Below are 269,303 nucleotides of genomic sequence, written 5' to 3'. Positions count from 1 at the left end.
GAGTATTGGATAATATAAGAGAGAAAAGAAATACAAGAAAAAGTTGTACTGCTTCCTGTTCTAGTTTCTATACCTCAAGGAAAGAACTCAATAGAGAAGAAGGAAGTCTACAGAAGGAGAACTAAATTAAGTCCTGTGTACAAATATTATTGAGCTCACACAATGTTCGAGCCCCTGGTCTAGGGATGCAGAAATGATTAAGATGTGGTCCTCAACTTCACAGCCTAAAGGGAGAGGCAGATACAGAGAAATAGCTGTGATAATGCAGCGCAGCAAGTTCAGGACAGACATGCACACAGGACACCAGGAGATCACAAAGGAGACAGCAGGACCTACCAAGGTTGAGCTGAGAGCAAAACAGAGAGCAACACAGGGGCTTGGGTGGTGGTGCTGTTATGTGTGTTTGGGATTGAGAGGGACCAGTTTGAAAGGAAAGACAGTGGAAGGGAGAGATGGGGAGCTAAGAGAAAATAATCTCGCTGAAAGGGGGGAGTTAAAGGATGATGAATAGGGATTGGCCTTAGATAAACAGGAAGAGAGATCCACATCCTCTGAAAGTAGAGAGAAGGAAATGAGGGCAGTTACGGGTATCAATAGGTTTTAGGTAAAGTTCAAAAGGATAAGGGAGATTATTCCTGGCATACTCAATTTGCTGAAATCGAGGTTTTTCTAACCTTTGGGTGTGTTGAGAATATGATGAACACTCTGGATGTTTCACCTCTTAAAAATGCACACTACACAGATTCTTACATATAATTTCAGTTTCCCAACCTTTGAATCCCAACCATGGACTCTGGATAGAAAACCTGCATTCTACCCAGAAGAGACAGGTCATTTGCTGAGAGGAAGGGGTCAGGGGCTGGCAGGTTTGGAATAAGCCCTGAGGGCAAAGGATATGGTCCTACACAGAGACCAGTGAAAGATGAGTCATGGCGTTGATCCATGTTGGGATGTTAAGAGAAGTGGAATCCCGGGTGGGAACGCAAGCGATTAACACACATTCCAGACTGAGTGGGGAGGAAGAGAGGCCACGAGGAGACTGACAATCTGGGAGGGGGGCTCTGTGAGCTGGAAGGGAAGATGCCTCACATCATACAAAAAACTTGCTGGGGAAATTCCCAGCACGCACTCCCCTGCCGGAGGTGGGCACGCGACCAGCGCTTTGGAGCTGCCGTAAATTGCCCTGTTTTCCCCTCACGGCCCATTTGTGCCTCCTCTGCACACCTGCACCACCTGCTTCTCCCTCCACATACAAACTTGCTCAAGTCTCTCCCCTACTTAAAAACAATACAGCAACAATGAACCTTCCTTCAAGGACAGGGTCACCCAGAACAGTCCCTGTGTGTGATACGCCCACAAATTTTTGTTGAATACGTGGGTGCATGAAAGAAGCTCAAAGCAATAATTAGAGTCCACTACCTTTTCCTCCCACTTCATTCTCATCTTTCTCTCCCCTGTTTTCTTCTCTCATTCCCCTCCTCTCTGGGCAGCACCCCGGCTCCATTCCTCTGTCCCTCTCCATTTTTACTCCTTCTTCCCAGCCTCTGTCCCAGAACTGCCACTGGCCGCCAGGGGTGCCTCAGGACTGGAGGCTGCTTGGCCCATCTTGGGGAGGTTTAGCCAACAGAGGGCAAAAAGGATGGTAAAGAAGAGGCCGCCTAAACCAGCCCAGGCTTGGGGAGGAGCCCCCAGGCCCAGGACTTCCGAATGGTCAGAAGAGGTCTTTCTCCCACTGCGTAATGGATTCGCTTTGGGTTTCTTGGGAGGAGGGGAAGATGTAGAAACAGGGCAGTTACCTCTTCAGGAAGAATATAAATGGTCCAAGTTGTATAGTATCTGTCAGTATTTTTTTTTTCTGGAAAATTCAAACACACCAAGAGAAAAACTTATTTAAATAAAATACTTTGAAAATGAAAAAAGGAAAAAAAAAGGACAAGGTCGCAAATGGGATTAAAGCTCACATGTCATAGAAAGTTTTGAAAGAGACACAAATATAAAGAAGGCATTCCAAATCAGCTGGATGAGGGACTTCCCTGGCCGTCCAGTGGTTAAGACTCCACACTCCCAATGCAGGGGACCCCGGGGTTCGATCCCTGGTCAGGGGACTAGAGCCCGCATGCCGCAACTAAGAGTCTGCAGTGAAAGATCCTGCACGTGGCAACAAAGATCCCACGTGCCTCAACTAAGACCCGGCGCAGCTAAATAAATAAAAAAAATATTTTTAAAATATTTTAAAATAATTTGAGATTTTTAAAAAAATCTCAAATCAGCTGTGGCAGGGGGTGGCATAGATTACTCAATAAATGATGTTGAGACTCTTGCGTAGACACGTGGGGGAAAAGATAAGTTGGATCTCTCACGCTGTAGGTCAAAACGAATTCCAGAAATATTAAATATGTATATGTAAAAAATGAAACCGTAAAAATACTGGAAGGAAATGCAAGAGAATTTATTTTAATAATCTCAGAATGGGCAAGGACTGCTTAAGGATAACATAACATCCAGAAGCCCTAAAATAAAACACTGATAAATTGGACTATATTAAAGAAAAATTCTGCATAGAAAACACAGTCAAAAGACAAATGAATATTTGCAACTCACATCACAGACAAAAGCCTGATTTCCTTAGCATTTGAATATCTGATAAAAGTCAATAAGAAAAATTCGAACAAGAAAAAAAATCAGCAAGCCTGTTGGGCAAAGGATATGAACTCATGAGTCACAGAAACAAAACAGTTCTTAAATATATGAAAAGAAACTCAACCTTACTCATAAAAACGAAATGCAAATTAAAGCTACAATGAGAAATCACTTTTCAACTAATAGATTAGCAGAAGTCAAAAAATATTAAAACACCCTGTGTTGGCCAAGCTGGTGGGAAATTCATTCTCTCATACATTGTTGGGAGGAATGGAATTTGATGTGGCCTCTTTGGCAATTTGTTGATATTCATAAAAATTACATACAACAGAACCTTAATTCCACTGCTAGGAATTTATTCTACAAATATACTCACATAAGCGTAGAATGACATGTCATATTTAATTGAGCATTCTTTGTAATAGCAAAAAATTAATGCTCATCAATAGGGGACTGGTTATAAATAAATTGTTGCCTTTGTTCTATGAAACATAACACTGCTGTTTAAAACAATCAGTGGGGGGCTTCCCTGGTGGCGCAGTGGTTTAGAATCCACCTGCTAACGCAGGAGACACAGGTTCGAGCCCTGGTCCAGGAAGATCCCACATGCCACGGAGCAACTAAGCCCGTGCACCACAACTACTGAGCCTGCGCTCTAGAGCCCGCGAGCCACAACTACTGAAGCCCACGTGCCACAACTACCGAAGCCCACGCACCTAGAGCCCATGCTCCACAACAAGAGAAGCCACCGCAATGAGAAGCCCATGCACCACAGTGAAGAGTAGCCCCCGCTCACCCCAACTACAGAAAGCCCGCGCGCAGCAACGAAGACCCAACGGAGCCAAAAATAAGTAAATAAATAAAATAAACAAATTAAAAAATAATAATAATAACATGGCACTGGGAATTCCCTGGCGGTCCAGTGGTTAGGACTTGGTGCTTTCACTGCAGTGGCCTGGGTTCAATCCCTGGTCAGGGTACTAAGATCACACGAGCTGCACAGCGGGGCCAAAAAACAAACAAACAAACAAACATGGCAGTTCCTTCAATAAACATGGCAAGGGGGGCAGTCAATCCCATGTGTCCACTACAGGCCTTCATAAGTGTCTTTCTGTCTACTCACCCTTTGGATACAAATGTTCTTCAAAATATTCTGCTCTTTTCACCTATGACTTTGCTTTTCCTTGGGATACCCAGGACCCTTAAATCTAATCTCTAGGCAGATTGCTTTCTTTAACCCCAAATCCCCTGCTTGCCACCCATCTCCACTTGGAAGTTCCACAGGTACTTCAAACCCCTGACCAACATAGAATTCATTATCTGCTTTAAATCGGAATACGCTTCTGTAAAAGAACACACAAGAAACCAGTAGGTGTAGCTGCCATGTTCCAACCTCTCCTCCTAGATAGACTGTCATGTCTTTCTGTGAATGGGCACCACCATCAATGAAGTCACTCAAGCCAGAGCCCAGGTGTCATTCTTGACCTTGGTTATGAATATCATGCCGTGAAAATGACTTTTGTAACATACAAACTTGATTATATCACTGCCCTACTTAAATCTTTCAATGACTCCATAGCCTTCAGATTAAGGTTCCATCTCTTCTAATGGGCTCACAAAGCCCTCGGTGCTAGGGGGAGGGCGAGCGGTGTCTGTGCCTTCCCCCTCACCTGTATTTGTACCACTCTGCGTGCACGCGCGCACGCACACACACACACACAGCACCCTCTGCCCAGTGAACAGCCTGGACCTCCCAGGAGGTGCCTGTCACCTCTGCTCCAGGTGCCCCATAACTGTCAGCTGATGATGCTGTGTTGCAGTTTGTCTGATATTGACAGCGTCTCAGGTTTAGGTTTTTTTCAACAGCACTAAGTCTTTGTAGTTGCTTCTGACTGCAGAGCTGCTTTGAAGGTAGCAAGCCTATGAACCCAGATAGAGACAGCTGTTACTACATTTTATACTCTATTTTGATAACAGAAACCCCTATTTGATGAAATATTGTCATTTTTTTTTAATCTTGCAACCTTGAGGGACAGGATCCTTGAACATCCAGCTTAAAAATGTCTTCTATCTCGATAGCTTACACAGCTTCCCCAGCCAGTGGGTCCCTCCTTCTGTCATTCTCCCATAGCTCTTTGTACTGTTAGGAGCTGTTCACTTATTTTGTCCCCTCCCTATACCCCGATAGATGGTGAATTCTGTGAAAAAAAGAGCCTGTATTTCTTATTAATATCACTTCCAGGGCCTAGCTGAAATATAATAGATACACAGTAAAGTCTGTGGGAGAGAGAGGTTTGGGTGGAAGGATGGATGGATGGATGGATGGATGGATGGATGGATACATTAGTACACGGAGAAAAACTATTTTTGCTTCCTAAATACCAGCAGTAAAAACTTCAGGTTTTTCCAGAGTGAAGCAGAGCTGGAAGTGTTCGAGGTACCACCAGGAGGCACCAGAATTCCACATGGGTTCCCTCTGCCAAGAAAAGGCAGGTCCAAGTGTCTTGACCTGAGCTGATGCCTTGGGACAGATGCCTGGCTGAGCCCGAATGGGCCAAGAGGGATGATTTGAAATGGGGACTGAGGGGGAAATTAATGCAAGGCGATTACGGCGCAGCTATGGCAAAGAGGAATGATCACTTTAAAGGGACTCTAACGCAGAAGGACCCCCTCCACCTTTGGAAACATCCCACCGCCCTGGGAAGCCATGTCATGTTGTTGCCTCTCCCATTCTCCTCCTCCACTAATTAAGCAAAATACTCAGGCTCATAATACAACGATTTCATTCTACGGCCACGATACTTCCCCACTGAATCCTCTCTTCCTCATTCAATGAGAATGAGGAAAACAGAACTGTCACAAATATTATTACCATTTCCCCTTTTTCTTCCCAAGAGGTCACTGAAACTTTCATCCCAGACCTTGGAACCCTGGATTTCTGTGTAGGCTGGCAAAGAGAAGAAAAAATCCTTTTAAATCTCAAATATATGTCTCTAACTCCTGTGAGGGACTGGGAAATGTAACCATGGAAACCAGAGCATGCCTGTAACCATGGAGACCCATTTAAACCAGCTGGGCCATTAGCGTCTAGAAGCTGGTAAGGCTTTGGCTGTTAGGAGGACAGTTAATATGGTTGAATGATTTCAGTTTAGGTGAGTGTTTTACAGACAATTAAGTAATTTCTGGATACTGCCAATACTGTAAAATGTTAGAGAGAAAGCCTTTTGATAGGACTTCCTCTGTTAGACTAATTTCTAAAGCATCTCCCAAATCTTTCTCCCTCACCCTCCAGAGCCATCACTTTATCAGCAAACACACGTTAATCACCTTGGTGTGCCGGGCACTCTGCTGGATCCCACCATATATGTATTCCAGATAATATACATTCTCTGTCCCATCAGCTTTAATGTTGAGGCAAGTCCTTGAATAAAGGATGTACTTATTAAAAGGCTTCTTGGGACTTCCCTGGCGGTCCAGTGGTTAGAACTCTGCGCTTCCACTGCAGGGGGCCTGGGTTCAATCCCTGGTTGGGGACTAAGATCCCGCATGCCGTGCGGTGTGGCCAAAAAAGAAAAAAAAAAAAAGCCTTCTTTACCAGAACCCATCGGAATTTGGCTTTGTATTGCCAGTAAGTGAGATGTGAACTAGCCTATTTTCATTTTGAAGGAAACTGTCACTAGCCAATGTCTTAGCAGTGCTTCACAAAGTTCATAAGCATTCTGTTTACCCGTTTCTTTTGTTCTTTCCCTGTGTGTGTTACAACTCCATTATCGCCCCTGCAACCACAGCTTCAAAGGCCTGATGACAGTTTGGTTTGTGAGCTGCTCTGTGGCATGTTTTGTACACCAGGGTGTTAAAAGGCAGAGCACTGGAGTCAGATCCCTTGTGTCTGCCACTCACCAGTGTGTGACCCTAGGCAAGTGACTGGACCTTTCTAAACCTAAAGTTTCCCCATGTAGAAAACGGAAGTAAGACCCATGTCTCATGATTATAGGTTATTCAGTAATAAGTTTGCACACCTCTGAAGATTTACACTGTTAGCAAGTTTTATCTTCTGGTCTTATCTGTATCCCCCAGCATCACTCAACACTCCTTCATGTTCTTAGTCCCTTCTCCTATTTTACTCAACAGCTGGTCCAAATCTTTACAACCTCCAGCTTGCACCCAAAACCCTCTGGCTCCGCAGATAATGATGGTGCAGAAGATGATAACAATAAGTGTTATACGGTGCTGATTATATGCCCAGACTGTTCTAAGCCCTTCACATATTTTAACCCATTTAATTCTTACAACGATCCATTGAGGATTATTATCATCTCCATTGTACAGATGAGGAAACTGAGGCACATGGTGTTTGGGTAAATTTCTCAAGGTCATAAGCTAGTGAATGGCAGGAAGAGAATGTGAACCCCAGCGGTGCCCCCGGCGTCTGCACCACTATGGGATGGTCACCCTCCCTCCAATGATGGTGTTTCCTAGCTCACTGAGTGTAGAGTCCACGGGCACAGGCTCCCTCAAACATCTCTTGGTCAACCCCTACTCTCGCCACTACTAGCAGACATGTTCATCAGCACCTGTCCCCACGCCCTTCCTCGACGTTTCAGAGGAAAGGATCAGCCTTCCTCCAATCCCGCAGTCCCTTCAAATCCCTCGATGCCTTGATTATCCCCTTCCTTCCTGATCCTCAGTCCATCTCTCATTTGGCACTTTCCTCTCAACACGTAAGTAGGTCCAGTCTGTTCTCATTAAAAAGATTTTCTTCAACTCTCTCTGCTCATCATCTTCTCTTTCCTTTTCACAACCCAACTCCTAGAAAAAGCTTTCTACCTTTGTCTTTAGGCTTCCTGACTCCCACTCCACTGCTCTTCCAGTGGCCCCCCAAAGTTGCTAAAATACGTGACTTTTTTTAAGGTCCTGCTCCTCTCTGCAGCATTTAACTTTATCCATCACTTTTTCCCCCTTAAAACTTTCACCTGGCCATGACCTTCTGTTCTTCCTCCGTCTCTTTTGCTGGCTCCTCCCACGCTGCCTATTCTTATGTCTGTGTGTCCCTGGAGATTCTTAACCTGCATCACCTCTCCCTGGGGACTGTCAGTGTCGAGTCTGTGTCTTTATTTATTTATTTTTTTAATATTTATTTATTTTGGCTGCGCCAAGTCTTAGTTTCGGCACACGGGATCCTCGCCGCAGCATGCGGGTTTCTTAGCTGCGGCACACAGAATTCTTAGTTGTGGCACGTGGATTTCTTAGTTGCAGCATGCAAACTCTTGGTTGAGGCATGCATGCGGGATCTAGTTCCCCGGCCAGGGATCGAACCCGGGCCCCTTGCATTGGGAGCGCCGAGTCTTACCCACTGGACCACCAGGGAAGTCCCGAGTCTGTATCTCTAGCCAGAACTTTCTTCTGAGCTTCAGAGCAGTAGATAAAAATGCCATTAACCATCTTGACTGGAGGATCGTGGACTCCTCATCCTCAACTCATTACCACCATCCACCCAGGACACCTAGTCACCAAACCAGAAGTCATCCTCCAGTCCTTCTCTCTCCCCCACGTCACCAGGACCTCTTACATGTACATCTTAAAATATCTCTTCTTTCTGTTCTTCATCCATCCCCTCCACCAGGCTCTCACCCCTTCTCTCTCAAAATATTTAGATCACCTCCTCACTAGTCTCCCTCTACCTTAAGCCTCAACCTCTGTCAACAATAATGATACCAGCAAGCTGTCTCTAATATGCATATCAGTCCAGTCCTCAAAATTCACTAATGCTAGCATAATGAAAACCAGTGCCTTTGCATAACAAGAAAGGCCCTTCATGACCTGACTCCTGCCTTTCTCTCCAGCCTCATCACTTGCGTCTCTGCCTCCGTAACCACTGCCTCTCTCGTGCTACGGCTGCAAAACAGGATTGGACATAATGACCACCAGCATTTCACTCACGCTTCCTCACTTGGCACATTCCATCCCTTCTTTCTGGAACTGCATCCCCAGTTTGTCCATCAGGCAAACCCCTCATCCATATTCTCTACCCGCTCTGTGCCACCACCCATCCCCTCCCCATCCTCTCACTGGCCTGGCTTCCCTTGTGCTTTCCACACACTCCCATCCGACAGTTTATCTTATTGTACTGTATTTATTTGACTGGTCTATGTCCTTTTCTAGACTTACTAGTTCCTTAAAGGCAAGTACTATTTTTTTTTTGTCCTGGTATTTTTGTCCCTCCAGTGTCCAGCAAGATGTCTTCAAAATAGCCGACATTTACTAAATATTAGAAATTAATATTGTTATCAAGAGGATGGCAGAGAAATTCCCTTGGCAGCTAACACTTCTCATCATGATCATAATCATCAGCACACACTGAATGCTGTTGATAGGAATATTACTCAGCCATAAAGAGGAACAAAATCATGCCATTTGCAGAGATGTGGATGGACCTAGAGACTGTCATACAGAGTGAAGAAAGTCAGAAAGAGAAAAGCAAATATCGTATAATATCACTTATATGTGGAATCTGGAAAAATGATACAGATGAACTTATCTGCAAGCAGAAATAGAGACACAGACGTAGAGAACAAATGTATGGATACCAAGTGGGGAAAAAGGGGGTGGGATGAATTGGGAGAATGGGATTGACATATATACACTACTATGTATAAAATAGATAACTAATGAGAACCTACTGCATACTCTTCTCAGTGCTCTGCGGTGACCTAAATGGGAAGGAAATCCAAAAAAGAGGGGATATATGTATACGTATAGCTGATTCACTTTGCTGTACAGCAGAAACTAACATAACATTGTAAAGCAACTATACTCCAATAAAAATTAATTTTTAAAAAATGCTGTTGATAACTGAACAAAGAGCGTTGACCATGAAATAGTGTAGAGCCAGAGGGATGTATTAGTATAGATACCCACATGGATGACATAAAATCATTGGCATACAGACATCATAAATTCACGTACCAGGTAAGGGCTTACACCAGATGACTTCTAAGGTCTCTTCAAACTCTGACATTCTGTGAATGCAGGTATCAAACCAAGACATCCAATCTATCAGCCACCATAGAGTGCCATTATGTGCAAACTATTTCCCTAAATGCTATAATGAATGGAATGGAATCTCACCAGCACTTAAATCAAAGATAAATACAATTAAAGGCCATTTAGATGTGAGATTGGAAGAGTTAAATAGGGAGAGACAAAGGAAAGCACTCATTCAATTTGTTCAGCTAACATTAGGGACAGGCTCCATGTCTGTTACTGAACCAAATTCGGGTCCACTCACCGGACACAAAGCAAAGCCAATCTACTGACACTGGCTTGTGGTGAAGGAAAGTATAGCGTTTATTGCAAGGCCAAGCAAGAAAAATGGGCAACTCATGCTTGAAAGACCCGAACTCCCCAATGGCTTTCAGGGAAGGGTTTTTAAAGGCAAGATGAGGGAGAGGGGGACTTCCCTGGTGGTGCAGTGGTTAAGAATCCACCTGCCAATGCAGGGGACACAGTTCGATCCCTGGTCCGGGGAGATCCCACATGCCACGGAGCAACTAAGCCCATGCTCCTCGAGCCCGTGCTCTGCAACAAGAGAAGCCACTGCAATGAGAAGCCCACGCACAGCAATGAAGACCCAAGGCAGGGAAAAAAAAAAAAAAGATAATTAAAATAAATTTTAAAAAGATGAGAGAGAGGGTTGCAGGGTACATGATCAGCTCATGGGCATGCTTCTGACTGGTTGGTGGTAAGGTGACATGGTGGTGTTTCGGGGGTTAACATCATCAACCTTCTGATTCCAGCTGGTCTGGGGTCTGCTTGCTTGTGGTCAGCAGGCAGTTAACTTCTTCCACCTGGTGCGGGTTTTAATACCTGCAAAACAACTCAAGAGTATGGCTCAGGATATTATCTATATCCCTTGAGGAGGAATTAAAGGTCCTTGACTTTGTTTTATGGCTAAACTATTATTATTTTGTCTTGCTAGACTGTTTTCCTTTGTTTCTTCATTTTCTTCTCTGATTAAATTTGCTCTTTGGAACTCGGGGAAGGCCTAGAGAGCTAAAGCTTTTCTACAAACAAAGAGATGGGGGACATGGAGGGAATCTGTTCCCAGGAAAGCCCCACAGTGCCCTGCTCAGTTTCATGTCAGAAGCTGGGGTATAAAAAAGAAAACCATGTGTTCTGTCGTCAGCGTGCTCATGGCCCAGCAAGGCAGACAGACACATGACCGTCAAATACAAAAGGCAGGGGGAAGCTGCTGTGATTGATTCTGCCTGGAGAGGGAACGCAGAAGGGAGCACAGGTCTCAATACATTTCCCAGTCGTGGCATTTGGTCTGGCTTTTGAGAGGCAAATGTGGTTTCTCAAGTGGAGAAGGGAGAGTTCCACACCGAGAGGACTGAATGAACAGAAACCCACAGGGTTCGAAGCTGAGGCACCTTGGAAACCATTGATTTTTCTCCAGGACACATAGAGCAACAGCCGAGCTGCTTGCTCAGGACTCCATAGGGACTTCCAGAGCCCGAGTGATGATGCATGGGTGGTTCTGGGGGGAGTGATGGGCAGTGCTATGTGGCTGAAGCACAAGATGTTAGTTGGGAGGTGGGGAAATAGAGCAGGGTCACCAAAAGTTAACTGTTTGATCTACCACTGATCTAGCCTACCTTCTCTGCCTTATCCACACCTTTGCCAGGTACAGAAGTAACTCTATATCTAATACAGTAATTTGACAATCCGCGTAGGTAACCTGTGGTTCTCAGATAGCTCACCTAGCCCTCTGCTTCTCTTCCTGAAGGAGTATTGAGTTCCATGGTTTTTACAACCTTATCATGGCCGGAAAGAGCTGGGGATTTCAAGAACCTGGGAAGGCATCTCTTTTCCCTGGGGTGCTACCTGCCATGCTGGTATCTGAGACTGAAAATCCATGGCAACTCTGGTCTAACTCAGCTGGACCCAGCCCAGCAGCGTTCCCTGAACTCTGAGCCCTCACTGGGCCCCCGTTGCTCTGAGGTCTGTCTGTGACTCGCCATCAACCCAGGCTTGGGTGTTCTTCCCTGCACAGATCTTAGCTGCAGAACTACCGCTCCTCCACCAATCAAGCTTCTCAGCCTCACTCGGATTTTATCCGTGCTGTACTGGACTTGAGGGAGGCCTTGGACAGCTTAACCTCGGCGACTCCGTCTGCCTCAACAAGATGAAATGGTTGCACCCACGAGCAATTCAAAATATTTAAGAGCCCTTGAAGAGATACCTGCACTGTCATGTTCATACACAATAGCCAAGAGGTGGAAGCAACCCAAGTGTCCAATGATGGGTGAATGAAGGAAGAAAATGTGATCTATACATACAATGGAATACTATTCAGCCTTCAAAGGAGGGAAATCCTGTCACATGCTAACAACGTGGATGAACCTTAAGGAGATTATGCTGAGTGAAATAAGCCAGACACAAAAGGACAAATACTGTACGAATCCACTTATATGAGGGACCTAGAGGAGTCGAATTCATAGAAACAGAAAGGGGCTTGAGGGAGGGAGGGAAAGGGAAGTTTTGTCTAATGGGGAGAGAGTTTCAGATTTCCAAGACTAATAAGTTCTAGAGATCTGCTTTACAACAGTGTGAATATACTGAATACTACTAAACTCAACTTAATAATGGTTAAGATGGCAAATTTTTTTTTTAGGCCACACTGTACGGCGTGCAGGATATTAGTTCCCCGACCAGGGATCAAACCCATGCCCCCTGCCTTGGGAGCACGGAGTCTTAACCACTGGACCACCAGGGAAGTCCCAAGAAGGTAAATTGTATGTCATGTGTTTTTTAACCACAATTTTAGAAAACGAAAAATAAAAAGAAAATATTTAAAAGCCCAGCGAGGACAAACACTGTGCAGCCCGAATGGACACTGGTCCTTACGATCCCTATCAGGCAGTCAGAACTGGCTGCAAACTCCCAGCACGGCTCCATGGGTGAAGACCGGCACAGGAGTGTCCTCTAAGGCCTCTGCCCTCCCCAACTGATCTATATTCCATCTCCTCACCAGGCACAGTTCTGCCAACTCTGTTCTCCTCTCGCTCCTCTTATTCTTCTCTCCACAATTTCTCAAGCCTGAGGAGGCTTATATTTCATACTTCAAATACTATGCATGCACAGTTTTCACATGCAAGGAACAGAACTGACTCTGACATAGTTAAGGAGCAAAGGAACTCATCAGAAGGACATTGGTAACTTGCAGGGTCCCAGGAAGTACCAAAACTAGGCACCGAGGCTCTGCAGCCCGGAATGATGCTCAGGATAAGGCCTTAGAGACACTGCTGTTGCTATGGACACTGGACCCCACAGCTTACTCCACTGAACACTGGACACTGGATGCTGCCAGGGTCACTGTCATCACCCACCACTGTAACTGACTCTGCACTGCACCTGCTTCTTCCAAATACCAGCTTTCGAATCAAAGTTGGGGTAGGTGTATCTGCCTGGCAAGTGGTGCCCTCATGTAGATTTAAGGAAGGCTGGGAAAGCAAGTATCTGATACTTTCTGATTCTACACTGAGTACAGGCTCTGCTCAAATAGAGAAAAGGGCTTCAAAGTTTGGCTGGTCAGTATGATTAGCATGCCCTAGACTTCCCTCACATCTTATTTTCCTATTACTGTATAAGTAGTACTTGCCTTGCTGTCCTAGATCTTAGGGGTACGATTGTCAAGTTTAATAAACAAAAATACAAGATGCCCAGTTAAATTTGAATTTCACATTAACAGTGAATAATTTTTTTGGTATAAGTATGTCCCATACAATATTTGGAACAGACTTATACTAAAAAAAGTATTCCTTGTTTATCTGAAATTCAAATTTAATGGGGCATCCTGTATTTTATCTGGTGATCCTCCCTAGGGATATCTTTTTTATATTTCACTATACTTTCCTACACTATACCAGGGCCTGCTTCCTGGGTTTGCTAAGCATGCTAATGTACAAAATCCATATTCAAGACAATAGCTTAGGGACTTCCCTGATGGCACAGTGGAAAAGAATCCGCCTGCCAATGCAGGGCACACGGGTTTGATCCCCAGTCCGGGAAGATCCCACATGCCTCGGAGCAACTAAGCCCATGTGCCACAACTACTGAACCTGTGCTCTAGAGCCCGTGAGCCACAACTACCGACGCCCGCAAGCCTAGAGCCCGTGCTCCGCAACAAGAGAAGCCACCGCAATGAGAAGCCCGCGCACCGCAACAAAGAGTAGCCCCCGCTCGCCGCAACTAGAGAAAGCCCGCGTGCAGCGACAAAGACCCAACACAGCCAAAAATAAATAAAAATTAAATCTTTAAAAAAAAAAGACAGTAGCTTAGCTGCCAAATCCTGGTTTTGAATTCCAAAAATTGGAAACTACCCTGTCTTTCTCTCAGCTTTCCTCCCATAAAAGATTTTCATCTCCTCCAAATCAGATACATACCTTTACTAAGGTGAAGGTTATGTCCTTGGGAAAGCAAAGGAGAGAAGCACATTAAAACTCAAAAGCAAAAACAAAAACGATTACCCAGTTGCAATAAGGAAAAGTGGAGTAAACAGTGCAGAAAGATTTCATGAATTTTTTATACTGGGCTCTCTCAAATTCTAGGACCTCAAGTTTACTATGACTCACACTTAACAAGGCTTTAATAGGAGGTGAAATTATAAAGTAAATGAAACCAATTTTCCTGTGCAGCATATGGAAATGAGTCTCTGTGAGTCAGCGATTATTGTTGCTCTCACCTCCCACATGGCAAGGTGGATTCATTACCCAAATGCCAATTTGTTCCTTTCATGCAAAAAGGCAAATGATTTTCAAAACACTGAATTTCAATATATTATAGACAAAAATTCTAGGACCACATCCTAATGTTACTTAAAATCATAAATATCACAAACCAGGTGCACAACTTTGTCAAATTCTTCTAAGAAACATACTCAAACATTTCACTCGTTTACCCAGGTCTTATATGAGGAATAGTTAGACCTTCCCAAACCAGTGTCAGCTTTCTCTGGGCTGCCAGACGAACCGCAGTGGGATATTTCCAAGCCACAGAAAATAAATGGTTTCTTTTAGACCATTAGGCATGCACGTTAGAATATATTTCACTAACCAGCCTCAGATCCTTGGGAAGAGAACGAATTTATGTATTTGCTTCAATTACACCTTTTTTCAATTTTCAAATATGCCTTGTGCCTGTTCTTCGTACATGCTGTTCTCTCCTCCTGGAACCCTCTTCCTTGCTCCATCTAATCAAGTCCTGTAGATCTCTGCTGAAACAAGTCAATTCCCTGACTCCCCAGACTACAACAGGGCTTCCTTTTTATGCTTTCAGAGTTCACCCTACCATTCCTTCATAGGTTTTATTTATTTATTTATTAGTATAGGTGCTGCCAAAGCGAGCACACTTGGTAGGATTTATAAATCTATAGCTGTGTGGTTTTTGGCTTAATGTCTGTCTCCCTGTATGCTTTAGCAATGGAAGTTTTAACTGCGTGCATGCCAGCCAGAGACCACATTTCCCAGCCTCCCTTGCAGGTAGATATGATCATATGACTAGAGTCTGGCCAATGGGTTGTGTTCAGCTTCTGAGTGTAGCCCTTAGAAGGAATGGAGCACACCCTCCCCATTCCTTTTCTTCCCGCTAGCAGCCTGGAAGGCAAATACAATGATGAATGGTCTTTACTGATGCAGGGATGAAGGGATGGAAGAACAGCAGGATGAAAGTGGTGAGCATCGCCAAAACCACCAGATCAGCCCTCAACTAATGATCAGGATTATTACATGAGAAACACTTAAACTATTTTCTTGTTTAAGCCACTGTATTGTGTCTCTTATTAAAGCAGCCTATAGCCAGCAAATGCAGATTTGAACCCAAGGCTGCTTGACCCCAAAGAAAGCTTTTGGGGGTTGCAAGCCCCCAAAACCACCACATGATGTTTTTCCACACCATCTACCTCTTCTCTGTATATACTTTACATCATATATCACAGATCATATAGTAGAACACTTTGATGAAGGTGGTTCTCACGCCCTGGATCTACATTAGATCTCAGAGTGAATAAAAGATGGTACCCTCCAGGATTTTTTTCCATACTTCTTCCTTCTCACTCCATTTTCATATTTTACCTGTGGGAGCTTCTTGTAAGGTCCTGAGGACCACCTTAATGTCTATTATTATAAATAAGTAATTTGGCTCCCACATGCCAGGAAGCAGTCCCTTCCCCCATCACAGCCAGGCGAGAGGCAAGCCAGCCATTATCAAGAATCTTAATCTCTCTTAGAGGTCAATATTGCTTAAGGCTGTCACTCCCTCTGCTAGTAACATGAATATTTCAGAGATGATGGAATCAAAGCTAAAAAGCAGCCCTTGACCTAAGGAAAGACCTGCATAATTTTTTAACTTAGTTCTTTCCATATCACGTATAATTTTACATAAATATGTATCATGTGCTATTATTATTTTGGTACAGTACTTTTTCTTTTTTCTTTTCTACTTGGTTTCCTCCTTCCTTTCCTCTGTTTCTTCCTCCCCTCCAACACCAGCCATTCCCACACTAACAAACATACAAACCAGGTCAGCAACCAAGTATGCATTCTCCCACATTTGTCTCCATGCTCACAGAAGCATATACAGAGATTTGGAGGGTTTTTGTCATGGGCAGTGGGGAGGGGGGGCTTTACAAAAGTGAGATCATATTATACACACTTTTCTGCATCTTTCTCTTCTCATTCAACAATAATCTCATAAAAATCTCTCTAAGTCAATTGGTTTAGATTTAATTCAGTCTTTCTAATGGCTGAATAATAATTCATGGTGTTGGTGTGCCATAAATTATTCAGCCCTGGGCTTTGTTTCCTGCTTTTTGTCACCACAAATAATGCTACAATAGCTATCCACGTACATGTGTTTTTATGGTGGTTTTATCTCTGTAGGATAGATTCCCAGGCATGGGCTTGCTGGGTCAAAAGGCATATGAATTTTTAATTTTAATAAATATTATCTTCAGTGGCAATTGATAGCTTCCTTACAGCCAGCACCTCGCAGCTTGTGAGGTCTTAGTTCCCTGAGCAGGGATCGAACCTGGGCCCTTGGCAGTGAGAGTGCGGAGTCCTAACCACTAGACCGCCAGGGAATTCCCAGAGCCAACCTTTTTTTCCCTTTGCTCCCTATAACTCTCCTCTTTCCCCACCTTCTGCTACATCCTTTCTCTCTTTCATTTTCTATAATTAAAAGGCTGACATGTTCATTTTAGGTCTAATCTTATAGGCTAAAGTGTCATTTGTTTGTGCTAATCTGTGAAAATACAATGAATATTATAAAATTGAGAAAAAAAATCATTGTCGTTTTAAAAGCCTCTCTCAGGAAGAAGCCCTCTTCTACAGGGAACCAAGTGATTAATAATGTGACCAGAGATATGTAACACAATACCTATTTTCCCTCTTTCTGTATTTAATCAAGATACGTGTTCACAAACATCCAGGCACTATGGTATGGCAACTGAATATTAGCAGTAGCAAATTTTGTGACCCCCTGCCAATGTTTTGTAGGTCGGTCACTATATGGAGTACTGCTTTCCTGAGGCATAATCTGCCCCCACGTCCTGCTCCCAGGACCATGTATTCACTTGACAAATATTTACAGAGTTACTCCGATCTGCTAAGCACTGTACTAGATGGTGAACACATAGCACTGAATAAGATGGACAAGATCCCACTCTAGCTCCAGGGAAAGATGTTAAACAACTAATTACCCATGTGTTTGGATAATTTTTTATTGTGATTAATATACATGTAACATGAAACTTGTTTAAGCCACTATACTGTGTCTCTTAGTAAAGCAGCCTGTGTCCAGGAGTGCAGAGTTAACCGTTTCTAAGTATACAGTTCAGTGGCATTAAGTACATCCACATTGTTGTGTAACCATCAACAACATCCATTTCCATAACTCTTTTACCTTGCAGAACTGAAAATCTATACCCATTAAACAGCTCCCCACTCCCTTCTCCCCCAGCCCCTGGCAACCACCATTCTGTTTTCTGTTTCTATGAATTTGACTACACTTAATGTAAGTGAAATCACACAGTATGTCTTTTTATGACTGGCTTATTTCACTGATCATAATGTCCTCAGGGTTCATCCATGTTGTAGCATGTGATAGAATTTCCTTCCCTTTTTTTTTTTTTTAAAGCATCTTTATTTATCATTATACATTGAGATCCAGAGTCAAGTAACTATTCAGGTTTTTTTTTAACGGTTGCTCCACGTGGCATGCGGGATCTTAGTTCCCCGACCAGGGATAGAAACCCACGCCCCCTGCAGTGGAAGCACAGAGTCTCAGCCACTGAACTGCCAGGGAAGTCCCAGCATTTCCTTCCCTTTGAAGGCCAAACAAGATCTTATTGTATGTGTAGATACTTTGTTTGTTTATTCACCAGTGGACCCTTGGGTTGCTTCCACCTTTTGGATAGTATTTTTAAACTTTTTTCCCTTTATTTTATTTTTTATTTTTTTAAAGGGATTTAAGCTCCCACACTAGACTTACAGAGCAGGTAAAGACTGGCAAATTATATCTCCCACACAACTTTCACTACACATTCCCAGAGAGTAAACATATGTTTGAACTACTATTTTTAAAATATTAATGTTTTCTCTCTCTAGTGATTTCCTTGCCTCTCCTTGCTTTCTCCCTTTGAAATAGTGAGGTTGTGTGCATTGCCCCAGAGGAGGTGTGGCAGGGCACAGAGCTTTCCAAGGATCTCTCTGACTGCTGTTGTTCAACAGCCGAGGTGCCTAAGGAAATAGAACCAGACAGGACTCTGGGAATCTTAGCAGACAGCTTCAGGGACAGATGACACTAAAGACAGAATGATCACCCTCAACACTTCTTTTCCTCCCCTTCCTCTCTCCAACTATAGAACTTTAGTCCTTCAGAACTAGAGAAACTTTGGGGACCCCCAAGTTGACTGAAACTATATTTCTACCACCGTGGTTGAATGGTATCTTGAAGTATAAATTAAGTTATATTTCTTGCTCACCTGAGCTGTGGACTATCTCTATGCCTATACATAATGAATGATTTGTTACAATGGTATCACATGCTGTGAAAGAAGGACTGGGTTCTTTGAGAGCCTATGACAGGGATGAGGGGAAGGGGATGGCTGGAGATCAAGTTAGATTTCCTTGCAGTTTAGCTGAGAGCTCAAGGATGAATAGGAAGCCCTTAAAGAGGATGTGAAAAAATAAAAAATAAATTTAAAAAAATAAAAAGGGGGCTTCCCTGGTGGCGCAGTGGTTGAGGGTCTGCCTGCCAATGCAGGGGACACGTGTTCGAGCCCTGGTCTGGGAAGATCCCACATGCCGCGGAGCAACTAGGCCCGTGAGCCACACTTACTGAGCCTGCGCGTCTGGAGCCTGTGCTCCGCAACAAGTGAGGCCGCGATAATGACAAGCCCGCGCACCGCGATGAAGAGTGGCCCACAGTTGCCGCAACTAGAGAAAGCCCTCGCACAGAAACGAAGACCCAACACAGCCATAAATAAATAAATAAATAATATAATATAATATAATATAATATAATATAATAAAATAAAAATAAAAAGGATGTGGGCCAAGCACTTCTTATCTCCAATGCCGCTAGACCGCATATTCCCATGTCCTCTGCCTGGAAGAAAAAAAAAAAATCCCCACCATTGCTTTGTTACCAGGAAAATTTGTCCAGCACATCCCCTTGCAATAGCCCTAGTTTCCCAATTTTTATTAGTATTGTTGAGATGCCCAAAGCTCCTTGTGGATGTTATCATTTTCTAGGAACTTTAATTTGAGAATTCTCTAGATGTTTCAAGATGCCATCTTGGTCTTTGCAGCATATCTGTTAAACATCTGAGCATTCTTTATACAACACAGACATACCAGCTGACATATTTTTTCCCTTGTGGCATTCATATTCAATCTTCACACTCTATCCTTTATCATGCAAAGCAATCATGTTGAAAAGCAAATAAAGAAAATATATTTTTCCCACGTCATTAATTACTCCATATTTAAGCAGACACAAACACTTTTCCTCTTTGGCTTTGGAACAGCTACTATGGCTGCCAGCTGGGACTCCCGGGGGCTTTAAGAGCCTTAATCACTAGAATAAGCTTTGTTCTTTTTAAGGAAAATAAGACTAAATTAAAGGCACACTCAGACATTTTCCTCCTGGTTAGAATAGGCACAAAATTTGGTGATTAATTTCTCATATACACACCAGTGATTTTTTTTCAGTTACTATAATTTTAATAAATTTTATTGAAATACAAGCAAATGATAATTTAACTGTTTAGCCTAAATCTGTTTTCTGAGCTTCAAACTCATTTCCAGTTACCTACGACATCTCCCCTTAACTATCTCATGAGCATGTGAAGGGAAAAATTTTCTAGACTCACATTGCTTCTGATGCCAAATGTGTTAGTTCTTTTCCCCACACCAAACAATTTTCCACTTCTCTGTGGACGCCAACTAGGTGTCCTACAACTCACTTCAGTTCTGACACTCTACCTGGAGTTAGCGTCAGATGCCACAAGTTAAGGGTTCGGTCCCACAAGGGCCCTCACTTCACACACCAATCACAAGTCCCAGGTCGCCACCTGTTCTTCTGACCAACCAGCTAGAAGTTAGGGTTCTCAGGACCCCCTTCTGTGGTGCATAACTTGGTAGAATGGCTCACAGAACTCAGGGAAACATTTTACTTTCTATTACTGGTTTTTTATAAAGGATACAACTGAGGAAGAACCAAGTGGAAGAGATGCATAAGGCAAGATAAGGGGGGAGGGGTGCATGTGTGCCCTCTCTGGGTGTGCCACCCTCCCAGTGAAACTGTTACCAGAGGGGGACCCCTTCCAGGGCCCAAGAGTGGGCTCTTGTCTAACACTAGGAAATAAATTGTCCAAGGAGACACACATACTGACAAAGCAAAAGACTTTACTGGGAAGGGGAGCCTGGGCAGAGAGCAGCAGGGTAAGGGAACCCAGGAGAACTGCTCTGCCACATGGCTCGCAGCCTCAGGTTTCATGGTAATGGGGTTGGCTTTCTGGGTCATCTCTGGCCAGTCATCTTGCTTGTTGCCCGTATGTGGTCTGACTTGGGTCCTTCCTGGTGGTGCGTGCATCTCTCAGCCAAGATGAAGTCCTGTGTGTGGGTTTCTGGGAGGTTAGCAGGACGTATTATGGGCTGGCATCCCCTCCCTCCTTTTGGCCCCTCCCGAATTCTCCTTCCTGTTGTGAGACAACTCATGCAAGCAGTTATAGCATGCCTGGCCAAGGCAGGCGGGTTTTTTGGGGGGGTTTTTTTGAATATTTGAATTTTATTTTTATTATTTTTTTTTTTTTAAATTTTATTTATTTATTTATTTTTGGCTGTGTTGGGTCTTCGTTTCTGTGCGAGGGCTTTTTTCTCTAGTTGCAGCAAGCGGGGGCCACTCTTCATCGCGGTGCGCGGGCCTCTCACTATCGTGGCCTCTCTTGTTGCGGAGCACAAGCTCCAGATGCGCAGGCTCAGTAGTTGTGGCTCACGGGCCCAGTTGCTCCGCGGCATGTGGGATCTTCCCAGACCAGGGCTCAAACCCGTGTCCCCTGCATTGGCAGGCAGATTCTCAACCACTGCGCCACCAGGGAAGCCCTGAATTTTATTTTATTTATTTTTTTATACAGCAGGCTCTTATTAGTTATCTACTTTATACACATCAGTGTATACATGTCAATCCCAATCTCCCAATTCATCCCACCACCACCAACCCCGCCACTTTCCCCCGTTGGTGTCCATACGTTTGTTCTCTACATCTGTGTCTCTGTTTCAAGGCAGGTGGTTTCTGTCAATGGTTCCTTAACAGAACCACACCTCAGATGGGACCCGAACCCAGTCGCACCTCAGATGGGATGCAAACCCACAACTTCCAGCTGAAACCGCACAACTCCTCTCAGGACTTAATGAAGCTCAGGTTCTTTATATCTCAGTGCAGAAAGAATTCAATGAGAGACAAAGCGATAGGTAAGAAGTGGATTTATTTAGAGAGATACACATCCTATAAGCAGAATGTGGTCCATATCAGAAAGTGAGAGCAGCCCTGGGAGATAGATGCACACTCCACAGACAGAGTGTGGGCCATCTCCGAAGGCAAAAGAGGCCCCGGAGTGCGTGGGTGGTTAGTTTTTACAGGCTGGGTAATTTCACAGGCTAAGGAGTGGGAGGATTATTCTACTAAAATATTTTGGGGAAGGGGCGGGGCTACCCCAGAATTGGGCCGTCGCCCACTTTATGGCCTTTTACGGTTGCCCTCGGAACTGTCATGGCACCTGTGAGTGTGTTATTCAGCAGATGCTAATGTGTTATAATGAGCGTATCATGAGGCTCAAGGTCTACTGGAAGTCCAATCTTCCTCCATCTTGGGCCTAGTTGGTTCTAACCAGTTTATGTTGTATCCTCAACAGCTCTGTCATTCTTTTAATGGTTGTGCCCTGCCCCCTTCCCTCCTGTCTCACCGGCACCTCCTTGTATTCACCAACTCAGAAGCTCTCTAAACCCTGTTGTTTAGGGTTTTTATTAAGGCTTCATTACATAGGCATGATTGATTAATTAATTGGCCATTGGTGATTAAGTCAATCTCCAGTCCCACACCCCTCCCCAGAGGCAGGGTGGGGAGCTGAAAGTTCCTACACCCTGGTCACAAGGTTAGTTCTTCTGACAACCACTCCCATCCTCCAAGAGTCACTGCATAAACGCAGGTGTGGCTGAAGGACTTATTGTGAATAACAAGGAAGTTACAAGGATTTTAGAAGTTCTGTGCCAGGAGCCAGGAGCTAAGACCAAGTGTATGTTTCGTATTATGTCACAGCATCTCAAGATAATCATGTCCAAACCTGAAACCTTGATCTTTTTCCGCAAATTAATATTGTTGATATCCCCCATGTGCCGTTTCCAGATTCTGGAAGGCATTTACCCACACCATCTTCCCTTCCTGCCCAGAATGCTTCTCCCCACTCCATACCTGATTGGCTTCTACCCATCTTTCAGACTTCAGCTTAAACATCACTTTGTCAAAAAAGATCTTCCCTGACGCTCTCTCAGTCTAAATGCTATTCTCTCAAGTTTCCTTCACTTCTTCATCGCACTTATTGCAGTTTTAAATAATGTGTTTGATGATTATTTGGTAGTGTCTGGCTCCCCTGCTGGTGTGTTAAGTGTGAAGAAACAGGAGACCCAACTCTTCCTGTGAGCCCCCAGCAGAGTGCCTGCTGCCCAGTGCTCAGTGTTTTGGGATGAATGAGTGAATTGTCTACATCTGCAAGCTCCACAGAAATTGCTGTCATGGATGATGATATATTTTTCCCGACTGAAGGGTTCTGCAGTCAAGTAAGTCTGATGAATAACGGAGTTAGACAAAGTTAAACAGGTTTCTGTACTGCAGGATTTCTCAGAGCCTATAATTTGTCCAGGAGCACTGTGAATACAGTACAGGAGAGGGGAAATGAACTGTAGAACCGTTACATCACAGAGCGCCTTTCGAGACAAACATTCTATAGCTCTTCGGGAAAATTCTAGCAAACAGTAATTATTTAGCATTTAACTTAATAAATACTCCTTTTAGAAATATATCTGTATATAAAATATCTCCATTCTGTGGTCACTAAGTCTTCTGTAGGCATTATTTCATTTACTTTTTTTTCTTTTTTGAGACTTTATTGTTTTGGAACAGTTTTAGGTTTACAACAAAATTGAGAGGAAGATACAGAGATTTCCCATATACCCTGCACATGCATACCCTCCCCATTATCAACATCACTCACCAGAATAGTGTATTTTTTAACCAAAGATGAACCTACATTGACACATCATGATCACCCAAAGTCCTTAGCTAACCTTATTGTTCACTCTTGGTGTTGTACATTTTATGGGCTTGGATAAATGTATAATGACATGTATGCATTTAAGGTTCCTCCATTTCTTTGCATGACTTGTTAGCTCATTTCTTTTTAGTGCTAAATAATATTCCATTGTCTGGAAGTACTATAGTTTATTTACCCATTTACCTATTAAAGGACATGTTGATTGTTTCCAAGTTTTGGCAATTATGAATAAAGCTTCTATAAATATCCATGTGCAGGTTTTTGTCTGGACATAAGTTTTCAACTCCTTTGGGTAGATACCAAGGAATGCAATTGCCAGATCATATGGTAAAAGTATGTTTAGTTTTGTAAGAAACCGTCAAGCTACTCCCAAAGTGGCTGTACCATTTTACATTCCCTCCAGCAATGAATGAGAGTTCCTGTTGCTCCACCTCCTCACCAGCATTTGGTGTTGTCACTCTTCCAGACTTTGGCCATTCAAGTAGGTGTTTATATTTCATTTACTTTTCAGAACATTCCTTGATAGTATGTAATTTATGGAACATCAAACAGCTTATAAGAGATGGAGTCAGGATTTAAATCTGATCACGTAGACTGCAAAGCCTAAGCTCTTAACTATGCAACAACACAGACTCTCAAACTATCCTCCGGAATCTTCCACGTTATCTGCACACATAGTCTCCTGACATGGAGACGGTTACAGCTTCACATATAATACAGCAGCATGTCTTGCACAAAAGCTTTCTTGTATTATTATTATCCTCTTTTTTGTGCATGTAGTAGTTTTCTATTTCTGTGTAACAAATCGCCACACATTTAGCAGCTTAAAACAACCCTCATTTATGAGCTCACCGTTCTACAGATTAAAACTCTGGACAGGCTTGATTGGATTCTCTGCTCAGGGTCTTATATGATGTATATCAAGGTGCTGGCCCACCTGTGTTCCTTTCTAGAGGCAAAAAAAAAATTCACTTCCAACCTCATTCAGGTTCTTGGCCAAATTTAGTTCTTTGTGGTTGTAGGACTGAGGTCCCTCTTTCCCCTCTGGCTGTCAGCCAGGGGTTGCTCCCATCTCCTAGAGGCCGCCCACATTCCTTGCTACATGGTCCCTTCCATCTTCAATGAAGAACCTTCTTCACGCTGAATTCCTCTCACACCTTAAGTCTCTGACTTCCCTGTCTCTGACCTCTAGACACTGACTTGAAGCAATCATGTAATGAGGTCAGGCCCATCTGGATAAAATCTCCCTATTTTAAAGTCAACTGATTTGGAATGTTAATTACATCATCAAAATCTCTTCACAGCAGTACCTAGATTATTGTTCAATTTACTAGACGGGAGAAGGTGTTTGCACACCAGGGACTGGTATCTTGGAGACTGTCTTAGATTTATGCCTACCACAATGCATGCATGCTTTCTTCACTGGATTGTAAGCCATCCAAAAGCAGGGACCATATTTTATTCTCATTGTGTCTTTAATGTCAGTACTTAGCATAGAGAAGGTACTCACTTGACACTTCTTTTTTTTTTTTTTTTAAAGATGGACTCCAGTGGACATCATTAGCTTTTTTTTTTTTTAAAGAAATTCACGTTCTTTTATTTATTTATTTATTTATTTATTTATTTATGACTGTGTTGAGTCCCCGTTTCTGCGCGAGGGCTTTCCCTAGCTGCGGCAAGTGGGGACCACTCTTCATCGCGGTGTGCGGGCCTCCCACCATCGTGGCCTCTCTTGTTGCGGAGCACAGGCTCCAGACGCGCAGGCTCAGTAATTGTGGCTCACGGGCCCAGTTGCTCCGCGGCATGTGGGATCCTCCCAGACCAGGGCTCGAACCCGTGTCCCCTGCACCGGCAGGCAGACTCTCAACCACTGCGCCACCAGGGAAGCCCCTTGACACTTCTTAATGCTTAGTTATGACCATCCTGTCACCATCATGCACAGGATCCTCCTTGTAAATTTTTTGTCCTTAAGTTTTCATTAATTTATTTTGCTATAAGTGATGCTTTTCAAAATAATGACTAGAAAAGTTAAGTTATAAGATCCAAATTCAACTCTTCTCAGTAATTACTCAGAACTTTGATGTCAATACTATAGAAAATGGGGAGGAGAGTTTCAAAACTCAATGACTCTTTCAGAGCAGAGCTGTGGACCAAGATCTAGAAAATTCAGTAATTTCTTCCCTTGGATATTTTAGAGTAAAAATGTCAGAGAAGGGGTGTGCTAGTAACCTTGCATGCTTACATTACAAATTTCCGTGAATATGTGCAAATTAGAAAGAAGAGTGCATTATGTAGTTCCATAATAACTTTCTGTCCACAAAACCTGGTGTCTACAACTGAATGCTATGACATGCAAATTGATAGATGCTGCTCTTAGGACTCTGTGGCTACAGATAACAAGAACCAATTCAAGCTGACCTAAGCAAAAAGATGGAACTTCAGAAGGTGGCAAACTCGCAAAGGCTGCTAGCTCCCTCTCCCAGTCCAGCCCTGCCCTGATAAACTGGATTACAATAATGATGGAACAATTCTGTAAATTTATTAAAATTAAAAGAGCTTGGGGACTTCCCTGGTGGCTCAGTGGTTAAGATCCTCCTGCCAGCACAGGGGACGTGGGTTCGATCCCCAGTCCGGGAAGATCCCACATGCTGCGGAGCAGCTAAGCCCGTGCGCCACAGCTACTGAAGCCCGCGCACCTAGAGCCCATGCTCTGCAACAAGAGAAGCCACCACAATCTCGCTGCAACTAGAGAAAGCCCGCACACAGCAACGAAGACCCAACGCAGCCAATAAATAAGTAAATTTTAAAATAAATAAATAAATAAATAAAAATTTTTTAAAAGAGCTTAACATTGTAATAGGAGGAGACAGATAATAAATAAGTAAAATATATAGAATTTTGATGCTAATAAATGCTATAGAGAAAAAGTGTATGGACCTAGAGACCTACAAAGACAGTTGAGAGCTCTTCTCATCTCCCTCTTCAGGAGAGAGAAAAAGTGCTTGTGATCTGGTGCTGGAGGACACTCAGAAAGAAGGAGGGATCTTCTCTTTCTTCTGATGATTGCAATCTAGAACTAAAGCCAGGTGATCCCCAGCGTGTTGGAGAAGGAAGCAGGGTTGGCTGGAGACCAACCAGAGGAAAGCGAGAATGTGGTATCATACATGTCTTATGTGGGGGAAAGACAGATTTTTTGTGTGCAAGAAAGTGCTAGGGAAAAGTAAATATAATTAAAGGTCTCAATTCAGTTTACCCAGTAGAAGTCTGGAAAGGAGAGATGAATCCAGAAAATTAAAGTGTAGAAAATATAAGATAAAATGTCAAAAAAAAAAAGCCAGAAATAAATGAAAACGTTGAACTCACCATTTAGAAGGTAGAGTCTTAAAAAAATTAATAAGATCTAGTAACATTTTACCCACACGAAGAGACACACTTAAAAAGGATCTAGACAGGTAAAACATAAAGAGATGGGAAAAGATTAAGGTATGGGAACTAAAAGATAACCAAGATACCAATTTTAATATTAGAAAAAATAGGATTCAAAGTTTAAATGTCATAGACAATAAAGGGAATGTCACATATTGAAAAAAAGGAACAATAGATCATAGATCAACAATAACTCCAAAATATATAAAGCGTCAATGGACAGAATCGCAGAGAGAAACAAATATATCAACAAGTATTTTGGAGATTTTAAACACAACACCTCCAGAAACTGACAGAGCATATGGTGGGGGGCGGGGACGGGGTAAGATTATCTGAAAAACTTATTTAACAATTATTTATTGAGTGCCTGTTATGTGCCAAGTGCTTTAGATACTAGAGCTGTAGCAGTGAGCAAAACAGTCAAAACCCTATCTTCCAAATTTATAAAGACAGAAGGAGATCAGTGGTTGTCTGGGACTGGGATGGAGGGGAAATTAACTGTAAAGGGGCACAAGGAAACTTTCTGGGGTGAAGAAAATGTTCTAGATATGATGATGATTGATCCATAAATTTACCAAATTAAAAGAACTCACATTTTAAAAAAATTTTTATTGAAATATAGTTGATTTACAATGTTGTGTTAGTCTCAGGTGTACAGTAAAGTGATTCTGTTATACACACACACACATATATATACACGTATGTATTCTTTTTTTTAGATTCTTTTCCATTATAGGTTATTACAAGATATTGAATATAGTTCTCTGTGCTATACAGTAGGTCCTTGTTGTTTATCTATTTTATATATAGTAGTGTGTATGTTTCAATCCCAAACTCCTAATTTATCCCTCTCCCCTTTTCCTTTTGGTAACCATAAGTTTGTTTTCTGTGTCTGTGAGTCTATTTCTGTTTTGTAAATAAGTTCATTTGTATCATATTTTTAGGTTCCACATGTAAGCGATATCATATATCTGTCTTTCTCTGACTTACTTCACTTAGTTTGATAATCTCTAGGTCCATCCATGTTGCTGCAAATGGCATTAAAAAGAACTCACATTTTAATGTGGGGAAATAGATGATAAGTAATAAAGAAGGAAAATATATGCTATGTTTGATGGTAATAAGTGCTGCAGAGAAAAATAAAGCAGGGAAGGGGAACGGAGAGGGAGGAAGAATTGCAAGTTTGTATAGAGTGGGCAAGGAAGACCGCTGAGAAGGTGACATTTAAATGACAATTGGAAGGAGGGGAGAGAGCTTTGTGGAGCTCTCGGGGCTGATGTTCTAAGCAGAAAAATAAGAAAACAGACAATCAAAAACCAAAATACTAAAAACACATGAGCTTAAGAAGTCAGAAAATAAGCAACAGGTCACACCCAAAGAAACCAGAAGAAAGAAATCAATAAAAATAAAAGCAGAGCACATCAGCTTTTAGAAAACTAAAAGCTGGTTTTTTTTTAAACTGATCAGGAAAACAGTAGACAAGAAGCAACTAAATCACAAAATAGAAAAGTAACTGCAAACACAGCAGTTTAAAGTAATAATAAAATGAGTAACTATTTGACAACCTAGATAAAAGAGATTCATTCTGAAAACAACCAAAAATGTCAAAATTGATACAAGAGGGAAAAGAAATTTGAAGAGACTGGTAATAGTTAAAGAAATTGACATTGTTATCAAGGACATCCCCAATCTTACCCTCAACAAAGAAGCCCACTCTAAATGTTTTTTTTTGTTTTTTTTTTATTTTTATTTTTGGCTGTGTTGGGTCTTCGTTTCTGTGCAAGGGCTTTCTCTAGTTGTGGCAAGCGAGGGACACTCTTCATCGCGGTGCGTGGGCCTCTCACTATCGCGGCCTCTCTTGTTGCGGAGCACAGGCTCCAGATGCGCAGGCTCAGTAGTTGTGGCTCACAGGCCTAGTTGCTCCACGGCATGTGGGATCTTCCCAGACCAGGGCTCGAACCCGTGTCCCCTGCATTAGCAGGCAGACTCCCAACCACTGCGCCACCAGGGAAGCCCTAAATGGTTTTACTGTTGAGTTTTGATGATTTTCAAGGAACAGAAAATAACCATTTATACAAATCATCCCAGAAAATAGAAAAAGAGGGATAACCTCTTTTCTTGAGGCTGGTATAACTCTGATTTCAAACCCAGGCAGTATCGGGACAAGAAAAGGAAATCTGGGCCCTTTGTACTTCTGAGCATGGATGTAAAAATCTAAATAAAATATTAACCATCTAAATCCAGCAGTATATTACAAATAAGATACATCATGATCAAGCAGTGTTTTTCCTAGGAATGCAAGAGTGGGCAACATTAAACCTCTACTAGTGGGTGACTGCCTGGTGTATGATAAATGCTCAGTAAATATTATTGGTCATTTATTGATTAGTAATGGTGGTGGGAGCACAAGCTAGTACAATGCTTTAGAAAACAATTTGACATTATCTTGTAATGTTAAACATATGTAACTTCCAACTCAGCAATTCCACTCCTAGAAATATACCCTAAAGATTCTTAATTATGTGCACTTGTAGACATATGCAACAATATTGTTAGCAGCTTTCTTTGAAATAGCAAAAAAAGAAATTTTAAATTTCTTTTTAAAAGGAAGCAGCCTAGTTCCCTGGTGGTCTGGTGGTTAGGATTTGGTGCTTTCACTGTTGTGGCCCAGGTTCAATCCCTGGTCGGGAGACCTGAGATCCTGCAAGTCACATGTCACAGCCAAAATTTTAAAAAATAAAGACAAAAATAAAAAGGAGGCAACCTAAATGTCCATCCATTGGAAAATGGATAAACAACTTGTGTTATAGTCACAATGGATTGCTATTAAGTGGTGGGATTGAGGTAAGAAAATGGAGGTTGAAGATGAAAGAGGAAAAGGAGGAGGGATTTGCACCATTAAATGAGCCTAGTGTGCTGTAATCTGCAACTGAGTAAGACAGAAATGAAAAGGCAAGGATTTGTTGTAAAGATACTCTGTTACTTCCTGGTCCATGAGCACAGGAATGTGGCTGGGCTGGGCTTCAGAAAGCTACTGAAATTAAGGTCTGCAAAGCTTCTAGGTCCCTTTCTCCATCTCCCATCTCTGCTTCTCCATATGGATTTGTTACACTCCTCTCTCCAAGGACTTATTTCCTCTGCATCCTCTGCAGGTTCACAGTGAAGGTGGCTGCTTCATGGCTGTTGAATTTGTAAGTTGCAGCTCCAGCCACCTAATGTGTATGACCTAATTCTTCCTGGATCCCAATTAAAAATTTCCAGAGAAGAGATTCCTTTACAGGGTCAAGTGCTAGCTCTAAAACCTGTGGATCCTATGATACAAATACAGCTGCCAGAGCAGAGACCAGTGGATCGGGATGGCAGTTCCCCAAAGCAGGGGATCCTTGTGAGCTGAACGGTACTTGCAAATGACCAATGTCAGAATCAAACTGACGGGAAGGGGAAGCTGGGACGAAGTGAGAGAGTAGCATTGACATATATACACTACCAAATGTAAAATAGATAGCTAGTAGGAAGCAGCCGCATAGCACAGGGAGATCAGCTCGGTGCTTTGTGACCACCTAGAGGGGTGGGATAGGGAGGGTGGGAGCTCAAGAGGGAGGGGATATGGGGATATATGTATACGTATAGCTGATTCACTTTGTTATACAGCAGAAACTAACACAGCATTGTAAAGCAATTATACTCCAATAAAGATGTTAAAAAAAAAAAAAAAGAATCAAACTGACATTCATGTACAGGTCAAAGGACAAGGAGCTTGACTCTGATGCCCAAAATCTGGGTTTGCAAGCACAGTCATTTTGCCTACACCCTCAACCAATTCATCATTTGAAGTGATCCAGAGACATCTTCCAGATAGATGTCTGGAAGGGCAGTTTCTACCATTGTCTAACATTGTCAGAAAGAAGGAGGCATTAAATGGGCATCCCAAGGGAGGAGTGGCAGGGCCCCTGATGTGGCCTCTGCACTGCTTCTGTATTGGGGTCCCAAATGGGGAGGAAGGAAGGCAGAGTACTTGGAGTCAGATTGTAAAATATTTTGTGTGCCTGGCATTTGAATTTAATTTTGACAGTGGAGGGAGCCCCTGAAGGTTCTAGAGCACAGGGGTGTTGCGTGTGTCCTTTACAGTTAAGGAAAATAAGTTCAGAGGACTTAGCATAGTCCCCAAAGTTAAACGATGAAAAACAATCATGGTTCCTGATGGAAATTATTTCTTGAATTTATTCTGATTTTCACTTAATTTATATTTATTGGCAAATATCTCTCAGATATATCAGAGAAGTTGTTAAGCAGTCGTTGCCCTGGACGGTGAATACACAGAATCCTCCTCTTCACCACCTGCAGAACAGAAGGCAAGACACTACACCTTCACCTGCTGCGCGGTTGGAGGACCTTATAAATAGAGTCTGTGGAGAAGGCTCATTGCACTGTGCCTCCAGGAAAAGCCAGCACATTGCAAATTCAGGGCGGTCCGTTTGCAGACAAAGAGTAGGAGATGCTCTGAAAGTCAGTGATGTGAACGAGCCATACTTTAAGCAGGGCGCTCTAAACGTGCTGCCCTTCTTCTATCCGAATACCAGTATGTCACCCCACTTATAAGGTAACCTGCCCTTCTGTGCAGCTTATCTTTCCACACTAATTAATTAACATCTGGTTCAATAAGGTTTCACAGCCCATTGACTTTTTTTTTACTGAAGTATAGTTGATTTACAATGTTGTGTTAGTTTCAGGTGTACAGCAAAGTGATTCAGTCTTACATAGATATAAATATACAGATTCTTTTCCAGATTCTTTTCCATTATAGTTTATTATAAGATATTGAATAGAGTTCCCCATGCTATACAGTATGACCTTACTGCTTATCTATTTTATATATAGTAGTATGTTTCTGTTAATCTCAAACTCCTAATTTATCCTCCCCTTCCCCTTTTGGTAACCATAAGTTTGTTTTCTATGCCTGTGAGTCTGTTTCTATTTTGTAAATAAGTTCATTTGTATCATTTTTTAAGATTCCACATATACGTGGTGTCATACGATATTTTTCTTTGGCCTACTTCACTTGTATGATCATCTCTAGGTCCATCCATGTTGCTGCAAATGGCATTATTTCATTCTTTTTTATGGCTGAGTGATAGTCCCTTGTATATATGTAACACATCTTCTTTATCCATTTATCTGTTGATGGGCACTTGGTTTGCTTCCATGTCTTGGCTATTGTAAACAATGCTGCTATGAACATTGGGGTGCATGTATCTTTTTGAATTAGTGTTTTCATCTTTTCCATATACATGCCCAGGAGTGGGATTGCTGGGTCATATGGTAACTCTACTTTTAGTTTAGTTTTTTTTTTTTAAGATTATTTATTTATTTATTTATTTATTTTTGGCTGTGTTGGGTCTTCGTTTCGTGCGAGGGCTTTCTCTAGTTGCGGCAAGCGGGGGCCACTCTTCATCGCAGTGCGCGGGCCTCTCTCTGTCGCGGCCTCTCTTGTTGCGGAGCACAGGCTCCAGACGCTCAGGCTCAGTAGTTGTGGCTCACGGGCTTAATTGCTCCGTAGCATGTGGGATCTTCCCAGACCAGGGCTCGAACCCGTGTCCCCTGCATTGGCAGGCAGATTCTCAACCACTGCGCCACCAGGGAAGCCCCCTTTGACTTCTGACAAGCTAATCATGCTCCCATAGTGATAACTCTCCTTATGTCTACATGAACTCATAGTCCATTTCTATTTCCACTAATCCCACAATTCTTGTGCAGACAGTTGCCAGAGCAGAACTTGATTTAACTGTGTGGTTCTAAGTAGCTGCTGCCTAGTCGTGGTTCACCAAAGGGCCAATAAGCAGAGCAAAATGAACACACTGATGGTCCGTGGGAGAATCAGGCAGTTACCCTCCCTTAATGCACAGCTTTGCCACTTCCACACGTGAAGGCAGGAAAGCATCTCTCCCTTCTTCTTTCCATCAGCATTTCCTCCTGTCACAGGCAGGAGGGCAGTTTGTGTGAGGAAAGTCAAGAAACACAGATATATTTTTAAATAGAAATAATAACAGCTTCAATTCCTTCCTCGCCGAGTTATTATGAAGATCCAATGAGAAGCAGTTGAAATTCCTTTGTAAGCTGTAAAGGGCAAACTTGCTCTGTGCCTAAAACCCCCCGACGTCTCCCCCAGGTCCTTGGAATGAAGTCCAGAGTCTGTGCACGGCTCACCTCTGCAGAGGTCTCCTGTCTCTCAGCCGCCTCCACCTCTAGGTACCCCACGACCTTTGCTCAGGCCAGTCCCTGTCTGTACCCTTCCTTCCCTGCTCCTCCCTTTCACCCTCATCTGAGTGGGGGATCCTCATCAATGCTTCCTTAGCGACTCGTGCTTTCCCCAGGGCAGCGTCTCTCAGTAGCATCACTGACATTTGGGGCTGGATAGTTTTTAGTGAGGAAGGCTGTCCTGTGCATTGTAGGATGTTTAGCAGCATCGATGACCTCTATCAACTAGATGCCGGTAGCACAACCATCCCCACCCCCGTTCGGACAACCAAAAATGTCTCCAGACACTACCAAATGTCTGCTGGGGAGCAAAATTGCACCCACTGAAAACCCCCGCTCTAAGGTACTGCTTATATTGGGGCCAATTATACCCCAGGTACTTTCAGACGCTAAGGAAAAAAAGAAGAAGAAAAAGATTCCGTTATTTGCTAATAGTGGTCTGATCTTGCCTTCAAGCCGCCATCACACTAATGAGAGAAAACACTTCAGCTTGCTAGTTAAAGGTACCCTGTTCTCTTCTGGTTGAAAACCATCTCTTTCTTGTGTGAAATGTGGAAAGTTCTTCTCTGAAATTTGATTTCATGTTTACTCATGAATAGCAGCTGCTCACAAAAGTTGTTCACTTTTGAATAAATTATAAGTTTGCCTCTGAGCACATAAACATCCTAAAGGTTTATTGTATCTTGTGTCTCAAGAGAAGCAAGTGGGACTGACTGAGCTGACTGTTGATCAGGTCGCAGACCTGAGAGGAGGGAACAGGCCCTATTTCTGGCCATCCCTCTGCCTAGATCTATTTCCAGCTCACCACCTAAGCAGGGGCGTGATGGATTCAGCACTTAGGTAAGGGCACTTAATAATGTCCCAGTATTTACCCAGAAAAGAGAGGAACAATACCCCTTACTCTGAAATCTCCCCAGAACTTTTCCAGTTATTTAAAACCTCTCCCCTCCCCCAACTTTGGGGAGGACGAAGGAGAGGGGGGACCAGCCCACGTGGTTGCCCCCCCTGCCTTCTTTCTCCTCCACCTCACCTCTCAGAACCCAACGGGATTTGTTTTTCCTTCCCTGCCTGCCCAGCAGGGATTTCCCCCACGTCATATTCCCTTCCTTTCCAAATTCCCTGTTCCGCTTCCCTGCGGGCATAATGGCAGAGGGGCTGTAGTGAAAGAATCACTACAGGGGCAATAGGAGGAGTTACTTGAAAAGTACCTCCCTTTCCTCACACATCAGCCAATGGTCATCTCTTTCCTTGTTGTGTCCCTTGCAGGGCAGGGTTGTGTTTGCCTTGGGGACCATTGTATCCCCAGCACTTAGCATGATGCTGTGTAACAAATGACCTGGGATGGAGCACCCTAAAATAACACATATTTATTAGATCACAGTTTCTGTATCTTGGGAGACCTGATGTGGCGTAGCTGGGTCCTCTGCTCCGGGTTTCGCAAAGCTGCGATCAGGTGTCAGTGCCATGAGATGGAGTCTCACCTGAGGCTCCAGGTGCTCTTCCAGCCTTACCTGCATTGCTGGCAAAACTCTCCTTGCAGTTATAGAACTCATGATGGCTGCTTCAAGGCCAGCAGGAGAACCTTACACTTTCAAGAGTTTCATCTGATTCAGATCCACCCAGGTAATTTCCCGTTTGATTAACTCAAAATCAACTGATGGGCAAAATCCCTTAACCTTCGCCATAAGTACACAACCTCATCACAGGAGTGACACACGTCATATCCACAGATCCTGCCCACCTTCAAAAGGAGGGATTATACAAGGCCATTGGGTGGTCATCTTAGAATATTGTGTACCACACCCCCCCAAAATATGTGCCTTTGATTGTGCACCAGATATTCTATACCTTTTCTGTGTCTGGCCCACATTGGCTTCTTTTTCTTCCCTGCCTCTTAATTTCTCTTCATCTATTTATGATCTTTTATAAGCAATACACTTTTCATCTGCCTTTGTGTTGATAGACCCATTTTTATCACATGGAAACTCCGTATTACATATTAAAGTCCCTCCTTTGTAGTATAACATGCATAATACATAAGCAATCATCCCACCACAATTTCACAGCACGCCAGGCATAAATCCAACGCAGAAGATGTTTGTTTGTATATTTTCATAATTCACTTTAGGCTTTAATTACAAGGAGGCAATAAAAGAAAGATATGAGGACATTGATCTTGTGGCTGGCATCTTTGTCATTCGCTTCGTGTTGACAATTCCCAGTGAAATTCAAGCATCTCTCCACTTCAGCTGCTGTTCTCCAGTCTGCTGAGAGCGTTCAAAACAAGTTACCTGCAGCCTTATGAATATCCAGCTCATTCTGCCCTACTTACTTCTCCTGAGACACAAAACAAAACAAACCTTTAGGGTATTTATGTGCTCAGAGACAGACTTCTAATTTACTCAAAAGTGAACCTCTTTTGAGAGCAGCTGCTATTCATGAGTAAACATGAAATCAAATTTCAGAGAGGAACCCTTTACATTTCACCCAGTTAAGCCTTTTAATTGTGACTTTCTTAAAGCCAGACAAAATGGTAAAGGGACCTCCCGAATGTAGCTAGATTGTCCAAAGGAAGATTTTACTGAGGCGATATGAACATTTGGAACCACAAAGCCTGTTTGCCTCACCCCCTAAACCTGCTCCCTATAACCATTCCATCCTATTGATTTTCCTTCCACCATCCAACTTGATTCATTGAAATGGAAAGAGGGAACAGCATGTACAAAACATGGAGGCATGGAAAGACCTTTCATTGGTGGAAATAAAAGCAATTAATCACACCTTGAGGTCAGGGGAAATAGTGGGTGTTAGGACTTGAAAGATAGCCAGGTCATGATCATTCAGGACCTTTTGTTAAGGAGTGTGTGTTCCTCCCAGAGATGCTCTGAATGGAGTGCCCTCTGATGGTTGAATGGTGCCCCACCCCCAAAAGACCTGTCTACATCCTAACCCCTGGAATATGTGAATGTTACCTTATTTGCTGATGTAATTGATTTAAGTATCTTGAGATGAGGTCATGCTGGGTCATCCAAGTGGGCCCTAAATTCAATGACAAGTGTGCTTAAAAGGGACAGAAGAGAAGGCCAGCGTGAAGATGGAGGCAGAGACTGGTGTAATGTGACCCCAAGCCAAGGAAGCCAGTAACCACCAGAAGGTGGAAGAGGCAAGGAAGGGAGTCTCCCCCAGAACCTCCGGGGAAGTGTTCAACCTGCCAACGTCTTGATTTCGGTCATCTGGCCTCCAGAATTGTGGCAGAATACATTTCTGTGACTGCAGCCCTAGGGATCAGATTCACCCTTCCACAGCCCGGTCTTCATGGAGATCTGCTGTCCATCTTTCAAACTCAGCTCAGGTGCTGTGCTCTCTGGAAAGACTCCCCTGACCAGCCCAGGTAGAGGCAGGCCCTCCCTGCTCTCAGGGGACCCCTGCTTCCCCAGTGGCTCTCACATTTCCCAGGTTGTTTCTCCCATTGCTCCTTGTTGCATTTTCTGGTGATGCCCAGCTGTCCCTGACCATCTTTTCCGCACAGGTGCACAGTACCTAAACCCTGCTGGGACCATCTACAAGGATTCCCAGACCCCTTTCCAGAGGTGTGACTAAAACCTTGGGACTCAGCCTTACATTTAAGTGATCCCCTGCCCCTTCACTTGCTCACATGGGTTTTGAAGGGAGGGCAAAGCAGATTTAGATGTGTTCCCTAGAACAGTACCAAGAGCAAGCCTGCAGATATGCTTTCTTATCCATCGGTGGCAACCTTTCCTCACCTTCTTCCACTCTTGCCATCAGAAATTGGCTCTCCTGGCTTCTCTTCGCTGTGTTGAAACAACTCATGAAAGCTGTGCAGCTGCCTTCCTGGGACAAAGGCCAGAACTCATCAACTCACAAAATCTCTAATAAGAGGTTAAATACATATCCTGAGGCACGACTAACACAAAAAAGAAAGGAATTTATGAACTCTAGGAAATGGTACGTTCACTTGCAAAATCCTTTCTACTTACCCTGCGTCTGGGGTTTACTTCCCCGTCCTTCCCCTGCGCAGGCTTTCTTGTCACTGGCTTCGGGGGCCTTCCTCTCAGAATCCCCATCCCACCTGCCACCTTCAAATTCTCCCCTCTGGAACACAGAAGGTTGCGTTGTGGCTCAGGGCTTACTCTGAAAGGCAAGCTCAGCAAAGGCAGAAGCCCATCCTCCGGAGGGAGTTTCTCACCTGAACATCCCGGGGGGAGAACTATCCCTCGCCCCATGCAGCGCACCGTGCATCTCATCCCAGCACACACAGTGCTTTCCTTGATAGGTCAAGTGAAAGAAATTCTGTCCATCTTCTGAAACACATATAACTTTTATAATCAGAAAAAACTTTACGCAAAAATTAGATAACATGTGTGCAACTGTAGTGTATATCATACCCAGGCTGAAATAATTGCAAAGGCGTGCCCTGACTATTGATAGAATTATGGTATCAGGAAATCTTTTAGGAAGTTTGCCAGGATCTATCAGTGGTTGAATATGCTTCCTCTTACATCTGGAAATCCTCCCCCCTGAGGCTCTATGCCATAGAAAAATCTCTCAGAAGGGTATCTAGATATACATTCATGGTGCTGGTGTAATAGCAAATACCAGAGAGAGATTGTTTATGGCTAAATAAGAAAATAGTTAAATAAATAGCAGTACATTCACACAAGAATGCCCAGGATGTATATATTCTGACCTGAAAGGATGTTTATGGTACATTGATAAATGTTTATTCTTCACCTGTGTCAGGATTGTGAATTCACTCACACAGCACTCAGGTGTATGAATAGAATGTTAGGCCATCGTATCCCATAACAAATCTGATCTTATGAACTCACATCATTTGGGGAAGCAAGGGTAAAAATTTATTCCAGCACCACAATCTTAATCCAGTCCCATGATCTCAATAACCACTTGAGTTACCTTCTCTCTGCTTGGATAACTTAGGCAAATGCTCTGGTCTAGTTCTGTCCAAGAGGAGGTCTGGCTCTGTGGGGAAGAGTATGGTTTGAGGGAACTCCTGGCACTGGGGGAAAAGGGGCCTGGCCTCCTGCTCACTCTCATAGGGTCTCACAGAGTGTCTGCTGAGTGTGGTTTGTCTAGTCCTAATCCCTGGATCCTTTGCTGGCATCAAACTCTCCCCTTCCCTCCAACCTGTACCCCAACTGCTGCCAGAGTCATCTTTTTGAGAATGCAAATCTCATCAGGTCACTCCTTTGTATAGCAAACCTTAAGACCTCCTCATTGTCCTTAGGAGAAAGACATGAGCCTGAAGCCCATCTGGGAGCCCTTGCATGTGTCACGCCTTACTTTCCCCCCTGCCTCACACTGTACAAGCCAACCCCCCACCCCTGGCCCTTCTTTCAGTTCCTTGAACACAGAAGCCTTTTGTACCTGCCGTCCTCCTGTATCCCCTTCCCCTTGTTAATTCCTATTCTTCCTCCAGATCCTTTCCTCAACTTCACTTTCTTTGATCTCCTTCATGTCCACAGTATACCTCTCTTCAAAGCACAGTTGTAACTATTTATGACACGTATCACAGTTGTAACTTTATTTTTATTTGTGACACGAACGGTGCCTGAACCATATCAGATGCTGGATAAATATTAATTTCTCCTTCTTCTTCCTGATTTATAATTTAGGCCCATATACCAGGTTGATGCTCCCCAAGAGAATGCTTGTTATCCTGCCAGCTATTTCCCACTGGAGATTAATAAGTTGAAATTTGAGTTTATAAAACAGTTGGCGAATTTTGGTTATAATGAGTCAGATCTCCAAAGCCCAGCAGCATATGACACCTCAAGGCTGTTTTAGTTTTCTGGGGCCATTGTAGCAAATGACAACAAACTTGGATGACTTAGAGCAACAGAAATTTATTCTCTCACAGTTCTGGGAGACCAGAAGTCCAAAATCAAGGTGTCCCCAGGGCATGCTTTTTCTGTAGGCTCTAAGGGAGGATCCTTCCTTGCTGCTTCCTAACTTCTGGGAGATCTGCCAGCCGTCCTTGGTACTCCTTGGCTTGAAGACACATCACAACAATCTCTGCCTCCATCATCACATGGCTTTTGCTCAGTGTGTCTGCGTCCAAATTTCCTCTTCCTATAAGGATATCAGTCATTGGATTAGGGCCCACCGTAATCCAGAAATACCTCACTTTAATTTGATTAATTACGTCTGCAAAGACCTTACTTCCAAATAAGGTCACCTTCTGAGGTTCTGGGTGAATATAAATTTGGGGGGACACTATTCAACCTAGTACAAAGGTCCATAAGTCATCATTAATTATGTCTCATTTTTCGACTTTTTAACATGCTTACAACCAAAGGCGTAGTAAACAAACGATTCCTTTCTCTAGGTAATAAAGTCATAGAATAAATCTCAAAGCAAACTGAAGTCTCCTTTAAAAGTAATAGCCATAGCATTTGCTGACATGAAAGAATGTTTGTGAAACATTGTTCAGTGTTTGTTCTCCTGTGTCATAGCTGTCAGTTCACTCCCACTATACCAGGTCCATAAATATAATGTTGCTCCACTGTGTTCCATTAACTTATCTGGTCTCACCTACTGCCACTATGATATGAAAAAGAAAACGTTGAAAGAAAAAAATTGAAAAATAAGTCAGAAGAAAAAACATCTTCAGACTGCAGACTTTTCTTCCTTTGTGTGAGTTGAGTATTCATTATCTAATTCCTTGTGGCTTGGGTTTTCCCCTTGTCTGCTTTAGATGTAATTTCTTATAGCAAGTATATTTGTATTTAATACTTTATGTTTGATCAATGATTAGTTGTTGTTGTTTTTTCACAGAACCTGGGACTAGGTACTCTCTTATTTGCTTTGCAAAAGAGAAAATCAAAGCATAGAGAGGTGATCTACCTGAACAGCCAGGTCCTGAGTCACCTGTCCTGGTCCACAGCGGTGAGGACTCTCACTGCTGCCGTAGGAATGACCTCTGATCCCTTGGAACTTCAGCCAAATATTTCTTCTTGACAGACGCCCAAGGTCAACATTAAAGGTTAGTGCTTTCTTACCATACTGTTTCTTACCATTCAACCTTATGGACTCTTCAGGATGAAAAGAGAGTTAGAGGACATAGCAACCCGTTACAAATGTCTGATTCTGGACTGAATCTTGGTATGGACAAATGAACTCTAAAGGGCATTTCTGGAACAATTATGGGAAACTGAATGTGGACTGGGTGTTAGATAATATTAAGGAACTATTATTACTTTTAAGATGCTGATGTTATTTCAGCCACATAGGAAAGTAGGAAATGTTCTTAAACTTTTAGCAATGCATACTCAAATAAAGCAATTATTTTTAAGCAACATTTTGAACTAAAAAGTTCGAAGAATCGAATTGTTAACAACAGTTATTTATGGTGAAGGGGTTGGAAAAGAGGCAATTTTTATTTCTAGTTGAAAGACTTCTCTGAATTCTTTGCAATATACATGTAATATATATATTTAAAACTATTCCATCAAGAAACACACAGATAGGGCTTCCCTGGTGGCGCAGTGGTTGAGAATCTGCCTGCTAATGCAAGGGACACGGGTTCGAGCCCTGGTCTGGGAAGATCCCACATGCCGCGGAGCAACTAGGCCCGTGAGCCACAGCTACTGAGCCTGCGCGTCTGGAGCCTGTGCTCCGCAACAAGAGAGGCCGTGACAGTGAGAGGCCCGCACACCGCGATGAAGAGTGGCCCCCGCTTGCCGCAACTAGAGAAAGCCCTCGCACAGAAACGAAGACCCAACACAGCCATAAGTAAATAAACAAACAAATAAATAAATAAATAAACCCAAAGTTAAAAAAAAAAAAGAAACACACAGATAAATCCAAAATTGAGAGACATTTTAAAAATAACTGGCTTGTATACTTCAAAAATATTAAGGATAAGACAAAACCTGAAAAACTGTTCCAGTTAAGGGAGACTAAATTGGCTTTGAGAACTAAATGCAATTTGTGAGTCTGAATTGCATCTTGGACCAGAAAAAAAGATATTATTTTTATTTTTTCTATAAATAACATTATTGGAACAGTAGGCAAAGCATAAAGTCTGTAGATTAGAGGATAGAATGTTATCAGTGTTAAGTTACAGATTTTGATTATTGTACTGTAGTTATGTAAGTGAATGTCCTTGTTCTTAGAAAATATATACTGAGGGTTATCATGTCTGAAACTTACTCTTAAATGGTTCAGGAGAAAAAAATACTGTGTGTGTGTTTGTGCATGTGTGTGTGTTTGTGTGTGTATGGAGAGAAAAAGAGAAGATAAAGCAAATATGGTAAAATGTTAACAAGTGGGGAATCTGAAAAGTAAACAAGAGTTCTTTGTACAATTCTTGCAACTTTCCAAAATTAAAAGTTCCCGTAGTATCCCTTCTTTACCTTCAGAAGAGATTGGAAAAGTTGCTTCCTCATCTGCTAAGAGAAATAAATAACAGTACTTATCTCTTGATCATGTGATGATTAAATTAGATAATGTAGGTAAAGGGCTTACCATATCACAAGACAAAAAGTGAACTATCAACTTCCAAAAGAGTTGAGAACAGAATCCTCTCTGGCTAGTTTAAGTACAGCCAGATTTATTGAGGGGGATAAAGAACTCACAGAACTGTTGACAAAACCAAACAAAAATTTTAAAAACTCAAAAACCTAGACTCACAAACCAAAACCATACTCACCGAAGAACTGCCAAGCCTGCCAAGATGGCTGCTGCCCCTGCCATTACTAGGAAGCTGTCCACTCGGGAAGCCACAAGCACAGCTGTTGTCTGACTGTGCAACATCTGTCATCACCCAAAACAGCCAAGAGATGATTCAGAGCCTGGTTCTCTCTCCATAGTCTTCATTCCAAGTCAACATTTCCTTTGTGCATCCAATCCGGGAAGCCTGAAATATACCTGGAGCCTAGCTGGCAAAGGATTCTGGGAATGTAGTCTTTCGTGTCTCGGGTGATATGGTGCAGACGGCCAGGCCAACAGGTGGTTGGAATGGGTGTGGAGAGTCAGTATCTGCAACAGTCCACAACTGTAGCTACTCAACCTCTGAACTTTCTCATATTTAAATTTCTGAACAACAGACTATCTGCTTAACCTAAGTCTCTCCCCTTCTCCCTAAGATGGGAAGCCAAAGCCACATGAGTCCCTGCATCTATTTTTTCTTTCTTTGAATTTTTGAATTTAATTTTATTTATTTTTTGTACAGCAGGTTCTTATTAGTTATCCATTTTATACACATCAGTGTATACATGCCAGTCCCAATCTCCCAATTCATCACACCACCATCCCCACACCCCCGCTGCTTTCCCCCCTTGGTGTCCATACGTTTGTTCTCTACATCTGTGTCTCTATTTCTACCCTTCAAACCAGTTCATCTGTACCATTTTTCTAGGTTCCACATATATGTGTTAATATACGATATTTGTTTTTCTCTTTCTGATTTTTTCATCATTAGTGTATAGGAATGCAAGAGATTTCTGTGCATTAATTTTGTATCCTGCAACTTTACCAAATTCATTGATTAGCTCTAGTAGTTTTCTGGTGGCATCTTTAGGATTTTCTATGTATAGTATCATGTCATCTGCAAACAGCGACAGCTTTACTTCTTCTTTTCCAATTTGTATTCCTTTTATTTATTTTTCTTCTCTGATTGCCGTCGCTAAAACTTCCAAAACTATGTTGAATAACAGTGGTGAGAGTGGACATCCTTGTCTTGTTCCTGATCTTAGAGGAAATGTTTTCAGTTTTTCACCACTGAAAATGATGTTTGCTGTGGGTTTGTCATATATGGCCTTTATTATGTTGAGGTAGGTTCCCTCTATTCCCCCACTTTCTGGAGAGTTTTTATCAGAAATTGGTGTTGAATTTTGTCAAAAGCTTTTTCTGCATCTATTGAGATGATCATATGGTTTTTATCCTTCAGTCTGTTAATATGTTGTATCACATTGATTGATTTGCGTACATTGAAGAATCCTTGTATCCCTGGGATAAATTGCACTTGATCATGGTGTATGATCCTTTTGATGTGTTGTTGGATTCTGTTTGCTAGTATTTTGTTGAGGATTTTTGCATCTATATTCATCAGTGATATTGGTCTGTAATTTTCTTTTTTTGTAGTATCTTTGTCTGGTTTTGGTATCAGGGTGATGGTGGCCTCGTAGAATGAGTTTGGGAGTGTTCCTTCCTCTGCAATTTTCTGGAAGAGTTTGAGAAGAATGGGTGTTAGCTCTTCTCTAAATGTTTGATAGAATTCACCTGTGAAGCCACATGGTTCTGGACTTTTGTTTGTTGGAAGATTTTTTTTTTTTTTTTTTTTTTTTGGCTGAGTTGGGTCTTTGTTGCTGGGTGCGGGCTTTCTCTAGTTGCAGCGAGCAAGGGCTACTCTTCGTTGTGGTGCGCGAGCTTCTCACTGCGGTGGCTTCTCTTGTTGCAGAGCTCAGGCGCTAGGTGCAGGGGCTTCTGTGGTTGTGGCACGCGGGCTCACTAGTTGTGGCTTGCGGACTCTAGAGTGCCGGCTCAGTAGTTGTGGCTCACAGGCTTAGTTGCTCCACAGCATGTGGGATCTTCCCCGACCAGGGCTCAAACCCGTGTCCCCTGCATTGGCAGGTGGATTCTTAACCACTGTGCCACCAAGGAAGCCCTATTGGAAGATTTTTAATCACAGTTTCAATATCATTACTTGTGATTGGTCTGTTCATATTTTCTATTTCTTCCTGGTTCAGTCTTGGAAGGTTATACCTTTCTAAGAATTTGTCCATTTCTTCTAGGTTGTCCATGTTATTGGCATAGAGTTGCTTGTAGTAGTCTCTTAGGATGCTTTGTATTTCTGTAGTGTCCGTTGTAACTTCTTTTTCATTACTAATTTTATTGATTTGAGTCCTCTCCCTCTTTTTCTTGATGAGTCTGGCTAAAGGTTTGTCAATTTTGTTTATCTTCTCAGAGAACCAGCTTTTAGTTTTATTGATCTTTGCTATTGTTTTCTTTGTTTCTATTTCATTTATTTCTGCTCTGATCTGTATGATTTCTTTCCTTCTACTAACTTTGGGTTTTGTTTGTTCTTCTTTCTCTAGTTCCTTTAGGTGTAAGGTTAGATTGTTTATTTGAGATTTTTCTTGTTTTGAGGTAGGCTTGTATTGCTATAAACTTCCCTCTTAGAACTGCTTTTGCTGCATCCCATAGGTTTTGGATCGTCATGTGTTCGTTGTCATTTGTATCTAGGTATTTTTTGATTTCCTCTTTGATTTCTTCAGTGATCTCTTGGTTATTTAGTAATGTATTGTTTAGCCTCCATGTGTTTCTGTTTTTTACATTTTTTTCCCTGTAACTGATTTCTAATCTCATAGTGTTGTGGTCAGAAAAGATGCTTGATATGATTCCAATTTTCTTAAATTTACCGGGCTTGATTTGTGACTCAATATGTGATCTATCCTGGAGAATGTTCCATGTACACTTGAGAAGAAAGTGTAATCTGCTGTTTTTGGATGGCATGTCCTATAAATATCAATTAAATCTATCTGGTCTATTGTGTCATTTAAAACTTGTGTTTCCTTATTAGTTTTCTCTCTGGATGATCTGTCCATTGGTGTAAGTGAGGTGTTAAAGTCCCCCACTATTATTGTGTTACTGTTGATTTCCTCTTTTATAGCTGTTAGCAGTTGCCTTATGTATTGAGGTGCTCCTGTGTTGGGTGCATATATATTTATAATTGTTATATCTTCTTCTTGGATTGATCCCTGGATCATTATGTAGTGTCCTTCCTTGTCTCTTGTAACATTTTTTATTTTAAAGTCTATTTTATCTGATATGAATATTGCTACTCCAGCTTTCTTTTGATTTCCATTGGCATGGAATATCTTTTTCCATCCCCTCACTTTCATTCTGTATGTGTCCCTAGGTCTAAAGTGGGTCTCTTGTAGACAACATATATATGGGTCTTGTTTATGTATCCATTCAGCAAGCCTGTGTCTTTTGGTTGGAGCATTTAATCCATTCACGTTTAAGGTAATTATCGATATGTATGTTCCTATGACCATTTTGTTAATTGTTATGGGTTTGTTTTTGTAGGTCCTTTTCTTCTCTTGTGTTTCCCACTTAGAGAAGTTCCTTTAGCATTTGTTGTAGAGCTGGTTTGGTGGTGCTGAATTCTCTTAGCTTTTGCTTGTCTGTAAAGTTTTTTGATTTCTCCATCTAATCTGAATGAGATCCTTGCCGGGTAGAGTAATCTTGGTTTAGGTTCTTCCCTTTCATCACTTTAAATATGTCATGCCACTCCCTTCTGGCTTGTAGAGTTTCTGCTGAGAAATCAGCTGTTAACCTTATGGGAGTTCCCTGGTATGTTATTTGTCGTTTTTCCCTTGCTGCTTTCAATAATTTTTGTTTGTCTTTAATTTTTGTCAATTTGATTACTATGTGTCTCGGTGTGTTTCTCCTTGGGTTTATCCTGCCTGGGACTCTCTGTGCTTCCCGGGCTTGGGTGGCTATTTCCTTTCCCATGTTAGGGAAGTTTTTGACTGTAATCGCTTCAAATATTTTCTCAGGTACTTTCTCTCTCTCTTCTCCTTCTGGGACCCCTATAATGTGAATGTTGTTGCATTTAATGTTGTCCCAGATGTCTCTTGGGCTGTCTTCATTTCTTTTCATTCTTTTTTCTTTATTCTGTTCCACGGCAGTGAATTCCACCATTCTGTCTTCCAGGTCACTTATCTGTTCTTCTGACTCAGTTATTCTGCTATTGATTCCTTCTAGTGTAGTTTTCATTTCAGTTATTGTATTGTTCATCTATGTTTTTTTGTTCTTTATTTCTTCTAGGTCTTTGTTAAACATTTCTTGCATCTCCTCGATCTTTGCCTCCATTCTTTTTCCGAGGTCCTGGATCATCTTCACTATCATTATTCTGAATTCTTTTTCTGGAAGGTTGCCTATCTCCACTTCATTTAGTTGATTTTCTGGGGTTTTTTCCTGTTCCTTCATCTGGTACAAAGTCCTCTGCCTTTTCATTTTGTCTATCTTTCTGTGAATGTGGTTTTCCTTCCACAGGCTGCAGAATTGTAGTTCTTCTTGCTTCTGCTGTCTGCCCTCTCCCTACATCTATTTCTAAGAGAATTTTATTCTTCTAGATTAATCACATTCTGTCTTAATATCCTGTAATCTGTGGACTAAATTAAAATTTAAGTAGAACCAAAACACATATAAAATAATAAGGAAAATTTGTTAGGGGAGAAGAAGTGGGGCAGGGCAGGGGAGGAAAAACCATGTTAATACATATAAAAATAAATACCTAACAGATAGAGTTAACAGATACACAAATTGGATAAATGCTTAGTGGCCAAATTTTAAAACAAATACTTTGACAAAGGTCAGACCAAAGCTAAATATTACCATCATAGGACTTATGGGATTTAACAATAAATCTCAAATATTATCAAAATGTTTAAATTAGTATTATAAATATTAGAGGCCTACTTAAAAGTTTTTAAAAATTTTTATTGGAGTATAGTTGCTTTACAATAATGTGTTAGTTTCTACTGTACAGCAAAGTGAATCAGCTATATGTATACATATATCCCTTCTTTTTTGGATTTCCTTCCCATTTAGGTCACCACAGAGCATTGAATAGAGTTCCCTATGCTATACAGTAGGTTTTCATTAGTTATCTATTTTATACATAGTATCAATAGTGTATATATATCAATCCCAATCTCCCAATTCATCCAACCCCTCCGCCAAAGTTTTTATAGTGCAGAACAACATTCTCAGCCACTGGCTTACTCTTGTGCTCACCATATTGCACATTAGGAATACTAAATCATCACTTGCTTTCAACTGAAATTGGAAGAGTAGCAAGACTTTTGTTTCTAGCTCTGCCAACAGTCTTTGGCTGATGGGAATGGTCCCACTGAAGTATAAAGCTTTCCTTCTTCTCTAATCATAATTGACTAAAGTAAAGACTCATTTTCAACTCCTGGCCTTGAAGATTGGTAAATCATGACAGTGCACTTTCTCTGAAGCACCTCACACACTGAAGCCCTGTGCACTGCTCGGAAGTGCTTTCTGCATATTCTCAGAGATAGACGTAAGATTGGAGTAGTGATTTGTGCTCTTCCATTTCTAGCATTTTAGCATGATTTTCAGCTTCAGACAATCACTTAAGAAAATTCTGTCCTCAAACCTTGAAAGTAGAAATTTTTCAGGGAACAATATGATTCATTTGACTAGAGAGAAGAAAACATGTTTTGGAGACTTCAGTGTTCTCCACCCACTTCCTTCTCTTCTTCATACCTTTTCTATTCTTCATCACGCCTGGATCACAAATGATTGTCATGATCCACATGATTTTGGAGGGTTTTTTTGCCTGTGAAATGTTGAGGTGGCAGAGTTGATATTCTAGTTTAAAATTAAAATTCAGCATCACAAAATATGAAGAAATCTCTAATAGGACTTAAAAACAAACAAACAAACAACAAAAATCCTAAGGCCTAAACTTAATTAATATTGGCTTGGCCAAAAAGTTCGTTCGGGTTTTCCAGTAAGCTCTTACCCAAAAACCCGAACGACCTTTTTGGCCAACCCAATACAAAAAAATTACTGTGTTACCGGCCAGAACCAGAACCGAATTCAGGTTTGGCTGCTTGCCACTCAGAAGGCCAATACTTGAGAGACAAGTGTTGGTTAAAAAGGAAAAGTTGTTTTATTCAGGAAGATGACGAACTAGTGTTCCCAAAACCATCCCCTTTGTTAAGAGGACAAAGGTTTTAAATGGGAGTTTCAGTGGTGTACAGGCAGGGGGGCTACCTGTAGAACAGCACAGTTAGCTCTGGTAATCATCTCAAAACTAGTTGTGTGGTGGTCTGGTTAGTGTCATGTTGATGGCTTTATGCACAATTAATCTTCTACTCCAAGGTCAGTTTGCTCCCATTTCCTTGAAGCCAGCTCCTGGAATTGTGCAAGCCACAGATTCAGTGCTGCTCAAGATGGAACAGCTTATGTCATGGCTCCAGTCTGGTCGTCATACAGTTAGCTTTTTCCCTCTGGTGGCAATTTTAGTATCTGCAAGGCAACTCAGGGATGTGCACCAGACACTGTTATCTATGTCCTTTAGGGAGGAACTAAAGATTCTGTGACAGCTACATGGCTGATCTGTTGTGTACATTGTTACCAGTTCTCCTGGCCCAACTGCTATCTTTTGTTACTGTATGTTCACATTCTTCCAGTCCTTAACTCTTGAGCTAGCCTTTTGTGACTCATGGGAGGCCTGGGAGACTAAAGCTTTTCTACAAACAAGAGGCAGGCAGAGGATATGGCAGTGGAGGGGGGTGGGGGCAGGTCTGTCTGGGGAACTCTCCATAGGGTCCTGCTCCGTTACAATATAAATTCTTGGGGACGTCCCTGGTGGTCCAGTGGCTAAGACTCTGTGCTTCCAATGCGGGGGGCCCGGATTCAATCCCTGGTCAGGGAACTAGGTCCCATATGCTGCAACTAAGAGTTCACATGCCACAACTAAAAGATCCCGCATGCTGCAACTAAGACCCAGCGCAGCCAAATAAATAAATAAATAAACAAATAAATATTAAAAAAATATTCTTAAAGGAAACACATTTGCCTACTATTATGCTTCAGCCCATTGTAGAAGAGGAACATAAGAAAAAGGGAGTAAAGAACAGCCAGAAGACAGAAGACAATGAGGCAGACACAGGAGTGGTAGCTGGTCAAACATCCATCCCTGGGGAACTAGATTTGGGGAAGCACGAGGTGCTGACCTTGCACTTGAGAGTAAGTGCATACTTAAATTTTGAGCCCTGAGTACCTTGTTTACCTGACCCTAGATTGGTACTTCTGAGTTTCCTTTAGTATGCATGCAGCAAGGATGCAAGTTGTGAGACAGTGGTCTTCTATGGGTCTTGTTGCAGTGGGACAAGATGACCCCACAGCAGAGGCTGCAGATGTATTACTGGAAAAGGAAGTGGAGTAAAGGACAGAGATTCAGGGAATAGGAAGGGCGATTGAGACAATGTTCCCAAGAGCTTTTTTTTTTTTTTTTTGGATTCTTCTCTCTAGCAGCCCTCCATCCTCCTGCCCCAATATGGACTAGTCTCCCAAGCCAGATGTAGAGATGTCATTGTGTCTTTCAACACTTTCTCTCCTGTGCAGGGTCCCCTCTTACTGGTGTATTACTAGACAATTTTGGAGACTATCCTCCGCTAGCTTCCTGAAAAAAGGTGCATGGGAGTTTACTTTTTGAAACTTTACATGGCTGAAACATTTTTTATTTCATCATCAAATCCCATTGATAATTTGGCTGGGAATAGAACTATGCATTGAAAATTATGTTCTTACAGAATGTTGAAGGTAACACTCCATTATCTTCTGTTTCCAATACGGTTTGAGAAACCAGAGAACATGTTTATTTCTTATGTTTTACTGTGTCCTGTTCCCCACCTCTTGCCCTGTCCCCAAATCTCTTAGAATTTTTTATTTTTAGGAATTTACTCTTGCTATGTAACTTTCTATATTTATTTTGCTGGGTAATCTGAGAGTATTAATGAAAATACTTAAAGTTTTCTCTTAAATTCCTTTTTAAAAAAAATTATTTGTTTAGGTCTCTGCCTTTCATGTTGAAGATCTTAGTAAAATACTTAGTGATCCCAAGCTGCGCATTCATGATAAAAAGTGAGGCACTAAATATCTGATTGGCTTTCTCTGTTTCTGGCCACAGTGGAATAACAATGACCAGATTTATTTCTTCTACTTGAAACAAAACAAAACAAAAAACAGAAAGATGTATAAAACAATGGTTTTCAGACAGTCAGCATTAGGCCGCATGGGACAATGATTTCTGAGAACAGGAAAAATACATAACATAAGCCCTACAAATGTCCCAGCTTACTGGGTTTAGTAAGATTGCAGAATATAAGTTCAATACCAAAAAAACGAATTGTATTTGTACATACTAGCTTACACAGAAGTTGAAATTTTAAAACAATACTATTTATGGTCATGTCACAAATGTGAAATACTTAGGAATAAATTTGTCAATGGATGTGCAAGACCTGTATATTGAAAACTCAAAACACTGGTGAGAGAAATTAAAGACATAAATAAATGGAGAAATATACTATGTTTGCTGATCAGAAGACTCAATGTTATCAAGAAGGCAATTCCTTTCAAATTGATCTGTAGAGTCAGTGAAATCTCAATCAAAATCCCAGCAGGTATTTTTGCAGAAATTGGCAAGCTGTTTCTAATGTTCAGATGGAAATGCAAAGAGACTAGGATAGCCAAAGCAATTCTGTAAAAGAACAAAGTTGGAGGACTCACAGTACCTGATCTCAAGCCTTATAATAAACTACGGTTATCAAGACAGTGAGCTATTAAAGTAAAGCTAAACATATAGGTCAATGGAACAGAATAGGGATATGGTCATATATGACATATACAGTCAATTGATTTTTGACAAAGGTATCAAGGCAATTCAATGAGGAATAGATAATCTCAGTTAATTATCCTGGGACAACTGGATTGTCATATGCCAAAAAAAAAAAAAGAACTTTTACCCTTACCCTTACCTAATACCATAAATAAAAATTGACTAAAAATTGACCATATACCTAATGTAGGGTTAAAACTATAAAGTTTCTAAAAGAAAACATAAGAGAAACTCTTAGTAGCCTTGCATAGGCAAAGATTTCTTAAGAGACAAAAAGTATGAATTCTAAGAGAAAAATTTGTTAAACTGGACTTCATCTAAATTAATGACTTTTGCTCTTTAAAAGACACTGTCAAGAAAATGAAAAAGCAAGCTATAGAGTGAAATATTCACAAAACACATATCTGACAAAGGATTTGTATCTAGAATATACCAAGAACTCTCAAAACTCAATAACACAAGACAAACGACCCAATTAAAAAATGGGCAAAATATTTGAACAGACACTTAACAAAAGAAGATATGCGGATGGCGAATAAGTACATGAAAAGATGCTCAGCACTATTAGTCATTAGGAAAATGCAAATTAAAACCACAATGAAATACCATTACATACCCACTAGAATGGCTTAAAGTAAAAGACTGTCATACCGAATGTTGCAAGGATGCAGATCAACTGGAATTCTCAAACAATGTTGGAAGGAATATAAAATAAAACAATCACTTTGAAAAACAGTTTAACAATTTCTTAAAAAGTTAAGCATACACCTATGTTCTGGCCCAGCTATTCCAATCCTGATATTTACCCAAAGAAATGAATGCATATGTTCACCCAAAGACTTGTACATGAATGTTCATAGCACTTTATTTCTAATATTCCAAATGTCCGTCAATCAGTGAATGGCTAAACAAATTGTGGTATATCCATATAACAGAACACTACTCAGCTATATAACAGTGAATTATTAATATATGCAACAATATGGCCGAATCTCAAAATTATTATGGTGGATAAAAGAGGTGAAACAAAAAACGTACATACTGTGTGATCCCACATATATAAAATTCTAGAAAGTACAAATTATTCTGTAGAACCGAAAGGCTAATTTTGCCTGGGCACTGGGGGGAAGTGGTGGGTCAGGGAGGACCAGATCACAAAGGAACAAGAGGAAACATTTTAGAATGATCGAAATGTTTATTATCTTGATTTTACAAGTGTAGACATAGGAAAAAATCAAATTGTACATATGAATATATGCAGTGTATTGTATGTTAATATACCTCAATAAAACTTGGGAGGGAACTCCCTGGCGGTCCAGTGGTTAGGACTCTGTGCTTTCACTGCTGAGGGCCCCAGTTCAATCCCTGGTGGGGGAACTAAGATCCCAAAAACTGCGCAGCGCGGCCAAAAAATAAATAAATAAAATAAAAATTGGGAAAAAAACGTTGATTGGCTTCTTTGTGTGTGCAGATTGATTCAAAAGCTCACTGTGTTGAACTGTCTCTAGGGTTTTCTCTGCTAGAGAGGAATACTCACTGTTACTTGTACTCAGTCTAATCCCAAATTTATTAATATTTCAGTAATTAATGTTCCTTTAAGTATGCACAAACTACTTACACAACTAATAAAGTCATAATTTTGCAAATGAGTTTTCTCCAAGCATTCAAACATCAATTGCAAATTTAGTCAGTTAAATTCTTTGCAAGTCTAATGCCTTAGATTCCTTTAAATGCAGTAATTACTTTAAAGGCAAGGAAAATATTTATATAATAGTTCAATGATTACAAAAGTGATTGGAATACTGATAATAAACATGATGAAAGAGTAAGTACTCTTTGTTTCAGGGCCCAGCAGTAAGGGATTGGAGAAACACGAAACAGTCGCCAACACTCAATGCACGAATTACTCTGTTTATTGGACACAGCACCCAACACAGGTTAGTCAAAGTAGGGAAAAGGGTGTATGAACCACTCCAGGGAGAAGCACGGGGAGGAGGCATCTCAGCATGTGCAGTGGTCTGGCAACGGGTTTCCCGACAAGCATGAATGGGAAGTCACCTTCTGCTCCAGCAAGACCTCAGGCAGTGTCCGTCTGGAACACCTCTCAGCAGCACGGAGTCGGGTCCTCCAGCGAAGGGGCTTCAAGTCACTAAGTCTAGTGGGCTCTTCTTAAGGAGTAACAGTTACCTTTAGGGAAGAGATCTTGACACTATCAGTTGCTCCTTGTGTTCCACTAATGGACATTGCCCATCAAACTTCTTATCAAAAGTAATACTCTTTATTTTATTTTATTTTATTTATTTATGTTTGGCTGCTTTGGGTCTTTGTTGCTGTGTGCGGGCGTTCTCTAGTTGCGGCGAGCGGGGGCTACTCTTCTTTGAGGTGAGCGGGCTTCTCATTGTGGTGGCTTCTCTTGTTGCGGAGCACGGGCTCTAGGTGCACAGGTTTCAGTAATACTTTTTTTTTTTTTTTTTTGCCATGCCACACAGCTTGTGGAATTTTAGTTCCCAACCAGGGATTTAACCTGGGCCTCGGCAGTGAGAGCACAGAGTCCTAACCAGTGGACCACCAAGGAATTCCCTCAAAAGTAATAATTTTGTTTATCACTCTAAGACACTCGAACTCTTCCAGCAGATGTTTCAAAATCACTAATATGGAAGTTCACATTGGCCACCGTGATTCCATTTTGAACTACTTAACATGGCTTAACACAACTTAAATGCTATACATTTCACACAAGACAAGTAGGAATCATAACACAAAAGAAATCACATCACAAGTACTAAAACTATGGATTTAAATTTATTTTTTCATTATATTGGTGTTTATCCTTCCCATACCTTTGGCCTATTTCTTATTTCTATTTCTTCCCAGGGGCACAGTTTTAATTAAACCCAGAGAAGCCATGTTTATTCTCAGACAGGCCAAGCTGGTGGATTCAGGTGGACCATTGACGTTTCAGGACAGGAAACAAGTTGCCTGGGAGGCTCTCCCAGGATGATTCGCCCTCAGTCCATCACCCAGTCTGCTAGTTCCCTTATAGGCCATTACATCAGGAAAATTTACAATGATCCATCCTGACCAAACAGAAGGAGTCTGATTTCTTCAACCCTAGTTGTGTTTTTTTGGAAGTACTTGTCCTGAACATCTCCAGAACACAGACTAAATAGCACATTTCACGACTCCGTGTTTCGAAACATGGCCTGATACGGTTTGCTTAACTTAAGCTTTTGGTCAAGCTGTTTCACCAAAACTCATAGAAGCAGAAAGTAGAATGGTCGCTGCCTGGCACTGTGGGGAAAGAGAAACAGGGAGTTGTTGTTTAATGGATGGCAAGTTTCAGTCATGCGTGGTGAAAAAGTTCTAGAGATCTGTAGTGCAACAATGTGCATAGAGTTAATAATACGGAACTGTACTCTTACAATTTTGCTGAGAGGGTAGATTTAAAAATTTGTTAGAGGAACTTCCCTGGCAGTCCAGTGGTTAGGACTCTGGGCTTCCACTGCAGGGGGCCCGGGTTCAATCCCTGGTTGGGGAACTAAGATTCCACATCCCACATGCCACGCGGTGTGGCTAAAAAAAATTTTTAATTAAAAAAAAATTTGTTAGAGAGCATGTGTTTTTCACCACAATTTTTTTTTTCCTTGTTGGCTATTTATTTTAAATATAGCGGTGTGTACATGTCGATCCCAAACTCCCTAACTATCCCTTCCCCCAACCCTTCCCCTCGGTAACCACAAGTTAGTTCTCTAAGTCTGAGTCTGTTTCTGTTTTGTAAATAAGTTCATTTGTATCATTTTTTTTTTTTTAGATTCTGCATATAAGCGATATCATATGATATTTCTCTTTCTCTGGCTGACTTATTTCACTCAGTGTGACAATCTCCAGGTCCATCCACGTTGCTTTTCACCGCAATTTAAAAACAAAACAAAACAAAACTTTTCTCTTACATTAACACTAAGACAAAAATGACAGTGACAAGAAGTATCAGAAGGTCTGTTCTCTGAGGATTTTCCCTTTTTGCAGAAAGGGAACCTTTGGACTCCCTGCCCGGAGGCTACACAGATGCTGGCATCCCAGGAGCAAGGCAACCTCCTTGGAGTTTCGCCGTTCCACATGCAAACTTGCCCTGAATCCCCTTCTTTCCGTCTGGATCTTCACTCTTGCCTTCTGCTAAGCCTAGTGTCCTCTGATCCAGAGCCTCTCTTCCTTCAGTTGCTTTAGGGAATAGGTCCTGTCTCCATAAGGGAGAGAGGGGGCAAGGTTGTGTGCTGGCAGGATGGGTGTAGGAGACAATCCACAGAGGTGTCCACCTGGATTAGCAACAGGTTTTCAACACATTTCAAGGATTTCAGCTTGCTCATTGTTCCTTCCACAGGACCTGATGCCTTTTAGGCAAATCACTCACCTTTCGTGGGTATATATGGCCAAGCCTATCAGATACCTACTTGATATCTAGTTCCTCCTTGTTCTCTGCTAACGGGATATCAGTTAGCTTTAAGACAACCAGGTGCGCAGCCTCAGGCAAGGTACTTACTTTCCCAGCCTCCCGTGTAGCCACAGAGACCAAATATAACCACTTTTGTTGTAGGCAGCAGTCTGCTGGAGAGACTTTTAAAAATGTTTGTTTTCCCAATAGAAAGGGATGGATGTGACTGTCATGAGGCTTCTCCTTTACCCATTCTTTCTTTGATGCAGACATGATACCTGGAGCTGCAGGGATCAACTTGTGACCATGAGGCAAGCAAAAGTCAACTAGCTAAGGACTGCTGAGCAGAAAGATAGAACCCGGCATAGGTGAATAGCTGAACTAATGCTGGAAACCACTTTCCTCTGGACCTCTTCTGATATGAGAAAAGTAAACCCTGGATATTGAAGCCTCTGCTTGTTACATATTCCATTACATGCAGCTGAACACATCCCTAACTGACATCTCTTTCCCCAGGCACTTAGATGGTACCTTTCTCCATGCTGCTGTCAGTCTTCATTCTTCCATCTATTTTCTAGCTTCCCAAATGGGGCTTAACTCTTTCCTCATTTGCTGTTATTCTGTTCTTAAAAAATATATTTAAAGGTAACATCCTTTTAGTGGGAATTTGAGGGAAGACAAAATAGGAAATAAATCTGTAGTTAACACTTCCAGTGTTTGACTGGAAGTCCCTCTACCACCTCCCTGCTCCTAGTCTTCCCCACTTGGTCCACATTCTAGTTTGAGAAATCTTTCTAAATTGCAAGTTTTACCATGGTGTTCATCTGCTTAAATCCATTTGTTTTTGTTACATAAGAGTAACAATGAGTTGCCCCAAGACTTGATAGTAAGAGTTAAACTCCACGCGGGATGGATCTGATTAGTTATTTTTTCCAAGATCCTAATATATTGCCCTGAGAGGAAGAATGAGCCCATATCCCACCGTTCCCACCTGGGGAAAATCACAGGCTACCATTGCTAATTGGCGCGTGTTGTATCCCTGGATGCAGTACAAATGAAAAGGTAATTGAGACCCGCTATTTAAAAAGATTTTGTGCAAAAGAGGTGAGGAGTGGAGCCCAATGGAGATGAATAAATGAAATGTGAAGTCAGTAATGAGCTTGTTATTACTGCCTGACATAAAGTAGCTGGACAGAATGGGGTTTCTTGTTAGGGAGGAGAGAGAGATAATAACAGTGATTGCGTGTCCACTGTGATGTGTACCCACAGACGGCCTTCAGCTAATCAGCCCCTTCAGGGGTTACCTGAACTGTGTAGACAGAGGTCAAGCCCCTTCCTGGGGCAGCCCACACCCAGTAACTGATTGACAGAGGGCGTCTGAGTCAGCTCAGGCTGCTGTAACAAATGCCGTAGACGGGGTCGCTGAAACAACACACGTTTATTTTCTTGCTGTTCTGGAAGCTGGAAGTCCAAGGTCAGGGTGCCAGCACGGTCAGGTTCTTGGTGAGAGCTCTCTTCCTGACTTGCAGATGGCCACCTTCTCACTGTGTTCTCACACGGTGGGGAGAGAAAGAGCTCTGGGACACACTAGTCCCATCACAGGGTGCCACCCTCATAACCACATCTCAATTTAATAACCTTCCCAATGCCTCACCTCCAAATACCATCACTTGGGGGTTAGGGCTTTGACGATGAATTTGGGAAGGACGCAAACATTCAGTTCATAACAGAGGGGAAAGAAAACCTGGCCATATTAGCCCTATTTGGGACAATCCTGAAGGGTCATTCTAGCTTCAGAGCTAATCTGGATTTGTGCAAAATTTACTGTCCCCAGGAATAGTAATTTACACATGCTTTGCAATTTGCAAGTAGCTTTCGACCTCATGTTCTCAGTACCTTCTTTAATCCCCATGAACAACATTGTGAGGGATCACTATTTTTCTGCCTTAAAGGATAAGGGAACTGAAGGTCAGAGAGGGTACTTGCCCAGGACCTTATGGCTTGTTAAAAATAAGGTTGGAACTGACCTTTAAGGAGGGTGAGTAGAACTGAAAAAAAAAAACCAAAACAAACAAAAAACAAACCAGGCCTGTTCTATAGGCTCGGTTGGAGAATTTGGTACCCACAGCCAGACCACTCATGCTTCTATTTTCTATAGCAAGGCTGCACTGTCATTTCTGAGAGTGTTCTCATTTAGATGCCAACATGTTCACAAGTTATACTCCAAGGCCAGAGGCACTCAAAACATCAAAGAGACCAGCAGAATTTTAAAATGTTGGCTGCTTAATGAGTTTTCAGGTTTTCTCTCCCGGAAAGTAACAGGCGAAGCTGCTGTAATTCTTTCCAAGCAATATGGCACCTAGGACACAGAGATGCCAATAGTCTCCTTAGCAACCACCCAAAATTGAGTTGCTAGAAGATGAAATCCTGATCTCTATTCGTGCAACAGATCACGTGGGGTCAGGCACTGTTTATCTCTCTAGCAGAAACCACAAGTCACTGGGATTTTAACTACATCCTTCAGATCAGTAAGAAAAGAAGTAAACAGGAGAAATGAGGGCAGTTACTAACAAGCATGCAGTGAACATAAAACATTCAGCTAGCTCCTTTGAAGCGTACTTTTGTAAAGTGTGCTTCAGAAGCCATTGCTTACACACACACACACACACACACACACACACACACACAGTCTTTAGGGCTTCAAACACTGCCTTCTCTTCATTATAATTCTAAACCCACAAACCAAGCTCATTTGTGAATGCTTGGTTTGGGAGGATTTTTCAGTTACATAGTCGTTTGACCATTATATGTTTGCCTCATCCAGCATTGCTTTTAACAGTCTTGCTTCCCCAGAGACCTTAATATTGAGCAATCCTGGAGTCAAACTGAAACCAAAGGGTATAAATCAATGTTATCCCTTTTCATTAAAATAGCCTTGCTGTGGTAACAGGCGGTGACTGGTCATGTAACCAACTGCTGAGTCCTTGACAGATGGGGGTCTAAATTATATTTTCTGTTGTCTGTCAGAACTCTGCTTCAGTTATTTATTTAACAAATATTTATTGATATGTTCTTGATATTAATATATGTCAGGTGCTCATTAAAATTTTAAAGGACTGTTAAACAGTGGTATAATTATTATGACAAAAATTTCCCCCAACAAATAATCTGAACCATGTTGTTTAAGCACATTTGTATAGATTTACAGGACCAAAGATGTTACAGCCAAATAGCACAAGATATGCATAAAAAGCGGAAAACACTTTGCAAGGGTTAAAAAAGAAGTGATCTTATAAAATCGACAAAGTATTTTGTGTTAAAAATCAATTTTTTCCTTCAGCCTTTAAAAAGAGTTGCCTTGTAAATCTGACCTCTGAGGGAAAAGAAATGACATTTTAAAATAATAGCTTTAGCTTTTTCTTCACGACTGCTAAATGAAGGAGTTAGACCAAAGGCAGGCAGCCTGGGGCACCTGGGACCAGTGAATAGGAATGGAGGTTAGTTCTGATGTACTGTACTTCTTTTTCATCTTTCTTTTTCTTTTTTCTGTCCTTTTATTCTCCTCCCTGTTTTCTTTTTTTACTGCCTAAAGGCCTATTCATGAAATTTAAAAGATAAAAAATGTTTCTAGACCTGTGGCTAGTGGCAAATAGTAAGTCTTGGCTTTGTTGTTATAGGTGAAACTCTGCCATTCCTCTGCCATTTTTTCTAGCACCATGGCTTGTCATTGGAGATGTAACTTTGCAAGACACAACAGTGGATGCCTGACATGCTGTCAGAATCTCACTGTTTCCAAAATACTGTGAACTTTCCCAGCGATTTGTGGAGCAATTTTGAAATTCGAGTCAGAGAACCTTGGAATGCTTAAAGAGACAATTTGTAGCAAGCTGTCAGCGGCAGCAGTTGGTGTTTTAATGTATATACGCATACATCTACTCCAGTTTTAGGGTAGAGTTATAATCTTGAAGGAATTTCCACACACACCCCACCCCGCTTTCTCTGGCACCTGTTTTTCTATTCAGAGTTTCATGGTACTGTCATCATGTGATGGTAGGAGAAAAGCTAGAGAAAAATAATTCTACCTGTCAAAGAATTGGATTTTAAAAATGTAAAGCTTTAGAGCTGGAAGAGAACTGAAAGTTTCTGACTTGCCTTGTTCACTGCTCTATCCCCAGTGCAATGAATATTTATTGAATAATGAGTATATGAATCAACCACCCCCATCCCACCTCCATTCTCAGTTTCAAGTGCATATGAATCACCTGGGGATGTTTAAAATGCAGATTCTGATTCAGTAGGTCTAGGATAGGACTTTAAATTCTGCATTTCTCACAAAGCTCTGAAGTGATATGATATTGTTAGTCTGGGGACCACACTTTGAATAATGAGGCTCTAAACCATAAATTTTAAACTTCCCATTAGTATTTTCATCTTAAAACATACACAGCTGAATTTTCCTATGGTAGTGGCTATTTTGTTTTATTCATTAGAGTAGAGATTTTTAAATTGGATTGTGTTATAAATGTTGCGTTTACAAATGAGCACTTGGGGACCGTATGCATACTAAATAAACTGACTCATCTAGTTGCTGAGAGAAAGAGAGAGAGGAACAGGTGGAAAGCTAGCCTTGTTATCCTAGCCATGGAAATCATATAATTTCACTTTCATAGCATTCTTTTTGTTTGAAGTGAGTCACTGTATCAAGGGGTAGGGGTCCTAGGCTTCACATTTTGAAGAAAGGAGTATCAAAGAATTGGGATATATTTTATTTTATTTTTCAATTTTAATATTATTTTATTGAAATTTAGTTGATTTACAATGTTGTGTTAATTTCTGCTTTACAGCAAAGTGATTCAGTTATACATATATATATACATTCTTTTTAAAATATTCTTTTCCATTATGGTTTGTCATAGGATGTTGAATGTAGTTCTCTGTGCTCTACAGTAGGACCTTGTTTTTTTTACCTATTCCCTGTATAAAAGCTGACATCTGCCAACCCCAAACTCCCACTCCATCCCTCCCGCAACCCCCACCCCCTCGGCAACCACCAGCCTGTTCTCTATGTCCATGATTCTGTTTCTGTTTCATAGATAGGTTCATTTGTGCCATATTTTTTTTAATTTAATTTAATTAATTTTTTTATTGTAGTATAGTTGATTTACAGTGCTCTGCCAATCTGCTATACAGCAAAGTGACTCAGTTATACACATACAGACATTCTTTTTTTACTATTCTTTTCCATTATGGTTTATCACAGGACATTGAATATAGTTCCCTGTGCTGTACAGTAGGACCTTATTGTTTATCCATCCTGTATATAATAGTTTACATCTGCTAGTTTACGTCTGCACTCCTAGTCCTTCCCTTCCCCACCTTCTCCCCCTTGGCAACCACAAGTCTGTTCTCTATGTCTGTGAGTCTGTTTCTGTTTTGTAGATAGGTTCGTTTGTGCTATATTTTAGATTCCACATATAAGTGATATCATATGGTATTTGGCTTCCTGACTTACTTCACTTAGTATGATAATCTCTAGTTGCATTCACATTGCTGCAAATGGCATTATTTCATTCTTTTTTATGGCTGAGTAGTATTCCATTGTATATATGTACCACATCTTCTTTATCCATTCATCTATCAATGGACATTTAGGTTGTTTCCATGTTTTGGCTATTGTGAATAGTGCTGCTATGAACACTGGGGTGCATGTATCTTTTTGAATTATAGTTTTGTCTGGGTACATGCCCAGGAGTGGGATTGCTGGATCATGTGGTAATTCTATTTTTACTTTTCTGAGGAACCTCCATACTATTTTCCACAGTGGCTGCACCAACTTACGTTCCCACAAACAGTGTGGGAGGGTTCCCCTTTCTCCACACCCTCTCCAGCATTTGTTATTTGTAGACTTTTTAATTATGGCCATTCTGACTGGTGTGAGGTGGTACCTCATTGTAGTTTTGATTTGCATTTCTCTAATAATTAGCGATGTTGAGCATCTTTTCATGTGCCTATTGGCCATCTGTATTTCTTCTTCAGAGAAATGTCTATTTAGGCCTTCTGCCCATTTTTCGATTGGGTTGTTTGTTTTTTTGTTGTTGAGTTGTATGAGCTGTTTTTATATTTTGGAAATTAAGCCCTTGTCGGTCGCATCGTTTGCAAATATTTTCTCCCATTCTGTAGGTTTTTTCATTTTGTTTATGGTTTCCTTTGCTGTGCAAAAGCTTGTAAGTTTGATTAGGTTGGGATATATTTTAAAACCACTCCAGAGTCATAGCCAATGGCAGCAACAGGAGTTGCCCAGGAAGATAGGCAGTAACTCACGTCCAATAGTAGCTTGCTCTGGCATTCTCTCAATAGAAGTATTATAGTTTTCCTTTTTCTTGGCTGGTGGAATTTAAATAGTACATAGAAAGTTCATCTAAATTCAAATAGTAACATAGCAGGTGCAACATACTTGCTCTAGTCTGCCTAGTCACACAAGAGGATATTGGTTAAATCTGTCTGGATATGGAGAGGAATTTTTATCCCGACATTTGTCTCTCTACCACCTGCCAACCCCACCACTACAACCAATACGGAAAATCAGGACTGTTAAGTTCACTTTGTAAATCATCAGTGACCCAAGAAAAGACAGACAGATGGGGGCGGGGGGTGGGAGAGAGAGAGAGAGAGATGTTTTAGTCATTGAGGGAAGAGATTCTTGGAAAGAATTCTCATACAATAAATGAATAATCTGAGTCTAAAGATTCACAGTAATTATTTTATTTAGAAGATGATAGAAGAGAAAAAAATCCATTGAAAACAAATCTGCATTAGAGCTAAATAAAAAATGCTCAATTATAGCTCTTGTAAGACTAATGGTCAATTCTTCATCTGGGTTCTTAGTGAGTATTGGATTCCTGATTTACAAAGAGCCTGTTTGACCCCAGGGAAAGCAATTAACATCCTTTTCACAAGAAAGCATTCATGGCTCAAGGTCTCTGCAAGCTGGAAGGAATTGCAAAAGAATCAACATAACAAAATCAGTTTTAATGTGTGATTTACATAATGCTCTTTGGATTCAGGAAATAGGCAAATTCTGATTATCTTATTAATGAGGAGTACATAGGAACAAAAGGATATAAAATAATAAGTAATTGCTAAGGGCGTTCTCTCCTGCTAGAGTTGAATCTGAGCCTTGAAGCCAGAAAAATAAAATAGCAGTGGAGCAGAGATATCACTAACTACTGACTCCTCTCAGGAGTCATTCCATCTTCATCAGTTCTGTCCTCCCAGAGGACAGTAAACAAATAGCTTGTTTACTGGTCCTGAGGCATTGCAGAGATGTGTCCACATGGGGCAGCTACTTACAGAGCAGACTTGTGTGTGACCCAGCCTAGTTTATCCCCATGCAGAGCCGAACTTTTGTGCAAATTGAATGGAGTTACTCTGCACTTGATTCTCTTAGTTTAGCAAAGACAGTGCTTTTCTTTCTGGATGCTTGAGAGGCAAATGCTGTAGAAATCTATTATGTGTAGAAACAAAAACAATTAGGCAATCAACCAGGAGCAAATTTGGGAGCTCCAATTTTAATAGGCCATGGAAGCTCTTCTTGGTGGGTGATCAAAGGATGTTGCAGGAAAATAAAACAGAAAAATCTGTGGCTTTGGGGTTGAAGGATAAAGAGGACGCAAGACTGGGCATCAGAGTACTACAGGTGGATTGAGAGCCGAACTCCCTGGAGTACTCCTCCAGCCTAAAAGTGTCTCTGTTAATGTAGGTAAAAATGTTTAATGTAGTACCTAAGAGATAGTCCATCCAAATAAACCCATACACAGTAACCTTGAGTCATTGTGTCAGTGAATCCACATGGGGAGCCTAAGCCAATGGTGGGTGGGTCAGTGGTTAATGTGCCTCAACCCCTCAGCCCTGGTCCCCACTGGCTCCTCAGGGGCAGCCTCTGTCCCAGGACAGCAGTGACTCAGCCCAGCACCTGCAATATAACAGTTTCGCAATCCCTAATGAATTATTGGGTCTAAGCAATACTCATCGATGGTTGCCAACATCGCAAGAAGAAAGAAAGCTAGATGTGATCTCTCTCTGGCTGGAAATGCACAAGAGCACACAGGAAGGAAATCATCTTCACCTCCACCAAAATCAAGCCCGAGTCTGATCATGCCTCAAGATCTAACTAGCAGTTTGTAGGAAATAAAAGGGAAGGAGAAACATCATAAATGATACCCTCAGATGCAATGAGTAAAATACAGAATGTAGAAAAGTGTATAGTTAAAGAACTATATCTAAGAAACTAATCTAGTTTCTTTAACAACGAGGCTGCGACAGAGAGAGAATGAGAACTAAGAAACATTTCAACCAATCACAACATATGGCCCTTATTTGCATCCCAATTCAGACTACAATTTTTTTTTTAATTTTAGGTGTTTTTTAAAATTGTGGTACAATATACAGAACATTTACCATCTTATCCATTCAGTGGCATTAAGTTCATTCACATTTTTGTGCAACCATCACCCTCATCCAGCTCCAAAATTCTCGCATCTTGCAAGACTGAAACTCTGTACTCATTAAACTACAACTCCCATTCCCCCCTCCTCCTAGCCCCTGACAACCTCTATTCTACCTTTTTTTCTACCATGTTTTTATGAGTTTGACTACTCTAGGTACTTTTTGTCCGTGGAATCACACATACTTATCTTTCTGTGACTGGCTTATTTCACTTAGAATAATGTCATCGAGGTTCATCCATGTTGCAGCATGTGACAGAATTTCATTCCTTTTTTAATGCTGAATAATACCCCATTGTATGTATAGACCACATTTTGTTTGTCCATTCATCCGTTCTTGGACACTTGAGTTGCTTCCACCTCTTGGCTCTTGTGAATAATGCTGCCATGAAAAAAAAATATTTTGAAGCTCTGGCCAAAGTGATGTATAATTCTTTTCCCCTTTTCCTTTTCCTGCTGGTTGGAAGATGCAGACTTTGTGGTCCATCATGCAGAGGAGGACAACACCCCAGAGATGACGAAATAATAAGATGGAAGAACCCTAGGTCCCCAACAACTACATGGAGCAGAGCCATCATCAACTCAGTTGTTACATGAGAGAGAAGTAAAAAATGCATTGACAAAGCTATTGCAAGAGCTCTACTTATAGAAAGGAGCCTTAAACTGAACTTTCGACTCTACCCATTGATGGGTAGGCACATCCTTGCTTTAGCTAATATTTTCACCTCACCCTGCATGTGAAAACTATTCCTGTCCCTGATGTTTGTGTATTTGGGTGGGAAGTCAGATCCATCAATAAGGAAGGGCCTCGCTTTTGCTCTTAGCAGGAATATGGACATAATTCCTCATTGATATTCAGCACACATGGCCTCCCTGGCTTTGAAATATGAACACTAGTGAGGATCCATCTGTTTAATATGATATTTTAGGACTTACTGTTATTTGTGATTTTTATCTGGGCACTTTGATCAAGGGTTTCAGTGCTGTTTCCTAACTATAATTTTATTTAATATATAAAGTATGATATAAATGTTTTGGTAAATCATATATGAAAACAAATTGGATTTCATTACAGCAATGACAAATTAAATTTTCTCATGCTTTATTTAACACTTTATTCCCAGAGTAATCCCTAATGGGCAATTAAACTGACTTACTGAGACTGAGGGCTTCTAGCAGGCCACAGTAACCGTATGTTACATCAGACATAAGACACTTAACAAAAGCAATTCAACTGAATTGTGTTATCCATCAGGGAAAATACATGCAGAGTCTTGTCTCATCTCCCGGAAGGAGCAAAGCTATGTGTGTTTATGTGTGTGTGTTTTGTTCTGTTTTCTTGTACTGAGTTATCACTTGGTAAATGGTCCTATTTTTTTTTCATTGAAGTATAGTTGATTTACAAAATTTCATTAGTTTCAGATGTATAATGCAGTGATTCAATATTTTTATAGATTATACCCCAGTTAAAGTTATTACAAAATAATGTCTATATTTCCCTGTACTATACAATATATCCTTGTTGTTTATTTTATACATAATAGTTTGTATCTCTTAATTCCCTTCCCCATCTCCTCCCTCCCCCCTCCCCACCAGTAACCACTAGTTTGTTCTCTATATCTGTGAGTCTTTTTCTGTTTTGTTATATTCATTTGTTTGTTTTAATTTTTAGATTCCACTTGTAAGTGATAACATACAGTATTTGTCTTTCTCTGTCTGAATTATTTCAGTACACATAATACCTTCTAGATCTAGAACATTGTTGCAAATGGTGGAACTTCATTCTTTTATATGGCTGAGTAGTATTCCATTTTATATATATATATATATATATATATATATATATATATATATATATATATATATATATATACACATATATATCTCATCTTTACCCATTCATCTGTTGATGGACCCTTAGGTTTCTTGCATATCTTGGCTACTGTAAATAATGCTGCTATGAACATTGGGGCGCATGTATCTTTTTGAATTAGTATTTTTGTTTTCTTCAAATATATACCCAAGAGGGGAATTGCTGGATCATATATGGTAATTCTATTTTTAGTTTAGTTTTTTTTTTTTAAGATTTATTTATTATTTTTTTATTTATTTGGCTGCATGCGGTCTTAGTTGTGGCACGTGGGATCTTCGTCGAGGCATGCAGTCTTCTCTCTAGTTGTGGCGTGCGGGTTTTCTCTCTCTAGTTGTGGCGCACAGGCTCCAGAGTGCGTGGGCTGTGTAGCTCTCTGGTTGAGGCATGCGAGCTCAGTAGTTGTGGCACATGGGCTTAGTTGCCCCATGGCATGTGGGATCTTAGTTCCCCGACCAGGGATTGAACCCGCATCCCCTGCATTGTAAGGCAGATTCTTTACCACTGAACCACCAGGGAAGTCCCTATTTTTAGTTTTTTGTTTTTTTTTTTTTTTTTTTTTTATTTAGTATTTTTATTTTTGGCTGCGTTGGGTCTTTGTTGCTGGGTCTTTGCTGCTGCGCGTGGGCTTTCTCTTGTTGCGGCGAGCGGGGGCCACTCTTCGTTGTGGTGCGCGGGCTTTTCATGGTGGTGGCCTCTCTTGTTGCAGAGCACGGGCTCTAGGCACCCGGGCTTCAGTAGTTGTGGCTCGCAGGCTCAGTAGTTGTGGCTCACGGGCTCTAGAGCACAGGCTCAGTAGCTGTGGCTCACGGGCTTAGTTGCTCCGTGGCATGTGGGATCTTCCCGGACCAGGGCTCGAACCCGTGTCCCCTGCATTGGCAGGCGGATTCTCAACCACTGCGCCACCAGGGAAGCCCTAGTTTTTTTTTTAATTTTTAAAAATATTTAATTAATTTATTTATTTGGCTGCGCCAGGTCTTAGTTGCGGCACACAGGATCTTTGCTGTGGCACATGGATCTCTTAGTTGCGGCATGCAGACTCCTAGTTGCGGCATGCATGTGGGATCCAGTTCCCCAACCAGGGGTCGAACCCAGCCCCCTGCATTGGGAATGCGGAGTCCCAGCCACTGGACCACAGGGAAGTCCCTATTTTTAGTTTTTTGAAGAACCTCCGTTCTGTTTTCTATAGTGGCTGCCCCAATTTACATTCCCACCAACAGCGTATAGTCCCTTTCCTCCATATCCTTGCTAACGTTTTTTATTTGTAGACTTTCTGATGATGGCCATTCTGACAGGTGTGAAGTGATATCTCATTGTGGTTTTGATTTGCATTTCTCTGATGATTAGTGATGTTGAGCATCTTTTCATGTGCCCATTTTCCATCTGTATGTTTTCTTTTTTTTTTTTTTTTTAAAGATTTTTTTGATGTGGACCATTTTTAAAGCCTTTATTGAATTCGTTACAATATTGCTTCTGTTTTATGTTTTGGATTTTTGGCCGTGAGGCATGTGGGATGCTAGCTCCCTGACCAGGAATCAAACCCACACCCCCTGCATTGTAAGGTGAAGTTTTAACCACTGGACCACAGGGAAGTCCCTGTATGTCTTCTTTGGAAAAATATCTATTCAGGTCTTCTGCCCATTAAATGGTCCTATTTTGCTACACAGCAAGGAATCACAAAGCCTTGTCAATTCGACCTCCTAAATCTATCTATATGTTTCCAGTTCATCTACTTCTCTATATCTCCACTGCCACTTTCCTAATGCAAACCACTGCTCCTTCCAACGTGGATTAGTGCAGTAATGTCTGAACCAGTCTCTTGGTTTCCATTCTGGCCCCTTCCTATCCACTTTGTTTTTCCACAGTAGCTAAAGAGATCTTTTTTAAAATGTAAATCTGATTATTTTATACTCAGGCTTAAAACTCTTCTTCAGGGAATGCTCTGGCAGTCCAGTGGTTAGGACTCCACACTTTCACTACTGAGGGCCTGGGCTTGATCTCTGGTCAGGGAACTAAGATACCACAAGCTGTGCAGCGCGGCCAAAAAAAAAACAACCTCTTCTTCAAGTTTATATTTGATCTGAACAAGGCCTGCAAGGCCTTGCATGGGCTGACCTCCCATTCCCTCTCCAACTGGTGGCACTGTCACTGCTTCCTCACTCACTCACTGTGCCCTGCCTGCTGGCATCCCCCCGCTCCACAGACACCAGCACATAGGTCCCTTTGGGGTTAGCAGATGCTACTCGGTTTTTCTTTTAAATAGGGGTATAGTTGTTTTATAATGTTGTGTTAGTTTCTGCTCTACAGCAAAGTGGAGTTCCCTGTGCTCTACAGCAGGTTCTCATGCTACTCCCTTTTCTCCAGAACACTAAGGATTAAATAAATTATACTGAACACCAAGATAATAAAACCAAAAACTCATCACTTCCCAATTATTTTACTGTATTTTACGATTGTCTATGCGCTCTATTTACATCTAATGTAGCCATAGGGTGAAAATACTATACCATGCCATGCTAATATGCCTCTCATCCAACTTCACACTGCAAATCAGGCAAACAGGGACTTCCCTGGAGGTCCAGTGGTTAGGACTCTGCAGTTCTACTGCAGGGGGCCCAGGTTCGATCCCTGGTCGGGGAACTAAGCCGCGAGGTGTGGCCCAAAAAAAAAAATTTTTTTTTAATAAATAAATAAATAAACTGAATCCTCAAAAAAAAAAATCAGGCAAACATTACAAACCAGGGCTTTTTCTGGGGGTTAGAAAAAGCCAGTTGTTAAACATTTACCAGCACACCACTGCCTATAATAAATCTTTTGTGCTTCCTTTCAATTATTTGACCCAATATAATTAATGCAGTTACCACATAGTTTTCACATTGTAGTGTTAAGTCTTTTTGATTTATTTTCACATTTAATCATGTCAGAACTCTACAAGGTAGGTATAATAATCCCATTTTATAAGCTAGGAATTAGGTGCCGAGATGATGAAATAATTAAGGGAGTAGGCAGCGGTGCTATAACTTGAAGCCATGACTCCACATCTCATGCTCAACAATGTGCTCGTGCTAACGACATGGAAACTATTGCAGGGAGTATTTCTTTTTGTTTGTGGATGACTGGGGAAGCAAGGACTCTGCCAGGGAAGGCAGGTATTCTGTGTAAGAGAGAACTGAGATGACAAAGGGAGAGGCAGGGAGAATTTACAGATGGGATCATATAGCCCTGGTGTGATATCGAAGCAAAATTATCGACCTATACCATCACTAGTGTAGGGGAAATCTAATTAATGACCACATTGCCACATTCATTTGTAATTTTTGAATGAAAATCTTCATGTTAATAACCAATACAGAGTTAGTCTGGCTTATTGAGAAGGATTTTGCAAAAGTTACAAATTCCAGTTATAAGATAAATAAACACTAGGGATATAATGTACAACATGATAAATACAATTAACACAGCTGTATGTTATATATGAACATTGTCAAGAGGGTAAATCCTGAGTTCTCATCACAAGGAAAAATATTTTCCTCTGTTTCTTTGATTTTGTTATGTATATGAGAAAGTGGATGTTCACTAAACTTATTGTGATAATCATTTCAGGTTGTAAGTCAAATCACTGATGTATACCTTAAACTTATACAGTACTGTATGTCAATCATATCTCAATAAAATTGGAAGAAAAAAAATTTTTTAAAAAGAAGAATTTTGTGATGGTGTTTTTCTGCCTATATGAATGCTGCTGAAGGTAATACTTCCTCTTGCTAGAATGTTTCTGAGTAAGTATGAACAAAGAGAATCTCTGGCCTAGAGGGACACTGGGCCCCTATGGGAGGGCCAAGGACAAAATCTGAGAGTGGACTCAGCTACTGTTAATATCATTCTAACTCCCTCAACTCACTTGTAACATCTCTAATGACTGCTCCTTATCCTCTAATGGCTACATGATAGAACTGTGGTGTTCTAAATTTACAAAACATGTCGTGGTCTTGAAAATTTTTCAGCCATTAGTGAGTTCTTGAGCCTTCCCTCTTTGGCTTGCATTTGTGCCTTAAAAGATTTAATAAGAACTTGACGGGGGTGGTCAAGGGCGCGCAGAGGCCCGGGCGCGGGCCGCCGGAACATGCTGAGTGGAGCGTGCGGCCAGCTCGTCTCAGCGCTGCGGGGGACACACGCAGAGCCGTCCGCGGGCGCCCAGAGTTGTCTGCACGCGTCGGTGTCGCGGCCGTCCACAGACAAGAGCGAGAGGACGAGGAAACCGCCCCGCGCCTTCGACCCAGCGCTGCTGCAGTTCCTGGTGTGCCCGCTCTCCAAGAAGCCGCTCAGATATGAAGCATCGACCAGTGAATTGATTAACGAAGAGTTAGGAATAGCCTGTCCAATTATTGATAGGATTCCTAACATGATACCACAGGCAGCTAGGATGACACATCAAAATAAGACGCAAGAAGAAATGAAGCAGCATTAGGTCACACTTCAAAACAACAACACAACTAAATTTTCTAAATACCATCCACCTTTTAAAAAGCCAGAGTGGGGACTTCCCTGGTGGCGCAGTGGTTGAGAATCCGCCTAACAATGCAGGGGATAGGGGTTCGATCCCTGGTCCAGGATGATTCTACATGCCGCGGAGCAACTAAGCCCGTACGCCACAACTACTGAGCTTGTGCTCTAGAGCCCGCGAGCCACAACTACTGAGCCCGTGAGCCACAACTACTGAGCCCGCGAGCCACAACTACTGAAGCCAGCATGCCTAGGGCCCGTGCTCTGCAACAAGAGAAGCCACCGCAATGAGAAGCCCGTGCTCGCCACAACTAGAGAAAGACTGCATGCGGCAACAAAATAAATAAAATAAATAAATCTATTAAAAAAAAAGTCAGAGTGGTGTGTAAAAAGTGGAGGAAAAGAATGTTTCTGTCTCTTCCTACATTGACTGTCCTTATTCTTGGTCTCTTTAGCAGGACTGTTATACTCGGCCTCTGTGGTGTGCTTTTACAGTCTGCTCTTGTTGATTACCATACCCGTTTATGTGTTCTTCCACCTTTGGACTTGGATGGGTATTAAACTCTTCAGGCATAATTAATACAACCAGAGCCAAGATGGTATATCCTCAGGATATGCTTGAGTGTCTGTCTCTGAAAGCTCAACTACCTGGAAATACTGGAAACCCACTTAATTTGCAAGAAAGATGCTTTGCCTAGCTTCTGTCAGAGGTTTAGGACTATGGGAGGCTTAAGCTGCGGAGGCTTCTTTATTGTACTTTGGTTCTGCCCTTGTTTTTTGAAGGTTCTCATTTATACCTGGGGTATCAGAAAAATTTCAACAAAGTGTCTTGTTGGAAATTAATATCCCCAGCCATCATCTGATGACTTTATTTCTTATCCCATTCATAATTAAAAGTTACTAGTTTGAAATTTTATATGTTTATTTTACATTCAAAGTCTTTGGTAAAGTCACATGTTAAGGATGACTGAAATAATTCCAGAGGAGCTCTGTTGAAGGAGCTGTAGAGAAATACATTTGAACTAATGTGGTATAAAGCTGTAATAAAATGGAAATTTCATGTATTTGCCAAAATTCTGAGTTTGTAAAATTACCTTCATTTCTTTGGCATCACATACTTACATTAATAATAATAAAATAAGATATTGACATTTTCCATTTAAAAAAAAAAACTTGACTAGGCAATCATCTGGGAGAGTAAAGAATTTGTGAGTTTCCTTTTTGCATGGTGACTTCTGTATCTGTCTGTGATGGTTAATTTTATGTGCCAACCTGACTGGGCCTCAGGTTGCCCAGATATTTGGTCCAACGTTATTGTGGGTGTGTCTGTGAGGGTATTTCTGGATGAATGAACCTTTGAATCAATAGAGTGAGTAAAGTAGATTGTCCTCCCCAATATGGGTGAGCTTCACCCAATCAGTTGAAAGCCGAAATAGAAAAAAAGGTTCAGTAAGGGAGAATGCACTCTCTCTGCCTGTCTTCAAGCTGGGACATTAATCATCTCCTGCCTTCAGATTTGGACTGGAACTTACACCATCATCTCTCCTGCCTCTCAGGCCTTTGAACTCAGACTAGAAGCATAACTTTGGCTCTCCTGGTCTTCAGCTTGCCAAATGCAGATCTTAGGACTTCTCAGCCTCCATAATCATGTGAGCCAATTCCTATACAGTAAATGCCTATCTATCTATCTATCATGTGTTTCTCTGGAGAACCCTGACTAATACTGATTTTGGTACTGAGAGTGATCCTAGAGGAACAGGATGTTAAGGATAGGTTTTCCTAAATTGGTTCTGGGTTTTTGGAACTGGCTGTCTAATCTAATTAGATTTAAAGATGCTAATGACTCTATTTCAAGTAGTAAAGAGAACACTAATGGTCCCTGGCATGATTGGGCAATAGAGATACCTAAAATATCTGCACTGGATATGCCTAATTGACCACAAGCAGAAATCCATAGAACCTGTGTGAGAATGGATATTAAGGGTATGTGATCATGGTGGAAAGAACATAAAGCTGGATTGGGCCAAAATTATCGATGTCTGGCATATAATAGGCCCTTAGGAGGGTGAAGGATCTAGCTGTAATATATGTTACCCTGCTGGTCTCCAAAGTAAATCTGTGAATCTGCTTCATGGAGCCCACATCCTCCTTTCCTCTCATAGCTCATAAGCATCCTCTTCAAGCTGGAAGGAAATTTGAAAAGGACAGATAGGAGAAGTCTGTTCTTTATTCAGCAATGTAGGAGGATGTGGTGCTCAATAAGTTGTTTTTTTCTTCTTCTTCTTCCTTATATAATCATTTAAAAACTTCACTTTTTCCTTTCTTCTCTAGGCATTTCTTCTTCTTTAGCTATGTGTTCTCCCCCAATCCCTGTAAACACACACACACACACACACACACACACACATTTTTAGGCTTCCCATAAGCCACAGATCAAGGCCAAGGTTCTAATCCTTTAAAGTTCATTACTAGGGTCATTCAGGCTACATTAAGTCTCTTCTCTTATGGTTTCATATTTTAATTTATTCCTTCTATTTGATCAAGCTGAAAGCAGGTCTCTTTATCCACTTGTCCTTGATATCTTTTAAGGCCATTTCCCAAGCTGTAACACAAGAATGCAATCTTCCTTTTTAACACATGCCTGGTCTCCTATTTTTCCTGTTAGTTTTCCCAGCTGATCTCAGAGACCCGACAGCTTTTCCTAGCCCTATGCTGCACAGACATGGAATTTCTTCAATTATGTGTATGGTTCTGATGCAGGATTCAATACATTACTTGCCATTCTTACAATATCTTACTGTCTGTTTCTCTTCCAGCCAATGTTCATTCAGCCAAAGCCTATTGAAATCTGACAGGGTGTCAAGCATTGTGCCAGAGGCTGTGAATAAAAAATGAATAAAACACTATTTCTGCCTAGGAGGAGCTCATAGTCTAGAAAGCAAAGGCAGCATGTAAACATGTATATTATAGTGCATCGTGCTAAGTATCGCACACTGTGATGTGAAGAAAAATTAAACTTCCTCTGGGGGAGTTGATAAAAGATCTCATAGGAAGTGACATTTCCATTAGTCTTGACACCTAAGTAGGAGTCTGCCAATCAGAAGACAGAGGTGAGAATGAGGGTAAGGGAAGAATTGGGCATCTGAGTAAAGGGAATCCAGTGTGCAGAGGCTCTGAAATAATTGGGGAACATCCTGCTGTATTCAGGGAGGTCTGATGGGTTAGATGTGGTTGGATGTGTGGTGCATTGAGTGGCAGGGATCAAACTGAGAGGGCCTGTGTGGAGAGGATTGAATTTTATTCTAGAGGCAAGAAGAGAGAGAGGAAATTCTATAAGCAGGGAAGTTTAACAATCAGATTTGTCTGTTACATGTCTATTGTCACTGACCTAATTACAGGGCTCCAGGATTTGGAGTCTAAAAGTGGTGTACCCTACTTGTTTAATTGCAGGTGCTCAGGGTGGCCTTTCAATTGAGACCACTTGTGCTAATTCACTTTATTACTCCTACCCTGTCCTCCAAACGCTCTCTCTCTCCTTGGCCAGGGTTGGACAGATACTGACAGCCTTTGTCTCTTTGAACCCCATTTTTCTGTTTTGACACCTTCTTTCTTCAGTTACGCTGACCTAGTTTTTGAAAGTATTGCTGACGTTTTGGCCCATGCCACCCTATGCTCTAATCACTCGGGCACAGCCCACGGCAGTAGCCACACCCACTCAAGAAGTTGCCCACTCAGGAAGTTTGTCCGCAGCAGCGCGCCGTACTGACGGTCGCAGCGCGCAGGCGCAGTTCCCGGCTCCCGGCGGCGTGTTCCTCTTTTCCCGGGATCCCAGCGTCCCAGCAGGTGGACCCCGACTCTTCACAGTCAGCCTCCGGCCCCGGCTTACCCTGTGCTCCGGTCCCTCGCCCCGCAGTCCCCCAGCTCCCGGGGCCGCTGCTCTGGCCCGCACGCCTCCGCCGGCGACAGACCCATGGCCGAGCGCGGGGAACTCGATCTGACAGGCGCCAAGCAGAACACCGGAGTGTGGCTGGTCAAGGTAAGGTTTGCGGGGCTTCCGCTTGCGCTCCTCCTTAAAGTAGTTTCAGTAACTTGAGACTGTCCCACCCCGTGTGCCTTTTAAAGTTCTTTACGGCCTTCTCATTAGAGCTTCAGTTATCTTGAGAGGCAGGACTCATTGTTATGCTCGTTTGCAGACGAGGAGATTAGTTGAGGGACGCCCAGTGTTTTTTCAGCCAATTAAGAGCCCGAACCTGCCTGGGATGGATCTCCTTTCCCCACGACCTGGTTTTTCTGGGGCCCTGTCTTGGTGTCCCCCAGTGTGAGCCACCGCTCACATTGCATTTTACCCCAAACTGAAGAATTTCTGCATCTTCTCTTGGTGAAGCTGATTTTAGTTATCAGTCTGTATAAGGAAGTTGAGTGTCTGCTTCCTGTTAGAATTTTCTCAGCCAGAAAGTAGAACTGGTCCCTGCGTACCCTTAAAGTGTTCTTTAGGTTGTTGGTTCTTATGAAGTTCTCAGGAGAGCTGAGAGAGCTCTGAACTCAGGGAAGGAGAGGCCGTGGACTGGAGTGTTCTTTTAGAGCATGACCTGGTCTCGTGAAACTGTCAGCAAATGTCTTTCATTTTGTTTTGTTTTGTAAAGACAGCAATCTTGATTAGCCCTTAGTGAGTACAGTATTTGTGCTTTACTTTTTCATATTGGGGAGTGTTGTCTTTTAGGAGGGTTTCATAAGACATATGTATGTTCAAAATGTGATTGTGACAGTATCCGAAACTCAAGTAAAATGTAGGGACCTTTGGTTTGTTAGATTTTTAAAAACTTATATCACATGGCTGAGTTCTCATCAGTTAAATCTGAGAGGCCCGTCCTGTCTGCCTCTCTGAAGTAGCTTTCCTTGTGCTTATTTGCTAGCAAGTCGAACCTGTATTATATTCTTCAAAGCACTTGTCAGAGTCCAAAGTGATTCTGTGTTCAGTGTTGATTACCTCCTTTTCCCCAGCACATGCACAGTCAACATTTCGCAAGACTAGGCTCCTTGCCTGTCACACCCAGAACTGTGTTTGGCACATGGTAATAGCTCAGATATGTGATGAATGAATGAATGAACTCTTATTCTTCATCGCTAGCCTTAGCCTCTGGTACTCATTTGACTTATCACGGCGATATCAGTGTGATTTAAAATGATGGAGTAGAGACTTCACTGGTGGCGCAGTGGTTAAGAATCCGTCTGCCAATGCAGGGCACAGGGGTTCGAGCCCTGGTTTGGGAAGATCCCACATGCCGCGGAGCAGCTAAGCCACCTGCGTACGCTACAACTACTGAGCCTGCGCTCTAGAGCCCGCCGAGCCACAACTGCTGAAGCCCGCGCACCTAGAGCCTGTGCTCCGCAACCAGAGAAGCCACTGGAATGAGAAGCCCGCGCACCGCAACGAAGAGTAGTCCCTGCTCGCTGCAACTAGAGAAAGCCCGTGTGCAGCAACGAAGACCCAACGCAGCCAAAAATAAATAATAAAAAATAAATAAATTTATAAAAATAAAATAAAATGATGGAGTAAATAAGCATCTGTCTCCTCCTGCATGCTAAATGGAGGGGAATCATTAGGGAGGAGAGCTCCTTTACAGACTGAAAGAGCTTGCAAAGATGGTGAAGCTTGAGACGATGTGTTTGTGCTTGGAGCACAGTAAATGCTCAAGAAATGTTGTTTGCCTTACAGAGAGATTTGGATGGGTGGACAGAGGCCACCCATAGTATCTCCGTAGTATACCATGGAGAGTGGAACTGAAATGCAAGAGTGAAAATGCACAGTAACATGCTGTATCCTGGAAATCAAAGAGGAGATTATTATGCCTAGAGTAGAGGCTTGGGACTGTATACTGATACTGTCACATTGTGAAATGGGGATGTTTTAACTTTAGTCCACAAGAAGTGAGGAAACTTTTGGAGGTTTTTGAGTAAGGCAGGGATGCAAATGATTCTTTTAGGGGAAAAAAAAAAAAAACGAGGGGAAGATAACAAAATTAGACTCAAAATTAGAAAATTATCACAGGATCATAGGCATTTGATAGTGAATTCTGAGGAGTTAGGGAAACTTTTTCAGCAAAAGTTGTCAGGGTGTGGTGACTGACTAAATGAGGATGTGAAAGAAAGCAATGAATCTAAAGTTAAGAAATTTTAGTGTTCTTTCATATATGACCATTTGAATACATTTTATCACTTTAAAAAGAACTCACCTCAGACTAATGATTTGTTCTGTTTTATAAAGGTAGTTATAATGTTTCAATTATTTATTGTTTGCTGTATCATTGTTTCCTTACATCAATTTGGCCTGCAGTATTTCTTCTTTTTCTAACCTTATGTATCAAAGAAAAATAACAGGCTTGCAAATACTACATCTTTCCAGGGTGTGAAAGGACTTTTTTTTTTTTTTTTGGCCAGTTCTTGTTCTCTGACAACCTTATCTCTTAAAGAGGATGAGAATTGCTATCAAATACTTTCTGTTCTAAAATCCATTCATGTTCCCTCTTTATTTTTCAACTTTTATTTCTGCTTTAGTAAAAGGAATGCTAGTAGGCAGTGAGGTTTGATTTGCACACCTGTCAGATAGTTTGAATTTGTTTCATTTGTGCTGGGATTAGCATCCAGTATGATTTTCATGCCCATATCCTAAGCATATTTGGATTTTTATCTCTGAATTATAGGAATAAATTATATGAGAGCTTCAAGTTGTAATGGTTAATTTCATTTTCAGCTTTCTTTGTGTGATATTAAAATATAACATGTTGTTTATAGAGTTTGTTTTCCTTCTTACCCAATTAGAATTTGTGAATAGAACTACATACGACTTTAAATCTTTTCAGTACACGTTAGTATTTCTTATAAATAACGCCTTGAGTTCTGATCTTTGAGGATCATTTGTTGTAAAATACATGAGTTTCTTCCTAGAGTATCGCAAGTTTATGGGCCATTTTGTTCATATTTTATTAATTCCATCACTAGACAGATATAGAAAAGGATAAATACAGTAAGGCCTATACATACAAGATCTCTGAGAGTTTTAAGTAGGAAAAAAGTTGTCAGGTGGGAACAGGGAGGACTTTGGGGGAGGTGACATTTCAGAAGAGCCTATGGAGTTGATTAGTTAGGAAAAACTTCCCAGCAGGGCGGGTGAGTGTGTTCAGGAAAAGGCAAATACAGTGGAAGGTTGTGTACCAGGATATCCACTACCTGTAACTGTTCTGGCCTAATGAAATGCCATTTCTGGAGTTTTGAATATCTTAAATCTACAAGAGAATGATGATCTAAATAAGTTTTGATAGATAATAGACATGATTGGATTTAACTTCACAATAGATGTCACCTGCTGAAAAACATAAACAGCCGCAGTTTTTACCTGGGCAGGGAGCTAGTCCCTTGTAGTTTGCATTGCCCTATTTCTGTTGCTCAGTCTATGCCACTGTTAGGTTGCCAGCTGGTACCAAATCAGGATCTAAAAACGATATTTAAAAAATTTTTAGCATAGTTCTTTTGTTTGGCTTCCAATATTTATTTATTTATTTAAAATGTATTTATTTATTTATTTATTTTTGGCTGCGTTGGGTCTTCGTTGCCGCACGCAGGCTTTTCTCTAGTTGCGACGAGCAGGGGCTACTCTTTGTTGCGGTGCACGGGCTTCTCATTGCGGTGGCTTCTCTTGTTGTGGAGCACGGGCTCTAGGCACACGGGCTTCAGTAGTTGTGGCACGTGGGCTCAGTAGTTGTGGCTCATGGGCTGTAGAGCACAGGCTCAGTAGTTGTGGCGCACGGGCTTTGTTGCTCCGCGGCATGTGGGATCTTCCCGGACCAGGGCTCGAACCCGTGTCCCCTGCATTGGCAGGCGGATTCTCAACCACTGCGCCACCAGGGAAGCCCGGCTTCCAATATTTAGACTTCTGGAAAAAATCATCTTATCTAGTTATGATTGGCAGGAGGGTAGGGTACCTGATGGGGAAGAGGGGGAGATAAAGCTGCCAGGGTTTTTAGGAGTGGTGGGGTTTTTGTAAGTAATGAATATCATACTGGAGCTTGAATTATAAGAAATCCTATCTTTTGAGGGAAATGGACAGGTGGAGGTATTGACAAGCGCTGCAATGGGTCCAACCAACAGCTTCCTAGCCAGCATAAAGGTGTGTTTCAAGCCCCATCAACCTTCCTCTTCTAAGCATTTTGATTGATACTTGTTGGAGGAGAGGATCAGGACAGGAGGGATGGACGCCATCCCCTGTGAATATTGGGACCTCCATTCAACAACTCAAATGCTACCAAGCTCAACTTTTATTTTTTCACAGACAGATAAACAGTTGGACATTGGCAGCCAGAGAGAAAGCTATGTACCAGGGAGAGATGAAACCGGAATGGGTGATACCCCAGAGTCTTGCAGGAGAAAAAGGAACTTATATTTATAATGTGCCAAGTGTTTTACACAGCAAACCTGTGAAGTAGGTACTAATTATATTTTTCAGATGATAAAATTGAGGTTTAGGGAGGTTAATTATCTTGCCCAGGCATGGAACAGTAATTCAAATTTAGGTCTGTTTGGCTACAAAGCTTATGCCAGAAATAGGAAATGTCTTTTTTCCCCCTTGGTTCTCTTTAATGAATCATCTCCCTGGAGACCAGAGGTGAGGTGGGGGACTTTGTTTTTATGGCCTTGGGTCTTGTCAGCTCCATATGTTGACCTTCAAGAAAACGTATGAGTAGAAGCTGCCTGTCATAGACTGGGTTCCCAGGGAAGCTGGTTCTGAGCAGGAGGTTAGCATGCAGAGGTTTGGTGTGGAGCGCTCCTGGGATCATCACCTGTGGAAGGAAAAGGCCTTATGCAGGATTGGGTACAGGGTGGTTTGCCCCAGGAACAGTGGGCGATCGTGGCTAAAGGGCCTGTCTTCCGTGGAGGCAGTTCCACAGAGAGCTAACAGCTGAGGTCTATCTGTGGTCGCTCCCAACAGCTAGGGGAATAAGGCCTTCAATCCTAAACGAGGAAAAGCGTGTCACATCAGTGTCTAATACAGTGTCCAATACTCTGGGAGAAACAGGGCTTTGGAGACTAGTAGTTGGGGAACTAGATATTTGATGACGCAAAGTTGGCAAACAAGCTTAAGGGAGTAACTACTGTATATAATCACCTTGGCACCTTGGCTTCAAAGGCACTGTTGACCTTACAATTGACCTGTAGCTTGAGTGAGCGGATTGATTCATCCAACAAGCTTTCAGTGATCACCAGTCATTGTTCTAGGCTCTGAGTATGTTAAGGTGAGCAAGAACAGACATGGCCTGGGCTCTGTAAACTAGGATCTGTAGTCTGCTGCTGGAGAGAGACATCAGTCAAGTCCTGACGAAGGCAGTTCCAAACAGATACGGGCACTGAAGCAAGGAGGACTGTTCTGTGAGTGTGAATAGCAAAGGAACTTGACCTAGTCTGGGAGGTCAAGGGAGTTTCCCTGAGGAAATAATGCTTAAGTGAGTCATTTTCTTTTTCTTTTTTTTTTTTAACATCTTTATTGGAGTATAATTGCTTTACAGTGGTCAAAGTGAGTCATTTTCTGTCACACTCCCTGGTCTTGGGAAATCTGAGAAAACATCCCTGTACCCATTATCTTGTCTCCATCTCATTTTCTTTAATGAATGTGTAGACAGTGGAAACAACACAGATATCTCACAAGTGACATGTTGACAAGAGTGTTTTGCAGAAATTTACTAAGAGTAGAATTCAGGTGTTCTCATTCAGAAAAAGGTAATTATGTGAGGAGACGATATGTTAATTAGCTTGACTAGCGTAATCATTTCACTGCATATATCAAATCATCATGTTGTACACCTTAAAAATAAAATATAATGTTTTAATTAAAAATATCAGCTGTCCAGGGGCTTCCCTGGAGGCGCAGTGGATAAGAATCTGCCTACCACTGCAGGGGACACGGGTTCCATCCCTGGTCTGGGAAGATCTCACATGCCACGGAGCAACTAAGCCCGGGCACCACAACTACTGAGCCTGTGCTCTAGAGCCCACGAGCCACAACTACTGACCATGAGCCTAGAGCAACAAGAGAAGCCACCACAAGGAGAAGCCCGCACACCGCAACAGAGAGTAGCCCCTGCTTGCCACAACTAGAGAATGCCTGTGTGCAGCAACGGAGACCCAATACAGCCAAAAAATAAATAAAATTAAATCTTAAAAAAAAAAAAAAATAACAATAAAAATATCAGCTGTCCAAAAAAAAGTATTTTGGAGCCTTGGAACCACATATACTGTTATTTTTTCCTTTTCCTCTACCTCTTTTTTCACAACTTAATGGGCTGGGACTTCTGGGAAGCCCATTTCCGTAAGCTCTTGGTGTAGAAAGTTATATATGATTGACATAGTCTCATTGTATTCTACTATTTTTCATTACAAGGGTATAGTATTTTGGCGACCTTTTGAATTAAATAAGCTGGTAGGCTTACCTGGGAACTTACTTTTTTTTTTTTTTTGGCTGCATTGCACGCAGCATGCCAGATCTTAGTTCCCTGACCAGGGACTGAAACCGTGCCCCCTGCAGTGGAAGCGCAGAGTCTTAACCACTGGACCACCGGGGAAGTTCCATGGGAACTTACAGTTTTATTATAATAATGATGACAATGCAGTATGAGTTCCAAACTTGTTTTTATCAATTAACTACTTTTTTTAAGTTGGCAATTGCTTGTATTAGATACAATTATTGTACTGGATTCGATTCTTAAATTTGTTTTAGTGTATGGTATATAGTTACTTCACTTAGAACTATTGTCTTGTTGTTTGGTGGCCTAAATTGTAGTCTCCAGCAGTTTGATCATAGAATCTTCTGACCTGGTTAATGTATTGAAGAACAGTGGTCTCATCAAGAGCTCCAGAACATTCTTTTTTTTTAATTAATTAATTAATTTATTTTTGGCTGCGTTGGATCTCCGTTGCTGCACGCAGGCTTTCTCTAGTTGTGGCAAGCGGGGGCTACTCTTCGTTGTGGTGCGCGGGCTTCTCACTGCGGTGGCTTCTTTTGTTGTGGAGCACAGGCTCTAGGCATGCGGGCTTCAGTAGTTGTGGCTCACAGGCTCTAGAGTGCAGGCTCAGTAGTTGTGGCATGTGGGCTCAGTAGTTGTGGCTCACCGGCTCTAGAGCACGGGCTCAGTAGTTGTGGCACACGGGCTTAGTTGCTCCATGGCATGTGGGATCTTCCTGGACCAGGGATTGAACCCGTGTCCCCTGCATTGGCAGGCGGATTCTTAACCACTGCGCCACCAGGGAAGCCTAAAGAGCTCCAGAACATTCTTGTCTTCCCTTTATCTTAATAGCATTTCAGGGAACCAGCAATGAGGGGACAGTGGCAGGTTGGAAAATGCTCCACTCTACTATTGGTGTTTTCCTCTCTTCCCCCTTATTTTAAGGTAGATCTCTGAAACAAGGTTTCCCTTTGAGAATGCAGTGAGATTTATTAAAATTAAATTCTGTATCCTGGATTTATCCTAATAACACCATCATTGTCATTACATTAACATTAGTAACACTTCTTCAACAATATCCAGTCATTAAAATAATAACTCTGTTCCTACTGTGTGCCAGGCTATTCTAGATGCTAGGGATGTGGCAGTAAACAAAACACACAAAATATCTACCTCGTGCAGATTGCATTCTAATGGGGAGGGAGAATGGACAATAAACAGATATGTATATAGCAGGTGATAAGTGCTCTGAAGAAAAACAAATTAGGGTAAAAGGTATAGAAGGTAGCTGGGGATGCTATTTTAATAACGTGGGGAAGGGCCTCACTGATAAGGTGGGCCTTGAGCAGAGACCTGAAGGAGGTTGTGGGGATGCCCTTCAGATATCTGGAGGAAGAGCATTCCAGACAGAAGTAACAGCGAATCAAAGGCCCTCGGATGGGACGGTGTTGGGAATGTTCACAGATGCGTGTGATTAGAGTCAAGTGAGTGAAGGCAGTAGGAGGGTCGTGGATCCGTAGACCCATGAGGCCATGGATTGCAGCAGGCTGAGTCATCTAGGACTTTAGAGGACTTTTACAGTGAGTGGCTTGGGAAGCGAGTAGCCAAAGAGAGGCAGCTTGGCGTGCTGATTGTGGAGCTAGACTGCCCGGGTTAGAATCCTGGCTTCCCACCGCTAGTAGTTGTGGGACTTTGGACAAATGATAACTTTTTTGGTGCCTTAGTTTCTTCATCTGCGAAATGCAATAATAATATAGTTGTTATGAGGATTAAGTGAAGTAAAATTTTAAAGTGCTTAGAAAAGTACCTGGCACATGGTAAGCACTATGTAGATGTCTGTTAAATAAATTGAAAGGCTTTGAGCAGAACAGCATCATCTGACTTAGGTTTTAATATGGTCACTCTGGCTGCTGTACTGAGACTAAAGTGTACACGGGCAAGAGTGGAAGCAAGGGAATCAGGAGACTATTACAAGAGATGATGGTGACTTGGATTAGGATGGTAACCCTGGAATTGGTGAGAAGGACATGGAGTCCGGATATAATTTGAAGGTGTTGCTGACAGGCTATGTCAGTTAATTGGATGTGGAATGTGAGAAAAAAGGAGCTATTCAGGGTAACTCCAGTTTCAGACTGAGTGCCTGGAAGGACGGAGTCGACTTTTACTGAGATAGGAAAATTGCAGGAGGAACAGGTTTATGAGGGAGAAATAAGAGTTCTGGTGTGGATATTTTGAGTTTGAAATGTCTAGTGAATATTCAGATGGAGAGTTTGAGTAGGCAGTTGGATATACAAGTTGGGACTTGGGGGGGGAGAGCTATAAATTTGGGAGTTGTCATTATACAGAGGGTATTTAAAGTCAAGAGATTGGATGAGATTACATAAGATTGAGTGTGGATAGAGAAGAGGAAAGGTCTGAGGACTGAAATCAGGGCCCTCTGAGGTTAAGACGTCAGGAAGATGAGAATCTAGATGTGTGGAGACCAAAAAGGAGAGTCCAGAGAAGTAGGAGGAAAATCAAGAGAGATTGGGGTGACTTGAAGCCAAGTAAAGAAAGTGTTTGAAGAAGGAGGAAACAGTAAGTTCTCAGATATTGTTGATAGGTCTGCAAGACGAGGACTAAGCATTGGCTTGGCAATATGGCGAGCTTTTGTAACCATGGGAACCAGTTTCAGCAGAGTAATAGAGGGGAAGCCTGTCTAGAGCAGAGCAAAGTGGCAGAGGAGGAACTGTAGTCAGCCAGCAGAGACGGCTCTTCAAAGAGCTTTGCTGTAGAGAGGCAGAGAGACAGGACAGAGGGTGGAAAGAATTATAGAGCCTGCCCTTACCCGGTGTGCGATCATGAGTTACTTCGCTAACCTCCCTGTGCCTCAGTTTCCTCATTTGTAAAATGGAGACAATAAAAGGATTGTGTGAGAGTTAAATGGTTAATATATTTAAAACATTTAAAAGAGTGCTTGTCACTTAATGTATTAGTTATCTATTGCTAGATAACATTATCACCACAGACTTAGTAGCTTAAAATAGTGTGCACTTATTATTTCATAGTTTCTGTGGATCAGGAGTCCTGGTGTGGCTTAGCTGGGTCCTCTGCTTCAGAGTCTCTCACAGGATGCAGTCAAGGTGTCAGCCAGGGCTGGACTCTCAACTGAAGCTGTGCCTGTGGAAAGATTGTTTCCAAGGTTCCGTGGCTGGCAGAATTCAGTTCCTCTAAGGTTGTTGGACCGAGGGCCTAAGTTCCTAGCTGACTGTTGGCTGGAGCCTGCCCTTAGTTTCCTGCCACATGGGCTTCGAAGCAAGACAGAGGTCACAATCTGATGTAACCTAATCACAGAAGTAACATCCCATCCATCACCTTTGCCATATTGTATTGACCAGAAGGAAGTCACAGGTCCTGTTCTCACCCAGGGAGAGGCAGTTACACAGGGTGCGAATATCAGGAGGTGGGGATCATTGGGGGCCATCTTAGAGTCTTCTGCCGCATTTAGTAAGCGCTCTGAGTGTTAGCTATCACCATCATCATTGTTACTCTGATGGGGGAATAATTACGTAAAGGGAGTGGAGGAAAGGGTAGAATTGAAGGAAAGATGTCCTTGATTAGACTACAGGGAAAAATTCAATGCACACCTGGAGGGATTGGCCATACATAGTTCATCTGTTAAAAGGGGAAAGCAGAGTAAAAGCCCCACCTGTGGCTAAGCGGTAGATTGATTGATTGACTGATTGATTGATTTTTTGGCCAAGCGGTATGGCATGCAGGATCTTAGTTCTCGAGGCATGCGGGGTCGAACCCGCGCCCCCTGCAGTGGAATCTCGGAGACTTAACCACTGGACTGCCAGGGAAGTCCTAAGTGGTAGATTTGGAAGTATCCTTTTGATTGTTCGTCTTTCCTCAGTGGAAGAGGAAGGAAGAAGTGTTACATATTTGAGGAGTGAAGAGAACATGTGACCTGTCTGCAGTGGCTTTCCCACTGCAGGTGAGAATTGGCCAGGGAGAGGGCGTTAAATTGCCTGGCATCTTGAAGGGCTTACTTGATGTTAGTAGCCGTGTATTTCAAGGGAGACCGTTTAGCATGATTGTTTTTCTTCAGCTGTGTGGAGGAAGAATAGCACGATCAAATAAAACAATAAATAGATAAATTAATTAATAAAATAAGTAGTAGTATAGCTTGGCTTTAATCAGCATTAGGTTCTGCCAGGCCAGTATGATGGAGGGAGTTAGGGGCAAGAGAATGGTTATAATGATGGGTTGTGAAATGTAGCTCTGTTGAAGAGGGGCGTGAGGACATAAGCAGACAGGGACAGTGTACAGATGTAGAGTCTGTGATTTGAGGGATGGAAGAATTGTTGGAGTCGAAATACTGAGGAAAGGGCCAGCAAGTTAGGAGGTGGTGGTCAGAATGGTTCCCTGAAATACAGTTTGCGGAAAGGGGTACTGTTACTGATAACGAGAAAGTCTTACAGTATCTAAATGTAGGGCTCATTTGAATCAGTAACTTGGAATATGAGGAAGAAAAGCCACCATCTTTCCCCTAAAGACTTTGTTAGGGATACAGCTTGTGATCGCTTGGTAGAGTAGGCTGCTATCTGTAGAACAAAGTTTTCTCTTTGTGTCAGAGTAATTGACAAGAAGGTTCCCTGGGGCTAAAAATCAAAGACAAGCAAGAAGCAAAGGCTCACTTGTTAGGCAGTATTTCAAGATTGAGGCCATGAGGTAATAATTTACATAGTTCAAGGATTCAGGGTTTTATTTGATGTTGTAACAGTATTTGTCCAGATCAGTTTCAGATCTTGTATTTAGTTCTGACAGGTAATGTTGACATTTGCTTCTTTGACTAGCCAGTACCCTCTTGCTCTGACACTGTAACAGCACCCTGCGTTTACAGTAAGTGCTGTAACAGCACTTACATAGTGCTCCCTCTTTTCAGTCTGTGTGATTCTAATGGTGTTGACTGTCCCTCACCAGAGGTGTCATTGACTCAGGCTGACAGTGCAAGGATCTCATCTGTGGGTTCAATAATAGGCCCAAGGAAGGACACATGACCTAGTCAGAGCCACGAGAGACAATTACAGTTTTGCTGGGGATTTGGGGAAGGAGAACTCTTGCTCTTCAGGAGCGGCTTCAGCCATCTTGCTACACAAGGGGGAAGGCTGGCAAAGAAGTGAGTCAGTGTGGTGAGAAGAGATGAGAGATGGTGAAAGAGTCCTGGTTACATCATTTGAGCCCTTAATCAAGCCACTTTAAAACTACCTCTGGAATTTTTAGTTACTTTTGCCAGTAAATCCTCTGTATGCCTAAGTGGGTTTTCTTCTCATTTGTAATCAAAGGAGACCTATTAGGTAGAAACAGTTATCAGAAGGAGTTTGCCAAATCCTCTAAGCATGCATGAATAAGTGGAGTGCAGTGTAGTTGAAACTTTAAGATGTGGAATCTTCAAAACCCCTTTTCCTTTAGGATCCTTTACATACTCTTATTTAGTTGTATAACAAAGAGAGCATCTGACCAATCTGGAGTCCTCTTGTGTCTGTTACTAGCTAACCGTGTTATTTCAACCCTCTGAGCCTCGGTTTTCTTATCTATAGAATGAGGAGAGCGGTAGCAATTTTGCAGGGTGATTGGGAGGATTAAATGGGATAGTGGGTGTAAAATGTGTAGCACTGTATCTGACACTGTTGGCTCCCTTCCCCTTCATCTTTTCTAGCATATTGTCTGACACGGTAGTTGTTCAATATATTTCAATGTAAAGAATGAACAAATACCATTAGGATCTTCTTTTATTCTTGAATTTTTACTATATCCAGAGCACTGCTACTTGTTTGACTAATGGTCAAGTGGTTCTTTTTGCAAAAGAAATTTTGCTAGATAGAATTTTTTTTTCCTTTCCAGCCTTGGAAGGTCTCTCTGACTCAGTTACACATTCATGTTCATGTTATCATTCCAGGATTACTGTGGGAAATAATAATGACACCTGACACTCACTGAGTACTTGTTTGTGTGAGGCATTATGCTTCATACTTTTTTTTTTCTTTCTTTTTTTTTTTTTTTTTAAATTTATTTTTATTTACTTATTTTTGGCTGTGTTGGGTCTTCGTTTCTGCGCGAGGGCTTTCTCTCTAGTTGCGGCGAGCGGGGGCCACTCTTCATCGCGGTGCGCGGGCCTCTCACCATCGCGGCCTCTCCCGTTGCGGAGCACAGGCTCCAGACGCGCAGGCTCAGTAATCATGGCTCACGGGCCTAGTCGCTCCGCGGCATGTGGGATCCTCCCAGACCAGGGCACGAACCCGTGTCCCCTGCATTAGCAGGCAGACTCTTATGCTTCATACTTTATATGTACATATAAAGTATGAAGCATACCTTAAAAGTATGTACTGATTCCCGAGTTCAAACTACTTGTTAGAAGAAATGAGATAAGGTCCATAGTAGGCATTCAGCATATATTCCCTTAATCTTTTTGAGAATTAAAACCCTTCTGACTACATATATCTAATTTCAGACGCAACACAGTTAAGAACATAGATGCTGGAACCACACTGCCTGGATTTGAATCCTGGCGCCTCATTTGCTAATTATATACCCTTGGCTAAACCTTATAATCCCTGGGTGCTCCAAATTCATAATCTGGAAAATGGGGATATTCCCTGGTGGTGCAGTGGTTAGGAATCCACCTGCCAATGCAGGGGACATGGGTTCGAGCCCTGGTCCGGGAAGATTCCACATGCCGTGGAGCAACTAAGCCTGTGCGCCACAACGACTGAGCCTGTGCCCTAGAGCTCACGAGCCACAACTACTGAGCCCGTGTGCCACAACTACTGAAGCCAGCATGCCTAGAGCCCATGCTCCTCAACAAGAGAAACCACCGCAATGAGAAGCCCGTGCACTGCAAAGAAGAGTAGCCCCCGCTCACCGCAACTAGAGAAAGCCCACATGCAGCAACGAAGACACAATGCAGCCAAAAATAAAATAAATAAATAAATTTTTAAAAAAAGTTCCCTGTAAAATGGGGATAATTAACAGTACCTACCTCATAGAGATGTGAGGTATAAATGTATGAAAAGTGCATATAACTGTCAGGAAAGTACTATTATATAACTGCTAGCTGTTATATTGAATAATTTCTTTTATTTCAGCAGATCCTTCATCATATTGGTCAGAGTTATAATCTTATACATAATAAAATATGACTTTTGAATCATCTTAAGCTCAGTAGTGTCTCTAAATAATATCATGTCAGAGTGTTATGCTCCTCCAGGAAGCCTCTTCTGGTAGCCTTTCTCATCTCTGAACTTTTATTGGACTTATCTGGGAACATAAGTTAGTACTTCATTATTGTTAAGTTATATGACCAGTTTTAGTTTTGTCTCATCAACTCAGCTGACTTTAAACACTTTGAGAGCTAAAATCATTTCTTACATATCTTAGTACCTCTTTAGTGCAAAACATATAATGAGAGCTTGCTGCTTAATTAGCAGTTATTACAGACAGAAAGTATATATAGAAACCGTATATCACTTTATGTTTAAAAAGGTTTGTTAGCATCTAAAACATAGTCTAATAGTGTCTTATTTTGTTTTAGGTTCCTAAATATTTGTCACAGCAATGGGCTAAAGCCCCTGGAAGAGGTGAAGTTGGGAAACTGCGGATTGCCAAGTAAGTTATTTATGAATTTTTGACATTTTACAAAACTTTTTTGAATTTTTTTTTACAAGTGCTTTTAAAGGTAATTAGAGTTCTTATTCAAACAGAGAATTTACCTGAAAAATAAGAAGTAATGAGCATGCCAAGGCTTGTCAAGAGATGATTAGGTGCCCTGTAAGGATTCGTGTGTATACATGTGTACACACACACACGCACATATTCCTGTAATGAAAGGTGTAAATATCAAGTAAAATTTATTGGTAAAGCCTATTGGCAGTGAAGTAGCAGAGTATGTAGTTCCCTCATCCATCTATCTGCTCTGCATCTTTGAGGAGGTATGCTTTTAGTTGGGAATAACTGGATGCACCAAGTTAAGGGCTTCAGGAGAAGGATTTTGCCATTGTGCCACCATACCTATTTATAGATGCTTTGGAAGAGGGTATGGAACACCTAGTAAACAATGTAAGAGTATTGTTTCCTGGTTGAGAAAATGACCTTGTTTGAAAAGGAAGCCTCCATAGCTCTGCTGGTGTCAGCCATAGGCTTAGCGTTCCCCTCTTACTGTCCATTCATTCTTAATCCAGCTCTATTCAGATTTCCATGCCCACTACTCCATTCAAATGGCTCTTGTCTACCACCAATATCCACCTCTTCATCACTGAGTTTTTGTTTCATAACAAACCACTGCAAAGTTTAGTGGCTTAGAACAAAACCATTTTATTAGCTTATAATTCTATGGGGCCGTTCTAGACAGTTCTGGTTGAGGCTGACCTGGCTGGTCTTCCTGGTTAGAATGGCCTCATTTATGTGTCTGGTGGTTGGCTTGCTGTCAGCTGGGGCAGTTGCCACGTGTTTTTCATCTCCAGCATGCTCCTTCCCATGGTGGTGAAAGAGTTCCTAGTAGCAAGAGAGAGGGAAGCCCCACTGCACAAGCGCTTTGCAAGCTTGTGCTTGCATCATGTTTGCCAAATGTAAATGTAACTTGCAGTAGACTCTACCTCTTGATGGGATTTGAGGCAAATAATTTGTAGTCCTAAATTTTTTTTTTTTTTTTTTTTTTTTTTACAATCTACCACATCCACATTCTTTTTTTCTTTTTTAAGTTTTTAAAAAAATTTATTTATTTTATTTTTGGCTGCATTGGGTCTTCGTTGCCGTGCGCGGGCTTTCTCTAGTTGCAGAGAGCGGGGGCTACTCTTCGCTGTAGTGCGCAGGCTTCTCATTGCAGTGGCTTCTCTTGTTGCGGAGCACGGGCTCTAGGCACGTGGGCTTCAGTAGTTGTGGCACGTGGGCTCAGTAGTTGTGGCACTTGGACTCTGGAGCGCAGGCTCAGTAGTTGTGGCGCACGGGCTTAGTTGCTCTGCAGCATGTGGGATCTTCCTGGACCAGGGCTCAAACCCACGTCCCCTGCATTGGCAGGCAGATTCTTAACCCCTGCGCCACCAGGGAAGCCCCTACCACATCCACATTGTTAAATCTAAGAGTCAACTAGCAGCTCTTCTCAATTGACCTTCAACAGAATTTGACATAGTTGATCACTTCTACCCTCAAACCCTTTTTTTTCACCTCACTTCTGAGACATCACTCTCTTGCTGGCTCCTTCTCATCTTCTCAATTTCTAAATGTTATTTGGACACCCTCTGGGTTTTGTTTTTTGGAGGAGCAATCCTGTGTTCTTGGATGATGTCATGTCTTTAAAGTAAGAAACTTTGATACTTTCATGGTTTATGCCCTAAATATCAATGTTTTTGTTCTTTATCTTACTTGCATTTGTTTCAGACAAATCTTCTAATTCTTCCTTTTGTTTTCACAAGATATTTATTGGAAATGGGCATGCTTTTATATCCAAAGTTCTAATGTTAGGTAGAGACAAGTAATAGCTTCTTTTCTTAAGAAACAGCTACACATTTAACTAGCAGGACTGGGCTTAAATTCAGTCCTGTGAGTGGTAAGAAAGCTCCAACAGGTTCCAGTGCCAGCTCCGTCACTTACTATCAGTGAGGCTTTGGACAGGTACTTAATCTTCTGAGTTTAGATTCGCTACCTTTCCCTAACATGAATATTGCATTCCTGAAAACCTCTGTGTAAAGAAAATACCTAGTTGAGGAATGTAAAATCTTTTGGTGTGGGGAGGAGGGAGCTGGTATGGGAAACAGAGTAAAAGGAGCCCAGCTCTAGGGAAACCTATGTAAGCCCTAAGTACTGATTTCATCCCTAAGGTAAATATTAAAGGTAGCATGCTAAATAAACAGTAATGGGTGTGCTGTGATTTTTCTTGATCACCCTTTGTTTGGAAGAAAATTTCAAGCTTGTCCTTAGTTTAAAGCAGATGTTTTACATAGTTACATCTAATATGCATAGGGAGGCCGTATCCCCAGGTCATGACCAGTTTACATGTTTTACAGTGCCGGTTTACATATTTTTCCTTTGTAATTATTAATAGTGTCCCCTCTTTCACTCTCCAGAGTGTCCTGGTTTTGGCAATAAACTGTATGTTTGCCCTTAATATTAACAGATGTGTATGTGTATTTTATATGTAAATAAAAAATCTAGCAGATTTTCTACCTAACATGAAATATAATCTTGCTGTGTAGAAGAGCTAGATGCTTTTAATGATGGGAACAGATTTTTAGTAGTTGGTATCCTAAGATTGCTATGGAAATGCTTGAAAACAGCTTGTTCTGGAGTAGGTCTACTGGCTATCTTATTTATGTTTCTAATTTACTTAGTTTTCATTCTTCTTGCTGATTACTAGATTCACTATTAAACAAGTGTAGGATGAGCGAGGAATGGCTTAGCAGTGCCTGTGACTAGGTTATCAATACTTTAATTTCAGCTGAATATGACTCATCAAGGTTTTGTGGCTGTAAACAAAAGGCTCCATTAATAGATGATCGTTGTTCAGAATGAAGTGGGATGATAACCCCACTCTTCTTCGCCAGTGAGCTTCCAGAGCAGACGTTGTGTTTAGGTTTTAGTGCTGCACCTGGAGACATGGACAAATAAGTTCATTCAGTGGAGTGAGCCTAGGACAGTGAGAAAACAAATCAATTTCCTGTGAGGAACGTTTGAAGGTACGATGACTGTTTAAGAGAAGACTTAGGGCAAACCAGTGAAACTGTCTTCAAATATTTTTAAAGACTAGAAGATGTATGATCAACTGTTGATCCTTAGAGGCAGATTAACCATTTGGTGGGTTATCTGTGTGGTTGAAAAAAATGTATATTTGGGTTAAAAATGAAAAATAGCTAAGGTTTTAAAAAGGCAGTGTGGTATACTGATAATGAGTATGGACTCAGGAGTCAGTCAGCTCTGGGCTTTATCCAGGCCTTGTCATTTACCAGCTATGTGACTTTGGGGAAGTTGCTTATTACCCTCTCTGTTTCCTCATCTGTGAAAAGGAGATGGTATTAATACCTCATAGGTTCAGTGCATGTAAAATACTCCGTAAGTGTTCACCTGCTGTCATGCCCCACATACCACAAAGTACAGGCAGTAGACCCTGCGTCATGTTTGGCACCTCCCCTCCCCGTCAGCTCTCCCAGAGTTAAGCAGCAGCACCAGCTTGCTGTGCAGTAGGCCAGAAGCTAGGAAGAAGTACGTGGTGTGGACATTGATTCCAGCAGAGACAGGCGCTGTGGAGTAAAGGAATCCAGAGAGGCAGAGGGGAGGGGGGAACACATGCCTCGGGGAATGCAGCTCTTCCCAAATTTGGTTCTTTTTATACCTGAAAAAAGGAGAGTCCAGAATAAGATGAGAGTAACAGCTTCTTTTAACAGTTGGTAACATTTGGGCCATTTTCGTCAAGCAATTCATGCCATGTCCCTAAATCACTGTACTTGGACTATTCTTATACCTTTGGACATCTGATGTGTACTGCATTTTAATTGGTTTATAGTTTTGCTTTAGTTTGTTTAATTTTAAAACCAGCCTTTCTACATTACCATCCTGCCTCAGAAAACTTCAGTTTTCAAAATGTTTGATATATGTCATATTTTACTGACAGTCATACAGTTTGTACTAATACAGCTTCTTTCAGAGACGTTTAATTTCTAGTTTTATTTCTAAACACACTTAACTTCCAAGGTCATATCGGGGCCCACTAATAATAGAAAATATGCAAATAAAAAAATCAATGAGATAATTTTTTGTTATAAAAATTGACTAAGTTTAGAACAGTGTTATACTGTTGATAGGAGTTTAAATCAGTACAAACTTTCTGAAGGGCAGTCTGGCAAAACATACATGTATATCAATGCACACATATATATACACACATATACGTATATATACGTATATAATACACACACATAGGCACAGATACACATTGCTGCTCAAAACAAAGTAGAATAATAATCCCACTGTTTCCTCTGCCGGGTAGCTCGCAGTGCAAGCATTATGTTCAGTTCTTGGTGCTGCCCTTACAGAAAGACACTGAGAGACTCAATTTATCATCATTTATTCTGATGTTCAAATTGTCCAAAGTTTAGCCAATGGAAGCTCCTTCTAGCTGGCACCCATGATCTTTGTTTTCTTTATTGTGATAAAGAATACATATAAAATTTACCGCCTTAACCATTTTTAAGTGTACAGTTCAATAGTGTGTACAGTTCAATAGTGTAAGTCCCATAGACTTCGGGCATGTCTTCATCATTCTTTGAGCACTTACTTTTCGTTAAGGAAAGATGTTTTAGACTTATCTTGTACATTTCTGTCTGAGCCCTGGAGTCGGTCATTTCTCCAAAGAGCCCTGGTTTCCTCTAGAGGAAAATGGGATTTGGAAGCTAAGCTCTGGATGCCACAGGTGCTCATGGCTGCTGCCAGATCCTCTAAGTGGGCAGAGCTAGGGTGTGTATGTGCACACACATACCTCTGGGTCTACATTTATTTTTACGTTTACATGTATTGAAAATCATGAATTTATACCAATACCCAGTTCCAGTTCAGCACTACAGGGTGTGTTCTAGTTTCCTCCCTTTTCATATTTGTACCTCTTTTCTGAAAGTGAGAAACCTGGTTCCTGTTATTCTTAATATATTCACTTATTTGTTCAGGCCTCTGTTCTTACTTGTTCAGAGTCCCCCACTTCTCCCGCATTGGTGATTGCCCTCCTCACCCTCCTTGGGCTCTAGCAACCCTTGTTAGGCTGTTGTTAACCTTTGCTGCCCTCCACAGGGATGCTCTCCTCAGCCCTTCTAGGCTTCCACCCCCTGTTCTGAGGCTGCCCTCTCCTCAAAGGCATGCCTCCTTACCCTGCTAGGGCTCCAACAGCCTGTTTCAGGCTGTCCTTCCATGTGGATGCCCTCGCCCCACTAGGCTCTGACCCATTTCTTGTTGAGCCGTTCCGTTCTGGGGTGCCCTCCTTTACCCCACTGGGCTCTGGCACCTTGCCCCGGCCTGCCCTCTCCACCCCAGGCACTTCCTTTCCACTTGGGCTGTGACTACCCTGCTCCACCCACTGCAGATGCCTACCTTGCTTGCCCTCCCCTAATGGCTTTTGAGCTGTATTGTTCAAGAAGGGGACATATGAATAGGAATTCAAAATGAAACAAAACAAAAACCACAAAAAATCCTGTGGAGCACAGGGTTATTATTATTATTATTTGGTTGGTTTTCTTTTTTTTTTTTTTTTTTCACACACACACACTGTATTTTATTTTTATAAGAGATAAATAGACTGACACCAAGCATTGTACATGGATGACCACAACAAAAGCAACAATGATTGCAATTACCAAACATGAAACACACTCATACTATGTCATAATATTGACATTCAGTCCAGTAATCCTCCACTGTAACAGCTCCTTTACTTTGCAGTGAAAATTGATTTGTATATTCTTTGCCTCTGAGTCCTTGTGGGATTTTTTTTTTTTAAATTCAGACAGAAAGTCACAAAAATTATACTCATCCTCATCAGTTCACTCAGTCCCATGTAATTCATTTTTTTTTTTTCATCTTGATATTTTGTTAGACTTTTATGAGTTCATCAGTTTTTCATTAGAGTTCTGAAAATGCTTATTCATTCAGTTCAGCAGTACAGTCAGTTACCAGAAACCTGTACTTGTCAGAGTCTTTTCCATGAATTTCTTGAAGATGAAACCCTTTTATAGGAACATATTTGCAAAATCATCAGAGTACACCCAGAACTGTCTGTAAATGACAAAAGACTTAAAAATGACCACGGTTAAAGATTTGATGAGAGTTCATAATAATGCAGTTGACAAGAAAATTAGTTATTTCTGAGATATACATTTTAAAGTAATAACTAGGATTATTACTTATAACATTATACCAGAACATATAAGATTTTTAGAAATTTCATGTAATGTCTGAAACATTTATATTAACATATTTCCATACATATTTCCATACAAATACAAATATAAGATTTTTAGAAATTTCATGTAATGTCTGAAACATTTATATTAACATATTTCCATACATATTTCCATACAAATACAAATATAAGATTTTTAGAAATTTCATGTAATGTCTGAAACATTTATATTAACATATTTCCATATAAATAACCCAATGAAAGTTTAGTATTAGTTGTTTTGTTTGTTTTTTTATACTGCAGGTTCTTATTAGGCATCAATTTTATACACATCAGTGTATACATGTCAATCCCAATCGCCCAATTCAGCACACCACCATCCCAACCTCACCGCAGTTTTCCCCCCTTGGTGTCCATATGTCCATTCTCTACATCTGTGTCTCAACTTCTGCCCTGCAAACTGGCTCATCTGTACCATTTTTCTAGGTTCCACATACATGCATTAATATACGATATTTGTTTTTCTCTTTCTGACTTACTTCACTCTGTATGACAGTCTCTAGATCCATCCACGTCTCAACAAATGACTCAATTTCGTTCCTTTTTATGGCTGAGTAATATTCCATTGTATATATGTACCACATCTTCTTTATCCATTCGTCTGTCGATGGGCATTTAGGTTGCTTCCATGACCTGGCTATTGTAAATACTGCTGCAATGAACATTCGGGTGCATGTGTCTTTTTGAATTACGGTTTTCTCTGGGTATATGCCCAGTAGTGGGATTGCTGGGTCATATGGTAATTCTATTTTTAGTTTTTAAGGAAACTCCATATTGTTCTCCATAGTGGCTGTATCAATTTACATTCCCACCAACAGTGCAAGAGGGTTCCCTTTTCTCCACACCCTCTCCAGCATTTGTTGTTTGTAGATTTTCTGATGATGCCCATTCTAACAGGAGTGAGGTGATACCTCATTGTAGTTTTGATTTGCATTTCTCTAATAATTAGTGATGTTGAGCATCTTTTCATGTGCTTCATGGCCGTCTGTATGTCTTCTTTGGAGAAATGTCTATTTAGGTCTTCTGCCCATTTTTGGATTGGGGTGTTTGTTTCTTTGATATTGAGCTGAATGAGCTGTTTATATATTTTGGAGATTAATCCTTTGTCCGTTGATTCATTTGCAAATATTTTCTCCCATTCTGAGGGTTGTCTTTTCGTCTTGTTTATGGTTTCCTTTGCTGTGCAAAAGCTTTGAAGTTTCATTAGGTCCCACTTGTTTATTTTTGTTTTTATTTCCATTACTCTAGGAGGTGGATCAAAAAAGATCTTGCTGTGATTTATGTCAAAGAGTGTTCTTCCTATGTTTTCCTCTAAGAGTTTTATAGTGTCCAGTCTTATATTTAGGTCTCTAATCCATTTTGAGTTTATTTTTGTGTATGGTGTTAGAGAGTATTCTAATTTCATTCTTTTACATGTAGCTGTCCAGTTTTCCCAGCACCACTTATTGAAGAGACTGTCTTTTCTCCATTGTATATCTTTGCCTCCTTTGTCATAGATTAGTTGACCATAGGTGCGTGGTTTAATCTCTGGGCTTTTTATCTTGTTCCATTGATCTATGTTTCTGTTTTTGTGCCAGTACCATATTGTCTTGATTACTGTAGCTTTGTAGTATAGTCTGAAGTCAGGGAGTCTGATTCCTCCAGCTCCGTTTTTTTCCCTCAAGACTGCTTTGGCTATTCGGGGTCTTTTGTGTCTCCATACAAATTTTAAGATGATTTGTTCTAGCTCCGTAAAAAATGCCATTGGTAATTTGATAGGGATTGCATTGAATCTGTAGATTGCTTTGGGTAGTATAGTCATTTTCACAATATTGATTCTTCCAATCCAAGAACATGGTATATCTCTCCATCTGTTGGTATCATCTTTAATTTCTTTCATCAGTGTCTTATAGTTTTCTGCATACAGGTCTTTTGTCTCCCTAGGTAGGTTTATTCCTAGGTATTTTATTCTTTTTGTTGCAATGGTAAATGGGAGTGTTTCCATAATTTCTCTTTCAGATTTTTCATCATTAGTGTATAGGAATGCAAGAGATTTCTGTGCATTAATTTTGTATCCTGCAACTTTACCATATTCATTAATTAGCTCTAGCAGTTTTCTGGTGGCAGTTTTAGGATTCTCTATGTATAGTATCATGTCATCCGCAAACAGTGACAGTTTTACTTCTTCTTTTCCAATTTGTATTCCTTTTATTTCTTTTTCTTCCCTGATTGCCGTGGCTAGGACTTCCAGAACTATGTTGAATAATAGTGGTGAGAGTGGACATCCTTGTCTCGTTCCTGATCTTAGAGGAAATGCTTTCAGTTTTTCACCATTGAGAATGATGTTTGCTGTGGGTTTGTCATATATGGCCTTTATTATGTTGAGGTAGGTTCCCTCTATGCCCACTTTCTGGAGAGTTTTTATCAGAAATGGGTGTTGAATTTTGTCAAAAGCTTTTTCTGCATCTATTGAGATGATCATATGGTTTTTATTCTTCAATTTGTTAATATGGTGTATCACATTGATTGATTTGCGTATATTGAAGAATCCTTGCATCCCTGGGATAAATCCCACTTGATCGTGGTGTATGATCCTTTTAATGTGTTGCTGGATTCTGTTTGCTAGTATTTTGTTGAGGATTTTTGCATCTATATTCATCAGTGATATTGGTCTGTAATTTTCTTTTTTTGTAGTGTCTTTGTCTGGTTTTGGTATCAGGGTGATGGTGGCCTCATAGAATGAGTTTGGGAGTGTTCCTTCCTCTGCAATTTTTTGGAAGAGTTTGAGAAGGATGGGTGTTAGCTCTTCTCTAAATGTTTGATAGAATTCACCTGTGAAGCCATCTGGTCCTGGACTTTTGTTTGTTGGAAGATTTTTAATCACAGTTTCAATTTCATTACTTGTGATTGGTCTGTTCATATTTTCTGTTTCTTCCTGATTCAGTCTGGGAAGGTTATACCTTTCTAAGAATTTGTCCATTTCTTCCAGGTTGTCCATTTTATTGGCATAAAGTTGCTTGTAGTAGTCTCTTAGGATGCTTTGTATTTCTGCGGTGTCTGTTGTAACTTCTCCTTTTTCATTTCTGATTTTATTGATTTGAGTCCTCTCCCTCTTTTTCTTGATGAGTCTGGCTAATGGCTTATCAATTTTGTTTATCTTCTCAAAGAACCAACTTTTAGTTTTATTGATCTTTGCTATTGTTTTCTTTGTTTCTATTTCATTTATTTCTGCTCTGATCTTTATGATTTCTTTCCTTCTGCTAACTTTGGGTTTTGTTTGTTCTTCTTTCTCTAGTTTCTTTAGGTGTAAGGTTAGATTGTTTACTTGAGATTTTTCTTGTTTCTTGAGGTAGGCTTGTATAGCTATAAACTTCCCTCTTAGAACCGCTTTTGCTGCATCCCATAGGTTTTGGGTCGTCGTGTTTTCATTGTCATTTGTCTCTAGGTATTTTTTTATTTCCTCTTTGATTTCTTCAGTGATCTCTTGGTTACTTAGTAACGTATTGTTTAGCCTCCATGTGTTTGTCCTTTTTATGTTTTTTTCCCTGTAATTCATTTCTAATCTCATAGCGTTGTGGTCAGAAAAGATGCTTGATATGATTTCAATTTTCTTAAATTTACTGAGGCTTGATTTGTGACCCAAGATGTGATCTATCCTGGAGAATGTTCCGTGCGCACTTGAGAAGAACGTGTAATCTGCTGTTTTTGGATGGAATGTCCTATATATATCAATTAAATCTATCTGGTCTATTGTGTCATTTAAAGCTTCTGTTTCCTTATTTATTTTCATTTTGGATGATCTGTCCATTGGTGTAAGTGAGGTGTTAAAGTCCCCCACTATTATTGTGTTACTGTCGATTTCCTCTTTTATAGCTGTTAGCAGTTGCCTTATGTATTGAGGTGCTCCTATGTTGGGTGCATAAATATTTATAATTGTTATATCTTCTTCTTGGATTGATCCCTGGATCATTATGTAGTGTCCTTCCTTGTCTCTTGTAACATTCTTTATTTTAAAGTCTATTTTATCTGATATGGGTATAGCTACTCCAGCTTTCTTTTGATTTCCATTTGCATGGAATATCTTTTTCCATCCCCTCACTTTCAGTCTGTATGTGTCCCTAGGTCTAAAGTGGGTCTCTTGTAAACAGCATATATATGGGTCTTGTTTTTGTATCCATTCAGCCAGTCTATGTCTTTTGGTTGGGGCATTTAATCCATTCACGTTTAAGGTAATTATCGATATGTATGTTCCTATGACCATTTTCTTAATTGTTTTGGGTTTGTTTTTGTAGGTCCTTTTCTTCTCTTGTGTTTCCCACTTAGAGAAGTTCCTTTAGCATTTGTTGTAGAGCTGGTTTGGTGGTGCTGAATTCTCTTAGCTTTTGCTTGTCTGCAAAGCTTTTGATTTCTCCATCAAATCTAAATGAGATCCTTGCCGGGTAGAGTAATCTTGGTTGTAGGTTCTTCCCTTTCATCACTTTAAGTATATCATGCCACTCCCTTCTGGCTTGCAGAGTTTCTGCTGAGAAATCAGCTGTTAACCTTATGGGAGTTCCCTTGTATGTTATTTGTCATTTTTCCCTTGCTGCTTTCAATAATTTTTCTTTGTCTTTAACTTTTGCCAGTTTGATTACTATGTGTCTCGGCGTGTTTCTCCTTGGGTTTATTCTGTATGGGACTCTCTGCGCTTCCTGGACTTGGGTGGCTATTTCCTTTCCCATGTTAGGGAAGTTTTCGACTATAATCTCTTCAAATATTTTCTCTGGTCCTTTCTCTCTCTCTTCTCCTTCTGGGACCCCTATAATGTGAATGTTGTTGCGTTTAATGTTGTCCCAGAGGTCTCTTAGGCTGTCTTCATTTCTTTTCATTCTTTTTTCTTTAGTCTGTTCCGCAGCAGTGAATTCCACCATTCTGTCTTCCAGGTCACTTATCCGTTCTTCTGCCTCAGTTATTCTGCTATTGATTCCTTCTAGTGTAGTTTTCATTTCAGTTATTGTATTGGTCATCTCTGTTTGTTTGTTCTTTAATTCTTCTAGGTCTTTGTTAATCATTTCGTGCATCTTCTCAATCTTTGCCTCCATTCTTATTCCGAGGTCCTGGATCATCTTCACTATCATTATTCTGAATTCTTTTTCTGGAAGGTTGCCTATCTCCACTTCATTTAGTTGTTTTTCTGGGGTTTTTTCTTGTTCCTTCATCTGGTACATAGCCCTCTGCCTTTTCATCTTCTCTATCTTTCTGTAACTGTGGTTTTTGGTCCACAGGCTGCAGGATTATAGTTTTTCTTGCTTCTGTTGCCTGCCCTCTGGTGGTTGAGGCTATCTAAGAGGCTTGATGGGAGGCTCTGATGGTGGGTAGAGCTGACTGTTGCTGTGGCGGTCAGAGCTCAGTAAAACCTTAATCCACTTGACTGTTGATGGGTGGGGCTGGGTTCCCTCCCTGTTGCTGTGGCGGTCAGAGCTCAGTAAAACCTTAATCCACTTGACTGTTGATGGGTGGGGCTGGGTTCCCTCCCTGTTGGTTGTTTTGCCTGAGGCAACCCAACACTGGAGCCTACCCGTGCTCTTTGGTGGGGTTAATGGCAGACTCTGGGAGGGCTCACGCCAAGGAGAACTTCCCAGAACCTCTGCTGCCAGTGTCCTTATCCCCACGGTGAAACAGAGCCACCACTCGCCTCTGCAGGGGACCCCCCAACACCAGCAGGTAGGTCTGGTTCAGTCTCCCCCAGGGTCACTGCTCCTTCCCCTGGGTCCCGATGCACACATTACTTTGTGTGTGCCCTCCAAGAGTGGGGTCTCTGTTTCCCCCAGTCCTGTCAAAGTCCTGCAATCAATTCCCACTAGGCTTCAAAGTCTGATTCTCTAGGAATTCCTCCTCCCGTAGCCGGACCCCCAGGTTGGGAAGCCTGACGTGGGGCTCAGAACCTTCACTCCAGTGGGTGGACTTCTGTGGTATAAGTGTTCGCCAGTCTTTGAGCCACCCACCCAGCAGTTATGGGATTTGATTTTACTCTGATTGCGCCCCTCCTACCGTCTCACTGTGGCTTCTCCTCTGTCCTTGGACGTGGGGTATCCTCCTTGGTGAAGTCCAGGGTCTTCCTGTCAATGATTGTCCAGCAGCCAGTTGTGATTCTGGTGCTCTCGCAAGAGGGAGTGAGAGCACGTCCTTCTACTCCGCCATCTTGGTTAATCCCCCTTGGTTGGTTTTCTTATCCTGAAGAAGCAGGTGATTTATTGGTTATCAGTGATTAGTGAAAAGTCTGGCCCCATTGGTGTCAAATCTAAGATGTATTTTAAAAGTATAAGAAAAAGGAAAGACGTTAGTTTTTTTAAAAAAGACAAGAGGAATGAGGCTGGAGTCTAAAGAAGTATCTGTGGAGTACTGAGAAACAGACTCTGAGTAACAAGAAACATTATGAGACTTTCAGTGAAAGGGTGGGCCAGGTGTTTACTTCATCCATTTCTGAAGACATTACTGTGTTTTACAATAGTGGATGCTTATAACTTTGACCACAGATCATCATGGAAAGGGTATATTTTAGTTGTAATGTAGAATGACGAAAGGTCATGTATACTTCATACATTCATACACCAAGACAAGGCAATACATAATCCTTTTAAAATAAATTTTAAGTTTTCAAGGGTTAATATTTATTCTAGAAAATTAACTCATCCAGAGTTGATCAACCTCTTATCATTCCAACTAAGATGCTATTATAATATATACAGTTGTCCCTTGAACAATAAGAGTTTGAACTGCACAGGTCCACTGATTACATGGGTTTTTTTCAGTCAGTATATGCTGCAGTACCCCACGATGTGCTGTTAGTTGAATCCATGGACGTGGAACCATGAACATAGAGGGTGTCGTCCACCCTAACCCCTGCATTGTTCAAGGGTCAACTGTCTATGAAAAGGAAGTTGACCTCCCCTCCTGTGTTCCCTAATTGCATCTGGGTGATTTCTAGTCACTGACGGGAAATGGCAGCGTGATCTTTAACCCGTCCTTTTTCCTTTGCTGCCCACTTTCAGTCATTTCCTCTTCTATCAGTTTTGCCACTCACTCCTTGCATTCTACAGCTGTCTGCTTCAGGCCTTCATTACTTTTTATATGCGTTTCTGCATTAGCCTCAGTTCAATTCAGTAAACATTACGTCAGTGCCTTCTGTGTCCTTACCTCTGCTTTGCCTACAGTGCCTCTGTCTTAGGGTAGCTAAATTAAATTCCTCTAGAAGGAAAGTTCTGGAGAGATAGGGAAGGGACTGTAGTGAATTCAGTGCCTGACTGTCTATGCACGTTGAGGGGATTGTTGTCATGCTGAATTGGGAGCACATTGTTGCCAGATCTTCCGGTCTTGTAAGAGAAGCTGGAAATTCATTATTTTTATGTGAAATCTTAATTTTTTCACCTCTGTTCTAGGTACTTCCCCAACAAAAAGAAGATTGACATTGTATTTTAATGTATGAAAGACTGGGAATTCCTACAGTAAACAAATCTCTGTAAGAATCTGGAATCCTTGGTCTGGCCTAAAAGGCTCTTTACCACTTGACTCCAGCCTCCCGTTCACTGATGCTAGAAAGAATATGCTGGATACTTTCTCATTTCTGGTGTTTAGTTGGATTCTTCTCTTAGCCTGGAATGGCCGCTTGTTGTCGATCTCATCCCCCACTCAGTTCATCTTTTCCTAGCTTTCCTATCTACATTTCCATGACAGTTTGTTGTACCTCTGTCTTGAAGTTACTGTCCTGTTTGTAGTTGTTCATGGATTGGAGCTGTCTTTTTTTCATTAGACTGGGACCTTCTTGAGGATAAAGACCTATACTCATACTATACCATGCACTTGTCACAGACAGTGAATGACTGAACCACTGAAGGAAGACAGGTTGGAACTCGGCCGGGTGTTATAGAGAAATAGTAGTTTTCTATCTGGTCTTCATATCCATTCTGTGTATATTTTCTGATGTCAGTTTCTTGGAACATGTCTTTGTACTTGGTATACTTTTGTTCAAACAATGCCTGTAGCTCTCCATTGCCTAAAGAGTGAAATCCATGCTCTGTGCTGTGATATTCAAGATCTTATATGGTCTGGCCCCATTTCTCCTTTACGGTTCATCTCCTACTATTCTTTATTTTGTACTTTCCCTCCCAGCCAAATCTGATCACATTTTCCTGGCTTTGCTTAGCAATTTACTTTTCTTTTTTTGGCCCTGTCACGCAGCATGCAGAATCTTAGTTCCCCCGACCTGGGATCAAACCTGCGCCCTCTGCAGTGGAAGTGCAGAGTCTTAACCACTCGACCGCCAGGAAAGTCCCACTTAGCTATTTACTTTTTTTTTTTTTTTATAAATTTATTTATTTATTTTTGGCTGCATTGGGTCTTTGTTGCTGGGCGTGGGCTTTCTCTAGTTGCGGTGAGCGGGGGCTACTCTTCGTTGTGATGCTTGGGCCTCTCATTGCAGTGGTTTCTCTTGTTGTGGTGCATGGGCTCCAGGCACGTGGGCTTCAGTAGTTGTGGCTCACGGGCTTAGTTGCTCCGCGGCATGTGGGATCTTCCCGGACCAGGGCTCGAACCCGTGTTCCCTGCATTGGCGGGCAGATTCTTAACCACTGCACCACCAGGGAAGTCCCAGCTATTTACTTTTGATACAATAGCTCAAAAGCTGCCTCTTGTTGAGCCAGTCTTTAACTCTTAAAATGGAAGAAATGGTGTCCTCCTGCCTAATCCTAGCACATTGTGGCTCTCTTAACTAAAATTAAAATATATCTCGCTCTATAGTTATGGATTTAGCTTTTATATCTTCTGCTGGCTGGGGATAGGGGCCTTCCACTCAGTAGTTTGCAGGTATTTAATACATGTTTTTTTTTTTTAATTAGGCTATTATTAGGGTGTACATTGATCCCATATTTGTAAAAAAAAAAAAGAAAAAGAAAAACTAAAAAACGTAATTCAAATAAATAAAAAATCGTATGGAAGGATATTTACTGTAGATAACAGTAGAAGACGTTAACAGTAGAATCTTGGCTAATTTAAAACTTTTGGCTTGTCTGTAATAAAATTATTTCTACATGGGCATATATTATTTTTATAGCAGAGAAAATTGCTTGTAATTTAAAAATAATTTTTGATCTTTAAGGTTTTGTTAGGTAAGTGAAACTTCTTCAGCTAGATAAAATAAATAATAAAATTTGTTGAAGTTCTATATATCTGGTATTAAATATGCCATTCACATGCTGCTGAATGCTAAAAATACTCAGAGGGCTACCCTGGTGGCGCAGTGGTTAAGAATCCGCCTGCGAATGCAGGGGACTCGGGTTCGAGCCCTGGTCCAGGAAGATCCCACATGCCGTGGAGCAGCTAAGCCCCTGTGCCACAACTACTGAGCCTGCGCTTTAGAGCCCACGAGCCACAACTGCTGAGCTCGTGTGCCACAACTACTGAAGCCTGCGCGCCTAGAGCTGTGCTCCGCAACAAGAGAAGCCACCACAATGAGAAGCCCGCACACTGCAACAAAGAGTAGCCCCCCCCGGCTCGCCGCAACTAGAGAAAGCCTGCGTGCAGCAACGAAGACCCAACGCAGCCAAAAATAATAAATAAATAATAAATTAAAATACTCAGAAATTAAAATAAGAATTGTAATAAGATCACTATTTGGATAAAATATTATTAGGTCAGGTTGTAATGGTGTTAAGAGACACAAACTCATAATATCTAAAATACTCATGTGGGATTAATGTGTATTTGTTTTTCCTATAGGATTACAAATAGAATAGTTTAGGAGAGCCAAGGATAAATATTAGTTAATCTCTGTAAATGTAATATTTTTATGTAAATATGAAGTAGCATTATTTCTTGTTTTTTTTTTAAAGGACATTTTTATTAATACTGACACATATTCTTTTTTTTTTTTTTTTAATAGCTACTTTACTTATTTATTTATTTATTTATTGTTGGCTGTGTTGGGTCTCTTAGTTTTCTTGTGAGGGCTTTCTCTAGTTGCGGCAAGTGGGGGCCGCTCCTCATCGCGGTGCACGGGCCTCTCACCATCGTGGCCTCTCTTGTTGCGGAGCACAGGCTCCAGACGCGCAGGCTCAGTAGCTGTGGCTCACGGGCCTAGTTGCTCCGAGGCATGTGGGATCCCCCCAGACCAGGGCTCGAACCCGTGTCCCCTGCATTAGCAGGTAGACTCCCAACCACTGTGCCACCAGGGAAGCCCAGCATTATTTCTTTTAGTTCTTAGCTTACATTTGAAAAAAATATGAAATTAAATCATTGAAATTTTTTTCTTTCCTCTCTTTCAGAAATCAAGGAAGGACCGAGGTAAGATTATTTCTATGGAAATTTTATTTAAAACATTAGATTATTTTACTGTGCATTAGTAATAGTAAAGAGAGGGTAGTGTTTACATTCTGGAAAACTCCACCTCAAACTGGTGGCTGGTGAGGAGCACATACTAGTATAAAATGCCGCTCTTGTGTGAATGAACAGGCTCCTTTTGAGTTGTTCATGCTTAGCATTTTTCTACTTGGACCTAACTATCCCCTCTCTTGGTACTATGAAAATTAGTATTGTTTCAGTAACACATTAAACATTATTTCAGTGTGGCAAATGCATTTGATTTGGATTTTTGAAGGCTTTCGATTTTGACCCATTAAGTCCAGGACATAATTTGCGGTACCTGTCGCATAGTAGAGAGATATTTAAATAATACTTCATAATCTTTCTACGTGGTTAAGAGATCAGTATTTTAAGTTTATAAATCCGTTTGATGTAAAATTTGGGGAGATATGGTAAAAATCATTTTGAAAGAACACCTACTGTGTCTTCTTATTCTAAACCTCAATATTGAGTTATCCCTATGAATATTTAGTTGTATTTGTTGAAATATTCAAAAATAAAACAGCACCGTGTACTCAGACAGTTACTGGATCTAAAAAGAAAGACATCCTCTGCTTATGGGAGTGTTTAAGCTTCCTGAGTAAATAGCTCACTTCCCCCTGCTTCAAGTACAGTCGCTTTCTTAATACTTTTAAAATGTTCAGTCATTCAGCAAATACTGTTTTCCTTCTGTGTGCCAGGCATTTTGCTAGGAGATGGATGGATGAATGGATGAATGGATGGCTAGATCTAGAAGGATGGGTGAATGGATGAATGGATGCATAGATCTGTCTGTCTATCTCTCTGTCTATCTATCTGTCAATCTATCCATCCATCCATCCACCTAATACTTATCTAATTTATTTAGCGGTATAAATATAACAAAACATGGTTTCTTCCTTGACCTCAGACACCTTAGGAAAAAAAACTTATTTCTATTTTATAAATAGAAGTTTTTCAGCCATAGGCCAGAGAAAACATTTGAAAGCTGTCTATATAATGGTAGATTAGCCCCATTATTCTGACAAATGGAGATAGATTCTCTTATTATGACTCATTATTAAAGATTTTTTGATAAAGTTTTTTAAAAATGCTTAATAAAATGACTGGAAAAGATTCACATTAAAAAACGTATTTGATTTATAGTTAGAATTTCTGTACAGATACTTTGAATACAAAAGTCTATTGTAATAAGCTCTGGTTAATGTGTCTACTAGGTGTCATTTACTTTGAATGAGGATCTTGCAAATATTCATGATATTGGCGGAAAACCAGCTTCAGTCAGTGCTCCTAGAGAACATCCATTTGTCTTGCAAAGTGTTGGAGGACAGACATTAACGGTGTTTACTGAGAGCTCATCAGGTAAGTGGGAATAGAATTATTTAAATGCAATTCCTGTACATGTTGTGTAGATTTTCTCTCTCAGCACATACTCTAAGGTCATTACCAGGACTGTTCCACCTATTGTTCTTTCTACCTCTTATTCATATCATACTACTTCTCTGCTCTAAGTACTTTCCTGTGATTGATGAAATTTTGGCTGTTACTGGAAGGGTTTAATTTCCATTTGGGGCATGAAGAAATAGAACAAAGCAGATGGAAGAGTGTGGTTCATCAAGCTGTCTTCTAGGATGTTGAGGAAACAGTATTATGAGTTTTGCCAAGATAAGGTCAGCCTTGCCTGTTTTGGTAAATTAATATTCAGTAACTATAAGTTGTATTTTAAAAAATACTGCTTAATATTAGGGAATATTAGTCAAAATAAAGGGAATATTTTGGCTCTTGTATGCTTTCTATACTTTTTAATGCATAGGGATTAATTTCTTTTAATTGGTATCAACTTCTAAGAAACTGTATAGTTTTTAATTTTGTGTGTTTGCTCTCAGATGTTTTAACAGTTCAGTAAATCAGAGCAGGTGTTTCAGTTTGTGAATTAAATATAAAGGGAACTTTTTTTGTGGCATATGTAAGAGTATATGTTTATTTTCATTGTTTCTTGGTTTTTAACCTTCACTGAATTTAGAATATTACTAGTAAAGCAGCAGGCCACCTCACTTTAACAGAACTAATTTCTCTTACCTGATTCAGAAAGTTTATTGGTTGTATAAAAGAAAAACATCCATGGTTTTGTTGTATTTTCATTAAATATTACAAAGAAAGCTGTGAGATTGAGGACACAGGGAGGGGGAAGGATAAGCTGGGACGAAGTGAGAGAGTGGCATGGACTTATATACACTACCAAATGTAAAATAGATAGCTAGTGGGAAGCAGCCGCATAGCCCAGGGAGATCAGCTCGGTGCTTTGTGACCACTTAGAGGGGTGGGATAGGGAGGGTGGGAGGGAGACGCAAGAGGGAGGAGATATGGGGATATATGTATATGTATAGCTGATTCACTTTGTTATAAAGCAGAAACTAACACACCATTGTAAAGCAATTATACTCTGATAAGATGTTAAAAAAAAAAAAGAAAGCTGTAAGAAATTATAATATGTTAAGACCATTATTGTTTAAATAGAGTATACAGTTGATCCTTGGAAAATGGGAAGGTTAAGGGCACCAACCCTCACAGGGTTGAAAATGTGCACGTAATTTACAGTGGGCTCTCTGTATCCAAGGTTCCTCCATATCTGTGGTTCTGTGTGCTCAAATTTAACAACTGTAGATTGTGTAGTACTGTAGTATTTACCACTGAGAAAAATCCACATGTAAGTAGACCTGTGCAGTTCAAACCCATGTTTGTTCAGGCGTCACCTGTACTCAGATAAATTTTTTGTGGTGTCTTGGATTGCCAATAGCTGCATAAATTGATGTCAAAAAAATTAGTCTTTTTTTTTCCCCCGGGATGTAAAATTTAAAAAATGGAAAGGTAAAAGATTTGTTTTATTACATTATTCTGTTGCCATAATAATTTGTAGTGTAGTATTATGGGAAGTAGAAAATGTTAAACGTATGCATTTTCTCCTGGAGAAGATTCAACCATTCAACAAATATTTATTGTATGCTACATTGTGCAGGGCATAGGATAGGCACATCCAAGGGATCTGAATTAGTCTTGCAACTGATGGGATTTAATAAGACCTATTGAACCTGTGAGGTTTTCTCTACTTTTGTGGTTGTCCCTGGAGTGGAAGAGGTGTTGGCACCAAGATGATAAAAAGGAAGCAGTCTGGAAAAAAGTTTGAGGTAGGGAAACTTGAACTGCCTTGGTAGAAAAAGGTACCCTATTTCAGATTTTTTACCTCTTATCAAGTTGCTAATTTTTCCAAAGCATGATTCATTGCTGGTACGTATACAGAAGACAGTGGTTTAGAAAGCTAAGGTTTGTTATCCTCAAAATTAATCTTTCGTTTTTAATCTCGTAAATCCTTTAGTTAGCATTGTGATCTTTTTGAACATTTTGTATTCACATTTCTGGTTACAGTGTACTCCAAAGTGAACATGGTATTATAAGGATTATCTTGCCAGGAATATGGAAAAAGATCAAGATTGTCATCCTTCTTCTGGAGTTTGTACAATATGTTCTTGCTTTGTAGAACTGTAATACAAGTGCAGGTCTCAGTTGCTATTAGATGGTGCACACTATAAGGGAGGTCTTTGCTGCCTAATCTCAGTCATTTCTGTTTCATGTCATTGTTCCTTAACTCTCTTTGCACCTTTTTGTGCCTTAATTTCCTTATTTATGAAATACAGATAATAGTTATTTACATTAGTGTATAAATATGAATATATTTAAAACACTTTGAATAATACTTGGTACATAGTACATGCTCTGTAACTATTAGCTGTTATTACTATTATTAATATTAGATTTTACTTTTAAACTCTCTAGGTTTCAAATATATTTTAAGGTGTGTGCATGCATTTTACCTATATCTGGGTGTATATCACTTGATAAAATTCAACCAGAAGAGATTTTTATGTTCAGTGTTTTTGATTGCCTGGAGGACCAAGAAAAAAGCTCTAGAATTGTTAACAGTTCATTTCCTTTTCTGAGCCTTGCGTCATTTGCTATTTCTACTCATTAAGGTATCAGTTCTACAACTGGGTTCCTTGGCTCTCTAGGAAGTCATAAATAGACAACAGGAGCTCTGTGACTGCTGTGACATGTTTAAAATGCTAGCTAAGTGTGTATATCTGCACGTCTTTCTGCAGGACAGGACCCTAGCTTTCACTGGGCTCTCAGAGGGATCTGGGACCCAAAAAAGCTAAAGAGCCACCACTCTAGTATTAGCTTGGTTTGTCATGAACCTGCCAAAGTGTAAGTAACTGAGTCATTTAACAGTGAGCAAGCCATTTATTTTACATTGAAATATACATGGAGGCGGACATTATCCTGAATATTTTTCCATTTTTCTCTCAAGCATAGAACTGTACCTTTTTATTAAAAAAATTGCTTTTCTGGGCTCTTTATTTCTTTTTACTAGTGCCCAGGTCTATAAAACAGAATTTTATGAGAAAAGATTAGACCTTCACTTAAGTTCAGCGTGTTGAGTTTAATTTTAATAGCTTTATTTTCTCAGTTAACATACTTTTGTTGGTTTTTGAGAGACCTCTTTTGAGCCAGTTTTTCTAATGGTTGAATTCTACATATTTGAGTGTCTTTGGCGTGATGGGGTTAGAGGGGCCTGATGGTATGTTTTACAATGCTTTCTCCTTAATTAAAACAATCTGCATTTTATGAGCATTTGATGAACATAATTCATTTGTTTCTAGTTGCGCATTCCTATCTCAGAGAATGGGTTTCATTTTTAAGGGCCATTTGGATTAGCCCTTCTTCCACCTCCAGATTTCTCCGTGAAATCCAGATAATCTATTTTCTCTATTAAATATTTCCATGGGGATCTCTATTAGTTTATCTCTCTACCCTCATCTACATGGAAAAGCCTCATGTGTTTGGCCTTTATTTTTTTTTTCCTTGGGTCTTCAGTTTAGTATTTTTATCTACTATTTTCTGGTAGCCAGATAACTTCTGTTTCTTTTGTCCTTTGTACCACTACCTTTGCTCAAACTTATGTTTTCATTTTACAATTGCCAATTCTAGACTAAAAGTTGTTCAACAGATTTTTTTTTTATTTTTATTTTTTAAACCCCACATTTGTTTATTTATTTATTTTTGGCTGTGTTGGGGTCTTCATTTCTGTGTGAGGACCTTCTCTAGATGTGGCAAGCGGGGGCCACTCTTCATCACGGTGCACGGGCCTCTCCCTATCGCGGCCTCTCTTGCTGGGGAGCACAGGCTCCAGACGCACAGGCTCAGTAGTTGTGGCTCACGGGCCTAGTTGCTCCGCGGCACATGGGATCCTCCCAGACCAGGGCTCGAACCCGTGTCCCCTGCATTGGCAGGCAGATTCTCAACCACTGCGCCACCAGGGAAGCCCCAACAGATTTTTTTTTTTTTTTTTTAAAGGAATCTTCAATGCATAGAGTGCATGTTTTTGGGTTTTTTTTTTTTATTTATTTTTTATTTATTTATGGCTGTGTTGGGTCTTCGTTTCTACGTGAGGGCTTTCTCTAGTTGTGGCAAGCGGGGGCCACTCTTCATCACGGTGCACAGGCCTCTCACTGTCGTGGCCTCTCTTGTTGCGGAGCACAGGCTCCAGACGCGCAGGCTCAGTAATTGTGGCTCATGGGCCCAGTTGCTCTGCGGCATGTGGGATCTTCCCAGACCAGGGCTCAAACCCGTGTCCCCTGCATTGGCAGGCAGATTCTCAACCATTGCGCCACCAGGGAAGCCCCAACAGATATTTTTGATGCTAGGCTCTATGCTAGAATAAGACTAGACTCCTGTCCAGTTGGGCATCTGATATGTGAAAAAATAATTGCTACAGAAAGTGCTCTGTTAGAGTTATGTACAAAAAAGAATATGTACTTTGCCTGAAGGAACTGGGAGAGGCTTCAAAAGTGGAGAAAATATTTGAGCTGGACCTCAAATATATGAATAAATGCACATCAATAGGAGGGAAGAAAGTGAAGATAAAATTTATTTCTCTCACCTTCAAGTATCCTATTCTTCACTTAGCTTTCTGCTACCTGTCATACTCTGTCATCATCTAAAATCCGTTCAATGGTCCTGGTTAGATCAAAGCAAAAAAGCTCAGTTGTGGATTTCATAGTCTAGTTTAGAGATGAAAATCTTTGTACTGGTACAGTGGCAGTGGAAAAGAGGGCTCCTGTTCTAGAGATATTAGAGGAAATTTGACAGCTTTTGGTGATGAATTGACTGGGCAGGGACTGGAAGAGTGAGAAGTCTAGGATGGTTTCCAAGCTTTTTTGACTTGAGAATCTGGTTGAATGGTGAGACCATTACTGAGTTAGAAAGTATTGGAAGAAATGGGCAGGCTTAGAGCTGATAGAGACAGGGTGACTTTTTTGCTCTTAAGTTTTCATTATCTTTTTTTTTTAAATTATTTTATTTATTTACTTTTGGCTGCGTTGGGTCTTCGTTGCTGCATGCGGGCTTTCTCTAGTTGCGGCGAGCGGGGGCTACTCTTCGTCGCGGTGCATGGTCTTCTCATTGCAGTGGCTTCTCGTTGTGGAGCACGGGCTCTAGGCGCGCGGGCTTCAGTAGTTGTGGCTTGCAGACTCAGTAGTTGTGGCACGCGGGCTCAGTAGTTGTGGCTCGCGGGCTCTATAGCACAGGCTCAGTAGTTGTGGCACACGGGCTTCGTTGCTCCGCGGCATGTGGGATCTTCCCGGACCAGGGCTCGAACCCGTGTCCCCTGCATTGGCAGGCGGATTCTTAACCACTGCGCCACCAGGGAAGCCCCAGTTTTCATTATCTTTGACCCCTTTTTAGCAGCTCGTTAATTCAAAAAATTGGTATTTGTACCTAGTTTTTGCAAGCCCTCTTTTACTTAGGCCTGCGATACTTCAGTGAGCAAAATCTCAGCTTTCATGGTGCTTACATTTTAGTAAGAGGAGACAGCAACAAATAGTAAACATAATAAGTAAATTATATTGCAGCCTAGAAGGTGGTAAGTTCTCTGGGAAAAAAGCAGGAAGTGGGATCAGGAGTACTAGGTTGAGGGTGGGGCTCGAAATTTTAAATAGTGTGGTCAGATGTGGGCTCATTGAGAAGGTGGGATTTGAACTAAATCTTGAAAGAGGCAAAGGATAACCTTGTGGAGTTAGTTATCCAGCTAGGAGTTTTCAAGGCAGAGGGAACACATTTGCCCTAAGGTGGGAGCAAGCCTGGAATGGTCTAGGAGAAGCATGGAGGTCAGTGTGGGCAGAATTGACAGGCAGGGGAAAGAGGCCATTAGGCTGGAGAGGAAGGAGGTTGGTGGTGGCAGATCATGAAGGGATTTGTGAACCATTATAAGGGTTTTGGATTTTACTGAGTGAAATGGGGAGCCACTGGGTGGTTTTGAGCAGTGTAGTGATATACTCTGACTTACATTTTGAAGGCCCTCTCTGGCCAGTTGAGAAGAGACCATGAGGACAAGGGTAGAAGCTAGAGGCTATTGCAGTAATCCGGGGAGAGATGACAGAGACTTGGACCAGCGTGGCAGCAGTGACAAAGGTCTAGTTTCTCATCTGATGTTCATCCCATCTTTAGTTGTCTTAACAGACAATCCACTTGGATGTCTTATCACCTGAAACTCAGAAGATACGAAATCAGATTGACTTCTGCATTCCTTTATTCTCTATGTATCCATATTTGTGTCAGTGATAACATCATTCTTCTGTTCTCTTGGCCATGATAGTTCTTAGCCTCCTCTAACTCTCATTCAGTCCGTTGCCCACTTGGTCATTCCTATAGTAGACATCACACATACACATTTCTCGATACCACTTAATCCAAAATCCTCTGAAAACTTCACCCGTCCTCTCTACCCTCTTCTAGTCCAATCTGCTGGAATCCCTTCTCTCTCACAATAGCTTCCTGACACTGCTGCCTCTCCTTTTCCCCTTGTTTTCCTCTGCCAGGGATTTGTTTGCCTTTTACAGTCATAACCATTCTGCCCTTATGGCTGTAGCCTTTGTTGATTCTTCCTTCATCTGGACTTGTGTGGCAGTAAGGTTTGTATTACTCATTTTGTCCCGGAATTAAACCTTATGGGCAGGGGACTGTGGCTCATGCTTATCTCCAGAGTGTCTAGTGTAGGACTGAGCACATAGCACATGGGCTTGTTAAAGCAAATATGTGTTGAAATAGTTTGTTTTCCTTTATTCTCTCCTAAGAATTACTAATACTCTAAAGGTACTCTTTAGCATGTTTTTAAGTGAGATGGCTTGTTAGTGACAAAAGGATAGATTTTCTTCCTTCAAAGTTAAGTCTTTTTCTTAGGACACTTGAGGTTCAAAATTGAATATTAAATTCCTTTGTTCCCTACTTTATTTCTTGCTCATTATATTTTTATTTTAGCACAGATGATTCTTTTACTTTCTCTTTGCTAATCAGATTAGTTCAGTGATATGTGATGTGACACTTGGTTAACCACTGGACACATTATAATAATGCTTGGTGCATTTCCCCTGTTTGTTGAGAGTCAGTTGGTTTGAATTAAGCTTTATGTGTATCTGTGTGTGCTTTATAGCTTTCAAACTACAGCTGTTTTCTTTTTTGAATTTTTTTCTTATCACTGCTTTTACATGAATTATACTGTTGCATAAATTATCACAATCTGCATATTACTAGTTGCCATTGCAGTGGGACTCTGAGATTTTTTTTTATTGAAGTATAGTTGATTTACAATGTTGCGTTAATTTCTGCTGTACAGCAAAGTGATTCAGTTATACATATATATATATACATTCCTTTCAAAATTCTTTTCCATTATGGTTTATCACAGGATATTGAATATCCCTGTGCTATACAGTAGTTTGAATATCCCTGTGCTATACTGTAGGACCTTGTTGTTTATCAATTCTATATATAATGATTTGCATCTGCTAACCCCAAACTCCCAATACGTCTTTCCCTCACCCCCTTTCCCTTTTGGTAATCATAAATTTATTTTCTATGTCTCTGAGTCTCTTTCTGTTTTGTAAATAAGTTCATTTGTATCATATTTTTAGATTCCACATATAAGTAATATCATATGATATTTGTCTTTCTCTGACCAACTTCACTTACTGTGATAATCTCTAAGTCCAGCCATGTTGCTGCAAATGGCATTATTTCATTCTTTTTTATGGTGAGTAGTATTCCATTGTATATATGTACCACGTCATCTTTATCCCTTCATCTGTTGATGGACATTTAGGTTGTCTCCATGTCTTAGCTATTGTGAATAGTGCTTTTGTGAACATAGGGGTGCATGTATCTTTGAATTATAGTTGGACTATATTCTTGATTACATTTGCTGTGACACAGAGTGCCTCATTTTATATTCTCATAACTATTTGGTTTAGAAAAGTTGAAGGAACTTTTTACTAAGGTTTATGTCTTGTCATTAAGGCAGTGATAGCTAAACAGAAATGGGTAACCTATTGAGCACTTATTTTGTTCACTGTGTTAAGCACTTTATAGGAATTATTTATTTCACACAACAAGCCTATGAGGTAGGCACTATTGTCATTTTATTGAAGAGAGAAATGGGGTTTACATAGGATATAATTTGACCAACATACAGCTTGTAGACCTGTGCCCTTAATCATCATTCTAGTGGTTTTCAGAGTGTAGGTGCAAAATCAATTTTGTGAGTAATTGGCAGCATTAAAAAAAAAGAAAGAGAGAAATGGAATGGAAAAAAATTAACTTTTTATTTTGGAACATTTCAAACATACACTGAAGTAGAATAATATAATAAACCCTGTGTACTGTCCCCACCCAGCTTTTTTAACGTGCTGTCAGTGATAAAGAACAAATTACTTTTGTAAAAAGGTATTTTGCTTTTTTCATATATATTTGCACCCCTCATTGCCATGCTGCATTTTGTCTCCTAAGCCTCTCTAAGGCCTATCACTGTGATTTTATCAAAATGATATATAGCTTCACTTACTCTAAACCTCAATTCCTTCATAAATTCCCTACTGGGTTTGCCCTGCAGAAACAAAAATAACCTGTCTGATCATTGTCTGTCTGCAGATTATCAATATGTTTTTAACCTGCCTCTTTCCAGATGTGTATTTGTGTTTATGTATTATCTAGTGCCGTGGTTTCCACCTGGGGGCTGCTTTGGCAGCATCCAGAGACGTTTTTGACTGTCACACTGGCTGCATGTTCCTGGCATCTGGTGATTGGGGATGCCACCAAACATCCTGCTGTGCACAGGGACAGCCCCTTGCAACACAGAATTACCCAGCCCAAATGTCAGTAGTGCCAAGGATAAGAAGCCCTTGTCTAGTGTAAGAGAAGCTGTTATTTTTAGTGGACAAGCTATTTGGTATAACTACGGATCAGATTAAAGTTATAAAATAAAAATGCCTTTTTTTTTTTTTTTTGACGGACCCAACAGGAGTGACCAGAACCTGTTCACCTCCCCAGTAGTTGGTTTTTGTTCTTCTCCTCCTGTTCTTCCCCTTCCCCTCCTCCTTCTGCCTTTTTTCTTCCTTTTGTTGTATCAGAAGAAATTTCTGTGCTTTTAGGAGACTGCTCTTGAGACAGCTTAACTTTTGGTTGGAGCATTTAATCCGTTTACATTTAAGGTAATTAGCGATATATATGTTCCTATTGCAATTTTCTTAATTGTTTTGGGTTTGTTTTTGTAGGTCTTTTTTCTTCCCTTACTCTTTTGTTCTCACCTCTTGTGTTTCCCACCTACAGAAGTCCCTTTAGCATTTGTTGTAAAGCTGGTTTGATGGTGCTGAATTGTCTTAGCTTTTGCTTGACTGTAAAGCTTTTGATTTCTCCGTCAAATCTGAATGAGAGGCTTGCTGGGTAGAGAATTAAAGTGATGAAAGGTTTTTCCCTTTCATCACTTTAAATATATCATGCTACTCCCTTCTGGCCTGCAGCTTAACTTTTCATTGTGGAAAAAATTTTAAGCATATACAAAAGTAGAGAAATAGTATAGTGAAACTCCATGTGCCTGTCATCCAACTTCAGAGGATCAACATTTGGTCAGTCTTGCTTCAGCTATACCCCAGCCACTGCCCTTTGTACCTCACAAGGTTATTTTATCTCACACAGCATATCATTCCATCTTTAAATTCTTAGTACATGTCTCCATAAGGATTCCTTTTTAAAAAATACATAACCACAGTACCATTATGGTACCTAAAAAAAGAACCTAAAAAAATGAACATTAATTCCAAAATATCATCATAGATGTAGTCAGTGGAAACTATTTAATGCTCAGACTCCAGTGTTTCTTGATTTTTTTTCCTCTTTACGTTCTATTTTCTGATTTATGGTTCAACTTTATCTGAAATCACAGTGGTTTGCAATTTAACAGCTTACAATGTCCACTTACGAAGGCACCACTGGAGAAAATACAATTCATCAAGTCATTTGTATTACTGTGAAGGCATGAAGCAATCTTTCTGCAGAACTGTTTCAGGAATTTGGCTGGCAAAGAAGTGACAGAATAGGAAGTCATTTTTAGAGCTGTACCAAGGCACTGATGTCAAATCTGTAACACTGTTGGAGAGGGAAATACTTAAACTGTGTTTACCGAATGTCATGGATTATTTTCAGATTGCATAAAGTTAAAGTTAACAAATAGATACATTTAGAAAGAAGAAAATCTTGTCAGCGCAATATGACTAAACTCTAAAGGCATAGAGGACTTTTAAAATAAAAGTTAACAATAAAATAGAAGCTGTGTTAGAATTTATATGATGAATGGACTAAAAAATGTTATTTAATTCAATATAGTTACTATGAGTAGGGAATGTACTAGTATATCTCAATATAAACAATAGGGACATATACAATTTGTGTACAGACCTCAATTTAGAATATCAGTTTTTTGGAAAATTCAAGAAATTGATCAAGAAGACTAGAGAAACCGATCTCATCTAAGTTGAGTTTAAGTTTAAAATAAACCTCTTGAAAGGTAGGTCAATTATATGTCTTTAATGCACAATGACTTAATAAACATTTTTAAGTTCTTAAATAAAGCCTTATTCTTACATGTTCTTACCAACTGTTAGACATAGACAGCTGTGGCCTGGCCAGAGGTGAAACACTGATGGAGAGCCAGCGTACTCTGAAAGACTGTGTTTGAAAAGAAATTCACCTGAAGTCTGTTTTTTAGTTTATTGTAAGAACCATGTGTATGTGTATCAGTCCTCAGTTTCTTGCTTATATTGTATCATTAGCTATTCCAAAAGAAGAAGGGGGAAAACTCTACAGACATACTGTTTTTACATTTTTTTCTCTTCTCTAAAAGAGCCTTTCTGGAGAATATTTTATGGTTGGAAGTTGTGGCCTTCTCTGCTCATAGAGAAAAAAAACACACCACCCAGGGTTGTTTACAGCTTTGGTTTCTTTTATATAACTATGCAGAACTTAATAACTATGAGGATTTGGCAGATTTTTTCTTTGTAACTTGTTATGTATCATAGCTAAACAATTTCTTGAGAAGAGCACCTCTACTGTTTAGCAAAGGGAAAGGTGTATTGATTTAGAGCAGTTCTCAGTCGTTTTTCTGCATCTTCTAGGTGAAGGGTGATGTTTCTTACATTCCCAAGTTAGGGACAGATTCCCCTGGTTTAGGAACTGTGACCTACATGCCCCAGATGCTATCAGTGCCCTCCCAGAGTCCCTCAGCCCTTGCCGTTTCTGTGCACACTGGCCAACTTCTAAATCCCTGTATCTATATCTCTGCCTGAGAGCTTTCTCTGTTGCCAGCTCCTCTGCTGGCCTGGAGGGCGGGTCAGAAATGTCAGGGTATTAACCCTCACTCTGGGAGCGGCCCTCAACCAATATCTGACAGGAGTTGGTGGGTAAATACCCAGCTCCCTTAACCCTCAGGTGGGGTGACCCGGGGCACGCGTCCTGCACTGTCTTGCAGAGTTCTGCAGCAGAAGAACTGCTGCAGTTGTCCACAGTGGCATGCAACTGGTACCCGTTTCCTAGACTTCAGCTCTTTATTGACTTCTTTCTTCTTCCTGTCTCTTTTCCCCAATCCTCTTCCAGTGTTTCCTGGGATCACCTTACAAATAAAACGACCTGAACTTTAAAACCTTGTCTCAGTCAGCTTCTGGAGGAAAACAAACCAAGGTAGAGATAGTAAACTATCGCTCTACCTGTATTCAGAAAGTGAAAATGATGTCTTTATAGGGATTACCTTGGCACCCTACCCCCCCTTTTTGTTGACCGTGCCATGTGGCTTGCGGGATATTAGTTCCTCGACCAGGGGTTGAACCCACGCCCTCGGCAGTGAAAGCGCAGACTCCGAACCACTGGACCGCCAGGGAATTCCCTGGCACACACCCCATTTTTAAAAACTCATGGACCAAATGTGGTATTATAATCCTTATTAAATTAATGTCATACTTCACAGCTGACTGTATGTACTTATACTAGTATTTCTGTGAGAGTTCTGATGTGTTCTTTGGTCCTCAGCCTTCTCTCTTGGAGGTTCTGTGCGTCCAAGAGATTTTAAACCCTACTGTGTTTCCTGGGGATACCACACGTAAAGCAGACTTTCATAGACCCAAATATCCTGAGACTGAGGTTCAGGAAGATTTTAAATAGGAAGTCGAAAAAAAAGAAAAAAAAAAAGAAGTCGAGATGTAATTTTAGGACACACCAGTTTTCTTCATCGCTGTGTCACCGCCTCAAATCACTGCCTGTTTCTGCTCCTGTCCCCGTCAACTGCCTGTTCCCGATCTGACTGACCACTGTCTTTTGCGCCTGCCTCTGCTCCCACCAGGATGACTGAGCACGCTGCTCTTGCCTTCACTGGGCTTTTACCACCATCTCCCCTCAGCCCCCCAGGGTAATCCTGTCTTTTTTCATCCCTGCCCTTCTCTTCATCTGGACTTCTCCAATTCCTCCATGAACTGTGGTTATGATTCCAATAAAGTTCTCTTAGAGACTGCCTCTGATCTTTTTTGGATTTCAGCATCTAGTTTTTCATTTATGCAGTTTCTCTGTATTCTCCAGCTTTTTGAAATAACTACTTCAAAACCATAGAACTTTTCCATTAGAATATAATTTACTCAGGAAGACAGTTGCAAGGGGAAAATAATACACGGTACCTCATTAGCTGAAAAAACTATCACTTGTTGGAAACAATTTCATTTCAAGACTATAAAATTCATGAAAAGTAATTCAAATAAATTAACTGCATCACTGCTTTAACTGACATTCACTTTCCACAAAAGCCTTTACTTGCTGTGAAGTCTTGTCGGAAAAAAATATTAAAAGATGTTAAGTGGGAGAAAGAAAAACTAATTGGAGCCTATGTGATAAGTTTAGCAGACTGTGTGTCTCACAAAGATAACCACAGTCTCTTCCTGTTAAAAAAAAGAAGAAAAGATAGATAGATAGATAGATAGATAGATAGATAGATAGATAGATAAAATGATGGAACCATGACTCTGGTTGGTTTCTTTTTAACATGTTAGTCCTTAAGAAGTTTAATGTTTCTGATATTGCAATATTTCTAAACAATACTGGTTGTGTCCAATAAGACTTATGCTTGAAAGATAAAAAACCATCTATATCAGGAAGGAAACAAAGTTACTCAAGATATGTAAGCGATTAGTATGGAAAATTCAGTTTTGAATCCATGAATTCAGAAAGCACAGCTACCAGTGTTTTCTATTTTGATCTGAGTGGCGGTTACATGAATGTATTCACTTTGTGAAAAGTCATCAAAGCTGGAAACTTATGATTTGTATACTTTTATTAAACATAGGTTATATTTCAGTACAAATTTTATTAACAAAGAAAGCAAAGCACAGGGAGAAAACACATTTTTCAAAAAATCCAGCAACCACATCTTTTAGTTTGTTCAGAAATTTTTAATCACAGGTATTAAATCACATTGTATTAGTTTGCTAGGGCTGTCGTAACAAAATATCACAGACTGAGTGGCTTACACAACAAGTTTATGTTCTCACAGTTCTGGAGGCTAGAAGTCCAAGATTAAGGTGCTGGCAGGTTTGATTTCTTCTGAGGCCTCTCTCCTTGGCGTGCAGGTGGCTGCCACCTTGCTGCCTCTTCACATGGTCATCCCTCTGTGAACATGCACCACTGGTGTGTCTCTTTATGACCAAAGGACACCAGTCGTGTGGCATTATGGCCCACCCTAACTGTGGAGTACAGTAACTGTAGAGTTACAGTTTACTATTTTTGTCTTGATTGGATTTCTCCAGAAGCTCACCCTGTGGGTTACGATATTATGACATTTGATCGGGAACCTGAGAATGACTCTGCAGCACAAGATTATGTCTGTCCCATAGTTTATGCATCATTGGAGAATAGTATATACTTCAACCAATGGAATCATATTGGCTGAATTTATAGAATTAGAAGGAGTGCTACTTAAATGGTATTCTTCTCACATTATTAGTGGAGAGGGAGACGCCTTATGAACCAGACCATTTCTGAATAGGAGTTGTGTGTGCACGCGTGTGTGGGGTTGTGGTGGTATTGGGATATTGGTTGGAAGAGACCTTATTTTACCAATAAAGGTATTGTAATTCTGACATTCAAGGATGGTGGCTTTGCTTCACAGTTAAAAGGAGAGTATAGGACTTTCCTGGTGGTACAGTGGTTAAGAGTCCGCCTGCCAATGCAGGGGGCACGGGTTCGAGCCCTCGTCCGGGAAGATCCCACATGCCGCAGAGCAGCTGAGCCCGTGCGCCACAACTGCTGAGCCTGCGCTCTAGAGCCCGCGAGCCATAACTACTGAGCCCGTGTGCCACAGCTACTGAAGCCCGCACGCCAAGAGCCCGTGCTCGGCAACAAGAGAAACAACCACAGTGAGAGGCCCCCACACTGCAACGAAGAGTGGCCCCTGCTCACCGCAACTAAAGAAAGCCAGCGCACAGCAACGAAGACCCAAAACAGCCAAAAATAAAAATTAATTAATTAATTAATTAAAAATAAATAAATAAAATATACAATTCGATTTTTTAAAAAAAGAGTATATTGGGAGAATAAAAAGTCATAGACTGAAGGTAGAGTTTTAGTACTAGGCCAAAGATGTTTTAGGACAAGGCATTCAAAGATACTGGTTCATTATTAGAGTAAAATAGGGACCAGCAAACTCTGGCCTGTTGAAACTATCTCCCAGCCATAATATCTTTAATTTGGAAAACATGGCTCTCATGGTCCTTTTTTTTTTTTTTTTTTTTTTTTTTTGAGTTAAATTTCAAAGGTAGAAGAGGAAGTGCTTAAAGATTATCAGGTTCAGCAAGGAACTCACGAACATAACTCACAAATTTATGTGTGTTATGGCTACTAAAATAGTGCTGGTGTAAGAAACTGAGTCCAGCCTTCAGGTGTATTTTATTTGGCTAGCTTTTTGTTCTGTTTTTAGTGAATACTGAGATTTTTAGACGGGACATTTCTTCTCCAGAGGGCCAGGATAGTAACCATTATTCCTTATTAACTACTCAGTTGTTTTACGTAACTCTTTTACCTGCCCCAATTTGAGACTGCCTAATTTTAGTCCAGTCTCTCTCTTTTTTTTTTTTAGTCTTTTTTTGAGGTAGCAAAATTGTTTTGAATGCCTTTGAGAAATTGAACTAGAGGCCAGTTTTCTTATTCTGTATCCATGTCCTTCCTGCCACTGAAAGAATAGGAAAGAAGTGAAGAGATGAGTAAAAAGCCAAGTTGTATCTCTGTGGACACAGGACAGAATGATAATGTGCTCTGTAGTTTTTGCTTTAGGAGTCCAGACAAAACTTTGAAAGAAACAGGTTTAAGTGATTTGGGGGGTCCTGCCTGACTATTCATTTTGCACCTCTGAGGCAAATTATAAACACTATAAATTTTCCTTTATATCTGAGGTTAGGGGATATTAAACTTTATTTATTTATTTAATTTATTTATTTTGGTTGCCCTGGGTCTTAGTTGCGGCATGTGAACTCTTAGTTGCGGCATGCATGTGGGATCTAGTTCCCTGACCAGGGATCGAACCCAGACCCCCTGCATTGGGAGCACGGAGTCTTAACCACTGCGCCACCAGAGAAGTCCCTAGGGGAAATTAAAAGAAAATATTCCTGGAGTGGGACTCTTAATATTCCTGAAGGTTGTCAGATCCATCTTAGGGATGGAATCGTTTAGTTTATTTGGTTAGGGAATTAAGAAATTCGACAGTAGAGACTAACAGGGTGTTTATATTTCCCAACTATAATTTAGGATGAAAAGCACTGTGATTCACTGTCTAAAAGATAAGTACAGCCTATAAAAACCCATCATTTGTACAGTGCTTTTACAAAATACTTCTGCAGTACTATCCCATGACCCTCAAGAATTCTGACAGGAAAAATAAGTAACTCAAGGTGGGTTAAGGAGATACAATTTGACCACCTACTATGAGATTGTTATACCAAAGCCCTGAGAATGAAATGTTTTGGAAAGACACACAGTTCTTGTCCTCAAAGAGTTCGCTACTGAAATGGGGGGTGGTAGGGGAGGCGGTTTACTGGGAGCAAGGGAGAAGACGCAGCAGATTATCCTGGATGAGTGAGAGAAGCTTCGCTGAGAACCTAGCTTGAGTTAAGACCTGAAGTATTAGTTGGGGTTCTACTTGAGCAAGCAAAACACGCCTGTTGCCTTCGGAAACAGCGTGTGCAGAGGTGTGAGAGCAGGATGGGTTTGGAACTTTGCGAGTGTAAAGGATGAGGCGTGGAGTGAGGAGACTTGGGACCAGATGTGCATACACATCAGAGAGTGAGTCGAGCTCTGATGATGACTGCTTTCCCCTACTTTGCTAAACGGAAATGGTAGCTCCTGGAAGTGTGTGCATCTTGGTGAAAATGCTTTGGGAGCGTTAAAGATTGGTCGCATCCTCACGGTCCAGGAGGTAGGGAGGGGCTGTGGTGCAGAGCATCTCAGACTGAGCGGTGCTACTAGAATAAAGGTTTGAAGAAAGGAGGGGAAAACAGACGTGATATTTAATGCCTGGAATTTGTCAGACATGTAATTCCAAAGGGGCTCAGTCTTTTTGGGGCTATCATTTTCTCATGAGAGACTCAGTATCATTTTGAAGTTAATTGTCATGCAGCTATAAATACTTTATATGCATTTCTATTTCATCTTCTTATTGCTCATACTGAAGAATGAGGAACGTTTTGATCATTTGGGGGTATAGTGTTTTTCAAAAGACAACTATTATCTTTCTTTAAGTGCCTCTTTCACCAATGGTGACTTTTTCAGTATTATCTCTCATTACTTTTATTCAGACAATGCACAGTACTTCTCATACTGTAGCACTTGAATATTTGTCATTCTAAAATTTAATTTGCTTTGAATACTTTTGTGAAGGATTTCACATTTTATGATCATTTGTTTCGTGCCATTACCCTTCAGTGAAAAGAATTAGCTTTGCTAGTGTTTATAATTCTGTTTAAGATCCTTTTCAGTTATGTTAATCATTAGCCCTTATTTGGAGCCAGTTTTTATTTATTTGTTTGTTTGTTTATTTATTTATTTATTTATTAAAAATTTATATATTTATTTATTTATGGCTGCTCTGGGTCTTAGCTGCGACATGCGGGGATCTTTTAGTTGTGGCATTCAGGACCTTTTTTAGTTGCGGCATGAGAACTCTTAGTTGTGGCATGTGGGATCTAGTTCCCTGACCAGGAATGGAACCCAGGACCCCTGTGTTGGGAGCATGGAGTCTTAGCCACTGGACCACCAGGGAAGTTCCTGGAGCCAGTTTTTAGTTGTCTTGGTTGATATATTGTCTAATTGACTATGCAGATCGTTAGGTGGGTATAGTGATGTTTTATAAATAGTAAGAAACACATTGAATCTGCTTTAGATCTAATCAGATGATACATATTTGATATAAGTTGGTAAGAATTTCCATTTTAAAACACTCTGCCTTATTGTGGAGGATACTATAGTGCTGTCTAAGCTGTTTAGGAAATCAGATTTATTTGAAAACCATTTGTACCATTTCTGCAGAACCATAGATATCATTGTAAAACTGATTTTATAATGTTATTTATTTATTTATTTATTGGCTGCATTGGGTCTTCGTTGCTGCGCGCGGGCTTTCTCTAGTTGAGGTGAGCGGGGGCTAGACTTCGTTGAGTTGCACGGGCTTCTCATTGCAGTGGCTTCTCTTGTTGCAGAGCATGGGCTCTAGGCACGCAGGCTTCAGTAGTCGCAATGTGTGGGCTCAGTAGTTGTGGCGCACGGGCTTAGTTGCTCTGTGGCATGTGGGATCTTCCTGGACCAGGGGGTCGAACCTGTGTCCCCTGCATTGGCAGGCGGATTCTTAACCACTCCGCCACCAGGGAAGTCCCTGTAATATTTTAAGTAATTCTTTGGAAGTTTGGTGCTTAAGGTTATACTTTTAATTTTATTTATTTATTTTTCTGAGATGATTAATGTATTATCATCATAAGAGTCTATCTCAAAACCTCCAGAGCTAACCATGGGGTAATTGGATATCTGTCAGTACCAGGTAGAGGGTGGAGCAAAAGCGAAAAATGTGCACCTTAATTGTATCCTGTATTGCTTCCTTTGATCTTCCCTTCTCTCCCAAGGTGTGTGGTCCAACTAAGTCTGCATTAAGTGACTTGGGGACTGTTTATCCAGCATTCTTACTAGTAATGGAATTGGACAGAGCTGATGTCCAAAAACAAATAGCTGGTGAAGTAAATTATGACATGTTATATTAGAATATAATATAATTATTGATTTATTTTTAGAAAAATACTTTTTAATTTTTAATGGAAAATTTCAAACATAGTAGAGAGAGTAATAAATGAGTCTCAATATGCTTATTTCTTAGCTTCAAAAATTTACAACAGCCAGTCCTGTTACATTTTTTATCTCCCTTTCCTACCTCCCTTATCCACTGCTAGATTACTTCAAAGCAAATTACAGGTTTATCACCTTTTCTGTGCATATGTTAGTTTGGTCCTTAGATCCTACTCCTTCTTTAAGGATTGCTCTTATCCCTCCTATTTAAAATAAAATAAAATAATAAATAGCTCCAAAATGAAAACTTGTCTGTTTTCTGCTTAAACATTGTATTGAATTTCTGAATTTTTCATAATTCCCTATTTCGTCTATAAGTAAACGTGATGTCATTTAGTGGTCTTGTAAATGAAAAAGTATTTGCATTAGATTGCCTTTTTAAATAGAACAGCTTTATTGATATATAATTCACTTAGTAACAATTTACCCACTTAGAATGTACAATTCAGTGCTTTTTAGTATATTTGCAGAGATGTGCACCCAACACCACAATCGAACTTAGAACATTTTTATCACTGCAAGAAGAAACCCCATACCTGTTAGCAGTCACTTGTTATTTTCACCCCAAACCCCCATCACATAGGCAACCACTAATCTACTTTCTGTCTCTATAGATGTATCTATTCTGGGTAGTTCATGTAAATGGAATCATATAATATTTGGTCTTTTGTAACTGGCATTTTTCACTTAGCATAATGCTTCAAAGGTTCATCCATGTTTTAGCATTAATCAGTACTTCATTCCTTTTTATTGCTGAATAATACTCTATTGTATGGATATTCCATATTTTACTTATCCATTCATCAATTGATGGATGTTTGGATTGTTTCCACTTCTGAGCTGTAATGAATAGTGCCGCTGTGAGCATTTGTGTACAAGTTTTTTGTGAACTTATGTTTTCATTTCTCTTGAGTATATACCTAGAAGTAAAGTGCTGGATCGTATGGTAACTTTATGTTAAACCTTTTGAAGAACTGCTTGACTGTTTTCCACAGCAACTGTACTATTTTTCATCCCACCAGCAGTATATGAACATTCTGATTTCTCCACATCCTCATCAACACTTGTTATTGTCTATCTGTTTTTTGTTTTTTGTTTTTTTTTGGCTGCACAGTGCAGCATGTGGAACTTCCCCAACCAGGGGTCAAACCGTGCCCCCTGGGGTGGAAGCACGGAGTCTTAACCACTGGACCACCAGGGAAGTCCTGTCTGTCATTTTGATTATAGTCATCTTAGTGAGTGTGAAGTGGTCTCATTGTGGGTTTGATTTGCATTTCCCTGATAGCTAATGATGTAAATATCTTTTCATGTGTATGTTGGCCATTTGTTTTTTGTTTGGGGTTTTTTTTTGTTTGTTTTCTTGGTTTTTTTTTTGGAGAAATTTCTATTCACATCCTTTGCCCATATTTAAACTTGATTGTCTCTTGTTATTAAGTTGTAAGAGCTGTATACATGTGTATTATTATCAGTTATATGATTTACAAACATTTTCTCGCATTCTGTAGGTTCTCTTTTCACTTTCTTGATGGTATTCTTTAAAGCACAAAACTTTTAATTTTGAGGAAATCCAATTTGTCTGTTTTTCCTTTTTGTTGCTTTTGTTTTTGGTGTCATATTTAAGAAGGCTTTGCCTAACTCAGGGTCATAAAGAATTACTCCTATGCTTTGTTCTAAGAGTTTTATACTCTTATCTCTTACATTTCGGTTATGGTCTGCTTTGAGTTAATTTTGTATTTGGTATGAAGTGAGAGTCCAACTTCATTTCTTGCATGTGGATCTCCAGTTGTCCAAGCACTATTTTTTGAAAAGACTATCTTTTCCCCATCGAATTGTCTTGGCACCATTGTGGAAAATCAGAAATGTTTTTACAGACTCTCAATTCTGTTGCATAGCTCTATATGTCTATCCTTATGCCAGTACCACAGTCTTGATTACTATAGTTTTGTAGTAAATTTAGAAATTGTGAAGAAACTGTGAAGTTGAGAGTTCTCCAGCTTCATTTTATTTTTCATGATTGTTTGGCTATTCTGGGTCCTTGAATTTTCCTGTGAATTTTAGGATCAGTTTCTTAATTTCTGCAAAAATACCAACTGAGATTTTGGGAGGGATTGTGTTGAATCTGTGGATCAATTTAGAGAGTATTGTCATCTTAACAATATTGTCTTACAATCCATGAACATAGATGTCTTTTCATTAATTTAGTTCTTCTTAATTTTTTAATAGTGTCTTACAATTTTAAGAGCATAAGTTTCATAATGTATTGCCTTTTAAAAACATAAGTAGGGGCTTCCCTGGTGGCGCAGTGGTTGAGAGTCTGCCTGCCAACGCAGGGGACACGGGTTCGGGCCCTGGTCTGGGAGGATCCCACATGCCGTGGAGCAACTAGACCCGTGAGCCATAATTAACTGAGCCTGCGCGTCTGGAGCCCGTGCTCTGCAGCAAGAGAGGCCATGATAGTGAGAGGCCCGCGCACCGCGATGAAGAGTGGCCCCCGCTTGCTGCAACTGGAGAGAGCCCTCACGCAGAAACGAAGACCCAACACAGCCAAAAATAAATAAATAAATAAATAAATAAATAATTTTTTTTAATTAAAAAAACATAAGTAATGACTTGTTATTTTTCTAAAAACAGATGCCTGTTATAAAAAATATTATAACAGTATAGGAACATTCAAATCACCCAGAGTTACACCATCAAGAAATAAGTATTGTAATTATCATTTGGTGAACATCATTCCAACCGTACATCATAAAGATACACAGAGACAGAAAGAAAGGTAGAGAGAAATTGTGTTTGTTCTGTTTTTGAAATTACTTTAATTAAACTTTTTTTTTTTTTTTTACATGATATTCTAAGCATGAACAGATGACTTTCTTGGTGGATATAGCTCATTACTAAGCAGGCAAGTCCCTCAACCCATGTTATAGCTACTTTATTTATTTATTTATTTACTTTTGGCTGTGTTGGGTCTTCGGTTCGTGCGAGGGCTTTCTCTAGTTGCGGCAAGCGGGGGCCACTCTTCATCGCGGTGCGGGGACCACTCTTCATCGCGGTGCGCAGGCCTTTCACTATCGCGGCCCCTTCCGCTACGGGGCACAGGCTCCAGACGCGCAGGCTCAGTAGTTGTGGTTCACGGGCCCAGCTGCTCCGTGGCATGTGGGATCTTCCCAGACCAGGGCTCGAACCCGTGTCCCCTGCATTGGCAGGCAGATTCTCAACCACTGCGCCACCAGGGAAGCCCTAATTAAACTTTTAATTTGAGATAGTTGTAGATTCACATGTTGTTGTAAAAACTAATACAGAGATCCTGTGTACTCTTTATGCAGTTTCCCCCAATGGTAATATATTGCCAAACTGTAAGTACAGTCCACTGACTTTGATATTGACATCCTTTGATCTTACTCAGATAGCTGTCCCCCGTCTTACTTGTACTTATTTGCGTGTGTCTAGTTCCATGCAGTTTTATCACATGTGTAGTTTTATGTAGCCACTGCCATAATGAATATACATAGAGTTCCATCCCCACAGAGATCCCTTGTGTTACCCTCTGTGACCATGCCACCTTCCTCCCACTCCCCAACCCCTGCTTACCCCAGCCCCGTCGTCAACCCCTGGCAACAACTGATCTGTTCCCCATTTCTATAATTTTATCGCTTAAAAAGTATCATAAATGTTATGTAAATAAACGTTATATAAATGCTCTCTTCACTTTGCATAAATTTCCTGGAAATTCATCCAAGGTTTTGCATGTCTCAATAATTTATTCCTTTCTATCACTGAATATTCCATAGTATGGATGTATCACGGTTTGTCTAGTCATTCTTTGAAGGATATCTGGGTTGTTTCCAGTCTTTTGCTATTACAAATAAAGCTGCCACGAACATTTGTGTATAGACTTTGGGGGGAACGTAAGTTTTTATTTAAGCCCGAGAAGGCATTTGCTGGGTCATATGGTAATGCATGTTAAATTCTGTGAGAAACTGCCAAACTGTTTTTCAGAGCGGCTATTTTTTAAAATAACAATATAGATAATTTTAAAAATATTTTAAAAAATTTTTAAATTTATTTTTGGCTGCGTTGGGTCTTCGTTGCTGTGCGCGGGCTTTCTCTAGTTGCAGCGAGTGGGGGCTACTCTTCGTTGTGGTGCGTGGGTTTCTCATTGTGGTGGCTTCTCTTGTTGCGGAACACGGGCTCTAGGCGCGTGGGCTTCAGTAGCTGCAGTACGCGGGCTTAGTAGTTGCGGCATACGGGCCCTAGAGCACACGGGCTTCAGTAGTTGTGGCGCGTGGCCTCAGTAGTTGTGGCACGCAGGCTTAGTTGCTCCGCGGCATGTGGGGTCTTCCTGGACCAGGGATTGAACCTGTGTCCCCTGCATTGGCAGGCGGTTTCTTAACCCCTGAGCCACCAGGGAAGTCCCAAAAAACATTTTAAAATATGAACACTAACATACAGAAAAAATGCATTAACATAAGCAGTTGAAATAGAACATGGATATCTTTCCTCTGTCATAGCTCATTCCTTCCTCCAAAGAGGTAGCCATTATCATTGACATTTATGATAATCACTTTTTTCCCATAATTTTGGCATTTAAGCCTTCATCCCTCTGCAATATATTTTATGTTGCCTGTGTTTGAATGTTAAATAGAATCACAGAGTACGCACTATTTTTTGGCATGGCTTTTTCACTGAACGTTGTTTTCTAACACTAATCCATGTTATATATAGCATCAGTTTATTCATTTTCTTTGCTGTATTCCACAGTGTGTATTTAACTCAGTTTATCCATTTTTACTGTTGCTGGATATTTGTGACTTATTAACAGTGCTGCTGTCACATGTTTATACTTGTGCCCTGGTACATGAAATTTTAAAGGTATGTTCCTAAGTGTGGACTTTGGTCACAGAGTTTATGTTCACTTCTAGCTGATAATGCCAAACTGTTTTCCAAAGAAGTTACACCAGTTTATAGTCCCATCAGCAGTGTATGTGAGTTCTTTTTGTTTCAATTCCTCTCCAATGGTATTGTCCTTTTTTTTTTTTTAATGTTAACTGGTATCGTGATGTGTAGTGACTTGTCTTTGTGGTTTGATTTGATATTTCCCTGATTTCTAATGAAGTTGAACCCCTGTCATATATTTATTGTCCATTTGGATTTCCTGTTTTGTGAAATGCTTGTTCAGATCTCTTGTCTATTTTTTATTGCATTGACTTTTTCTTTTTGAGTTGTAATTCTTTATATATTCTGGGTATAGCCCATAGTTACATGGATTACAAATGTCTTTTTTTTTGTGATTTGCCTTTTCACTCTCTTAAAGGTATCTTTTGATAAACAGAATTTATTGTCTTTAGTGCAGTCCAATTTATTAGTCTTTTCTTTTAACGGTTTGTGCTTTTTGTGACCCATTTAAGAAATCTTTCAGTTTCCAAGATCATAAAGGTATTCTCCTGTCATTTTCCAGAAGCTCTTTTGTTTCGTCTTTCACATTTAGATCTACAGTCTACCTGGAATTGTTTTTTCTGTATGGTGTGAGATAGGGGTCAAATTTTATTTTTCCTCCTTATGGATGAATATCACCATAAGATGGTTTTAAAAACCATCTTTTTCTCACTGTTATGCAGTGCCATCTTTGCCTTAAGTATCTATTGAAGCACAGGTCTGTTTTTAGACTTCCTATCTGTTCTGTTAGTCAATTCATTTATTCTTGTGCAATACCACACTTTCTTTCCTCTTCTAGCTTAATAATTCTTGATATCCAGGACAGCAAGCCCTCCCACCTTGTTCTTCTTCAGGAGTTTCTTGGTTATTCTTGGCCCCTTTCTATTTCTATATAAATTAGAATCATCTTGAAATTTTCCACAAAGCATTTGACTGGGTTTGGCTGGGGCGGGGGGTGTCTTGACTCTCTATAGCAGCTTAGGAAAATTTAACATCTTTTATTGACTCTTGCAATATATTTACATTTATGGAGTCTTCTTTAATTGTTCTCAGTAATGTTTATAGTTTTCTCTGTAGATTTCTTATATATTTTAATTATAATTCCTGTATATTTGATATTTTTGACACTGCTGTATAAAGTATCTTTAAAAAGATTATCCTCTCTTTGTTGCTGGCATATAGAAATACAGTTGAATTTTAACATTGATCTTATATCCAACAACCTTGCCAAACTGCCTTTATACATTCTACTCATTTATCTATAGACTTTTTAAAAATTTTATAACTACATAATTATAAGATCTGTGAATATAATCACAGTTTTGTATCTTTCTTTCCAAATTTTATACCTGTTATTTCTTTCTCTTGCTCTGTTTTACTAGTTGGGGAAGTGATGAGGTCACTTTCTGTTTAACATTTCATCTTTGTTTGCTGTAACTTTTAGTTAGTTTGCTGTTTTTGGTAGTTAGTCCTCATCGGATTAAGGAAATTCCCTTCTCTTCCTAGTTTGCTAAGCGTGTCAATGAATGGATGATGAATTTTATCAAATACCTTTTCTGTATCTATTGAGATGATTACAAGGTTTATCTTATTAATGTGGAAAATTATGTTGATTTTTTTAAATTGCTAATCAAACATCTATTCTTAGAATAAGCCCAGCTCAGCTTTGATTTATAACACTTTTAAATATTGCTAGATTCAGTTTGCTTATCTTTTGTTTAAGATTTTTACATTTATGTTCATGAGTAAAATTGACCCATAATTTTCCTCTCTCCTAATGTCCTTGTTAGGTTTTGGTGTGTTGAGGTTATACTGTCTTCATTAAATGAATTGGGGAGGTGACCCCCTTTTTTGATACCAAGAAGAACTTATGTGAGACTGGGTTTATTTCTAACTTAAATATTTAGCAGAATTCACTGATTAGTCTGAGTGGGCAGATTTTAAATTATAGAATGTTAGGGGACTTTTCCACATCCTGTTTACTCTCACCCTGTGGGTATAGTCTTTTGGGATTTTAATTTTTAAAGTAAGGAACTTCTGTTAGGCGTTCCACCTTGTGCGCGCTCTGGACTTTGATTTCTGTCCCCCCACACTTGCCTTGGGCATCTGTCTAAACAAAGGGTCTCGTGTTCTTCGGATTGGCCCATGACCTCAGAGAGTCTTGTTTTCCCTATCTTTGGAACTTGGTGATTACTTATTATCCTGTTGTCTTTTTAATACGTTCAAAATTTTATTCAGCTTTTACAGTTGTTTTTGGTGTGAGATTTGATCTAAATAACTTAGACCACCATTATAGGGAATAGGAAGAACGCTAGTTAATTTACTTGAATTAACAGAAGAAAGATAATAGAAAGAATTGCTGAATGTCAGATAAATGCTTCTTTTCCACAAAAAATATGAGTTCCCAAGAGCTCCTTCTAAAGTTGGGGGTTGGGGGTGTGGATGTGAGGGGAGAGAAGTTAAGGGATTGGAGTCATTACGTTGTTTTTTTTTTTTTAACTCCAGGTTTCATTTTTTGACAATCTGTTGATTCTCTGTTATGAAAAATTAGGAAATTATTTTCCTCAAAACACAATTTCTCAAGTTTCATTGGTTGTATTTTCACTTTATTAAGATTAACATTCTGGGGCTTCCCTGGTAGCGCAGTGGTTGAGAGTCTGCTTGCCAATGCAGGGGACGCGGGTTCGAGCCCTGGTCTGGGAAGATCCCACATGCCGCGGAGCAACTGGGCCCGTGAGCCACAGTTACTGAGCCTGCATGTCTGGAGCCTGTGCTCCGCAAGAACAGAGGCCGCAATAGTGAGAGGCCCACGCACCGCCGTGAAGAGTGGCCCACGCTTGCCGCAACTAGAGAAAGCCCTTGGACAGAAACGAAGACCCACCGCAGCTAAAAATAAATAAATAAATAATAAAAATAAAGGAATTCCTTTAAAAAAAAAAAAAAGATTAACATTCTGTTCTGCAGCTAATTCTCCTGTTATTTAACCTTAGTATTAATTGTATAAATAGATTTGTACTTTTCGTTTAGTCTTGTTGCAGAGCATGGGCTCTAGGTGCGCAGGCTTCAGTAGTTGTGGCTCGTGGGCTCTAGAGCACAGGCTCAGTAGTTGTGGCGCACGGGCTTAGTTGCTCCGTGGCATGTGGGATCTTCCCAGACCAGGGCTCGAACCCGTGTCCCCTGCAATGGCAGGCAGATTCTTTTTTATTATTATTTTTTTTAACTTACTTTATTTTATTTATTTTATATTTGGCTGTGTTGGGTCTTTGTTGCGGTGCACGGGCTTCTCATTGCAGTGGCTTCTCTTGTTGCGGAGCACGGGCTCTAGGCGTGTGGGCTTCAGTAGTTGTGGCACGCGGGCTCAGTAGTTGTGGCTCTCGGGCTCTAGAGTACAGGCTCAGTAGTTGTGGCGCATGGGATTAGTGGCTCCACAGCATGTGGGATCTTCCCGGACCAGGGATCAAACCTGTGTCCCCTGCATTGGCAGGCAGATTCTTAACCACTGCGCCACCAGGGAAATCCCAATTCATAGTAGTTTTAAGGAAAGTCATTGTCATTATTTCAAAACAATAAATCAGAGTCAAAAAGCTTGGCCCAGAGAGATTTGGGGAGAATCTTCGAATGAAGAGCTGTAAGACTATTTAAAATGTGTCAATTACTTACATATGTAAACATCTCTAATGTTCTTAAAAACACTTTTTTGATGAGCTAATAAGCACCTCACCTCTGAATCATATTTACGTTGTTTGATTTAAGTTGTTTGATGAACACTATTTTTCATAGATGGAGGAAAAAATCAATTTTCTACTTTTCAAAGCTAGAAGGAGAATGTAGGTTGCCAGAATGTATGTGGTAGTAATTGAGAATGGGTTCTAGAACCTGACTGCTCAATTAAAACCCTCCTCAATCTCTCATTAGGAGATCTGAAGTCTTTGACACACTTCTTTGCCAGACTTCAGTTTCTCCATTTGTAAATTAGATGTAGCAATAACAATGTTTTTAGCAGAGTGCCTGGCATGATTTAATGCTCATTTTAACCTTTTATTCATTTTTATTTTAATTTAATTTTATTACTATTATTATTATTATTATGCACATATAATATGAGCCTGTAATTGTGCAGGCCAGGATTTTGAACAGAGCTGAGCAATAAACTTAAAGGTGTAAGGGTCTTTGGCTACAAAGACAATTTTAAATAAGTGTCCGGTGTAAATATGTTTTAAAAATATGGGTCTAAGAAAATGAATTGCTTTGGCCTGTATCAGATTACAAGAAAATTTAAAAGCAGTCTGTCATTAATGTGAAGCCAAGCAGAAGATATTATTAGCAGCTTTAGTTAGGTGTGTGTTCAATCCAGAAAGATTGACCACGCACTGACATTGGTCCTGTGCTTCTCTATTTAATTTTATAAAAGACTGGTAGGAACTAGGGTAGCGGGCATCTTCCTTGAGTGTTTTAGAATAAGAACATTTCTCTGTCTGTCCTCATCTGTTTAGTTATTTAATGCACTATAAGTGACTAGAAGCTAAAAGATGCAAGGCAACATTCAGGTCTATTTAACTGTATTGGTCTTAGTTGACATCTTTCATTTATTTGTTTACTAATTTTCAAAATACTTTTTCTTTCTGATGAACTCTTTTGCGCTGTGTTCTTGTGTTTAAGTCTTCTAATGATTTATAAATAATTTGCCTCCCATGTGGCTGTGTAAAATAAGGTTTTAAGCAACAGTAACTGTATTTTATCTTTTAAAGTTGTGCAATACAAAAACAAGTAGTATGTATTTAGAAGTAAATATAAAATAAATCTGTTAATATGTGCATGAGTACGTTTTGCCTCTTACGGGATCATCAAATTTGGGTTATATAACCAGAAAAACTCACTTATCCGTGTCCTTTAGGTCACTTTTTATCTGGTTATTTAAAAAAGTATGTGAGCTTTATCATCTGTGCTCCAGTATTTTAACTTAAGTGTAAAAAAGCTAGCAGTAGCTTTTCTTGATCCTTCTGTTAACCTGTTCTTGGGGAAAATGTCTAATTATTTGAGTAGTTTACTACAAGCTTATTAATTTGGAAAATTGAAGATAATACTAGCTACTTAGGGAACAAACAGCCGCCCTGCTGGTTAAAGCCTCGGGCCCCTCTCTGTGTCTGGAGGTAGCTCCTTATGTAACTCTTCGTTCATTCATCCCTTACTGTTTCTAAAAAATTGATCATGTCTGTCTCCCAGCTTCCACAAGTTCAGTTTTTCAGACTGTTTCTCTTTCTCAGTTTTTTTACTTCATTCCCTCCCAGAAGACTCTAAAACAGAGCGTGCAAGATGCTTTTTCATCCTAAGTATTTTTTTTTTAATTATTTATTTTTATTTATTTATTTATATATGGCTGTGCTGGGTCTTCGTTTCTGTGCGAGGGCTTTCTCCAGTTGCGGCAAGTGGGGGCCACTCTTCATTGCGATGCACGGGCCTCTCACTGTCACGGCTTCTCTTGTTGCGGAGCACAGGCTCCAGATGCGCAGGCTCAGTAATTGTGGCTCACGGGCCTAGCTGCTCTGCGGCATGTGGGATCTTCCCAGACCAGGGCTCGAACCCGTGTCCCCTGCATTGGCAGGCAGATTCTCAACCACTGCGCCACCAGGGAAGCCCCCATCCTAAGTATTTTAATTGCTTGATACCGCAGGGAAACAGGAGGATTATGCTCTTCTCCATTCCACCCTCACACTCCCCCTCCACCCCCAAAGCAGGGGAAGGGGTGGGAGTATAAAAGTTGACTATATCTCAGAAATCTGTGAAGTTGTTCCTGTGCCTACCTGATATATAAACACCCTTTCTCTCCCCCTATTTGCATAAAGATATTCTACTTTTTCTTAGATGTTCCCATTAAGAATTTTTAGTTCATTTTTAGAAATCAGTTTGGTGGTTATTCCCAGGTAGCTATTCTTCTGGATTTAATCCAGTAATGAATCTGTACCTGAATGAGGAAAAATCTGCCTGGCTCACAGAGGTTTCTCTCCAGGTTATACTCATTCCCAGACCTATCAGTTACCCCTTTTCCTTTCTGTGGTTGTGGCCCCGCACTTCTCATCAATGGATTCTCTGTTCTAGTGTGGTTTTTCTGTAGCAACTCACCAGGCTGACTGGATCCCCTTTTCATTAACTTTGGCGTCTCCCAGTATTTTAAGCCAGGTTTTGGCATAGTCTACTGAGTGGAGATGCCCTCCTCCCTTCAACGTTGTCCTGCCCATTTTCAAGGCTCACGTCCTTTGCTGAGTCTCCCGCTCAGTTCCTGGTGCCTGGGTGAAAGTGGTCTTACACAGTGGTTGGAGATTGCTTGCTAGCGGTGCGCCTGAGGCAAGTTGTTTAACTCTGTGGGTCTCTTTTCTCATCTGTAAAACGGGGGCTTTAGTACCACCCACCTCCATCTAAAGTATCAATGACTTAATGCGTTTTTCTTCTTTGTACAGAAGTTCCGAGGTAAGAAGTGCAGGTCTGGTATGGCGGTTCCATGGTTATCACCAACTGTCTGCCATCATTAGTTTGTGCCTTCCGTTCTCAAGGTGATCCAGAATGACTGCTGTGGTTATAAACATCACATCTACATTCCAAGCAGCAAAATGGAGGCAGGAGGGCAAGGCTGAAAGGCTCACCCAGCTTTGTGAGAGGACCATATCCAAAAGTCACACCCTCTCAGTTTTGCTTATATTCAGTTGGTCGGAACTCGATAACTTGACCTTGCAGCCACAGAATATCAGGAAATACAGGTTTTTATCTGGGTACAGTTGCCACCTCAATGGAATTAGGGTTCAGTTACTAACAAGTAAGGGAAGAATGAGTGTTGGGGAAGTAACTAGCAATCTGTGTAGCTCTACTAGAAAGGAGATAAGGCAAATAAAGTACTAAGTACTGACTGATAAACCGTAATGCCTCAGTGAATGCCAGGCATTTTTATGACTTTTGCTAAAAGGTCAGATTACCAGCACGTCCCACTTTTTCTTATTCCTTTCCACCCATTCGTATACTTTTCAGGGTAGTGATCTTTTATAATACCATAATACAATAGCTGAAACTTACCGAAACAACCATAGATGATTTCTTTGAAGGGAAGAGCTAGGTAGGTAGTGGTTGTTCCCTTGTTGGAAAACCATTAGTCTCTGTAGAAGTTTCATCTTTTTTTGCTTCATTAGCAGTTCTTAACATTGGTGGAGTTGATATGTCTTTTTTTGCTTTGATTGGTACATATTCTTTTTTTTTTTAATAAAGAGAATTAATTCTACTTAAAAATGTCTTTATTACATCCTTTAGTTAAATGGAAAGTCTTAGGGTGATACAGAATGAAGATTGGGAATGATTTTATTTAATGCTTATTACCCTTGCTTCATTAAAACACCTCATTGTTAACTACCAAATTTTTATATCAAGCTTTGCTATTTTTCTATATATTCATCATGTAGTGAATTTTACAATACACAGATTTTTGTTCTATAATAGAGCTATAGTCGAGCCTTCTTTTCTTGCCTCTTATTAAGTACAATCCGCCTTATATCCAAATAATCTAAATTTTGATAAGATAGAAAAAAGAGGGGAGGGATATATAACTGGGAACCAAAATAACATTTTGCTAAAGCCTGCCTCCAGTTTTCAAGGTAGCTGAATATTTATATATTGAATCCCAATGTGTTATTTTCTGGCTGTGTTGTAACAAGTAAACATATATGTGTCATAAATGCCTGTGGTTGCATTGTTTTGGTTTTGTTGTTTTATAAATCAGTCACCTGTGACTTTTAGATTCTTTTGATGTTTCTCTCCAGTAATCATCAAACTTTATTAATAATTATTTCTGCACACAGCTGTATGTAGTCTTTCCTTTTTCTTTTTTTTTTTTTATTGGAGTATAATTGCTTTACGATGCTGTGTTAGTTTCTGCTGTAGAACCAAGTGAGTCAGCTGTACGTGTACATACATCCCCTGCCTCTTGCGCCTCCCTCCCACCCCACGCCCCACCGCGCCCTGCGTCTTTCCTTTTTCTTTCCATGGTGGTTTCTTTAAAAATATCTATACGTGGATAGAAAAGATATGCAAACCTCAAAGCAGTTTTCTTAGGATGTCTGCATGTATATTTAATTTTAATGTTTTTTTAAAATAAATCTAAATAAAAATTCATCAAATGGTATGGTACCTGAAGTAAATGCTAAATGTTGTAGTCCTTTGTAAAACCACATTAAGTCATAGAAGGTTATCAAACTCAAGCAACCATTGAGGTTAAAGTTAGTATCATTCAACAATTTTAAGAACCTTTAAAATTAGTTAATAAATCTCTTTTATAACGAGGCAAAATCAGTAGGGTGAAATTTTTTTTAAAAATCGGTAAATTTGCCCAATTTTACACTTTAATGATGTAGAAAAATATGTGCTAAAGATTCTAGAAGGCCATAGTCAAAATTACTTTTGAAAAGTTGGGCCTTTCTTCAAAAAGAAATTTACAAAATTAACTAGATCTTTAAAAAAAAATAACTAGTAAAACTTGCTTTGACATGTAACTGAATATTCTGGAATCCTTGGTTTGGAAAAACCTGCTGTACTGTTAGGTTAACTGTGTTATATTTTATGCTAGGGAACAGTTTTTTAAGACAGATAATAAAGAAGTATAATTGTCTAACTCTTTAGTATCCAGTTCAGTATTTTTTCTAAAATAAGTAGTAATTTAGATAAATTTAGAATTGCCATATTTTACGTACAGAATGCTTAATATTGTATAGTTTTTGCATTATTGGAAAGATTTAATTAAATGTAAGTTATTTATAATAGCTTATAAGACTTCTATCAGTGACTTTTGTTTGATAGAAACTCTTGAACTATTGTGTATCTTTGCAAAGAGAAGAAGTAGGAATACAGTCACCTCTTTATAAATTAGGCAAATTTAAAATTTCATCTTATGAATGGATAAAGAAGATATGGCACATATATACAATGGAATATTACTCAGCCATAAAAAGAAACGAAATTGAGTTATTTGTAGTGAGGTGAATGGACCTAGAGTCTGTCATACAGAGTGAAGTAAGTCAGAAAGGGAAAAACACTGTATGCTAACACATATATATGGAATCTAAGGAAAAAAAAAAGTTCATGAAGAACCTAGGGGCAAGACGGGAATAAAGATACAGACCTACTAGAGAATGGACTTGAGGTTATGGGGAGGGGGAAGGGTAAGCTGTGACAAAGTGAGAGAGTGGCATGGACATATATACACTACCAAACGTAAAATAGCTAGCTAGTGGGAAGCAGCCGCATAGCACAGGGAGATCAGCTTGGTGCTTTGTGACCACCTAGAGGGGTGGGATAGGGAGGGTGGGAGGGAGGGAGACGCAAGAGGGAAGAGATATGGGGATATATGTATATGCATAACTGATTCACTTTGTTATAAAGCAGAAACTAACACACCATTGTAAAGCAATTATACTCCAATAAAGATGTTAAAAATAAATAAATAAATAAATAAATAAATAAATAAATAAATAAATAAAATTTCATCTTAGATATTTCCCTCTGCCCAGCACATCTTCCTTTATCCCCACCCCCTTGGTGTTTATTCACAGAAGCAAATTAATTTTAATATTAGCTTAGGCAAAATATGATTAGGAAGATAAGTCTGCTACAGAAGTAGCCATTATATATTTCAAAGCTAAATACAGTGGGAGGGGGAGAGGGGAAGGGATGGGACTGGGAGTTTGGAGTTAGTAGATGCAAACTATTACATATAGAATGCATAAACAACAAGGTCCTACTGTATAGCACAGGGAACTATATTCAGTATCATGGGATAAACCATAATGGAAAAGAATATAAAAAAGAATGTATATATGTGTATAACTGAGTCACTTGGCTGTACAGCAGAAATTAACACAACATTGTAAATCAACTATACTTAAATAAAAAATATTAAAAAGCTAAATACAAATAATTTATAAGTTGCATGCTGTTTTGGATAGTCCATATTACATTTCTGCTTTATTTGAAGGATAATTATGATTCAGATACTCAGATTTTAACCTTGACTGACATCATTTCAATTTAAGGCATTTGATCATAATTTATTAGACAGGGGTATCTTTAAGAGTATGGTATCATATATTATTGCTGACTGATTTTAAATTGCTGATAAAACAGCTGCAGCGATTATTTTGATCTTGTAGATTTTGTGCATGAAGCTAGAAGATAAAAGTCCCAAGAAAAACTCATTATATGTATTTTTAAACTAATAAAGTTGAAAACTGCATTTGCCTGGAGCAATTTAATTCAAAGTAGATTCTTGTATCTTATAGTATTCATCACAGTATTAAGCACACATTTGTCAAAAGTTCTGTTCATGTCTAAGTTGAAAGCCTAATTAATGTAAATGTGCATTTTTGTGCCTGTTCTTCATGGTTATGTCATGAAGGTACCTTTACACTGGATAAGATAATAACCAGTGCTTATGGGAAGTCTGTGATGGGTGAGGCATTTTACATGTAATTTAGAATTTAAGCCTTATAAATGCTCTATCAACTAGTCATTATTATCTCCATTTTACTGTGAGGATGTTGAAGTTCAAAGAAGTTAAGAGTCTTGCTTATGGTCATGTAAGCAAATTAGTGGAAGTTAATTGAATTTGAACCCAAGTCTGACTCCAGAGCCCATGTGTGTTTCACTGTGCCATATTTTTTTCCTATGAGGAAAAATATGTCAGTTCGGTGGACTGTATAAGTCATAAAAAGTAACCCCCCTTTTCAGCAAACCTGATATGTGAAAATCTAGATTTGCCAATATACAAATTTGGGATATTCTTTATTCTTGTGAGATGATTCATCTCATGTTCTTTAAATGACACGACATGACATTTAAAATATTATTTGCTTTCCCAAAATTCAGCTGTTTTACTCAACATTTTAAGAATACCTGCATTGTGAGATTTTTATCAAGTGAGGCAAACCTGTATTTTGGTATTCTTTATTTAGCATGTTCTTCACGAATGCCTGTTTTAAGCTGTAACACCAGGTTCTAGGTGTTAGAGAGATAAGTGGCCTGCAAAAGCAGACATAGTTCCTGCTGGCTCTGGAACTGGTATAGCTGGGTTTCAAATGTTGGTTCCACCTTTACCTCTCAACAACTGTATGATCTTATTAGCAGGTTCCTTAGCCCTCTTAGGCTCTTTCTTCATCTGTGAGAAGGAAAAAATAATAGTACCTTTCTTAGGGTCATCGTGAGAATTAATTGAGATAATATATGTACATAGCATGGTACCTGGCATGTAATAAAACAATAAATGATACCTTTTTATCATCTTAAAAATAGCACTTGAAATATAAGTAATTTTCTTTAAAAAAAAATAACTGAACAAGCTTAATTGGTATCATGATCTTCAGTCTGGGATGGTAGTCATCTTTTTTCTATCATTTGAAAAGTCTCATAAGTGTTTCCCTTCATTTGTTCTGCACACTGCACACATTTTAGAAATATAGTACACCATAAGCTGTGTGTTTATTTTTAATATTTTAAGGGCAATGCCAGAATCACTGTGTGATGTAATTCCAAATACAGGCGTGTATATGTTTGGCTCATGGCAAGTACAGTAACCTATTTTTTATTACCTTTCTTCTGAAAAAGAAGATGACAAGTCACTTTGTGATTTATTCTTTGGAGCAATATTTACTTATGAGAAAAGATATGAGGAAGAAATTCTTCATTGACTACAAACAAAAATGTTATGACAGCTTCACTCTGACTTACAGTTGGCATTTTGTATGATTTCTTGAATTTTTTGAATGGAAAGTATTTCTAAGTTTTTTTTTTTTTAAATAGTGAAATTTAAAAACTAGATATTTTCTGTACACTTACAATATTTAGGCACTTGAATATGTAAATACAAGTGCAAGTAATTTTGAATTTAAAAAGGTACATTTATAAAAAGTTACACAAGAGTTATCAATCTAGCCATATTTCCTTGTAGATTCCTAAATTGTTTTAGGATATTATGATTTATCAAAAGCTTGAGGAAAAATTAAATGCATTCCAGACACGATTTTTTGAGATGTACAAAAACACGAGTGACAGATTTCTTTAAGTAATGGTTTCCATCAATAATTTTGTTATAACAGTTAAATTTTCTTTTTGTGAACTGATGCAAAAACTTCACTTATAATACTTCTAAGGAGATTTGTATTTCCTGTAAAAAGAGATGTCAGGGCTATTTTTATTATCTGTAATGAAACCCTGTTAGTGAAAAGAAAATCTTGCTTTGACATTAAATCACTACCCTTTTCTTCATTACGAAGTCTAAATGCCAAGGAAAAGTCAACTTGTAAGCTGGAGAGGTATATAAACAGTTCAATTATAGTGACTGCTAAAATAGATTTTATTATTTTTTTCTGTTTTCATAGTTCTTTTAAATCTTGATTAAGCCATTTTTAAGTACATAAGAGAATTTGATGCTTTAATAGAAACATTTTTTTCTTGTAATACAAAAAGAAGATTGCGTGGTTAATGTGGAGATTTTTGTTTTTAATGTGAATTTTTTAAAGGACTTCTTTGTACAAGAGGTTTTTAAATATTTCTTTTAGTATAGTATGTACAGCCAACATTTGAATTACCTCAGATGTTGTAATGGGAAGTCAGTTATAGTTCTGAGAATGAATATTAGCTTTGCTGAGTTTTTATGTGTAAGCAAACTTTTGGCTTATATGCTAACTTATGTAACCTCAGTCAAGATTTTCGGAAATATTTTGTTGAAGTTTATTAAAGTTAAGATTTAATTATCAGTTTTAATGGTTAAATTTTAGAGGAGCGAATTTAAGATGTAATTTGTTCTTAGAAGCCAAAGAAAATAAGTGGCATAGAAATAAATGATTTAGCTGTTCTTTGGGAGGAAAAAAATACACTCACGTTTAAAGCTACGTTTCTAGATTATTTAATTGAGATAGCCATATATAAAACTTAATTTCTAAAAATAACTAATTATTTAGTATGAAGCAAAGAAATTACCACAACTCACTGAGTCTGAGGTTTAGCATCAAAAGAGGTGCTGAAAAGAATAAAGTTCTTTCATAAGGATGTTTAGTGATGCTCATCTAATATTTTTGAGCTTGAAAAATGAATAGATAGGACGATTCTGAAAATGAACTCTTTAATTATTCTAATGCCATGTACTGTATTGAGACCAAGTTATCCATGCTGTGTTGGAGCTCAGCCTGCAAAGAAATGAATTGGCTGATTTTTGTCATTTGCAAGTCCAGCCAGGGTTACTGCAGCCTGCCAGTTGACCACATCAATGCATAATTTTGTGTGAGGTCGTCAAAAGGTACTATTTGTTTTAAAAGTGACACATTTAACTTTTTACTATAATTATTAATACAAGCAAAGAAGTTAGTAGTGCTTTCTTTTTTTTTTATTGTCATCAAGCAGTTTTCTAGGAATTTGCAGCAATATATCAATTCAGCTGTAATTCTAGTATGAAATACAGAAACTATGAACAAGCTTTTGGTGCCTACCATTAAAAATTAAATCCATAGCTTTAATTCTTACAATCTCATTTTGTTTCACCACAGCTCTGTTTTAGTAGATCTGCACATCTGTCTTGCTCTCAATGGTTAATTTTACCAGTTCAGTTTCTTTGTAGATTTTTGCCATAAGTAGAGAGGATTTAAAATCTTACAGTCCCTTAAAATATTTTATTACCATTTACTTGAAAGAACGATAGATACTGTACATGCTTGTTCATTGTGCAAATACTCAAGACATTCTGATTGAAAGACAGCTTAAGGAAAAATAAACAAATAGCAAAAGCATTCCGTCTTTATTTACAGTATGTAGAAGATCACTGTTTTCGCTTTAAGTGTACGAGTCTGATCAACAGGAACACCCTAGAGAAGGACATCTTTAGCAATAGGATTTACATACCGTTAGCTCACAGTAATTGATTAGCAGCAGGTCTCTGAGTACAGAGCTAGCTGGGCACGTTATTTGGGATGCCTTTGATGCTGTGGTTTTCCGAAGCTTGCTGGCTGCATGCTTGTTGCCTTTGTTCGTGACACAGGTAATTACTTGATAAAATGAAGTGCATCGCTGTGAACAATCGACCCTTTGGAGCAATCCAGGCTGGTCAGCAGTCTAAAACCACACTTTAAGGCCATCATTATGGCCTCGAACTTAAGAGTTTCCAAGGTGCAGACAAAGGTGTTGTCTTCCTTCAGTACAAGTCGAGTGCCATTTTCAGACTTTATGAAGTATTTAAATTGAATGATGTTTGACGATATTGAAAACTCCTCTGGAAAGCCATCCAGCCTGCTTTTGGACACCAGAACAATGCGAGATTTTATTTTTGATATGAAATCAGGAGCATTACAGAAGATTCTCAGTCCTTGTGAGCGATCATGGTTATCTGTTATTTCCAAGAAAGTAGTCTCCCTGGGTGTTAGCTGTTCTTTTTCCCACCTGGACTTCACTTCCTCCGCCAGTCCCTTGAGCTGAAAGAATTCTGCTTCTTGTGCGAGAAGTTGATTTTCTCGAAACCCTTCTGGCAGTAGAAGTTCTCCATTTCGTAGGAAGTTTAGAACATGCCTGAAGAGGAGCCCATCCCTGTCTATGAAATAATGACCATCGGCATCAAATGGGCAGAGGATTTTTCCATTTACTATACCTTCAAGGAAAGTGTCTGGGTACTTGGTCAGTGTTTGTTTCTGAGTAATGTATAAGTATCCACCAACGTTGAGGGTCATCAGGGTGGATTTGCAGTTCTTTCCCTGGTCAGCATCTTCCAGGCTGTTGTGTTTCCCTTCATACTCCTTTTCTTTTTCTCTTCTGTTTATTTTACGCTCCATTTTTGAAAATGCTATTTCAGCTTGTTCTTCTTGGCGTTGAGATTTTTTAAAAAGAAACACTACCACACAAACACGCCTTTATTCAGCCCCAGCCTGGTGATGGAATGGAAATGCTGGCAGCGTTGCCTGTGCTGTCAGCTCGGTTTTGCAGTAGGTGGCGTATCAGCTATGTATGCAGGAGCTTTCTGGAGTAAGAGGGAAAAAAGATAATTTGCATTTAACTATATCAGGGCAGGAACTCGCTGTGAAAAGGTTTTCGTGTGTATTCTTTGAAGTAATGAAAGTTACTGAATAAATTGAATTTCCTATTGGCAGTTAAGCAGTTACATATGTTTAACTCTCCAGCTAAGTGTGAATTTTTATCCACTTCTAAATGTCTTTTAAGTTATTAATCAGGCAGGCTTAATATTGAATAATAGTGTCACCTTTTGGAGAATAATGTATGTTGAATTAGTATCATTGTTTAAAGTAAATCATAAGTAGGAAACCCAAAGAGAAAGGACCTAGGTGTATAGAATTTTTTCTCCTAAAAAAAGTCACACATTTCACAAGTGGTGTAGTCATTTTAGAGACACAAGTGAGAATATTTAAACCTGTTGTTTGTGACATTGCACTTGAATTTAATTGGATTTGCATGTGATTCTGCTTTATGGATCTTTAGCAAGTGAGAAGAAATTTTCTTCATGTTCTTTAACAAAAGTCTCTGTTATTTTGGCTTTTTACCCTAAAGGTAAAAAATCAAATATACAGGTTTTACAGTAATCTTTTTTTTTTTTTTTGGGTTAAGATTTCCTATGGAAAATTCATAAGCTTGTTTCACCCTAAACGTGCTTCACTGCTGAACAAAGACTTGGACTGCTGTGGAAAATACTGTAACCGTGTGTCTGTGTGTTTGTGTGTGTGTGTGCGTGTGCATGTGCTCCCTCGAGAAGATAACAGAGAGACACATTCAAAATACCTGCTGTAAAATAGTGTCATGGGCCAAGTTAGTTGGGTTTCTTTTACTGCTGTTGGTTTTTTTTCAGTGTTCACATAGGGGGAGAGAAAAGACCAAAGCCTAGCTGCCATTTTTTTTTTTTTTTGGAGCTGGAACTGTGTGAGTGGTGTTTTTTTTTCCCCTTTCTTTTTTTTTCTCCTTCCGCTGTAACTTGCCTTCCAAAACATTTTAGGGATCTTGAGTTTTCATTTCTAGAATTTAAAGACCCAGTGGTAAGAAATGTGAGCATTGTCCCCAGTACACTATTATTTGGCTGATCTACCTGCTAAATTATTCTGAGGAACTGCATTGTCCTCAGAATTAGACTTTAGATTTTGTTAAATTGATTTATATTTTTATTACATTAAAGGTATTTGAAATTTTTTCAACTTTGTGTTGATAGAAATATTGGTGCAGATTCTTCTAAAAATGCTTGCCTTGCATTTTCTCTAAACAATGTTAGATTTTCTTCAGATATAAAAATTTTACTTTTAATTATAGTGCATTTTGAATTTAGTATTTACATATCATTGAGCTTATCAAAAGTTCATTGAAATTAAACTAGGAATCTAAGACAACATTTTTAGGGCTGAGTTTTTGCTTTGAGACCTTGAAATTGAACCAAAGATAAGATTGCATTCTCGAGAGTTTTTAGTGTTTTATGTAGAACTTTACAACTTGTTAATAGTAAGCCAACATTTCGACTAAAGCTTCCTCTCAGTACTGCATCATTTAAGAAGAGTTTACTGTTATATTCTAACAATTTCATGTGTGTTGATTTTGTGGTTTTGGAATCAGGTCTTACCTATGGCTGTGACTTTTTCTGAAATATTGAATAGATTTGGGGGGTACAACTTTAGAAGCGGAATCCTTGTGTTAGTAGTCAATGCACATGAGTAGCACCATGGAATGGCAGAACCAGCAAAGGCTTGCCAGTTTCATTTGCAGTCACACCAGAATCAATAGCACATAACTGTAGTAGAGTGGTGGAGACTGTGCTAGAATTTTCTTTGTATGTTTAAATAAAGTGATATCGTTGAATTCTACGTAAGGCTTAGTCTGCTTCCTTATGCACTGTTTGGCCTGTTTATAGATGCCTTCCTGGGGGAGCCCTGAAGCTAGTGCTGCTGGAGGCTTTGCTGCCATGGGGTGGGGAGGTGAGGCAGGACTGGAGGAAGTGGGACTACTGATCCCTTCAGCCGTCACCCCTGGGGCCACCTTACACTTGCTGACTTGCTCACTTCTGCTTTCTGCTTTCTGGTTTTTACAATGACTGGTGTGTGTCCTTTGTTTCTGCTGGCTTGCCTTGACAGACTCCGAACCACCCCATCATGCGCCTCTAACCCTTGACCGCTCTTTCTCTTTAGACTTCACTCTGATGTTCTTGGCTTCTGCAAACCTGACCTGTACGATTTGTTTGCCAGCCGTGGCCTGGCAACAATAGTGTAACAGAAGCCTTGTCTGACTGGAAGCCGCTAAGAATCCATAGGACTGACTAGAAGCTGATAAGAATCCATAGGACTTTTCTTTTATGTCCTATTGCTCCCAACTTGCGGTCTTAAGAAAGAAAAATGGTACCCAGTAGGTCCCAGCTTCTCTGCATTGCTCCATTCCATCCCCGTGAAAGCAAGATGATTGCAGTTTACAGAAATCACGGGGCTTTGTTGATCATTGCTGCTGTGGTGGTTCATATGCCCCTTAGGAGAAAGCCAGGTTATCTTCTTTTTAGTCTATTTTAAGCTTATACTTACCTGCTTTGGGGGCTGTAGGGTGGGGAGGGTCATGTCAATCAAGTCCACACATCCCTAAAACTGTAGAAGTGGTGCTTCAATAACTATTCCAAGGCAAACATCCATGGTTTATGTGACTACATTTCTCTGCCTCACTGCACATACAAACTGGAAGTAATCAGTTCAGTGGTTTCAGCAGAAGGGCTTAACCTACACATCAAAGATTAGCTCGCTTAAATCCACTTGACCACTAGACTTGAAGATTTCATCCGCTTTGCAGGCAGAAAGATTTTTTTTTTTTAAAGTGTCTGTCATAGACATCTGTAATCACACATATAAAAGAGCCCTTCAGTCAACTTTGAAGATTTATTTTCTCATATATGTATATATCTATGTCTGTTTCTTACTTTTTTCATCCAACTCTGTGTTTTGAATTGGTTCACGCTGCTGTATATACATCTGTCTCACTACTTGTGGATGGCACACGGTACTTCACACTTACGCACCCAGTAAATGTTGTTTTTGATTTCCTACTGATGGACACCCAGGCTGCCTCAATCCCTTGCTGTGATGAACAGTTTCAAGCATGTCCTCTTATGGGTGTCTTTGGAAATTTGAGGGCTTGCTGGCCATGTTCAGTTTCACTTAGAACTGCCAGATGACTCCCGAGATCAGCTCTATCAGTGCACTGTCCCACCAGCAGTGCTTGTGGTTTCCTGTTTCCCCACATTTTTTCCAACACTTGGTGTTATCTGCCTTTCTTTTTTTGTTTTGTTTTGTTTTGTTTTATTTTTTAGATTTCACATATAAGTGATATCATACAGTATTTGTCTTTTTCGGTCTGACCTATTTCACTTAGCATAATACCCTCCAAGTCCATCCATGTTGTTGCAAATGGCAAAATTTCATTCTTTTTTATGGCTGAGTAGTATTCCAGTGTGTGTGCGCGCGCATCTGCGTGTGTGTGTATCTTCTCTATCCATTCATCTGTTGCTGGACACTTAGGTTGCTTTCATATCTTGGCAATTGTAAAGAATGCTGCTATGAACATTGGGTGCCTGTATCTTTTCGAATTAGAGTTTTCTCTGAATATATACCTAGGAGTGGAATTGCTGGGTCATATGGTAGCTCTGTTTTTAGTTTTTGAGAAACCTCTATACTGTTTTCCACAGTGGCTGCGCCAATTTACATTCCCATCAACAGTGTATGAGGATTCCCTTTTCTCCACATCCTCGCCAGCATTTGTTATTTCTGTTCCTGTTGATGATAGCCAACTTTGAGGACGTAAACAGTGTCATTGTCAGGTTCTTGTTATGAGTGTATTCATTGGTTAGGCCCAATGCCTAACCAAATTTTAGCAAAACCTTTCCACTATATGGTGATGCTAATCTTCCACTGTCTGCATTAGGCAGAATTTATCCCAGGCCAATGGGAATTCCCATCTTATCTACCAACTCTTGATGGGAAACGAGGTCATTGTCATCAACATTATTGACACAGAACATGATCATAATATATGCTTGCTCCATTTATATATCAGAGATATTCTGCTGCCATGGAAGGAAGTGGAACCTTACCAAGAAGGTATCTCTCTTGGTTGGAAGATATAAGATTTGATAATTCCCCTAGACTCAACAGATCACTCCTTTCTGAAATTTCCTTGGAAATTTCCTTGGAAAATTTTTCCTTGGAAAATTTCCTTTTCAAGGAAAAGGGATGGTCTCAGAAGCTGCCTTTTTTAAAAACACTGGGCTTCTGTTTCTTCATTCTCTGCCTCTACCAAATCTTTTTGGTTATTTTCACCTGCATACATTAATGCCTGTTTTTAAAAAAAGATTATTTCCTGGACTTCCCTGGTGGCGCAGTGGTTAAGAATCCACCTGCCAATGCAGGGGACACGGGTTCGAGCCCTGGCCCGGGAAGATCCCACATGCTGCCGAGCAACTAAGCCCGTGCGCCACAACTACTGAGCCTGTGCTCTAGAGCCCGTGAGCCACAACTACTGAAGCCTGTGTGCCTAGAGCCCGTGCTCCGCAACAAGAGAAGCCACCGCAATGAGAAGCCCCGCAACAAAGAGTAGCCCCCACTCGCCGCAACTAGAGAAAGCCTGCGCACAGCAACAAAGACCCAACACAGCCAAAAATAAATAAATAAATAAACTTAAAAAAAAAAAAAAAAAAGATTATTTCCTATTACCTTAGGAAGAAAGTAAAACCAACTACAGAAAGAGCAGTAGCTGTCAATTTTCACTTAAACCTGGCACTATGTCTCTGCCCTGGTCTTTTGCAGATTTTTTAAGGCTTATTGATCTGGATCTTTCTTCTTCACTTGAATTTGATACCCATCTACTTGATTCTGCAGTGATATCTTTATCTGTTCATTTTCCAAAATCTGGCTAACCTTTGGCCATCTGACTTTCATGTCCTCTGATTCCTTTTTGCCTTGATCTTCCTATACCTTTCACAAGCTGAGTTTCTCTTTTTTAATGTGTGGCTTTCTTGTTCTTCATAGCCTCCCGTTAATAGCATTGAATGTGAGAAATATTCGCTTTGATATTCAGCTGTAATCATGTTACTTTAGCCTCTTTTTTGGTGTTAAAAAATATAAATAAATTACACAGTGTAATGTATTAACATATTTTAAGACTCAAGGATTTTTCTGTGTTAATCTAATTCTATTTGAACATCAAAACTTTAGTTTCATTTTGAAATATAACATTTTTCTGCAAAATTAGATGTTGTCTTGTCCTGGGCTTGCATCCCCGCAAGTACTACCTCACTACCTTATGGAGCTGACTGACCACAGTGTCTCACCACCTGTGCAGAGTGCTGAAGTCCTCCTAGGACACATTCAGTATAGCTTTTGGCAGGAAGGTGATGTGGATGTGTAATTCCAGTCAGATGAATAAGCTTGTAAATGTTTTGCGGTGTTGAACTGAGTCTTCACAGAAGCCCAGGAAACTTTGCTGCATCAGCAGATTTTTAAACCTCACTTGAGGAGTGTAGAAAAGATGAAAACACTTTGTATCAAAAGGAGCACAAATAAAAATGACAGACTAAATGAGAAGTTCTGACAAAACTCCATTCCACGTTTCTTTGCTTTCATTACACAGGTAATCTTGAAAACAATTTACAAATCATATTAATTCATATTTTAAATGTACTTTGGGAGATGAGTATTTCAGGGAAACCTGTATTTTATAATTCTGTAGGCAGAAGTCATTTAAGCTTTTAAAAATGAGTTTGCTTTTTTTTTTTTTTTTAAGTGCAGACTATGCATTATTATTCACTGGAAAATTTTATTGTAACTAGATGAGCAAGGCACTTCTATGAGCAATCAAATGAACACTGAAATTATATTGCGTAGAACTCATTTTTATAGTGCTATTTGGCAAAACGCAATTTTGCCTCCTCTTTCAGAAGGAGATGTTTTAAGTTAATAACCATTGTCTGCAATCTCAAAATGAGGGACATGACTTTGAAAAGTTGTAAAGTTAATATTGTTATGAAATCAGTAACCCAAAGAGTCTCTGCTGCTGATGCTGTACCCTACCAGTGTCCCTCCTGTTATCATCTTGTTTTTAGTTTCTCTTGTGTCTTCAGTGATGACATGGTGTGGAGGAGAGAGGGGGTCCTGAACAAGCAGGACAGGATATGATGGTTCATAGGAGGAAATGGAGTTTCTTACACAGAGTAGAGTGATTGCAAATCAGGGATGGAGAAGTCTATCATATTGCACACTTTTTCACATTTAACATTTCTGAAATAAGGGTATGTCTTAAAATCATTGGCTTGTAAAATTTTCATGGTAGTGTTTTGTCTTTCTTGGTGGCACATAAAATGATGTTGACTATTACAATTGATGGTATCTTAGATTTGATGAAGTATTTGAGCAGTTCTGTAAGCTGTTATCCCCATACCACCAGAAAATAAAATTAACAGAGATACAGGAAGAGGAAGAGATGTGGGGGAGAGGAGGAGAGAAATATCAGGGCAGTAGTTCTCAACCCTGGCAGCTGCATATTAGAATTATCTAGCGAGGTTGTAAAAACACCTCTTGCCCACACAGTGCAATTAAGGTAGAATCTCAGACAGTGGGCCCAGTAGTTTTCAAAAAGCTTCCCAGGTGATTCTTAGGATCAAGCAGAGTTGAAGACCTACCATATTCAGGAAATTGATGAGCTCAGGAAAGTGAACTTGTCTCAAAGGAGTTCTTAATGATGAGGGCATAATTTCTACTCTGTAGTTATGAGGATCACTTACTATTAAAGTATCTTGAAAATTGTAAAGAACTAAACTAGTATGTGGTATTACTACTATTCCTAAACATGGTGAAGAGGACAGGAGTTATTGAGGATGAAAGTAATGAAACTTGAATCATGTTCAGTTGATTTAAAAATGTGTCATAGGATTGTCTATATTAATATTGTATCCCTCAACTATATTACAGGCTTTCTAAGTGCAGGGGGTCTGTATTTTTTTTTCCTTTGTACCCCTCATCACATCTAGCACAGTGTTTGGCACTATTTAAGTGTAATGTAGCACTATAGCAAAAGTCTTTTCTCTGGGAGACTTAATCTTTCCTAGAAGGATTTGTTTTTCTATCCATTTAATCACGTTTGCTATTGTTTTTGAATTCTCTCTGATTTCAAATGCAACAGCCAAAGCTGCATCACACCCTTTGATGAAGGTCTAACTAAGACAAACTATCACAGTACTATGATTTTCCTTTTCATTTATTATTACAACACAGCATTACTTCATTTTTTTAAATAAAACTATATTTTATTTCTGGGTTTTATTCAACCTCTTTTTTTTTTTTCTTTATCCATTTGTCTATTTTTTGTTAACAACCTTATTGGAGTATAATTGCTTTACAATGGTATGCAAGTTTTGCTGTATAACAAAGTGAGTCAGCTATCCATATATCCCCATATCCCCTCCTTCTTGCATCTCCCTCCCACCCTCCCTATCCCACCCCTCTAGGTGGTCACAGAGCACCGAGCTGATCTCCCTGTGCTATGCGGCTGCTTCCCACTAGCTATGTATTTTACGTTTGGTAGTGTATTTATGTCCATGACACTCTCTCACTTCGTCCCAGCTTACCCTTCCCGCTCTCTGTGTCCTCAAGTCCATTCTCTACGTCTGCGTCTTTATTCCTGTTCTGCCCCTAGGTTAGATTCCATATATATGTGTTAGCATACAGTATTTGTTTTTCTCTTTCTGACTTCCTTCACTCTGTATGAAAGATTCTGGGTCCATCCACCTCACTACAGATAACTCAATTTCATTTCTTTTTATGGCTGAGTAATATTCCATTGTATATATGTGCCACATCTTCTTTATCCATTCATCTGTCGATGGACACGTAGGTTGCTTCCATGTCCTGGTTATTGTAAATAGTGCTGCAGTGAACACTATGGTACATGACTCTTTCTGAATTATGGTTTTCTCAGGGTATATGCCCAGTAGTGGGATTGCTGGGTTGTATGGTAGTTCTATTTTAGTTTTTTAAGGAACCTCCATACTGTTCTCCATAGTGGCTGTATCAATTTCCATTCCCACCAACAGTGCAAGAGGGTTCCCTTTACTCCACACCCTCTCCATTATTTATTTTTTGTAGATTTTTTGATGATGGGCATTCTGACTGGTGTGAGGTGATCCCTCATTGTAGTTTTGATTTGCATTTCTCTAATGATTAGTGATGTTGAGCATCCTTTCATGTGTTTGTTGGCAATCTGTATATCTTCTTTAGAGAAATGTCTATTTAGGTCTTCTGCCCATTTTTGCATTGGGTTGTTTGTTTTTTTGATACTGAGCTGCATGAGCTGCTTGTATATTTTGGAGATTAATCCTTTGCCAGTTGCTTCGTTTGCAAATATTTTCTCCCATTCTGAGGGTTGTCTTTTCGTCTTGTTTCTGGTTTCCTTTGCTGTGCAAAAGCTTTTAAGTTTCATTAGGTCCCATTTATTTATTTTTGTTTTTATTTCCATTTCTCTAGGAGGTGGGTCAAAAAGGATCTTGCTGTGATTTATGTCATGGAGTGCTCTGCCTATGTTTTCCTCTAAGAGTTTTATAGTGTCTGGCCCTTACATTTAGGTCTTTAATCCATTTTGAGTTTATTTTTGTGTAGGGTATTAAGGAGTGTTCTAATTTCATTCTTTTACATGTAGCTGTCCAGTTTTCCCAGCACCACTTATTGAAGAGGCTGTCTTCTCTCCATTCTATATTCTTGCATCCTTTATCAAAGATAAGGTGACCATAGGTGTGTGGGTTTATCTCTGGGTTTTCTGTCCTGTTCCATTGATTTATATTTCTGTTTTTTGTGCCAGTACCATACTGTCTTCATTACTGTAGCTTTGTTTCCTTCATTTCTTTTTCATTTATTTCTGATCTGATCTTTATGATTTCTTTCCTTCTGCTAACTTTCGGGGGTTTTTTGTTATTCTTTCTCTAATTGCTTTAGGTGTAAGGTTAGGTTGTTTATTTGAGATTTTTCTTGTTTCTTGAGGTAGGATTGTATTGCTATAAACTTCCCTCCTAGAACTGCTTTTGCTTTGTCCCATAGGTTTTGGGTCATCGTGTTTTCATTGTCATTTGTTTCTAGGTATCTTTTGATTTCCTCTTTTATTTCTTCAGTGATCTCTTGGTTATTTAGTAGCATATTGTTTAGCCTCCATGTGTTTGTATTTCTTTTTCCTGTAATTGATATCCAGTCTCATAGTGTTGTGGTTGGAAAAGATACTTGATACGATTTCAATTTTGTTAAATTTACCAAGGCTTGATTTGTGACCCAAGATATGATCTATCCTGGAGAATGTTCCATGAGCACTTGAGAAGAAAGTGTATTCTGTTTTTGGATGGAATGTCCTATAAATATAAATTAAGTCCATCTTGTTTAATGTGTCATTTAAAGCTTGTGTTTCCTTATTTTCATTTTGGATGATCTGTCCGTTGGTGAAAGTGGGGTGTTAAAGTCCCCTACTATGATTGTTTTACTGTCGATTTCCCCTTTTATGGCTATTGGCATTTGCCTTATGTATTGAGGTGCTCCTATGTTGGGTGCATAAATATTTACAATTGTTATATCTTCTTCTTGGATTGATCCCTTGATCATTATGTAGTGTCCTTCTTTGTCTCTTGTAATAGTCTTTATTTTAAAGTCTATTTTGTCTGATATGAGAATTGCTACTCCAGCTTTCTTTTGATTTCCATTGCATGGAATATCTTTTTCCATCCCCTCATTTTCAGTCTGTATGTGTCCCTAGATCTGAAGTTGGTCTCTTGTAGACAGCATACATATGGGTCTTGTTTTTGTATCCATTCAGCCAGTCTATGTCTTTTGGTTGGAGCATTTATTCCATTTACATTTAAGGTAATTATCAATATATATGTTCCTATTACCATTTTCTTAATTGTTTTGGGTTTGTTATTGTAGGTCTTTTCCTTCTCTTGTGTTTCCTGCCTAGAGTAGTTCTTTAGCATTTGTTGTAAAGCTGGTTTGGTGGTGCTGAATTCTCTTAGCTTTTGCTTGTCTATAAAGGTTTTAATTTCTCTGCCGAATCTGAATGAGATCCCTGCTGGCTAGAGTAATCTTGGTTGTAGGTTTTTCCCTTTCATCCCTTTAAATATGTCCTGCCACTCCCTTCTGGCTTGCAGAGTTTCTGCTGAAAGATCAGCTGTTAACCTTATGGGGATTCCTTTGTATGTTATTTGTTGCTTTTCCCTTGCTGCTTTTAATATTTTTTCTTTGTATTTAATTTTTGATAGTTTGATTAATATGTGTCTTGGTGTGTTTCTCCTTGGGTTTATCCTGTATGGGACTCTCTGTGCTTCCTGGACTTAATTGACTATTTCCTTTCCCATATTAGGGAAGTTTTCAACTATAATCTCTTCAAATATTTTCTCAGTCCCATTCTGTTTCTCTTGTTCTTCTGGGACCCCTATAATTCGAACGTTGGTGCGTTTAATGTTGTCCCAGAGGTCTCTGAGACTGTCCTCAATTCTTTTCATTCTTTTTTCTTTATTCTGCTCTGCAGTAGTTATTTCCACTGTTTTATCTTCCAGGTCACTTAACCATTCTTCTCCCTCAGGTATTCTGCTATTGATTCCTTCTAGAGAATTTTTAATTTCATTTATTGTGTTGTTCATTTCATCATTGTTTGCTTGCTCTTTCGTTCTTCTAGGTCCTTGTTAAACATTTCTTGTATTTTCTCCATTCTATTTCCAAGATTTTGGATCATCTTTACTGTCATTACTCTGAATTCTTTTTCAGGTAGACTGCCTATTTCCTCTTCATTTGTTTGATCTGGTGGGTTTTTACCTTGCTCCTTCATCTGCTTTGTATTCCTCTGTCTTCTCATTTTGCTTAACTTACTGTGTTTGAGGTCTCCTTTTCAGAGGCTGCAGGTTCATAGTTCCCATTGTTTTTGGTGTCTGCCCCCAGTGGGTAAGGTTGGTTCAGTGGGTTGTGTATGCTTCCTGGTGGAGGGGACTAGTGACTGTGTTCTGGTGGATGAGGCTGGATCTTGTCTTTCTGGTGAGCAGGTCTACGTTTGGTGGTGTGTTTTGGGGTGTCTGTGAACTTATTATGATTTTAGGCAGCCTCTCTTGCTAATGGGTGGGGTTGTGTTCCTGTCTTGCTAGTTGTTTGGCATGGGGTGTCCAGCACTGGAGCTTGCTGGTCGTTGAGTGGAGCTGGGTCTTAGCGTTGAGATGGAGATCTCTGGGAGAGCTCTCACCGACTGATACTACCAGGGAGGTCTGTGGTGGACCAGTGTCCTGAACTTGGCTCTCCCACCTCAGAGGCTCAGGCCTGACACCTGGCGGGAGCACCAAGACCCTGTCAGCCACATGGTATGTGTTAGGCGTTCCACCAGACTCTGGGAATACCAGCAGGGAACTGCTTCTGCCTTGCCGAAGACAGCTTTTTCTGAGACACAGCTACCAGCAAACCAGAGGTCCTGCAGTGGGGAGGCCGTACATCTATGGGGCCAGAGGCTGGTTCTGGGGACTCAGAGTCAGAGGACTAGAAGGGCAAGAGGAGAAAGAGGAAGAGGGAATTGGGAACTAGAAAGCTGGTGTGGAGAGGAAGAGCCAACCTCTTATTCTTGAAAGCAACTTTTAGATTAGGGATTGTGTCTGTTTATACAGCATTACAACATTATGCCCACATCTGTATTTGAGGATTTATATTGATTAATTATATATATTAAATTATATATATAATTATATATAACAAGCAAAAAGGAGACTACTGTGAAGTGTAGGAGGAATGATAACTTGTGAACTTGCCTTGTAAACGGTAAAAGATACACATGTTTGTTTTTAAAATGTCGTTCTCTAAGTTATTTCCTTGACGAAAAGTTTGTTATGGCTTCTGTAGACTCATAGAACAATCCACACTCCTTTGTACATTTAAGTCCTCCATCTTCGATTTTGTACCTTACGTAACCACTCTTCTACTCGCGGACAACCAGTCTTGTCATTCACAGGTACTCTTTGATGAGCATTACAGCATCCCTTGTATAGGAATGTATGTAAACCTTCTTTCTCCCAGTCCATAGGGGAAAAGTTGAAGACCAGTAGTAGGAGTGAGGAAGCCGAGATGTTTTCTAATCCTAAGTCTAGTCCTCAAATTATGGTTTCAGTGTTTGGTTTAAAATTGAGAATTCCCAGCTATTTAGGCACGTTTGTAATTTGAATATCATTACAAGAAAACATATTGCATAAACAGATAATTTTGGGGAATACTTCTGTGGCTGCTCATTTTGTTGCTTTTGAGGTAATTAATCAAATGCTGACTCTGTAGGTTTACTGAAATCTGAGCATGATCTTTTATTCCTAAAATTCCTGAGTATTAGATAGAGATCAGAACATCAATTGACAAATTTGAATACAGTAAGAAACACCTTCTTAATAACATAGGGATTGCAGCTTTGCCCAACTGGTTTGTTAAGATGCCAAGTAGCATGTATTAATAGGCCTTGCCCTGTGAACCACAGGCAGAAACTGCTAGGAAAAGATTTTAAATGAGAACAGTGGAGACTGGTAGGAATATTAAAAATGGTTTATCTTTTAAATGCTCTTGCTCTGTTGAAATATTATTTCTTTAGTCCTTTTCCAAATATTAGTCCTTTCTACATATTATTTCTTTAGTACTTTTCCATCACAGTTGTGATGTAAGGAAGAATCAGGAAAGTAGCTTCAGATCTCAAGGATCAGTCCAAAATCTTGGTTCTAACCTTGTCTGTGTTTTAACTTGAGTTGGAAGTGCTCTTAAAGGCCTCCACATTGAACTGGATCGAGTGGTCTTGTGGAAATGAACTCCTGTAACTTCCTGATGCCCAACATCTTCTTAACACATTACTTCTCATTACTTACATGCCAATGCTAATAGACACCCTTCCTGCTTACTTCCACTTTAACTTGTTCAAACTAGCGAGGCTCTTAACTTGTGAAACATGCCAGTCAGTTGTTTCTCTTGGGTTCCTCAACATAGAGTATGTTGGAAGGTCCAGCTTAGAACAGAAGTTTGTATATTTTCAAGTCTTGGACAGCTTCTCAACATTTTCTCATTCCAAGAAACAGTTTTTCTCTAATTTCTACTCAAAGAAAATTTAATTATGTCTAGGTCTTTTAGAAAGTATTAGGGCAAACAGAATAAATACTAATGAAATAATAAAACATCCTCAGTTGGAGGGGAAGGCCAGTTTTGTTTTGTTTATTTTAGTGAAAGAGAATTGGAGGAGATCTCAGAGATCCCAGCGACTTTATTATACATATAGATGCTGAGGCCCAGAGATGTAAAGTAACTTCTCCAAAGTAACACCACTGTTCAGAGACAGAATCAGAACTAGAACGCTTCCATTCTTGTTATAGGATGCACTTTATGTAGCTTACCCTTTAAAACTTTCTCTCAATTGTTTTCTGAAACTAGGTGGCAGGATATAGATCAATAAAATACCATCACCAAAGGTGTATGTTCATACTCATGAAGATTCTTTGGGTTACAAGTAGCAGAAACCAATAAGCAAACCAATCTAGCCCAAAAAGCTGGGGAGGTGAGAAAATTTAGAAAAAGATACTGGAATAGTTCCCAGAATCTAAACAAGAGTTGAACAAGCGGCCAAGCCTAGGGAAAGATAGGAACCAAGCCATGGCTGGGCTTTCAGTAGGATGAGCCTATGTGGCTTCTCTTCAGAATGCCGTTGTGACCATGTCCTTCCAGAGATTTCTGAGGTGGAGTGACTCTGGTATGGGTCCCTTAGTTTAAAATTCTGAGAGAGACAGACAGACAGAGAAACAGAGAAGAGACAAAAGCCATTGTTCATGCTGTTCACACCACCTTCGGTGCCCTTCTGCTTCACCTCCCACTCTAAATCCTACCCATTTTTCCAGGTCCAGCACAAACATTGCTTTCTCTATCAAAGCTCTTCTTAAAACCAGCTAGACATATTCTCTTTGTGTGTATGTGTTTTAATCCCAGTACTCCGTGTCTCTGTCAGCAGATTATAACCCTCATAAACCATGGCAAATTCTACATAGTACAGTAGAATCCCACAGCCTTTATGGAAGGACCAGTAGTCCTTCCAGTAGTTAAATTAAAAGGTAGGGAATCATAAAAATGATAATAGTATATATTCCTACTGCCTTAAACATTTTAAGACCCACAAATGTACATTTAGTCACCAGTGTACATGTAGGACAAGGCCTTTGCTTTCAGTATAGGATGCTGATTGAGCATCTGATTTCTCTTTCCTGTGAAAAGTAAACCCATAATTTAGTTTAGATTTTCAGTTTTGGTTTCTTTAAAAAGGAGCAAAAACTTAGACATTGTGAAACAATATGAATGCAGAATCCTTCTAGACTTTTATGTTTCTCTTCTAATCTCTAGTTGTCTCTCCAGTACCTAATTTGACAGATTTTTAGCAACTTATCTTTAATATCACATCTTACAAAGCATTAAACCTAGTTTTTGTAGAAACATCTCCCTCCCCCATACTCTTAATTAACGAGATTATGTAATATATAATCAAATTGCATAATTACTAACAGTAAAACTAGCATAAACAAGTTCCAGCGTAGTTTGAGCAGAAGTGTGTGGGAGTAGTAGAGATTAACCTACTACCCACTAGTGTATAGTGAGCTGTGGGCATCTGTCACCATAGTTAAGAGGGGAACTGAGAGCCTTGGTAATCTAGAAGTGGGTTAAGTGGAGGTCTATCAAAAGTGCTTCTAGTGTGTTAAAGTGGTTTATATACCTATCTCATCATCCTACTAGACCAGAAGCTCCCAAAATGTGATCTGGAAACCACTGGGTAGAGGGGTCCTGGAGACCCTTTCAAGGGACCTGTGAAATCAAAACTATTTTTATAATAATACCAAGCCTTTTTGCCTTTTTCACTCTGATTTTCGAAACATTTTTCAGTTTTAGTTGCTAGTATAATCAATATCAGTAGTAAACCCACATAAAAGGTTCTTTGGGATTCCTCACTACTTTTCAGGCATATATGCCACACGCTTGTGAATGGCTGCACTAGACTCTACTCCTTGAGGGCAGGAGCCAAGTTTCATTTATCTTTGTTATTCCTGATGTGTTTTGCATTATCTTTTACATAAAGGCACTTAGTAAATATTTGATAAATATATGAGCAATAAAAAGATTATATTTCAAGTATTTACAGTCTTTCAAACTGGACCAACTAAGTAGTTTTAAGTCAGGATTCCTATATTAATGAATATGATCTGTAATTAACAGCAGTGGTGTGCAAGTGGGTGCTTTCAAATGCCTTAAAATGCAATATTTAATAGCTTTTCCCTGAAATCTTAAGCAATGTTTTGGAGAAGAATAGAAGCATGGTTTAGTGGAAAGAATATGAAAACATGTTCCTGTGAGGCTTTAAAAAGTGTGTGACACCTTTAAATCTTGCTTAGGGGGCTGTATTATAAGTAAATTGGTTTTTAGAAAACTTATTTAGGAAGAGAGCGGGAAGGGCAAAGAGTTAACAGAGATGTGGGGTTATTTAAGAGCAGCCAATTGGTAGAAGTTTTCATTGCTGCTGATGAAGACTTTTCCTTTCATTTGAGAAGCATTTGAAAAGGCTATTTTAGATTTGAAAGGGGGATATGATGGACAGGAAATCATGGTTTGGGAAGTGAATTTTACTGCTTTATGTGAGTGACCTTGACTGAAGAAGAGTGATGAGTGGTGGCCAAGTTGAAATGGGCAGGTGCTTTGGATGCTTTTAACCCTTTCAGGTATTATGTGTGGAACGTGGACAGCAGAAACCTTTAACTAGAAATTAAACTCATCCTGTCCACCAGGAGTAGATACAGATAAATAAGAGGGGAACATTCACAGGTGGTATTGAAAGGTAGCTTTTTAGTATTCAGCATTAGTAAACACCTGGATATGTAACTAAATTATTTTCAGAGACAGTATTCCAGATCTATTTTGCTTTTTAAAAAGGATTAATTTATGTTTAAAAAGTGAACTTTTCTCATGCATTTAAGACACTATAGATTGGAATCTTTCCCAGATCTTGTTATTGTTATGGCAAGAATTTTTCTAGATACAACTGTCAGCTTCAGTGGAGCTGAATATAATATTTGTTTTTGCTTTAAGAAAATTCAAAATTTAATCTTACTAAACTCATTAATAAGAGGAAATTACTTTTAGATATTTAAACTTAAATTTAATATAAAATAATTGCGGCCTTCTTATTATTTCCTTCCTGGCATATTTTGGTGTAAGGTAGACGTGCTTTTCATCATTGCTCTTTTCAGTCATCTGTCAGCCTCTACTTGAGGTTTGTTGCATATGTTACATTGAACTATCGAGTTACTATGTGTATTAGTACTTAGGGGCTATAATAAGGAGTTCCTAGATTTTGGAGGCAAAATAGAGAAAGGTCACCATAAGAAAAATTTTCTAACATAAATCATGTGGGCATGGTTCTATCTGCATTCTATGTTTTGGTCAACTTATCTGTTCCTCCAGTGAACTGTATGCTTCTTGAAGACAGTACTGTATTTCAGTCATCTTCAATTCTGCAATGCCTAGATGGTTCCCTTCACATCGTAGGCATTTAGTTAATGTTTGTGGAATGCATGAGGTCATTTGCCCTGAAAAGATGGGTCATAAATGCATTGCTGATGAGCCAGAGGAGTTCCTGAATCTCTTCCAGAAACCTGGGTGAATTCTCCCGGAAATACGACTGAACCATAACTGTTCCTAACCATAGTCGTACATTTCCAGACTGCAGTAAAGCAGGTACCATCGTGGGTCAGTCATACATGCATTATCAAATAAGATGAGGTCTTAAAGTGACTTGGTGCCTAGTAGGCACTCAGTAGGTGCTAACTTTTGTTTTCTCTTGAATTTTGTGTCAGGGTCACCATAAGAATTCTTACTAATGGTGGGAAAAATTGCCCTTCTGTTTGGACAGATATTCATAGCAGTTAAAGCTCTAGTTTAGACACATCCATTTTAATCATTTTGCTGGAAAATAGAAGTCAGAGCAACTGGCAGGCAGAACTGGTACACAGTATAACCCAGACAAGGACCTGCCTAGTTTCATAGTATTTTCTAAGCTAGCTGTTCTAGTCACCGTGTATTCTAGAATTTTCTTTTTTGCACATGTATGTGTGTGTGCCCATGCATGCATATACATGTGTGTATGAATTTTTGATTTAGTGCTTTAGGCTAGCTGTGTTTTCAGAACTTACTTCTCTGCCAAAGATGATATAGCTGCCACACCCTTCAAATTTTTACTTGATTTTTATGCCCTTTTAAGCCACTCTCTTTAGGAAGAGCTAAGTGTATAAAAGCTGTTATTGGCAAGGGGCTGCAGCAGCCCAATAAATAAACCTGACAGGAGCCCAGTTTTTTACTAGCCAAGAATAAGGTTTTTCTCTATTCTGACCAATGATATTACTGTAAACTTAAAAATATTCCTTTTCTTTCCTTGATTTTTATTATTAACTATATTTGATTGTAATCATTGTTACCTTGGTTAGTATGTCAAAATATAGTCTTGGACATGATAAATGTTATTTCTCAATACATTTGTTAATTTTTGTCTTTCCATTCAAGATAAGCTTTCACTGGAAGGAATAGTGGTCCAAAGAGCTGAATGCCGACCTGCTGCCAGTGAAAACTACATGAGATTAAAGAGGTTGGTGTTTTTTAACTTTAAAATAATACCTGATATTTCTTTTTTTGGGATTGAAATACATATATTAGATTGTCTATAGACTGCATGAAAACTATGGTTATTGTTGAAAGTGTTTTCTTCAAAGGTTGTTTGGTTTTAAAACCAAGTAAGAACAAACTTCCAGTTATAAAATAAATGTCATGAGGATGTCATGTGCAACATGGTTACTATAGTTAATAATACTTTATTGCACATTTGAAAGTTGCTGACAGAATACATCCCGAAAGTTCTCATCCCAAGACAAAAAAAATTTTTTAACTACCTATGCTGGTGGACGTTAACTAGTCTTATTGTGGTGATCATTTCCCAATGTATACAGTTACTGAATTGTTATCTCGTACACCTGAAACTAATATAATGTTGTATGTCAGTTATACCTCAATTTTTTAAAAACTCAAGTAAGAGTTTCTTTGGCAAAAGAACTTTCAGAACCTGGGCTGTTAATTTGGGGTATATTAAGCTACTGTGTTAATATAACCTGGAATCAAATTTTTTAAATGTCTTTTTCTAGTTGTCCTTATAAATCTTGATTCTCAAAGACATGTAATAAGATCTTTGTACTATTTTATTTTCAAGGGCTATAATTTTCCCATGATGAATATGTATCTAAAATACTATACATTAAAAAGCAAGTATAGTTAGTTGCTAGAATACCATCCTTTTCTCTTAATCTACAGAGAACTTTTTAGAAACTTATTATTTTGTTAGAGATTTTGCTTCTGGGTCCCTCCTCCCCACTTTAGTATGTGGTTAACCTTTTGTAATTAATATTTAAAGATTATGATCACGAATTCTTGATACTTCAAACTTTGTGACTTTCAAAGAGTCAACAATTTTTTAAACCAGGAAGAAATGTATTTATTGTACTTGCTTTATAGTTTATATTGAATGTATTTCAACCCCATGTAGTTTAGAATTACACATTTCTTCATTTACCCAGCACTTACTATGTGAAATAGTAGTGAACAAAACAAATAAAAATCTCTACCCTCATGGAACTTACATTTTAGAAGATTGTAGCTGCTCAGAACTGGTAGTTGGGAGGACACTTTGAAGTGACAGCAGCAGCCCCTATGGATATCCAAATTGGCTGAGCTGGATCAGCTCTCAGTTTCACATTTAAAAAATTTTTCCCCTTTTCTCAATTAGATTGGAAGTCTGTCTCCTGGGAATGAAACAAAGAGACTGGCTTTGTCCAATAATTCCCCTAATTTCAATGCCTCCCCAGGACAAGTAAAAGGATGACAATCAAAATGAAAAATTTTTATAACAGTAAATAACTTTGGAACACAGGCAGATGTTTCTCTTTGTTTTTGGCCTATAAAGTTTATTATATAATACAAGTCTTTTTGAGAATTTTTCTTCAAATAACTACTGAAATTGGAAAATGCAAAATTGATTACTCAGCTGCTTGCCAAGATATTTTTCTGTGGTCTTAATTTTCTTTAAAAGTTTCTAAAAATTTCTGATGATGAGATCAGGCAAGTCACCTGCTGTGTTTATGAAGTGGCTGCTTTTTCCTTACCAAAAAAGACGTTAAAATTGTTTAGCCTTTTGGAGTATGCTAAAAGACCAGCCATTATATATTTCAGTTACTTCAGTGACTTGAGGAAACAGGGTGATTCAGGAGATGATAATTATGTGAGTTTCATAAAATAGATGCTATATGACATAAGTCTTGAAGGCTGAGATTTTTTTTGACCTAGTGGAAAAAGACATGAGTAAGAACACTTTCTACACAGAGAGACATGTAGGTACAGAGACCCGGGGAAGACATCAGGGACCTGTGTGTAGCTCTGCAAGCCTGGAACGCAGGGTTTGTCTGGGACAGAACAAGCAGAAGCTCCAGCCCTTTTTTGAACTCTGAACTTAAATATCCAAAAGCCTGGTTGGATGTCCAGTAGACATATGTCTAAAACTGAACTCCCAGTCTTGCCCCTCAAACCTGCTCCACCAGCATTCGTTCTCATCTGAGCTCATGCCAACTCTGTCCTCCCCTTTTTCTCAATCCATAAACCTTGGTTGCATTCTTGACTCCTCTCTCACACCCCACATCCAATGTGTCAGAAAAATCTTACTGAGTGTACCTTCAAAATATTATACATCTGCAGTCTGACCATTTCTCACCACCCACATGATCTGCCGTTGTTTCTCACCTGGATCACTGCGCTAGCCTCCTAGCAGAGTTCCTGCTTCCACCCTTGCCCCACTGGAGTCTACTGTCAGCACAGTAGCCTGAGCAGTTCTTTTAAAACCTGTCAAGTTGTGCCGTCCCTCTGCTCACATGTCACTTTCAATGCTTCCTGTATTACTCAGAATAAAATCGCACAAGTCCTTATAATTGTATACAGGGACCTACATGATCTCCCTACCATTCTGTTCCGCTTCTCCCCATTCGAACCTCATGCTTCCCTCCCCCTCACTCACTCTGCTCCATCCACACTGATCTCGTAACAGTCCACGAGCACAGGCACACTTCCATATGAGGGTCTTTGCACTGGATGTTCTTTCCTACCTGGAACACGCTTTCTCCAGATAGCTGCATGGCTCACCTCCTCGCCTCTTTCAAGTCTCTTCTCAAATTCTACTTTTTCAATAAGGCGTACGCTGACCACCCTGTTTCCTTCTATGCTTGTATTTTTTTCAATAGCACATATCACCTAATGTAATTTATTTACTATATTTATTACCAGCTTTGCCCTAGTGCAGTTTAAGCTCCCATAGTTTGTTTTTTGTTTTGTTTTGTGTGTGTGTGCACCTATTTTGTTCACTGATACACACACGCAAGTGTCTAGAATAGTTCATGACATGTAGCAGGTAGTCAGGAAATATTTGTGGTTTTTTGTTTGCTTTTTTTTGGTTTTGTTTTTAATTAATTAATTAATGGCTGCGTTGGGTCTTCAGTGCTGCGTGCAGGCTTTCTCTAGTTGCGGTGAGCGGGGGCTACTCATTGCAGTGGCTTCTCTTGTTGCGGAGCACAGGCTCTAGGTGTGCAGGCTTCAGTAGTTGTGACATGTGGGCTCAGTAGTTGTGGCGCACGGGCTTAGTTGCTCCGCAGCATGTGGGATCTTCCCAGACCGGGGCTCAAACCCATGTCCCCTGCATTGGCAGGCGGATTCTTAATCACTGTGCCACCAGGGAAGTCCCAGGAAATATTTGTTGAGTGAATGAATGGCAGGAGAAAAGTTGAAATGTTAGTCTCATATGCTTGTTAAATTACTTGTTAAAAGGTCTTGTATGCTGTGGTAAGAAATTTGGACTTTGTGTGCTCTTACTATTAGGGAGGCACTGAAGGATTTTAAGCTGATGGAAAGCGAAGGGATTTGTGTGTTAGAAGAGTCATTCTGGCCATAGTATAGAGATTGAAACCAGGGAGATAAATTAGAGGTTGATGTAATAGCCCAGGTACAAAATGTCAGAATGACTAAACAAGGTGGTTCTAGGCAGAAGGGAGATGAGAAACTAGGTTTTGAGGATATTCGGAGGTGGAGTTTGTGGGACTTGATAAACTCATCTCAAAGTTCCATGGTTGGGCTTCTCTGGTGGCGCAGTGGTTGAGAATCTGCCTGCCCATGCAGGGGACACGGGTTCGAGCCCTGGTCTGGGAAGATCCCACATGCCGCAGAGAAACTAGGCCCGGGAGCCACAATTACTGAGCCTGCGCGTCTGGAGCCTGTGCTCCGCAACAAGAGAGGCCGCGATAGTGAGAGGCCTGCGCACCGCGATGAAGAGTGGCCCCCGCTTGCCACAACTAGAGAAAGCCCTGGCACAGAAACGAAGACCCAACACAGCCATAAATAAATTAATTGAAAAAAAAAAAAAAGAATCTGCCTGCCAATGTAGGGCACCTGGGTTTGAGCCCTGGGCCGGGAAGATCCCACATGCTGCGGAGCAACTAGGCCCGTGTGCCACAACTACTGAGCCTGCGCTGTAGAGTCCATGAGCCACAACTACTGAAGCCTGCGTGCCACAGCTACTGAAGCCCATGTGCCTAGAGCCCGTGCTCCTCAACAAGAGAAGCCACCACAATGGGAAACACGCATGCCGCAACGAAAAGTAGCCCACACTCCTTGCAATTAGAGAAAGCCTGCGCACAGCAGCGAGGACCCAATGCAGCCATAAATAAATAGATAGAGTAATTAATTAATTAATTAAATCCTTCATAGTTGTGGGACAGGGGATTTCTCTAGGACCAGGCTGATGGTGGTGGCTCTTGTGTTGTGGCCTAGATGCACGTCCTGCTGTGAGTCTCAGACACCTCCATACCATCCTGTGCAATGCACCGACGAGGTCAGAGGGAGAAAGAAGTCCTTATAGTTTAATTTAAATCCTGGTTGACAGTTTACGTAAAAACTTAAAGAAGCAGGAAGTACTTAAACTTCAAGAAGCATACCAATGGGTAAATTATCAAAATAGGAAAGTAATCTAAGTCATAAGTTGTATCTCATGTGTTTTGTTTATCATTATTCAACATTTTCCAATGTCTGCTGTGATCACTAAGGTAAGATTCAATTTTAGAAAAATCACTAGATACTGTTCTTGCTCTAGAGAGCTTTCAGTCTTTAAACCTCAAGAAAACACACACAGAGGATTATTTAAAAATATTTATTGACAGTGTAGTGGGGGAGGAATAGAAATGTTGTGGTACTATTGATGGAAAGTGGAAAGACATATTTTCAGATGTGGGTGATATCAAAGTGGCAGTGTTTGAGAACAGAATCGACAATTCAGAATTTCAGATATCCTGTACCTAGATATTTCATACATAGGCTCAAAGTTTTTCAGGGCCTTCCTCTTCTTTTTTTTTAATTAATTTTTTTTGTTGATTTACAATGGTGTATTAGTTTCTGCTATACAGCAGAGTGAATCAGTTATACATATACATGTATCTACTCCTTTTTAGATTCTTTTCCCATATAGGTCATTATGGAGTATTGAGTAGAGTTCCCTGTGCTATATAGTAGGTCCTTATTACTATTCTATTTTATATATAGTAGTGTGTATATGTCAATCCCAGTCTCCCAATTTATCCCTCCCTTTCCTCTTCCCCTTTGGTAACTGTAAGTTTGTTTTCTACATCTGTGACTCTATTTCTGTTTTGTAAATAAGCTCATTTGTACCATTTTTTTAGATTCCACATATAAGCGATATCATATGATATTTGTCTTTCTCTGACTTACTTCCCTCAGTATGACAATCTCTGGGTCCATCCATGTCCCTGTAAATGGCATTATTTTGTTCTTTTTTATGGCTGAGTAATATTCTGTTGTATATATGTACCACATCTTCTTTATCCATTCATCCATTGATGGACATTTAGGTTGCTTCCATGTCCTGGCTATTGTAAATGGAGCTGCAATGAACATTGGCATACATGTATCTTTCCAGATTATGGCTTTCTCCCGATATATGCCCAGTAGTGGGATTGCTGGATCATATGGTAGCTCTATTTTTAGTTTTTTAAGGAACCTCCATACTGTTCTCCATAGTGGCTGTACCAGTTTACATTCCCACCAACAGTGTAGGAGGGTTCCCTTTTCTCCATACCCTCCCTAACGTTTATTGGTTGTAGAATTTTTGATGATGGCCATTCTGACCAGTGTGAGGTGATACCTCATTGTAGTTTTGATTTGCATTTCCCTAATAATTAGTGATGTTGAGCATCTTTTCATGTGCTTTTTGGTCATCTGTATGTTGCCTTTGGAGAAATGTCTATTTAGATCTTCCATCAGAGCCTTCTTCTGACTGCCTACTCTTTAATGACATTCAGGGTTTTTTTGATAATCTGGCTCGTCTCACTTCCTGGCTTCATTTTCAGCTCTTCTCCTTTACATAGATGTCCGATTGTTATATCACACTACAAGTTGTTTTCCCAGATGTACTAGGCACTTGTACATCTTATGGCTGTGTGATATGTTGCATCCTTTATCTGGAAGGCCTTAGCTACCTTCTGCCAAGGGCCTTTAAAACCAACCCAAGTGTCACTTACTCACAGAAACCTCATATCTTCCACTCCCCACTCCAGTCAGGATCTGCCTCCCCTGCCCCTTTCCTATGTTCCCACATACTGTTCTTCTTTAATGGTATATATAAATGTCTATGTTTTCTACTACTTAGGTGTACATAGTTGCATCTTCTACAAGATTATAAACTTCATAAGAGCAGGAACTGCGAGTTTTATTTTTCTTCCTTTCTTTTCCATTTTTCCTTCCTCCTTTCCTTTTTGTATCTCAGCACTTGGCATAGTACATTACAAATAATAAATATCCAGAAGTATCTGTTGGGTTGAAATTGACTGAAATAGAAATGAATGGCAAAACTAGGTACGGAAACATGGAAATCAGCAGCACTCAGCTTCTTTAATTTTTTTTTTTTTTTTACTCAGAGCTACACTTGAAACCTGGACTTGATTTTTCAGCTCATTTGCATGTGCATGTGTGTGCACATACATACACACACACATCTTGCTTTGAGAAGAAAGTGATTGTAAAACAAATACAGAAACATTTCATCAACAACGAAAAAGTGTTTCAAAGTATAAAATAAGAATTGAATAGTCTTCCATTTACAAAGGGCTAGAAGAGAAAGCCTTTGTATCAGAGATGACCTTTCTTTCCTTGACTTAGTGAGGTTTTTTCCTTAAATCAGTGAGATTTTACTGTATTATATTTTAGCAAATAGCAGCTGAACTATACTCTTAGTAATGTAAATGGGTATATACAAAGTGTATTTTATATTTATAAATAATACTCTCTAAGAACGATGTGTTGCTTTAGTGGGAATTTAATTTTAGTAGTAGATTCTTATTACAGCTCTCTGTTATTAAAATTTAGCCGATAAATTAGCCAAATGTTATGAGAATTATAACTCCCATATTAATCAAATGTAAGTAAGATTCTGTTAGTTTGTAAGAGTCTGTCATTCATTTAAATGAAGGTGGAAATTAGTATTGCAGTAAACCCAAGAAATATGTAAACCTTTGAATCAGTGAAATTTAAGCCAAGAAAGAAATGAATCCTGTGCTATAATTTTTTTTGTCCAAACCCATCACGTATATAAAATTTTATAAAAATCCATTTAGCCACACAAGAAAATCTAAAAATCAAATGGGAAAAAAAAATTTCCAATGCTTCTAGTACTTTCTCTTTATCTGACATAAATTTGGACGGATCTGAATGATATTTTATTAGGAGGAAATTTATTTTGAATTGCTAAATGTAAATATATTTTAAATAACTCATATCTGATGTATTATGTAATTAAAATTTAATTTGTATTGTTTCATTAAGTGTAACTTTATTAAGCATCTTGAGTTTTTCCTTAATAGTCAAATGATAAATTATGTAATCAACCTATTTATAATTCATATTGTACTTTTTTAAATGTAAAGGGACATAAATATAAGACAATCATCCTAACGTATTTTCGTGTAGGAAATCCTAGTAATAGGAAAATATATGGCTTTTTAACTTCTGCATGTTTTTGTCACTAAGTCATCTAAAAATACTTGTCTCAAAAGCTTTTATTTTTAGTTCTTTCAGTGTTTGTGGGTTTTCTTCAAAAACCTAATAAGAAAAGCCTTTCCATTTGGGAACAGAACATTGGCTGTAGAGGGGTGGAGAAAAGAAAAAGCAGAGTTTTCTTTTCTGTGCTAAGACACCAGACAGAGGAAGCAAGTTGTGATTCACATTCTCTCCTGGGGAGAAGTTACCTTGCTGTACCTGCCTAGATTCCTGATGCTTCATATTATGGTAAAAGATGTCTTAGAATGTCTTATTGTAAGGGAAGTGGAAAGGACCCTCTCCCTCAGTAGATCTTTACGTAATTTGTGGGTGATGTGATTCATGCCCAAAGAAGTTTCTGCAAATAAAATTTTTGCTTAATGCAATAACAGCACTGAAGCATTTTCTTTTCGCCATATATAAACTAGTTTTTGAATATATTTAGTCCTTATAATTTTTATTTTTCTTCATATATAAATTTCATAAAGAATAATTATTTTATAAATGATATTTCTTATATATTAGGATGATTATCTTATAGCCATGTCCCTTTATATTTAAAAAAGTACAAGATGAGTTGTAAATAGGGTAATTATATAATTTATCGTTTAAAACAGGATACTTTTAAGAATGAAAGTAGGCCTAACCTGAGAGCCACACTGAGACAGCAGTGTAAACTGTCCCACATAAACTGCGATGTAAGATCACCCTTATTGTGAATAGCCTGGATATATTAAAATGCTAACTTTAAAATGAGAACTTAAAGAGTCAAATAATGAAAGTTCTGGCAATTAGGAAACATATATCAGAAAATCTAGAATAGAAACTGCTATGGCTGAACATAAACTGTTGTGTGAGTCCCAGTAGCCACCCAAAGCTGGGCATATGACAGTGCTATGTTAACGTTTAAATGTATATTTGTATAACCTTAATGTAAATTTGTAGATAAAGTTTATTAAACAGCAAAATGAATAATAAACTAAACTTAGTTTTACAGAAAATCAGTTTTCTGTTAATCCTAAATAAAAGATGAGGTTATAGAAGTAACTCAGGGTTCAATAAAGATAATTTTATGACCAGGGAAATGCAGTATGGATTTTAGCTTTCTGGTGATCTTATTTGCAACAGATTTTATTGAACAGAGTTTTTGGTGAATGTTGAGGTTAATGGTTAATATACTTGTATTAATTAGATGCTTTCATTTGTAAGTATCAGAAAACCCAGTGCAAACTGGCTTAAAAATAAAAGAAATTTGTTGACTCACGTAAATTGAATCCAGTGGTATTGTGGGCTTTAGCCGTGGCTTTACCTAGGAGTTCTCAACGTCCTTAGTGTTCTAGCTGTTTTGAATTTTCCTGGGTCTGTCTTTCTCCAGCTTGCCTGTTTTCAGACTGGCTTTTCTCCTGGTAGCAAGATGGCTACTTGCAGCTCCCAGGATTATCTGCCTCATTATTTATATGGGGCCCCAGGAGTTAAGTGACCTTGTCTTCAACCAACCATTAAACAGAGCCCTTCACTTCCTTCTGTGGGCCAACATGGGTTCTGGGTTTATTTCAGAAACCAGTAAATGTGTTAATGAAGGTGGGAAGTGTGCACCAATGCTTAGGGCCCACCTGTGGAAATGTACGGGAGGGAGGGTCAGTCCCATCAAACAAAACATGTGGCTGCCACTCAGTAGGGGAGGAACAGGGTGGGTGCTAGGGAGGTAATCACAAGATCAACAGCAGAACTCTTTGTACCAGAAAAGCATCTTAGGGGTAAGACACACTCATCAGGGACATTCGCACCCTTCATTGCTTCTCTTGAGGAATGACCATCTTCTCTCTTGAAAGAGGGTCAGAACTTTTATTAGAAAGCAACTCTGTGAAGATGCCTTAATAATAGGGTGAGATGGTTAAGAGGTTGGGCTCTGGAATCTCACTGCCTGGTTTCAAAGACTGGATTCCCCATTTACTGGCTCTGTGATCTTGGGCAAAGTACATGGCCTTTCGGTGCCTTTGTTTCCTCATCTGTAAAATGTGGTAGCGGCATTTATCTCAGTGTTATGATAATGATTAAATAATACTATATAATACGTGATGTGTCTGACACAGAGTAGGTACTCAATAAATATTACCTATTATGTTTATGACAGTTGCCTGAGTAAGTACTCCTGTCCTAAAACCCTCTGGAGATATTCCCAGCCCAACCCGGTTTGTCTTAGTTCTCCTGATAAAAGAGACTTGCACACAAGGATTCTTTTTGAATTCCTGCCCTGAGGTAGATAAATTAGTTTAATCAAGTTTAAATTGGAAATAGAGCAGAAAGAGAACTAGAGCTAAGAAGAAGAATCTGAAGATTTTTTTTATAGAGTTCATGATAATAATCCTCTTTTCAAAACAAAAACCCTAAAGTAGTGGTTTAGAAGTTCCTAGATGTTATCGAGATTCAGACCCAAGGAACTGAGTTAACCCTCTCTTCACAATCTTTTCATCTACCCTGTTCTTGCCCTCAAGAACTCCTTAATGTGCCCACCATCATATATAGATCAGAAACCCATGGATTTTTAGTTTATAAATCTTCTACTGGATGTTCAGAATCTTTATGGAAATTGTAAAGGTTACTGATCCTGAAATTTTCCCAAGTTATCTTTGGAAACAGTCTTATCGTCCCCTCCTGCAGTGATACTTTAGCTGATGGCTCTCCTGAGGTACCCAAATGTGTGATATTTAAAATGTGGGGCTGTAAATCTTCTTCATCAAAGATTTTTTTAAAGGCCAGGGAACAGGAAGTCCTGAAGAGCTAACCCAAGAAGGCAGCTAACCTTCTTTGCCGTAAGTGTGCCCTTGTTCTCACATCCTTTCACCTTGAACTGCTCCTTTTTAACTGCCATTTAAAAATGAAGGATTATGTGAAAGAAGCTGGATGTCTTCATTGAAGTACAATAATTTTTAAATGCATTATAAATAGATAGCTGCAGTAAACATGCAAAAATACCAGTGGGATAAAACTACCATGAAAAGATAGTCATGGTGTTTTATCAAGAATTTTTAAAAAGACAGATCTTCATGGGGAATGCTGTTTGGTGCAGGGAAGCCTTCTATTTTTGGCTGCATTGGGTCTTTGTTGCTGTGCGTGGGCTTTCTCTAGTTAGGGCGAGCGGGGGCTACTCTTTGTTGTGGTGCACAGGCTTCTCATTGTGGTTGCTTCTCTTGTTGCGGAGCACGGGCTCTAGGCACGCGGGCTTCAGTAGTTGTGGCACGCGGGCCCAGTAGTTGTGGCTCACGGGCTCTAGAGCACAGGCTCAGTAATTGTGGCGCACGGGCTTAGTTGCTCCGTGGCATGTGGGATGTTCCCGGACCAGGGCTCGAACCCGTGTCCCCTGCATTGGCAGGCGGATTCTTAACCACTGCGCCACCAGGAAAGTCCCCAAAATGGATTTTACCCCCCCCCCACACCGTGAGGCTTGTGGGATTTCAGTTCCCTGACCAGGGATCAAACCCATGCCCTCTGCAGTGAGAGCACTGAGCCCTAACCACTGGATTGCCAGGGCATTCCTGGTGTAAGAAAGACTTCTTAGGGAGATTGACAGTAAAGATGTCCCTTTTCCCTCTGAAGAGCCATAACAGCTGTCTGCACAGCCCTTTAGCTATAGACTGCTCCTAAAGATTTACTATTCTGATGAAATAAGGATTTTCCAAATGATTATAAAAAGTTATCAGGAATATATTGATATATTAAAAAATTAAACCATTGGCATAATTAAACAACAACAAAAGGTTCTATATAATCCTTCTTTCAAGTCCTCAGATATTTTTACCTTAAGATTGCAGGAGGAGAGGGATTTTTTTCAGTATCTGGGTACTGTGGTCTCACCCTAAACATAGCTTGTCTTTGGAATTCCCCACCTCTTCTGCCCGCTGTCTTGGTGTTCCTGGGGCTTCTCACCCCTTCTTACTCTGCTGCCATTCCGGCTCAAGTGTGCACTAGAGCAAAACCAGTCATTTTCAGCCTTCCCCATGTGCTTTTATGTCCCACTGGCTGCTGTTCTCTTTCCTTGCTTTCCTGCTTTCCAGACTCCTGTTCGTCCTTTAAGATTCAGCTCAAATGTCAACCTGCACAACTATTTCTCTCCACCCAAGATAAGTACTATTCCACCAAGCTCCTGCTTATACTTTTTGTAATAAACCACTAATCACATTTTGCTTTTCATTCTACTTTTATTACTTTTGTTTATATCTCTACTAGATAGTGAGCTCCTTGAGGTCAGGGTCTATAATCTCATTCATGTTTGTTCCAACAGCTTTATGTTCAATAAATGCTAGTAGAGTAATTGACCAAAAATCAGTACTTTAAAGTTAAGAATTTACAGTGTACCTTAATTAATGAATCTCTCCAGGATTAATACTCTTTTAAAAATGCATTTAGCTGTATTTAAGATTCAAATTATAGGTCCTGAGAAACAGTATTGGCATGTGGTGGTGTTTCTACAGAGCCTCACAGCTTTGCAGGATAAAAATACCTCAGTACACAATTTCTCTTTGTTCACTCACGATTGAAAATTAACAGGGCTAAACCTTAGGCAAAACTGTCAAGTATGGAAAGTTTATCTTTATTATCCCAGCACCTCCTTTTTTCATTTCTTTTCCTCTTAGTAATGCTGTCTTTACGTATCTGTTTACTTTTTATCCTGCTCTCTAATCTTTTTTATTCTATCAATTCTGAATATATTTTAAGAGTGAATGGGCCTAAGTCAAACTGGGCATTTGATTTTAAACCTTTTCTTACTAAATGTGAAATAATAGCCATCAGGTTACCTGTTCAGGGTATTTGAGTAGGCACATTTTTTTCACGAGAAAGGAAGAAAAGTCATTGAAATTATAGCATGTATAGGTTGGCCCTAAACACAGATTAAGTATGCCTTTTCGTTTGTCAGGGGAACTTATCACCAGGATAACCATCTGTGCTTCCTGGCCCAAGTGGGTAGATCTGGCCTAGCTGCATTTGTTGGAGATCTGTTCTGAGAATTTAAAACTTGCTGCTGAATGTGACCCACAGAAGTGGCCAAATGTCCTTAGGCAGGATCATGACCACCACTAGTCTGTATGATGGCTTGTACAGATTTTTAAAGGTGATCCTTCCTCAAGTGTTTTTATTTGTATCTGTCAGAAAATCATAGTAATTTACATATTTTGTTAAATAAGACATTACTACCATCTGCCAGAAAATTGTCACAATAATTATACAAATCTTTGCTGTCTCTGATGCGAATGTGCCCCTTCATGTGGCACCATTGTACACTCTAAACAGACAAACCTGGGAAGGAGCTATACTCTCTGGTTTGCTGCAGGCCTTCGGGTCCTATTTTCTTACCAGTTGGCTTAAAATTTAAGTTGCTTGCCCGGTCCTTGCAGACACTGGATTTTCATCTCTTTGTCTGTGATTCCCTGAAACACTTGAAAACTAAGGAAAGATACCACATGTTCCTTTATTAGGGAACGAGGGTCCCATTTAGTATATTGAATCAGTAGGAATAATGATAATCAAGCCTTTAACTTATTGCTGGGAGGAACTAATTTAAACCTTGGGATGATCAGGCTTTAAATATTCTTAGTAGTTAATCAATCAAAGTACAAGAAAACCTGACTTACAAACATCCTATATACTATCTCTTTTGCTTGAGACTCTAATGCAGTTGCCATGGGATGTATTTGTAAAGAAAACTTGGATTTTTAAAAAAAAAAATCTTTCAATTTATATGTAGAGAAAGTGGAGATACTGTTTACAGATTTTAAAAGACTGCTTTGGGGAACTGATTTTAGGGGTCACACACTCTTAAATGGCTTCATATTTATATTAATTAGACGTTTATTTTAGTTACTGGTTTTTTTAGTCTTATTTCCATTTTCACAAATGAGCACACTGAGTCATAGAGAAGTTGTGATTTGCCCAAGCTCACAGTTTGTAAATGGCAAAGCTGGAATTTGAACCGAGATCTGATTGATTCCAGTGTGTTAGGTGGCAGGCTGCCTCTTCTGGCTTCTGTAGTTTCAAAACGGTGCCTGGCTTATCCATAGGAAAAGGGGAGGGAGCTTGTTCTCTTCCTCTCCTCTCTCGTACTGGATGATCATTGCCCTGATGCCCCACAACGTAAACTAATATTGTTAGTACCATGGTTCTATTTCATTATACAACAGGATAACATTTATGGATTTATATATAAACTATATAATGGCTTCGTTGTTTCAGTTTAGATTTTTTAAATCAAATTTCAGATTCTACAACTTAAAAATGAGCTTTGTTAGCATAACTTGCTTGAATTTCAAAGCTCCATATATCTGTAGAAAAGAGGTAGAGTATTAAGTGATTTTATGTCTATGAAGTTTATTATTTTACTTTTGTGAAGTTTATGTGAAATTTGTAATACTTTGAGTACTTTTGATGAACTAGTAGTTGTGCCATTTTGAAGATCTAGTTCTCTTTAATATACCCTAGTATTACAGTTGTCATATACTGTATACTGATCTGTATGTGACTTTGAAGGCCTCAGAATGTCTAAAACCCTTTTTTTGTAATGTGTTATGTATTTGAGGAAAACTGAAAATATGGAATTAACAATAATCATAATGTTCAGGCAGAAACTTTTCAAACTGAAAAATAGTAGACATGTGGGAAAAACAGGGGAGAAAGATGTGGACTTAGTAGTAAGCTTATACAAAACAAAATATGCCAGTGAATGGTATTCCCACTAAAATGCAGTTCCATGAGGGCAAGACTTCTTGTCTGCTTTATTCACTGGTATATCTCTAATGACTGGAAGGGTGCCTGGCACCTAGTAGGTGCACAGTGAATATTTGTCGAATGAAGAAAGGAAGGCATGAGACTTAGGTTTTGTCTCACAGGCTGCCTAGGGCTTTGATGACAGTGAGTCATGCCTTTTCAAGCTGTTGCATGCCAAGTTAATTTATCTACTTCTGTCACTTCCCCGTGCTTCATAGCTTCAGAGTGTCATTTATTACTCATTTGCTCAACAGACATTTATTGAGCATCTAATGTATACTAAGCAGTGTAACATAAAGCAACCAGAGCTTATTCGTTTTTGGGAATGGATCATAGATGGGTCCTAAATAATAATTTAGAGTATTATATGATTATAATTTTTTATAATCATATTTTTTTGAGAAAAAATTAGTTTATTTTCCGAAAACTGTGTTCTTTGTACGTACGATGTGACTTGTATTACAAAGCACAAATATTCCAGGAAGCACAATTTTTGTTATTAGAAAGGACTGAACCATTTGGGTCACATCACCTTTTACATGAAGAATCACGAGTATTATATTACACAGATTTCAGGATCTGCCAGGATGGATTTCCTCCTTACTGGGATGCAGAATTTCCTGTAGATCTTTGTAGCAAATTAGCTGATTACTAAGAGGTTCGTATCAGCCAGAATAGCTGGGTTATAGCCCAACATGATTAAAATCAAGGCCTTAAAGCAATTCACTTCTAATTCATGCTCTACGTCCGTCTAATGTTTGTTGGCAGTGTTTGTTTACCACAGTTATTCAGGGGCATGAAAGAGAGGTTGGCACAAGCAGTAAATATCAGGTTTCAGAGAATATTGACTTGGTTAAGCCAGAGAAGGGAGTCATAGAGTTTGACTAGATGAAGAGGGGGAGGGAGGGGTTCTGGGTGGAACAGCACAGCATAATTTGAGATAAATCAGTAGGAGTGTTTTAGGAAACATAGTAGATCAGCCTGGCAGATTAGACAGAGGGCTGATTGTAGGGAATTTCAGTGTTAGACTGAACAGGCAGGCGAGCCAGTGAATCAACTGATTGAGCATATTTCCCTCTGAGGGAGGTCCCAGGTCTCCTTCATAGCTCTGTACTTGGCACACTCTCCTCCCTTTGTTACTGTGGTCCTCTTTAGTTTTCCTCTTGCCTTAGTAGTCTTTGTAGCTCCTGCTTCTCTCTTGATCTCTTTCCCCCCTACATTATCTTGCTAAATGATCCCATCCCCTTTCACCATACACACATGGCAACTCCAGAATTTGTATCTCCAGCCCAGACCTCTCTCCTGACCTTCATACTCATACATGTACAACATTCCCCTTGATAGCACCACTTGGATATCGCACAGGCATCTTAACTTCACATGCCAGAAATTGAATTTTTGGTTTTTACCCACCCTCCCACCCCTAATGCAGTTCTTCCCCCACTCTTCACCATTTCCACTCAGTTACTCGGCTAAAAAACCTGGGAGTTATCCTTGAGTCCTCTTTTCTTGACAAGACACATGCAGTCCATTTTCAGGGTCTGTCAGCTGTACCAACACTACACACCCTGAGCTACTGGGTATCACCCCTGCTGCTACACTGTTCTAAGCTGCCTTCTTCAGCTATATTTAGGACTGACTACCTAATTTGCAGGGCCTGTTTCAAAATGGAAATATAGAGCCCCTTGTTCATAAATTATTAAGAATTTCAAAATGGTGACAGCATTGCATTAAATCAAGTACAAGGCCCTTCTAAGTGCAGGCACAGTGTGACTGCACGGGGCACTTGCTAGTAAAGCTGGCCTTCCCTCTGCTATAGCAGACGCCTCCTAACTAGTGGCTCCCTGCTTCCCCCTATAGACCATTCTTCACATAGCAGTCAGAGTCATCAGAGTAGATCAGATCATACCATTTGCCTGCTTAGAATATACAGGAATCCTCCATGCTCTGGCCTTCCAGACTGTATGTGATGTGATCCTGAAGCTTCTTCAACCTCTTCTTCTACCACACTCCTCTCTCATTCCCTAGGCAGCAGCCAAAATGGCCACTTTTTTGTCCCTCGGAACAAGAACAGTCCCATTTGAGGGCTCTTTCAGCCTAAGCATAAGTCTTTCACCAGATCTTAAAGGGTCAGCCTCCTTTCCATCATGCAGTTCTCAGGTCATATGTTACCTCCTGAGATAGGCCTTTCCTGACCACTCCTATGAAATAGTATAGCCTCCTCCCTGATACTTGCTACACCATTACCCAGTTTTATTGTATTCTTAGCACTTACTACTGTGTGGCAATCTTTATTAATTATTAGTTATGACTTAATGACGGTATCCCTGTCACCTAGCATAGTGCCTGCCACAGGATAATGTTCAATAATTATTTGTTGCATGAATGAATATTTTTCATAATCTTTTTACCCTCTTACATTTTGGAAATTTATCTTAAGATCGACAGGGTTTTTTCCTTTGTTCAGTTCTAATACTTTTTTATTTGTTGAATTCTCATAAAATTGAATTCATTTATATTTAATTTACAGATATTCCAAAGTTAATTTTAAAATCTCAAAGAAATCATTTTAAAGAAATGGCATGTCTTTGGTATGACACATACTATATGTACTATAGCTTGGACAGGGAATTAAAGATGCTATTACCTGTTGAAAGTGAAGTTAATAATATAGAATGAGGGCTTCCCTGGTGGCGCAGTGGTTGAGAATCTGCCTGCCAATGCAGGGGACACGGGTTCGAGCCCTGGTCTGGGAAGATCCCACATGCCACGGAGCAACTGGGCCCGTGAGCCACAATTACTGAGCCTGCGCGACTGGAGCCTGTGCTCCGCAACAAGAGAGGCCGCGATGGTGAGAGGCCCGCGCACCGCGATGAAGAGTGGTCCCCACTTGCCGCAACTAGAGAAAGCCCTCGCACAGAAGCGAAGACTCAACACAGTCATAAATAAATAAATAAAAGAACGTGAATTTCTTTAAAAAAAAAAAAATAATAATAATATAGAATGAGTAGAGTTTTCCCCCTCAGAATCAGTATTTTACATCATAATGCCAAAGGTTTCACAGCTCAAGCTTCACAAGTTTATGTAAAATCATTTATTCAGTAAACATTGAGCATCTATTATGTACCAGACACTTTACTTGCCCTTGAGTTGCTCACTTTAGAAAGCTTGTGTTTTTATATGCAACATTCTGTGTAGTTTCGAAAGAAAAACACTAAATCTACTTTATGAACTACACTCTATCTTCTAGGTTTTAAAAAGCCTTACTGCGTAGTCCAACCCGATGCTGCTGTATAGAAGAAACACACACACACTTTATGAAGCTAACATGAATGTGAAATATTTAAAGTTAATTTACAAATCTGTTGTTTACCAGTACTGTCTGGTACACACACCAGTTTTGGAGGGGGTGGGTGTGGTGGTGGCCAAGTGCTATTGTTCACAGAATTTTCAGTGCTTTTTACATAATTACATTGAATGCCATATGGCATTTTATTGCAGCTCACTAGGAGTTTATACTTCTATTTGTGTTATCTTTAGTGCATTTCAATAGCACTATTTTTTGTAATATAAATTTAAAATATTTCTTTTTCATAAAATACTACGTTTCAAGATGAAAATAATTCATAGAATACAGAACCCTGACTTTTCCAGAAATAACCCCCACGTGGATTCTAAGTGGTGACTAAATGACGGGATATATGCTATACAGTCCTTCAGATATGGAAAATAGGAATAACTGTTGCTGACCATGTCAACCAAGAGATAACAAAAATATTTTTTTCAAGGACAATTTTTTTAATTTATTTTTGGCTGCGTTGGGTCTCAGTTGCTGCGTGCGGGCTTTCTCTAGTTGCGGCGAACGGGGCTACTCTTCGTTGTGGTGTGCGGGCTTCAGTAGTTGTGGCATGCAGGCTCAGTAGTTGTGGTGCACGGGCTTAGTTGCTCTGTGGCATGTGGAGTTTTCCCAGACCAGGGCTCGAACCCGTGTCCCCTGCCTTGACAGGTGGATTCTTTTTTTTTTTTTTTTTTTTTTAATTTAATTTATTTACTTATTTACTTTTGGCTGTGTTGGATCTTCGTTTCTGTGCGAGGGCTTTCTCTAGTTGCGGCAAGCGGGGACCACTCTTCATCGCAATGCGCGGGCCTCTCACTATCGCGGCCTCTCTTATTGCGGAGCACAGGCTCCAGACGCGCAGGCTCAGCAATTGTGGCTCACGGGCCCAGTTGCTCTGCGGCATGTGGGATCTTCCCAGACCAGGGCTCGAACCCGTGTCCCCTGCATTAGCAGGCAGATTCTCAACCACTGCGCCACCAGGGAAGCCCGACAGGTGGATTCTTAACCGCTGTGTGACCAGGGAAGCCCTTCGAGGACATTTTGTTTTGAAAATTACCTCTGTTGGTCTGGTGCATTAGTATCTTTTTTATTCCTGGAACTCTAGAGAGATGAGTTGTTTCTAATAGTTTTCCAAATAGCTGTTACTAAACTGTTTTTAAAAGTTTGTAACTTTAACATTTTTTAAACTAGCTTCATGAATGAAACTCTTTCTAAAATATATTACACATTATACCTGTATCCATACCTCACAAAGTGTACTGGGAACATAATTTAGCCTCCTCTTCAACTTGTTTTTTCTCATGAATGCCTGTTTTTGAGTTATGTGGTAGCTGCCTCCGGACGCATCAGGAAGAGTGGGTTCCTCACCCTTTCACAGGATGGCCGCAGTGTTGTACTTCGTGAGTTCTTCTGATTGTTTTATGTAGCTCTTCACTCCCCTCTTAGCAGCTATCATTTTGTAATGTTGATTGTGTTACTGTCAGTTGCAGCCCCTCTCTTTGTTCTGACTTAGTGTTTTTAATTTCCTGTGAGCTAGGGAACCAGTTTTAAAATTCTGTTAGAATGAATAATGTGTGTAAAAGAGGACTGAACAGACTATGAGCGAAGGTCTAATGGGCTCGCCTGTGAGTCAAGTGCCCAGAGCTGTCATACTTGGCCTTGTGACATATGTTTTGGTTGCTGAGATGCTCTTTTTTGCTTCTTTTCTGGTACTAGTTAGGACAGATGTCACTGTGTTTAGTAAATCACAAAATAGAAAATATGTAGAATTTGGAACCCTTCCTTTGGATCACTTGGTCTTTGGTACACTGTACCATCTATCTGAAATTCAGATATATAATAAAGTATTGCTAATTAAATTCCCTGACATCTTTCCAAGTGCTTTGCCATGAAACTGAGTCATACAACTTAATGATCTCTAAAAGCTGTTGATTTCCAAATTCAAATTTCTATCATGGATGAAGTATGCAGTTTCAAAATCCGTTAAGTGTTGACAGCATATCAGGATACTCTGCAGTTAGGCCCAGTGTACATTCAGTAAACTGCCAACATATATAATGGGATACGTACTTTGTCAGGCATTATCCTAGGTAGTATGCCTGAAATGAATAAGGAAAACAGGGTTTCTGTTTTTATAGGGCTTATGTAGTACCCAGTTGCTCTCAAACTTTTACCTGTGTATACAGATCACCTGGGGACTTTATTTAAAATGCTGATTCCAGGACCTGGCCTCCAGAGTTTTTGTCTTAGTAGGTGTTGAGTTGGGACTACAAATATGCATTGTTAACAGGCAGCCTGATGATTCTGATGTAAGTGGTCCTGAGAGCACATTTTGACAAATACTAGTCTGGCTGATAAGGAATTATTAACAAGGAGGTACAGTCTTCAAATAGTGTGTAGACAAGAACAATGTATTTCTGTGTTTAACCTGATCAATGTTTCATCTATAATCTCAACTATCTCAAGAGTCTATTTTTTAAATCACTGGCTTATGTTTCTACTTTCTACCTTTATGTTGAGATAAAATTACTGGAAACTATGATTAAATCTAAGTATGGTTTTTCTTCTCTCTTGAATACCCCACCAACAATTAATCTTTTCCATGAGAATAACAGTGGCCTATTACAAGCTGTCTCCCAAAGATAACAGTTATTAGAGCGCTAGAGTACAGGCAGAACATTTCCACCCAACAACTTCTTTAGAAATAAAGTGTCAGTGAATACATCTTGAAGTATATGTGAGAAATTGTGTCAGTGGTTGCCTCCAAGGAGAGGATCTGGATGTCTAGGGGAGACTTCATTTTTTGTTTTTTGTTTTAATTGAAGTATAGTTGATTTACAATATCATTTTAGTTTCAGGTGTACAGCACAGTGATTCACATATATATATATTCCTTTTCAGATTTTTTTCCCTTATAGGTTATTACAAAACATTGAGTATAGTTCTCTGTGCTATACAGTAGGTCCTTGTTATCTATTTTATATATAGTAGTGTTGTATGTTAATCCCATCCTCCTAATTTATCCCTCCCCCTGACCCCCCTTTCCCCTTTGGTAACCATAAGTTTGTTTTCTATGTCTGTGAGTCTCTTTCTGTTTTTTTTTTTTTGTTTTTTTTGTTTTTTTTTAAATTAATTTATTTATTTATTTATTTTTAGCTGTGTTGGGTCTTCGTTTCTGTGTGAGGGCTTTCTCTAGTTGTGGGGAGCGGGGGCCACTCTTCATTGCGGTGCGCGGGCCGCTCACTATCGCGGCCTCTCTTGTTGCGGAGCACAGGCTCCAGACGCGCAGGCTCAGTAGTCGTGGCTTACGGGCCAAGTTGCTCCACGGCATGTGGGATCTTCCCAGACCAGGGCTCGAACCCGTGTTCCGTGCATTAGCAGGCAGATTCTCAACCACTGCGCCACCAGGGAAGCCCTCTCTTTCTGTTTTTAAATAAGTTCTTTTGTATCATATTTTTAGATTCCACATGTAGGCAGTATCATTTGATATTTGTCTTTCTCTATCTGACTTACTTCACTAAGTATGATAATCTCTAGGTCCATCCATGTTGCTGCAAATGGCATTATTTTTTTTATGGCCGAGTAATATTCCATTGTGTATATATACCACATCTTCCTGATCCATTCATCTGTTGATGGACACTTAGGTTGCTTCCATGTCTTGGCTATTGTAAATAGTGCTGCAGTGAACATAGGGGTGCATGTGTCTTTTGAATTAGAGTGTTCTCCGAATATATGCCCAGGAGTGGGATTGTAGGATGATAATGGTAACTCTATTTTTAGTTTTTTAAGGAACCTCCTTACTGTTTTCCATAGTGGCTGCACCAATTTACATTCCCACCAACAGTGTAGGAGGGTTCCCTTTTCTCCACACCCTCTCCAGCATTTATTATTTGTAGACTATTTAATCATGACCACTCTGGCTAGTGTGAAGTGTTACCTCATTGTAGTTTTGATTTGCATTTCTCTAATAATTAGCGATATTGAGCATCTTTTCATGTGCCTGTTGGCCATCTGTATTTCTTCTTTGGAGAAATACCTGTTTAGATGTTCTGCCCATTTTTTGATTGGGTTGTTTATTTTTTTGATATTAAGCCGTATGAGCTGTTTGTATATTTTAGAAATTAATCCCTTGTTCATCACATTGTTTGCAAACATATTCTCCCAGTCTGTAGGTTGTCTTTTTGTTTTGTTTACAGTTTCCTTTGCTGTGCAAAAGCTTTTAAATTTAATTAGGTCCCTGAAAATGTTTTTCTTAATTCTTTTTACCTGTTCAGTCTTCCATGTCAATTTTAGAACAATTTTTTTTCCAAATTCAAAAAATTCCGGTAAATTTTTATTTTAAACTTATAAAATTGTTTGGGAAGAATCAGCTTCTTAGCATATTTAATCTTCCCATTCAAAAATACAGTTGTTTTCTCCATTTATTCAAGCCTTCTTTATACTTTTAGTAACAATGTGTAGTTTTCTTCATATAGAGTTGAACATTTTTGGTAAGGGTTGCCCTGTGTATTTATATTTTTGTTGCTATTTTAACTGCTTTCCCTTAAAAAATATTATATAGCTAGAATATAAGAAAGCTACTTTTGTATATTTGCAGTATTTCTAGTCTATCATTGTTCAGTTGTTTCTTTTTTTATATATAAATTTATTTTATTTATTTATTTTTGGCTGCGTTGGGTTTTGATTGCTGCGCACGGGCTTTCTCTAGTTGCGGTGGGCTTTCTCTAGTTGCGGTGAACGGGGGCTACTCTTTGTTGCGGTGCGCTGGCTTCTCATTGTGATGGCTTCTCTTGTTGTGAAGCACAGGCTCTAGGCGTGTAGGCTCTAGAGTGCAGGCTCAGTAGTTGTGGCACATGGGCTCAGTAGTTGTGGCTCGTGGGCTCTAGAGTGCAGGCTCAGTAGCTGTGGCACACGGGCTTAGTTGCTCTGCGGCATGTGGGATCTTCCCGGACCAGGGCTCGCACCTGTGTCCCCTGCATTGGCAGGCGGATTCCTAACCACTGCGCCACCAAGGAAGCCCCGTTTCTCTTTTTTTAAAGTGTATAGTTATATTGCCTGCAAATGTATACTGACATTTCATTAGTATATGCAATTTAGAAGAGTTTTATATAAATATATATATCCATAGTTATCATTCTATTAAAAGTACAAAATAAAACTTCTGTGTCCTTAAGTTCCTGAGATTATTGATCAGAAATAGACAGTAACTTAAAAAAAAAAATTCTGTTTGAGTTTATTGATTCCTCCACTGGGAATACAAAATTCAGCATGGAGGAACCTAGGTTGTAAGGCTGGGTGGTTTTTCTGAAACAAGTATCGCATGGTTTCACAGGTATGTACGTATGTGAAAACTTATCAAATGTACACTTTAAGTATGTGCAGTCTATTGTATGTCAGTTACACCTCAATAAAACTGTTTTAAGAAACAGTATCACAGAACCTTTGCTTGAGTCAGGTTTCTTCTCTGATAGTCTTGCCTTCGTTTGCTTTCACTGAAGATTTCTATTACAGTTTTTGCTAATGAACTTGAAAAGGAGTGCAGATCAGTAGTTACCGTGGTCCCTGACAGGTAATAGACACTCTGAATGTATTAGGCGGAATGTAATTGAGTAACACTGGATTGCTTTTCCTTCTTTAGTACAATGCTGTCAGCACTCGCCTCGCGGGTGCCTGTGGGAATACTGTTACCCTCCAGTATGTGGGCCATGAGTAAAGAACACGGGAGACGGAGCAGCCGCCTCCGGACTAAGGGCTGGCTTTACTGGAGAGGCGATGACCCAGGAAGGAGTTTGCCAGGCAGAAAAGGAGGAGTAAGAATAGAAAAGAAGGTGGCAAATGCCAGGGGATCCTCAGAAGTTCTAGAGGCTGTTTTGTTTGGGTAGCAGTCTGTCTTGCCTACTCCTCCAACAGCTGGTAGCTTTTTCATATTTGTTTCTCCTCCAGTACCTGACACTGGGCCTAGGTTATGTTAGGTCTGCAGAACCCTCTTGAATTCAGTATCATATGTACACTTACTGTACTCACATGCTGCTCTGCCCTTCCACTCACTGGAACTGTGTAGCTTCTCTTCATCTCTTGTTTATTGTTCTCCCTGACACCAGTCTCTCCTTACCCTGCTTCATTCTCCATATTGCTGCCAAAATTCATCTTCATTTTACAGTGAATCCTTTGCTGTAGTTCCCGTGTTTTAACAACTGATTCCTGATAGCTTAGTTTGGCATAAAAAGGTGATTCCAATCTAATTTGTGTGTCTTGAGCAATGCTGATGAAAAAGCCATTCAAGTAGAAAGTAAGGGCAGAGTCTGCTGTGGTGTAGTGTGCACAAGTCACTGGGCTAAATAGGACAGGATTAGAAAGTCCTAATCGAAATCTGGGAGGATAAATTGAGGTATCTAGTAAGTGTGGCTTTTACACTTTGATGTTTACACCAATCAAAACAAGGATAAAAACAAGCATAGCATTGCCTAGTATTTATTAGAAGTCAGTCATAAAAAAAAATGAAAATTCGCCATTTGCAGCAACTTGGAAGGACTTGGAGGGCATTATGCTAAGTGAAATAAGTCAGATAGAGAAAGACTGTATGATATCACTTACATGTGGAAGCTAAAAATTACAACAAACTAGTGAATATAACAAAAAAGAAGCATACTTACAGATATAGAGAACAAACTAGTGGTTACTTGTGGGGAAAGGGAAAGGGAGAGGGTCAATATAGGGGTAGGAGAGTAAGAGATACAAACTGTTAGGTATAAAATAAGCCGCAAGGATATGTTGTACGACAAGGGGAATATACCCAGTATTTTATAATAACTATAAATGGAGTATAGCCTTTAAAAATTGTGAATCACTATATCATATACCTGTAGCTTACATAATACTGTACATCAACTATACTTCAATTTAAAAAGTTTTAATTTAAAATAAAGGTCAGGATATAACTAACATTTATGTAACAAACATAATATGATATATTAATATAACATATTATTTATGTCACTAGAATTTAGAAGATACTAAAATATAAACATGTCTTTAGTTAGTTCCTATATAGTGGCAGTTAAAAGTTCTTAGAGGCCATGTAAATTCATGAGGAAAAGACAAAAACATTTGGGTTTTTTTCGTTTCCAGCCTTTGTTTTTATAAGATTAAGTAAGAGTATGTGGAATGCTGGATAATTTAAATTCTTTGAGATAAATCTAATTCTAGCATTAATCTTTTGTAACTGTGTTACAGAAGTTCATATCCAGCTTTTATTTTCATTCTTGAACGTAAAGTTTAAATTCTTCAAAGTTGAAACATAGGCAAAAATATTCTTTCTCACCCCTCGATTCATCTTCTTGATAGGGAGAAAGTGAGACCATATGGCCTGGAACCCCATTCACAATGGAAAGTCTGAAGCAGTGAGTCAATAGGGAGTCCTTCTTTCTCCCTTTGCCGTCCTAAATGATAGTCTAAGTGTCTCTCACTCTTCAATATCAGTACCACAGCAGCTGGTCCTAAACAGAGCACTCTCTCTTGAACCTAACCACTCCTCTGATTTTCCCCCCGGCTTCATTTGGTGCTAATTAATCTCACTTTTTAATTTTTCAAAGGTTGCTAAAACAACATGTTAAAATTTACCTCATTTTTTCAAAAATTCTCTCTGAATTCCAGCCCACATCGATGGCCACATCCTGCCAGGTATTTCCCGTCTATTATTCCAGCATTTATAGTTTCATGGAGTCACTAATGAAGTAGCCATTTGCTGTATTTGCTTAGTCACCATAGCAACAGTGTCTTGGTTCGTGTACGCCTGGGGAGCTTCTTACAGTTTGACATGATATGCGGCTAATATTTCTGATTTCTACTCAGAGACAACTGGAAATTTGCAGAATGGTATTTTTAAATTTGCTGAATAGAAGTTGTTTGATTCCACTGTTGTATTCTCTTGGCACCCATCACGTAGTCATAGGATCACAGACATTTTAATTTGGAAGAATGATTCATACTTGCAGTATATATCACAGGGACTGGCTAGAGAAACATTGCATCCATCATCATAAGCAGCTTATTAAATCCCTAACCTAAATATTTTTAGGAGTAAAAGAAAGTGATCAGAGGTTAGCAGTTGGGGCTGCTTTGATAATCTTGGATGCTTAGCTTTAAACCATTTTAAATAATTCTGGTTATAAGCATTCAAGCTACAGTATAATAAATGTGAAAACTGGAAAGTACTTCTCATCACAGTAGTTTTTCCAGTGTTTTATTGTCTGATTTCTGTTAGGTCAGCTTCTTTGAACTGCATTACCTCATTCGAATAATTCCCTTCCTACACACCCACTCTAAGTTCCTTCAGTCACCACTGAAACTAAGTTACATAAATCTATTTTCATTTTTAAAATGTGTTTTCTTCAGATTTCACATAGCGTAAACATGTACCTTGCAGAAAATACACATTCTCTAATATACATTATTTGGAGAAGACAGTGTAGCCTGTTTGTTGTGATAGAGTTCACAGTTTCAAGAATCTGATCTCATCTTAAATGATAAAAAATTATTGCTGTACCATCTGTTTTAAAATATGTAAAAGCTCACTTTAAACCACCAAGTTCATTTCACACCTAAATTGCTTTTATCAAACACACTCTATACTTTAACCCCTACCTTGCGAATGAGTGAGTGAAACCCACAGATGCCCACTTCCCTTTAGTCATCTATAATCTCATTTTGATCTGTATAAAAATGCAGCAAGCTCAAATCCTTACTAATTTCTTTCTTGGCTCTGAATATTGAACCTGAAGAAACATGGGCATGTTTTAGAATGTGTTTATTCAAATATATATATGTACATATACATACATACATATTTTTTTCACCTTTTCCTGCCTAACTCAGTTACTGAATGGATTCACGAGGAGACCAAGGTTGTATTGTCAGTTGCTATTTGATCATGTTACCTTGGATTGTTCCACGGACACAGATTTTGCCCTCGCCTTTAGCTAGTAACACTAGAAGGAACTGGGTGAAAGAGCTTGGTATGAAACCATGACCACAACTGGAAAAAATAATGTAGGAGTTTATGCTTTCTTACTGCTATTCAGCCTCATTCAGGATGTCTACCAAAGCAACATTTACAAAGATTAATGACCCAGATCATCATATCAACACATTAACAAAATAAAGTGGATTTTGTCCATATAAGTAGCCTGTGTAATAACTTGTATCATCCGTGCATGTTGATGATGCAGGAAATGTTTTTATACATTTGTTTGGGGCCCATAATAGTAGTCATTCTATGACTAACCAAAGCTACATGAAGAATAGCCTGATATCCCTAATGTTTTATAGGAGTTAATAGGCTATAAAATAGGTGACTAAAAGGTAAAGCTACTTTTAAATAGAGCTAGTAATGCAAGTAAAATGGCACATAGAGTCTAAATCCATAAAGCATCAATACTGTTTTTGCCCACATCTTGTTTAGAAACCGTTTTCCTATATGCTAAATTTACTGTCTTTGTACTAAGACCAGCTGTAAAAAACCTAGATTTGAATTGAACCAGGTAGTGTTTTATATATTTAGAAAAAGCAGACTGAAGCATTTCTATAATGCCTTCTTCCCTCTACTAATAGCAAGAAAAATTATTTTATTAAACTCATAAAATGATATATTCTTTTTTTTTTTCTTTTTTTAGTAAGTATTTATTTATTTATTTTTGGCTGCGTTGGGTCTTCATTGTTGCGTGCGGGCTTTCTCTAGTTGCAGCGAGCGGGGGCTACTCTTTGTTGCGTTGCGCGGGCTTCTCATTGCGGTGGCTTCTCTTGTTGCGGAGGCTTCTCTTGTTGCGGAGCACAGGCTCTAGGTGCGTGGGCTTCAGTAGCTGTGGCACGTGGGCTCAGTAGTGGCTCGCGGGCTCTAGAGCACAGGCTTAGCAGTTGTGGTGCACGGGCTTAGTTGCTCCGCAGCATGTGGGATCTTCCCGGACCAGGGATCGAACCCGTGTCCCCTGCATTGGCAGGCGGATTCCTTACCACTGTGCCACCAGGGAAGTCCCTCAGTTCTTAATAAATCTATCCATAGGCTCTATATAAGAGAAAATTTGCATGTTGGCCAGGTCATGTCAGTGTTCACAATTCCCCACCAAATAATACCAAACCAGAAGCCTATTTATCAGTCAGTGGATAGGTTTTAGGAGCTTAAAAAAGTGGGGATTGAATGTCTCTTGAGAGGGCTGGCAACATGAACTGACAAAATTGTGAAAATAGAAAACCTTAGTGTAATAACTGCTCTCAGCACTTTATCAATGTGGTGAACATATGAGCATTAGTGTTTCTGCTATGAAACTGAGTTAATTTTATTATATTAATGGTAACTTCTAGCAGTTTTTCTTTTAATTTTTAAAGAATTTTATCCACAAAGGTAGAACCTGTGTGAGACTTTAAGCTCTCAAAACCAAATTCAACTTAAAATTAATGAATACATTTCAATCCTTGATGAAAAGAAAAGGCTTTTGCATTCTGTTTATTAAATACTTGATTATTAAAGTGTTTTTAACAAGATGTGTATGATGTGATTCGAGACTAGTCAAGGGCTTGGCAACCCCCAGTACACCACGCTGAGCTGCCACAGTGACTGTTTGGCCCGCAATTCTCTCATCCCATCGTCCTCTGAGTCACACGTCCCCGTGGGATTCTGTGGGCTCTTGTCGTTCATGGGGACTCCACAGGGAAACAGAAGGCAGGAGTCAGTTCCTGAGCTGGGCAGGAGAGTTCAGGCAGCAGCAGCCCCTAGAATTAGTACTTAGGCAACCACCCGCCTCCTGTTGATGAAAGTGATCTGGGAGAAGAGATGGGTGGTGAAATCTGAGTGGCATGAGTGAAACGGTGATGTCAAGAAGATCTCTGAACACCGTCTAAATGGATCTGCCTCACACAAGTGTACGCGGGTCAGTGTGGATAAATGTTGAATATAAAATTCTAAACTACTCCTTAGCGATTATGGGCAGAAAGGGGCCCAAGTATTATTGTTTAATGTTTCCTGAAGGCATTAGCCTCTTTGGCCCATGAGGTAAAATAATGTGTATGAAATAATCTAGAGCTATTTAGAAAACCTAGAGAAAATCAAGGGGTCCTAGAAAAACCTAGAGAAAATCAAGGACTAAAAAGGTCCAGGAAGTGGAAAAATAGGGCCACTCACCTAAGTGAAATAGATATCCACAATAAAGGGAAGGAGAGGAATAAAACAGTTACTTCGTTCAGTTGCACCCACTATGCAGTTTGTCTGGAGGTGACCCTGTCTCCTGGGAAGAAAAATATTTACATAACCTCCTTGAATCATGCTTTAATATGATGAGGAAGATGGGGAAAGATATTTTTGAAACTAATATTTAGTTTTAAAATGGTTGTGAGGTATCTGCATAACTTAAGAAGATGTTCTGCTCAAATGCATTTTTCTACTTTTGTTAAACTCAAACTCATGTTCTGGTCACTAATGGTTGAAGGTCATATATGAGAGAGATTGATTTGAATGCCCTAAGGATTAACTCCAAAAATATTTTGACTACATCTAAAATTCAGTAAATTTTAAAAATCTGATATATAAACAGTTACCCAAAACTGTAAGCTACCATATTGCTGTGGTTAAATTATAATTAGTTCTAATTAGCATTTCCATGAGCATTACACATTTTACCTGCAGCTGAATGGCATTTGGAAAGAAATTTTCTTATCCTTGAAAATGTCAAAGGAGATCAAAGAAAGTGCTTTTTATCTGAGGTAGCCAAATATCCCCCATCAGGGTAAAGGATGAACACATTCCATAAATCTAATCAGTGAAGCAGATAATTATTAAAAGTTATGTTTATTCAAATAACTTCCATACATTTCTGTTTAGTGTGGCTACTGAAGTGATTACAGTCAGTAAAATAATAATAAAATGTACTGAATGCGTACCATGGGACAGGCCATTTATTAAGTGTTTTGTAAAGATTATCTCACTTATTTCTGTTGTTATAATTCTCATTTTTTCCCATGAGAGCACCAAGGTGTTGAAGAGATGACTAAGTTGACCAAGGTAACACCTAATAGTAGAGCTGGACCTTAAAACCGGAGTCTGGGTTCAAACCCTGCCATACCATGATATGGTACATTCTTTCTAAACTAAGCATTGTTCAGAGTCGTTCTGTGTGCCATAGGTTTGCTTTAATCTCTGACTTTTTTTTAAATGGGAAATTATCAGCATGAATCTGAATACAAAAGGTATTTCTTTGTTGCCTTTTTGAAAACAGTCATCCCTGGGTATCCATGGGACATTGGTTCCAGGACTCCCTGCAGACACCAAAATTCACAGATGTGCAAGTTCCTTATGTAAAATGGTATAATACAACTGGACCTTGTTATCCATGTGTTTTGCATCCTCAGATATGGAGGACCCGACTGTATTGAGTTATAAATATGGTTCCTAGTCCTTTTGATAGATAAGCTTTTACCCGCCACCCTGGGAATCATACCAAATTTTTTTTTTTCTTTTTTTTTGGCTGCGTTGGGTCTTCATTGCTGTGCGTGGGCTTTCTCTAGTTGCGGCGAACAGGGGCTACTCTTCGTTGCAGTGCACGGTCTTCTCATTGTGGTGTCTTCTCTTGTTGTGGAGTGTGGGCTTCAGTAGTTGTGGCACGTGGGCTCAGTAGTTGTGGCATGCGGGCTCTCTAGAGCACAGGCTCAGTAGTTGTGGCGCACAGGCTTAGTTGCTCCACGGCATGTGGGATCTTCCCAGACTGGGGCTCGAACCCGTGTCCCCTGCATTGGCAGGCAGATTCTCAACCACTGTGCCACCAGGGAAGCCCCCAAATTATTTAGGCTTTTTACTTTTCTTGGAGTATGGAGAAGGGAAATAAAATGAAAAGTTCTTAAAAATGAAACAAGTATTTTTGTCATTCATCATCCATTGGAGTTTAGGGTAATTTCATTTCTAGCATAAAAAGAGTAGCTAGTTGGACATGTATTGAGAAACAATAAATGGTCCCTGATTAGCTAAGCTTTTTTCCTCATGTGTTTCTGCTTTGTGCCTGTACCAAAATATTGACTAGGGTATTTGATTAACAGGAAAAGCATAAGCAGTAAAGGGTTTCTTACATCAAATGCTGTTGCTTCCTTCTGCCCCCCCCCCTTCACCTGCCCCCCCCCTTTTTCCCCTTCCCTATCACACACACTCTTACTCTGAAATCACAACTTCCTAAGGTAAAAAACAATTTGCTTTCATGAGATGATATAAGAAGTCATGCCTTACTTGGACTAAAGAAAAAACACATTGCAAAGAAAAAGTTTCAAGTGACCAAAGTTTATAATTATTTGAACAAAATCTCCGGGCAGTGCAAACCTTAGATACCTTGTTGCTTCCCAGACTCCTACGAACCAGTTGCATGTGCTGTCTTCCTGACCCACTTCCTCCCATTTGGACATCTGTAGTACTTGCATGCAACCAGAGCACTGGTGACTGGGAAGTAATGCTACTGCTTAGGCTAAAGGGATCAACTGAAGATGCCTTCAAGTTCAAGATAATAAGTAAATTACATAAGGAAGGACTATGAGAGAAAAGGAAACTACATAAGATAGTAAAAATGTTCTGGCCATCAGGTAAGATATTTATATTTTGGACTGTTGAGTGGAGATTCTGTGTTGTTTAGCTAACAGATTAGGTAAATAGATACTCTCTGGAATGTTGGTGATATATGCTCTTCCTGGAGAAGTGAAAATTTGATTGACAGTCTTACAGTATATTGGTGAAAAACAAAAAATTAGGCAAAAATTAAACCAAGACACATAAAATGTCTTCATTACACTGTCATTTATTTTACCTTACCCAACACATACCAAAAACTTGCGGATGGCTGTTGTTTCTAACGAATCTAGGAGAAAACAAGGTCCATTGTGAATTATCATTCCCTCGCCAGATGTAGGTCCCTTCCGAACAACTTGCTAGCTAATGTAATGGACACGTTTTGGACATAATATATTTTCTTAAATAGCTATAAATATTTTAAATTGAGATAGTATATGTTTACCAACTTGAAAAGACATCTGGATTGCTTCATTATGTTTAAGATGCAGTGATATAAGAGCACTGGACAAGGAATCTTGAATTTTTTTCCCTTTCTGACAAGCTGTATGATCATGGGCAAGTCACCCTCATGCTGGGGCTTAATTAGTGATTTGAATTATATTACTCTCATGTAGAAGAATTCAACTCAGCGTTAAGTCTTTCATTAAGAGGGAGCTGTTAGGACTCACCAACCTAGAGAACAGACTTGTGGTTGCCTGTGGGGGGTGGCGGGCGGGGGGAGGATTGGGAGTTTGGGGTTAGCAGATGCCAACTAGTATACATAGGATGGATAAGCAACAAGGTCCTACTGGGTAGCACAGTGAACTATATTCAGTATCCTGTGATAAACCATAATGGAAAAGAATATGAAAAAGAATATATATGTATATATATCTGTAACTGAGTCACTGTGCTGTACAACAGAAATTAACACAACATTGTAAATCAACTATACTTCAATAAAATTTAAAAAAAAGACAATCATAGGGAGAAGGAAAAAAAGAGGGAGCTGTTAGGTTGAATCATATGAAATTGCTAGTTTTATAAAAAGCCAAAAAATGATCAAAATTCTGTATTATACGGGAGATATTTTTTGACTGTTTGAGCACGAGCTAAAATGCCCTCTCCTAAGAGCAATCTAGGAGAGTCCGTCAGCCAGCTCATGGATCTCAGGATGGCAGCGTGGGATTGGAGGTGCAGGGAATTGCAGGTCCTTCAACAAAATTGTGTAGTTTTGATGCCAGTGTTTATGACGCACTTGTGTCATGGCTTTCTTAGTTCTAGTTATAATTCTTAGATCTTTGCTGCTGCTTTGCTTAAAACAAAAAACAAAACCCCTGGTATATAGATATACGGATCAGAGGACTGCTAACTGGAGGCCTGGTATAGCTAGTGTATGTGTTTTTTGGTTTTGAGGGGGTTTTTGTTTTGTTTTGTTTTGGGGGAGGAGGATTGCCCTTTTTAAAAAATTGAATTAGTTGGCAGTGTCTAATGAATGATTTCACATAAAAATCTGACTCTGCATTTTCTTGAATAATTAGGCAACCTGGTAATAGCAGTCTTACGCTCCTGCAGAGTAACCTGGTGCTGAGGACTAGTTGCCCACTTGGAGTGGAGCTTGTGCTCTGTTTCCAGTTCACCACAGCCCTCACCTCTCCCTGTTACTTTCTCCTTTACTTGACAGGCCCCTGGAGACATTTGCATTTGCGATTCTCTTGCGCTATCCAGTAGAACTTCCTGCAATGATAGAAGTGTTCTTTACCTGTATTGTCCAGTATGGCAGCCACATGTGGCTGTTGAACACTTAATGTGGCTGGTGTGCCTAAGGAACTGAGGTTTTAATTTAAATTAATTTAAAGAGTTGCATGTTGCTAGTGGCTACTGTGTTGGACAGTGCAAGTAGATAATGGAGTTTTTCCCTTTATTGGGTGTTTCCTACAGAGTGAACATTAAACCTTAATATATTTTACAGTCTCTTCTCTTAAATGCCAGATCTAAATGTTAGCATATATCACTGTAAGTCTTATGATTTTACATCCAAATTACCATCTCTGATTAAATGCAGCCTAAAACCTTTCTTCTTCTCATCCTTTTTTTCCTCACTTACCACGTTTATATTGCATGCCCATTCTAGGCCATAGGGATATGAGCAAGGTCCCTGTTTTCATGAAGCTTACAAATAATTAACAAATATTTCTAAGAGATACTTAATTTTAATATTTACCATCTGTAATCCTTCTAGTAGTCCTGCCAGGTAAGGGTATATTTGATTACTCGTCAACTGCAAGTGCTAAAATTTTTTCAAATCCACATTCTAATAGACTAAAATGTTTTACTATTACTATTCCTGTGAGAAGCTCTCTGTCCTATTGAAGCTTCCTATAAATGTACTATCTTAAAACTAGGCATCATCAGAACCTTTTTGTATTAGTAAATCAGCTCAGCATACACCTGGTTATTCCCTCACCTGGCCTTTCTCCCAGCCTTCTGTCCACCTGCTCCCAAGCTGGACCTTCTTCTGAAACTTGTCTTTGTTATCTGACTTAGGGCCCAGTGGGTGTTTTCACAAGCAGTCCCAGCGCTCCGGGCTGTTCCTGCTTCTCCTTGCCCAGAGACTTTTCTCTCTCACCTGGCAAACGTCAGCCTCCTTCTCCCCCTTGGGAGGCACTGTTTACCTCCTTCACTGCTTTTACTCTCTCCCTTCCAAAAATGAAATCAGCATCTTAAGAAAATTTACCTTCTTTTGTGAAACCTGTCATTTTAAGAATAGCATAAATTGCAATCAAACACAGCTAGAGCACAAAGGATAGATGAATGCTAAAATAATTATATTTACATTATAAAATGACTCCTACATTGGCAGCTGCTGATGGAAACATTTGTCATTCAGTGTTTTTGTAGTTGTTTAACTCTATAGTTAATAACCAGATTAGCAAGGCAATATTACTTAGGGTATTTTGCTTAGGCAGGAGAATAGTCTATATGTATAAAGTCAGGCATTATTGGGAAACTTGTTAATATGGGATTCAGCCTTTTCCTTTGTGATCTAAAAACGGTGTCCAGTAAAGGTCATTTGTTCATTTGCTTAGCCAATATTTTTGAGTTACTTTTACATAAGAAGCATTATATGTAGCAGTGAGGTAAACAAAAGATCTATTGACTAAAATTTGTAGACTTCTTTTCCCCAATCTGCCAACAGCTTAGAGCAGTAGAATTTGGCTTTTTTCTGTTTTGTTAGATCTTACCGGTGTTCATACTTTAAAATATTTGGGGGTGTTTATGTTACTTTTTTTAATGAATTTTATATTTTCAAAATATACTAAATAATTTGAGAATTGAATTCCCACTGTAGTGCATAAATCTTAATAAAGTATAATGAAGATCTTTAAGTAACTTTAATAAGGGTGATTATGCACCATGATTATAGCCTAGTGACTAGTGACACTGACTTAATAGGAATATATTTTTCAGTGTTATAAAGGAGAATGTGCTCTTCTTTCTGTGTGTGTGTGTGTGTGTGGAATTAGGCTAGTTGAAGGCAGGTTGATGAGCATCAAGGAGAATTAAGGTTTTTTGAGATATAATTGATATACAGTATTATGTAAGTTTCAGGTGTACAACAAAGTGATTCACAATTTTTAAAGGTTATATTCCATTTATAGTTATTATAAGAGAATTACTTATTTTGATCTAAACTCAATAAGCTTTTAATTAGAGATGGTCTTCTATTATATGGCCTTTTAGGGACTATATAGATTAACTGCTTGAACCTTTGGGTTAAAAAAAAAAATCTGAGTTCCAGTTCTGTTTTGCCTCCTATAAGGAGAAAGCAAGATTGAGAAGATGTAGGTAAAGCTTTTAACACAGTTTCTAGCAACATAGTAAGTGCTTTAAATGTCTGTTATTTGTTATAGTTGTCGTTTTATTAGTGTTTAAGCTCTTGGGTCATGTAGCCCTTGAGCTTTTTCTTTGATGGGAAAAAATGAGAGATAAAACTGACTATTTTTTTATTTTTTAAACATCTTTATTGAAGTATAATTGCTTCACAATGGTGTGTTAGTTTCTGCTTTATAACAAAGTGAATCAGCTACACATATACACACGTTCCCATATCTCCTCCCTCCTTCATCTCCCTCCCTCCCACCCTCCCCATCCCACCCCCGCCAGGCGGTCACAAAGCACCGAGCTGATCTCCCTGTGCTATGCGGCTGCTTCCCGCTAGCTTTCTATTTTACATTTGGTAGTGTATATATGTCCATGACACTCTCTCACCCTGTCACATCTCACCCCTCCCCCTCCCCATATCCTCAAGTCCATTCTTTAGTAGGTCTGTGTCTTTATTCCCATCTTGCCACTAGGTTCTTCATGACCTTTTTTTTTTTTTCCTTAGATTCCATATATATGTGTTAGCATACTGTATTTGTTTTTCTCTTTCTGACTTACTTCACTCTGTATGACAGACTCTAACTCCATCCACCTCATTACAAATACCTCCATTTCATCTCTTTTTATGGCTGAGTAATATTCCATTGTATATATGTGCCACATCTTCTTTATCCATTCATCCGATGATGGACACTTAGGTTGCTTCCATGTCCTGGCTATTGTAAATAGAGCTGCAATGAACATTTTGGTACATGACTCTTTTTGAATTATGGTTTTCTCAGGGTATATGCCCAGTAGTGGGATTGCTGGGTCGTATGGTAGTTCTATTTTTAGTTTTTTAAGGAACCTCCATACTTAAAACTGACTCTTTAAATAATAATTCTAGAAAGACTGGTAATTCATTGAGTCCTAGTCTTCTCAGAATGTGAATGTGTATTCTAAATTGTCCTGAAATGATGGTAATAATTAGCAACACGTATTTTTTTTTAATGGTTTGTAAAACAGGGCCTAGCTGTGTCTAAATGATCACATAGTAATATTTTTCTATTACTTCTTGAAAATAACACCATGTTTTAAAATTTTCTGAGAAAGTTAAGACCCAATTTTGTAAATGGTTGGGACAGTAAAACTTTTAGCTTCCTCCCAGTCCAGCATAAAACCTCTGTGTGTAGTTTGCTGTTCAGTTGTACAAACCAGATATTTCCAAATTATATTATTTTGTACAAGCCTAGTTTTAAACCTCATTTTGACTTTGAAGGCATGTTGAGGTCAGTGATGTTTAATTTGGTGCTTTGTTCAGTGATGAAGTGGAGTTGCAAATTGTTCTGACACTTCATGAGACAATGTTAAATGAATTATTTAATGTTAAGTAAAGAACCCTGCTAAATTATTTTAAACTACTCAGGTTAATTAAAGTATTTTAAGATTTAATTCGTTAAGAATATGTTATATTTTCAGTCCATAGATTAACCTTTTGAGGTGTTTTGTTTTGTTTTAATCTATTTATTTATTTATGGCCGCATTGGGTCTTCGTTGCTGCGCGTGGGCTTTCTCTAGTTGCGGTGAGCAGAGGCTACTGTTTGTTGCGGTGCGTGGGCTTCTCATTGCTGTGGCTTCTCTTGTTGTGGAGCATGGGCTCTAGGCATGTGGGCTTCAGTAGTTGTGGCACGCTGGCTCAGTCGTTGTGGCTCGCAGGCTCTAGAGCGGAGGCTCAGTAGTTGTGGCGCACGGGCTTAGTTGCTCCGCGGCATGTGGGATCTTCCTGGACCAGGGCTCGAACCCATGTCCCCTGCATTGGCAGGCAGATTCTTAACCCCTGCACCACCAGGGAAGTCCCACCTTTTGAGTTTTGAATCATAAAGATATCCTCTTTTAATTAAAACAAAACCCTTAGAGTTGACCTTTTAAATGTATAATAAAAAGGTTAAATTTTAATGTGAGCTTTTTATTTTTAAAAAGGTTAATTCAGTGTTTTCCTTTATATATTTAAAAGATTAAATACTTTGAGGATAAAAATGGCATGACACTCTATGGATGATGAAATTGGCTTTTAGAACTTTTGTATTAGAAAGGAAAGTATGCCACATGAACCTGAATCAGGATGCAGTGGCTGAAAATAAATTCTAGTGTAAGAGCATGACAAGAATAAGCTACCGTTTATAAAAATGCACTTACCTGAACAAACTGAAACCCCAAGGAATTTTCAAATTGTGAAGTAATGGGAACAATCATTTAATGTAGAAGGAAGAAGCTAGCGCATGCCTCCCTCCTTGAATGTCTCATAAGATCAAATTGTGGAGCAAGGTGATTGAAGCAGGAAAGATAATTTAGTGGCAGCATAACAGGTAGATTACCATTTAGAGAGGCCAAACCCCTGAGAACTGATCGCATTAAGGGGATGGGGCTAAGGTTAGAGCACAGAGAGGTGTTCAGAGACAGGTTGCCATTTGGTTGTGTTCCCCCCCACCCCCGCCACTGCTTTTTTCAAGGAGTTACACATGCTTAGTTCTACCTCTTTGTAAACATTCCTATATCGGTCTTCAGTCATTCTTTTCTCTCTAAACGTTTATCTCTTAGTCACTTTGAGACGTCTTCTCAGCTTGGAGGAGTCATTTCTGCCCAGTCTTTTTTGCCTCACCTCTTATAAGCTTGGATTGTCCTGCTCCAGCTTACCCTCAAGTGCACATCTTGGAGTTAATCTTTACTTCATAGCAGCACGCAGTCAGTTGTCATAATACCAACCCCCTGTCCCTCTTCAGTCCTGCAGATAATCAGTTACAGATAAGCGTTTGTTTAATGTTTGTCTTCCACTAATCAAGTCTTTTCTTCACAGAGAGAGGCACCCAGTAATCATTTGCTGGATGATTGCCTGTAAGAGGCTCCTTCTAAAGTCTGGTCATGGCACAGCTGCAGCCACGGGGATGCAGGTGTGGGAGAACAGTGGAGTAAGCTGGAGAGATACCAGGGGCTTGATCCCAGAGGGACATGCAGTCATGTAAAGGAGCTTATGTGTCACCCAAGAACAGTTAAGAGGCCGCTGAAGGATTGTTAGCCCAAGTCCATCTTTGGGTGGACATCTCCCTTCTAGACCTCTAGCTAGTGCCTTCTTCCTGGTTCGTAGAAAGTATATTTGGCCCATGAAAAACAAAGTAACAAACTACATATGATTTATGGTTACATATACAGTAAGTTTCTAAAGACATTTCTAAAGTACTTTTTTCATACTTCATAAAATAATGAATTTATGTATTTAAAGGATATATATGGATTTATGAATAATTGGAAGAATTAAAATATTTATATTTTAATACAGAAATGGCTATACTCAATTTGGGGATCATTGTTAAAAATAAAACCTGTAGTATTTATAGCTTTCAAATTAAAAAAGCAATTGGTAGATATTTAATATCTTCTGAGGAATTTGGTATTATATACCTAAAAATAGGCAGAAATAAACAGAGAAATAACTCCAACCAAGTAATTAAATAATAAGAATGTTATAAAAGCAGGTACTTTTTATACTGCAAGTTGTGCCTTTGAAGGAATTTTATTTTATTTTTTTAACGTCTTTATTGGAGTATAATTGCTTTACAGTGGTGTGTTAGTTTCTGCTTTATAACAAAGCGAATCAGCTATACATATACATATATCCCCATATCTCCTCCCTCTTGCGTCTCCCTCCCACCCTCCCTATCCCAACCCTCTAGGTGGTCACAAAGCACTGAGCTGATCTCCCTGTGCTATGCGGCTGCTTCCCACTAGCTATCTATTTTACATTTGTAGTGTATATATGTCCATGCCACTCTCACTTTGTCCCACTTTACCCTTCCCACTCCCCGTGTCCTCAAGTCCGTTCTCTACCTCTGTATCTTTATTCCTGTCCTGCCCCTAGGTTCTTCAGAACCTTTTTTTTTTTTTTAGATTCCATATATATGTGTTAGCGTACAGTATTTGTTTTTCTCTTTTGAAGGAATTTTAAACGAAAATTTTTAGTTCCTGTTCTGTTGAACCAAAGAATTTGAAGTCCCATTAGAAGAAAGTAATATGATGTTCAACATATATTATTTTTAAATGACCAACATTTTTATGGCTTTCAAACTAAGAAATGATATTTCTTTTTCCTTTAAGAAAGTATACTTCCTTTTCTGATTATGAAAGTGATAGATGCTTATTGCAGAAAATTTAGAAAGCATATGGAAATCTTAAATGCATTCATTCTGATCTCTTTCTTCCCATTCTTTCATGTTAAGTTCCATTTTCTTTAAAAACCCACCTTCTTTTTTTTGTCTGTATCAAGTAGGTAATTTTATAACATGGTTCTCAGTTTCTTTGCTGTGACCATTGCATCTCACTAGTTCCTTCTGGGTTCATTTTACTTTTTGCTGAAATGAATCCTTGAGTGGGTCTCTCAGTGAGGATCTATGAATGATAAACTTTGTACAAAAATACTTTTATTTCACTCTTACTCTTCAATTATAATTTAGCTAGACATGGTTGGCAATTTTTTTCCTATAGTACTTTAAATATATTCTTGTATTCTGATATCTTGCTGATGAGAAGTCTAGAGGTACAGTGGTACCTTTTGTCCTTTAAAAAATAGTCACTTTGATTAAAAAAAGAATATTCATTTTGAAAGCTACACCATTTTCCCCCTTAAAACATTTTTTAGATTTACTGTGCTCATATACCAAAGAATTAATTTTTAAAATAAGAAATAAATGGTTGAATGTGAGTCACTGGATATGGTAATATTTAGTCCAAAACAAATTCTCCTAAGATTGCTATTTGAATATATATATTTATAATATATTATACCTAGTGTCATAGGTTTATTTTATGGCTCTTTTTCCGTAAGTGATATTTTTAATTATATTTTAATTTAGATGGGTGGGGTCCTACAGTTGGACAACCAATGCTGTCCAATAGAAATTGCTGTGTTGATGGAAATGTTATCTATATGCACTGTCCAGTAAAGCAGCTACTAGCCACTAGATCCTGAGTGCTGATGTGTCATCTTTTTATCATACTTCTATCTCATCAAATGAACAGAAGTTTTGGATTAATACCTTGATTAGTTTTAGACCATATAACTTAAGATAATTCATTTTTACATGCAATTTTTTTTCCAGAAATTTAAAGCTGATTAGCTTCTTTGTTTTAAATCTTAAAGTTTGACTGTAAAGTATAGGTTTAGAAGGAAGTTGTAGAATTAAATGATATGGTTTGTATGTTTAGCTTATGGTCTGGTTTCTACATTATTGCCATATTCAGTGTGTTTTTGAAGTATTAAGACTGATGTATCTTCTTTATATATTAAGTATTAAGACTGATGTATCTTCTTTATATATTAAGTATTAGTCTTGAAGAATTATAGGAATAACTCCTCAGGTTTCACTCCAGTAAACAAGTAAGTTTGTTAATAATGCCTTCTGTTTTTCAGATTACAAATAGAAGAATCTTCCAAACCTGTAAGGCTATCACAGCAACTAGACAAAGTTGTGACAACTAATTACAGACCTGTTGCTAATCATCAGTACAATGTAAGTCTTCATGTCTTTCTTCATTCTGTTCTGTCTTTAATATCACAGACTCTTAGGTTTTGAAAGGACCTCGGCAGTCACATACCTTGCTGTCAGGCGCTTGAGTTATCCAGACTTAGTGAGGAAGATAACAGTTTGCCAAGCATAGAAAAGATGTTCACTGTGTATCCTAAATCATACGATGAGAAGAAGGCAACCGCTGTTCAAATGACTCCTCAAAAGTTTTTCAAAGAAATAAAACACTTCATTTTTCAATGTTTCTAATGTTTTAGTGTCCTTAATAAATATTAGTTTTGCTGTTTTTTCTCAATACCTTTATAACGGAGAGTTTTTAACGTTTTTGACAAAAAATTTTAAAGGTCATGAAACAATGATAATTTTTCCCATTGATTATTAAGATTGCTTTGCATAGTTTCAGCTTTTACGGGCATTTTTACGGCCTCACACTATACCATTGAAAGCAAGGACTGTCTCTGTGTGTGTGTGTGTGTGTGTGTGTGTGTGTATTTAAACCTTTTTTATTGAAGTATATATACTATATTTATTATATATATACACAGCATATATATACACACACACAGTATGTATTTTCTGTGTGTATAAAAATAGTATACACACATGTATACATATTATGTGTACTTTGTGCCAGGCACTGTTCTTACTATTGTAACTACTGCTATTATCCTTATTTTACAGATGAAGTAACTGAGGCACAGAGAGGCTAGCTTACTTGAGGTCTTACAGCCAGTAATTAGCCAGTCCAGGTGTTGAATCAGATAGTCTGTTTTAAGAGCCTTACTTTTATTTTTTTTTAAATTGAAGTATAGGTGATTTATAATATTGCGTTAGTTTTCAGGTATCCAGCAAAGTGATGTGGTTATACACATTATAGGTTATTACAAGATACTGAATATAGTTCCCTGTGCTATACAGTAGGTCCTTGCTGTTTGTCTGTTTTATATATAGTAGTGTGTATCTGTCAATCCCATCCTCCTGATTTATCCCTCCCCCTACTTCCCCTTTGGTGACCATAAGTTTGTTTTCTGTGTCTGTGAGTAGGAGCCTTACTCTTAATGAACCACTGTGCTGTGTTGTTGTACATCATTAGCAGTGCTAAACGGGCTAAGGGTTCTGGGTCTTGAAGTACCTGCAGTGTCAGGAGAAATGTGATGATTTTCGGAAAATAAAACGAAACCTAAGTTAAGTCAAGTAGCAATTAAGAGTTGATAACCTGTGTCCTAATTTGTTGCTTAAGATTCCCCTTGATACTGAGTTTAGGAAGAAGTAAAGACTCTTTAAGACTGGCCTTAAGTTCCAGGCTTATTCAGTGATGCAGATAGTATCTGCCAAACCACGGCTTTATGATATTTGAATTTCTTTTGGTTATTTTATGTGAAAGGTAGCAAATGCAAGTGCCTCCAGGACCAAGCAGGCATCTCTCTGGGTGGGATGCTGAAATTTAAGAAGGTAAATGGTAGAGACTGATGAACTGGAGTGTATGTGCCCCTTCTAAAGACATTCAGATGTTAAAAATTGCTACACTGTGTGGATTTAGTCAAGCAAGTCACAGTTCAGCTGCATCCACGCAGGCTTCCATTTTATAGCCTCTGGTTATGTGTCAGGGGAAAAGTAAACTAAAAAAGAGGGTAGGCAAGATAAGTGGGGATAAACCTAAGTATAAGATAATCCAAGAGAGGTATTTTTATGATGTCTGTTGATTGAGACAAGTAAGTACAAGTCTCCTTCTTTGTCCTCTTCTCTTCTAGTCTTTTCTACTCTTAGATGGGAATACATACAACTTTCTGGAGCCAAGTGGAAGTAGAGAAGTAAAATAGGATAGGTCTTACTTGTCTTTGCCTCTCTTCTTCATTAATAGGCTTCTCCTGTAGCCCCTGACTATGCTTTTTTCTCCACTTACGGGTCAGGCCTCTGTATACCCGTTTCTACTCTTGTGTAAGTTGTTATTGCGGTGAGGACAAGAAAGACCACACCTTCCACAGGCTATAAAAAGATACAGCCTTTCTGGAGAGAAGTTTGGTAATTTGCGTCAGAAGCACTATGAAAGGGTGCATCCTTTGATCTAGCAGTCTTGTGTCTAAGAATTTATCATAGTAAGACAAGTGGCCAAAGATGTATATGCAGTAGTGTTTCTCCCTGTTGTTTAAGATAGGAAAAGGTCAGAAACAATTGTCCCCAAATAAGGACTAGTTCAGTACTTTAAGCTGTTATTTTCTGATGGTAGGCTCTAGAGTGATTTTATCCTAATTTTCCTCTTTATGAAATCTTTTTTGAATGGTTGGAATTGTCACAGTGAGCATGTATCGTCTGAATTGTTACAGTGGGCAGTAAAACTTTTCTGTTGGGATGGGGAAGGGAAGAAAGCTAGGGAAGAGTGTTAGTACTTAGCCATGACAATGTCCTACCACAGTTCTCTAAGATTTGTCTTCTCTCAACAAAAATAATATTTTTTAAATGCCTGCTTTGTGCCTGAGATACCTACTCTTGGTGAACCAAATAGATAAAATTCCTGTCTTCACGGAGCTACCACTTCTTTCAATTTCTCTGGTCATGCCTTTTTAGACCCCAGTTGGGGTATCATCTATATTTCCTTTGACCTAGTGAGTCCACATTTGTATATTATAATTGTTTTTTCTTAAATTCCATTACAAGGGTCCCTCTTGTTATACTACCACGTACCATCATTTCTGAGGCAAAAAGAAAATCTCTCTTAGGTCAATCAAAGCTGGCACCTTTGCTAGTATTAAAGCTCTGACCTCTATCTAATTCATATACAGAGTGACATTGGCACTATATCTACCTGTCAGGTATAGAAGATACATTCCAAATGTCATTTTTAGAATGTTTTTCATTGCTTTCTTTCTACTGCTAAAATAAATACAAATATATTGTACATTCTAAACCACTCGTTAGGATATAAAGCTATCACATCTCAAGAGGGAGGGGCTATGGGGACAAGTGTACGCATATGGCTGATTCGCTTTGTTGTGCAACAGAAACTAACACGATATTGTGAAGCAATTATACTCCAATAAAGATCTATTAAAAAAAAAAGAAGAAAAAAGCTATCACATCCACTTGAAAGACTCTTTTTAACATTAAGTGACATTTCAGTTCATGGTAACAGCCTTTGTTAAGGTTGTCATAGCGTGAATGAGTCGTTAATATTAATGTAATTACAGTGATGAGTCATATAGTAATCTTTGATTAACAAAGATTGACTGTAACTTAACCACATTATGTTATTTGAATGTTTAGTGAATTTTTTCCATGGGAGTGTATCAAAATGGATGAAGGCACCTGCATAGCTTTTAAAAGGATATTCAGTATTATAATGCCAACTGTAAGAAGAGTGTAAAACTTTTTTTTTTAATAGTAATCTTTTTTATTTATTTATTTATTTTTATATTTATTTTTGGCTGTGTTGGGTCTTCGTTTCTGTGCGAGGGCTTTCTCTAGTTGCAGCAAGTGGGGGCCACCCTTCATCGCGGTGCGCGGGCCTCTTCACTATCGCGGCTTCTCTTGTTGCGGAGCACAGGCTCCAGACGCGCAGGCTCAGTAGTTGTGGCTCACGGGCCTAGTTGCTCCGCGGCATGTGGGATCTTCCCAGGCCAGGGCTCGAACCCGTGTTCCCTGCATTGGCAGGCGGATTCTCAACCACTGGGCCACCAGGGAAGCCCTAAAACTTTTGTTATTGTTGTCAGGAACATTAATTTTTAAGTGATTGAGAAACATCAATGTAGTTCATTCAACAAGAATGACTTAGAGGTTATGTAATCAGTATGTTCAATTTTATTTATTTACCTTTAAAAATTTTTTTAAACTTTTATTTATTTATTTTTGGCTGAGTTGGGTCTTTGTTGCTGCGTGCGGGCTTCCTCTAGTTGTGGCGAGCGGGGGCTACTCTTCGTTGCGATGCACGGGATTCTCGTTGCAGTGGCTTCTCTTGTTGCAGAAGACGGGCTCTAGGTCCGCAGGCTTCAGTAGTTGTGGCATGCAGACTCAGTAGTTGTGGTGCACGGGCTTAGTTGCTCCACGGCATGTGGGATCTCCCCAGACCAGGGCTCGAACCCGTGTCCCCTGCATTGGCAGGCAGATTCTCAACCACTGCGCCACCAGGGAAGCCCGGCATTTATAATTTTAGTCAGTGATTATTGTTTCAGTAATGATGGTTGAACAGCTCTATACCACATCCACAATGGATTTTCAACATTTGGTTGCATTTTAGTCTTGAATAATTTGTTCTTTATTTTGAAAGTAAAATTGTATATGACGGATTTTTTTGGATTGTAAAAATTTGTAACTGGAGATTAAATTTAATGTTCTTTCTGAATTGACATTTATTTCTATGCAGCTGGTTACACAGTAGTCTGTGGTCATTGGGGGCAGATATAAGATCAGTAATTAAAATTCATATAATATAAAAGCTATTTCTAGTCCAGTAACTCTCCTACTAATATTTTGTGGTAGCTGCTAAGAAGTTAGAAATATGACTGCTTTGAGTGTCATTTCCTTATAATGCCAGTACAAAACAAAATGCCCAAAGGGAAAAGAGCTAAAATGAGAAGAAATAGCATTATCTCAAAACAGTAGTCTTCTCCTAAACAGACTAGTTCATATCATTTGTAGCTTATTTGTAGAATTAATTTTATCTGTAGTACAAAGTTGTAAGTGCAATATTAAGATTGCCATTTCTACACTGTTTGGCTTAAAAAAGAAAAGTTACCTCAGGGATCTTAGTTTTGTCCTGAGTATAACAGTTATTAATAACTAAATGATCATGGAAGTCATTTCAGTCCCTTTTTATAATTACACATATATTGGAACTACCTGATACCACAGAGCAGAATTTGAGTAATGAGCCTATCTTGGACATTATAAAAAAATTTAAATAATGCTGTACTGCAGAAATTTTGTTTTAAAACAATCTTTTCTGTAGGTTATCCTGTAGTACAGGCCCTGAGGGCATTAAAGAGATATATGTCTGGGTTTTCAGATTACACTTCTAAGTGTTTTTTTTTTTCTTTTGAAAATATTTGATTGATTGATTGAAGTATGGTTGATTTACAATGTTGTGTTAGTTTCAGGTGCACTTTTAAGTGTTTTTATTTCACTAGTCAAAAGTAAAGTTAGGCTGCACTGTCCCCTGGGTTATTGAGCCATTGATAGACGTGGTTAATACAGAAAGACAAGCATACAAGTCTAGTCTGTTTTCTCCGCAATTTAAAGAAGGAAAGCAGCAATGTTAAATGCAGTGTTTTGAGATTGAAACATGTAAACCAAGATTTTAAAAAAAATTTCTGTGTCAAATTGGTACTTTTCTCACTACTCATTAACATTACAAATCACAACCTAATCTGACTCTTAATCTTATCCTCAGTATTTTTTTAAATATCTATTTATTTATATTATTATTTGGCGGGTCTTAGTTGTGGCACGCAGGATTTTTCGTTGCGGTGCACAGGCTTCTCTCTACTTGTGGCGCAAGGGCTCCAGAGCGCATGGGCTCAGTAATTGCAGTGCATGGGCTTAGTTGCCCCGAGGCATGTGGGATCTTAGTTCCCCAACCTGGGATCGAACTGGCGTCCCCTGCGTTGCAAGACGGATTCTTAACCACTGGATCACCAGGGAAGTCCCTCATCCTCAATATTGATTTTGAAGTTCCTTTCTAATTTATTCTAAATTCTTATCTTCAGTCCTTTTGGGCCTGACATATGGCTTTAGGGTTGGGAAAACTTGATAACAAACACTTATGTTTTTCTCTCCACTGCCAACTAGAATGTATGCCCTCTCTGAACTGGGCTATCTTGCTTTACCAGCACGTTTCTTTACTTGAAAACATTTTTCTTGTTCATCTTCCTAGCTTCTCGAGTCATTTTACACAAGGAAGAGATGGCTAAAGGTGGAAGCTGAATATACCATAACTTCTGTTTCTTATTTCCTTATTTTAACTTTTTCCATCTTCTTTCACCACAAATTAAAGCTGGGACAGAAGAGAAGACAGAATATCATACAACTGTAGCTCCATACTGAGAGTACAAAAGCCTAGCACTGGTCTTTTGCTAGGTCCCCACTTCTTTGTCTTGTTTTTCTTGAGGACCAATGGCCTTTCCCTAAATGAAATCCCACATCCCACTCAAGCCTGTGGGAAGGGAACAGGCTTTCCCCACTCCTCCTTAGTCTGATTCTATCTCCCTCTATTTTCTAGATCCCAAGTTAAGTTTCTCTTATCCCCCACTTGGTCAGAGTAAAGGGCTATAACATCTTCATCCCGTGGTCCAGACTTTCATACTCTTTTACCAGGCCCTCCTTTCTAGACTGTCCATCACAGTGGACAAAGCAAACCCTTTCAAATACAGTGCAACTGTGGAAGGGAATTTCAGGATGCAAACTAAGTACAAATGTAAACGGGGGGGAAATAATGACATATTTGAGACCTTGGTCAGCAAAGCAAGGCTTAAAGATTAATCCCTTAAGGCATTCCATGATCTCATTCTTCTTTTTAATCCGAAGACTGTTTGGGTTTGTGGGTTTTGTTCTGGTCTGTCATGATTTCTTTCTCCATCATACAGCCACTGTCTTAGTTCTATCCTTCTTTTGACCGAGAGAAAGAAAATTCTTCCTTGAGTGGCTCTCAGGTAGATCTCTGTTGGTCTTGACTATCTCTGCAGCCTCCTTTCTCTCAGAATTGGGGCAGAATCTGTAATTCTGCCTCTTTCCTTAAGTGCATTTTTTTTTAATTTTTTAATTTTATTTATTTATTTTTGGCTGTGTTGGGTTCTCGTTGCTGCGTGGGCTTTCTCTAGTTGCGGAGAGCGGGGGTTACTCTTCGTTGCAGTGCGCGGTCTTCTCATTGCGGTGGCTTCTCTTGTTGCGGAGCACGGGCTCCAGGCATGCGGGCTTCAGTAGTTGTGGCTCGCGGGCTCTAGAGCGCAGGCTCAGTAGTTGTGGCGTACGGGCTTAGTTGCTCCGCGGCATGTGGGATCTTCCCAACCAGGGATTGAACCCGTGTCCCCTGCATTGGCAGGCGGATTCTTAACCACTGTGCCACCAGGGAAGCCCAAGTGCATTTTTTTTTTCATCTGTTCTTCCATCTTCCTCAAATTGAGAAGGCATGGATTTTCCCCCTTGGTCATGGGTTTCTCTGGTCTCTCCCCTCTCCAGTCTTGCTTCTAGCTCTTCTGGTCACTCTGCTCTTTAACAGTTCCTTTGTAGCTGCCCACAGTTGTTTTCTTTCAGGCTGTTTCCACCTAGAAAATCTTGAGACTAGCTAGATTTCATTCCTCCCCAACAGTACAGTCTGTGCCATGCATTTGCACTTTTTTTAAGCATCATGATCTTGTTCTAGGTAGCTCTGTGCTCTCTATTACTACATTACTACTATTACTACATTTAAAATGCTCAAGGCCCTCTCTATACATTTTAATACACAAGCCCTAAGAAAGGGATACCTTTTGAAAGAGTATCTTATTTGCCCCATATTTTAGTGCAATACTAAGCACCTAATCTATGCTTAATCTGTTGAGGAGATGAATGGATTTTGAGTTTTACTCCCAAGATGTACATATCACAAAAATTAAGGCATTCAATTTAGTCCTTTCTCCTTGTATAGCTCCTAATTTTATCTAATTGAGAGACAGATACTTCTTGTCAGAATTACTTCTTGCCTCTAATTTGAAAGTCTCTGATATATTTTTAGTCTTGACATCAGTAGAAATTAGACTTTATCTTTTTACATCTCTGTTGTTAAAATCCAGAGAATAAGCCTAACTATATGAAGCTGGAATTTGTGCCTAATTTAGTTGTACGTTTTGAAACATATTTCACTGTCTTTGAAGCTAGTCTCTAGATTATAGAGATGCACAGAAGGTTGTTCTCTTGGCAGCTTTCACCCCCCTGCTGATGCTGTATTTACCAGGTGGGCTGCTGCAGTTTATATACATGTCCTATAACATATAGTTCCTGAGGCTTTATCAAAATTAAGTTTTTCTTAAAAAAAATTAAAAGCTTAATCAACTGATGCGAATGCAAGTAAGTTGCGTGTTTTCAATAAAAAGGTAATTTTTTTACAAATGCACATGTCTCTGGACGGTAACACTAGGAGAGAGTTTATACATTCTCTTCGTGTCACTGCTTACTTCATTTTACAGAAGAAGCAAGTTCAAAGAGGTCACACAGTTGGGAGGAAAAAAGGCCTCCTGTCACCTCCCATGTGCTTTCCTTTTTACCAATGTTTCCCAAACTTTTCATCCCTAGAGAACCTGTTCTGTGATCTGCCTGCCCCTCAACCCTCTTCCTGCCCTGAAAAGCTCCAATTTTGAAAGATGTTACCTACCAAACTGCATGTAGCAGATAAACTATCTTACTGAATTTCGGGTAATCAAAAACAAAGAACTGCAAATTAGACTTTGTGATCAACATGAGCTAACTGGTGGCCACGCTGAATTGATATAATTTCGGTAAAGAAAGGCTTTTGGGGAGGAAGTGGACACATTATGTAAAGCTTTAGGGAATAATGAAAACGGTTTACAGATGGGCTTTAATACCTTCTTGGAGCCTTAAAGGTCTGAGGAAGCCCTGGGAGCAGTGAGGACCCCAGGTACTGAACTACGGCTCCTTGACCTGCTGCTTTGCAGCTTAAAATCTAATCGTCACGTAGAGGACTGAAAAGAGAGTGCCTGTGTTTCAGAGTGAGCATGTTGAATTAATGCCTTCGGGTTTTTTTTGCTTTTTGCACATAGATTGAATATGAAAGGAAAAAGAAAGAAGATGGAAAACGAGCTCGAGCTGATAAACAACACGTTTTAGACATGTTGTTTTCGGCCTTTGAGAAACATCAATATTATAATCTTAAGGACTTGGTGGACATCACAAAACAGCCTGTGGTATGTATATGCTCACATTGATCCTTTAAATACGTCCTGCTTCATTAATACAGCTTTACTGAAGAGAAGTGTATTGTAAATGAATAAGTTCACTTGCACCTATGCTGATGTCAGGTTTTGTTTCAACACGGAAAAGATGTCTCAATGTGACCTTTTTTCCCTTCCCTCCCTCCCTCCTTTCCTCCCTCCCTCCCTCCCTCCTTTCCTCCCTCCCTCCCTCCTTTCCTCCCTCCCTTCCTTCCTTCCTTCCTTCATTTTGTTTTTTACCTCAGCTTCATTGTTTTCAATTTTAAATACATTTAATATCAGTAGTTCCATATGAAGAAAAGGTGGATTTGTCCTCCTTTTGACTGATCCTTGACATTAAGCCTGAAGTCTCTTTGTTTATATCATTTCTAGTCTTTCTTTTGTTCTCTTACCTCCCTCCAAAAAAGCTCAACTTGAAGAGTTGTATGGGTCTTTCACGGTGAATGTTTATCCCTGTCTTGTGAACTGTTCTCTGTGCATTTTTTTTTTTTAATCAGAATCTATCTAGCACTAACATTAGGTCTTTTTAAACTTGAGCTGTACTGCCTCACAATGCTTGCTGAGATTATGATTGAGTTGGGCTATTCTCCATTTTCAAGGAAAATTTTAATAAATTGATGTTTTAGAAAGTTTTTGTTTGTTCTATAAATAATCATTTTTAATCACTTCTCCAGACTCTTGTGCCTATTTGCTAATAATCTGTGTTTCTAATCCATTTAAAATGTTGGTAACAAGTAAGGGATCTAAACCCTTTCTCCAGCCTTGGGTCACTTTTCCTTCCACTTAACTTTCTCACACCTGAGGTTAGCAAAGTATCAAATTGAATTATATTTTAGTATTTTAAGTATTTAAGTATTTTACTTAAAGTATTTTACTTTACAGATTTTAAAAAATTCGATGGAAACCCCCTTACTTTTGTCCTCTTACCCAGTCTGCTTTATCATTTTGTCTGCTTTGACAGGATACTCAAGAATATGTTAATTCTAACTGCTCCATTTATTTGCTTCAGAATATGTAACAAGATAACTGGTTTTGTAAAATATTTTAACATAAACGGCTTGGTATAATTTTTTTCTGATTTATTCAAAGCTTTAGGAAATTATTTCTGAAACTTCAGTATTGATGGTACGGCTTCCCACTTCTGTAGAGATTTCTTTACTGTTATATTTCATCCTTTCACTTTTTCATTAAGAAAGAAATTTGAATTCCAAAAGACCTAAGTATTTTGTTGGGTTTTTTTTTTTTACCAGAGAGGAGGAAAGTGCTCATGCCAGCAGTATTATCAACTCATCTTAATGACTTCGTTCCCTTCAGCATCAGAGCCTTAGAAACAGCATTCCAAGCTAGATAAAAAATTTGAAATAGAATAGTTCATAAGCTAAGCTCTGTTTCTTCTGGTTTTAATGAAGTTTATCTTTGTATTTTATATATACATGAAAAGGCCATTCCAGAAATTCTGGATGCAAACAATATATTCTCATAGAATAACACACACACACACACACACACACATACACACACACACACACACACACACACACACACAATTAGGTATGGGAAAATAAGTGTTTGTAGAGGGCCATTCAGATGATACTAGGGAAAGCACTTTCTTTGCCCTTAACATGGGATGACATATTTTTAAAGTTTACTCATTTTGCATCAAAGAAAAGTGATAACTAGTATTTCTCTCAATCTTCATTCTTCGGATAATTTTTACATGGGGGGACTCAGTGAATCTCTTATAATAGAGCTTCTTAATTCATGGTCAGTAGATGGGCTTTAGGAGGTCCAGCAACCCCCTGAATATGTACAAAAATGTGTGGATTTTTCTGGGGAGCAGATTGATAGTTTATATCAGATTCTCATAGAGAGCCTGGGAACCTCAAAGAGCTTGAGAACCACTGATCTAGAAACAATTATTTTATAATAGTTTTATTATTTAGGGACTAAATTGCCTCGGCAAGCATAAAGTTTTTGAAGGCAGGTTTGTATATTATTCATATCCCTAAATATTCATACATTCCACAACACAAACATAGTAGCAATTCAGTAATTGATTTAAGAATCAGGAGATGGCCCATCGTCTGTATTTAAGGACCACCGTATTTTCCTCAGATGGATTTTGACAGGCCTCATGTCGTTTATGGCAGGAGCAGGGTAGAAAGAGCCATCTCAAGAAAGCATGGAATGCCAGAGCTCCCGTTATCCTTGCGTAGAGGGGAGGAGAGGGCAGGAAGTGGTCAGCACGGATTCCAGTCCTGCCGTTTACCTCCGTGGGATCTGGAGAAGTCACTTCCACTGCTAAAATTGAGGAGTTGGACTGGATAATCCTTGTGAGCCCTTCCAGCTCTCCATCTGTGACTCTCTCTTTCTCCTGTTTCATCTCCTCCTCTCCACCTCCCACTCACATTTGAACTGAGTTGGCAAAGCTCCTTGACCTAGAAAGAAAGTGGCCAGAGCCCAGCTCTCCTCTGTGTAGGTAACTATCCCCTTTAAAAGGTTCACGGGGCAGAAGTCAGTCTGTACTAATGGTCATGAATATACCCTTATTAATTTGATTTTAGTCTGAGCAATACCAAGAGAATGAAGGAACCCAGTGTAGCATGAAGGTCAGTGATCCAGGAAAGAGATTTCCTGGTGTGATGGAAGGAGCACGGGACTGGAAGTAATAGGATCTCAGTTCAAGTCCCAGTCCTGCCATTTAGCCAAAGAGTCCTAGGTATTTAAATGCATTTAATGCTTAATACGTTATATAATTTAATATTTAATTTACTTAATATATGGCATTCTTAATATAAAATTTACCAATATATTCAAATTAAATGTTTATCATATTATACTTCGTAAATATGTTTTTAAAATACCTAGTTTACAGGATCCTTGTAATAATTAATGTTTATGAAAGTTGCATTTGCCAACAGCAAAGTATTTTACTATTATTAGTAGTATTATTAAACAAATTTTTGAGCCCTGTGTAAAAGGGAAGAAAAGAGATCTTCTTTGTCTTAATCAGTTCTTTAGTATATGCATTTAATGACATGCTCTTGTTTTCTTTTTTTAATTAATTAATTTATTTATTTAGGCTTTGTTGGGTCTTTGTTGCGGTGCACAGGTTTCTCATTGCGGTGGCTTCTCTTGTTACGGAGCATGGTCTCTAGGGCCCGTGGGCTCAGTATTTGTGGCACGTGGGCTCTAGAGTGTGTGGGTTTCAGTAGTTGTGGCACGTGGGCTCAGCAGTTGTGGCTCGTGGGCTCTAGAGCACAGGCTCAGTAGTTCTGGCACACCAGCTTAGTTGCTCCACGGCATGTGGGATCTTCCTGGACCACAGCTCGAACCCGTGTCCCCTGCATTGGCAGGCAGATTCTTAACCACTGCGCCACCAGGGAAGTCCCTGCTCTCATTTTCTCTTGGCCCCCAATGCCACTTTTGATACCAAGTTTCTAACCATGAAGTGTATTGCTTTAATACATCCTCTTTGTTGTTAACACTACTACTATATTCTTAAGTTACCATCTGATTTCTGACCTTTAGAATGTCATTTTTGACATTCTGAGTGAATCTGAAGTATTTTCTTGTTTTTCCAGTTCCTTCCCTTCTATATTCTTCTTCCTAAAAACCTTCACTTCTACAAGCAAAATTATTGATTAGAGAAACTGCCCTTAAGGGCTAGCCTTTTTCTCTCATTCGCTGGTGTGTGAGTTGCATAAGCAATAAAAGAATTAAAGTTACTCATTAAGGGTAAATAAGCCAATTTTATTAAAATGCCAGGCTCTGGTAACTGATAAAAACTTGGAAACACGGTATCCATTTAAATAAGTGTTTTTATGCAGTTTCAATTTTGACTTTTTTTTTTAACCCTCTCTAAAGTAAAATATCAGAGGAAGCCTATTATTTCTCTCCTGACAGTCTTTGCTCTTTCACCTTGAATGTGTTGTCTAGTCTTTCTTCATATTTTATTATATCTGTAAAATAGAAGCATAATATCATTTCCTTCAAAAATACAAACCACTAGGAACTGTATATAATTGCTCCCTTTGAAACACCAAACTGCCAAGACCATTTTGAGCCCTAGCATACTGTTCTCTTAACACAGCACCCATTTCCCAGTGTTTCTCTAAACATCCATTTCTGTTAGAAGTGTCATCGAAAATCAGCTCTAATTATAACTGAATCTCTTCATTTCCTTATGCTCTAAATCCACTCAATTTCACATCAAGATTCAGGGAAGTTTATCTTTAATTATTGATGACCCCTTCTAAATCAGCAGCCCCCAATCATGTCAATCCATTGGACCATTTACTTTTTAATTCAGTGTATGTAATTGAACAATTTGCATGCTTTTATAAAGTAAGTTCAAATCAACAAGAAAAATGAGGCAGAGATTTGCGTGGCTTTGATTGTGAAGCAGCTTGCTGCCCACACTTCAAATTGCCCAGCACTAAATAATGCTGAACAGACGTGCTTATTTGCCCGAAGTAAGCTTTCAATAAAACTGATGCAGCAATAAAGTAGTGTTAACATAATCCTCAGAGTTTGTTTCCAGACAGGCCTAAATAAATGCTTGAACAGAAATAAGTGAAATTTGGCATCAGTAAGATACAAGAAGATATGCTTTTTTAAAGGATAAAATAGCTAGGGAATTTGATATACTGAGCATTTCTCCTGTCAAAAAATAAAATTTTATTTACAAGTATATGCTCCTATAGATCTGTGAATTGGTAGGGACTCTTCGAGCTGCAAGAAAGAGAAACTCAGCTCAAACTAGCTTAAACAAAAATAGAATTTATAGGCTCCTGTAGCTGGGAAGTTCAGGAATGCATCTTGCTTTAGACGTGGCTAGATCCAGCTACTAATATTATTTAGTTACAACTGTCCCTCCCCATCTCTCCACATCTCTCCTCATCATTCTGTGTGTTGTCTTTATCCTTAGGCAGGATCTTGCCATGCGGTAGCCAAAGTGGCCTCCTGAAGCACCTCACAGCTAGCAGCCTCGAAGCAGAAAGAGAGTATCTGTCCTGATGATTCCAGCAAAAGCTCAGGGAAGATTTTAATTGCCCTGGTAGAGGTTGTATGCTCATTCCTGAGCCAAGGGTACGGAAGTCCATCAACCGAGCCCACTGCCTCTCCCACCCTTGTGCCACACTGCTTGGTACAGAAGTAGCACCTGATGAGTCATAATGGTTTGATTGTTATCTCAAATTTAGTTTGTTGAAAACAGAACTCTTGATTTCTACACCCCTCCAACCCCGACCCCCCAGACTTCCCCATTGCAGTGACACCACCATTCCCCAAGTTGCTCAAGCCAGACATCTGTCCTCCGGTTTCCTCGTCATGATATCTATATTACACATTATGGTACATATATATCATATATATGTTATATTTCTCTGGGTCAGGATCTTAGAAGATAAAAGTAATCCTAGAGATAATCTAGTCTAAGTTATAGTCCCAGAGAAGGAAGTTGCCTAGTGGCTTGAAGGCATCTCTTACCACATTGCCTCTTCTATTCGGACATGTGTATACAACCAAAGACAAGCAAAGAAAATGTTTTTCTGACAATAGGAGCCCCTTTTTTTTTTTTTTTTTAATTAATTAATTAATTTATTTTTGGCTGTGTTGGGTCTTCATTTCTGTGCGAGGGCTTTCTCCAGCTGTGGCATGCGGGGGCCACTCCTCATTGCGGTGCGCGGGCCTCTCACTATCGCGGCCTCTCTTGTTGCGGAGCACGGGCTCCAGACGCGCAGGCTCAGTAGTTGTGGCTCACGGGCCCAGTTGCTCTGCGGCATGTGGGATCTTCCCAGACCAGGGCTCGAACCCGTGTCCCCTGCATTGGCAGGCAGATTCTCAACCACTGCGCCACCAGGGAAGCCCTAGGAGCCCCTTTTTAATGAGCAGGGGAGAAGCTAATTTCTCTCTCAGGCAGACTGCTTTCAAATGTCTGTGTTATTGAGAATCACCAGGCTTCCCTGGTGGCGCAGTGGTTAAGAATCCGCCTGCCAATGCAGGCGACACGGGTTCGAGCCCTGGTCTGGGAAGACCCCACGTGCCGCGGAGCAACTAAGCCCGTACGCCACAACTACTGAGCTTGCCCTCTAGAGCCCGCGAGCCACAACTATTGAAGCCCGCGCACCTAGAGCCCGTGCTCCACAACAAGAGAAGCCACCGCAATGAGAAGCCCGTGCACCGCAACTAAGAGTAGCCCCCGCTCACCCTAACTAGAGAAAGCCCGCGTGCAGCAACAAAGACCCAACGCATCCAAAAGTAAAAATTAATTGATTAATTAATTAATTTTTAAAAATTGTATTGTTAAAAAGTAGAAACCAACTTAAAAAAAAAAAAAACATCATTGTTAATCTAAGCCAAGTACAGAGAGAATGGAATCTAAGCTTTATCTTAGCTCATTCAGTTTCTAATCCAAAGTAAAAATGGGTATTTTTAAATGTTTGAAGTTCATTCCCAAATGTACTACTAAATAATGCTGTTTTTATTATAATGTCTTGTTCTGACATATGCTTTCCCTTTTTTACATATTTTCTTTTTCTTCTTTTCCCCTGAATCTTTATCATTTCCTTTCTGTTCACATATTTCCTTTCCGTTCTCTCTTCATTTCTCCTATAACTGGAAGTTTTAATTTTTGAATGGTAGTACCAAAACTAAAAAGACCACCAATTTCCCAGCAGAGCATATTAGCTAGTGACAGCCCTCTGTGAGACTTTTTTTTTTTTTTTCTGCTGCGTCAGCTCTTCATTGCGGCGTACGGGCTTCTCTCTAGTTGTAGTGCGCGGGCTCAGTAGTTGCAGCGCACAGGCTTAGTTGCCCTGCGGCATGTGGGGTCTTAGTTCCCCGACCAGGGATCGAACCGACGTCCGCTGCATTGGAAGGCAGATTCTTAACCACTGGACCACCAGGGAAGTCCCGAGACTTCCATTTTAAAAAATAATTATTTGCAACGGCCAGTTAACTTAGTTGGTTAGAATATGGTGCTAAAAAATAATTATTTGCTTATGAATTTGAGCCTTAATTAAAAGTTTTAGAATATGAAATGTCATACTAAAATAAATTATTAACTATGTTGAATATAAAAGGATAAAAGTTAAACACATTTATGAAATTTTAATGCTTTCCTTATGAGTAGAAGGTTCTAATAACTAATAGATTTACCACTAATAAGTTTATTATGAAATAGTAACGCTTTCTCTTTTAATTTATTGTACGGTTTGTTTCAGCCTTTTTACTTTTTTTTCTTTTTTACCTTATTTCTGAATGGGGTAAAATTGGGGGTGAATTTACTAACATAACCAATTGAGTCCATATTTTACATGAGATATTACGTAGGTAAAAGCAATATCTGACATAGGCTTCCAGTAAGCAAAATTGGGCATTATTTACATACAGAATTTACGTAGTTTTTTGGTTTTTTTTTTTGTTTTTTGTTTTTTTTGGCTGTGTTGGGTCTTTGTCGCTGCACGCGGGCTTTCTCTAGTTGCGGCGAGTGGGGGCTACTCTTCGTTGCGGTGCGCGGGCTTCTCATTGCAGTGGCTTCTCTTGCTGCGGAGCATGGGCTCTAGGCACGCGGGCTTCAGTAGTTGTGGCATGCGGGCTCAGTAGTTGTGGCTCACGGGCTCTAGAGCGCAGGCTCAGTAGTTGTGGCACACGGGCTTAGTTGCTCCGCGGCATGTAGGATCTTCCCGGACCAGGGCTCGAACCCATGTCCCCTGCACTGGCAGGCGGATTCTTAACCACTGCGCCACCAAGGAAGCCCTACGTAGAGTTTTTAATTAAGCAGTAGGCCACACAATTTATATTTATTCTGAAAAATGTCATTATTCATAAAATCTCCTTCTCTACCCTTCCAGTCCCATTTAATTTTAAAGGGAGGTAAAAGTAAATGTTTAAGCTCATTAACTGCCTTCTCCTGATTTCTTTATTTAGTCCCTGAGCAAGCTAGAAGGAAGGACTTGTTTTAAGCTTGCCATCCTTATGGGAATTATCTTGGGGAAGAAGTCATGTTCTTTTCATTGGTCTCTGCCTAAGAGAAAACATTACACTGTGGATTTAGATAAGTGTTTGAAGCCTCCTGGTTTCTCTAACTCAGCAGGGCAATTGAGATACCAGAGGATAAGCCTGTGGCAGAAGACTTCTGTGCCAGGCTTAGTGCCAGCCTGGCTGGCCACCTTCAGTTCTGTATTGCAGCATTAGAGAGCCTTTCCTTTTGGAATGTCCCAGGACAGATATTCTAATTCCATCATATTTTCCAGTCCATATGGACTGATCCACAGAGCTGTCCGCTGTTAATTGGAAATGTTACTTTATCCATGGTAATTTGGTAATAAAAAATGGTGTTATCTTAATTTGTTATGAGCTGGAGAGGTCTCCTTTTTTTCCCATCAATTTAAAACCTTATTTTCAGTACAAGTGAGACTTTTTTTTGTTAAGTTACAGTTCAGTGGATTTTCATATGTTCACGTAGCCGTACAACCATTGCCACAAGCAATTTTAGAATATTTTCACCACCCCACAAAGAAACTCCATACCTATTAGCAGTTACTCCCTTATGCACCCACCCCCTCTCCAGCCCTAGAGAACCACTAATCTATTTTCTGTCTCTAAAAATTTGCCTATTCTGGATGTTTCATATAAATGGAATCATATAATATGTGGTCTCTTATGACTGGCTTCTTTTATTTAGGCATAATGTTTTCAAATTTCATCCATGTTGTGGCGTGTATCAGTATTTTCTTCTTTTTTATTGCCAAATAGTGTACCATTATATGGATATACAACGTTTTGTTTATCCATTCACCCATAGATGGTTGTTTCCACTTTTTGGCTACTGTAATAAAGCTGCTATGAACATTATGTACAGGTTTTTGTGTGAACATATATTTTATTTCTCTTGGGAGTAGAATTGCTGGGTCACTTGGTAACTCTGTTTAATCTGAGGAACTGCCAGATTGTCATAAATCCTTTTTTAATCCTTAGCCAGCAAACCTTTTATCTACTATTGCCTTAAAGTAAAACATTACTATCAATTCCAAATATTTTAAGAGTGAATAATGCTTCATTGTTGAGAATACTAGCTAATTTTCTAAAAATTCTTTATGGTAAAATATATACCTAACGAGTCTCTTTGCTTGCCATTTAATTTCTAGCAATATTTTCAAGTGGACTAATAATAACTCTGCCAATTGATATCTTCTTATTTTTTGTACGTTCTAAACTACTTGTCACACCAAATGCACTAATAGGTAGTTTCCATGGTTCTAAATGCAAGAATTCATATTTATATTTCAATAGGAATTTTTTTCATCTTTATTAAGTTTTAGATATCTTTGATTGTATTTTCCTAGTTAACATTTTTAACATTAACTATATGAATATATGTATGTTTTTTTCCCCCAGTTGGAAGCCATCAGATCTCAGCCTTGGAATACCTTGCAGTATTCCAAGGTTAAGTTATGTTTAGCATACAAATAAACTAATACAGTTTAGAAAGCATGTCTTTAAACAGATAGTTAAAATTAAAAGTTGTGGCCCAAAGGAGGTAAACTTTATCTGAAATATGGAAGTACGTGAATCATTTGCCACTGCTGGACAAATGAAATGTTAACTAAAAGTAAGATGATTTACCAGCACACGAATATTAATGCAGTAATAAATTTCTTCTTTAGAATTTGGATTAAGCCATAAAGTAGGACTGGGGGTGGGTAGAGTTTGTGGCTTGGCCATTTCATTACCCATCACCTCTCTGCTTCTTAGAGTTTTACAAAGGGAGGAATGCAGCCTGTGGGACCCTGAGAGGAGGACAGGGTGGAGACTAGCATAAAAACAGAGGTGAAACCAGAAGGAAAAGAGGAGAAAAGTGCTGAGATGGCCCATGTTCCGGAGATGCCCTCAGTATCATCTTCCCTCTCCTGTTCACAGTTCTCTCTGTTTAAAGGAATGAAACATAGGTTGCCTTTGGTCACAGCTTATGTATAATGTGTAGTTTGTTTATTTTTTTTTAATGAAAGAATTTTGTGCCTTGGAGCCACTAACATCTTCATCAGTAAGTCCTCTGTTCTGTTAACCTTGTTTAAAGGAGTCACAGTCAGTCACATGAAAATCACATAAATATGAAGTGATACTCTGAAATTATCACATAACTGATCATGAATGCCCTTGCCGCCTGGGTCACTTTATAAAAAGCAGATAGCAGTTTCCCTTTGGTGACTCTGTTAACCAGTGCCATCTTTGGTATTGATTTACATGATGCACATTTATTCCAACCTTTTTGGGAAGATTTTGTGATGATAAGCCTAGTAGGGTTATATCTTTAGCTTATCTAAAGCATTATTATTTGGTGATCAGCTCTCTGTCAAAGATGTATGTTTTTTTATCAACTTCTAGGAACTTAGTTATAGTTAGTTTATTATTATGTATGTTAATGCTTAACACTAAAATTCCCCATAAAATGAAATGCAGATAAATCTTTTTTTTTTTTTTAGAATTTCACTTTTATTTATTTATTTATTTTTGGCTGTGTTGGGTCTTTGTTTCTGTGCGAGGGCTTTCTCTAGTTGCGGCAAGCGGGGGCCACTCTTCATCGCGGTGCGCGGGCCTCTCACTATCGCGGCCTCTCTTGTTGCGGAGCACAGGCTCCAGACGCGCAGGCTCAGTAGTTGTGGCACACGGGCTTAGTTGCTCCGCGGCATGTGGGATCTTCCCAGACCAGGGCTCGAACCCATGTCTCCTGCATTGGCAGGCAGACTCTCAACCACTGCGCCACCAGGGAAGCCCCCAGATAAATCTTCCATTTGGCTGGCAGAGCAGTAGAGGAAAAGATGATATGAAAAATGGCAGGGGTGGAAGGTGGTAAGGAGGGAGAAGAAGAGAGGCTAAAATAGTAGGCTACTGTGCCTTGTGACTCTACATAGGTTTGTCTTGATCTTGGGGGAGAGATCAGGAATTTGATCTGTGAATTTCCAGCTTTTTGGCCACCACAGTTTTGTCTTGATCCACCCATGCACACCACATCCTACTCACTAGACCTCTCTGCTCCAGTGTGTGCTTTGCCTTTCCCTTGCAAGGAAGCTGTAATGTTCTATCCCCTTTTTCTCTGCATTCAGGCTTGCTGTAAATGCCCTCCCACACATCTCTTTGATGAAGAATTGCTGGACCTGAGCCAGTTTATTATTTCAGATCTTGTTCTGCAGAACTGCCCACAGTTGGTAATGAGAAATATTTCCAATCCTATGTGACATAAAGGTGATCTACTCAGTTCTGGAATCTGGTGTTTAAAATACAAGTGATGAGGCAAAAGATTAAATTGCAAAATCAGTGTTTAGAATTAGTAAGAGGAGAACTAGTTTCCCTTGATCCCTGCACAGAATTGCCATTCAGTTCAAATGATCAAATGCACATCCTCAAAGAACCTAACATCTTGACTCCGGCTGGGTTAGGTGCCCCTTCTAAGTGCTCCCATAATGTCCTGCGTATATGTCCTCTTACTGTGCTTCTGTTTTAGTTTATGATTGCCTGCTTATATGCCTTTGTTTCCCCCATTTAACACCCTGATCTTAAACTGTGAACTCTGTGAGGATGACAGCAGACTGTGTGCCACTTAGCCTGATACTAGAATAAATATTAGTGTGAAGGTATACATTTTTTAAAAGGAAAGTTAGATTACCAATTAATCTTCATTCCTGCTAAAACCTTTAAAATCTCCACCTCAGTTGGCTTTGTCTCAGATAATATTTTAGCACTATAATACAGATTTTAGTAGTAAATGTCATTCAGATTCAGGTAATACAGTTTAATCAATTTTTATTTCTCAAACTGGGTCATTGCCCTATATGTTAATGAGATGAAAAATGAAAACAACTAGAATTAGAGGTTTATTCCTTTGGGCCTTGTAAGTGATCTCCCCACAGCCAACCACACCTTCCAAAACCCTTTTAGCTCCTTACTCTTAAGCACACCCAATTCACTCAGCATCAGTGCGCTGCAGCTCTGATGTGCAGTCGAGCCCTCAACCTCAATATGGTTAAGGGCTCTCCCTGAAGTAGGTACAGTGTGAAATGTAGATCTAAGAGGTAGGACTGTTAGGGAAAGTTTCTCTGAGACAGTGACATTTGTGCTGAGTCTGAAAGGATGAGGAGTTCAGATCTGAGAGAAGGGGATGAGCATTACAGGGAAAGAGTAGGGCATATGGAAAAAAACCAAGGGCATGCAGACACAGAAATGGCAAGTGCGCGTATGGGGAGGTATTAGAGAAAGAGGCCAAAGGGAAAAGAGAGACCTGAGTGCATGCCTGTGAAAGAATTTGGAATTTAACCTGTAGGCCAAAGGGGAAGTCAGAGAAAATTTTTAAACAGAGAAATGACATAATCTCACTGTTCTCTACCTCTGTGTTTCCTTCAAGGATTTTCTGACCTTCTTTTTCTCTATTATTACTACCACTTTCTCTGCTAATGCTTTGTGCCAAGTTAATTCATTTAGTTACAGTAGAATGGTCTTAGGTTGCAGTTTGGAACATGCTCAAACTTGAGAAGTTTGCCCCTCCCTCCCCAAAAGATTTCTGTACCATGCTAGATATCGCGACCCTAATCCCATCTTGTTACCTGACAAATTGGCAGACTGTGACTGTCTCATTGCATTCTTATTGTTAAAAAAGAAAAAAGAGTGACATCTTTATGAAAAACAAATACTCCATAACCTTATTTTACTATTGATAGTTTAATAAAGTGAGGGTGGGCTATACATGAAGACAACTGAATTTGTACCCTTAAGACTTTCTTAATATTTTGTGTTTAACCCTTTCTAGGCTTTTCATCTTCTGTATCCAGATTATAAATGACCCTGCTAGACTTGAAGTGAAGAGCATCTGTCAGGCAACCACCATGCTCCTGGCACTTGCTCTGTTCATGTTTGACCCATCACAGTGCATCCACAGTTGCATGATTGTTTGTGCCCAGGGTCTGGCCATTCTCACAATAAACCATTCTTTGGAATTTTACAAAGAAGTCATTCATGGCACCTAAACTGAAAATCAAAGCCCAACCCATCATTTTCCACTTATGAATCCTGTTTAATTAGAAAGTAGTTTATGAACAGTGTCCCATTTTTTTCGATGCAATCTAAAGTAGCAGATGGCAGGCGTGCGCATTACCTGGCTCTCTGAAGCTCACCTGAGTAATTCGCTTACTCATTTACTCGGGTGGGTCCTTCGGTGAAGCCAGCTGCAGAAGGTGTGGGAGGCAGGCAGGCCTTCTCCTGGGGAAACCCAGGCCTCCTTTGGTTCATTGCTGCCACCTGCTGGGCCCTGGCTGCCGGGATGGGGAGGCTGCTCCGGCGAGAGCTGAGGCATCCGGGGCTGTTTGAGGGACCCGTATGTAGCTCCAGTGCTAAACAGGTGGCCCGAAATGGAAGTACTTTGTCAGCTGTAGAGCATTATACCAGTCTGTGTAAGGTGGTGTTAGATGACGTTGATTCACGCATACTCTTCAGCAACAGTGAGGCTGAGAAAACTAAGTAACACTTCGAGGACCCAAAGATGCCAGACTGTTAGAGCCAGAAGAATCCTTTAAGCAGATGCTGTGGATTTTAGTGTAGTTAAATCAGGCTCCTGGGGGCTTGTGAAATGCATAGTCCCATGCCTGGCCCTGGAGATTTTGATTCACTAGCTCTAAAATGGGGCTTATCTCACAGGTTCCCCATGAGGTTCTGATGCAGATAGTCTAGCACCACACTTGAGAAAAGCACTGCCTTAAACATTATCAAGGTAGGAGCTTCTCAGCCATTTTTCTAAGTAGTGCCTCATTTCAGTAAATTCTAAAAATTTACATAATATTACATCTTCCATCCATGGGATGAGTCACTGTAATGTACCTGTAACTGGTTCTTTGAAGCATACACATAAAAATTATTGTTGGGTTGGTTGGTTCTGCAGCAAAAAAAAAAGTCCGTTTTAAATGATTAACTCTTCTGTCTTCCCTATTGATCAGTTTATAGTGAAATGCTTTTTCACCTTGGGCATTGGCAAGCAAAGGTGGGGTTTGATGTTACATTTGTCATAGCCATCATTTTCATGACTGTAGTAAGCATTTGGGTAATACTGAATTTTCAGGTGCTTGAAATACCATAATGCAGTGTTCTGCCCTCCATCATCATTCACCTCTTTCCTTTGGCGGAGCCAAGCACAAGAAAGCTGCAGCCCCCAGAAGAAAAATAAGTGGCCCAATAGCAAGTTTGAGAACTCACCTTAGAACTGAGAATTCTGGATACCTATCATGTGCTTGCTTCATAGAATATTAATGTCCCAAAGATATATGTCATTTTTTTACTATATGCTCCTGCTTCTGAAACAACTGTTTCCAATCCAAGAATAACCCTATCTGACTGTGAACTCTGGGATGCCACTGAACTCAAGGGCACATTACACTTGGTATGCTGTGTAATCTTAATAAATTAAGCACCAGCAAATTTTCTAGTGTATTTTCATCTAGACTTTTCTTTCTTTTCTTTTTTTAGTTCTCAAGGTTGCTGGCACTCAGGACTTCCAACCCCTTTAATGCAAATGATCGTATATTTAATGCAGTTTTCATGTATTGTATGCATGGAATCAAAACAGCAGTTTATTGAACTTCTTTATAGAGAAATCTTGTTGAGCTTTCAGGATCATAATTTTTATTACTAATAAAAATGTGGTTTGGTGTATCATTTTATTTTAAATCTTGTTTCCTGCATTCATAATCTCATCTGTCAAGGTTATTTTGTTTTTGTTTTTCAGTCGTACCTGAAGGAAATCTTAAAAGAAATTGGTACTCAAAATGTAAAAGGGATCCACAAAAACACATGGGAGCTGAAGCCAGAGTACAGACATTATCAAGTAGAAGAAAAGAGTGATTAAGAAGACTCGAAGCCTGCCTGCGAACAGAACAACTGAAGAGTGATGCGCTAAGCAAACGGCCTTGATACGTGAATCCTTGAGCACCATCTGCTGTAGGGGGAAAATGACTGGTACTTTAATTTCTCTAGGTAAATTTTTTAAACAATAATTCTTGTCAAGTTGCCTAAGTGATGTTTGAGGAAAAAGAACACATTTATTTATACACTTAATCAGATTATTCATGATGGGGTTGGGGGTTGAAGAAGGTTTTTCTTTTCAAATATTAACTTTTAAAATGTAAAATTAGGAAATGTTTTCTAAATGAGGACTCCCCGTCCTTGTTTCTCTCTGAGGAGTTGAGGTAATACAGATCCAAACCGAATGGCATAGCAGGAAAAAAGTAGTCAACTACAGAAACTCTCAAAAGGAATTAAAAGGAGTTCCTTATTCTGAAATTGTCGAAGAACAAAGCTGTCTTTATTTTTTTTTAACAGGTGGCTGCGTTTCATGTTCACACACATTAATGAAAGGAGAGCATTTATGTTTGTACTAAGATAGCTTGTACATCATTAGCTTATTTTACCCTAGCGATAGTGACATGAGAAATGGAAAAAATCATGGTCAATTGGTCTTTCTTTCTTTCTTCTTTTAAAATAATTAGAAATTGGGAATTCCCTGGCCGTCCAGTGGTTAGGACTCCGCACTCTCACTGCTGAGGGCCCGGATTCGATCCCTGGTCGGGGAACTAAGATCCCACAAGCCCCGTGGTGTGGCCACAGAAAAAAAAAAAGAATAAAATCATTAGAAATTAAATACGTTTCCAATTCAAGATATGTATCCCCCACCCAGATTATAAGTTTCTCAAAGACTGACTTTGCCCCCCAGCTTTTCCTGCACCCTCGGGCGTGCACTGAGTCTTGCTGTTTAGAGACTAGATGTGGGTTGTAGGGGTGAGGCTGATAGGTACAGACAGAAAGGTTTGGTGCCAGTCCCTGGGGAACGAAAGTGCTTCTTTTATCTTTCGTTTTAATTAATTTAAAATAAAAGCAATACATGTCCATGGTTAAAGTCTTTCTAGTACAAAATGTTATATATTAGGCAATCCAAAAGCATACCCATGAACAAGACCACCAGAACAAAAGAAGCTTTAGCAAACTAAACACAATGAAAAGCGTCTTTTTTACTTGTTAATTTTGTCAGCTGCAACCAGGAAGCAGCAAATGCCAAAATTTGTTAATGTTATGTAATTAAAGCAAATCAAGGAAATAATCTATCCACCGAGATAAATATTTTCCTGTATTATTTGATTTTTAGCAGCAGAGCACCAGAATGCTGAGGCTGGGTGCCACTGCATTAAGGAGAATGTAGTCCTTGCATTCCCGCTGTAAAATAAAATTGATTGAGGAGGGTGGTCCCATTCCCTCCCCCGCCTCCAGTTGTCTCATCCTGCCTCGTTGTGGCGCAGGAACCAAATGTTGTATCCCCCTTACCTTTCAATTCCTAGTTACTTAAGCCTCGGTGTCAGAAAGCAGATGGACAGTGGTGTGATAAATCCGTATAGAGCTGAGAATTCTGGACACCTGTCATGCGCTTTGTTCATAGTATACACCTCCCCCCAAACCTTGTCTTTTTGGAGGTATGGTACTGCCCTGAAACAGACCTGTGTCTCCTCTACCCCTGCCTTTTGTTTTTGTGGTGACAACACCTGCCAGATTGAACTTGCTGGCTGCTGGTAGAGTTTCCAGGGCAGAACTTTGTCTCATTTGAAGCTATCCTTTGATATTTTCTGCAAACCTGGTTTCTTTAGCTTGTTCTAGTGACCTTGTACCTCATCACACCTGACAGTATCTGCTTGTGTCTCTTAAACAACTTGTTATCTATTCAGTAGGATAGCTAATCTAGGTGGTTGACTGGTGCCGTTCCTAATTTTTTTGAAATTGCTTCCTTATTTAGTACAAAAATATAGCTATTGGCCATGGAGGAGACTCTCCCTTCCACCTGGGCTCCCTTTTTCTTTTATTCCAGGATTCTCTTGCCCTGATAAACATGGTTTTGGCAGCCAAACATCCTAAACCCTTATAACCACTGTGAGATGGAGAGAAAGGAAGGCTGATAAGGGAGATACACATCTGGTAAGATGTCACATCGTAAGAGGACAGGAAGGCCATATGTAACAAATGAGATTGTTAAACTCAACTAGTGCACCCACTTTGGGGATATTTTCACTGACAGAATGTAATAAGATTATAGTTGCTGGGCAGTGGAAAGCTTGGAAATCACATGTTGCCACAGTAACATCTAAAGTGATACAGCTTAAAAAAGTAAACAGGTTTTGCTCTATTGTAACAGAAGCAGCTCTCCTGGATTTCAGCACAGTTGCATTTGTTCCTAATGGTCTGTGAATACATTTTCTTTGAAGCTGTTTTCATCATTGTTGGTACATATTAGTGATAATAAAAGTAAACAGTGCCTGGCAATGTGTTAAATGCTCTAAAATATTATCTCATTTAATCCTCAGAATTAGTGCTAAGACATCATTTTTATTTTTTTAAATTTTAGATGTATACCTTATATAAACACTATTACATCAGTAATATACAATGTTTTGTCACTTTATTTTTATAACCTCTTTATAAACTAAAAATGAACACATATTATACAGAGACATTGAAATGACATGTACAGTATTTGTTCAGTTACTCTTGCCTAAGAGATAGTCAGGTTCTTTCTAGTTTAAAATCTATTTCTATGTCTCTGAAATGACAAGAAACTAATGATTCAACATATACTTAGATCTAATCACTAGATGTCCTTCTGCTCTACAGTAAACACCGTCAGTATCATCAAGCGGTTAACTTGATGAGCATAAACATATTAACTTTATTAATGTGCTTATTAACCTTATTAATAAGCTTGTTAACCAGTCTCTCTTACAGATATTTTATGCTATTGACTAAATGCTTCTTTTTTATTATTAAAGCTTTGCTTAATTGTGTAGGTAACACAGGCTCATGTAACTACATAAACGATCTAGAGATATGTAGTGTAATGACCAGGTATTACACATAGAGAGGCACATTGCAACAATTCAGTAATGACACTTCAGCAGATGCAATCAGATCTCTCCTGGGTTATAAGGTCTTGGAGGAACTGGGCACCGTTTGTTTTTTGAATAAAAATAAAACTGAATTTAAAAAAAAAAAGAATTAGTGCTAAGTAAGAGGTAGATAATGTCCATTTTATAGAACCATTTCCTGCCCAACATATTATCATGAGTACTGATCCCTCTTTAGGGGAATTCAACCCTTGGGGTAAAGTGAATACTAGAGTATACTTTCCCAGAAGCCCACACGTGCCCCCCTCCCCCCAGTCTTGTCTCCAAACCAGGAAAAGGGCTATCAAAACAGCAACCAAATTGTCTTTGGCACCCCTGCTTGAATCCAGACACCCAAACCTCCCTTACCCACAGGATGAAGATTACATTCCCTCCTTTAAAGTCAAGCTCCTTTTGCTGACATTTTAATCCCTATTACACTTCAAGTACCCAGGTAGGGTATGCAGCTTTATAGGAGTTCAGGATGGCAGTGGAATGTGACAGGAGGACGGGGCACTAGCTGATGGCCAATGCATTGGCCATTTTCCCTGGCATTTGTGTGACGGTCCAGGAGGTGGTAAGCTGGGTATCTTTTTGGTTCAGTTTTCATTGCTATGTGAGTCCAGAGCAGGTTCCTAAGCCTAATATCATTTTCATAGTGTGTAAGAGGAGGGAGCAGAGGTCACTTTTTTTTTTTTTTTTTTTAAATTATTATTTATTTATTTATTTATGGCTGTGTTGGGTCTTCGTTTCTGTGCAAGGGCTTTCCTTAGTTGCGGCAAGCGGGGGCCACTCCTCATCGCGGTGCGCGGGCCTCTCACTATCGCAGCCTCTCTTGTTGCAGAGCACAGGCTCCAGACGCGCAGGCTCAGTTGTTGTGGCTCACGGGCCCAGTCGCTCCGTGGCATGTGGGATCCTCCCAGACCAGGGCTCGAACCCGTGTCCCCTGCATTGGCAGGCAGACTCTCAACCAGTGCGCCACCAAGGAGGCCCCAGAGGTCACTTTTTAACATTAGTTTTCTTCACATACTCCCATCCTTTCTTCTTCCTACTTCCTTTCCTTTGAGCAGGTACCACCACTGATTATACAATAGTATGATGTAACATCTGACAGACCAGCAGTATAAGTCTTTAATGGTTTAATATAAGAAAATTAAAAGCAACTATACTTTTGTGTCTTAGGAATTATCAGTGGTTAATTGATAATTATCAATAATTGGTTACTGATAATTGGTTAATTATCAATGGTTAAAATTTTTTTTTAACTTAAAAAAGAAAAAACAGAAAATTAACAGCTTTTATCTGATTTTGTTAGAAATCGTCTAAATTAAAAAGGACTTTTTCAATACTCTAGCTTCCAGTTTAAACTAAATTCTGTCAAGTCATTTAGTCTTAAATTTTAGGGTTTTAAAGAATGATTTCTTGGGAATTCCCTGGTGGTCCAGTGGTTAGGGCTTCGTGCTTCCACTGCAGGGGGCACAGGTTCGATCCCTGGTCAGGGAACTAAGATCCTGCATGCTGCGCAGTGTGGCCAAAAGTTAAAAATTAATTTTTTTTTTTAAGTTTGTTTTTAAAAAAAAAAAATGATTTCTTAAGGTATACCATATTTTTAAATGTTGAAATTTGTATTTAAAAGGTCTTAAGAAGATAAGAGTTTTTAACTATTTTGTAAATGTAAGTACACCAAAAGAGTATGTTGCTGGACTAAAAACTTTAATCTGGTGGGGTTATGGAACATGGTGGCGGTTTATTTGGCAAGTATTAATTGACCATGAATATATCCCAGGCGCTGTGGATGTAAGAGTGCTAGGCATTAGAGGCATTCACAGTCTAGTTGGAAACAGAGACTGTAGACGGATAATAACACCATGTGGGCACAGAAGTGTGAACTAAGTGTTACAATCAATCAGGATATTCCAGTTAATTCATGTTGCCATTTATGCTTTACGTGGATTTCCAATTTTTAAAGCATCTGGATGCAGTAGTATATACTTAATTTTAAAACTTCTTTGAAAATAACCATTGATAATTCCTAAGACACAAAAGGATTTATACAATGCCTAAGAATCATTATTATGAGCACATACAGTGGATGTCTGTAGTACATCAGTCTCGTTAATAGAATACTAAGGTGCTTACTGGGCTAGTCCTCGTGACGTTTAAGCGTTACTTCTTTTTGCCATTCTAATTTCTCCTTGAACAAAAGCCTACCAACCACTTTAGCCATTTATTCGTTCCTTCATTCAGTGAAAACCCACTGACTGCCCATTGTATGCCAGGCGCCAGGGGTAAAGGTGGTGTTTGTGATAATGTGCCTTACATGCCACCAGTTCTCTGCCTACCTTACTAAATAAGCAGGAAGAATAGCTTGTGTTTATTGGAGCCCTACTATGTGCCAGGCACTGTGCTAAGCGTTCGACTCCTATAACTCACGTAATCCTAACAACCCTACAACAACATGGGTTCTCTTATCACCCTTGTTATATAGATGTGGAATTCCGGGCACTGAGAGGTTAACAAGCCTGCCCAAGGTCATACAGCAGTCAGAGGCATTGCCAGATCCACATCCCGGAACCGCACTCTGCAGTGCAGGCTCTTAGTTGCTGTCCTGTGTTGATAATGGGCGCTGCGCTGCTGATTACCCAAAGCTGTAATTCACCTGCCCGTGTTTGGGAGGTTTTTGTTTCCTTTGTTCTTCTTCTTCTTATTGAGATATAATTGACATATAACTTGTGTTTGACTTCTAACTAATGGGCAGCAAAGTCTCTTCTGAGTTATTTTCTCTTCAGAGATTTATTTCCAATGCTTGTTCAGGTTCTAGAGTTTCTTACTTGTAGGATGAAGTTCCTTTTTTTGCTCTAGATTCAAATGAGGTATTTCCCAGGAATGAATGCAGGTGGCCGTGCATTTGATTTGCTTACATTCTCGACTGCCCAGTGAATGTCCAATCCCAGGCTCATGAGAAAGATGCTGACTTGGCCAATCGCAGTTGAGGGTCTCTGCCATGGCCTAGTGAGCACAAAGGAAGTTCATCAGCATAAGACTGCAGGTACAGAGCTGAGCAAATGAGACAGGTCCTTGCTTTCAAAAACTCACAGGGTTGAAGAGGACTTGGAAACAAATACATGGCAATATAGTGTAGTAAGTGCAGCAGTAGAAATACATGGCAAAATGTTTTAAGAGCTACCCAGATTCAAAGCCTGTGACTTACAGCAAGTTGTTTACCTTCTGTTCCTCAGTTTCCTCATCTGCAAAATAGGAATATTAAGAGTATCTACTGAATAGAATGTGGTGAAAATTAAATGAGTCGATATATGTAAAGCACTTGGAACACTGCATGACACATAGAAAGTACTTTATAAGTATCAACTTTGTCATATACAAAATATGTGAAATATAGAAGTAGTACGGAGCATGAAATGATTGATTACATCTTTGAGGAATCAGGAAAGCCTTCTTAGAGGAGTTGATATCTGAAGTGGGTTTTGAAGGGCCTAGGAGTTTAATAAAAGTCAAGAGGCAGGAAATACAGAAAGAACAAGTGTAAGGATATTAGGGAACATTCTTCACAAGGTGGTTGGAGTGAGAACCACACACCCCTTCAGTGTTCTCACAGATACCGGTCAGTAGCAGAGGAGTGTAGCTGGACAAGTTGAGTCCAGCCTCAGTCTCATGGCAGAACTTGGAGGTCAGGTAATCGCACTCTGGGCCCAGGTGGAATGGATGAGGGTTTAGGCAGGGCTCACCTCCTTCGGTTGTACACACAAGCTCAAAATGATGCAGACGACGCAGTTGCTCCCTTATCTGTAGCATGCTTTTCACATTGATTTATGCCTGAACACATTTCTTTAGTATGGGCCTATTAAAGTAGCAATCCAAACCAACCTTAGTGAGGTACGTGTTAGAGGTTTGAGGTTCCAATCATTTGCCCCTCACCACTGCAAACTCTAATCAATAGAGATAAACAGGGAATAAGAGCTAAAGGGGTCAGATGATTCCGTTTGGAGGCCCACTAACTCCTCGCAGGACTGGAGGACCTAGCCAAGAGCTGAGGCTGAGCTAGAGCTTTCTTTACTCATCCTTCCCCTCAGTTAGTGACGACTAGCCAGCCACTGGTGGATGCGTGGCCTGACTTAACCATTTGCAGGTGGAAAGTCTGGAGCGGCTGGAAGAAGACATCCAGGTGGCCAACAGGTACAAGAAAAAATACTCAGCATCGCTAATCATCAGGGAAATGCAGATCAAAACCACAGTGAGCTCTCACCTCACACCTGTTAGAATGACTGTCCTCAAGAAAGACGAGATGAGAAGTGTTGTGAGAATGTGGAGAAAAGGGACCTCTTGTATACTGTTGGTAGAAATATAAGTTGGTTCAGCCACTATGGAAAACAATACCAGGGTTCCTCAAAAAATTAAAAATAGATCTACCGTATGATCCAGCAATCCCACTTCTGGGTGTATATACCCAAAGAAAATGAAAACAGGATAACAAAGAGATATGTGCACTCCCATGTTTATTGCAGCATTATTCACAATAGCTAAAATATGGAAACAGCCTAAGTGCCCATCATTGGATGAATGGATAGAGAAGACGTAGTGTATATGTATGCAATGGGATATTGTTCAGCCATGAGAAAAAGGAAATCCTGCCATTTGCAACAACGTGGATGAACCTTGAGGGCATTATGCTAAATGAGATGAGTCAGAGAAGGACAAATAGTGCATGATATCACGTACATGTGGAATGTAAAAAAGCTAAACTCCTAAAAACAAAAATGGTGGTTACCAGGGGCTGTGGGAATGGGGTAGGAGAGATGCTGTTTAAGGTCACAGACTTGCAACTAGTAGTAAGTAAGTCCTAGAGAGCTGATATGAGTAAAGGCAACACTGTTGTATTAATAATCATCAAACTTGCAAAGAGACTAGATCTTAATTATACCAGCCACAAAAAAGAAGTAATTATGTGATAGAGGAGCTAACTATCACTACAATGGCAATTATATCACAATATATAAATTATCAAATCATGTTGTATACCTTAACAGTGTTTTTATGTCAGACGTACTTCAGTTAAAAATAATAAAATCAAAAAACATCTGGGCTTTCCAGAGGCAAGCACAGCCTGGCATGCTCACCCCATGAGGAGTGAACATAGGGGTTCAAGAACGGAGGATGGGAACAGAGGAATACAGCTGTGTCAGAGCTGTTCGATGCACTGTTAAGGAATCTTTGTTAATTCGGTGGAAACAGAAAAGATGGGCTTTACATACGATGGAATGGTAGCTACCAAAAGAGTTCTCAAATGAGTCCCTTCCGTAAGTCAGCGTACTGCCCGATTCCCCCTGGGACTCAGCGGAGACATTAGTGAGCATTCATTCAGCCATACATTCAATTAACATTTGTCACATGTGGATCTCCAAAGAGAGAGCAGTATAGCATGAAACTGCCGATAGCACTTAAGAAATAAGTAATGATCTCTCGTCAGTGATGTTGAAAGGGACACTTTAAAAATTCTATACAGGAGAATATATTTATAAAATACAAATAAAAGACTTGTCTCTAGACTGTATAAAGATCTCTCAATTCAATAATAACAAAACAACCCAACTTAAAAATGGGCAATAAATGTGGACATACACCTCACCGAGAAGCTATGGATGGTCAGAGAAGCACATGAAAAGCTGCTCAACATCGTTGGTCATTAGGGAAATGCAAATTAAAACCACAACAAGATAATGTTACATACCTGCAAAGATGGCTAAAATTTTAGAAACCTGACAGTTCCAAGTGCTGGTGAGCATGCAGAGCAACCAGAACTCTCACACGTGAGAAGTGCTCACGGGAATGCAGAAGTATACAGGTACGTTGAAAAGTAGTTTGGCATTTTTTTTGTAAAGCTAAACATACCACCATACAACCCAGCAATCCCACTCCTAGGTATTTGCCCAGGAGAAATGAAAATAATACATGCACACAAACAGCTGTACACAAATGTTTAAGCAGATTTAATTCTAACTGCCAGAAACTGAAAACCACCCAAATGTCCACCAACTTGTGCCTAGATAAACTGTAGTGTAGGCATGCAGTGGAATACAACTCAGCAATGAAAGTAAAGGACCGAATGATACAGCCGTTTGGATGAATCTCCAATGCTTTGTGCCAAGTGAAAGAAGCCGGACTTGTGGGGCTACATGCTGTATGCTTCTGACTGTATGACATTCTGGAAACAGCAAAGCTATGGGGATAAAAACAACTCAGTATTTGCCTGGGGTTGAGGGTGCATGAACGGGTTTACTGCAAAGAGACACAAGGGAACTCTTGCGGTAATGGAACTCCTGATCGTGGCGGTGGTTACATGGCTGTGTTTGTTAAAACATAATCTGCACATTTAAAAGGGTGAATTTTACTGCATATAAAGTATACCTCAATACACCTGGCTTTAGAAAATTAAACTGGATGAAAACTGGAAAAAATATCCATCCATAGGGAAAGGTTAAACAATGACTCATCCGTATTATGGAATGTCTGCAGCAGTTAAAAAATGAGATACAAGAATGTATACTTCCATGGAAAGAGTTCAGTATTCTTGAGTGTAAAAAGCAAGTTTCAAATCAGTGTGAATAGTAAGGTCCCATTTCTGTTAATAAAAGCAAAACAAAGTATGTATTTCTACATGAGCACACATGTATATAAACAAGAAAAAGTCAGGAAACACACCAAACTCTTTAACAGAGCTACCTCTAGGGAGGAGACTAGAATAGGGAGAAGGGCAAGGGGGAGGTTTCTTTTTATATGTGTACAGTCCTCTCTATCAGTATTCACTGTACTGCGCCATTGTTTATACGGGACTTGAGCACCCGCAGATTTTGGTATCCAAGGAGGCTCTTGGAATCAATCCTCTGGATACCGAGGGATGGCTGTATTTTTATAATGAGAGTATATTACTGACTTGAATATTTGAATATGTGTTTATATATATATATATATATATATATATATATATATATATATATATATATATATTACACTACCTATATTTTAAAAGGAGAGCATGCCTTTTATGAAATTAACTTACAAAGATACACCCTACTCCATTTCTACCCCACTGGACAATAGGGTTAGAGAATACGTCAAGTCCAGCCATCAAGGAAGAACCTCTCCCTAGAGGACTAAATGTAGGAGAGAGGCTAACCGCACTTCAGACATTTATTGAATTTCACCTGCTGCGTCCTAGGTGCCACCCTAGGTGCTGGGTTGGGGGAGCTGAGAGGCTCCATCCTCATCCTGCACGGCGAGCCCGGGGGACTGTGGATCGCTTCCGTCAGGGAAGGACCTGAGAAGTGGGTCAGTACCCTTTTAGAGTGTTTGAGAGAGGCCTGCTCTGTTGCCTTGACAAATTCTCTTAGGATTAACAGAGGTCAGTTCCATCTCCGAAAAGGAAGAAAGTGCCCAGTATGTGCAACAATGAAAGCCTTGAATTAAGTCCATTGGGAAAGGGTCCACAAAAAGCAGTGGGATGAGTCATTTATACACGCACAATAAATTTGGAAGATGAGTGTCACTGAGGAAAGAGAAACCCCTCGCTTCTTTGATTTGCTGAATGTATGAGAAAGCAATTTGGAATAATTATTTCCTACTGTAGTAGGGGAGGTAAGAGATGTGCTGTTTTTAAAGCAGAGTAAACCAAGGTAAGTTCTCGAGCATGTCACCGTGGGGCTGTGGAAAAGCTGAGGCTAGAACTCGAGTCAGCTTGAGCTGAAGCTCTCGCTAATGCTGCCGGCCCCGCACCATCCACTTCCTCACGTCTCGTGCCTCCGGGTGAGGAGCCTGATCCCCGCACGGAGCCAGGGGTCTAAGAGGAGCGCGAGGGCCCCTCGCTTGCTGGGTGCAGGCCAGCCTTGCAGCGAGCCCAGGCAAATGGACCTGTTCAGACGCAGCTTCTGGAGGTAGTGAGTCCTTATTACTCACCGAGCTTTATATCCTCTCAGAAAATAAAACTCTTATTAATCACCTTCAGACAGCATTGGCAAGTGAAACCTTAACAGCATCAGTCAGCTCTGAGATTGCATTCTGTTAACCACCTACACAAAGATTCATCTGAAAGCCCACAAACCTTTGCCTGCAAGCTTAGTACATTGAAATGAGAACACCTCTGCATGTGGATGTCTCGAGTTAAATGCTGTTGCAGATGGTTACCAAGTAATCAACTGGGAAAGGATAGGAAAGAAAAACAGCATTATCGGACTTACCTGGTGGCGCAGTGGTTAAGAATCTGCCTGCCAATGCAGGGGACACGGGTTCGAGCCCTGGTCCGGGAAGATCCCACATGCCCACTAAGCCTGTGCGCCACAGCTACTGAGCCTGTGCTCTAGAGAGCCCGCGAGCCACAACTACTGACCCCACGTGCTGCAACTACTGAAGCCCACGCGCCTAGAGCCCATGCTCCACAACAGGAGAGCCACTTCAATGAGAAGCCCGCAACTCAAAGAGTAGCAACGAAGAGTAGCCCCCGCTTGCTGCAACTAGAGAAAGCCGGCACGCAGCAACGAAGACCCAATGCAGCCAAAAATAAATTTATTTTTTTTAAAAAACCAGCATTATCTTAAATAACATTTTTTAAAACACTTTTCTGTTGGGCCCAAGTAGTTGATTTCCTCATGAAAATACTGAGTATGTCAATCGAGGCTGGGGTATCATGTGCTAAAAAAGAACAAGGAGAGAGGCCAGGAAATTAGAATTGGGGTTTCACGTTTTCCATCATATCTAATACTTATTTTTGCCAGGTGCTTTTAGGTGGTTGCTATTGCTAGTATTCTGGGACAGAGAAACTTGTGGTTTAGGGCAAGTGGCTGGAGGGAGACTGGTCAGCAGAAGAGGGCATCTGTACTTCGTGAGAAGTTGGCCAGGATGATCTCCAGCGTCCTGTCTGGTTTTAGGTTTCTGTATTTCTAAGCCGTGGGCCTGGGCGGGCTTGCCCGTCACTCTTGCCCATCCCGAGACTGGAACGGGGTTTATTATTCTCCCTGGCAGCTTCTGCACATGGCACAGCCCCAGCTACAGCACACACGCTGAGTGGTACACATCGATGTCCCGCTGTGGACAGGATGGCAGGCGCTAACAGGCGTGTGTGTTCCGGGAAAAGACCATTCGCTACTTGGCTTCACAGCATCACCTGCCCCCCACTGCGGGCCCCCCTGCTTCTGCACATCTTGCCCGCGCCCGGAAATACTCATCTGTCACCCAGTCCTTACTCAACTCCGTCCTACCCGGGGCTCTATAGTTGTAAGAAGGAGAAATCCACTCAAGTTGGCTCAAAGGCAGGAAGGACAGCCCTCCGGGGGACTGGCCCTTCTTCCCTCCTGCTTAGGGGCCATGTGGTCTTTGCCGTTGGTTTGCCTCCGTCCTGCGCTCTGCAGGCTTCGCTGGCTCCAGAGGTCCGTGTTCCCCCAGAACTGCAGCACGCACTTCGCTTTATCTTCCGCTCCAGCCTCACTTCTCCATGACTTTTCAGCCCAGCTTCCCACGGCTGACTGACTCTAACTCTGGGTCCCATCTCCAGCCTTCCTGCAAGAATCTGATTGCTGCCCGCTCCTAATCTGACCAGTGGAGGGAAGCGTGTGTCCACAGAGCCCCCGCCAGTGCGGGGACAGGAGGGCTTCCCAAGGAAGCGGTTCTGCCAGGCGAGCACCCCCGAAGGCGACCACGGTGCCCTCCCAACGGAGTCACTCAGGAATGCACGTCTGGGGATAGAAGAATCCTGGGGTTCCGCTCCAGTGTCTTCCTCTCTGGTGAGAGTCTGTGCCTGGAGCCCCACAGCTGAAGAGAGAGGGCACTGGGGAAAGATGCACCAATGAAGCTCAGGTAACGGTGAGAATTACGAGAAAAGGGCCTTCTGGCTTTAAATTCCTGGGATTTCCCTGTAAAGACAGAAGAACAGAGACTACTTATCCGGTAGAAGAGAAGGGTGACATGCTTATGTGCAGATTCAGCTAATAAAGGACCATTTCACACATACCATTAGCAATAGTTTTAAAATATTTGATTTCCAGTTCTGAGAAGGTTGAGGTGATACTTGTATTTACACACTGCTAGTGTGCACCGGAAAGGCCCTTTTAACATCTGTTACAGTTTAACAGCCCTTTCTGTCCCCATTCTACAGACACAGAAAAGCACAGAGAGGTGAACCATCCCCGGCGCCGTGGTCTCTGCAGCCCCAGGACTCTTGAACCTCCCTAGTCATCAGAATCATTGTGGCGGGAGGGGGCGTGCAAAATGCAGACCACTGGGCGCCACCCGAGAACTGAAACATCCCTGGGGTGGGGCCCTGGCTCTGTATTTTAATGAGGCTCCACAGTTACTTCTGACGAGCAGCCAGATCTGGAAGCAGCTGCGCGCGTCAAAATTTCCAACCCCAGGGGCTTCCCCGGTGGCGCAGTGGTTGGGAGTCTGCCTGCCGATGCGGGGGACACGGGTTCGCGCCCTGGTCTGGGAGGATCCCACATGCCACGGAGCGACTGGGCCCGTGAGCCACAATTACTGAGCCTGCGCGTCCGGAGCCTGTGCTCGGCAACAGGAGAGGCCGCGATAGTGAGAGGCCCGCGCACCGCGATGAAGAGTGGCCCCCACTTGCCGCAACTGGAGAAAGCCCTCGCACAGAAACGAAGACCCAACACAGCCATAAATAAATAAATAAATAAAATATTAAAAAAAAAAAAAAAAAATTTCCAACCCCAGAACAAATCAGGGAGGTTGTGTTTTCCCGACCGTGAAGGGCTTGTAGGAACGTTTCCAGCTTTCCTGAAAAAGTGCGGTGGTATCTATTATGTATGCCTCACACCCCACACCGCCTACCCTGAGAACCTGAGGGTGAATCCACACTGACCGTATGACGTGGACACCTCCTGAGGCCTCCCTGCTCTCGTCTGAAGTCCAAAGATGAGAATACTTCCATCCGGGACAGGAGGGTTCCGTGAGGGTTTGTGGCTCTTGTGGCTCAGTGTCTGCCACATAGTGTATGTTCAAAAATGTTTACTGTTGAATCTGTCTGCAGAGATAGTGTCACTAAATGATAAAGGTAACCTGCACTTTGCATCTTCCATTTCTAGCCATTTCACAGGAAATGGCCAAAACCATTAACAGGGATGAAAAGTGGAAGACCTAGGAGATCCAATATTGGATAATGGCAATTGTTTTTATCCAACAGGCCAAATATTAACTCCAGTTTGGGAAAAAACAAAGGTAAATATTGACTGGCCCTCAAGCCTTGCTAACTGGTGTAGAACCCTGTGGGTTCAGGTGCCCCAAGACCAGGTCTCCCCTCACCTCCACTCGCCCCAGCAGGGCTACCAGAGTGAGCGAGCCAGTCTGTCCGGGCCTGGATCCCACACCTCCTGTCAGTTTTCCTATCAAGTCCCTCCTTGGGGTGAGTGTCCCAGTGTAAACAATGGAAGGAGGAAGCACTCGTCCCCCCGCAGTGTGCTGTGCACAAACTTACCCTCCAAAACACCAGTCATTTGGGATTTTAGGTCCCTCGTTTCCTTCAATGTCTGCTCCGTACATCTCAGGAGATAAGAGCACTAAGAATAGATGGAGAAAATGCCTCTTCATGGTCACTCCTTGGAAGGCAGGCACTTTCAGTTGTACCCTTAAGTCCTACACACTTTGGGGTCCACAGTGGTGAAAAATAGAAAGTGTGTGATGCTCGGAGTTCTCACTGGGTTGGTGCCATCATTCGCTTTGGTGACACACACGGAGACCTAGACACCTCTGAACAGGGGAGACCCTCACCTAGTTGGGTAACAAGGAGTCTGGACACATCTTTGTTTTGGTGCGATGGTTGGCTTCTCACACCTTGAACGAGCTTGATATGAGAACTTATCTCCAGATCATGTTTGTTTTAATGATGAACAAACCGTATCTTGAAAACAGTTTGCTGCCTCATCGTGAACTGAGTGCACAACTCTGTTATTTATCAAAGCAGAGGCTACACCTACACGATCTACTTTGGGTTTGAAGAGGGTGGTGATGCCACAGCTCATGAGGACTGACTTGCCAAATTAATCTAAATTGGGTTGAATAGCAATTCCAGCAGGCAGGCTGAAAACCCTCGGCCTGACCTCGGAGCTCGGGATGGTGGAAATGAGCGTGATACAGCCAGCAGCGGGGTCAGCCTGGGGGCTGTCTTTCTAAGCAACTGTCTCAGGGACCTGACAAAGGAAATTTATAAGCTCCGTCAGGCCTGCAGGAGCCTCTTCTAGTTTTCCTGGCACCTGACACCATCCCCTCACTTGGCTGCAGAGAGACTTGATAATAGGGGCAGAAATAGCTCATGCCTCTCGAGTGGGAAAGGAGAAAGGAAGTGTCCTGGCTGAGAAGTTAGCGATTCCCTTAAGGCTTTGACTAAACTTGTGTAAAGGGAAGTCTGGGGTCTCGCATTTTGCCATTTACGTCAGGCCCCATTGTCCAGAATTTGAAAGAAATTAAAAGGACCTAAAGAAATCAGACTGTGGGAATATTCAAATTAATGATCAGTGAAGGGCCTTCCCTGGTGGTTCAGTGGTTAAGACTCCACGCTCCCAATGCAGGGGGCCCGGGTTCAATCCCTGGTCGGAGAACTAGATCCCGCACGCCGCAACTAAGAACCCGCATGTGGCAACGAAGATCCCGCGGGCCGCAACTAAGACCCGGCGCAGCCAAAATAAATAAATAAATTTTTTTTTTTTTAAAAAGCACTATCATTTAAAAAAAAAAAGATCAATGAAAACATAGCTCCTAATTGCACTGCTTCAGTTTATCTTGTGTAAGTAATGTGAACCACACCCATCCTCAGAAAACATTTGAGACCACTTAAAAAACTTCCTGTACAGGGGCTTCCTTGGTGGTGCAGTGGTTGAGAATCTACCTGCCAATGCAGGGTACACGGGTTCGAGCCCTGGTCCGGGAAGATCCCACATGCCGCGGAGCAACTAAGCCCGTGAGCCACAATTACTGAGCCTGCGCTCCGCAACAAGAGAGGCCGCGATAGTGAGAGGCCCGCGCACCGTGATGAAGAGTGGCCTGCACTTGCTGCAACTAGAGGAAGCCCACGCACAGAAACGAAGACCCAACACAGCCAAAAATAAATATAAAAATAAATAAATAAGATTACTATTAAAAAAAAAAAAAAAAAAACTTCCTGTACAGATGAGAGAAGCGGGTTCAATAGAAAAGAGTAGAGGCTCTGGGGTAGGAACTCTGGCTCAAATTTCAGCTGTTTGGGGACAGCCTCTATCTCTGCATTTTCATTTCTTCCTTATAAAGGGTACAACAAAGTGCCTACCTTACATTGTTTCCTGTAAGGGTAACACTATAGTCTGTCAAAGAATATATAAATGTTAATTTTTTTTATTAGTGTGGGCCCTTTGAGTTACAAATGACAGAAAGTCAAACTGGCTTAAGCAAAAAATAGAATGAATCTGCCCCATGGACCCAAATATAAAGGATAGAAATGCAGCAGTGTAATAATGTAGTTTATAGGTCCTTTTTTTTTTCTTTTTGGCCGCACTGCGCAGCATGTGGGAACTTAGTTCCCCGACCAGAGATCGAACCCGTGCCCTGCAGTGGAAGCAAGCACGGAGCCCTAACCACTAGACCATCAGGGAATTCCCTATGGGCCCGTTTCTTGAACACTCATTACACAATGTTATAATTTATTGGAGGCTTATCAGTAAGGAACTGAGCTCATGCTCCCCAGATCACCACATTCTGAGACAGATTCAGTACAAGTAGTGAGCTTACGAAACCTACAGGGCTGGTGGTTTGCTTGTCCGCTGTGTCTTCTTTCTCAAATCTCCATGCTTTTAGAGCCCCTGACCTCCTCCTCCCTGGTGTCACTCTGCTGGCAAACATGCCCAAGGAGACTCAGGAGAATTCTTCTTGCTGATGTTTTAAATTTCCCTCTTCAAGAAATGGTTCCAGAGTAACAGGTTTTAGGGAGATACGAGAATTATGAAGTAGTGGCACTGCTAAAACTCCTAGGCCCTGGGGAAGAATTTGTGTGAACACAACTGCTCTTGAAGCTCAGACTGCCTGGCCTGGTGGGTCAGCGGCAGGGGGAGGTGGAGGAGGGAGACCCCAGGCTGCTGGGTGAGAAGGCCACATGCGGGTCCTCCTACCAGGTTGGCATTTGGAATCAATGTTTGACCCTTCTCTGGCACACGAGACATTTCATAAAGACTTGTTAACTGAATAAACGGATAAAGTTGAGAACTAAGATGGAGATGGATAAGGAGTAGAACAGAGATGTTCTGAAGAAAGAAAGAACCAGAGTTAGTAACTTATACGGGGGATGAGGGAGAAGAAAGATCCAAGATGAAATGACGACTTTGGATTTTTTTCTTTACTTACCACGGATTGGTAGAGAAAAGCATTGGCAATTCCCATCTGGACTTGATGACACCGGACTGCAGTCAGGGCACTGAAGTTGAATGTGTGGAACTAGAGACTGGAGGTCTGGAGGCAGCAGTGACACGCAGGTGACAGTTGCTGGAAGTGGAGGAGACGAGCAGAGGAGAGAGACTGGCGGAGTTTGGCAGGAAACCGACGCCATCAGATAGGCGGTGATGGTGCTGGTGATGTTTTTATGTAGAGATGCAGGAAGCCTGGGCCGGGTGGAAAGCGAGTGGAAACATTCCCCCACGGTCCTTCGGAAATGGCCCCTGCTTCATGCCACGTGCCAAAGCTGTGCCCAGCAGTGACGGGCACACTTGTATCCGTATAGCCCACTTCAGCTCCAGAGCATTCCTGATGGGTTTCTGGGAAGGACAAACCTTTGTCTCCCTGAACTCGACTTGAGGAACTGGAGCTGCTGCGTTTCCTTGGGTGAGAGGGTATTGGGAGCCTTGGGCAGGTTAAAATGTGAAACTCCAGTTTAGCTATTGTCCCTGTGCCCAACAGCTCTGTAGAAGGTTAATTCTTCCCTCTGTTGGAAGAAACTGAGACCCTCCAAGGGGAGGTGAGTCCCTCCCAGCTGCCTGCCCATCAGTCCCTGACCTGAAGGAATCCAGCCAGCAGCCAGTGGGCAGCCTGGGGCAGAGGGGCCGAGCCAGGCATCATGAGCAGCCGCTGGCTGTGGCCCGGCGTCCAGCTGGGCCCAAGGCCTGGACAGAGCCCCTCCTCTCTCCCTTCGGCTCCCTTCCTGGTCCCTGTGTCTGCATCTAGCTCATCAGAGCTTTCTCCTTCAGCGTCTGCCCCCAGCTTCTACTTCCCTCCTGCCCCCGTGTCCCTCCCCACAGCCCTCACCCTCCCGCGGGTCCCAGCTCCTCCCTCAGCATCATGTGAGTCCCTGCGCCCAGCTGCCTGGAGAATCTTCCCACTCAGAAGCCCTCTGATTGGAAGTTACTGGGAATAATTTAATTTTTAAATTGATTCCTCACCCCTGCCAATCAAGAACCCATGCCCCAGGAGAGGCAAGATAGGAGTAGGGAACTAAGAGGTACAAACTACTGTGTATAAAATAAGCTACAAGGGTATACTGTACAGCACAGAGAATAGAGCCAATGTTTTATAATAACTTTTTTCTTTGGCCACACTGTGTGGCTTGCAGGATCTTAGTTCCCCGACCAGCGATCAAACCCGGGGCCCAACAGTGAAAGTGCCAATTCCTAACTACTGGACCTCCAGGGAATCCCTGCTTTAATTTTTTTAAAAAAGAATGCATGTCTCTTGTAGAAAACTGAGGAAGTATAGAAACGTTAAGAGAGGCAGAAAAAAGATCGTCTATGAAATAAGCAGATAGTACTGAAGTTTTTTCATAGAGGTTAACATTTGGTCCCTGATTCTGAGCCCTGCTTCTTCCTATAGCTGTGTGACCCATGGCCACTTACCTACCCTCTCTAGGCCTGTCCACGTAATAGTGATATTGCATCCATCATGTAGCATTGAGGATAAAATGAGCTAATACTCGTAGCACATAGTAGAGCTTAACAAATAATAGGCACTGGTATCAACTAAGTGGCAGCAGTTATTATGATTAGATGCTCAGTACACGGGGCGAGGGGTGACTGTTACTGCCGTCACTGCCAGCTCAGCACCCCGGGAAGGTCTCACCAGGCAGGACAACAGAGAACCACTGCCACGGGTGCTGGTAATGCCTCTGGATTTGAACAAGCTCCCCGTGGAAGGTGAACAAATAGGATTGGGTCCCGTAGTGCTGGTGGCCTCCCTCAGGACAGATTGGTCCTGGGGATCCTTTTCCAGCTGGTCTTCCTCGCTAACCACTGTGCTTCACTGCCAGGCTCTCTGCCAGTTCTTTCTGGTTCACCCTCCAGACCTCCCTGGCCTTTCTTGCTTTTCCTCTCTGGCCTTTAACCTGACCTGCTTGCTTCCCTGACTCCCTGCTTCACTCCCCAGAGAAACTGATGACAAAAGTGAGAGACCTCAGGCAGTTTATTTTACTAACTAGTTTTTTTTTTTCAAATGTACTTATAAAAGTACATTTTGCAGTGTGTATATATACATATGTTTAACACAAATAGACTCATAGTGTGTATACTCTTCTGCAAGTTGCCTTTTTAATGTATAGTGGACATCTTTCCATATTAGTTTATAAAGCTTAGCCTCCTTTTAACAGCCTCATAGGATTTATGATAAGGATGTACCATAAGTTATTTAAATGTTTTGCCTATTTTAGGTGTTCCCAGGTTTGGGTTTCATTTTGTTCTGCTTTACTTTATAAACGATACTGCACTGAACATCCTTGCCCACAGATCCTTGTGTGGTGTGGCCACACCCATTTTAGAAGGCACCATCCTTCAATAAGGGGCCAGCGTCTCTAGGAGGATCTGGCAGTCACAGTGGTGGTGTGTCCAGACCTGACTTCCATCCTGATTCTACTCATACTTCAGGGGCCCCCATGTAAACAGTTTGCAAATCTGCTACAAAAGTTCATGAGGAGCCAGGTTTCCATAAAGACTAGGATCACCAATCCCTCCAACCCCTGTTTACCCACCTTCACTTCAAATATCCATGCAGTGAGCTTTCTCTTCCTTTTCTGATAACCAAAAATAGGTTTATTTCTACCTATTCAAGGTCAGGTTTTTACTTTTTACATTTTCTTCTCAGAGTTTGAATGTGCTCACAATCTTCCCATTCCTGGCTGCCTGTTCATATTTTTATCTAGACTGTGACTTCTACAGCTTTTTGTTTTCCTGGAGTTTAAAATAGCCTTTTTTGTTCCCCTCTCTATCTTAACCTTCAAGTGTTTTCAAGTTCTCAGTCATGCTAATAATTCCATAGGATTCCTCTTTCCCATCTGGAACCATCAGTCATCTTTCTCCAAGCTAGATTATCCCTCTGCCCTCCTGGGAGTTCTCTCATCACTCATCTTTATTTTCCCATCCTTCAATTAAGAAGATGTTTTAATCACAATTTTTCCGTCTCCAAAAACTCTGTTCTTTGATTTTTCGAATTTCATAGCATCGTGTTCTTCTTTCACAGATGCTCTACCTTTGTGACTTTCTCTTAGGGCACTAATTAGAGGGTATTGCTGTTTGTTATGGTTCTTTTCTGTCCCTTGAATTATGTCTGTTTTCTGTTTCTTGTGAAGTTTGTCCTTATTTTGTGCCAAAGCCTTTCTTGATGATTCTTGCTTATTTGTTCACATTTTTTAAACAAGGGAATTGCATGTTTGATTTGGAGCTCTGTGTGTGTGGGCAGGCCTTTCAACTAACAGACTTCGCTTTGTGGCGAGCAGGTTGGGAACCTGGCCATGGTTCTGGGGATCCTGAAATGCCAGCATGTGGAGGACCTAAATATGGGACATCACACATTCCCACTGCCCTGATTTTCCCCAGAGTTTATCCAGTTTTTTAAAGAGAAAAATCCTATGTAATGTCATGTTATATTTCAGATAGGTAGATAGATAGATAACCTCACAACTAACTAGGAAAGTAAATATTACCTCCATGTTTCAGAGGGATACAGTTAGCCTCAGAGAGGTTAAATAAAACATCCAGGGTCATGCAGCCAGTGCGAAGTGAAGGGAGAATTAAACTCAGGTCTCTCTAACTCCAAAAGTCATATGCTCCTAACCACAAGAAATGGATGGTTTTGGTGGAGCTTGGCTTACCTCCCTTCCCCACTGAAGGATCTTTGTTCAGGTCTTATATAGAAATTGTAGGATCTTAGTGTTGAGAGAGTTACCTTGCTTTTAGCCTCTATTCAGCCTTATTCCTTATCCTCAAAAGAAACAGCCAGATTCCCTGGCTGTTTGTTAAGCTTGACTTTCTTGACACAAAGAAAAGTTCTTGGCTTGGCATTACCCTTTCAGGCCCTTTCCCACCAAAGCTCCTTGCAAAGGGCATTGCACTCAGGTATGTTTCTGAAGCTGAGGGCTACTCTACCGGAATTGTTGTAACACCATATTGTGCTGGGGTCGGTGACAGAGCTATCTGATGCCTGGGCACTGCCTCTGTTGTTGACAGAAGTGGAGGCTGTCTGCTGAGTGATTGTCAGAGCCTTCCTCTCTTAACTTTTTAATGTCATCCAAGGTCGCTGTGAATTAGAACTGAGTTCTCAGCCATTCTCCAATTCTGAGGTTGCTTAGAACTTCTCTACCTCAGAGCCCTCATCTGTGAAAAGAGAACATCAGAATCATTCCAGGTACTATTCAGGGACGGCTAGTGTCAGGTCATACAAGAGAAGTCTTGGGATTGTTAATTATGAAGCAAAGTGATCCAGTAACTCCCTGAATGACTTTATTGAATTTTATTGTTTAATATAACTTGTCATTTTCTAGAAAGTCTGCATGCAGAAAGCAGCGAGAGCATTCCCATCCAGAAAGTAGACAGCTTCTCCCTAACACACCCGTTTTTACAGTTGTGAGATAATATTAATATATATATATATATATATATATATGTGATAGGACACACATACACAGCCAACACACACCTCTTTAGAAATCGTTTTCTGATCCACAGAGGAGGGAGGTCTTTGTACTCATAGGAAAATAAACTTCTGGTATACATTTAAAAATTTGTTTAAATACACATTTTTAAAACAGGAACAGTAACATTAAACATGTAAAATGTGCATTTGAAAAGATGTTTAAATATGCATTTTGAAAACAAAGTGAGGGGCTTCCCTGGTGGCGCAGTGGTTAAGAATCTGCCTGCCAATGCAGGGGACACGGGTTCGAGCCCTGGTCTGGGAAGATCCCACATGCCGCGGAGCGACTAAGCCCGTGCGCCACAACTACTGAGCCTGCGCCCTAGAGCCTGCGAGCCACGACTGCTGAGCCCGCGTGCCACAACTACTGAAGCCCGCGCGCCTAGAACCTGTGCTCTGCAACAAGAGAAGCCACCGCAATGAGAAGCCCGGGCACCACAACAAAGAGTGGCCCCCGCTCGCCACAACTAGAGAAAGCCTACGTGCAGCAACGAAGACCCAACGCAGCCAAAAATAAATAAATTTATAAAAAAAGAATCCGCCTGCAAATGCAGGGGACACAGGTTCGAGCCCTGGTCTGGGAAGACCCCACATGCCACAGAGCACCTAAGCCCATGCGCCACAACTACTGAGCCCACGTGCCACAACTACTGAAGCCTGCGCGCCTAGAGCCCGTGCTCTGCAAGAAGAGAAGCCACCTCAATGAGAAGCCCGCGCACCACAACAAAGACCCAACACAGCCATAAATAAGTAATTATTTTTTTAACAATTAAAGAAAAAAAAAGAAAACAGAGTGGTAGCCAGCCTCCAAGAGGCTCTCCTATGACCTCCTGGTATTCACACCCTTGGGTAGTCAGTCCCCTCCCACATTGTATAGGGCTAACTTGTGTAACCTTTAGGATGTTGAGGAAATAATGGCGTATGACTTCCAAAGTTAGGCCACAAAAGATATTGTGGCTTCTACCTTACTTTCTGTTGGATCTCACTGTGGGGAAAACCAGCTGCCTATTGTGGAGACACTCAAAATAGCCCTGTGATGAGATCCACAGGGCAAGGAATTAAAGCCTCCTACCAACAGCCATGAGAGTGAGCTGCTTGGAAGTGGATCCTCAAGCCTAGTCAGACACTCGGATGATTGCAGATTCAGCTCATATCTTGACAACAATTTCATGAGAGGCCCCAAGCTAAAACTATCTAGCTGTCACACCTGAATCCTTGACCTATAGAAACTGCAAGATAATAAACGTCTATTGTTGTTTTAAAATGCTAAATTTGGGGGTTATTTGTAACACAGCAATAGATAATTAATACAGTGAGTCACAGTAAACAAGACAAAAGAGATTCTGATATGTATTTGAAAATAAAAGGAATCCCTGTATTCATTCAAAACTTTTAACTTTTAGAACCTATGACAAAGTTCTCCTGATTAAGTAGAGCTGATTTCACTCACTGTTCTCTGTAGATGTACACATCCCCTCGTTCCTACCTATATATCCCTTAGGCTGTAATTACAGCTTTCCTGGGCTTGTCGTTGTCCACCATTGCTGTAAGTACCCTTGGAGGTGGACAAGTTGAGAGGGAGGGGAGAGAGAAATTCCTACCAAGTGGCAGCAAACCACAACTGAAAACAAGGTCCAGACTTTCTCATCCACCAGTGAGCCTTAGCCCAGCCATCTTCCAGTTCCTACTGATGGTCCTGAGGTTATCAGCCCTGCTTCTCCACGCCACTTTCCAGGAAGGAGACCTCTAAGTGTTGAACCTTCATGGGCTTAAGTCTGTCCTTTGAAGTGCAACTTGCAGTTTTGTAGGAAGCAAGCTTGGGCGCCCTCTGGTGGCCTTTTAGTGAACTATACCCGTACATTTCTGGGCCCTTTATTTTTAAGTACCTTGGCAACATACGTGTGGATTTAACCCAAGTCCATTTTCTATACATATATTATGGATGCAGCAGCTGGGAGTGTGATTTCCCCAAAAAGAAAAATATTACATATGTACCTTTTTTTTTTAACCAGTTGCAGATATTTTTCATTCCTTCCCACATTTATCTATACCTTAATGGTGCAACGAATGGGTTACGGTTATTGGCTGTACAAATTTTAATAAAATCATAACAATCCCATTGCCCAGTCTAATTCTCCAGGGAAGTCTTGGAGAACTGGTTGCAAAGTTTATTAAATTTGTCTTGAGAGCTAGAATAGCAGTGGTTGACTCAACTTCTCTTTAAGTTTCACGTTTGCTGGTCTCAGAAGCCCCTGGCACAAGATTTCAGGTATTAACTATCAGTTTGTTTTCCCTCCCCAACCTGCACCCCTACCAAGTCACCATCTTTCCTGCCTTCGCCTTTTTTGAGGGGGTAGGAAAGAGCAGGAATAGGGCAAAATATAGTCACAAGATATAAAAGGGTGATAACAGATGTATAAAGACAATTTAGTGGTGATGCACATGCGCCCTGAACAATACTTAATATCTTCGGAAAGAACAAGTTCATAATAAACATGCTAACCACTTTGGCCGTCTTAGAATGTCCACACCATAAATTAGGAACAGAATTAGACTGAACTTAATGTACCAGCAGCTCCATTTCCATTCATTCCCAAGGGAATGTTTGGTAGCTTTCCCCAGAGAGGTATTTGGAAGCAAAAAGTACTCTCTCTCCACTTGCCTTCAAGCATTTCAATTATGAGATGAGCGGTATCCATTTACTTTGTACCACCTGCCTTTTGTAAATGTTCACCTTAATGGTTTTTATTAACACTTTAACTTCACGTTGCTAAGCAACAGGCCAAGTCCGGGCTCTTCTCCACCAGGCTATAAAAATGTCTGCTTAGTCCTGGTTCTGAAGGAAACTTGTCTATATCAAAAAGATGCTCTTCACTGTGGTTTTCCTCCTGACCTTTTTTCTTTTTATTGCCCTGAACCGCTCCCAACAGGGACATAGCGACGCTTCCATACATCTCAGAGCCGCAGCCGCGCAACAGGCGCCCCCTCCCGGCGACATCTCCCATACGCGGACTCGCGGGAGAGAGGCGAGAGGCAGGGCCATTAAGCTGCTTGTGCTGCAAGCCGGACTGTCTGTTAGGAGTTCATTTTCATTCTCCCGAGCCAAAGAGATCAGCCGTCGGGCTTATACAATCACTGCAGCTGCTGTGGCCCACGCTCTGTAATCAGGAGAAGCCGCTGCTGATCAGAGCCCCCGGAAACGGGGTGGAGGAGGAGGGGAAGGTGGATAATGCTGATGATTGCCTTTTTTTTGTTTCTTTTTATTTTTGGCTGTGTTGGGTCTTCGTTGCTGCGCGCAGGCTTTTTCTAGTTGCGGCGAGCAGGGGCTACTCTTAGTTGCGGTGCGTGGGCTTATTGCGGTGGCTTCTCTTGCTGCGGAGCACAGGCTCTAGGTGCGCGGGCTTCAGTAGTTGTGGCTCGCGGGCTCTAGAGTGCAGCCTCAGTTGTAGTGCACAGACTTAGTTGCTCTGCGGCATGTGGGATCTTCCCGGACCAAGGCTCGAACCCATGTTTTTTTGTTTGGTTTTTTTTTTTGTTTTTTGTTTTTTGTTTTGGCTGTGTTGGGTCTTCATTGCTGCACGTGGGCTTTCTCTAGTTGTGGCGAGCGGGGGCTACTCTTTGTTGCGGTGTGCGTGCTTCTCATTGCAGTGGCTTCTCTTGTTGTGGAGCACGGGCTCTAGGCGCTCCGGCTTCAGTAGTTGTGGCATGTGGGCTCAGTAGTGGCTCGCGGGCTCTAGAGCACAGGCTCAGTAGTTGTGGCACACGGGCTTAGTTGCTCCGTGGCATGTGGGATCTTCCCGGACTAGGGCTCGAACCTGTGTCCCCTGCATTGGCAGGCGGATTCTTAACCACTGCGCCACCAGGGAAGCCCTCCACCACATAGATTCTTAAGCTTTTGTAATTTGCTAAGTGATGAGAGCATTAGGGGCATCTTTTGTTCAACAGCTCCCAAAGTAGCTCCAGAGGATAAAGGTGAACTGTGTTTTAGTGGTTTGTTGTTGTTGTTGTTTTGTTTGTTCATTTTTGGCCACCATGCGGGGCTTGGGGGATGTTAGTTCCCCGACCAGGGATTGAACCCGCACCCTCAGCAGTGAAAGTGCAGAGTCCTAACCCCTGGGCCATCAGGGAATTCTCCAACTGTGTTTTTTGTATTCATGACAAGTCCGTTTCAACCACACCTGACTTTATGTTAACGGAAATGACTTTCGTAAAGTCCCACAGGATAGGGGCTAGTTGCCAGGGGAGAAAAAAACATGCAATTAGAGGGTTGGAACTTTCAGCCTGCCCCCACCCCCCAGACCACCAGGGATAGAAGAGGGGCTGGAGGTTGAGTTCGGTCACCAGTGGCCAATGATGCAATCAATTATGCCTATGTAATGAAGCCTCCATAAAAGCCCAGAAGGACAGGGGTTCCAAAAGCTTCCAGGTTGGGAACACATCCACATGCTGGGAGGTGGTGCACCCGAAGAGGGCATGGAAGCTCTGTGCCCCTTCCCACGTACCTTGCCCTATGCATCTCTTCCATCCGGCTGTTTCCAAATTACAGTCAGAATTCTCTCAGTATCCGTGGGAGATCGGTACCAGAATTCCCCTTGAATACCAAAATCCATGGATGCTCAAGCCCCTTATATAAAAGGACCTGTATTTATATATTGGGTTGGTCAAAAAGTGCCTTCGGTTTGTAAGTAAAAACATTTTTCATTTTCACCAAGAACTTTATTGAACAACATATTGACCCTTTTGTTCCACTACCTTCTGCCATTTTTCAGGCAACTTCGTAATTCCATCTTCCCAAAACTTTTAATCTTTTTGAGCAAAGGACTGTTCCAGGTGCCTTTTACAGTCTTCCAGGGAATTGAAATTTTTTCTATTAAGAGAATTTTGTAAAGACCTAAGTAAATGGAAATCTGAAGGTGCAATGTCTGGTGAATACGGCAGATGAATCAGAACTTCCCGGCCAAGCTGTAACAGTTTTTGTGGTCATCAAAGAAACATGCAGTCTTGCATTATCCTGATGAAAGATTATGCGTTTTCTGTTGTCTAATTCTGGACACTTTTCGTTGAGTGCTGCTTTCAGTTGGTCTAATTGGGAGCAGTCTTGTTGGAATTCATCATTTGGTTTTCCAGAAGGAGCTCATAATAGAGGACTCCCAGTCCCACCATATACACAGCATGACTTTGGATGAAGACCAGCCTTTGGTGTGCTTGGTGGTGGTTCATTTCACTTGCCCCACGATCTCTTCCATTCCACATGATTGTACAGTATCCACTTTTCATCTCCCGTCACAATTTGTTTTTAAAATGGAACGTTTTCATTACGTTTAAGTAGAGAATCACATGCAGAAATACGGTCAAGAAGGTTTTTTTCACTTAACTTACGTGGAACACAAACATCAAAGAGATTCACATAACCAAGCTGGTGCAGATGATTTTCAACGCTTGATTTGGATATTTTGAGTATGTCAGCTATCTCCCGCGTGGTATAACGCTGATTGTTCTCAATTAATGTCTTGATTTGACATTTGCTCCTGACCGTGGAGCATCATCCAGCGAGAAATCTCCAGTGCGAAACTTCGCAAACCACTTTTGACATGTTTGATCAGTCACAGCGCCTTCTCCATACACTGCACAAATCTTTTTTTGCGTTTCAGTTGCGTTTTTACCTTTCTTGAAATAAATAAAGCATAATATGCCGAAAACGTTGCTTTATTTTCTTCCATCTTCAATATTAAAATGGCTACACAAAATTTCACAAATTTTGATGTATTCTTTTAAATGCACGCTGATATGACAGCTGTCACATACAATCTAACAAAATTGTTTCGAATGAAGTTAAAGACAACTAAGTGCTACTAGAGCCATCTTACGGAAAAAAGTGAACGAACCTTTTGGCCAACCCAATATAACCTACACACGTCCTCCCATATACTTTATTCTTTTTAATTTAATTTAATTTATTTTTTTATACAGCAGGTTCTTATTAGTTATGCATTTTATACATATTAGTGTATATACGTCAATCCCAATCTCCCAATTCATCCCACCAACACCCCCCCTTCCCCCCTTGGTGTCCATACGTTTGTTCTCTACATCTGTGTCTCTATTTCTGCCTTGCAGACCAGTTCATCTTTACCGTTTTTCTAGGTTCCACATATATATGTTAATATATGATATTTGTTTTTCTCTTTCTGACTTACTTCACTCTGTATGACAGTCTCTAGATCCATCCACGTCTCTACAAATGACCCAGTTTCATTCCTTTTTATGGCTGAGTAATATTCCATTGTATATATGTACCACATCTTCTTTATCTATTCGTCTGTCGATGGGCATTTAGGTTGCTTCCATGACCCGGCTATTGTAAATAGTGCTGCAATGAACATTGGGGTGCATGTGTCTTTTTGAATTATGGTTTTATCTGGGTATATGCCCAGTAGAGGGATTGCTGGGTCATATGGTAATTCTATTTTTAGTTTTTTAAGGAACCTCCATACTGTTCTCCATAGTGGCTGTATCAATTTACATTCCCACCAACAGTGCAAGAGGGTTCCCTTTTCTCCACACCCTCTCCAGCATTTGTTGTTTGTAAATTTTCTGATGATGCCCATTCTAACTGGTGTGAGGTGATACCTCATTGTAGTTTTGATTTGCATTTCTCTAATAATTAGTGATGTTGAGCAGCTTTTCATGTGCTTCTTGGCCATCTGTATGTCTTCTTTGGAGAAATGTCTATTTAGGTCTTCTGCCCATTTTTTGACTGGGTTGTTTGTTTTTTAATATTGAACTGCATGAGCTGTTTATATATTTTGGAGATTAATCCTTTGTCTGTTGATTCGTTTGCAAATATTTTCCCCTATTCTGAGGGTTGTCTTTTCGTCTTGTTTCTGGTTTCCTTTGCTATGCAAAAGCTTTTAAGTTTCATTAGGTCCCATTTGTTTACTTTTGTTTTTATTTCCATTACTCTAGGAGGTGGATCAAAAAAAATCTTGCTGTGATTTATGTCAAAGAGTGTTCTTCCTATGTTTTCCTCTAAGAGTTTTGTAGTGTCTGGCCTTCCATTTAGGTCTTTAATCCACTTTGAGTTTATTTTTGTGTATGGTGTTACGGAGTGTTCTAATTTCATTCTTTTACATGTAGCTGTCCAGTTTTTCCAGCACCACTTATTGAAGAGACTGTCTACTCCATTGTATGTCCTTGCCTCCTTTGTCATAGATTAGTTGACCATAGGTACGTGGGTTTACCTCTGGGTTTTCTATCTTGTTCCATTGATCTGTATTTCTGTTTTTGTGACAGTACCATACTGTCTTGATTACTGTAGCTTTGTAGTGTACTCTGAAGTCATGGAGTCTGATTGCTCCAGCTCCGTTTTTTTCCTCAAGACTGCTTTGGCTATTCAGGGTCTTTTGTGTCTCCATACAAATTTTAAGATTTTTTTGTTCTAGTTCTGTAAAAAGTGCCATTGGTAATTTGATGGGGATTGCATTGAATCTGTAGATGGCTTTGGGTAGTATAGTCATTTTCACAATATTGATTCTTTCAATCCAAGAACATGGTATATCTCTCTATCCGTTTGTCTCATCTTTAATTTCTTTCATTAGTGTCTTATAGTTTTCTGCATACAGGTCTTTTGTCTCCCTAGGTAGGTTTATTCCTAGGTATTTTATTCTTTTTGTTGCAGTGGTAAATGGGAGTGTTTCCTTAATTTCTCTTTCAGATTTTTCATCATTAGTGTATAGGAATGCAAGAGATTTCTGTGCATTAATTTTGTATCCTGAAAATTTACAAGTTCATTGATTAGCTCTAGTAGTTTTCTGGTGGCATCTTTAGGATTCTCTATGTATAGTATCATGTCACCTGCAAACAGTGACAGTTTTACTTCTTCTTTTCCAATTTGTATTCCTTTTACTTCTTTTTCTTCTCTGATTGCCATGGCCAGGACTTCCAAAACTATGTTGAATAATAGTGGTGAGAGTGGACATCCTTGTCTTGTTCCTGATCTTAGAGGAAGTGGTTTCAGTTTTTCACCATTGAGAATGATGTTTGCTGTGGGTTTGTCATATATGGCCTTTATTATGTTGAGGTAGCTTCCCTCTATGCCCACTTTCTGGAGAGTTTTTATCATAAACGGGTATTGAATTTTGTCAAAAGCTTTTTCTGCATCTATTGAGATGATCATATGGCTTTTATTCTTTAATTTGTTAATGTGGTGTATCACATTGATTGATTTGAGTATATTGAAGAATCCTTGCATCCCTGGGATAAATCCCACTTGATAATGGTGTATGATCCTTTTAATGTGTTGTTGGATTCTGTTTGCTAGTATTTTGTTGAGGATTTTTGCATCTATATTCATCAGTGATATTGGTCTGTAATTTTCTTTTTTTGTAGTATCTTTGTCTGGTTTTGGTATCAGGGTGATGGTGGCCTCATAGAATGAGTTTAGGAGTGTTCCTCCCTCTGCTATATTTTGGAAGAGTTTGAGAGGAATGGGTGTTAGCTCTTCTCTAAATGTCTGCTAGAATTCACCTGTGAAGCCATCTGGTCCTGGACTTTTGTTTGTTGGAAGTTTTTTAATCACAGTTTCAATTTCATTACTTGTGATTAGTCTGTTCATATTTTCTCTTTCTTCCTGGTTCAGTCTTGGAAGGTTATACCTTTCTAAGAATTTGTCCATCTCTTCCAGGTTGTCCATTTTATTGGCATAGAGTTGCTTGTAGTAGTCTCTTAGGTTGCTTTGTATTTCTGCGGTGTCTGTTGTAACTTCTCCTTTTTCATTTCTAAGTTTATTGATTTAAGTCCTCTCCCTCTTTTTCCTGATGAGTCTGGCTAATGGTCTATCAATTTTGTTTATCTTCTCAAAGAACCAGCTTTTAGTTTTATTGATCTTTGCTATTGTTTTCTTTGTTTCTATTTCATTTATTTCTGCTCTGATCTTTATGATTTCTTTCCTTCTGCTAACTTTAGGTTTTGTTTGTTCTTCTTTCTCTAGTTCCTTTAAGTGTAAGGTTAGATTGTTTATTTGAGATTTTTCTTGTTTCTTGAGGTAGGCTTGTATAGCTATAAACTTCCCTCTTAGAACTGCTTTTGCTCCATCCCATAGGTTTTGGATCGTTGTGTTTTCATTGTCATTTGTCTCTAGGTATTTTTTGATTTCCTCTTTGATTTCTTCAGTGATCTCTTGGTTATTTAGTAGTGTATTGTTTAGCCTCCATGTGTTTGTGTTTTTCACGTTTTTTTCCCTGTAATTGATTTCTAATCTCATAGTGTTGTGGTCAGAAAAGATGTTTGATATGATTTCAGTTTTCTGAAATTTACTGAGGCTTGATTTGTGACCCAAGATGTGATCTATCCTGGAGAATGTTCCATGTGCACTTGAGAAGAAAGTGTAATATGCAGTTTTTGTATGGAATGTCCTATAAATATCAATTAAATCTATCTGGTCTATTGTGTCATTTAAAGCTTGTGTTTCCTTATTAATTTTCATTTTAGATGATCTGTCCATTGGTGTGAGTGAGGTGTTAAAGTCCCCCACTATTACTGTGTTACTGTTGATTTCCTCTTTTATAGCTGTTAGCAGTTGCCTTATGTATTGAGGTGCTCCTATGTTGGGTGCATATATATTTATAATTGTTATATCTTCTTCTTGGATTGATCCCTTGATCATTATGTAGTGTCCTTCCTTGTCTCTTATAACATTCTTTAAAGTCTATTTTATCTGATATGAGTATTGCTACTCCAGCTTTCTTTTGATTTCCACTTGCATGGAATATCTTTCTCCATCCCCTCACTTTCAGTCTGTATGTGTCCCTAGGTCTGAAGTGGGTCTCTTGTAGACAGCATATATATGGGTCTTTTTTTTTGTATCCATTCAGCAAGCCTGTGTCTTTTGGTTGGAGCATTTAATCCATTCATGTTTAAGGTAATTATTGATATGTATGTTCCTATGACCATTTTCTTAATTGTTATGGGTTTGTTTTTGTAGGTCCTTTTCTTCTCTTGTGTTTCCCACTTAGAGAAGTTCCTTTAGCATTTGTTGTAGAGGTGGTTTGGTGGTGCTGAAATTCTCTTTGCTTTTGCTTGTCTGTAAAGCTTTTGATTTCTCCGTCGAATCTGAATGAGATCCTTGCCGGGTAGAGTAATCCTGGTTGTAGGTTCTTCCCTTTCATCACTTTAAATATGTCATGCCACTCCCTTCTGGCTTGTAGAGTTTCTGCTGAGAAATCAGCTGTTAACCTTATGGGAGTTCCCTGGTAGGTTATTTGTCATTTTTCCCTTGTTGCTTTCAATAATTTTTCTTTGTCTTTAATTTTTGTCAATTTGATTACTGTTTGTCTTGGCATATTTCTCCTTGGGTTTATCCTGCCTGGGACTCTCTGCACTTCCTGGACTTGGGTCGCTATTTCCTTTCCCATGTTAGGGAAGTTTTCGACTGTAATCTCTTCAAATATTTTCTCTGGTCCTTTCTCTCTCTCTTCTCCTTCTGGGACCCCTATAATGAGAATGTTGTTGCATTTAATGTTGTCCCAGAGGTCTCTTAGGCTGTCTTCATTTCTCTTCATTCTTTTTTCTTTATTCTGTTCCACGGCAGTGAATTCCACCATTCTGTCTTCCTGGTCACTTATCCATTCTTCTGCCTCAGTTATTCTGCTATTGATTCCTTCTAGTGTGTCTTTCATTTCAGTTATTGTATTGTTCATCTCTGTTTGTTTGTTCTTTAATTCTTCTAGGTGTTTGTTCTTTAATTCTTCTAGGTCTTTGTTAAACATTTCTTGCATCTTCTCGATCTTTGCCTCCATTCTTTTTCCAAGGTCCTGAATCATCTTCACTATCATTATTCTGAATTCTTTTTCTGGAAGGTTGCCTATCTCCACTTCATTTAGCTGTTTTTCTGAGGTTTTATCTTGTTCCTTCATCTGATACAAAGTCCTCTGCCTTTTCATGTTTTCTGTCTTTCTGTGAATGTGGTTTTCCTTCCACATGCTGCAGAATTGTAGTTCTTCTTGCTTCTGCTGTCTGCCCTCTGGTGGATGAGGCTATCTGCTCCCATATACTTTCAATCATTTCTAGATCACTTATACCTAAAACAATGTAAAAGCTATGTAAATAGTTGTAAATACAATGTAAATGCCATGTAAATAGTTGCCAGCCTGCTGCAAATTCAAGTTTTGCTTTTTGGAACTTTGTGGAATTTTTTTCTTTTGATCTGAAGCTGGTTTGAAACTGTGAATGTGGAAGCTTTTGATATGGAGCAGTGACCGTATATCCTTTTCTGGCAAACTGGTAATCTAGAGAGTAAAATATTCTCCTGAGGTCTGTAAGCTGCTCCAACAAATTAATCAAACCCATGGAGGGGGTGATCGGAATCTCTGATTTATAGCCAGTCAGTAACCTGAACCTGTGATTGGCACCTGAAGTGGTGGGGGGAGCAGTCTTGTAGGACTGAGCCCTTAACCTTTGAAGCTGATGCTCTTTCCAGGTAGATAGTGTCAGAACTGAGTTGAATGGTAGGACACCCAGCTGGTGTTGCAGAACTGCTTGTAAGGGGAAAAACCTACAAACATTTCATGACCAGGAGTGTCAGAAGTGAAGTAGAGTACTGAGTGTAAAGGAGACACCCAGGAGTGCTTTTCCTTTATATTTTTTAATTTACTTTTCTACTAATTCACGTTTATTATATTTTACAAAGTTACCAGTTTATGACCGATTAGAAATGTAAGGAAATCAGCCCTTTACCACAGATAGTTTGCACAGCACTGGGCTAGAGTCAGAACAATGCAAAAGAAGATTTTTGTCTGATAGTTTACATTAGATTATTGGGGAAAGGAGAGAGGGAGAGGAAGAGAGAGAGCATGCTCACTAATTAGAAGTTGGCTTTAAGAAACTTCTGGTTTGCCCAGGGTGTGGAAATGTGGAAGGAGTGTGAGTGGCAAGGGTAAGCGGGACTTAAAATAGCCATTTAATGACAGCGCTATTGGTTTCAGACTGCTGCAGTGCACCCAGAACCTTGTACTATATTCAGATTAAAGTCTAGGCTGCTATTAAACAAATGAAGAACAAAATAAGGGGGGGGGGGTGGGGGGGAATTGAAGCTTTCTTCTTCTAACGCTAACTTCCTGCTATAATCTGTAAGGTTATAGCTACTTTTAAATTTTTTAAAGAAATTATTTATACATAAGGGAAATGATTTAAAGAAATCTAAGAAATGAAAGGAAAGACTAATGTAACAAGACACTGCAGGGAACCATCACTGTGTAATAACTCCCATATGGGGAAGGTGACAGGTTTTGGGCTGTATGCCTAACAGTGCACCGTGACGTTATATAATAACAGACACCCTCCTCCAGGCCTCGCTGCCTGGCACCACAAGACACAGTTTGTGTGACTGCACAGAGCACACTGAGAAACAGGGGTACAGACACATTCCCAAGGCAAAAAGATGATCAGTAAAAAACCAACAGCCCTTGGGGACTTCCCTGGTGTTAAGAAACTTGTGATGTTTAAGAATCTGCCCTCCAATGCACGGGACGTGGGTTTGATCCCTGGTTGGGGAGCTGAGATCCCACATGCTGCGGAGAGACTAATCCCATTGCCACAACTACTGAGCCCACAAGCTCTAGAGCCCACGCGCCACAACTAGAGAGAAGCCCACACGCTGCAACGAAAGATCCCGCATGCCGCAGAGAAGATCCTGTGAGCCGCAACTAAGACCCGACGCAGCCAAAAAAAAAAAGTCCTTTTAGCATAGGGAACAAGATTATCTTCTTGAGGACTGAAAACTGTGACTCAGGTCTCCTAGTTTGCCTGGGTCCAGGTTCACCACTCTTCGAGGGCAGCCAAGATTTCGAGATTTTGACCCATGTTATGTGAAATAAATTATGTAAAAATGTGTTTCAATCCATAAACATGGTACAAATCTGAGGAAGACATTCTAATGTCCCCTAACTGTTGTTCTCATAAGCTTCTGTGTGCTTTTTTTCCCACCCACCACCCCAGTGTTACCTGCAGACTCTCAACACTGAGCCACATGCTAACAAGGTGGTCTCTTCACATTCGAGTCCTGAACTAGAAGCGGTGAGGTATTGGCCTGTGCTGCTATCATGCCGTAGCCTCCTGATGCCTTGTATGTGAACTGGCTTCCTTGGAGGCACTGTTAGCTGTGTGACATCCAGATTACACTGAATTTCACTCCCAAGAAGCATGCCCAGGAGACCCAACATTTGAATAATAAAAAATCCAGGACTTCCCTGGTGGCATGGTGGTAAGAATCTGCCTGCCAATGCAGGGCACACGGGTTCGAGCCCTGGTCCGGGAAGATCCCACATGCCACGGAGCAACTAAGCCCATGCACCAGAACTACTGAGTCTGCGCTCTAGAGCCCATGAGCCACAACTGCTGAGCCCGCATGCCACAACTACTGAAGCTCGCACACCTAGAGCCCGTGCTCCGCAACAAGAGAAGCCACCGCACTGAGAAGCCTGCACGCAAGGAAGAGTAGCCCCCGCTCGCCGCAACTAGAGAAAGCCCCCGCACAGTGACGAAGACCCAACGCAGCCAAAAATAAATAAATTAATTTAAAAAAAAATTCCAGAAAGTAAGAACTGAGAAAGTGGAAAGAAAATACTATCTTTTTCAAGAAAATCCCTAAGAAATTAAAAACATATATCTAAGTGGAAATGACTGTCAGTCATTTACAATGACATATACCAAGGAAGTTAAGAACACCAGTAACAAAGAGAAAATCCTAAGAACTTCCAGAGACAAACATAAGCAAGTCGTGCAAAGAACTGACGATTAGAATAGCAAACTTCTCAGTAGCAACACTGGAAGCTAGAAGACAATGGATTTTTGACTTTATTTTTTTATTTTGGCCACGCTGTGCAGCTTGTGGGATCTTAGATCCCTGACCAGGGATCGAACCCAGGCCCTCAGCAGTGAAACACGGAGTCCTAACACTGGACCACCAGGGAATTCCCAACAGTGGATTTTTGGACAATGTCAAAAATCTGACTGATTATTCTTCCTAATCTGCAAGTCCATACTTAGCCAAATTATCAATCAAGTGTGATAGGAGAATAAGGATATTTTATACAAGCAAGTGTCAAAAAAATTTAACCTCCCAATAAGCCATTAGGAGAGCTGCTTCACCAAGACGGAATTTAGGTGAGTAGTGAAGGGAATCCAGGCTGAGGAGAAAAGTCTCCATGCGACCACAGGCAACAGGCGTGGATACCAGTATGGACTGGAGCAGGAAGAAAACGGGCTGCACGAGGGAGCCCTCCAAGAAAATAAAAAGTGGGCCTAGTAGCTTCCTGGAGCACTTCAAGTTCTGAGAGGAAATTTACATTTCTTGCAGAGAGCTTAGGGGATGGATTAGTGATGAGTAGCTAGAAAACAAAACAGCAGGGAATATGAGAGTTATTAACTCCAACAAAAATTTAAAAATTAAAAAACATATTAGATGGCTCCATTTGGAAAAATACGTAGTCCTGTCATCATTGTTAATTTAACTAAATTGTGAGATAATTGTATGGGAGGATGGAGAGGGAGAAGTGACAGGGCTCGGAGGAGAGGAGAGATGGGAGTGAGGGACAGCAAGAAAGCTAAATCCTCATCTTCCAAGGAGAAAGTCAAAAAGTAATACCTAAACTCTGATACTGAAAAATCAAGAAATAATAGTTGAGGGAATTCCCTGGTGGTCCAGTGGTTGGGACTCGGCACTTTCACTGCCGAGGGTGTGGGTTCAATCCCTGGTCGGGGAACTAAGATCCTTCAAGACATGTGGTGCAGCCAAAGAAAGAGAAAGAAATAATAGTTGAAGCAAGTTATTTAGAAATAATGAATAAAAAAAAGAAGAAACAGTATGAGCAGAAAGTAGTGAGTAGGGAGGAATGAGGTGGAGCAAGGGACTGATTTTTTTTGCTATAATCATTAATTAATCAACAATTTAAGCTATGCTATGAAATACTTTGACTTCTTTAAAAAGAAGCTTGTCCAGGCCACATTCAGCACAGTTTGTGTAGTATATCCTGTCATTCTTTTAATCCTACGACAAACATGCATGGAGCACCTACCTGCTAAATGCCAGACACTGTTCTGAACACTCAGGATACAGCAGGGAGCAAACTAAAATAGAGCCCAGCCAAGCTCTCTTGGTGATAAATTAGCAAGTAAGATAGATGGTGATGAGTTCTATGGAGAAAAATAAAGCAAAGGGGGCTGGACATACCAGGGTGTGGGTGTAGGTTTAAGTGTGGTCGTCAGGGAAGGCCTTTCTGATTTTGACAAAATGACCTTTGAGCAGAGACTTAAAGGTGGTCAGAGATGAGCCCTGTGGCTGTCTGGGAAAGCATTTGAGCAGAGGAAACAGCCAGCGCAAAGACTCAGGGGGAAGCATGCCTGGTTAAGGTTGCCAGGTAAAGTACAGGATACCCAGTTAAATTTGAATTTCAGGTAAAAGAGGAACAATTTTTTAGTATAAGTATGTCCCAAATTGCATTTGGGATATTTGGTGTGGGAAGAGTGTAGTAATCAAGATAGAGATAGAGATGAGGTCATCAAGATAGTGAGGGTCCAGCTCCTGAAGGACTTCCCAGGACATTGTAAAGACTTTGGCTTTTTACTCTGAGAGAGATGTGGAGCCGCTGGAGGATTCTGAGCAAGGAAGAGGCATCATCGGACTTGTTCTAGAAAGATCACTCTAACGAGTGTTAAGTTTAGACTGTAGATTGGCCAATTTGGAAGCGGGGAAGTCAGTCAGCATGCTGCTGTAATAATTCAGTCAAGAGATGGTGAGGGCCCAGATCAAGGTGGTAACCATGGAAGTAGTGAAAAGTAGACAGATTGTGGATGTATTTTGAAGGTAAAGCCCATGGGATTTGCTAATAAATTGGACATAGAATGTGAAAGAAAGAAAAGCCAAAGATGAGGCCAGGGTATCAGCCTGAACCACTGGAAAGATGGAGTTGTTATTCATTTGTTCAGATAGGGAAGGCTGTGGCCATAGGAGGAATAAATGTGGGGGTATTATTGTTGGGTAGGTGGTTGGATATATGGGTCTGAAATTCAAGGGAGAAGATGTGGCTGGCGGTATAAATGTGGGAATCATAGTTCTAATTATCGGAACCATTCCTTTGTCTTCTCCTGAAATGGTTAAGTATTACCAAAATAAGGCTGCATAATAAACTAACCCAAAACTTAGTGGCTTAAAACAACCACCATTTGCTTAGCTTAAGCTTTTGTGGATCAGCAATTTAGGCTGAGCTTAACTGGTCAGTTCTGGTCTTGTTTCATTCTGGCCAGGTTTTCTCGTGCATCTGCATCAGCAGGAAGGTCAACTGGCTGTTCTAGGATGATCTCAGCTGGAATGACTCACCTCTACTCTACTTGGTCTCTCATCTTCCAGCAGCTAGCCCAGGACCATTCTGGTGGAGGCAGTGTTCCCAGAGAGCAGAAATGCTCAAGGTCTCTGGAAGCCTAAACTTAGGACTGTCACACTGATGCTTCTGCCACATTCTCATGGTCAAAGCAAGTCACAAGGCTGCAGGTGGAGGGGCAGGCAATAGACTTCATCTCTCTCTTTCTTTTAACAAGGAAGTTTTTTTAAAATATTTATTTATTTATTTATTTTTATTTTTGGCTGCGTCGGGTCTTCGTTGTGGCATGCGGGATCTTCATTGCGGCATGCGGGATCTGATCTTTTTGTTGTGGTGGTGCGTGCGCTGTTCGTGGCAGCACGTGGGCTTCTCTCTAGTTGTGGCGTGGGCTCCAGAGTGCGTGGGCTCTGTAGTTGTGGCACGAGGGCTTAGTTGCCCCGAGACAGGTGGGATCTTCGTTCCTCGACCAGGGATCGAACCCGAATCCCCTGCATTGACAGGTGGGTTCTTTACCACTGGACCACCAGGGAAGACCCTAGACTTCATCTCTTGATGGCAGGAGCTACTGAGTCACATTGCCAAGGGCAGGGGTCCTGATGGGCCATTGGGGCCATCATTCATTCAATTTACCACATGTCCCAACTCTGAAACATTTTCAACCCAGCCATATTGAAGTCTGGAGTCATCTTTTCTCTCTAAGAAGGACTATAAAAAAGATCTGCCTGTGATAGACAGGAAATAAGTGAGGTTGGTCCAATTTTTGGCTTCAGTTAGAACTTCGGGGGGAGGGAGGCAGGTTCCAAGAATATCAGGACAGAGTGAAGTGAGAACATCTATTTCGAGGACCCAAGCCTGAAGAGGAAGGAAACAATACTCTGTAACCCATCATGAGGGCTGGAGAAGCCCTCAACCACAGGCTGAAAGGCCCCACCTGTCACCACGTGCTCTCACGCAGCCCCTTGCCTCTGTGAAGGGACACGTGAAAAACTTTCCAGAATGATATCCAGCTTTGCCACATTAATCATCTCATAAAACCTTGTTAGCAAGTCATGTCAGTGCCTGATAGCCTGGTGGAAGTTAGGAAATTCCTCCTTTTTCCTATCATAAATCCCTCTTTCCGCAGCACTCTAAGCCTGGGTCTCCTTAGATCTCAGATTCTCAGAAGGGAGAGGACAACAGTATTTGTTGCCTTAGATGTCTTTAGCGTTTTCCAACTGGGTGTTCATTCTCCGTGTCGACAAAAATTAATCAGTCGATCTAAGAAAGAATTGGAAAATTTTCTTCAAGCCAAATTAGAGGATTATAACCCGGGAAGAGATTCTCAGAAAGCTCTGAGAACTGTTCGGCCCATCAGAAGTCAAGATGCAGTTTATATAAGCTTTTTGAGAGAGAGGGCTGTGCATCAAATGACGTATTATTGACAGTTTGCACAATCTAGATCTAATCGCCATTTTGGTGGGTCATGACCCCCCCCCCATAAGATCAAGAAGGAATGTTATCTTTAAGAAGTCGTCGATGCTAAGAGAACGTTTTTCTTTATGGTTGAGCAGGTATTTCTGCCGATGGGAGAGGTTTGGTCGATGCATAATGCAGATACAGAATGCACAGTAGGGGGAAGAGAAGAGGCCAAAGGGCAGAGAAGAATTTTTATGTTTAAATATTTCTCCTCTTGCCACAGAATATGAATTTTATTCCATCAGTCCTTGGACACATATTTTCCATCCTCCTCCCAGTCCAGGCATCTGCAGGAAGGGCTGTGATCTGGCGTCTCCAGCCCCAGGTGCAACAGCACATATGGGCCTTTCATGCACCTTTCCAGCACTTCTTCTAGAACCAGGCCAAGAGCAAAGGCTCTAGCCTTCAAGACTGAGATCAAGTTTGCTTTTTTTTTTTTTTTTTTTTCTGCACTGCACAGCATGTGTGGTCTTAGTTCCCTGACCAGGGATCGAACCCCGGCCCCCTGCGTTGGAACCGCAAAGTCTTAACCACTGGACCACCAGGGAAGTCCCGGGCTCACCCGTTTTATAGTGACATCTAACTACTTGTTAACCCTGAGCGAGAATCTCGGAGTGGCTCAGACAAGTTATAATAAAGAAGCAAAGGCTCTAAAGGCTCAGGAAGTATAAATGTATAGAAGATGGAAAGGACCTAATCATCTCATTTTGGATGATGGCTCTGTGGCCTTGAGGGTCTGGGCCAGCACCAGAGCCAGGACTCATGGCTCCCCATCCAGAGTTTACTCCACAGACCTGTGTTGCCAGCCATCTCCCAAACCACTAAATGTGTGATGGCAAGGAGATTTTGAGTGAAAATAGGGATTGAGGACGTGACCAGGCAGTATGCATATGAGCTAAAACAGATGAACCGGTTTGCAGGGCAGAAGTTGAGACACAGATGTAGAGAACAAACGTATGGACACCAAGGGGGGAAAACCAACCGCGGTGGGGTGGGGATGGTGGTGTGCTGAATTGGGCGATTGGGATTGACGTGTATACACTGATGTGTATAAAATTGATGACTGATTAAAAGAACACAAAACAATTCTTGAAACATTTTCTCAGGGCTACATAAAAGAGAATGTGAACGGGCATCCTGTATTTTGCACCTGATTCACAGTAGAGACCAGAATTTAAGAATTTCTTATGGTAAAAAGACTCCTATGACAGCCTCCATTTGCTGAACCAGCCAACAAGGTATTAGTCTCCGTTTTCTAGATGAAGATACTAAGGCCTAGAGAAGTTAAGATGTTGCAGTTCTCACAGTTAGTAAGTGGTGGGGCTTTAATTAGAACCCAGATTTCAAAACGTCACCACCGCACTCATCCTACACGCTTTCTTCCAGAATTTGAAGTAATGACTTTTTTCTTATGTTTGCCAAATGGATGCAAAACGGTATCATCTTTCATTTATTTTAGCAGAGCTAAAATGGAATTTCAAAAAAAGAAAAAAGAATTAGGAAGGGAACCGTGTACAGCACAAATCAGATGCTGAAACATCTGGTGTGCAAAGTGATAAAATAGTATCACAATGTCAGTTCCTGCATGTGCAGCCAAAACCCAGCTGCACCCGTGTCTGTGTGGGGCATACCTGGCTTGCAGTGGCAGTCATGAAGAAAGACTTAGGAGTTTCAGCTGGTAGAAAGCTCAAAATGAGTCACCTGTGTGATATTGTTAACCGCACCCTGCTCCAAATGTAAGTTTAGGCTTCATTAAAATATTATCGCATTAACATAGCATGTGGAAAATGAGGCAAAGCCCCCTGCAGAAATGCAAAGCTCTCAGGGCACCTTGGTCAAGAGGGCTGTAGGTTGAGGGCCCTGAGCGTTGGGCAGGAGCATTTGTTGACTTTTGAGACTTCTTTCCACTCTGGTGCTTTATATTTTGTTCCAGCAAGAGGGTGGGAACTGTGAGCCAGCTGTGTTGGTTGTTTCCCATTTGGTTATCTAATGAAGTCATTTCCTGCCCATAGTTCCTGCTACAAGAGTGATTCCTTAACCCCTAACTGGTGGCAGAATCTCCAGAGGGACTTTTAAAACGTAGACATTCTGATTCAGTAGGTTTGGTATGGGGCTTGGCATTGTAAAAAAATGAATTCATTTAATGAGTAGGTAACACATTCACATTATTCAAAAATTACAAAATGTATGCAGTGAAGAGCCTCCTTTCTGGAGTGTTTCCAGTTTCCTTCCAGAGATTTTCTATCTTTGTGTATCCTTTAGAGACCTGCTATGCCCATACTAGCAAATAAGCTTTCTTTTTTCCTGAACACACTATTCTGCACTTTGCTTTTTCACATAAAAATATTTTTGGTGATTATTTCATAGCAGTACACAAAGAGTTATTTGTTCTTATGGCTGCATAATATTTCAATATACAGAATATTTCAATCTACATAACACCTGCTATGGATTGAATGTTTGTGTGTCCCCAAAATTCATATGTTGAAATCCTAACCTCCAATGTGATGGTATTAGAAGTGGGCCACTGGGAAGTGATTAGGTCATAAGGGTGGAGCCTTCATGAATGGGATTAGTGCCCCTATAAGAAGAGACCCTAGAGAGCTCTCTCACCCCTTCCACCATGTGAGGACACAGTGAGAAGCTGGCCGTCTACAAACCAGGAAGTGGGCCCTCACCAGAACCCAAATATGCTCCAGCCTCCAGAACTATAAGAAACAACTGTGTTGTTCAAGCCACCCAGTTTATGGTACTTTGTTATAGCAACCCAAATAGACTGAGACAATACCATAATTTAT

General features: G+C 40.1%; 3 protein-coding genes, 1 non-coding gene and 1 pseudogene across 4 annotated transcripts; 4 read left to right on the top strand and 1 right to left on the bottom strand.

Annotated features, from left to right (window-relative positions):
- The first annotated feature begins 68,012 nt into the window (after positions 1-68,012).
- On the top strand, positions 68,013-68,085 carry TRNAR-UCU. The gene has a single exon. It is a non-coding gene; the product is annotated as a tRNA-Arg (tRNA).
- Positions 68,086-69,568: 1,483 nt separating this feature from the next.
- On the top strand, positions 69,569-69,913 carry LOC118884296 (protein preY, mitochondrial-like). The gene has a single exon (XM_036831844.1). The coding sequence runs from the start codon at positions 69,569-69,571 to the stop codon at positions 69,911-69,913; it is 345 nt and encodes a 114-aa protein (XP_036687739.1).
- Positions 69,914-70,353: 440 nt separating this feature from the next.
- Positions 70,354-70,528, top strand: LOC118884295 (annotated as a pseudogene).
- A 3,192-nt stretch (positions 70,529-73,720) lies between these two features.
- GTF2F2 (general transcription factor IIF subunit 2) lies at positions 73,721-228,651 on the top strand. Its single transcript, XM_036831843.1, has 8 exons — positions 73,721-73,984; positions 88,012-88,085; positions 104,691-104,709; positions 105,984-106,128; positions 162,138-162,219; positions 202,758-202,857; positions 211,617-211,760; positions 226,558-228,651. Exons 1-8 carry the CDS (start codon positions 73,919-73,921, stop codon positions 226,675-226,677), a joined length of 750 nt encoding a protein of 249 aa, XP_036687738.1. The 5' UTR covers positions 73,721-73,918; the 3' UTR covers positions 226,678-228,651.
- On the bottom strand, positions 142,889-144,528 carry KCTD4 (potassium channel tetramerization domain containing 4). The gene has a single exon (XM_036831842.1). The coding sequence runs from the start codon at positions 144,333-144,335 to the stop codon at positions 143,556-143,558; it is 780 nt and encodes a 259-aa protein (XP_036687737.1). The 5' UTR covers positions 144,336-144,528; the 3' UTR covers positions 142,889-143,555.
- Positions 228,652-269,303: the final 40,652 nt, after the last annotated feature.

The sequence above is a fragment of the Balaenoptera musculus genome, chromosome 18, assembly GCF_009873245.2.
Source record: "Balaenoptera musculus isolate JJ_BM4_2016_0621 chromosome 18, mBalMus1.pri.v3, whole genome shotgun sequence".
Lineage (NCBI taxonomy): Eukaryota > Metazoa > Chordata > Mammalia > Artiodactyla > Balaenopteridae > Balaenoptera > Balaenoptera musculus.
This window is presented reverse-complemented; position numbering and strand designations above follow the sequence as displayed.

Bases quoted from the DNA above. Each gene is read 5' to 3' on its own strand.
- GTF2F2 (XM_036831843.1), top strand. From the start codon at position 73,919: ATGGCCGAGCGCGGGGAACTCGATCTGACAGGCGCCAAGCAGAACACC. The intron at 162,220-202,757 runs GTTGGTGTTTTT...TCTGTTTTTCAG, and splicing joins AACTACATGAGATTAAAGAG to ATTACAAATAGAAGAATCTT. The intron at 202,858-211,616 runs GTAAGTCTTCAT...TTTTGCACATAG, and splicing joins TTGCTAATCATCAGTACAAT to ATTGAATATGAAAGGAAAAA.
- LOC118884296 (XM_036831844.1), top strand. From the start codon at position 69,569: ATGCTGAGTGGAGCGTGCGGCCAGCTCGTCTCAGCGCTGCGGGGGACA.
- KCTD4 (XM_036831842.1), bottom strand. From the start codon at position 144,335: ATGGAGCGTAAAATAAACAGAAGAGAAAAAGAAAAGGAGTATGAAGGG.